This window comes from Mchenga conophoros, linkage group LG14, assembly GCF_057382185.1.
Source record: "Mchenga conophoros isolate Kocher_MC1m ecotype Shallow Benthic linkage group LG14, M_conophoros_male_GT1.1, whole genome shotgun sequence".
Lineage (NCBI taxonomy): Eukaryota > Metazoa > Chordata > Actinopteri > Cichliformes > Cichlidae > Mchenga > Mchenga conophoros.
This window is the reverse complement of record NC_140539.1, coordinates 20,963,536-21,179,455: the sequence shown is the minus strand read 5'-3', so window position 1 is coordinate 21,179,455 and position 215,920 is coordinate 20,963,536. Positions and strand designations below refer to the sequence as shown.

Here is a 215,920-nt window from a genome sequence, read left to right as displayed (position 1 = left end):
AATAAAGTAAAAACTAAATAAAAAAACGGAGTTTAGCTTTGTCGTTATTTGTGACGCTCCAACGTTCACACACACCTGTGTTTACCTGTCCTCCTCCGATGCTAACAGCTTCCCCGGAGTGCTGCAGTTTATTCCTCTGAGACGCACGTGACCGTTCTTCCCGACGCGCATCCACGTGCGATTGTTTTCATTCCGACGATGCTGCGGCAACCGCGGCTGCTCTCTGACGTCACCGAGCTGGCAGTCAGGAGGCGGCTCGACAGTTTGAACCGCGAACGGAGAGAGAGTGTGTGTGAGAGAGAGAGCGAGCGAGAGAGAGTGTGTGTGTATGTATGTGTAGACACGGGTTTGTCCGGTTACGGCACGCAGGCGAGTGTTTTACAGTCACGGTTCAGATTCGGAGAGAAAATTAAGGAAAATACCGACGAAGAAGAGGAGGGGGGAAAAGAGAAGAAGAAGGTCGCGGCCTTTGGCGCTCAGTGAAACTTTAAGATGGAAAATTCATCCAGCAACAGCCGGTTTCGGTCCGCAATGTTCAACCACGGTGAGTCCTCACATCCGACACTGAATGCGGAGATGCTCGTCTACTTTCTGAATAGGACCTACCTAAGAAAAAATAAATAAATAATCACATGTCCTTCCTTTTAAACTGTATTATTGTTATAATTTAATCAGTTAAACACACAAATCGTCACAATCTTCATCATCTCAGGTCTGTTTGGCTACAGCTCCGGGTTGTAAGCCGGTGATATAAGTGCAGGTTTTATTTTTATGGGTCTACTCAGACAGACAGGACAGGATTGAGGGTACACTTCGTCCCGCTGAATGAAAAATCCTTGGAAAGCCTGGCAGCAGCCTGAGCTCCACACGGGACGACAGCACTATAATTCTGCAGCTAAAGACTCACCACACCGAACTATTTCTGGACTACGCAGATCTGCAGTCAGCTCCATAAATATTTGGACAGTGACAGTGTTTTTTTTGCTTTTTGGGGGTTTTTTTTGTTGTTTTGTTTTTTTAATCTCTGTAATCTGCTGTGCTTAGCATCAAAGGATTGAAATGAGCCTTTACGAGGTGATTAAAATGGAGACATTTGGCTTTAATTCAAGAGGTTTAACAAAACTCTGGAAGGGGGGCTATAGACATCAAGTGCAGAGTTTCCTCCCCATCCAGCTGCCTTCACTTGGCTGGTAATTAGTGTAGCTATGTGCCCTGAAAGGGTTAATGCAGATAAGGACCACAGCTTCATTGTGTCATTATAAAACCAGTGTGGTGAAGTACAGAGGCAAAATGACTGTACTGGGGAGATGGATGGAGAGCTTGGAGTGTATATTACACCATCACCATAAAACAAAAAGTTCTGGTTCAGTTTGTTGCCTCAGATCGCTTTTCACTGACACCTTTATGTTTTTCTTTCTCCTTTGGATGTTGTGGAACGGCATTCGACAGCCCAAAACCAAACATTGGGCTCCACTGTTGGGTTTTTCTAAGCCAAGATATTTGTAAAGTTTGTCTTTTTCAGTGGTATTTTAGAAATTTGTGGACACATTGTGTTCTCTTGACATCAAATAGATTTGGTTCCCTGTTGTAAACAGTTTGAATCTCACCTGTATCTTATCGTGTCGGTGTGGGTACAGAGAGTAGTTTATTGGGCACAGTGATCTTGTGATGTGAAGTACCGGAGGCTGCAGTTGAGCTGAAACATTCCCCTCATTGAAACAGCTGCCCTGTGGTGTACTGTATGCACAGAAGGGTTGTGTAATGGATACAAACATGGCGAAAAGAAAGTGGGAGGTGATGAGTGCTCTTGTGCTGAGCGTTCATATGATATTCTTTTCGTGTGTTGCTCATGTCATATGTTGCACCCAGATGATTAGAAATATGCAGTGAACCTTTTACTTTGTCAGGTCTGTGCTCAGTGTCTCTGCTCTAAGTAGTAGTAAGGTTATACTACTATGCCGATTTAAGCAATAAAACAGCCCTTTAATACACAATAAGACCCAAATCCCTGTTGCAGGAAATGAGACTGTCCAGAGACAGATCTTCTGCATCCCTGATAAATAATTTTTGTGGAGTCTTTAGATTTCACAGCATAGTTCTAAGTTCAAATGTTAGAGCAAGCAGCAGGACATGGAAACACTTTCTTAGGTGTCATTTTTTTTCAGAACTGCTGGCATGTAATAAAATAGAACAATTAGTTTATTGTAAACATATGTAACTGGGTTTAATTAACAAATATACCAGATGTACTGTATGCGCTAAATACACTTTTTCACTCTGTTTGAAAGAAGGATAAATATTTTGGGAAGAAGTCAGAGTGATGTGGGTCTAAAATTATCCAAAGTGAACCCAGAGCTGTTTCTATTTGATTTGTATCCATAATAAAATGCCCAAGCTTTAATAGAGCTCAGTCTGTTAAATGCCAAAGATATATTACTCCTAAACCAAATGTTACACAATAGATAAGACAGGATGCATACTAGAAGACAAATAAGGTTTGAGGGCAATTTTAAACTCTTTTAAACATTTGGATCCCTCAGAGTTAATCATGCAGTGTTTGGTTTGTTATACATCGTAGAGGTATTGGGCCAAACCCCTTAATCTTTGAATTCCAGTGTTTCGTTTAGTCCCATTGTTGCTGGTGTATAAAATCCAGCACTTAGCTTCTTCCCTCCTAAATATTCCACAGTTAGCTGTAAGTGGTATTATTGCAAGGTGGAAGCATTTAGGAAGCACTGCATCTCCACCTGGCCTCAGCAACTGCAGAGCTTCCAGCCTCCTTTGGCATTAACATCAGCATGAAAACTGTGTGCTGGGAGCTTCTTAGCATGGGTTCCATGGCTGACAGTGGGTGTTTGGGACAGGTGGCACAGTGTTCCTCAGGGAAAGCCTTGTCCTCCTGCTTTGGCTGTGCTGACAGCCTCGCTGGTGGAGGATCTCAGCATGTAGGTCAAGAGAGAGAAAATTAGGAAGTGAACCAAGTAGCTTTTACACTACTGTAGTTCTGTGAGTCCATAATTAGATGTTTTCATTCCAAAATTTGCAGATATTTTTGGAGAGCTGTGAGTGTGAATGTTAAAGTTATCCGTTTGTTGTTAACCGTGCCATCATGTCACAGTAATTTGGTGCTTCTGGAATCAACACATGCTGCTCAGTTTGGTTTTAAAGAGCAGCAGCAGTAATATGCAGCTCATACATTATATATTGTCCATATGCAGGACTGACTAAACCACCTCCTGTTGCTGCTCTTATTGAAGTGGTTGTAAATGGTGGCAGAGGCTATAATGATCTTTCAGCTCCGTGACCTGTGTCTCAGTTTGCTCTGCACGCTCACAGGCAGAGATGGTCCTGAGTTTAAAGCAGTGAATCAATATTTGTTATCGTGCCAGGAAGCCTTCCAGGATGGGCAGCTTGGAGTAAAGAAATTTGTTTTGCCTCTTAAGACTTGAAGGAATCGGTAAATGGCAAACCTCATGAATAATTTGGATCGTCGCCTGCTCATGACTAATTACTGGAGTGGCCAAATGTTTCAAAAGTGCTAGACTTTGAGATTGGTGCCAGTTTGATGCTATTTTTATCTGAACCTTTCACCAGTACAAGACTTCTGTGTGGAAGTTGGTTTTCAAATGTTATTTTCCTTGCTTTCTGTCAAACTAAACTCCTGGCTAGCCCACTCCAACTCTGTAAACCCACCAGGAGCCTCTGCCCCAAATTATTTACATAACACAAATGTGCCGACACTGATGACTAAATTCCATCCTTTAAGCATGCGGGCTTGTAGCATCCTCACTTGAGCTTTACCACAAGCCACATGATAATGTTGTTGCTTTTCAAACACCCACCCATCCATCCATCCATTTATCTAAGTTCAAAGTTGGAGAGGTAGGGTACAACCTGCACAGGCTTAAACAGCCAACAGGATCAAAATTTTATTCATTATCCCTTGTGTGTATTTCAGTAAAAGTTGACCCATGTCACTGAAACCTTTTTAAATATCTTGGCACCAGAAAGAAAGAGACAAAGATGTGTTTTTGTTGTTGTGGTTAAATTGTGGGAATATGATTGAATCTAAAAATGTGTCAATTATTTTCGATCTTCAAAAGAATGCTTTACAAATATATATTGGTGTTCCATGTATTTTTGCTTACTTGTTTGTTATTTTATTTATTTATTTTTTGTCGTTGAGAGTGTTGTTTAAAATTGTTTGAATTACTTGATTGAATATTGAGACTGTTTTGGAGCATTTTGTGTTTTCTGGTAACACTTCTTAGATAATCAGCATTTTCTTTGCATTTAAATATTCTCCTAAGTTTCAGGGTTGCTCATGATTTGTCTGTATGACTAAACATTTTGGTATTTATGTGTTTCTTCTCCTCCCCTATGTGTCCGACCTGTGTTGGATGTCATCTTCCTCCGACCAGATGATGAGGTAAGAAATCCTTTTTTGCTTAAATCCTACAACCACAGACAAAGTAGGGTGCTGATGAGGCTAGGCTTGACCTTGATTATCTCACCAAAATGAGGACATTGTGGTTTGTGGATGTCAGGGCATTTTATCCCTGCTAGTCGGAGTTGTTGTTCAGTTTCAGATCAGAAGTCACTTTTCTTTTCACAAATTGCTCTCCCTCATCTTGTGTTTGTTTTTGTTTTTTTTGCTGTGAATACTTTGAGTGTGAAATGGTCTGGGCTTTTCACCTGGCTTCATGTGAATGGGTGTGTTCACAGAGCCCAGATTTTCTTGTTCCACATGTTCTGCAGAGTGACAGCTGAGAATCTGCTACATGTTCCAGCTTTCTTTTTTTTCTTTTGTCTGTTGGATGATGAAAGGGCGACTGTAGACACTCAAATATGTAAAGTGAAACTTGGAGTCAGCAGCTCTCCTGAACCTGTGCTGCAGTTTGAGTGACTGCAGTCAAGTGTGATCAGCTTTCCAGCAACCAGATGACTGTCACCTTAGTGTCAAAACCCACCAATGCTTTTGCTTTACTCCTTTGATGTCACTGTCCAAAACCCCACAGCTGTGTTTGGCCCCACTGACTGGGGATGAAAGAGGAGGAGGACGACGGGGTGTTTGTTTTCCAGCCCGAGCAGCTCACAGACGAGTGGAGAGGGGTTGGATTTGCGTGGGTGTGACAAACCCCGGTTTCTTTCTCAGCTGCATTCCTGGCCTGTGTGACAGAGCTGCAGGGTGTGTTGACAGAGGGAACAACACCTAGGGAGGAAACTTCTAGCATCTGTCCAAGGCCGAGAAGTGGCGGCTGCTGCTGCTGTAGCTCCTGGCTGGATGACAGCATTCGCTCGTTACTCTCCTGACGGTTTGGCACATCTTTCGTTGGGTATGTGATTAAATAAGCAGATGGTCCGAGTCTGCATAATCTTAATTCTCGCTCTTCAAACCACACCCATTGTTGCTATTCTCATTAAACACAGTCTACTGTATCTACACATCTGAAAGCCATCATTAGGTCCAGATTGACATAAATAAAGCACCCTTCCCCTGCACCCACACCCAGTGGCTGTAAAACCACGCAGGACTGTGGGGTGTGGTGGTTCAAGAGGGTGGCTGTGGCTTCCTTTTGTTACCCTAAAAATGCCACATGCACACACGCACACAGACACAGAGACGTCAGATGGGCAGTACCAGCTGTGGAAAGCATGTAGAAAAGGACGGTTGCTTCTCTTGAGAGAACTTCTCCACACACACATCAGCATGGTGCATTCCTCTGTGGCTTTTACTCAACTAGCCATTAGCTTTCTGAGGCTTCAGCTGCTGCTTGCCACTGCAGCCAACATGCAGGCGCTCTATAGTTGGAGTTTATTAGCCCATTAGCTCGCTAGCGACTGCAGCGGATGCCGGTTTCCCTCTCTCCTCTGATTCTCCTTTGGCTGCGTCTGTTTTTCTCATCTGCTGTTGCTGCAACTGTGCACGCTCTCTTTGGGTTAACTTAGAAACTGGAAATGCAGAATGTCTAGTTTATGCTGCACCACGCCTGTTTGTCAATTAACAGCCATTTCTTTGTTAAAGACACACTTGCACTACTTGTTGTCATTGTGAAGTAAAAATAGCTCAGGGAATGTTGAATGATTACATTCTGTTTGTCTTGTTTTTCCAGTGGGGTGTTAAATAAGTACAAATGAAAATTGAATCAAGCCTTACCATTACTTAAATGTCTTAAAAACTTCTCTCTCTTTAGCAAGCAAAACTTTAACATAGATAGTTCCATAGCTGTCTTCTTACTATAATGATCATAGCATATTTATGTATATATGTCTGTATGTAACCCATTTCCACCTTAATGGGTTGATCAATCTGAATGAGACTTCGCACGGACTTCGTCACACATACAGCGGTTATTAACAGCTTTATGTTTTTGAAAAAGATTTCTTATGAATCCCTTTTTTTCTTTTTTCTTTTTTTTTTAAATTTCCTAATATATTATGTCCATTTCATCATCCAATCATCATTGGCGCTGTGATGGAAATTTGCTTGAGTCGCCACAAATTAGAGAGTGAAGAGTTTGAAAATTGCACCAAGGGCCTGGTGCTGTGTGAATATTGTAAAACGACATCAGTAGGCGTTAAGAAAGTCCAATTGAAAACAAGCAAGTAAATCAAATAAATGAATGGTAACTGTTTTGTGACAGTGGGAAGGAAGAACTCCCTTTTAACAGGAAGAAACCTCCAATAGAATCTTGCTCGGGGAGTGTCAGCCGGTGTGTCCGGTTGTGCTGAGAAAATGTTGCTTTTCTGACTTAAACACGCTAAAACCGCAGATTATGTTACAGGTTTGATATTTAGCATGTGTATGACACATATAAAGTATCTTTATTTCCCCACTGTCCTCTCTGATCTAGTAATTATCAGAACTGTTAACTTATTTCAGCTGTGGTTTCTTGAGTTTCCACAAGATGCATCCATAGAGAATTAACTGTGAGGCCTGCATGTACTATTCCCCTTAAAGTCATTATTCTTCCCTGTGCAAAACTTAAATGATTATAATTAAGGCAAAAACGAATAAAGTGTATAAAACCACAAATTTATAATGAGGACCAAACAACAGATGAGTAGTTTTTCAGTCTTCATTGCTGCTTTACTCACTCAGTATTTGAGAAAGGGAAACGGGAGATAAAAATTTTTGCACACCTGGTTTACTTTACATGATGTGTGTTATCGTATGAATCTCAGCTAACATACAGTGTCAAATATGAACATTATATTCTCTCCTCAGTTACATTTTCTCAATGAATCCCTTGGCAGTAGCACATCTCTCTTCTGTAAGCTGTTTTATTGAGACTATGATGTACGACTCATCAGTGAAAGCTGACCCATCGTTCTGTGTATCTGTGCAAAGTGTGTGGGCTTCATTCTCTGAGCGTGTAGTGAGATTCCCTGTGTAATGCAGACACTGTTTTTGCCCGTGGGTGTGGCTTTGACAGGCAGCCTGCTGGGCTTTTTTCAGCTTCATTCGATGGCAAACAGTCGTGTTAGGGAGCAGGCACGCAACACTTCACTGAACACAAGGCTGCGGTAACGCGGCAGTAAAAGGGTGGTGAAAGAGAAGAGATAATGGAGGGATTTTTTTGTCAGCATTAGACGCCATCTTTTGTTTAATATTGATGTTGAAGTTTTTCCACTGAAAGACAGGCTACAAATATGCTTTTCTGCCATTATGAAAGTGAAATATAAGAATATAATATAAGGGGGATACACAGGCATTTAAATTTGACTATGAACTTATACAAAATGCTGCAGGATATTTAAAAAATGCTTTATTGATTATAAAATAGAATATATCGGATTCATGTCGGTATCGGCAGATATCCAAATTTATGATATCGGTATCGGACATAAAAAAGTGGTATCGTGTGATCTATACTGTACAGCTTTTTTTTTTTAAATTTTATTATTAAAAAGAAAAAACACTAAAACTCTTCTGTTACACTTGTATGCAAAAAAATACTCTGCACCCCAATCTTTTAGTAGAACTTTAAATCTAAGTATTTAAAGTAAGATTCCAAAAGTAATTTAAAATGCCATTTTTTGCAGATTTCAAAAACTCTGGTTCTGGAAAAAGTGCAATATCAGCACAAAATAATGTTTATATTCAACAACGAAAAAACAACAACAAATGGACCCATTTGTACTTAAAGCTATTTATGTTGATAAATAGACATCCAGAGTGGAAAGAAGTGCAAATAAATGCAAACACGGCTTCATGACACTCATCTTTTATCATGATTGAAGTCAGTGTAAGCTGTTTTGTATCACATTTAACCTGAGACTGAATTTTGTGTCAATTCTATACGAAACTTAACACAGGTATGAAAAAAAAAAAAAACGTGTTTTTTATAGTTTGTTTGTTTTTTCGAACCACGGAACTATTTAGCCTGCAACACAGTCAGTTTTGTTTAGGCTTTTTTTAAGTAAAACTTGAGTCTATCCATTGCACGGTCAATGACAATGCACAGACATCCGTGTCCCATATATCGGTTGTTAAGCTAAACGTAGGAATGCTTTACAAACATTCAGAGATGAACTTACACACTTGCTTTACTTAACTGGAATAGCTTGCTTGGAGATGAAAAGCCGATTTGGCAGCACGTAGCGAGGTTCCAGATGCTTTCAGTGTGAAGTAACTCAAGACCGCCGACAGGTCTCGGACGCAACAGCCGCTCTTTCATGTGACTCATACTGCTCCAACGTGCTAAGGTCATTTCCTGGGCTACGCCATGTCGCAAGTTTTGTGAGTTGCTTTTGTGATATTTAATAGATCAAATTTAAAAAAAAAAAAAAAAAAATTTTATTTCTCCCTGATATCCGATCCAGTAATTTAAGTAAGGATCGGACCAATACTGTATATCGGTCCATCCCTAGAACAGTATAAAATAATGCAGTCCAGTAGGCCTTATCCTTTTTCTCTGGACTTTTTTATCTTTATTCGTGCAGTAAAGTTAGAAAATAAAAAGTGAAGGACTGACACAGTAAATAGTGTGGAGCAGTGACTCTGCAGCTGCTGAGAGCTTTTTAACCCTTTTGGTATGGACCACAAGCCTTTGGCCATCAGGTTTCCAGGAAAATGTTCATTTAGCTGCTTCAGCTTAGGTCTTGTCAAAGTTTGCTGGGACACTGGAATAAGATAGAACTACTGTTAATGTTGATGTTTATCCAACAGCTGTACTCTACCTCCAGCAACAGCCTGAAATTTAGCACTAAGATGATTCTTCATGCTGATATGACTTCCTGTCTAAGTTACTTCATGATTTTAGGCTTATCTATTGCCTCTTTATGTATGCATTCCTTTGCTAATCTTTCTGGAGTAGCTGCTTGAAGACTAATGTTGGAAATGCCTTTGTGAATCACCCTGTTCATTCCTACTTTGAAATCCCAACTTCCTGCGCTCACTGCTTCCTTCCTATCCCTGCTGGGCTTGCTCACCCAGCCCTCAAGCTAACCGGCTTCATATCTGCAGATGTCCCACGTCAGCCTGAGCTTGCTTTCCAACCTCCACTCTGAGCACTCTGCAGAAGTTTTGGTCAGAGGGCGACCTTAAACATTCCTCTAAAGCCTCACTGAAGTGGCCCCTGCCAATCCTCCCACTTGCTATAAATAATCTCAGCCCAGTTCCCATGGCCCCCACTAAGGTCCCAGCACTCAGCTAACAATGCGTGATATGCTTAAACCAATGAGATTACCAGTTTTTCTGACTGAGATTATCTTTCAGGGAGAACCTGAGGCAGGCGATGAGACAGTGGCAGGTGTTGCCAGTATGGTCAGGCCACTGTGGTTTAAGGGGAATAAAAAGACCATTTCATATAAACATATTCTGTGCCGTGCTCCAGCTGTTTCTTGTTTAGGAGACTTGGAATTGTTCGTTTAAGAACCATCTTCAGAAAATATGCCACATTTTTTTCCACTATGCTCAGACTGGTTTGTAATCAAACTGAAATTTACATCTGCAGAGTGGCTCTCATTTTTTGGCATACCCAGATTCCATGTTCTCATTGCACAGTTATAGTATTTAAAGCATCCAGTCCTAACCTCTAACCCCTGTGGGACAGCTCTCATATTCTTCTAGCTTTTCACCCTGTGGTTTGGAGTGCAGTCATCTCCAATTCATCTGGAGTCAGCCCAGTGAAAATACATTTTGCTTATGTTTCAGCATGTGTGCATATAGTTCATACTGTCATTAAAATACAAAACAGTATTCATCTGGAGTGAATAAATACCATAGAAGGAAAAGTCACCCACACATACTGTAGCTCATGCAAAACATTCAAACAAATGTTAGCATTTTTGGGTCTTCAAGCATTGTTTCGTGATTTATTTCATTTGTTCATAGAGGGGGAAAAAGCATATTTCCTTTGCAGCTACTGTGGAGCTAAATAAAGGAAGGGCTCTGTACACAACAGAGCTTTTGTCTATTTACCAACAATTATCCCCCCCAGCAGCATCCCCAAGACCCGGGCCTGATTTCAGTGTGGTTGCTCTGCACTGTAGCTTCTTCTCTTCCCTGTGGTAGTTGCATTACAAAGGAACCTGCAGAGGAATTTCATGCAGCACAAGCAGCATATCAACCAGCGTGATGTTTGTAAGGATGGGCAGCTGTCTGGGCTGAGAGTCAAAATGCCTTGATCTAATCTCTGTACATCTGGGAGTAAAGTCAGGGAGTTTACTCTAAGTGGATGCGCGACTAAAGCAGATAACAATTAAGGCTATCTTTTAAATGTCATTATCAGACCTCACAGTGGGAGGGGAAACGTCTGATGTGATGAGAAATATGCAGAAAAGGCTCTGGAGTGACCACTGCCAACATGTGGGAATTTTTATTTATTTATTTTGCTGTGGAGCGATTGCAGGATGGAGGCTCAGTAGGTAAATTTTTCCCCCCTTCTAGAGAAGGTTTCAATCCCAGGCAGGGTCCCTCTGGTATCCATGTTTTCATGCCATCAAGAAGACATCAGATTAATGCTGCCTGTGTCTTTCCAGGACACACAAAACCGCTTCACTCCAAGGTTAAATAAAGGTTAAAAAATAAATAAATTATCCCTTACAGGTTATGTCTTGAACACTTAAGAGCATTATTTCTTCATTTGTCAACAATGGCATTGGCACCCCGGTGAATGCTGACAACGGTCTTTGCTTTTTCGCTGTTTAGGATTACATTTTATACGTCTGACATTTGTTAGACATTGAAATCTGCTTATTGTTGCATGAGAATATGCGACTGTGCACTAATGCATAGAAATAAGACCAGCATGGGCCTCAGCTGCAGCACCCTTTGCTCGCCTTAAGCAAACACTTCCAGATGCTCCCACCATGCTGCTGGACAGCGAGAGGAAATTCCAGGCAAGCCAAAAGGAAGAGCAGGAGAGATGGTAGAGATGTTGAGGGCAGGGGATTCAGTAAAGGATGGCCCCTTATGTCCCTGGTGTGTGTGTGTGTGTGTGTGTGTGTGTGTGTGTGTGTGTGTGTGTGTGTGTGTGTGTGTGTGTGTGTGTGTGTGTGTGTGTGTGTGTGTGTCTTGATCTGATTTGTAGGAAAATAAGTATTGTGTAGTAAAAGTATGAAAAAGGAATAGATATCAGATGAATTTCATGTAACGTGGGAAAATGTGCTGGTTAGAACAACAGGTAAATTATAAGAAATGACTACAAAGGGGATGATGTGAGTCATGAGGAAAACACACCAAGTTTGCTAGACGCCTGTACAGTGGGGCAAAAAAGTATTTAGTCAGCCACCGATTGTGCAAGTTCCCCCACCTAAAATGATGACAGATGTCAGTAATTTGCACCAGAGGTACACTTCAACTGTGAGAGACAGAATGTGGAAAAAAAAATCCATGAATCCACATGGTAGGATTTGTAAAGAATTTATTCGTAAATCAGGGTGGAAAATAAGTATTTGGTCAATAACAAAAATACAACTCAATACTTTGTAACATAACCTTTGTTGGCAATAACAGAGGTCAAACGTTTACTATAGGTCTTTACCAGGTTTGCACACACAGTAGCTGGTATTTTGGCCCATTCCTCCATGCAGATCTTCTCGAGAGCAGTGATGTTTTGGGGCTGTCGCCGAGCAACACGGACTTTCAACTCCCGCCACAGATTTTCTATGGGGTTGAGGTCTGGAGACTGGCTAGGCCACTCCAGGACTTTCAAATGCTTCTTACGGAGCCACTCCTTTGTTGCCCGGGCGGTGTGTTTTGGATCGTTGTCATGTTGGAAGACCCAGCCTCGTTTCATCTTCAAAGTTCTCACTGATGGAAGGAGGTTTTGGCTCAAAATCTCACGATACATGGCCCCATTCATTCTGTCCTTAACACGGATCAGTCGTCCTGTTCCCTTGGCAGAAAAACAGCCCCATAGCATGATGTTTCCACCCCCATGCTTCACAGTAGGTATGGTGTTCTTGGGATGCAACTCAGTATTCTTCTTCCTCCAAACACGACGAGTTGACTTTATACCAAAAAGTTCTACTTTGGTTCATCTGACCACATGACATTCTCCCAATCCTCTGCTGTATCATCCATGTGCTCTCTGGCAAACTTCAGACGGGCCTGGACATGCACTGGCTTCAGCAGCGGAACACGTCTGGCACTGCGGGATTTGATTCCCTGCCGTTGTAGTGTGTTACTGATGGTGACCTTTGTTACTTTGGTCCCAGCTCTCTGCAGGTCATTCACCAGGTCCCCCCGTGTGGTTCTGGGATCTTTGCTCACCGTTCTCATGATCATTTTGACCCCACGGGATGAGATCTTGCGTGGAGCCCCAGATCGAGGGAGATTATCAGTGGTCTTGTATGTCTTCCATTTTCTGATGATTGCTCCCACAGTTGATTTTTTCACACCAAGCTGCTTGCCTATTGTAGATTCACTCTTCCCAGTCTGGTGCAGGTCTACAATACTTTTCCTGGTGTCTTTCGAAAGCTCTTTGGTCTTGGCCATGGCGGAGTTTGGAGTCTGACTGTTTGAGGCTGTGGACAGGTGTCTTTTATACAGATGATGAGTTCAAACAGGTGCCATTCATACAGGTAACGAGTGGGGGACAGAAAAGCTTCTTACAGAAGACGTTACAGGTCTGTGAGAGCCAGAGATTTTCCTTGTTTGAGGTGACCAAATACTTTTTTTCCACCCTAATTTACGAATAAATTCTTTACAAATCCTATCATGTGAATTCATGGATTTTTTTTTCACATTCTGTCTCTCACAGTTGAAGTGTACCTCTGGTGCAAATTACTGACCGCTGTCATCATTTTAAGTGGGGGAACTTGCACAATCGGTGGCTGACTAAATACTTTTTTGCCCCACTGTAAATGATAAGGAAAGTTACAGAAGGCTCATAGGGTTGCAGTCATGGATGGGATGTTATCAGATGTTAGTTTGCAGGAGGAGCTGCTGCTCATGAATCCAGACGATAAAGAAACCAGGTGGATTTACTGTATTTCTTTGCCTCGCACCATCAGCATCAGACACACAGACAAAACAGATACTTAGGCAGATGCAGGTATCAGATTTAAGCACATAATGTTTCAGCATGTTGAAACATGATGATAGACGGATAAGCGTGGAGAGGATGGAAGTTTAAAACATCGCCACAATGCAGTTTGGTGGATATAAGTGTAACTGGAATTTAGGACGTGGTTTAGTGGAAGAGAGAAGGCCTATAGATGCCAGGCTCAAAAACTTTAAAATATTTTCTGTACTACAGGGTGGGCCATTTATATGGATACACCGCAATAACATGGGAATGGTTGGTGATATTAAAGTCCTGTTTGTGTCACATTAGTATATGTGAGGGGGCAAACTCCTCAAGATGGGTGGTGACCATGGTGGCCATTTAGAAGTCGGCCATCTTGGATACAATGTTTGTTTTTTCAATAGGAAGAGGGCCATGTGACACATCAAGGCAAGTTTATTTGTATAGCACAATTCAAAAACAAGGTGATTCAAACTTATTGGTAATGTCACAAGAAAAACAATGGTGTGCTTGGTTTCAACGTAACTTTATTCTTGGATTATTATATTATTTTATTATATATAATATGGCCCAGCCCTAACTGAAACTATAACCACGGCACTGGCACCCTACTGTTCAGTAGAGTAGTTTATGAGAACAGTGTCTGGAGTTCAACAGGTCAAACCTGATTCACATTTTATGCTCTCCTATCAGATTAAGTATGTTTTATTCACTGGTGTTGGACCTGTGATTTGATCCGTTTCATCCACGTTATTACATGTGATAAAATCTTTTTCATCTTTCTTGGAATGACTGTGTACGTTAACATCCTTTTTTTCTTATGACTTTTTAAAAACACTGTTGCTGTTGCTACCCCTGCAGTTTGTTTGACGCCCCTGAGGCTCAGGATGCGTCTTTTTATATTTGGGTTGCTCTTTGTGGCCTGATGTGATTCGATTCTTAGTGTTTTTGTCTGACTAACACTTTGCAACATTGTTTTTGAAAGGTGCTAAACAAAAACATATCATTGTAACTAGGGCTGCTCGATTATGGCAAAAATGATAATCACGATTATTTTCACTGAAATTGAGATCACGATTATTTGACGATATTTATTTAACCCTTTAAGACCTACTATAGAACCAAGTCCGCCAGAGCTTATATTATTTTTTTTGTACATGCTGTAGTGCCATTTGTGGGAGCATTTCAAGTTGCTATACATCAATACAACTGTTATAGCCCATATTTTAATAATATGTATGCATTAAGTCCATAGTAACTACATTAATTGCAAACAAGTGCAATAAACTACAAAAAAACTGAAAATCGTTTTTGTTTTGTTTACATATATTTCTACTTGGAGAAATTTAAGAGGTTTATCCCTCAAAACTTTAAATACAAAAAAGTTGCAAAAAATAGTTTACAACAACAGGAAATTTATTTTGAGTGTCTTCATAGTTTTATTTTGGAGATACAGCAATTTTTATATACTGCAGGAAAAACAAAAAAAACAATCCTATGATGCAAATTTGCAAAGAAAACAGCACGTGCATCAAAATAAACTATTTCCAGCTGTGCAATTCGAGTTCTAAGCATCCCAGCAACTATTCAGAAAAGTATAGAGTCAAACATGACTTATAAAAACACTAGTATAAGTATAGTATAGTATAGTTTTTTACTTAAGGCCTACAAGTAAAAAACTACATTTTCCGCAAAAATGACATCACTTCCGGTTTCGGGCAGGAAATGCGATAGTTCGAGTTGACGTCTTTTTCAAAGTGGGAAGTGTTAGGAACAGCTGATGAATCGGCAAAGCGTGTTTCTGGAATATTATGTTTTTGTTCCTGCAAGCGCTTTTTATGCAATTTTTGCAAAGCTTTATGTGGAAGGAAACCGTGACCGAGGACAAGCTGATGGCATAAGATGTAAGTACAACTCCTCCGGTTTCATATGCAAAACAAATTATTGCGCTAGCTTAGCGGTTCAGGTTCTACAGGGATTTAAAAATAGTTACGCAAAACGGAGTGTGCTGCTCTGACCGGCTTTAAAGGGTTAACAATAACAATGTATTGAATAATGACTTTAAAAAATAATATAAAATAGTGTGCAAATACTGATAACAGTGCAAATGTTTGCAATATAAGAAATAAATGAAAAATGTAAACATCTATGTTTAGTCAACTTTGCAGTGTTGCTCTGTGGTGCAGCTACTACATCGTAGCAAAGTTTACACACTGTCTACTTGATCCACGTCTAACTCCGCCAACCCATAATGTTTCCACACCACTGAAGTTTTTTTTTTTACCTCTTTTCAACCAACGGCAGTCACTCTCCTCTCCAAATAACTTCTGCTTAGCTTTCCGAGCTTCCCTCGGGTCCTCTTAATTGTTGTGAGGCGTGTTCGAAATGGAGAGCGGTGCGCTTGACTTACCACACGGAGCAGCGCGAGAGTAAAGCATGAGGGAGGGTCTAATAATCGGCTCAGTCATTTTTAATGATCGTTGAAAGCCCAGATCGTAATCGTGATTAAAATTCGATTAATTGAGCAGCCCTAATTGTAACTGTAATTTGGAGTTGGTTGTATTTTATGTGTTCTGTGTAGTGTATTTGGGGGTCAGTTGAGAGCAGTAGTGATGTGAGCTCAGGGATTTTGGGGCTGAAGTGTCTGCTTCTGTGTGAACTGGGTAAACGCCACAACATGTGCGTCTCATTGAGGGATCAAAGTGTTGACACGTGGCCCTCTCTTGAGCCTGCGCCCCTCTTTTTTTTCCCCCCATTTTACCCCTTTTCTATCCTCCCTTCATTTCAGAGTTTCTGCTCTCTATCTTCTGGTGAAAGAAGGATCTCCAGCATCCAAAATAGCCCCTCTCACTTAAAGGACTCACTCCCTTGGGCTTTAGACTTTCTCTATTTAACCTTTACATAAACATACTTGCATAACTGCGGCATGTTGACCTCCCTGCTATTCAAGAACTCCAACCACACCAGGATCTCTCTCCATGTGTCTCCACCATCGGGGCCAAGAAGGTTTCTGAACCTGGGATTTTAGAAATGAGCATCTTTTGGTCATCAGTCATGATGACTGTAGTTCTGACACTAAATTATCATTCAGGTTTATATAGGCGTAGTAGGGTCTAACTATACTTTAACAAAAGCATGTGTAATAAATGTTATATCTTAATTTAAGAGGCCTCGCATTGATTTACAGACGCTGCCTGAGTTTTAACTGTAACAAATAAAATACAGTGTTTAAAAAAACCCTCTGAAAGGCAGTGTGGCCCAGCAGGAAACCAGACACCCATTTACTAATCCTCTCTGTGAGGTAGTTTTAATTACAAGTGTCTATCTTATTTTGTGTGTGTGTCTGCGTGCGCCTCTATGATCTTCAAAAGTTAACAACACCCTCAGGACATCCATTATGGATTGCTTTATGGAGCGGCCCTTAGTATTTAAACCCTATGAGCAGCTAATGACTTCCTTATTTTCACTGTTAAAAAAACCCTCTTTCAGTCTCCTTTTTTAGGCTCCTGGTAACTGAAAATAAAAAAGAAAAACATCCGGTGCTTTAGACAGATTAACAGGTTGCCCAAGGCAGCTCGTAACAGGGTGTAGTACAAGTTTATTCAGCTCCTTTTTTCAGTAACTGTAGCACTTGTTTCATTGTTTTTTTTGTTTGTTTTTTTTTTATGAAACATTTTGACAAATATACTGTAGACGTACACTTTACAGCAGTAAAGACCACACGTTTGTTTCTATAATATGCCTGTTTTAAAAATGAGGATCGTGCTCAGTGTATGGATACTTTTTAAATATCACTAATAGTCAAACTGGAGGGAGAGTAAAGGCTGGATAACCAAAAGGCTTTTTTAAAAATCTCAGAATAGCTGTTATATATCTCTGTCCTTTTTACAGCTAAATTAATACAATCAGTTTCCTCTTACAAGCTTTGCCCAGTTTTTATTCATTTCAGTCAGTGAGTTAAAATGAGCTCAGCAGAGGAAAACAAAGAAGCTGCTCTATCATGGCTGTAATCTCCAGCTTATATTTCTGTTTGTGGCCAAACTGAGAACTTTGAAATACAAACCTAAAGTGGGTTTTAATATACAACGTGTAATTGTCAGTGCTGTTAGAAAGTACTCGATCCACTATTCACAATCCTATTCATTTATTTAGGTGAATTATCTCCCTTCCTATAACTCAGTCTGTGGTCCTTTGTTGACCACATGAAAATTAAAAATGGTCCTACCATCCTTCAGTGGAAAACCTCTGTGTCATTTTGTTGAGCTGCTTTTGAGCAATAGCACTGTGTGTTAGCAGTGCCCTCCTGTGTGTCAGTCAGGCATGATGATATCATTATAGCAGATCTCAGTGTATATTTATACACACTTTTTAAAAAGACCAGAAAATAATTTGATCCGGAGGTACCAGAGGAAATGACAGAAACCAGACAGGCCTGTTACTGGCAGTGAGGCTGGAGGAAAATGGGATATAACACAGAAGCTTATAGCTATCTTTCCTGCTATTTTATTTTAGTTTTTATTTATTTATTTTTTGTCTTTTTTACAGCATGAGACATTCGTTCTCCTGTATTCAGCTATCTCACAGGGCAGTAAATAGATGCCCTCAGTGTCCTTGCACTTCCAGTCCACCTGTTAACGAGCCTCCCCCTTTTTGACGCTGTTTGTGATATTTACGTTTGTGAGAAGTGCTGCGTATTTCAGTAGCACTCTGTGTTTAACTTGTGAATGTGTGTGAGATCGAATTACAAAACACACTGAAAACTATGTGAACTTTTAAACCGCAGAGGGGGCAGAAAGCAAGCATTTATAATGAGTCACGGTTGAGCAAAATGTTTCAGTTCGTTCAATTCAGTTTTATTTCTATAGCGCTAAATCACCACAACAGTCACCTCAAGGTGCAGCCCCAATAATCAGACGACCACCTATAAGCAAGTACTTTGGCAACAGTGGGAAGGAAAAACTCCCTTTTAACAGGAAGAAACCTCCGGCAGAACCAGGGCCCGTTAGCTGAAATAAAAATTCGGACCGAATGAGAACTGACACGAGATTCTTTACTCATAACTAACTTTATATATAACAAAAATATACAGGAAGTGGCTTTATTTTTAGTATTTAGTCTATTCATGTATCCACATTAACCTCCTATCTAGTTCATGGTCACCTGCTGTAATAGGGTGAAAGGCAGGGTACGCTTTGGACAGGGCTACTAACTGTTAAATGTAGCATCAGCCGAACCTGCCTGATGAGGGTTTAATGCATTTATTTATTGAGTCTTTATTGTTAATATCACTGTGAGTCAGCTGCTGTCACAAAGTGCAAAACACTTATGGGTTCTTTGTTAGCTGTGCACACAGGTGCTTGCAAAGAGCCAGTGCTGTGTTAGCAGTATAATGCAGTTGTTTCAGTCTTTGATGCATTTTGCAAAGTTATTATATGTTTCTGGGTAATGAATGCACCACGAGTGTGTATTTCAGGCATTGTCAACATTAAGTAGCACTGTAAGAGTTGGTTTGCGGTGTCTCAGAGCCCTTACTGTCTGACCACGTTGGAAGTCGAGTGTTGCAAATCTCTCCAGGGAGGTGTTCATAGGGTTGCACTGGACCACATTTAAAGTGCAGATGTGTAGCGAGCGGAAAAAACGAGTCATGGCGTAAAGTAGGTGTGAAAGTCTGATTGTCAGTTGCAGAGCCCCCCCAGCCCCCCAGCCCTCACTCTCTCCCTCCCATAAACCCCTGCTGGATATTTTCTTGGGTTGCAACATGCCATTATGACAGAGCATACATCCCTCTTAAGTAGTGTGATTTTCTTCTCGGTTGGTTTCTAAAACAATAAGGAAGAACTTTGGAGGCGGACAGTAAGATGTAATTCTGAGTCCATGTTTATGTAAAATGGCAGTTGTGGCCTTTCCCTCTCAGCCACTTTGGTTATGACATTGTTTTTACTGGGAAGACTACAGCACAAGTTGTCCAGGGAAAAATAAAGATGTCTCGGGATTTCGTAACATCCCAAGGCAATGTGGACCAATCCCTTGTGCTTTTAAAAGAAAAGCAAAAAAACCCAAACTGAACTCAAGAATTCCTTGGTGACACAAAAGAAGTTTAAACAGTAAATTTCTGTCATCATAAACCACAGTTCATAGCATGATGGAAGTTTGGCTTGTCAAAGGCTGTGAATCATTTGTGGAGTTTAAGCAAGTTTTTTGTTTTTGTTTTTGTTTGTTTTTTTGAGTGATTTACCAGCTTGCTCCTGTTGGCTCTCGAGCTGCAGCACACCAATGATCTCTGAATAACGTTCTGTTTTTCAGACTCTGTGGAGACTGAAGCCCAGTTTCCTCACCCTAATTGAGCTCTTTGGTTATGGCATAGCAGTGTCTCTCTCTTTCTCTTTTGCATCACTGCCCAGATTGACTGGGAGTCATGCCAAAGGGGGTGCCCCCTTCTCTGCAGTGTTATCATCTGACGCTAATGTTGAAGCTTTGTGCAGTGACGTGACTACCCTGTTTAGAAAGATATTCATGGTAGTCACAGATGTTGTTTTCTCATAAATGTGAAGGATATGCTGAAGTTTAAGATCCTGTGCTGTATTGTACTTTGACTCACTTGAATGAGTGGAGAATGTGGGGCGAGAGGCCTGTTTTCCTTTCTAATCAACTGCCTGGTCCATCTAGAGCCAGACTAAAGGAGGGCCTATCGAGCAAGCTCAGGCTGCTGACTTAGGAGTCTTGTGCTTGCTGGTGTCTGGGCTATTAATAGAGCTAGCCTGAGAATTCAGTCTAAGGTCAGCAACAGATTCCTGCTCCCAACTAATCCAAGGGAACAAGAGGGAAAAGTCCCTCCTTGAAATTATTCATTTTTCACTTCCACTCATACAGGATGGCCTCACTGTGGGGTAGAGGGAAGCCACACTTCTGCAGATTTCCCCGCCCAAAGTGCCAACTGTTGTCCTGCTGTCTCGATTTGCTGAGTGCTTTAAGCTTTTCAAGTGATTCAGAGTGGAACGTGCTGCAGGATGCAGCCTGAAAATCTCAGGTTCTTTTCTGTCTTTGTAATTCATGATGCTACTTTTGTCAGTGCACTGCAGATCAGTTTTAAATCAAAACAACTTTAATAATTGTTTGGAAAACGACCAGAGTGAGGCACAGACACCACCTAGGGTGTTTGACCATCAGCTAAGCATTCAGGAGTGAAGACCAAGCAGCAACCTCTTGGAAAAATAAAGCCAACATAGAAGTTTAAAAAGAGAAACTGCAGTTCTTGAAGTGGCAACTTGAGATTGACCAAAGACAGTCTTATAAGCATCCACTTGGATGCTGGTGTTGTGGGGGTGGCGGCCATAATGTTCACAAATCCCATAGCTATGCACAGCCCACCACCTGTATAGTGTAAAGTTCAAATGATCGACAGGGCCGATGCTGTGAGACCATGATGAATTTACACTAGTTATTAGAAGGCACAAGAGGTCAGCTTGTACCTTTCTGCGCATGCTCTCCCCTCCTTGGGTTCCCTTTAGCTACTCCACAGTCAAGTAACATGTATGTATGATAGACTACAGATTTCACTAATTCCATTCAAATAATATTATATAATATCATATATCATCATATAATATGCTACATTCATGAGTTTATTTTGTTTTGTTATGTTGTTGTTGTTGTTTGTTTTAAATATACAGTCTGCACTGGTAGCGTTGCATTATCATTAGCCTGGCATTATCACAAACTGGCTTCCAATGAATCAATTCATGCCACCAGTGTATTTAAATCCTCTTTGTGGTCAGCCAGTTGTGCCTTACATGCGTCTATTTCAGCCTTTACTGGTGCGATGGCCTGCTGTATTTCTGTCTTTAGGGAGGAAACCTCCGGCTGGATCACTCCCTTTACAACTTTGCTGATATCTTCCAGCATGTTTCCATGAGTGTTAGCCTCGTCAGAGTCATTAGCCTGCACTTTACTCCCTTTCAGAGGCATTATATGGACAAATATGACTCACGGGTGCCTAAAGTTCTTATGTATTGCAGTCGTTTCAACGTGGGATAAATTGAGGACAGAGCTGAAGACTTCATCAGTATATCATACATTTTTAGGACTTTGTGTTAAGTACGTCTACCCCCAATATAGTCTGTATAAGGATGCTCAGTAGCGGCCATGAGTCTGGTCAGATGTGTTTGAGACTGTCTTCAGTGTTTGTAGTTGTGGAAACACTTGCATACATGTGATGTCTCATTACATGTTCGTAGGTAAGCTAACGATTTTCATTAAATGTGATGGAACTGTGCTTTTGTTTTTTAGTACATTTTCATTATCATTAAATAAATAAAATAATGAGAGTAAGTTGGAGTTTTTTTGTTGTTGGTTTTTTTTTTTACTATTTACATTTCCTTTAACAATTTATATAAAAACAGGCAACCATAGTTACCCGAACTGTGGCATTGCGTTTCAATTGTTTCTTGTCTAAATACTCAGTTTGCTCCATTTTACAGATGTGGTTGACTGGATTATTGCTATTACTAGAGCACAGCTGCTGACTAGACGATGGCAGCTTTGTCAGCAATCTGTCCGCTCGTACAGACGGATAAACAGACACACAAGGCTCTGCTAACACGAGCACACAATCACACACATCTGGAGCTTCCAGCTTAACTCAGAGCCGCTGTCCCTTAAACAAATATAAACAGAGGACCACTTATTCCTCCCCCACATATGGCTGTATCTAACCATGATGCCCCTACCAGATTAATGCCCACACTGACACACTAACACCCAGTTTTTGTTTGTTTTTTAGATGACTATAGTGAGTGTGCGTGCATTTTTTTTTCTTCATTATGGACATATTAAACTTTTCCTGGCTGAGTTGAATGAACTGCAGGAATGTGAATGACTGTATTTCTTATGCAAGCTGATCATTTTTGTCCTTTTGGGGTCATGCCTGTGAACGATGGAGTGAACAGAGCCAAAGGGGGAATAAAATAACAACAACCCCTGTGGACAATTTTGAGATGTTTTTTTCATTATGAACCTCTGCATTGCTCAAAGCTTTTTTTTCTCCCCCTCCTCTCTTCCCATCTTCATGTTACTGTTATTAATTTCTTCTAACTTGCCCTTCACCCACATCCTTCGCTCCACATCACTGTCACGTTGTCCCACAGTCGCTCAGTCACCATTGAGCCAGTCATCATCCATTAAGACCCAGGGCTGTTAGGCAGTCAGTGAGTTCAACTGGGACTCACGGAGCTGAGCGTTTCAGACTGCAGCTCCCAGAATGCATTCTCACAGCCACAGATGAGTCAGGGTAAGTGGGGAAAATCAGCTCTGTACTAGTATTTAGCATTGTGCCTGTGCCAGTTGAGAAATTATTCATCCAGGTCAGAATTCACTTTATCTCAAAACTTTGCCACTGCCGTGCCAGGCTCATGTATTTAGTTTTGACTGCTACAAATAAAAGCATTTGGTGATTAAAAGGAAAATTTTCCTTCCCCAACTAAATTAATCAGATGTTAATGAAATTTTTTTTATAGTGCTTCTTTTTCTTCCTGCTTCTTTTTCTTCCTGCTTCTTCTTCTACCTCATTCTTTTTCTACCTCATTCTTCTCCTACCTCATTTCTCTTCTCCTACCTCATTTCTCTTCTCCTACCTCATTTCTCTTCTCCTACCTCATTTCTCTTCTCCTACCTCATTCTTCTTCTTCTACCTCATTCTTCTTCTTCTACCTCATTCTTCTTCTTCTACCTCATTCTTCTTCTTCTACCTCATTCTTCTTCTCCTTCTACCCCATTTTTCTTCTTCCCCATTCTTCTTATTCTTATTGATGAAATCCTAAATACATGTGTATGAAAAGGGACCAGATTTATTTTTTTTTTCCACAGCTGTGTTAGTGCCACTCTCACTATGTGCACTCACATGTTTTCTTTCTTTTAGTACACTCGATTCTGGCTTTGCTCAACTGTACAAAGGAACTTTCTGATGGTGTGAAAATCATAAAAACATAAACACAAGGAGGCCTTAGAAAATTCTTTTCTGCTTTTTACTGTTTTTCCACAGAAACATGGCTGTGACAGTTACTGAGTTATGATTGGCAGGCAAGAAGCTCGTAATATATGTCAAACTCCTGTTTGACGTTTATGGCTCAAGTGTTTTCACACCTACAGCAATCCTAATATAAAACTCTTGTCTTACCCCATCTGTTCAAATCAAAGTGTTCATGCCAAAGGTTTCAAATACCGAGGTTATCCTATGTATAAGCAATCCCTGTTAATCTAAAGTTCAGGCTCCAGACTGCTCTAAACACTTTGTGTTAGACAATCCCTGATAATTGATCCCTGACTCCTCCAGTAATCCCAAGTATCCTTGGGCGAGGTACTGATGCATTAATCAGAGTGTGAGTTTGTGAATGTTTCAAAGCACTTAGGTATAGATAAAAGCTCTGAGTGTGTGCATGAGTGGCGGAATGATACTTGTAGTAAGAAAGCTCTTTAGGTGCTCAACTAGCAGAAATATGCTCTGTAAGAACCAGTCAGTTTATCAGTGACCATAATCTTAATGTGGTCATCTGAAACACACAGCTCCAGCTGTGACCACAGCAGACTCACCTGGTGTTAAAATCTTTACTCAGCTTGTTTCAGAGAGTAGATGTGCCCTTTAGTTTTTAAATGCTGCAGTTTAATTCAAAAGTCGTCACACCAACATATCATTATCACAATGATATTATTCATTTAAATCCGTTGGACGCGGGTTCTTCGTTAAACTTCACACTGATACCCGGCAGGGTGTTGCTGAGTTTGTGCCATTTCCTTTTGACACCTCATTTATTTTAGGTGTGAGCACTTGTGACATACACCATGTGCCACACAACCTTCAGTGTGCAAGAGTGGTGCAGCACTCTCCAGAAAGCCTAAGCAGTGCTCTTCTGCAGTTGGTGTGCTGTTTTAGTGCTTCATAGATAATTGAACAGTAAAGCTCTGGGAAATATTCATCGAATATTTAAGCAATGCTGAGTTTGTAGAAATGAAAATATGGCCAAGACAGAAGGGTAACATTGACACAGCAACATCAGTCTGTTTAACTCATCCTATGAGCCCTAATGAACTACTGTGCTCATTAGAACTGTAACAATTCTAAAACCAAGACAAAAATCACAACACACAAGTGCCCACAATATGGTGTTGTTGTTCAACCATTAAATCGTTAGCTCATTCAGGAACAAGTAAAATGTATAGTAATCCTTTTTTTTTTTTTTTTTTTTTCTTTTTTTTTTCCCCGCTAAAGAAAAACCAGATTATGGGCCAAGCGATGATTTTGTGTAAGTGAAGGAGCAGGCTACACCCTAAATAAGTCTCATCATGCCATTTTGAATGGGCCCGAACACACTGCCCTGAGCACCAGGTGCCAATAATAAACAAATTGGAGGCAAACGCTCTGAATCCTCTGCACCTCAGTACATAAAGTGGACTTGTTATGCTAATCTCCAACTCCATATTTACTTTGTTTGAGTCTGCTAAAGTAGCTTTGCATGATCCACAGTTCAAAATAATTCTTCTTTGTTATACTGGGCCTTGCTGCAGCCCATCAGTTCATAATTTGTCTGAAACAAGTCATTTAGTTCCTCCTCTGTTAAGCTAACTTTCTTTTCATTGGCTGCCCTCCACAAACAGAAGGACTGAATATTAACAGAAGTGCCATATTAGCAAAATCCCCTCTCTATGACATCATCCAGAGCCAAGAGAATAAAAAAATCTGTTTGAAACCTGGTGTTTGAAGCAATCTGAAGCCTCAACCTTGACTCGCAGGGATTATTTGAATGTACATTGATGTTGTTGTTGTTTTTTTAACTTTAGCCATGTTTAATATGGGGATCAAATATTAGACAGGAGAAATATGATAAGTGGTTTGTTATTTGTTGTGTTTATTATTAATAATTGTATTAGTTGTTTAATAATGATCACCTAACACAGTAAGAACATCCTTTATATGTAATCATATTTTACATCTTGGTCACAAAAAGAAAAGCAGACTCTGCAGGCTACTGAAACATGTTAAAATCTAGTTGGTTATGTCTGCATGCCACATGCAACCTCTCCATCCTGCACCTGAAATGGAACATGTGGGTTAAATGAATGTCCAACACACTTACATCAAAAGCTCTTAATGTTTAATGCTTTGCAGACTGGTGTTTTTTAACCCAGCTCCCACTGTGCTTTCTTTCTGCCGGACACTCACACTCACAGCATATCTGTCCCACTGCTGCTGCTCGTTTTGCATTGTCACCGACAGCCAAGCCCGTGGTACGGCAAGCGTCTGTGTGCACCCTCACGTTAATAATGTCTGGCTCTAAGACTGTGTAGCTCTGCAGAAACTGGAAGCAAAAAAGGTTTGTACGTGCAGGTTCTGGAGCCACTCGTGGCTGATCGCTGTTCTCTGCTGGGTCCGTTTTACGTGTGTGCGCGCACGACTTGGCCATCTGCAGAATGGTAAGTGTAGCGTGTCATCCGTCATCTGCATTGTGATGAGAAGTGAAATAAGCTCCGTTAGACAGCACATCCCCTCTGTCTCAGAGCTCCTGGTAATCTGTTGTTGACATTGACAGTGTCCTCTGAACCCAGTCAGGAGCTTTTACTGTGAGAACTGTGCTTTTAATAATGTGCATGTCTTCAGATTGATGTGTTCACTGTAGTGTTGATACTGAGGTCACGTGGACGTACAGTAGTGGCTCTTTTTATCTGTGTGCTCCTGGCTGCCAGCCGTGCTGCTGGCAAGACCGACATCTGTAAACAAGAGGTTAAAAAAGTACGTGCCAGTGGAGTGTGAGTTTCCTGTGAAGGTTTGAATGCTCGTTAGTCAGCACAACGTATGTTTGAGCTCCATCTCTGGCGTCACAGATGAGTCAGTTGGCAAGTTGACCCGTTTGTGTTGAGGTTTGCGTGTTTTTTGTGGTTCTTGGTGTGTTTGGGCATCAAGATTAGAGAAGCGGATTACATCCGTGAGAATGAGAACAGATGGAAAGAGAAGGAGGAAGGGGACAATTATGTGTAGTTCATGTTGGAGCCCAGGCAAGTCAGGCACCACCCGAGCCACCGATGCCATCTGGTGAGGATACAAGTTGTGGATTGACACACATGTGAGTTCATAGTGCAAATTAGCAGAATCATCTTAACTTACTGTTATTCTGACCTTGTCTAAACATAAATCTGTTTTTACAGACACACTGCTTATTAGACTCTTTAGATTATTAGAAATCAGTTCCATCTGATTGGCTGTTTTAAAGGCTCAGACGTAACCACTGTGATTTCCAGCATGACTCTGCAGTTTTATAACAGCTTTTAGCTTGAATGAGGAGGTCATTTTTATCTTAAAACTTAAAGATCAATCAGAAGACAGAGTTGAGCTATTTTATATGCTGGCAGCTTCTTAATCCTATCATGCCTCATGTGGAGTGTCTGGAGTATCAGTCACAGGTTCAGCTTGTCAATCAGTCCTGTTATAGGAGCATAACGATCTTTGCTGTATAAGATAAACAGCTCAGTCAGCAGGGAGAAGACCTCAGGAAGCTCAGAACATCTGGGAAGAAAATCAAGGTAACTTTGCACTATTGAGCACCTATTTGAGCTGCTCTATTTTGAGATAAAAACTATTAAGTTATAGTATATTTATCTCCTGAGTAAGTCCAAAAAGGTCTACAAACCAAAGGATATTTCCAGGATAGGATTTCTAAAGTAGCGCTTTCTTTGATTCTCTCACATACCCAGACTGCGTCTGCTTGATAACACTTTTAAAAGTTTTCTCACTTCAACAAAGCACTGTGGTTCTGTATAGTGTTGGTGTGAATGTATGAGTACTGTACTACTGCAAAGCTGAATTTGTGACATTGGCACCGTAGTTTGAAAGTTTTTTGCAATATTGTTATTTGCTGACCAACAAACCTTTACTCGTCACCTCACCATAAATTCCCCAATAGCAGACCTTAGACCATAGTATATAACCGCATGTATACATGTGTGCAGGCATGCATGTTTCAGCATTCATAATTTCATCAATTCTGACAAGATTCCCAACACCAGTGACTGAAATGCAGCTCGAAACCATAACAGAGCCTCCACCTGACCTCCTCTGTACCTATTGAAAACAATTTAAGCAAAAACATTTGGACTCGTGACTCCATCAGACTTGTTGTCACTGATTTTTAAGGCCGCCTTCTTCTGGAATTTGGCAAACCTTAGCTTTTTCTGTCTGTTTCAATTCCTTATGAATGAGTTCTTGATCGCCATATTTCCACCAAGTTCATTTCTGATGAGGCCTTGCTGAACAGCTGATGGATCATTTTTCTGTTCATCTGTTCTAGACAGCTGTCTAGTTTCCTCTCTTTTTTCTCTTTTTTTTTTTAACATTGCACATCTGCTGAGACATGCTAAGGTTTTGGCTAATAGCTCTTTGGGAATCACCTTGTTGGTGCAAAAATACTATTTTATGCCAGGCAAACTGCTATCGTTCGAGATTTTGATAACGTGTTCCCATTTATTTCATATGTGATTGTGTGACAGGCTGCTAGTAACAAAGTGTCTAAAGTTACAAATTTCAAATTTGATCTTTGCATGTGGGAACAACAACATTTCCTTTGATCCTCTGAAAAGGGTCAGGCACAAGGACCGGACTGAAAACTAGTGGAAGCACAGTCAGCGTTCAAAGTAAAATGTTAAGAATTTCGGAAAGTCTGCAGAACTATTGCTCAAGACCATTTGACCTGTGGCCTGAGACTTTTCCACAGTAATGTATCTTCATAAAGGTCAGTTACAGCAAATGATCGTTTCAAATCAATTCCACTTTACTTTCTTGGGACTCGAAAATAAAATTTGCTCCTACCTCAGTGTTTACTATCCACCAGTGGCTGCTGGTTTGAGTTATACGTTTTGACTTTCAACAAAACTTTGGGAAAACAAGCTCAAATTCTACAAACTATAAGCATAATTTAACTTAGCAGTAAAAGAGCAGGCTGTTAAAGTGAACCACAGATTATTTCCTGGGAAAGCATTTTGCCTGTAGTGCACAGTTACACTTCAGTCTCTTAACTGTTTTATTCATACTGCACATGATGTAATGAATAATCAACCTCCAGCGCTGCCTGCTCCAGGGTTTTTACTAAAATAGTAATGAATCTGGGAATAGTTAAGCTACTTGGTGTTTCCATTTGATTTCCACCTTTGGGAAGGTTGGGAACCCAGTCCAGACACTGATGCAATTTCTCTTATTGAATCTGTCCTAGACACAATGCCAACAGTGTTTCAGCAGATCTGTGGCTCCGACTCCAGACTCCAGTAGCGTTGTGATAAGACCCAGCAGGAGCCAAAAATCACACACGGTGGTTTTTGTGTTCGTGTAATGTGGGAGCTAGACGGGCTGGAATTCAGTGCAGCACAAGCGAGGCCGCACAACAAACCCACCAGCTTCCTTTCTCCAGGGCACACAGAGTTCACCACCCGGCAGATGTTGGCCCTTTTTTTGTTTGTTTTTGTTTATTGCCGCCTTTTATTTCACAGGTGTTTTTCTCCACACCAGTTAAAATAAACAACATGCTGGACTCAAGTCATGCAGTTTGCATTGCGACTTCTCCTTTCCATGCCCTCATTTGAAATAATACTAAGAATAAACAGTGCAGCTCATTAAAATGTACAGTTTTCTGCCAAAGGTAGTTAAAAAAAAAAAGTATAATTACTCAGTTGAGGGGAAAGCAGACCCTTTTGTTGTTCTTTGAAGTGTAGCTTTAGCCTTTTTGTATGTAGCTATTTTGATAAGCTGTAAATCTGCTTGATATTTGTACCGATTCTTTCTCCGTTTAACCAGATTACATTATACTGTAGCATCTACACTGATGGTAATGATGCAGTTCAGTCTCTTCAAGCTGTTAGAAAAGATTACAAACAGACCTGGTCAAATACCCTGCAATTGAGACTACATTTTATATGACTGTAATTGCTCTTATTTAATGCTGTGTTCCTCCCTCTGGTTCTTTGTGCAGTTGTTTTGTAGCTCTCTCCTGGGAAATAAGCGAAATGGGGGAAAAGAATAAAACTGAGATATTGAGACATCTTGATCCTGAGACAGATTTTGCACCAGCTGGAAATCGCACTCTCTGCAGGCCGAGCTGCTGTGAGCGAGCAGAGATGCCGGCTGAGTCCATCCCGAAGTGGTGTAACCCTTCAGATGAATGCTGCGATTTAGATTGAATGTAACAATGGAATTCCTGTAATGTCACCCAAGAGAAATCTCCACCTCCCTCCCCCCTTCATGAGCCTTTGTTGCACCTTGCCTCTTTTAAGGAAGGGTGAAAAAAACAAAGTGAGAAAAATGCTTTAGCTCTTTTTCCAACAGGAATGTCTCTGTGTCAGATAAAGATCCTTAACTGAATGGAGGAGGAAGTGTAGGAAGTCTAAGTTCAGCAAATCTAGCGTTTCCTTGTTGATGCCTGTTGTGGAACAATATTTAGGTTCCTGCATAGATGCTGGATATCTGCTTCAAAGGGTGTCAGAGTGTATTTCGTGTTACTGTGCTACCTTCTAGGGCTTTTTATCCAGTTTCTTTTAGGGAAGCTCAGGCGAACTTCTATATCAAGTTACAAGTTTTGTGCTGCATGTTTCCTGTCTGCATCTAAAAACACAGGTTTCCATTCTTTCCTTGCTTTGCATGCACGAAGTACTCTGCTGCAGCCAAAGGCAGGACTGTTTGTCTCAAGTTTGGGGCTCGTTTGTGCAGTATATGTTTACAAAGTCTTGCCCAAATGCCATTAAATGAAGCTGCTACACAGTCTTTAAATCCAGTGATTTGTGTTTCTTGGCAACAGTATTTCATTATTCTCATCATTTTCATCTGTCCACTCAAGTGTGCACTGATTTGTGTCCATGGCGATGAAATGTATATATTTTCTTGTTTTAATAGACAAAACGTTTGCAGGTCAGTGGTGTCATGGATCATGTCACCGCTTATGAAAAAGACCACAGTTGGTCATACCTGGATTATTTCTCTCATTTTTATTGCGCTATTTTAAAATATGCCATGAATTATCATGAGCGTGAATGGTTGTCTGTCTCTGTGAGTTAGTCCTGCAACAGATTGCAACCTGTCCAGGGAGTGTATGACAGCTACAGTAGGTCCCCGCTAACAAACAACAGTCTGCGTTCATGAGCACGAGCATGCAGATTGCTTTTTTGGGACTTTCTGACGTTTGGCCATGAGATGACCTGCTGAAAGACTGCTAATGTTGATATTACGGGCCTGTTTTTAAGTTTTTTGTTTTTAATTCCATTATATTTTCTATTAAAACCAAAAAAACCTCTTTCCATGCCTCACAGCTGGCTTTATTTGGTTAATCTACTTTATTTAAATGCCTCTGGTACTTTGAATAGACCTTTTTAACCTCGGCGCCTTACCTGCTTTCGAAAGTCACACTTTCTGCTGTGGAAAAGCCCCATGACCCATGCACATACTACACTTACAGTACCATCCGTGACACCCATTAACTCCTATCAAGCCGTTTCCAGTCATGAGCAGCAGGTGGCACTGCCCTCCCTCCACCGTCCCACAGTGCGTCCTCTGTGTGAGAGAAATTCAGCACATACATGCAACACAAAGTCATAGAGATGATAATTTGTTGAGCAGACTGATGAATTGGCTCTGTCTTTGACATTTTGAGATAATAAAATATGGTGTAGCTTACTGGACCAAATAGTTTTATCAAGAAACTCATTCCAGCCCTGCTGGCCCCAAGCCAACCCTGCAGTGTAAACATGTACGGGGAGACATTTTAATTATGAGGGGCAGTGTGATCCTCACAGCACTGTAGACTCTACTGTTTGACTCGAGCGTGGGTGTGTGTGTGTGTGTGTAGTCCATCATACAGGTATGTGCATGTGTTTGCACTATATCTAAAGCTGACGGTCCCTTGGGCACAGTCAGCCCTTTCAGACAGTCCACGATAATCACCCTCATGATGTGATGCAGCCAGAGAGGATTAAAGCAAGGCAGCAGTTGTCTCCCCAGACACTATCTTTCCTTACAGGAAGTAATATCTCCTGTCTATAAGCCTGTGTTTCTCATCCAGGCCAGTCCTGAACATGTGTCACATTTAATAGATGTTTAAGTGAGATTTGCCTACTGTGTGGTTTCTTAGACTGGCACGTCTGTTGACCTGATTCTATTTGCATTGCTTCTGCTTATGGTAGTTATTACGGCTGTATAAGTTGGCACACTTGCATCAAAAGCTATTAAGATTGGGATCGTGTTACATTTAGCTCTTCCTCCCAATGAACTCTCAGCTGAATTCTGCTCCTGTTTTTGTTCTCCCCTAAAAAGCTGAAGATTAGATCTCAGCCCAGACGCAAGCTGAGCTTTTATATTTTTATTTTTCTTTTTTTTGTTTCCGGTTATGTTTCGTTACTGTCACATGCTGGTAGATCACAGAATCACCATCATATTGTGGGGTTTTTTTTAAACTGGTTTTTAGCTTTATGATTTAAATTTAAAAAACAAACAAACCACAGAACACTTGAGTTCATTCACCCTTGTTCAGAACCCAACATGGTAATCACAAAATCCTTTAAGAATGAGTGAATATTGTAAGACTGTGCAAAACACAGGGAACCTCTGAGATTAATGGAAAAGCTTTGAGCTGTGGTCCACTTAAGTAAGAGTGTGTGTGGGGGGGCGGGGGGGGCAGACGAAGTGTGTATTAGATAAAAAAAGATTATTTGTAGCATGTAGGCCACACACTACCTCTCCTCCCCCTCATAGACACACTTTCTCTCTCTTTCTCCTCGTGCCGCTCTGGTCCTGGTACTGCCAGCTGGGAGGTCTGGACTGGATGTAAAGGCCATTGTAAGAGTTTAACTGCACAGTGCTGTTATCTTCTGATGCTTCATCCCAGGTTCTTGCAAAACCAGATTCTCCCAGTGATAGTTTGAATTATTCACAGAATTATTTCTCACATGTGTTTTCTGTTGGCGGCAGATATTTCGTGTGTGTGTGTTTGTGTTATGTGTTAATCGCACGCGTGTTGTGGGTTTAGGAATGAGGGCATGAGTTGCTTGTTGCATGGCTTGCAGGGCCAGCGTCTTTGGTCTCCCTGCAGAACAAGTGTTTATTCTGAAGGCAGAACAGAGGTGCGCGCACACACAAGCTCAATTGCTGCTGCTTATCTGCATAACAGCTGCAGATTGGTCAGAAAGGGGAGAGCTGGGTGGAGCTCTGGAAAAAGCTCCAGATGCAGAGAAGGCATAGATTGAAGGTTTACCTGTTTGATAAAGATGTTGGACATGTGCAGGAGGAACTTTGTATGCCACTTGATTGCAGGGAAAGTTGATGCACTTATGTAACGTGAGTGGGGGCCCAGAAGCTAAGTGACATCTCTTCACTGGTTTCTGTGCAATTTAAGCTGTGAGCCTCAAGGAATACCACTGGTACTGAAGATATAATATGGCAGCAAATTCAGAAGCAAACAGTGATGGAGGGGTATGTGTTTGCTGCTTTTCTTCTTGCTGACCCAGCATTTAGCGGCTGCTTGTGACTCACTCTTGGTGTTTTGTTTTTTCTTTTGAGTTTCCTACATGTGGTTGCAGGTTCTCTCTGTACATGTGTTTGATTTTGGCCGCATTCAGATTATCCTCATGAAACCTTGTGGGAGCTGGACCGTTCACATGAATGCATGTGACCAGGCTTGTTCTTTTTCTCAGCTAATGGTGGTTTTATGCTAAGCTGCTGGAGTATCTGTTTGGTTTTCGCTTTTCCTTTGTGCACATCTCTAAGAAGTTAAAACGCTAACCCTGATTGACACATGCATTGATCAGATGTGATGGCTTAATGCACTGAGCGCGTTTGTAAGCGAGTCTCAGATGGAGGAAGACGTCGTTTCCTGGTGCTTTACTGTGACAGAAATACATTTGAGGAAGAGGAAACACCTGATTAGGGTGCTGCTATCTTTTTGTATTCTTTTGACTTGGAGTAGGAAATGATAAAAACATAATTTTTTGTGTGTAGCAGTGAATATTTGTGGTCGTGTGAATATTTGTATGGTCTCTATAGCTGTGGGAGAGTGTGGTGAGTTGGACTATTTCTGTCTCTCTCTCTCTCTGAACTGAGCCAGCTTCACACAGAGCGCCGCTATAACTATCCAAACAACCACAGTATTCACACGGCACACACATGGCTCCCTTCACCACCTGCTACTGGCCTCATCACAAGGGGAAACCTTACTGGGATTCAGCCTCTCTATTCCACAACATTAAGATTGTAAAGAGGAATACACACAGTGTTGTTAATGCTGTGAAAGCGCATATAATCATGCTTTATTAGTATAAATGCAGCTTTTATATTCATGACATCTCATTTTTCTTGGAGTCTTGGATATCTCCTTCAACCGGCACCTTAAACAAATGTCTAACTGCCTCCTTTTATCTGCACAATACTGCTAAAACTATAAACATCCTGTCTCCTGAGTGATGCTGAAAAGCTAGTCCACAAGTTTGTTACTTCTAGGCGGTAGTATTTTACCTAATGAACAGCTAAAAGCTCCCTGAAAAGCCTTCAACTCATCCAAAATAGAAGTAATAGTTTTCTCGTACTGGCTGATTTTCACTGAATATAAATCCTTCATCTCACAGGGATGGTCCTGAAGGATCAGGCTCTGTGAGATCTTTTGGGTATCACAAACTATCATATTGTCCCAGTAGAGCACTTCACTCTCACACTGCAGGCTTATTTGTTGTTCCTAGAGTTTCTAAAAGTAGACTGGGAGACACAGCCTTCAACTGTCGCTCTCCCAGTTTGGCTTTTGGAGACAGATACTCTCTCTATTTTTAATGTTAGACTTTAAATTTTCCTTTTTGATACCTAGGTAACTGAGGTGTCCGTGACAAAGCAATGTGCGACTAGTGGATTGCTTCTTGTAATAACAACTATTAAGGCCTAGGCAGTGGATGGAACTTCCCATGATGGCAGTGAGCACTTCTTCTCCACTCTAACATGTGAAATGTTGTGGTACTTATGTTCAACTTTTCTGCTGCAGCTGAACTCCAAGAACTCTTTACTATAGTCAGGGGTGCACGTAAGTGGTCCGCAGGTGCGCATTCGCTGTCAAAATAAAAGACGCGCACCAGATAAGAAGTTGCAACGCGCGTTTGCGTACATAAGATTTTCTGGAGGAGGACAGACATTTGTTTAGAACTCTTAAAGATGTCAAAGAAGCAAGCTCCTTTAAGCAATTACTTTGGTGTTCCTCCACCTCCAAACAAATGTCAGAAGGAGTCCGAACCGCAAAAGAAGCACGTATTCTCGGAAAAGTGGTTGCAGGATGTGAGCTGGCTTCAAACAAATGATGAACGCACAGAGATGTGGTGCGGAATATGCCGTGAAAATCCCACTCTAGCGGACAAAAACAGTGCCTTTTTATATGTACGCAAACGCGCGTTGCAACTTCTTATCTGGTGCGCGTCTTTTATTTTTGACAGCAAATGCGCACATGCGGACCACTTATGTGCACCCCTGACTATAAGCCTCATTTGCCGAATCAAACAACCATTCATGCATGTGCTGTATCTAACATTCGAACTCTCACTACTCAAGGATACTCTCACATGGGAGAGTAGCTGGGGAGGCAATCCACTGATTCCGATTGGTAGGAGACCCACTCCACTCTCTTGTTTTACTGCTGTTTGTCATTAATTTTTTCTACTCTCTCACATAGTTTCTGTTTGTCTGTAATAGCTCTCTATGCTTTCCTTTGCTGTCTACTCTTTTTCTCCACCCCAACTCATCAGAATAGATGGCTACCCCTCACAGAATCTGGTTCTCTCAGAGGTTTTTGTTTTCCTGATAAGAGGGAGTTCTTCCTCCCCACTGTTGTCAAGTGGTTGCTCAAAGTGGATTGTCTTACTGTTGGGTTTTTTCTCTCATCTGACAGCATAAAGCACCTTGAGGTGACTTTTGTTGTGAGTGGAAACACTAAAATCTAGGAGGAGCATAATATCAATACAGTGTGTATGAAATAATAATAATCATGCTCCGTCTGCCGGCATACAGTAGAGAGAATTCGTGCCAACCGTGGCACCTTATGTCAAGCAAAAATTATTTAGCATGAAGTGAATAATAGTGCAGTAATTATTGTAGCTGGATTATATACGACTCTGTCAACTGCATTTCCTACCGAGCTGAAATGTGCTTTCATCACGGACTGTGAATAACAACACGCTGCCCGGCTTCTTTATGACTTTTGGCAGCTTCTGATTGCATTTCCCATGTCGTACATTTGAAGAGGGCTTTTCCCCTGAGAGCAGCATTTAATGCAACATATCACCGTCCATCAGCGCTGTGCCAGCCAAACCCACCATCTTGATCCAAAAGTAACAAAGCAGCACAGTCAGCCGCACAACTTGTTTGTGTTTGGCTAGGTTTCATGTCCTCCAATTGTTTCTCAGGGACTGCACCGCTTAGCATAAAGATTTTACTCCCATCGTAATAAATGCCACACATACTTGAGAGGTTGTTTTTTCCAACAGTGGTCTTCTTGATAAAGTACTGGAAAGAACTTCAAAGGCTAGTATTATTCATCTCAGTAGCTGTGCAGAAACCTACCACTTGCCTCTTAGACTGCTTATTAAATATCATTAAGATTATTTAATCCATCTTTGTGGACTGTATATGCAACAAAGACCTAAAATTGTTACTTTAACCCCACTTCTTACTAATTTCACATGGCAAACAAAACGCTTCAGGCGAACATCATAAGTGCATTTTTATCAGTGTTGCAGGAAATGACAAAGACGCAGCTGTTGACAAAGTAAAATATGTCCGTTCCAGAGGCAAAATGTTTGTGTCCACATACCAGTGATTAATTTTCCCTCCCTCCTTTGTTTTGCTATGTAGAAAATGTAGATTAATGTTTTTGAGTAATATGAGGAAGTCTTTAAAGCATTTTTGAATAATGTGAGGAAGTCTCAAAAGCCATATGGACTGTTGTGTTATGAAGGCCTGTTTGGCACTACTTCTTGGGCATTGGTGTTCCTGATTTCCAGCTGGGGCTTTGTGCTTCCGATCCTCACGGTACCACTTTGGATCAGAACCAGCTACACCATGGTTTCACCCAGTTGGCAGTTTATCGGTTCTGTTTTATCTCTCGTCAAACTCTGCGTGGATTCTCTAGCGATTGGTTGCTTATTTTCTCGATGAACTCACCCTGAGCCAGTTATGGAAATTATAATTGGTTCAGGTCTCAGTGGAGACTCATTCCAGTGGGAGACTGTGTGGGACCAAAATGGAAAAATGTGACATAGATGTCAAAGCCCATCAGGTTTCATTCTAGTTAAAGAAGATTGTTTTCACGTCATCAGTTAATATTGGAGAAATCGGGATTAGGGGACACTTCTGTAAATCTTACACAAGATTGGGGGCTTTTTTTTTCTTTTTCTTTTTTAAACTTTTGTTGGGGTCTCTTTCTAAACTTTAAATCTAGAGCTGTGTAAGTTGTATGGCTTTTCTGTGTTTGTATTGCTCATGAGAGCAGCACTAATCTTTCTATCCGTAGTCAATCATGTGTTTCATTAGCATATTGATTTATCTGCATGACACACGATAGCCTGACTTTCATTTTTTATTGGCTCGGGACTGGAAATTGCCTTTCTTTTGGCTTGGAGAAGCCAACTTTAAGAAATATATGATGGTAAATCTTGTTAAAAGGAGCTTTTGCTGATCTCAGAACATTTGCTCATATTTGAATTGTTCAGCCTGTTCACAGTAACCATTAAAGTGCAGGTTTACAGGCTTTGCTTTCCACCCAAACTGAATTGGAAAGATGGCGCTGAGCAAGTTGTGCTGAAGTGCATTTTAGTGGGAATGCATTTAAGCCCAAGATTAATGTGTCAGGAGATACTTGAATGGTTTTTTAAAGTTAGTGGAAATGTTTGCATGTGGAAAATGGAACTCCAGTAAAATCAGCCTAAATGTCTCGCCTATGTTGAACTCTGCCTTAATAATTCCCCAATATCCCTTTTCCTACTTTATGCATACTAGGAACACAGAATAGTTGTAATTGTTCTTGACTTATAGTCTGCTGTTTTTTCTTCCAGCTGAATAAAAGAGAAAATTAATGTTTCCTTAGGTATATTAAAAAATGAAAAAAACAAAACCCAAACACAATTTCCTGTGGCATTCCTTTCTTAAGACCTTTTCGGCTCTAAATTCTTAAATATCAGGGCCGAGAACACAGCGGAGGAATGGCCTGATGGCTGCTTTGGTGTGAGAGGAAGAATTTGAACCTGTTTGAACCTCATCAGTTTGCTGTACAAAGCTGCTTTAGTGCTTAGAGGAAGACAAATCCCCTACCTGCATTCAGTAATGCCTGCTATCTCGGCTGCTTTTAAAGAAGGGGTAAACTGAGAGTATGTTTGGCTTAGAGAAGAAATCTGTAACCAAGCTCTGAAGTTGGGGTCAACTTCAGGAATGCTACAAAAGTAGAAAGGAATGAAGACACAGACACACTACACAAAAAGGTAACATGTAAGTTTCTGAAATATGTGCATACAACAGAAAAGGAATAGGAAATGTGTACAGTAACTGTGTGATTCCCAGACACGATGATGTCTCCCGTAAAGACGATGCAAACTGCAGAGTTTGAAACTGGGAGCTGAATAAATTTGCTTATAAATGAGGAGTTCTCCTAAATGCTTAATGTGGTACGTGAAGACAAGTGCCTTGGCAGATAAATAGTTTATAATTAATTCATTTGTTAGCTTAATTAGTGAATTCATCAGCATTGCCGGCAGTTATGTTTTTAATGAGGCAGTAAGCAGCTCGGCTTCACCTCGTGTGATCTGGTGGAAACATTTGGTGGTTACCTTTGTGATACTCTTTATTCCAAGCTGTTCTTTAAGTCAGTCATTTTCTGCATTCTGAAATTTTTAAGGGAGAGAAAGAAGAGCATTTGAGGCCCTGATGTCTCTTTTGAATATGTGCAGAGTATATGTGTGTCTGTGGATGTTGTATAGTTCTACAGTCCTACCTCTAAGTAGACAACTCAAATGGTCAGCGATAGCCAAGCTGACAGTCAGGTGGTGATGGTCCTCTGCAGAGCCTTTTCTCTAGACAGAGACTTGTAAGTCATTATTATTAAAGTCATTATTCTTTTTCATTTTAGTTTTAGTCTAAATACACCACTAGGACCGATTTTAACACCAGCTGTACAATATACACATTTGGGGTAGTATATCAGCATTGCACATCAGTATATGACTTTATCCTGTTTTTAAATCACCAAATGTAGAGATTGGTTTTGGTATCAATAGCTGTCAGGCTCTAATTATCATCACAGTGATTGTTCCTGATGATGTAACCTAAATATCTGACTTTGGTCACCTCCTTTAGTACTCGAGCTCCCAAACAGAATGAGAGGAAATTTGGCCTCAGATCCTCTCTGGCTGAACCGATCATTATTAGAATTGAATTTGATGTCACACTGCAAACCCTGAGCAGTTCCTGTAAGTCTTTTGTGAGGATACTTCTGCTCTTGACATATTTTATTGTCACAGGAACTGTCATTGTAGGCTTATGGAGTACAGACATTAGCTGTGAGTGGCAAAGGTTAAGAATGGGCCCTGCAAAATATGCACAGTATTTGTCTTCATGTTATAACATCAGTCCACACACTGTACAACAGAGTGACAAAGTAGCATCATGTTTTCTGCTCTAATGCTGCTATCAGTGTTTCCTTATCTTTTTGCTTTGTTATCAGGTTCAACTCATCAGATTAGGCTGTTTGCTGGTGTCGATGTGAATTGTCAGGCAAAACGGTGAAACAGCAGAAGATGTCAAACTCACAGTTTGCGTATAATTGTGCACGACATGGAGCTGTGCAGCCCCAAAGTTAAGTAGATTTGATGGATGTAGTCTATGTCTGGGTTGGTGATGCCTGTCAGCGCTGACGTGCACCTCATCAATGCCACTGATCAGCTCCCCGGGGTGCCGACCAGCTCAATGGAGCTGAAGGGCACTGTGTCCTCTAGTGTGGAGTTGTATAAATGCTGGAGCCGCTGCTCTTTGCTTTCCGAGTCCTGCTGGACTTTGTACGAGGAGCAGTTTTTAAGAAGTAAAAAGAAGAGGGTTTTAGACACAGGTGAGGCATCGAAAGAAAGGAGGTGAGAACGGGTGAACGTGCTTTTATCCACTTTACTGAGAATATGTTTGATAATTAGTTTGTTCTTTGATTTTTATTCCTGTAGTCCCTTGAGTTGTTTTAGTGTGATATTCCAGATGATACATCTAAAAGTCGCTTTGAAGCTTTTTTCATATTTAAGCAAAAAAAAAAGTAGTGGGAGTCTGTTTGATGCACTTCTGTGGATTTGTAATCCAAAGCAAAATGTCGGTGATTGACACTTTATTTTATGTAGGACACAGAACCCACCATGCTGGACATTGATCTTAGGGCTTTGGTTGTGCATCAGGAAAGCAGGTCACCGATTTCCCAATCGGTGAAACTATCATTGTTTCCTCTGCCCTTAAGCTCTAAATCCCAATCATATTAGAGCTGTAGGTCACAGGTGGAGCACCTAACCATGTGGAAACACCAAAAAGATTACATGCTAAGCTTTTTTTTAATCAAAATTAAACTGGAAAGAAATTGGCACAGACTTTACTTGCTGTCAAACTTGTAGTTAGCTTATGCAATAGTAACTGTAGCTGGGAGCATGAATAGGAAAATGGCACCAGAACAAGAGGAGTGAACATAACCTGATCTGTATCAAATCTTTATTTTGAAACGCATAACGAGAGTTAATACATATTTTTTTTTAAAAATGAATGAACATGATATCAAAGAAAGATATCATGTTGAAAATATTGAGCAATTCCTGTTTGGGGAAAAAAAAATAATAAGGAAGCAAATGCTTATTAATTCCTGTCCCTGTTTAGCTCATCCTATATATGTTTTGATTTTGCAATCAAATGTATACAGACGCATATTAATTTATAGCATATATCTATTGTTCAGTCCCTTGTTATATTATTACATGCATCATACCATTTCTGCTGTAAATGGTATGTTCTTTTATTCATTAGCTTTTTTAATTTTTTTGTCGTCTTCTTCCTCGTCTTTATCCATCTTACCTGTACTCCTCATGTCCTCCTTGTGGTTCATGCGTGGATCTGCGAGGCTCTTTGTTGGCCCTTCTCCATCCTCTTCTTCAACCTCCCTGTTGTTCTATTCCCCGATAAACCTCACCACACGCGTGCGCCCTTCGGATTCAAGATCACAGAGTGCGCTTTAGCCCCAGTTGCAATGGAGGACAGTGACCACGAGCATTCCTCTTCATCAGATGAACAAGACTCCTGTCCAGCTTCCCCTAATCAGAGCAGACACCATGATCATGATCACCATGAACAGGTACCGGTGACCCCCCCCCCCAAATATATATATATTTTTCTGTTACTGCCCATCTTCAGCTGATTTCTGCCGTCAAAGTCTGTAGTTTTTATGCGCTTAAGCTAAGGATTAGACATGAATTTATCTCTTTAGGGTCTAAATTTAAATTTAAAACTGTGTCACAGTGTGTGCTCACAGCTGAATTTGAGTGGCCGTGTTGCTTGCTGAATTCCACTCCATTATTTATCTATCAGGGAGACTTTAGTAACTGTAACTAGAGTCCATAGCTGCGTGTCCTCTTACAGAAAATTTACACTTTTAAAGATTGCATTAATAATGAAGAGTAAAATACCTGATGTCTAAAACAGTCCTTGTCTTTAATGTTACCGATCACTCTTAAAGGAGAGTAAATGTAAACACAGTATTGGAGTTCATTCATTGTTAGTTTCATAAAACAACTTGGCTGCAGTGTTCAGCTCTAACATGACTTCTCCTCATTTATAATAGAAGGTGATCCACCAGCTGTAAAGTCCCTAACATGTATCCTGTTTCCAATGAATAGTTAAAGGCTCATCCACATTAATGTACAAATCTCATGTGTTACCCACTGGCCTTCAGCTAGGTATACTAACAGTTTTGAGTTGTCAGATATGAAAGATCTCTTTGTTGCTGTCTTAAATCCCTCACCATAAAACTTTAAGTTGATTTTCTAAAACTTTCTACCCTCTGGATCTCCATACCTCCCCCTCTACATTGGTGCTCTAACGTTCCTCTTTTCCCTCCACCGTATTTCTTTTTTTCCTGTTCGCCTCGTCATCCCTCCCGCCCCCCCACGACCTTCGCTTCTCTCCAGCCCTCAAGCCATTCAGATGACTCAGAAGTGGAAAACATTATGCAGGACCCTCAGCATCATGGTGGGCACGGTCTCCGCCATCACAAGCATCACCACCATCATGACCCCGAGGCTCATGATGCGGACAGGCAGGCCGAGGGCAATGACCGCCCCCACACCCCGTCATATTTGCGGCCCCCCGTGGCCGGCAGGGCCCAGTCAGATTCGGGTTCAGACTCTGGTTTGCCACAAAGCCGAAGCGTGGAGTTTGACTTGCCGTCCCCCGTCAGTCCCTCCAGGCCAAAGAGCCCCTGGGTTCGATTTGACCCATACGACAGTAGCGAGGTAATACAAGGCGTCAGGAAGCCCCAAAGAGGGGTCAGCACAGCCCGTGTGCTGTAACATGCTGATACATTTCATACCTTGTTTTACTGTTGTTTGGGTTTGGTTTTTTTTTTTTGGTTTTGTGCTGTTGCCGTTATTGCTGTCGAAATACTGCAAATGGGACAACAATGCCAAAATATTTCAAAAAGCCGATATCAGGTTTGAAAAAAGAAACCATGGTGTACACAGCCTCTGTTTCCTTATTCCATTTTTATCTTTTTGTGCATTTGTAGGACCAGGACAAGGAGTACGTGGGTTTCGCAACGCTGCCAAACCAGGTGCACCGCAAGTCTGTCAAGAAAGGATTTGACTTCACGCTCATGGTAGCAGGTAAATCCTCGTTTTAGCATTAGCTGCTATTTGAGCTTAAGACCGTGTTTGTTTTAAAAAGACTGTCTTTTCTTCTTTGTTGTTCTTTGTTTGAAGGTGAATCTGGCCTGGGAAAGTCCACCCTGGTCAACAGTCTGTTTCTCACAGATCTGTACAAAGATAGGAAGCTGCTCAATGCAGAAGGTGCGTGTGATTATTTGTTTTAAAATTTGCTGTACTACATTATGTAATGGCTGAGGGCTGTTTACTTCTTTTTTTCTATCCTAGAGAGAATCACACAAACGGTAGAAATCACCAAACACACGGTGGATATAGAGGAGAAAGGTGTCAAATTGAAACTCACCATTGTGGATACCCCTGGGTTTGGGGACGCTGTGAACAACACTGAATGGTACAGACATGTTTAACGCATCAGATAACCCTGAGTGAATCTGAGTTACACGGTCAGCTGTTACACTTTGCCTCAGAGACTGAACGCCCCTGTGTGTTTCTGCTTTAGCTGGAAGTCAGTGGCTGACTACATTGACCAGCAGTTCGAGCAGTACTTCAGGGATGAGAGTGGCCTCAATCGCAAGAACATCCAGGACAACCGCGTACACTGCTGCCTCTATTTCATCTCACCCTTCGGTCACGGGTATGACAAAGCTACAGCTAACTCAGCCTGCTCGTCCTCTCTTTATTATTAGTTCTAAAAATATGGAAGATTAAGTTGTTTCTGCTGCAGCACATTATCACGTGCAATGTTCAGAAGTGATAATGGGACCATTAACTACACTTTTCCTCGTGATCTCTGATCACATGTTTATCGCAGCCATCGTCCTGAGCGCACACGTGATATCTTCCACACGTATCTAGTGGATCGGTGTTTACTCACAGTGTGAGTAAACACACAGCCTCTTAAATTGTTGATGCCCAGCATCTTTCCCAGAGATAAAGCACCTCTCAGCTGCCCTTGGATAACTTTACATCTGCTGCAGTGATTTTACACTAATCAATTGTTTGTGCTGCTGTGGTACCTCTCAGCACATTTGTGCGCATCCAGATCTGTGTTCATCAAGGAGCCAGAATACCATAAAATTCAAGTAATGCTGCAGAGCATTTTCAGCGTGACGGCCATGGAGAAACGGCTCCCTCTGTTGGTGAGCAAGTGTCTGCTGCCACCGATTGGTCGGCCAGTGTGCCATGCAGCCAGAGACATCATCTTATGCTTCAAGTTTTTTTCGGGGGGAGGGGGTTGTACATTTTTGCTGTCATTTGATAGTGCAGCATTAGATGGGGGGGAGGGGGAGAGAGAGAGAGAGAGAGAGGAGGGGAAGGACTCCAACCCAGACTGATGCATTTCAGCTGTATGGCATGTGGTCACATGCTAAATCTCTGAGATAAACTAGCACCTTTAATTTTGAACTACAGATAAGACTTGATGCAGGAAAGCTTAGAGTGGAGAAATCTAGATGTGGATCGGCAGGTAAGTCTGTTGTTGCCTGATCCTGATTGCCAGCAATTCATGAGCATTTATGAAACGCTTTCAAATCTAAATGGAGTTTATTGGCACAAAATGATCTAACAGTTAATGATTATCAACCCCAGTTTAAACTTGTCTAACAGTAAATCATCAGTGGTGGCCCTTTTTGAAGTTTTCTGTGGCCTGTGAAGGCAACATGGAAAAAGCGCATGGCTTGTATATTTCATTCAGCCACAGTTTATGTTAAACCATGATAGGGAAGCCCAGAATGTGACTCGGGAAGTATTTTTCTTCAATTAGTCATCATTAGCAAACTAAACCTTCCTGACAATGATTGATAACTTTTTGCCCAGGAATGTAACTCCAACCTCACTAATGGTTAGCGATAAACGTGCGCAAACCATCATTCTCTGAAGAAACTACACTCTACAAACACCGACCCGGCCATAAAAACTCAGAGAACCCCTAAAATAAAGTTTGTGTTCCTCATGTGCTGAAAGCTGTAGTCCTTATTGCAGTGGCCTGCTTTCAGGTGACTCACCTTTTTTGAAAATGCCCACTCTCTTGTCTACTCTACACTATCCTAATAAATAATAAGTGTCTCATTATCCTTTCTTGGTATGTTTTGCCTCATCTCTTCCAGCCTCCGACCTCTGGATGTGGAATTTATGAAGGCTCTCCATGAGAAGGTCAACATTGTCCCAGTCTTGGCCAAAGCAGACACACTCACCCCTGGTGAAGTGAAGAAAAAGAAAATTAAGGCAAGGCGACTGCATGTTTCATCCCACGAATCAATCTGTGTATACGCCGCAGAGTGTTTTACTTGTATCCTCACAGAGGACGTTATTCACACTTTGACATCAGACATGTTTTTCCACTGTTTTTCTTTGCAGATCAGAGAGGAGATTGAGCAGTACGGTATAAAGATATACCAGTTCCCCGACTGCGACTCTGATGAAGATGAAGATTTCAAGCAACAAGACCATGAGCTGAAGGTGATCAGTGATCTCCTTTCTTTCTTTTCTTCATCCAAGTATTTGTGTTTAGTACACTAAACTCAGCTGAAAGCAGAATTCTGAGAGTCAAATCATTGTCATTCAAAACAAATTGTGCTGCAAACAAATTTAATATTAATAAGAATTGACATTAAAATGAATGAACAGACTATATAGTCAGACCTGGTGGATTTAAGTGTTGATGAATCAGCCTCCTCTACACTTCCCGTATTGTAAGGTGGTACTAAGCACACAGTCGGTGGAAATAAAAGCAAAAGTTATCACTACTAGCAAAACCCCTGCTCAACACACAGGTCTTTACTTTGGTCAATAAACAATAACTATCAAGAAAATCAGAATTACTTCTTAATTATGATGCATTTCATATATTTTAATTTTAGTAAGTATAGGATATATTTTCTGTGTCATACAGGCTGGTTTTGCCAGGCCTGCAGCGCTTGTTTGACCATGTGACACGTCTTTAATAATTTTATTACTACGTGTAATTTAATTTATCATATCAACACAGCGTTTCATTCTAACGCTATGATAAAGATCTAAATACTGGTTTATTTACTGGAACAGCAATAATTGCAATAATGTAACAAATTTGTTAGATGTCACATTTTGAACAATGTAAGTATGTGACATGAGGAAAATCTTAAAAACATATAATATATTTATTGATATCATATTTATCTATGCCCTATACTGCCCTATACACTCACAGTGCTCTAGGCAAAGTTAATGCAAAGCTTTATCTTAAGTTCATGGTCCAGTCGACTACATATGCTACGGTCATGTCAGTATGATTACAATCAAATCAATAACTTTGAGGTTTATGGAATTCTACCTCTTGTTGGATTACGTAAAGATCAGGTTTAAAAAGGGGGAAAAAAAGGTCTTGCACAAGAAAGGACGAAGACATTTAAGGGATATAACTGGTCTGTTGTTGTTTTTTTAATACAGATGTGTTCACACCCTGCCCAGCCAGATGTGATCTTTATGACCATAACATGCTTTTAATATTACGATCTTTATCTTGACCCCTTTAGGAAAGCATCCCCTTTGCAGTAATAGGCAGCAACACCGTGGTGGAGGCCAAAGGGAAGAGGGTGCGAGGCCGTCTGTACCCCTGGGGTATTGTAGAAGGTAACCTTGACCTCACATGTTCCCCTAAACAAAGACCTCAAAATCATACATACTAAAATGCTTTCTGTATAGATGTACCATTAAAAAAGTTGACAGTGAACGTGTATAAGTATTGAGTGTGTAGTTGATCCTCACTCTGTGGTCTGCAGTGGAAAACCCAGCACACTGCGATTTCGTGAAGCTGAGGAACATGCTCGTTCGCACGCACATGCAAGATCTCAAGGACGTGACCCGAGAGACTCACTACGAGAACTACAGAGCTCAGTGCATCCAGAGCATGACCCGCATGGTCGTCAAGGAGCGCAACCGCAAGTATGCTCACGCTGAAGGACGGGAGAAATAAGTTTTAGTGAGATGAAAGAAATATGGCACAAGAAAAATCAAGATGAATTATAACAGTGTTAGAATATTGTTGTTTTGAGAAGGAGAATGTGATTTAAAAAAATGTGTGACCTTCATATATTCTTGAGGTATTTGATGGGTTTGCTCTGACGTGTCTGGTGTAGTGTCTTAACAATGTTTGTCGGCAGCTGATTAGACATCACAGGCTTATTTACATTGGTCTGTGTTCTCACTTTGTAGTAAACTCTGTGAACTTTCCCAAAACGTGTGTCTCTCTGCAGTAAGCTAACCCGGGAGAGCGGCACAGACTTCCCCATCCCAGTGGTGCCCGGAGTGGCCGAGACCGAGACGGAAAAGCTCATCAGAGAGAAAGATGAGGAGGTACGGCACGCCGACCACGAACTGGAGTCGCATCACGACCACGAGCATGACTCTGCCCACAATTTTGATCACCACGAGCACTCAGACCGTCAGCCCAGCCCAGAGAGGCACTCAGATCACAAAGGCGATGAAGCTCTCTGAGTATCTTTAGCTCACAGATGATGTGTTTACCCAAAAACATTTTTTTTAAGTCCAGTCAGATCACGTTTTGTGAAACTCACAAGAAAACAGTCTCATAAACAGGAACTGGTTTAATTATAGAGTAAACCTGTAGCCTTTTGGAGCTTTAAACTGTGACTAGGAAAAGAGATTGCCCCTTACACTCTCTGGAAGCACCAGGATGTTTATAACCACGCTCATAACATCTGTGCATGGCAGGTCAGAGAAGGTGGGAAGGATAATGATGGGAAAGTGTTAAGACTGACAGAAAAAACCTTGTTAGTGGGTATTTAAAGGGCTACATGCTGTGCAATACTGTGATGTTTAGTGGAAGTAAAGTAGCATAAAAAAAGTAGGGAAATTTGTGTTTGGTTGATTGCTTCTTTGTTGTAACAATGCTTCCACGTAGTAAACCTTGTATCCTTATATCTTATGCATTTGTCAGTCAAGCAGCAGAGTTGAGCCCATGAAAAACTTCCCTGCCAATGCCAAACAGCTATGATATTGACTCTTGTTTGGTGTAATTTAATGGATTAGATTATTTAAGTCTGAAGAAACAAAACATACTTTAATTGTTTAATACAACCCCAATGACCTGGCACCCTCCTCCTCATGCTAGTCTCCAGTTTGGTCACATCCTGTTCTTCAATCAGCATTTGTCCCAAATCAGCCAATGTTATGTTGGTCATTATGGCCCAAGCTGATCCCGCAAACATGCCACTTACAGGTTTTTGGGATCAGGGGTAAGGTCAGGACGGAAGGTGGGCCATTTCATCCTCTCCACTCCCAAAATCTGGAGGTAGTCTCTGATAAAGTCTTCTCTGTGGGGGTGGGGGGATTGTCATCTTAGAGAATAGTGTCTGCACCAGTGTCTGCACATGTTGCAGACACTGGTGCAAAGGAGCCTGATGGTGAAGGCCAGTCATGGTGTCAGAAGCTCAAAACAAGAGTCAATAGCAGAATTAATCATCTCTGTGGCAGAGAATGTTTTTAATGCACATAACCCACATGCTTAAATCCGCTGCTCAACCCACAGATGTATTTTCATTACAAATGTGACACCATTTAACAGGAAATAAACAGGCATTCCCTCAGTGTAAGATTTATTACCAAGCAGCATCGTTGCAACACAGAAATAATCAACCAAACCCAAATTTCCTTACTTTTTTTTGCAAAGTTAAGTTATAAATATTACTGTTGTGAAAAGAAACCTTCCTTATAGATTCCTTTTTATTTTGGGTTTGTAGATGCTAGACTGTTGCCTTGTTAATGACTGTTTTGAGTCTCAGGAATAGACGGTTGTATATGGTTTTAATGTTGTTCTGCAATCATAATGAGTTAAATAAGCTATGTCAATACCAGCCCCCTTCCCTCTGCAACACCAGACCGTGCAAAATCTATTTATTTCATTAAATAAAGAGTCTTATTTTTTCCCCTCATTTGTTTATTTTACATTTTCTGTCTGATCAACATGAAGCAATGCAGTAACACCAAATTAGCTCAATATACATCTTTGCCCACGGGTGTTATAGCCAACCCACACACAGCAGCAGCTGGACAAACATCTCCAGGTGAACAGGAGCTGTATAACACCTGTGTTACCTGCTTATTTCAAACAAATCTGATAGGGGGGGGGACTCACTCAACATGATTAGGTGATTGAGTAGCTGACTGATACTAGTGATTTTAATATCCTAAAGTGCTGCTTCTGTGATAACAGATACTCTGTAGTCCAGAGTGAAGCAGCAGATGGAGGGAGCCTTGTTTCCCTGCTGCCATTCAGCACATGTCACGTGGTTTGGGGAGAACAGGCCCATCTCCCGGGCGTTTATTGATTTGTTGCCTGTGCAGCCGTGCGTAAATGAATAGCTTCCATGAAATCCCCCTTACACTTCACACCGCTATGAAAGTGGATGCGTCGCATTCAAACGTATCACACTAACACCCGTCTCCTCTCTCTGCTCTCTTCTTCCAGCTGCGGCGGATGCAGGAGATGCTGCAGAGGATCCAGGATCATATGATCACTCAGAAGGACGGCTATTGAGAAACAAGAACCCAGTCACACTGTGTACATGTGTTGCTCTCACTGGGATTTAATAAAAAAAAAGAAAAACTCCCCACTCCACCCCAAACAAACCTTTATTCCACTCTTGGATATTGACATCCCAAGCCACCTCTCAGCCTCATCAGCAGCATGTTATACGTGGATCAAGGACCCGGCAAGGAGGTGGTAAGACGTTTGCAGCTTAGCGACTCCCTTTATCCTCTCCAGAATCTCTGACATTTACGGCAGCACTGCTGAGAAACACCCAACTCTCCCTGTCTGCTGTTTAAAACGGCTCTCGTGATGTTCGCTTGAATGAATGAAAGGTTGGGGGTTAATTCACATATCAGAGCTTTTTCTTTAGCCACATGATCACAGGGTTGTTTTTACAAGTTTACATCAAAGCTTACACTTTTCTGGGTGTTTTCTGGTTTATTTTTTAAAAATCTTTACAGGTCAACAGACACACACACACACACACACACACACACACACACACACACACACACACACATATATATATATATATACTGTAATAATATAATTTTCTATAATACACCTTTTTTTCCTACTGTTTTTGTTTTTTACATGCTGTATTTAATGTTACACTGCTCGACTATGTGGATGACGGAGGTTCCTGTTGGTTAATTTGGTTTAAGGGTTTTTTTGGTTTTTGTTCATTTGGTTTGTTCAGTGTCTGCATGTTCACAATTATAGTTGTCACATCTGATGCCTGACGTCACAGGGTTGACCAGTGTTAGCTCACAAGCAAACTCACTGATTGTCATTGTCAACATTCGAGATGCGATGCATCTTTAAATCTGGTAGAGAAGTCTTTAAAAACCGCGTGGAGAATTCCCAAAAGTAGCAAAGTCCCAAAAGGTTGTTGAAAAATACAAGACCCTAGATTTGCATGAGATGAGCATCAAAGGGCAGGGTTGCATTAAAGGTCATGCAGTGATTTTTATTTTTGCATGAGTTTTGTGAAGATTACTCAGATTGCAGATCTGTTTGATGATCATAAACTGACCAGCTGTTGGGGGTGATAATAGAAGCTTTTTTTTTTTTTTTTTAATAGGTTTGTTATAATTATCTTCTCACTTAAAGGGAGCTCCTATGTTGGATGAGTACTAACCTTTACGTTTATCTTACAGCCAATGATAAATTTAATAATCCCAATATTTTTTCTTTGGATTGGTCTTCAAAAGTGAGAATTGTTTTTAATTTTGCAATAACTTAGCAACACCATTACAGCCCATGAGTAATGATCAAAAACAATGAGTGAACATGAGTCTCTTGACATTTTTTTTTTTTTTTTTTAATGTTGCAGAGCTTCTTTTTTTAAAAAAAAATTAGATTAGATGACTCTACTCTGACTTGTTTGACCTTTGTTTAAAAAATATATATGAAAAATACATTCCTCGAGTTTCTATCGCAGAGTCAGGTGACACTTTTTGTTTTTGAATTCATGTTAAATTTGCCTTCGTTATTTTGCATTTTTTGATTATATTTATGTAATAAATTTATAAATGAAAGAGGTTGGAGAGGGCAATGTGTACAAATTCTAATATTGTAATAAAATATGACTATAATTTCAAGTTGAATAAGACAATGGGTTTTTTATGGCTGCAAATGGAAGTGGGATTAAATGGTTTTGTGTGTCATCTAAGATGGGTGGATTGATAGTGATTTTCTGATGTAAGTTTCGGAAGTGTGTATATACATGTTATAGTACAGGGTGGGCCATTTATATGGATACACTGTAATAACATGGGAATGGTTGGTGATATTAAAGTCCTGTTTGTGGCACATTAGTATATGTAAGGGGGCAAACTCCTCAAGATGGGTGGTGACCATGGTGGCCATTTAGAAGTCGGCCATCTTGGATAAAACTTTAGTTTTTCCAATAGGAAGAGGGCCATGTGACACATCAAACTTATTGGTAATGTCACAAGAAAAACAATGGTGTGCTTGGTTTCAACATAACTTTATTCTTTCATGAGTTATTTACAAGTTTCTCTTTGTTCACAGCCATTGACATGTCGAAGAGGTTAACACGTGAGGAGCGGATCGAAATTGTGTTGATATCTGGTGAACGCAGTAACCGGGTCATTGCAGCAGATTTCAATGCAAGACACCCTACGAGACCACCCATCTCCCATGCTACAGTCAGCAAACTGCTTGCTAGGTTTCGTGAAACTGGTTCAGTGTTGGATTTGCCAAAATGTGGACGCAAGAAAACTGTCACTAATGAAGAAACATCAGTGGCTGTCCTAGCTTCATTCAGCAAGAGCCCACAGCGTAGCACTCGCCGCATGTCACTGGAGAGTGGCATTAGTCGAACATCCCTTTGGCGGATATTAGCTACTCACAAATGGCACCCTTACAAACTCCAGCTACTGCAGCATCTCAACGAGGATGACCCAGATCAGCGCACAGAATTTGCAGAATGGGCAAAACAAAAATTGGAACAGGATCCTCAGTTCATACAGAAGATTTTGTTCAGTGATGAGGCAAACTTTTATGTGAACGGTGAAGTTAAATAAAACCACCGCTACTGGTCTGACACTAACCCACATTGGATGGATCCCTCCAAGACTGTTGGAACAACAAAAGTGATGGTTTGGTGTGGTATATGGGGTACAACGATAGTGGGTCCATTCTTCATCAATGGAAACCTCAAGGCCACTGGATATTTGAAATTGCTACATGATGATGTGTTTCCCTCTTTACGCACTGAAGCTGGCACGTTCCCTGAGTTTTTCCAGCAACATGGTGCACCACCACATTATGGGTGCCAGGTCCGAGCATTCCTAGATGAACAGTTTCCTGGAAAGTGGATTGGTCGTCGTGGGCCAGTTGAACGGCCCCCAAGGTCTCCCGATCTGACCCCCTTAGACTTTTTTTCTTTGGGGTCATCTGAAGGCAATTGTCTATGGTGTGAAGATACGAGATGTGCAGCACCTGAAACTACGGATACTGGATGCCTGTGCTGGCATTTCTCCTACGGTGTTGCTATCAGTGTGTGAAGAGTGGGAGAAGACTGTTGCATTGACAATCCAACACAATGGGCAGCACATTGAACACATTTTATAAGTGGTCAGAAACTTGTAAATAACTCGTGAAAGAATAAAGTTACGTTGAAACCAAGCACACCATTGTTTTTCTTGTGACATTACCAATAAGTTTGATGTGTCACATGGCCCTCTTCCTATTGAAAAAAACAATATGGCCGACTTCTAAATGGCCACCATGGTCACCACCCATCTTGAGGAGTTTGCCCCCTCACATATACTAATGTGCCACAAACAGGACTTTAATATCACCAACCATTCCCATGTTATTACAGTGTATCCATATAAATGGCCCACCCTGTATTACCAGTCACTTTACCTCGGTAAATTGTTTTTGATTTTTTTGTTTAATAATGATATCTCAATTAAATTTGTTGCTAGTGTGAAAGATGGAATCACTGGCCACTTCATTAGGTACACCTTTCTAGTACCGTGGACCTACTTTTGTCTTCAGAGCTGTCTTATTGCTTCATGGATCCAAGAAGATGTTAGAAGTGTTCCTCAGCAATTTTGGTCCACGTTGATATGATGGCATCACACAGTTGCTGCAAATTTGTGTGAAGCTGACAAATCAAAAAAGGCACGCTACTGGATTGAGATCTGGTAACTGTGGAGGTCGTCTGAGAACCGTGAACTTGGTGTCATGTTCATGTTTTGAGATGATTTTAACTTTGTGACGTGGTGTGTTATCCTTCTGGAAGTAGCCATTAGAAGATTGTTCTACTGTGGTCATACAAGGATCGACATAGCCAGCAACAATATTCAGGTATGCTTTAAACGATGCTCAGTTGGTACTGTGGGGCCCAGAGTGGACCAAGAAAATTACTCTCACCATTACACCAGCATAAGGCATCAATACAAGGCAGGAAGATTTTATGCCATTTATGACACTTCCGTCTGGCTGTTGCAGTGGAGATCAAGACTTGGGTCAGGTGACATTTTTCCAATCTTTTATCATCTAATTTTGGTGAGTGTGCAAATTATTATACAGCTGGCAAGAGTGGCCTTCTGCTGTTGTAAGCCATCTGCTTCCATGGTCAGCGTGTTGGGTATTTGGAGTTGCTCTTCTGCATACCCTAGTTGTTACAACCAAGGTATGCAGTTACTGTTGCAGTGTGGCCTTTCTTTTCTAACCTCTAGCATTAACAACACACACAGAAGATCTTTTCTTTCTGTAAACTGTAGACATGGGTGTGTGGGGAAGATCCCAGTACATCAGCTTTTTCTGAAATACTCAGAGCAGCCTGTCTGACACCAACAACTGTGTGAAGTGTCAAGCAAGTGTAATTTTTAATAGTTGCATTGTCTGTCTTTGACAAGCTCTTTCATTGTTAAGGTTTTTGTGTCAACCTCCACTTGTAGAAACGTTAATTTGAAGGTATCAGAAAATAGTTTTGAAACATTAAAATTATTTTACTTTTAAGCTGACTAAACAGATATACAGATAACTTTAATCATAGGTATAACTTGTATGTCTAGTTGCTATGATGACTAACCTGGCTTTTGCGGGAATTGTGACATAACATCCTGACTAGACTAGCCTTTGTTATCTAGTTATCCTGGAATGATGAAACTCCTACAGGAGGCTTGTATAAAAGGACTACTCAGATGCCCAAACCACCTCATCTGACTCCGCTCCTCTTGAATGCTTATGTTCAGCTTTTATTTTAGAGGTTTTGAAAAGGTGTTAAAAATGTAGCTAGCGTGTGCTACTAAGTGGCATCACATTATACAGAGGTAACTTGATCTCTTTGTCCACGTTATATCTGCAGTTTATCTACTGTTTTCAGTATTAGCCTAACCTGATATTTCTGGAGTAAAAGTACCAGAGCAATTTCTCTAATCTGATCGTCTTTGGTGTTTCAAACCACTGCATGAACAAAACAACACTTAAAGAAGTGTTAATGCTAAATAACTAATAATAATTAGAAAAAAATTCTGCGTTCAAATATCAGTATAACTTTCCACTTTATTTCTCTGAGTCAATGTGGCTCAGCAGGCAAAGTCGCTCCAACTGGAAAGTCAGCGGCTCAGTTCTTAGCTCATCCAGTCTGACATGTCAACAAGTCCTGATGACCTCAGTGTATCCATCACTGGATAAGGATAAGGCAGTGTTTAATGTTTGACTGCGCTCTGAATATAAAACCATCTTTGTTTCTCTACACTTTGTTTAAAGAAGCCACTTCAGACCTTTGTAAACATAATACAATTTATTAAGTATCTTTTTTATAAATTTCAACTTTTACATATTTTCCCAAGCTTTTACCTTAATACAGATAGATCTAAATGAAGCCCAACATTTACAGGCTATATACAATGTAAACTTTCTCCATAGGGAAAACACAGGTATATTTTTGCTTCTTCAAGCATCTGTATCTGGAAACGTTTATGCATTTTGTTTCTCTGCAAAACTATTTCAAAATGCCATTTATCCCAGATGTTTGTGTGAAATCTAAGAGATGGCAAGGAAACAACGTATTGCATCAGAGCAAGATACAAAAACATGGAAGGGGTGAATAATTTAAACAAGTGGCCAAATGTGATTGAATGTAGTGATCGCCCCTTCACATACAGCACTGTACATGGTCCCAGAAAATAAGCTATTTGATAAAATTAACAAACGAGGGGTGATGACACAAGCGACAGTAAATCTTAAAATACAAAATCAGGTTTGTAATGTTACACTTTACATAGACTTTAATAAAGTAACTGCATTTCTAAAAAGGGCTCGACTCCTGTTTCGACACTCCAAATGTTTTCACAGATCAGTACATTCAGATTAAATTCAGAGAGCACAGTGCGTTAAACTGCAGGTTGGCTGTTCATTGAGACTACTTTTTAAATGTTCACAGTGCCAGCTTTGGAAAGAGAGTGCCTCAAATAAACACATTAAAGTCATCTGTTGTTGTTGCTTTGTACAGATACTTGTCCCCAGTTTTATGGATGACAGAATCTTAAATGTGTCAGAAATCCTTCACACGCCTATAGTAACGTAATGAAGTTCATAAGCTCATCGGAGAGCACTGCTATAGGTCCTTGCTTTCATAGTGATCACTACATTAGTACAGTCATGGCATGCATTAATGGCATGCAAACACACACCCTACTACCATATGCACTACAAGACAGCATAGACACACATCACTATATTTTATGGACCTTTCTGTATTCAGATTCACATCCTTTACCTCATGGTATTTAAGTCTCACAGCACATATAAACTCGCCTCTGCTGGGGTTGGGGGTCATATAGATGTAGATACAAATCCTACTCTGCAAAATGAAAAATATTTAAAATACATTAGCAGCTGTGACACAAACTGTTTTATCCTAAAACACTAACTTGTATTTGTGCTCAGTGTACAATCACCAGTATGTTTGAAGGACAGATACTAGAAATAAGTAACAATTTGATTGTCCTTTAAACACTAAAAACTAAATCCAGCCATCCACCCAATCTTCTGCTTATCTGGACACAGGTAGCACTTTAAGCAGAGCTATCCAGACCTCACTCCTCTAGTGTGGGAGACAACAAGGCTTTCCCATGCAAGCTGAGAGATATCATGTCCTGGATTTGCCATCGGGTGTCTTCTTGGTTGTGCATGCCTGAAACTGTTCACCTTAGAGGCATCCTACTCAGATGCCCAAACCACCTCATCTGACTCAGCTCCTCTTGAATGAGTTCCTCATCTTGTCTAGGCTAAGCAAGACAGCCTAGAAAGAAGCCCATTTACGCCACCTGTATCAGTGATCTCATATTTCTTTCAGTTGCTAACCACAGTTTGTGGGTAGAACAATGGATCAACCAGTAAATGAATAGCTTTGCCTTAGCGCTCAGCTGTCTCTTTGCCACAGCAGACCACTGATTGGTGCGGTGCCTGGACCAGTCAGTCTGTCACTTGTGAACAAGACCCTGAGATACTTAAACTCATTCACTTGAGGCAGAAATGAGAAATCCACCCTTTTCTGATTGAGCACTTGAGCCTTAAAATTCAAGGTGCTGATTGTCATCTTGGCTGCAATCTGTCAACAGAACATTACTCGCTAAAGGCAGAGACAAGCTCCTAAGACACCCTGGCTAGGCCTAGAACTGACAAAGCTGTATATATTTTTTTTTCAGCCACTCTGATGTGGTGATATCATTTTTCTTCACTGGAAGAATTGTGTCATTGTTGCAGAGGTGGTAGTTTGACTATGAACACAAACAGCCACCAGGGGGAGCTGTTGCTGTGTGCACCATCACCGAGGACTGCAGCTCCTGCTCAGGCGGCTAAGTGCAGTCCATGATTTGGCTCCAACCTTACAGCATGTGCTGCTGCTGAGGAGGAGGGGCTCCTGTGAACCACATTCTCCCTGTGCTGGGTTTGGCGGGCCAGCACTCTGCTCCTACACTGTCTGGACTCTATAATAGCAGATCGACATTTTCCCATGTGAGGCCGTTTCTTTCTAGCTTCTGTGAAAATACGCACTGCCTCACTTTAAAACAACAAAGGAAGGCAGGTGAAGGTCAAAAACTGCACATCAGCCCACTGTGTACAACACAAACACGACATTATGACCGTCAGTCACATGCAGCCTTTTATATCTTAGAAGATGTGGTAGTCTGGTCTAGAAGGAGTTTTAGGATTGTTCCCAGCTTTGTGTCCACTTTAATGCTTTTAAGTGAGAATTAAACAGAGCAGAAGGGTCTCCAGCAGCTCTCCTGCACACACGGTTGGCTTGTCAATGGCCTGGTATGAAGCCCGTGGTTCACAGCAGGGAGGTGGCCCATTGAGTGCTCCCACAACACTAACCAACACACAAGAAGGTGGAAGGTTAAGAACAGGGACTTGTTTTTGGTCACTTTGTTAACATGGGGGAATAACATCCCTCCATCACGTTACCCCTGTTATGGGGATCACAGTCTGGAGCTCAGTGGTCCTGTTGGCAGTGTTCAGGCCAGCTTCAGAGTGCTGATGGGAAAGGAGGGCATGGTTACCATGGTCACAGGGTTGAGCACCGTCTGACCCACTAGCTGCGGGTGGTGAGCCATCATTTGGGTGCTCACTGCTGTCTGCTTACCAACAATGGTGGCAGCTGGCTGTGCAGGCGCACTGCCGTTCACATGAGCATGGTTTATTGTTTGAGTGATGTGACCGACCACGGCCGGCTGTGTGACAGCCACCGGCTGAGAGTAGAGAGTGGGTAAATGCTGGCTCAGGTGAGCCACTGGGTGCACGGTTATGTGGCTGATGGGCTGGTGGCCGGGGGCTAACTGCACAGAGCTGGTGGTGGTGGAGGGACCCAGCTGGGCGATGTTTTTGGAGCTCTGACTTGGGATCACTTGGATGACCGAAGGGTGGGACACTGGTGCATGAGCAATAACTGTGGGGTGCAGACTGGGTGTGGTCACCATCTGTGTCTGGGTGGGATTTGACAGCTGACAAGGTGTGCTGGATGTAGTGGCAGTGAGCGTTGGTGGAGCTGCAGGTTTAGACAGTGGCTGTGGAGGGGTCACTAGTAGCGACTGAGGCTGGTGCTGAGGGGCTTTGCGCTGGTTGTGTGGGGTGGTGAAGGAGGTAGTGGTGGTGGGCATCACAGTTAGGACTTGAGTAGGTGTTGCAGTTGTGCGCAGCTCAGGTTTCATGATTTGAGGCACGGTGGGTAAGGCAGTGGGTGCTCTTGGCGCAGGCTCTTCGTCCAGATCGTCATCCATGATGTCTTCACCTTCTGCAACACCAACAAATTATGGAATTCATTAATTACATATATAATTACATGACTTAATCTGAAACAGTGTTTGGTTGTGTATTAGGGAGATTTACAGACATGCAGTTGAGAGTGAACATAATCCCACCAATCCCTCCAGTCTGCCTACCCGAGGCTGTGGAGGTTGAAGCTTGGTCCTCCTCCGGCTGCACTGTCTGTCGGAGGATGCGGTCGATCTCGATCACATCCATCCACTGGCTAAGATCATTCTTCAGCTCTGCTAGTCGCTGTTGGGTAGCGATCTTTTCTCTGGCCAGACGCTCCATGTCGTGCTCATACTCCTTCTCTTTGCGCTTTAATGTCTGCAAGGAGGAAAAGAAAACAATGGTAAAACTCAGAACTGGTTTATGAATTACACAGGAAAAAGTCCGCAGGGTAAACGTTAAGGTCATATTTACTGTGTAATAAATTCATCCAATAGAAGAGAACCACAGGAATTTTCTTTGTGAAGCTGTCAGAGAGGTTTTTACTCAAGTCCAAGGTCATGCTTGAAGCAATACTGTAAAGATTCACATTGATTTTATATTAGTCTTAATAGTATTTAACAGATTTCACCACTTCAACCTCTAAAATTAGCGAGGAGTTAAAATGACCCGTTTCTGATTTTGTCAAAGATGTTGATATGAAATTAGATATCACTCGTGTGCACAGAGGGTGGAGGAGAGAAAATCTGCAGCACTACTTATTTGAGGAAAACGTCAAAGTGCACCAGTGGAATGAACTTTGACTCTACTGGGTCTATTTGAACTCGTACTTCTCTAATAAAGTGGAGAAATGGTTTATTTAATAGCCAATTTTCCAAATTCAAAATAATAAGAAGAAGAGATTAATGAAAGAAAACTGTTATACATTATAACTGATTACTTCTATCAGAAAAAAATATAAATTTGTTACAATGAAAGCCACATTTCCAGCAACAACATTTAAAACATAGTTTAAAGCAATTCATCAAAGGTTCCAACTAGCAATGAAGCATATTACTCAGAAAGGGGCCGTCCTGCATTATGTTCTTATACTTTTGGTATTTAGCATTTGTGTCTGCGTTTATAAATACACATTTATAAAATGTGAATACATGAATTTTACTATTGACAGTGACTGGTTTTATGTTTTTTATGTTTAGCGTGCAACATCAGGAGGAAAAGTGAAATTATGGCAACCGGTACATGATCAGCAGACTTGTTTTTAAGTATTCCCGTTTTAAAGTACTTCAGAAGTCTTTAATTATATATAATTTATTGCATGTCACATGCAGCCTGGTCAAAGTATTCAGCACGCTCTCTGTGGGAGAGGCTCAGGGAAATGACACAGTCTGAAACCCTTTACCAGCAACCTGATGACTTGCTATCATAAAGGGTGGACTTCCTGTTAGTGTTCATCCTACCGTGTACAGTGTGGCGATACAGTAAATGTGCAAGTAATCATGTGTATGATTTAAGTCGTGTGTAGGTGGCTTCTGGCCTACTTCGGTTTAAGTGCATTCCTGCATGTGCATTATGAGCGTGTGCGCCTACAGCACAATGCACATGTACATAAATAGCAAAAGGGGACAAAAGGCGGGCCTTGTGTGATTCAGCACCTGTCTCAAATCCTGATCCAGGATTAGACATGCATGGGCCAAGTGGTCTGTGCTTTGGCTGCTTCTCAGTAACTTAAACACAAATAGAAGCTCAGAAGAAGTCCCGTTCATATTTCAGTTTAGCTCAAATCCACATAAACAAGCTGTTTCTTATCTTTAAGTTAAACTGCTTTTATTGTGACCAGAGCAGGTTTTTTTACAGTTGGAAAATCTGTGTCCTTGCTCCCAAATAGACCTAAAGTTATCTAGGATCAGGGTTAGTAGCCTAGTTCTGTTTTAAAATAATTGTTACATGGAACAACTCTTAATTTAATGAAAACTCCAAGAATTCAGGTATTGCACCATCTCATTCACAAGGACAGGGATCCCAACTTTGTATTTTAATATTATTGATTAATGGAGATATAGTTTGGACATGCAGATTTTAAATAGCAGGACAGACATGTACACTACTGTTCACTGAGTAAGGTGCTCCTTAGCATGCACTGTTAAACATCTGGACACAGATGTGCAACTTGTAACCAGCCATAAAGAGCACCGCCTCACTGTACGGATTAAAAACATCCTTCGTCTCTACACAAGATGTGCTAAAATGCCCCCCATCTCTGGTTGTCAGGGAAACTCCTGAAAAAATGTCAACATTTTGTCTGAAATCCTAAAAGATGGCACACACCTTCATGTGCGAGAGGTGCGATTTAGGTTTCTAACAGCCTCTTAGTGTGTAAACATTTCTGTCAAAACCTACTCTGGTGAGGAAAATTTAACGTGATGTCCAAAAAGGTCTGGCCGCCTTCTTTTTTACCCTCATGTAGCTGACAGCCTTACGCGAGTAGCGCTACAAGCTTACAGCTTTAAGTGATGACTCATAAAGAGAGAATGAGAGAGTGGAGAAATGCTCCACAGACACAGAGACCCACTGAACTGCTGAGAGCCAACGCCACATTCGCCTTTTTAGACACAGCTAGCCTGAGATTAACCGCATACACCTGATAAACAAGCCAGCAGCAGATGGGCCCCACGTGACTTCATCACCATGTTAAACATGTCACCAGATTGGTAGGACACAATGTGCCAGGTATGCTTGGATTCTTTGCACATGACTGCATTCAGACCTCCTCCTTTTTCCAGGGAAGAGTTCTTACCACAGAACTGTGTGTGCGTGCATGTGTGTGCGTGCGCATGGGAGGTAAACACTGCTGAAGCATTATTGTCACAAGCAATGCGAGGGCCGAGCACATGGCCCCGCAGAAAAAGGGAGAGGGAGGGCCACAGATAACAGGGGATTGAAAGAGAGCAATACAAGCTGTACTCACTGACTCACTTTTGCAGCAGCCGTGAACAGACAGCACAAGGCTGGGTTGTCTTAAAGGGCCAGGAGCACAGGAGGCCACGTTGCAGACATGCTGCTCCACTGATCGGGTTCCTGCACACAGGTCTTATGACACTGTGGTAACCATAAACCCTTGTCTTAGTCTGCCTTCAAGCTGGAGCAGAGGGTTTCACGTGGTGCCCGACTTTAACAATAAAAAGTCTGTCTGTGGAAATAAAATGCCTACTTTTGCACACCAATCCTTTGTGTGTAAGCTTGTGTTGGTCATAGCTGGCCTATTTACCTCATTGCGGTTAAGAGCCGAGTCGTCAGAAAGCTGAAGGGGGCCAGCTTTTTTTAATGTTAAGGATGAACAAAAATGAAAATATCAAAAGAACTAGTACAGTTATCTTGTCAGGCAACCTTTCAAAGGAAATATGCCATGAAGTCCACAGTGACTATGCTAAAAATATCAAAAGATAAATAAATTTTTAGCTTATCTTCATCTAGCAGAGAGTACAGCACTTTTCATGCTGGCATTTGCGGACAAGCAGTGGAGGAACAAGTTCAGTCAGCTTTCATGAGGAAGTGAAGCGCGTGTGGAGTAAGCTGAGCCTTATGTTTACTGCTCCATGCTCCCTCCCTGCTGCGGGCGGCTAAGCCTGGTGGTACAGCAAGTCCTGCATGTTGCAGTGCTGGGTGGGGGCCCAGCACAGGGGGGGTGACGTCACGCGGCTCAGGCTAGCCATGTGCTTGCTGCTCATGTGGCCTTAAAAGCTCAGAGAGGCAGGCTGGAGGGAAGGAGGGGGAGTGGAGAGGAGGAGCGCTAATGCATCAGGGCTTATTTTACAGCCTCGGCTTTCGCGACACCACTACGGGCTCAGAGGAAAGCCTGCTACATGTTGTCTCTAAAGTAAAGCAAAAAACCCTCTTACAGCTCTATTAGCGCGACTGCTATAATTAAAAAGGAAAACAATTGGTTCACATGTAAGATTTTCTGGTCACAGATGTTGAGTCATCTTCATTTGAAATGTAATAAGGAAGTGGAAGTTGACCTATGTAGCTGTTAGCCAAGTTTGCGCCTTTCACTGGAAAACCACTAAAACTGTTCCAGTTACCACTTATTTTCATAGAAACTTTGCTCATTTACAAACTTACAATAAGATGTAAAAATAAAAGCGGCAGAGTGCTGAGCTGAAAGCCTCTTATTCAGACCTCTAAGCTCAGTGTTTTTCTGTGCAGGCTGCTTCATTGCTGCCAGCCCAGAGGAGGACAAGGACAGGGACGGGGAGGGAGGAGTGTGCAGAGTTTCGGGAATGAGGTGCATGCAGGCAGGACATGCGTCTGTACCTCCCATGTCAAGATGCCAGTGCTCGCACGTGTTCTGCCTTTTTTTTTTTTTTTTTTAAGGCATCCTATCACCCAGCACTCACATCTTTTACTCCACCCCTCCAAAACAAAACACCACCAGCCTGGCCAATGAAAAAGACCCTCGTGACAAAGAGGCACGACACACTGTTGTGGCCTGTAACACTATTCCAGTACTGGGTTAACTGCTTCGTACTACTCTTTATTATACTCTTCACTTCCACATATAAGCATCATCAATTATGTAAGTTTCCCTTGCTCTGTTTGTGTCAAGCATGTCCAGCTCAGCTGCTGATTGGAGGAAAAGACGCACAAGCCTGTCGAACACAACACGCACAGCATGTTGCTTAATCACAGAGAGGGGCACAGGGAGGGAGACTGGGTGACGAGCTGTGCACCCACGCTGTCCTAGTTTCCCTCAGCATCCACGCGCACAGAGGAATAACCAGCCTGCTGCATCTCACAGTCAAGCAGCAGCATGCCGTCCTCCTCGGTGTACACATCAGTAAACCTGCACCACGGTCGGTTAATGAACAACTGCAGGCTCATAAACAACAACGCATGACAACCAAATGTCTAAAACCGTGTAAGTGTTTTATTATTATGCAAATTAAACAGCAAACCGCTAACCACATTTGGGCACACTCAAACACACAGATCATGCAACTGTAATTGTAAAACGCAAATCTATAAAAGCAACGCAACAGAGATATTGTTTTATCGCCTCCTGGATTAGTGTATTGGAAAAATGACCTACAATAAAAACGGACACACTCAGCAGCACAGTCAGTCTGAAAGTTACACTAGACCAGTGGCAGACCTTTGCGCCAGCTGTTTACAGCCAGCATACTCTAACCGGGAGAGCTTGACTCATAGAAATGGCGAGTCACTCGTTGAAACACTCGCACACTTAAGAAAAAAAAGGTATAAATGAGGAAGTCTTAGAGACTCAGGAAGGATCTAAATACATCACTGTGTTTAAACTTGCTGCTGTCTGATGTTTTTCTCTGCAACTAAGGATCTTAAACGCAGTAAGATTGTAAATGTATCCAGTAAGACTGGGGGTCAATAACACCACAGTGTAACAGCTTTGTTAGCAGTGAGGAAAGAGCGAGCAATCATCAGTGACGTGTTACAGCCTCCCTATACGAGTTGCATTCATGGGGAATAAAGTACAAGGCATCGCCTTTGTGGATGTTTTGTGCATTCCAGTGAAACATTGCTAAACAAAAACAGGTGATAGGAGGTTCAGGCCACTTGTTACTGGTGGCGCTTCAATTGTTGCTTTTTAAATCTGTAATTTCTGTAATTGTGATTTAATTTTTTTGGTTTGTGGTTGTATTTATCTAGCTGTTAAAACAATATAATAAGAGAGTTTATTTAATAAGTGCTTTTCACAGACAGGTGGTCACAACCCACTGTACAGAAAAGGGTAAAATAAATATTAACATTGAGTAACAAAACAGCCAATAAAAATCTAACTAATGAAATTCAAGAAGATTTTAAAATCTACCAACACCAATCGGATACTAATGATTACCAATACCAGATACGCCAACGTGGAATTTGAAGGTAATAAAACTTTGAACTTTGGAGACATCACAAGCTCACCTGAATGTATCTCAGTGCACTTCTTAAGACACTCAGGTTGGAGGTTTTCTTCTCATCAATGTTCGGGATGTTCTTTTTCAGCGTCTCGAAGCACTCCTTCAGGTGTGCTCGTCTGACAGACCCAAGACAAATAGAAGGTACTTTAGACAGCGCTAATGGTAAAGCTCACTTTAATAAAACAACATCTCTATTTGGGAGTCCTCTGATTAAAATATGAAGCACATTTCAAAATTGAAGCTCTACCAATAAGTAAAGTTTTCAGGAAAAAAAAAAGAATCTATTGGCAAATGCTTTTGGGGAAAGGGGTGACCCTACCTGTTTTTCTCAAGTTTGTTATGCACCTCTCTTGTACCAGCCCTGCAAGAGCACAGTAAAATTGTGATGTTTAAAAGGGCAACAAAATTGAAATAATAAAAAAATTAACCCCCCAAAAAATGAATCAAAGAACCTGTTTCTTAGTTTTGGGAGCAGGCAGATCAATGACAGTAAGTGAGTGAATTTATCATCTCATCCAAATTATCGTAATAGCACCCGTGCAAAGTGGAATCTAATCTAATCTTATAATTATCTGAGTGGACCACAGAAGATTACTGATGACACCGTTTCAGTACGTCTGTAATCTGGACTCCTAGTTATTATTTTTTCTGCATTTTAAGGACTGATTTAAATTGATCCTCAGTAAAACAATACTGAGTTAAAAGGTCAGACTTACCCTCCAGGCCTCTTCTTGCTGTCTAGGTGGCGACTGTCATCAGGAGGACTTCCCCGGCTGACGGGGCCATTGTGCAGAGGGGCCTGCTGAAGCAAGGGGCCTGAATGGGGCAGTAAGGCTTGCTGCTGTATGGGCGAGACGATGGTACCCGGATAGCGCTGAACCAGCTGCTGGTGTAGTTTAGTGTTGTTGGTTTGGGTGACGAGCTGCGGCTGAAGGTGGTGGTTTTGTATCGGCTGCTTGTGGTTGGCAGTCACCATGGTTTGGGTGTCAGGTTTGGGCTGTGGAGACCAGAGTAGAGCTGCTGCACTTTGCTCCAGAGGGGGATGAGAGTCTGTTTTTGGGGAGGCCAGTGGAGGAGCAGCAGGAGGGGAGAGCGTGGTAACAGGTAGAGTAGGTGAGCCTGTAAGGTTGGGGGTGACCACAGGTATCGGGATGACTGTAATGGGGACAGAGGGAGGGGACAGAGCTGATGGTATGGGTGAGGGACGGGACTCCATGTGGAGCTCCTCTGCTTTAGAAACATTGTTGATGTGGATTGTGGAGTTCACATTAGGGTGGCTCTGCTCTTTCAGGTGCTGCAGACGCAGCTTCTCCTTTTCATCCTCTGTGGGAAAAACACAGCCGTTAATACAACCAATCCCATCTATACACACATACACAAAAATGCAGCAACAACCCTTTGAGCTTTCTAAATCTGTTAGCACTAACAGTACTGATAGATTTTGGGAGTATGTGAAAGGAAATAAGCCAGGGTCATTTCTAGAAAGGTCTGGTAGAAGGCCTTGTTTGGCATGTTATGCTGTACCAGCTCAGTGACATTAGTCCTGCTCATCTTAATTATAGTAAATCAGCGAAACAAGAAGTGTTTGACACTCAAAGCTGCAGGTATATTTGCACATGACACCAACAGATGGTTTTTTAACTAAACCTAAAACTTGTGTAAAACCATGACAGTAGCAAGTTTCATTTCATCTGTGCCACAACAGAAAGAGCACAAACATATTCCATAACGGTGACGCCTGTTACACGTAAAGTGATGAAGTATTATTGTTAATATTATTAATATTATTGAAACATCCAGTTGTAAGTCAAAGTGGCTCTACAGGAGAATCTTTGTTGTTATGTAATTACAACAAGCAGAAATGAAAGTCTGAGCTTTCAGGTTTCAGGCTCTTCTCTCTTGCTGTTCCTACTTTGTGTTTTATCTGTACATGCATTTTCACATCCACAAAAATGTTGCCTAGCTTTGAGCATGTCTTCACAAAAGAAGTTTTTTGCTTTAATAGAGGTACATTTCGCTGTAATGTAATCCTGGTCACAGTCCACTGACTGAGTTGTGCTGGGGAAGTGAGTGCAAGTACACTCTAGATCTCTACTAACAAAGCCCGAGGGTCTCTTTATTACCAAGACGCATGTCCAGGTTAGGTTTATCTGTAAAGGCATGTTTATAACAGTTAATACACTGCAGATCTCATTGAGCCAGCTTTAAAATGACTGCACGTTTTGATTACTATTAAATAAACTGTGATTACAGCCATGTGAAAGATTCGTACAGATAAATCTAACTGAAAAGTGATCAGCTTCAGTATTTTTGTAAAACACGAGTCAGTCTAAATGCGTCTTACGGGGCTGTCCAGTCATCTAAAGCACACCCCCTCCACACTGTATAGATGCTGTGGAAAGGGACTCTAGTTGCTATGGCAGCTCATGTTCACAGTTAGAAAATGTCAGATACAAGTAGCTGTCATCAACATCGTTATAAATGCGATCAGGACGCTGCAGCAGTACACACTCATCCGTTCACTGCAGAGCTGAAGCTACAGCGGCACCACAGACTTCACCCCAAACCACTGAAAACAAGTTCACATAAATGATGACGACAGTGAGCGACAACAACACAGCTGTCTCCCAGAAATTAGGTGCTAAGTCACTCTAAAAAATAAAATAACAAATGTTTATTAGATACACAACATCCAAAAAAGTCACTGAAACCTTCCCACTAAAGACAAAAAAAAAAACAACCCCAGTAACATTTCTTAAGTTTCAAAATGTGAAATGTTGTCTTTGTACCTTTTAAATACACAAAAGGGGGGTTTCAATGATTTACAAGTTTACAGTCTGTTTTTATTATACATTTACATACAATAGCTACATTGTATGTAAAATTCTACATAGCTACGCACAATAAGATTGTATGAAGCGACAAAAAAAAAAATCCGGGTTTAGATAATGTAGTTTGTTGCATCATAATGTAAGCTCGCCTTCAAATAGAGTGTACAAAATACTAGGAATATTCTCACCTGTTAACATCAAAGACTATTTGAAGCTGAATGAACACATCTCTAAAACACCAACATTGATAAAAGCAGGAATTAATGGATCTAACCGCCTGGCACCAGAGCATGACGTATGAGGTCAGCTTGTTTAATCAGTTAGGATTAAGAGCAGGTTTCTCTAATATTTCTCAAAATCACAACCTTTTATCGGTCAGTCTTTAAATTAACTTCAAATTTTGTTTGTTTAAAATAAATAAATAAATAAATAATGTGACAGATACTACTTGTTATGCATGTATAATCAGTTTAAAATATACATGCTCACATTTTGAGGGTTCAAAGTTCAGAACATTATAGCCCTGCTTTAAAACAGATCTTTCACAGATCTGGTAGGTTATTTAGATCTAAGAAAAAGCAGCACATACTGTTATGATTTTACATTTTAAAACACTAATGTCACTTTATCAATGACTGTGACTGTAAAAAAATAAAATAAAATAATGTGATGGAGGAAGGAGATATTCTATCCAGCTCTAAAAAGCTCTAGAGAAATTTTAACAGTGTTACTTTAAGCATTTCAGTGTATTTTTTCCAGTGTATGAACATGTCCTGTTACACTGAAAAGTCTTTTCTTCAGCGGTAAAAACATACGAAAGAACAAGATGTTCCAGTTGCAGTGGACAGCTTTCATAAGCTGTTGCATGCACAGTTATGAGTTCTGACAATTTAATGTTGTTTTGTTGACATAAACACATAGAGGGGTCTTTTCTGAAAGGAAACCCATGAAACACTTACAAAAAACAAGCAGGTTTTCTATATGCATTATATAACTGCAGCAGTACATAGAGGAACACTGGCCTAGTTTCCTGCACACAGTGACCTGCTCTACAGTAGCAGAGAGGGAGGAGGAGGAGGAGAAGGCGCCTGCTTAGAATGCACCAGGCAGGAGCAGCTGAGACAGGAAAAAAAACAGGATCTCTCACTCCGAGCCTGCGTGGACTCTCTCCGTAATGATGAATTTAACTATTCATGAACATATCAATGTAAATATGCCAGAATTAGCCAAAAGGCTACTTTTCATTCACGAATATGTAAAGAGCTACAGAATATGTAAAAATCAGCATTCAACCAAAGGGCTGATCTGTTGGCGGCCAAGCTTAAACGGCGCAGGAAGTGTAATGCACTTTTTCAGCAGGTCTGATGTTAGCGTTAGGGCTGTCTGAGGTAGCTCAACCTGCACCTTCCCCAAACTGTAACTACACCTCACAGCTATGCAAACGTAAACAACTCTGATAGGTTTGTTTCCTTTTAATATGCAGTGCAAACACAATATGTTGACAGCTATAGCGATCCATGCAAGATACATTGATTTATTGGAGTGTAACTGCATGTAAAGAGTTGCAGACATGTGACATTAACTCGTCTGCCATTTGGATGTGTGACAATCATGGTGACAGTCAAGTAAATAAGGCCACAGACACATAAGGCTAGAGACCAGTGTGACCATCTGTCAACCACTGGTCCAGAGGAAAATTATTTTTTAAAAGAGCCCCAGTCACAAAGGGTCATGAACTGGTCAGTGATTCCAAGTGATTTCGTGCACCTGAAGCAATTTCTACTAGGTTTTCACCACCTTTGGAACTGAGCCTCCTTTAGCCACTGCCAACCTGTCAGGGAATATATGGCTTGCCTTAGCAACCAGTGGTTATATCACATCCAATACGATGGACAGTTACACGTGATTTAGACTACTGCAGGAAATTTACGTCGTAACAACGTAACATTGTTCGACCCTACATCCCAACCTCCCACGCCACTCGACTTTTTGCAGGCTGCGTTGACCCTATATGTCGTCACATTTCTCAGGAAGTGCACGTCAGGTTACGGCGTAGGGTTTAGAGGAGTTTCTGGTTACGTAGTAAGTTATGCAGTAGATTTCTCACTGACGCATAATCCAGTCATTAAGCGATGTGCAGCATGACATCACAAGAAACCTGAATAGTAATCTCACATGAAGAGTTTGTTGACTCCAGAGCTGAATGAAGTTGTAAATATAAAAACGTAACGCTTGTTAATTCTCTCCGGATGTAGTTTACACGGATGGAATACCGGAGTGAGCCATCTGCTTTATTAACGATCTTTGGGAGGGGTTGCCCGGCACGCACGTGGTGGAAGGGGCGTAACCATCTATGCTTTTTAAACTACAGGGGCGTGGTTTGTTGTTCACGTCATCGACTGACACTCAAAGCCCTCCACAAGAGTCTGGAGAGCCAGGGGAGTTTGTGATTTTGCTTTTTTATGTATTAAGAATCGACAGTAACACCGAAACACACAGGTACGCAGAGTCACTACAACACCTGATATCCGGAAGGCGCGCGGAGGGACTGAGGGGGCGCAGACTGCTGGGGTGGGAGGGAAGAGGAGGGGGAACCTGAATGCCAGAGTCACTTGATCCCCAGCGGACGATGTCAGGTCATTATGTAAAACGAGCCTGGCACTCCGCGCGCCACCGCCCTTCATCGGACCGTGTTTTGTTTTTATTTTTAATGTTCCGCAGCAGCGCGTGCAGATACTCAGAAATACAGGAAGGCGCGCGGTGACGCGGCCGAGCAGCACGTTAAGTGTCTATGCAGCAGGTTTCGATGCAGTAACCCCTGACACTGCAGCAGAAGCCCGTCTCTGTCTGCCTGTCTGAGACCTGACCTCAATCTTGACATGAAGAGAGCAGATCCACAGCAGCCACTCTAAAACCGGAATGAAAGTAAAACTAGGAAGACTGAAACGGTCTTTAAATGCATACGTGACAAACGGAATCAGTTCAGACACTGTGCTGGTAAATGAGCCACAGGCAGGGTTTCCTCTTACCTCGGAGACTAAACCTTTCACTGAATGGGTGGACTGGTTCCCACTCCTGACTGTCAGAGTGTGAAAAACGAGCGAGCTTTTATTTATTTTATCTTTTTTCCCCCAATAAAAGACAAACTTACCACGTGCTTTCTGTTGTTGCTGGGCTTGAAATTCCAAAAACTTGGCCGCTTCCAGAAGCGTTTCGATGCTCATTTCTGTCCGCTTGAAAATACTTTTTTTCGGAGAAAAGGCTGTAAAGCAGACGCGCCTGTGCGTATAGCCTGCCACAGGGAGAGGTTCCCGGTCTGAAGCTGAGGGTGGGGTAGGGGGGAGGAAGGAGAAAAAAAAGAGGGTAATCCGATACCCCCCTCAGTAGAAACTCTACCACTTACGTAGAAGAGTTACAAACAAGATGGCGCTCAAAGTAGTACGAACAAATAAGGTTTGTGAATCACGCAGCGTTTGTAACCGCCCACAGACAAACGCCCTCCCTCACCGCGTGCATACGAGGGAAGCGACGGGAAAACACGGAGCGGGGTTCGGGTGATTTCGGTCTCGTGGAGCTCTCTTCACGAGTCACGTCCGCCACACGCAGAAAATGTATCAAAAATGTTGCCGCTTATAACGGCGGCTTGTTCTGTTAAGTGTCTCACGTGCCGCCCTCTCGCGGCTTGATGTTTGACTAACCGATGACTACAAGTTGTCACCGCGTAGTTGTTCTGTGTGAACGAAAGGTCGACAGTTTGCTTGACTGCGGTAAATTTACATCTTATTGGCGCTGTGTCCACCAGCCAATCAGCGCGGAGAACAGTCGGCGTGCTTTGTTTGGCACGTCAGGGTCACATGCTGGGAGTTTACGAGCGTGCATCAGGCGTACGGGCACGTTAAAAGTAAAAACCAAGCAAAAAACCAAGCAGTCACGGGGTAGACTGAGCCCTGCATCTAATAACTGCAAGTGCTAGTTCCAACAGTTGCATCATAACACCTCTGTGTACATAAATAATATAATCCTGTCTGTCTGTATAATGTCTTCATTTTACTTTTACATTTCTGTTCATGTGTAAGTGTTTCTATACTATGATTGGTTCCTACATCTAAAGATTACTTCCACTCTTTAACCCCTGTGAAACATAAGGCTCAGGGGTCACAATCAGACTGCCAACAACTCAAGTTTGGCCCACTGGTCATGAAGGAGGGCATACATTTTGGACTTTTTACTGCATTTACATGTTTCACAGCTTCCCCATGGTGATTCATACTACACTAAAGTAATTAAGTAGTAGATAAATAATCAAGTGGCAGAAAACCTCCCGCTTTTTTCACTATAGAAATATATGTTGTTTTGTTGTTTTTTATAGTGGGTTCACTGGACATTTTTGTGATGTTACCAGAATTTTACACATTTGTTTACACATAAAATTTAAGCCCAAAGACTCTTGTTGCAAGGTTTCTTCATCATGCGGGAAAAACTGAGAAATACTGTTGAAACTTCACTTGGTTTTTTAAATTAGGATATCTCAAGGATTAAACTAGTTGACACTGAAGGGCAGTTTCACTGGTCCGTCCCACTAAAGATATGGCTATAAAAAGAGCTTGTCATCCCTGCACTAATCAGTGTTATTACTGAAGCCATATCTGTAGTTGTTAAACAATAAAACCATAGCGAAGCAGCACATTTTGGCTTAATGTAAGGCCACAGCTCAGTTTCACTTTCATCATTGACTGCTATTATGTCAGAATAAGGATTAATGACAATACACTTCCCTCTAACTCTATGGTGATTTTGTCCACCCAAATGTGCTTTTTTATAGTAAAGAGGGAAAGAAAAAGCAATAAATTAAACTATTTTAGTGGCTGGAGGCAGCAAATTAAATGCTGGACTTATAAATAACTTCGAAATGATTAGCTAGTCACTTCAGGTCTTTTTGATTTATTAGGGTAATAACTCCAGTCACACCACCAATATCCAGACTGATTTCTAAGCCTTCAAGGTTTGCAGAAAAAGGAAACGTCATCTTTATGACAGCAACATAAATAACAGTGAGAGAGTTACTGGAAGTTTTTTAAGCATATTAAAAATCTTTAAAGATGTTGTATCAGCGGACCAAAAACAAAAGAACAAAAATGCCAGCTTCTAATGTTGTTGCCCTTTATTCAGCAGATATCACATGACTCATGCGTCGCCGGAGTCAAAGTCCGGCCGTGACCGCAGGACACGTCGTACGAGCAGGAACCGCGTTTCTGCTTATGACAACAGAAAATGTGCACATACGTACACGTGGCCCTGCATATTTTGGGAATGTTTTCCTGTTATTCACTCGATGCTGTTGAGGAAGTCAGCCGGGTACAGCAGAGTAATAATACCAAAGGCTCTCCAGGAAAGACCGAGGGGCTCCAGGAACTTCCTGAATTACACGGTCTGTGGGTCTATTTAAAACAGTTGTGCCAGACTGGAGCGACAGTGAGTCTAAAATACAATCTCTAACAAAGGAACAATTAAAGATCAACGAGTACAACGGATCATAACACACAGGACAAGCTGACGCTGCCCTCTTGTGGATATTTACAGGTACTACATAATTAAAGACAATTCAGTAAAAATGGGAAAGGGAAAGAAATCTGTATAAAAATGTAAATTTATTCCAAATATTTTTGCAATTTATAACACACAATATGCAGTGTTGGGTGATTCCATGAGTATATCAGCTATTGGCAAGGCCAAATGAATCATTGGTTGGAGTGTTCGGAGTAATTTCCCTGAAGATTCCAGCTCAATACAATTAACTTGTAAAGCTCAATTGGTGACTAGCGCTACAAGGTGGTGTCTCCTTACTTTTGTTGCGATAGAGATTCTTGTTATGTATGATGGTTTGTTTGTTGTACGGTTGACATGAAGTATAGTATATTAATAAGTATTTTAATTAAAACAGGTGATTTGGATTTTTTTTTTTTTTTTTTTTTACAAGCTTGTGTTTTTTCAGCGGGGGGAAAGGAGACTTTTGCCTCTAGAATACAAAATCTTAAAAGTGAATTAAAAGAAACAGCCAATACAGAATTGCCTTTCAGAAGCTATACAAAATAAACTTCCCAACACACAGCCTAACATTAATCATGTCTAAAAAATAAAGCTTTTAATTTTTGAGAAGAAAAGATCTCGACTTGCTGATCAGGACTTTGCGACAGTCTTTAAAAGTGTGTTCTTCAGGTAAGTGCACAGCTGGTTCATCAGGTCTCTGTTCAGACCCTCCACCCAGTGCATCTCGATCACTACGTCACTCTGCTCCTGGATCACGTTCAGCAGACACTTAAACAAGAAGTGTTTGACAGTGCTGGGGCTCACGGGTTGTTTCGAGGGCGGCTCGCTCGCTGCAGCAGGTGTTTCCTTCAGGTCTGCTTCCTGCCCCGTTCCTGTGCAGGTAGAGGACTCCATGTCCACATCCTCGCCTGTTACTTTTTCTGGGGCCTCTTTTTGTTCCCCAGTCATGCTCTCTGTGACTTCTTTACCCGGCTTGTCTGCAGGCGTGCTTTTGCTCTCAGCGTTCTCGTTCTGGCTGCTGCTGTTTTCTGCGGTGGTCAGTTGGTTTTGGGAGGTCAGGCATGTTTCTGGAGCACCTGCGGTCACGGTGGTTTGTGAAGTGGTTCCGGCACAGTGTGGCGCCCTGGGGAGCTCTCGCAGCTGACGTGTCTGTTCACGTCTCTTCTGACGCCCGTGGATCCAGGTGTTCTCCACAGCTGTCAGAAAGAGGCTCTGCTCCTCCTTTTTGCAAGGCACACGTTTGTGCAGCACCTGCAGAGCCGCACACGTGAGACAGTTGGCCAGTGCAGTCAAAACTTCAGTGAAATCTATTATACATAAAACAATGTTCAGTAGTGAAGCTCACCCGCAGCTCACTGAGCGTCTTCTCGACCAGAACGGTGAGGCTGTCCACAGGGCTGCGGCACGTGCAGCCTAAAGCCGAGGCCTTGGCTTGGAGCTCCTTCAGTCCCGCCTCCGGCATTGTGAACGACAGCGGCTTCCGGGCCTTCTCCAGTTTACACTTCTTACTGGGAGGGGACTGAGATCATACAAAGCCAGTCAGACACCGTTAGACAGCAAGCTGTACTGGATATTACTGAGGACAGGGGAACCAGATTTGAGGATACTCAAATCCACACAGTAATAAGTAGGGATGGGTACCGGTATCCGGTGCCATTATGGCATCGGTTCTGACATAAACGGTAGTAACCAGACCGAAAAGCACCACACATTTCGGTGCTTTTTTTTTTTTTCCTGAGATGTCATACACTTTGGATTCTAGCCAATCATTTTACCTTTCCAAGGACAGTAGGCGGGCCCACTACGTACGTTCTTTTAGAGCAGAGCTACAGATTAAAAACGCCCAAGGCAAAGCAGTCAAAAGTCTGGCTGTACTTCACAGCAAAAGATGCAAACTCAGCAGCCTGCAACAAGTGCTTTAAGCTGATACTGTGCAAAGGAGGTAACACCTCGAATCTGATGAAACGCCTGGCAATGCATAGCGTTTTTTATTTAAAAGCCGAGAAATGCACCGTATTTGATAGCTTGCTGCGAGACCTCACACCATGCACATCTACTGCGGGTGTGGTGCCTGTTATCGGACGCGGAGTTAGCAACATCCCCCAAGAACCCGAAGAGTAGAGTCCTGGCCCCTAGCCCTGCCAGTGTAGCAGAAATGATGACGGATGATGATGCAGCAGCAGCCGTTCTTCTCTGCGTGAGTAGCTTAATGTTGTTCGTGTGTAATTTACGTTGAGTAGGCTAACCACGTTATTAAATTAATGCATGTAAGGTGAACTAGCAAACACCGTTGTAGTTACATGCAGCTGTCTTCTTGTTTGATGGCAGATACTCCCTTCACCCTGGCCAGAAAGCCTAAAACGACCGAAGAAAAAGTGGACAAAATTCATAGGGAAGTGACAAAATTTATAGTCAAAGATCTCCATCCATTTTCAACGGTGGAGTCACCATAAAAAAAAAAGACTGCTAAAAATAAAAACACAAGAGGTTTTTGGACAAAGTTTGTGTTCTCCATTCTTTAAGCACCGGCACCGTTTCAAAAGTATCAGATGAAACCTAAATGATACCCATCCCTAGTAATAAGAGACAATGAACTGTATGAGTTCAGAGCACAGCTGCCAGCAGGGGGCAGTGTTTACACAGTGTGAGCTGTTTCAAATCCTTTTGGCAAACTCAGACATCTGTAAAGTCTTCAATCAAGAACGCACTAATAGTAACGCACTTCTTTCTGCAACTACAGGAAAATGTCATTTCATGAATATGCAGACAATAACTGTGTTATAACAGCACTGAGGGGGACATGCAAGGAAATATCATGCAACAGTCTACATCAGGTGTGGAGGAACTCCAGGCCTCGAGGGCCAGTGTCCTCTAGGTTTTAGATGTGTCCTTTATCCAACACAATTGATTTAAATGGCTAAATGACTTCCTCAACATGTTTTGAAGTTCTCCAGAGGCCTGGTAATGAACTAAACATTTGATTCAGGGTGTTGACCCAGGGTGATATCTGAAACCTGCAGGACACCGGCCCTTGAGGTCTGGAGTCACCCACCCCTGGTCTGCATATTGTAGACCAAACTGGATGTCAAAGTTAAGTAGCTCCGTATCACAGTGCGACTTGTAGTCGGCATTAAATTTTAAAAGGATCAACATCTGTGCTGCATTCAGACAGTTGACCTTTAAGGAGGAGGAAAACTGACATTTTACTGGATTGAGTCTTTTTCCTTTGGCCTTCAGAGTAGCTGCACTGTCCTGCTACCAACACTAAAATCTGCTGAACACTTCCTCACATTTTGTACTCTCTCGTCCTTACTCTTTAACCTCTCAGATACAGTTTTTGCTCATTTTAGGCCTAAAACGATCTCGCGGAGAGGGTTGGAGCATTCCCCAGCAGTCGCCCATTAAAAATACTACATAAAATGAATGGCATGAGTAAAATGATGCAGTTATATCTCTGCATCAAAAACAAATCTAAAGAGAAAAAAAATAAATGCAGAGTGCCACAAGAGGGCGCTCAAATCATGCAAGCTGCACCTGAGCCTGCAATAAATCAAACGGAAATTTTTAATTCCCTTTAATGTCAGGCTATAATGGCGATGTAGATCATCACCCAACTGTGTCGGAGTACTGAGGTTCTGCAGCAGTCATACTGCAGCCGACCTGTGATCGCTACACTCACTGCAGGCTGGCTTAAAGCGGGGAGACAGCGGGGGTCTGCGGCAGTAGTGAGGCAGCAGACAGCATGGCCGACTGACCTACAAACAGCTGAGGGAAGGAGCAGAGGGTGACCTTCACTCTGCTGCACTCGCCTGCTGTCAAGTTTCAGTTACTCTCAGAGTCACTGAAGATTTTTATTGTTGCCTGTGAGTGATGTTTCATCATTTACAGTTCCTCAGTGATAATCGCCGAATTTGCTGCACATTCAAGAAGAAGAGTAGAGTTGGTGCTCACTCCCTGTCTCAATCATCTATTGATTTTTAGTTAAAATGACGGTGCTTTTAGATGCATATTTAGAGGAGATGGACACGTGTAATTAATGGGTTGACAATGAGCGCTGCCTTGTCTGGCTGCTGCTTTTATTTCTTATTGTTTGCCTCAGACGTCTCTCCCTCTTTTCTGCACGCTCTGCAGCTCATTGTGCAAGGAAATCAATAAAATCCATCAAGCCAAACCTGTCTGTTCATAACCGAGCATCCTTGACACAGAATCTCGCACACACACGCGCACACACAAACAGACTTACAAATGAAAGAACACAAAACCCACATTTAGAGTTTACATACACACCTCTCAACTGAATCCCATCCTCCTCTGCTCTTTCACTCCATTATTAATCCCACTTACCCACTACAACCTCACTGCATGCCCTCTCTCTCTCTCTCACACACACACGATTTTTAAAATTAGAGTTAAAACCAACAAGAGCTGTTCTCTCCACATATAATGATGTTCAATCATCAATCTTCACCTCCTGAGTCCATGAACACACACACACACACACACACACACACACACCATAGAGAAACAAACTGCTGCCAGTCTCACCTGCAGGCAAACTGTAAATCATACTCTGATCACCCCCCCCCCCTCCTCCCAACCCCCCGATTTCCGTCAGGTCCCCAAACCCCAGCTTGGATTCTGGACTTTCCTGATCCCTCCTCCTCCTGCTGCTACAGGCTTGTATGAGCAACAGTGGGCCTCAGGGCTTAGATAAAGCCTGGCAGTCGTCTCTGTCTACAGGTCCTTTTATTCTGTCGGCCTGTGCTGGATGTGCTTCCTCCTCTTTTGTCTGCATTCAAAAGGTCTTTCTATCTAATGTAGTTTCCTTTCAATTCACTACAACCCCTGCATTTTGTCCTCTCTCTGTAATAAGATTGAATCTAAAAATAACAACAGCTCGTATTATTTCATATGTTGAAAACGGTGTGGATTTGTGTGTACTGGTTGGAAAAAACAAACGAGGGAAGGGTTGTCTCATTACACTTGATTCCAACTCCATAGTACTCTAATCTAGTAGAGTAGCTTTGCATTATTCACAGATGAAAATAATCCTTTATACTGAGCCTCGGTTCAGCCTTTCAGTTCCATCCTTGGTCTGTTTCTAGTTTTCTCCTGACTGGCTGAACCTCACAAATAGTAGGTCTGAAAAGGGAAGTGGAGCTGCTTTGCTAAAAAGTCAGTGCTATGTTTCTGAGTTGACCATATTAATGATATCTGCAGTCAGTGGCATCACACAGAGAGAGTGTCACTGATGGTGGGGGAGACGGGTGTAGCCATGAAGCTGCAAGGAGTAGAGATAGTAAAAGTAGATGAGTTTGAATACCTGGGATCAACTATTCAGAGCAACAGAGGTGAAGAAGAGTGGGGAGGGTGGAGACAAGTGTCGGAGGTAATTTGTGACAGGAGTAAAAGGGAAGGGTTACAGGATGGCAGTGAGACCTGCTGAGATGTGTGCACAAAAAGACAGGAGGCTGAGCTGAAGACTGACCAGAATGGACAGGAATAGTAATGAATACATCAGAGGGACAGCTTAGGTGGAGCAGTGTGGAGACAAAGTTAGACAAGCATGGTTGAGAGGGTTCGGAGATGTGCAGAGGAGGAATAGTGGATATACTGGACAAAGGATGATGAAAATGGAGGAGGTAAAGACGAAGACCTCAGAGAAGATTCATGGATGTCGGGATTAAGGACATGCACAGGGTTGGTGTGACAGGAGGATGTTAGACAGAGGGTGAGATGGAAGATGATCACAGTGCAGAAGAGGAAGAAGCTCTCACTGACATCATACAGATCCAAGTGTTTAAAAAACATAAACACGTCTCCTATCTTGTTTTTTAGACTGAAGCTATTTCCAAATGAGGGAACCAAATGAAAATGACATGCAAAAACAACAAATAAATAAAATTGACCAAAAATCTATTTCTTCCTGGATTAGAATCCTTAGGAATCCTGAGGTTTCCACTACTTCAATAACTGTACTGCAAACATTTCTGGTTACACCAGACATGAATTAAGTCACCACGGGTAATAATGAGGTTAAGTAGGTCACAGATCATATATGTCACATATGTTTTAGTCTACATTTAACATTAATGCGCTCTCCCATGCTTATATACATAAACCAGATGACCATAGAAAGGTTCATGCAGGCAGAATTGGGCGTTTGACCGTGAACTTCTGCTACGTAACCCCACATGTGCTCGAGGGGCTCTGCCTGTTGATGATTTGGAGCAGTGTGAACGTGGAGGATGGTATCTGGAGAAAAATTAGGCCAATCATTCTGCTCAACTGCTTTTTTGCTGAAAAACAGAAACAGTCCACCAAACAGCCCTCTGCTTCACCTGCATTTATGTTTGATTGACTTCATCAGCACTGCAGCATCATTTCCAGATCTCTCTCTACAATGCTTTCATGTCTGTTTAACTCCAAATCTCACCCTCTAATCCAGACACGCCTGCGGTACAGTGTGCGCGCACAATTCTGCCCTGGCGACTGTTGCCTGGCTACAGCATGTTAGAAATCACATAAACATCTCCCCAGAGGACGGAGTAAGTGCACATAATGGAACGAGGCTGCAGGGAAAGAGGATCCAGTCTGGAGAGGGACAGAGGTGGTGCATTATTGAGGAGAGGGTTTGGAAACATCCAGCAGCAGAGCAAAATGTGCTCCTCAGAGCTGAGCAGGTAACCTGCTTTTATATGTAATCCTGATCCTGGTAATCCTCTGTTACTGACATTTAACAACAACAACAACAACAATAAATCTGTACAAACTCACCGGAACAACCACGTCGTCATAGAAACTCCAAGCCAGTGCCCACCGCATGGTCCGCCCCTGGCAAAACTCAGTGTGGGTCACTTTAGGCACCTGAGCAAAAACAGAGAGGAGTCTGGAGTTAACAAGTGCACAGCATGAAAACACTGCAGTACTCTGGCGACCAGGCTGTACCTGAGATCATCAAAACGATAAATTCATAAAGAAAATACACCACAGAAACTGATCACATGTAAAATATTTGTTGGAAAGAGAAAAAGTCCAAGTCACGCAAAATACATCTCTACAAACAAAATTTATGATAGTTAATTTAAACTAAAAATTGAAACTAGATGTGAAAAAAGAAACATTTTAAAATAAAAATGTTTGTGTACCATCGCTGAATTACACTGAATCGCAGGGAGGAGTAAAATGATTTTAAATGGAATAAAGAGTGCAGGTGTGAAAACACTCTTAGGTGAAAATCTGATGATCATTTATGGCTAAATACAGAAAAATCCAAATATTTTCCTGCAACAGAGGCTTGTCATTTTATATCTACACGTATCCGTCTCACTATCAGTATTCAGTTATTTTATCCAAATAAAATCCTTCCCATAGCACCGATTCAATATTTTGTTTAAAACAAAACCCATCATTATAAAAACATTTGGAGTTTCTGTGCTGATTGGCAGCTGTGACTGATTGGTGTGTGCGGTATCTGCGATCAAAACTAACAATTTAGGAATTTAGTCTTTCTAGAAAGCAGTGACTGAATCTGACAGTGTGATGTTTTGCCAGTGTGACCTTTGGCTTCACGTCTCTGACAGTATGTGAGAACATAAGGAGGATGTGGGAATCCACTGTGTTGCTGTCGGGGTTTTCTCAGAAAATAAGAGGAAGTCACTTATCTTATATGTCAGAGGTCAGACAGCTCTGAGGGTGAGATGAGTTTTTATGAGTCACATTTGCTAAATTAAAAACACAACGAAAACTGAGGACACGCTGGAGAATGACTCAAGTAATTGGTGATGAAAGCATTAGCATATTAACAAGCGCAGGTTTCTTTTTACACACGCTTCAGAATGAAGCCTTCTTCCTGGATGTTAGCCAACGCTGCACTCACTCTGATGAGCAGCGACACCCTGGAGGAGGGTTGAGGGGTGGCAGGTGCGGGGCGGGGGCCGGGCGGTCTGTGAGATTGGCGCGGTACTGCAGGCCCGCAGCAGTCAGGAGTCATGTGCTGGGCTATTAGTCAGGCTAATGACGCTAATGCATGTTAGCTACTGAGAGGCGTGTGATTCAGTCATGCACAGCAAACAGAAATCAGCTCATTCATGGCTCGTTTGTGAGCGTGCTCAGCTGGTGCTGGTGATTGCCTCCTTTAAACATCAATACATAGGAGAAAGGTAGCTTGGGCGACGGGGGTGTGGCAAAGATTGTTTTAACAAGCCCTGCAAGAAGCATCGTGTCTCTGCATGAACAAACTGAGATCAAAGCTGTGCCTGCTTTGTAACTCTCACTGATTACCGTGTTTGCGCATGTATTCGTAAATTTCTCTTTGTTCTGGGTCTCGCTGGCTACTCACCCCTTGCTTCCTCAGCTCCTCTTTCAAAGGTGCCAGGCTGCACTTCTTTCCCAACATGCAGCTGTACCACCTGCAGAAAGGAGAATCCATATTAACCAAACTGTGTCTGTTGGAGGTGTTAGTGGCCAACAGCCGGGCGTGAACCCTCGAGCACAGATCAAATGAGGAGAGGGGGAGTGCTCAGGGGAGGGACACAAAGTAAAATACGAGAGGCAGAAAAACATCCTGCAGCAGAGGAAAAACTGCTTTGAAGTCATCCCGTGGTGGACGCCTGATCAATAATCACTGCTGTGTGATAAAGACGTGAGGTTGGACTTGATCAATGAGCAGCAACATCCAGCTGGGGCAGGCGGAGGAAAGAAACACATCGGGGAGTCAGCCTGGAAGGACGGCTGGTCAATTTGACAGAGGTAGTCAAAACATGTGTGTGTGATGTTTTTATTAGGGTTAGGGTCATCATCAGGGTTTCATTTTATCGCCTCAGCTCTTAAAAACTGGAGCAGACTATTGTTCCAAACCAGCAAACTGCCAAAACTTCAGCTTTTATAGAGGCGCTCAGATTTGTGGATGATTACTTTACCAACTGCAGTTGATAATCTGTACCTGGCTGCTACTTAACCTCTTAATTCCTATGGAAGCAGTAAGGAGGTGCCAAGTTATTCACAGGACTGTAAAAACTTCCTACATTTCAACCTGATGCACACCTCACTAGAAATTCAACTTGACGTAGTAATCGACGCAACCCATACAGGTTTTATTACTGGCAATGCTGTCACCCAGTTACGTAGGCTAAATCGTGGGCTCTACAGATTTGTATAAATCAGACATAAGAAATGTTGGAGAAGTCAATCATTTTCTATCTGTAACAGAGCTCGAAAAATTCACCCACTCCTTCATGGACTGCTGCAATGTTCACTGCTTGGTAGGGCTGCACGATTTTGCATAAAATGAGAATCACGATTTTTTTGGCTTAGAATTGAGATCACGATTCTCTCACGATTTTCTTTTCCAGTGTAATATTTATTGCACTTATTAACTGCACATCAACTTCGTAACAGTTGAGACTGAACATAAAAACAATAAATAAACATAAAAACAACAAATGTCTCACGTTTTGTTGTTGCCGCAAAATGTTGTACTGCTTGAAATTCCGTCTCCACCGTTGCTCGACGCTGCGTGTATAGAGCAGGTAGTGCAACAATAGAAAAATAGTTGCGGGACGGCACTGTGTAGCGTTTGTCTAGGGTGTTGATCATTTTCCTAAATCCCTCGTTTTGCACAGTGTTGATGGGAGCCATATCTTTGTCAGGTGATAAGTGATAGCCTCCGTAATTTCTTTGTGCCTGCGGGAGTTCGACGTGTATAGGGAAGTGCTGTATAAGGTTCCCGTTATTGATGTTTGGGTGGTTGACCCGGGACGGATTTTCTCCTGTCACTTTCTCGTCATCCCTGACGTGCTCTCCGCTGTTTTTTCCCTGCTAATTTTAGCATCACACGGCACAGCTTCTGTATCACGTGGTATAAGGCTCCGCCCTTGTCATTTGTTGAGCAGGAAGAGTGAGCGCTTGTTTTCATGCAGAGTACGTCCCGGATCAAAATGCGGTACAATCGTCGTCTTTTTTTTTTCTTTTTTTTTTTTAAATCGTTGTCATTTGGAAATGAAATCGCACATGAGTATGAATCGAGATCGCGATTTTCTAACGATTAATCGTGCAGCCCTACTGCTTGGGTCCCAGCCAAAAGTCCATCTCCTTAAAAAAAAATCCAGCTCATTAAAAAAAAGTCCCAGGATTTGAATAAAAAGGCCAGTACACTGGCTACCTGTCAGATGTAACATTCAATTCATTTGAAAGTTTTATTAATGACTTTTACAGCCTTACATGGCTCCTATCTACATTACAAACACTAGGACAAACCCTCCCTACAAGCGTTTTTTGCCATGCCTGTGGTGCTATTTTGTTTCCCTCCTGTATTTATTACATGCATTCATCTTATTTGAGAAACCTGTTCAATTTGAAAGCAAAACCTAAAACTGCGAACCTTGGGTTTGACATTTACTTGGAATAGCGTAATGTGGTAGTCACACACAAAAAAATAGAAATTCTGGACACCGTTAAGTTGCGTACGTAGGTTTTGTGACTGGCTCCCCCATTAAGGAGGAGTTCATACAGACATACATAAATACTCTATGATCATTATAGTGAGATACTAGCAATTTGTGAACCATTCAACCATCTCAACATCTTTTAGTCTTACTTTCCTTATTATTATAATAATTATTATTTCATTATAATATAGAAAGCTTTTAATAGACATGTACATAGATGCAGTTTCCTAAAGCTCTGACTTCAACTGTGTCAAACCTGCCTCCTGACTGTAGTTGGCTAAAAAGCTCCTGTAACACCCAAATAAAATTTAATCTGACACATTATTTAACTTGTGACTGACAATCAGTAAGGACACTGACATGTAATCATGTTAAAGAGGCATGAGGACAGCCAGGGCTGAAGGGGTATTGAGGAGCAGCCCGTCAGCCTCAGGTGACACGATGAAATATTTAACAGCTCTAATATTCACAGATGTTCGCCAATTTTGAGCACAGTGGGGAGCAACGCCCAGGAGAGATCCCCGAATGCACCACCAGCAGCCTCTTCGAGAAGAGCGCAGCTGCATCAGCCTCCACTTTCAGTCTTTTCTCTTCTGAAGCACTCGCACGTGATTACAGTCTTATTACCAGAGACGGTAATTTTCATATCAATGGCGTGATGAATTAGGAGCATTACCTCAAATCTAACCGCACTTTTGGATATTTGGCTGAAAGTTAAACTCGCCTTATCTGACAGTAATTACCCTCTGGTGAAAAGAAAGGAAAGAGGAGCAGAGCGGGGCAATGGGGGCGTCTCGAAGGACCAATCGGAAAAGGCTGGCAGTGTTTCCATGGACACCTGGAGGCTCTCGTGTCCCAGCGTGGTTTTGGGAGTGACAGTCGGCTCCGGTTGGTTTGGCCGGAGCCTCAAACCTGCGAAATGAAACCCGGCTCGCTCTGACTTTTAGTGTAACACTGCCACACAAGAGCAACTAGGTGTTAACTTCAGTCCCACTCAAGAGTGCTCATCTTTCCACTCTGCAAACACACACACACACACAGTGCTCCGTGTAGCAGGTGTGACACGTCTAATCAGTTTTAATAGCACCACTCTGCAGCTCCCTCTGCCCGGGTCTCGCTCGGCTGCCTCGGTGACAGCCCCGTAACGAGGGAGGGTAAAGCGAGGGCCGCCTGAGACACCCCCACCCATCTATCCGACCCCTCCACCCTCACCCTCCCAAACACAGCTGTTCCCTGTGGGCTCCCGGATACAGCACAGAGTCAACGTGTGCCAAAATCATTAAAGCAACTGTGGGTGACAGCTCCATCAATGTGCAGCAGCCCATCTGCCCATTTCACCTCTCCGAGTCTCCCCTTCACTGCAGCCATTTAAAGCTCTCCAAGCCTCTCCAGAGCAACTACAAGTGCAGCACTCATCTACATCCACCCGCCAATTTAAATATGTGGCTGTGTTGTAATGACGTTTGTGTTTTTACACACACAAATACGTGTGCAACCTTTAAAAAGAAAAGAAAAGAAGAAAACAGTCCTCTTTCCTCACCTAAGGCGCTTCTTGAGCTGCAGGCTGTCATGAATGATCCTCTTGACAAACTCCAGTTCTCCGCCCTCTGCCATGATCTCCGTCACCCCGCCCGTGTTCACTGAACTGGGAGGAGGTCGGCGTGAGTTTCTGGAGTTTACCCCCTGGAGAGGGCAGCAAGACAGACAGAGATTACAATAAAATCCTATTAGAGCCCTGTTACTAAAACGTAAACACACTGTGTTTGGTGCTGGAGCCTCTCCGGTCAGTATACGAGTGCATTTACTGTCAATGAGTCAGAAACTTCAAGGTCAAAGCAGACAACGCTCCAGAATTTAAACTACTTTTAAACGTGAACTTTTACCTTTGCTTCCAGCTGGTTGGCGAAAAATGGAGGGTTGCACATGCAGAAGTCGTACACCATTTCTGTCTCTTCTTTCAAGGCATCCATCAGTAAAGTCTTCTGAGGAACTTTGACGACTGAGGAAGGTAAAATAAATAAATAAACACTAATGTGAGACAAGTGTGTAAAAGCTGAATAAAATGTATGACTGTCAATACAAAATGGGACCCGAGTCACTGTGTGCTGCACTCCTGTCAGCCACAGATTTGCTGAGCAGAGACAAGTTTAGTCTCAGCTCAGGCTAAATACGACACTCTTCCAGCGAGACGTCCCTGTTTTGTCCGGCTAAGTGTCACAAAAAGACATCCTATTTACTACAACAGGAAACAAAGCATTTTCGAGGCAGGATATCGAGATTTTGGCAGGACTTGCTGAAATATTTACAGCAACAATCAGTGATCAAATTGCACAAAGCAGCCACAGCATTAAAAATAGGACTGGTGAAAATATCTGTTTCCTGCTGGAACACTTTGGGGTGCACGGTCTGCAACCTAAACATTGCTGCAAACCACGTATACCTTTCATGGCAGTGGCCTCTCCGAGCAGGACATCAGCACACTGCAAAAATTGCTCAGGAACAGCACAAGCAATACAACAAACCTGCTCTCCAAACTCCAGAGGACCCGGTGGAACATCTGTGGGATCTGCCAGAACAAGCCTGCACCATGCAACCTACAGCTTCTTAATTTTTGGCTGGTCAGAGCCGCTATAGCGGCATCATCTACAATCATAAACAATGACCACTAGACGCACAGGAAGCCCCCGAAAAACTACCCACTGGCCCTGCAAACCTCATCATCTAACAAACCAATCTGTCTCCAGGCTGTATCAGACCCACAGGTAGAAGGTGAAATCCAAGATGTTCCGAATTACACATCATTCAAGTCAGACTGGACCTTTGATGATATCTGATGTTTAAACCTTTTCATCACTATCACATGAATTATGACCAGAAAAGTGGGATCAACCTTCATCCAACTGAACATTTGTGCAAAATGGTTTTGTTTTTATTTCCAAAGTCACGCTGACCTGACGTGACCAGTAGCTTGTGGTGGCTAATGGTAGCTGACTTCTTCCTGCTGTCATATTAATCCACTTCTTAGTAATCACAGTATCCTGGAATTCATCCTCAGTGCTGCAGCTCACACATAAAACATCATCTCTGAGACAGTGTATGAGAGTTCCAGCGTAGTAGTATAATATCTAAAGATGAAGTCACCTTCACATTGAGTAGATCAAACGCACCTTTGACCAGGTCGGACAGGTTGTTCTGCTCCACGTTTTTGGTAGCATAGTCAAAGCAGATGTCGTCCACCTCTGTGGCGAGGAAGTACCAGCCGTTCATTGTGGCTCCCAGTAAGGGGTAGATACAGGACGCCCCAGTGCCTGATGAAAAACACACACACACACACACGTTACTGGCAGCCTGACAGTGATGTATGTGTTCACAATGATGACTGATCATAGCTGTCACTGAACAATATGAAAATGTGCCGCAGTGTTTTTGTTGTCTTGAAGGAAGGAGGTCCCAAAGTGTGACATGATGCGTTTCTAAAGAATTATCTTAGACTTGGTGGACATAATGGTCAATAAATGTCAAATCCAGCAGCTATTATTAAATTATTCCCATCTAACAAGAACCAAAGCCACATAATTCAGTTGAGATGGCCTCGGTTAGAAAAGGAAACACCCAGTGGTGATCCATCAGCAGCAGACAGCTTCAGTGGGCTCACATAAAGGTTCGGGGTCACCAATCAGTGACCTGAGGAACTACAGAGGAGAAGCACACCTGCAGGAAAACACATTTAAAGTCAGACCTTGTTTTCTCTGAGCGACAGAATGAAAAACAAGTAATGACGTGTGACTGGGGATCAGGCTGGCGAGTGCTGGGAAAACTGGGAATGACTGGGCTCATTTGCTGGAAGTGCCAACTGACATTTCAGGTGCTGTGCCGAGCGGCGAGCCACATCAAGAAAAAAAAATCAGAGCAGCGGCATTAACATTTAAATCCCCCCCGTCTGTGGTTATTAATGTTTAAAGATGTGCTGCTGGGGTTTGCTGCAGCATTTAAAGGAGAAGCACGTTCATTTTACACAGATGTACAGGTACTGGTGAGAACTGAAACACATATGCATTAGAGTGAAGTCTGACACACTGGGTCAGTGCAGATGACCTTATATTTTGAGTCTGACAGTGAGTGATGGAAGTGCAAATGACCATGTTTGAACTAAGTTAAGTAAGTGACTAAGTAAGCCTGATTTCTCGTCTTATAAACCAATCAAAGCAGCTTAACTAGACTATCACATCACACGTGCGCTGAAGGTGACTGAAACTGGTGGCCGTACCGATGTCAATGCCCCTGCGCGGCTGCTTCTGGCCGTCAATGAGGTCCTCCACCCAGTGGATGTAGTTGAGGCGCAGGGGGACGGTGGGTATGAGTCGCTCCAGAGGGATCTCGATGGCCAAACCAAAGTCCTCCTTTAACAGGGTGCAGGTCAGCGCTCGCACCGCCTCCGGCTCTTTGAAATTCACTCTGAAGAAAATCAGAAATGCGACTAAATGAATAAAACGTTTCAAACTCAGAGCAGCTGTGGGAATCGGACTTTATCTGACATACGTCATCTGTTGCTAGGTGGTGAAATATGCATCCCTCTACATCGAGAACTCACAAAACGAGCAAGAGACAGACGTTTTAGACACCAGTTAAGTCATGAGTGTGAATAACTGCGAGTCCTGCTGATCACAGTGAGGGTGAAGTCTGATGCGTGGAAGTGTGGCTTTGAACGCGGGTGTGCAGTTCATCAGAAAACTCCTTATTTCAACAAAAATTTTAAAAAGTTCCAACTAGGTCTGAGGGATATATCGTAGTAAGGTTTAAAGGCTTCTTTCTACAGTAGCAGGCGCTGAAAAAACTCTTCTTTCTCTCCACCTGAGCTCACGGTTTACAGAGTCGTGGATTAAAGAAAACATCAAAGTAAAACATTTGCATTGAGGATTTTTTTCCTTTTATAGTTGAGTTATTTGATGAATGGTTTTCGTCCTAACGTTACATCCTATCTGCAAAAGCTGTTTCTATTCACCTTCTGTTTGCTAGAAGTACCCAACTAGAAAAAAGCCAAAATGACTTGTTTCAATCAGAGAGGGAATGAGAAGAGCCGTACTGATGCTCCGTATCAGATGAAAGATTATTCTAAACTGTGAATCATGCATGGCTGGTGGAAATTAGCTTAACAGGTCCACCTTTCTGCTCTTCACCTTCATTTAATCCTGAATAAAAGTGGTTAACTGCTCCTCACCGCCCTCTCCTCAGCATTTGGTGAGTACAGCACTTCCAGTGAGTACCAGTGGGAATGGTGACCGAAAATAAAGCCAAGCTTGAAAGAAACTACAATTTTCCTTTAAGGATAATTTCAATTTAGCTTCTTGCTGATCCTCTCATTTCACCGCGTGGCCCATCTGACAGCAATTTACCAAACTGCTCTTAATACAGCACTTCATTAACCTTCAGCTGCTCCGGCCTCCTGCAGCTCCCTGCACTGAACCGCATTACTTCACGTTATACACACGCTCGCGCACGAGAAACAAAAGGGAGATAAGCAGCCCATCAACTCACAATCCCCTGCTGATGACAATGAGTTTCACATTTTCAACACAACTCAGACCTCCCACTTTTTATTCCCAGTTCTCGGTCCCAGTCGTTCGGCTCGCCCGTCTTCTCCTTCTCGCCGTGTTTAATGATTTCAGCTGTCACACAAGCAGGCAGACAAAACGAGTGGGCGAGATAGGTGTAATTAAAGCTTTGCAGAGTTCTTTCGCACCTCGGCAGATGCAATTAGACGCATCCTCGCGATGCGAGCGTCTGGCACCTCGCAGTGTCGGTGTGAGCATATTCCAGCAGAAGAAACGCGCCGAGTGATGGTGGAAACGGCTCTGCGGCTTCAAAAGCAGGCAGCCGCTGATTGTGTTTTCATTGTCGCCGTTTTCAGGATTCAATTACACATAAACGGCTGAAATGTTTTGCATTTCAGTTTTGACGTCCTCACATTAAATAAAGAGTCCATCCCAGCCTGGGCTTTTCAGAGGTCAGAGGTCAGGGGGATGACCAGAAAACCTCCGCGTTTAAGTGTGGGTGAAAATCCTGCAAGGTCCTGTGAGTTCTCCGAATGTGCACCGTTTAGTCATCACTAAAGGATTCATTTTAGACTTAAAATACCAGGAGTATGACAGATTTGACAAACCATCATCTTCAGAAAGAGGTACACAGCAGACCTGGACCAAGTCGGGATGTATGCATAAAAATAGGTTCTGCGACTCTGACTTGGACCAAGTGTGGGAGGTCCAGTAGCTCCAACACTGAAGTGCACCATGACAAAACTACATGCTCTGGCTGTGTGCAACTCTTTTATTCCAACTAACTGAACTGACCAACAGAGATGAGAGCAACATAATGTGGCAGTATGGAAGTCTTTTTGACTCCACTGTGTGTGGATGACAAAATAATAACACCATCTATGTTCACTGTGAACCTTCACTTCACATTTCTGTCACTGGCTACATAATCTCCTTTGAAAATGGCAGGAAGTGAAGAAGAGTTCTGTTTTCCAGTAGGTAGTATTAACTGGACTTATGCCTCTTTTCCACTACTACCATCTCGGCTCAACTTCAAAGACAGAATCAAGCTGAGTGGTGTGGGTACCAGTGGAAAAGAAGCAACAGGAGAGCAAGAGCCAATGAGGCAAGAGTCCCAACTTTTGAACTTTATCGTATATTTACTGCTGGTTTAGTGACTGTTATACACAGTGTATATTATTGTACAACTTGTACAGCACTTTGGTCAACTGTGGTCATTTATAGAACCTTTGACTCGACACCATCAAATGTGGCAAAATAGGAACGTGACAAGTCAAAAAAAGAGCGAACCTTGGACAGGCCTTTATTCGATGTGCAGTTCTCCAGGAGTGCGGTCAAATAGGTTAATTTTACTCAGGAAGGCTCCTAACTGAGGGAAGTGACCGAACTATAAGAGCCTTAATAAAAAGCTCTTCACGGGGGCTAAACACTAAGGAAAAGTCCTTCAGTTCATCCTTTATTAGCTCCATTAGCAGAGAACACACAAAACTATCAAAGAGGTGAAGATGCATTTATCATTTCATGGTTTTTAATTTTCACTAACAACTTGTTAACCCACAGCTGAACTATGAACATCACACTGCTCTACTAAAATCAGCTTCCTTTAGGTGCTTCTTTTCCTCCTCGTTTCCTGTCGTTTCTTTGCTGTCAGGGGTCTAATAAAAACAGAAAATGCCACTAAAATATTTCTAAATGCATCTTATTTCACTTCTCACAGAACTCTGCATCTTCATTCAGGTGGCAGCAAAGACAAAAGACCCCTGATGAGGCGCAACGCACCCACACGGCCCCACATCAATCTTAGTCAGTGTCTCTACACCTAATGAACACACAAGGTTAATGGTCCAGTTGTGAACAGCTGTTGACCTCTCACAGAAAGCCAACACCTGCTTCTTCTGAGCTGCAACACAACTGCAGATGACCAACCAGTGAAGAACTCTGCACTTTAAAAACAGCCCCGGCTAATGAGGGTGAAGTGATAAATCAGCATAACGCTCGCACGTTCCCAAAATGAAAGCCGGCTTCTCTCGTCTGTCCAGCGCACAGAGATTCTGCCCCCTGTTCATTTCTCCTCTGAGGCATCATTAGATAAGGATCAATATTCAGAGAGGGAGCCAGCCCTCTATTTTTAGCTCTTTATATGTGTGTGTGCAATGCAGACCGATCACTCCCATCAGCAGCACTGCAAATGCCACATCTCCATGGCAACCCCACCTACTGAACAGATGAGGAGAGCACGCAAATCCGGCCACGCTGGAGCAATGGCTGATGCCAGAAGCAGCGTGAGCGTGCCCGCGATTTACAGGTTCACCGTTGCGTGCCTACGCCGTTAACGTGGTCGACGGGATGCGACGTGGGACAAATCTGAGCTTAGAAGTTGTGACGAGAAGAGTAGACGACATATAAAAACAGCACCGGGAGGACCGATGAGGAGTCTAGTCGTGTTTTGGTTGCATTTGACTTAACCGAGGCGGAGAGGAGGTGGAGAAAGAAAGACAATTTAAGTGCTGAAGGGCAGTAAAGTTCTTGGCTCAGGTCAAAATGTGGAGGTGAGAAGGCGTTTAGTGCTGAGACAGACAGCAAGCTCCATGATCAGCAATAAAGCACACACACAAACACACACACACAGACACACACACGACCTTCACGGTGCTTCAATCTGAGTGCACTGGGACATATTTTGTGCTGAATTGCAGCAACTTCTCTCACGTCATGAGTTTTAGGGGGGGGGTTTTTTTGAGTCCTCACAAGAGCAGCAATAAAAGAGTCACAAGAAGCTCACCGTGAATTTAAAGATAACCTGCTTATGAATTTCTCTGAGCGCGTTTTGTTTCATTTTGCAATTCTGCAGATAGTCTGATATGAAACAATGCATGTAACACTTATGTTTAGCAGAGAACATCTAGGGAAAGGTGAGTGGAAGGAAGGAGGGAAGGAAGCCTAACACGCCATTGTTAGAGTTATATACAGTTCTGTAGAGACTGTATATGAAAGATGGATGTACTCCATAAGCCCCCAACCACTGGTTTGAGGACTCAAGTTCAGCACTTAGGCTGGAGCATGAAGTGACCACATTTGGACGACAGAGTGAAGCGCTAACATGGCCATCATGCTCGCCGTTTCCTAACAGAAAAAAAAAAAAGACGCCGTACTGTGCTTTGGTGTCGTTATAACCTGACCCCTGAAGATGTGCTGTGGTATCCAGCACCAAGATGTCAGCAACAGATCCTTTAAGTTCTCTAAGTTCCACGGTGGGGCTTCCATGGATCATATTTGCTAGTCCAGCGCATCCTACAGATGCTTAACTGGATCTGGAATTTGGAGGCCAAGTAAACACCTCCCCTTTTTGTTTTAGTGGCAGAATGCATTAGCCTGTTGAAAGAGGCCACAGCTATCAGAGAGTACCGTTTCCATGAAAAGGTGTACATGGTCTGCAATAATGCTTAGATAGGTGGTGCATGTCAACATAACATCCACATGGATGGCAGGACCAAATGTTTCCCAGCAGAGCATTGCCCAAATGATCACCCTGCCTCTGCCGGCTCGCCTGCTTTCCATAGTGCATCCTGATACTAGGTGTTCTCTGCAGCCATGCAGCCCCATATGCAACGAACTGTGAGTCTCTGTGTTCTGACACCTTTCTATCAGGACAAGCATCAACTTTTTTGGCAATTTGAGCTACAGCAGCTCGTCTGTTGGATCGGACTTTGCTCCCCATTTGCATCGCTGAGCCTTGGCCACTCATGGCACTATCACTGGTTCACCATTGTTCCTTCCTTGAGCCACTTTTTAAATAGGTACTGCAGACCGGGAATACTCGACAACAGCTGCAGCTTGGGCTCTGATATGTCCCCAAGCCACAATTCGGCTCTTGTCAAACATGCTCAAATCTTTACGCTTGTCCATTTTTCCTACTTCTAACATCCTCTTTGAGGATGAAATGTTGATGTGCTCCCTAATAAATCGATCATTTCTTACCGAAAAGTGGTTCATTTCCCTGATCAGACACTAAAATGAGCGGTACAGGTGCAAGATCCATGTAAGGTTACATTTATCAATTTGCAGTGATCAGAGCTGTTAATTATTGGTTCATTTCCAACCCCCATTTCAGGAATCTGTTAAATAATACATCTTTGAACAAAACTGGTGTGAAAATTGAACATTTTTTAAATTAAATCTCACCCGAGCTGCTGAATTTTTAATAACCATTCATGCCTCCTAATCCCACCCTTCTATCTGCCTGATCAGAGCCCCCCCTTCTCCTATCAAAATCTGGAAAAAGGCCCGAAACATTTAAAATATTTTGGGGTTTATCTTCTCCTCGCTTCACTTCCAGTCAATTCCACCAAATTCGTGCTGCCTCTGGTCTGAGCTCTCTTCTCTGCCCGCTGCTATCAGTCCGCTCCACTGACGATCCCTTAATGAGGGGAGGCATATCTCCCCGGAGGATTGAGTGAGTGTCTCCCCAAGATTACTCTCATCCCCCAACTCGGTGCTTAAATACTTAAAAACCCAGAAGATGAATTCATTGAAAAGTACAAAACCGCACTAATCCCTCCGCTGATGGAGCGACAGGCTGACGGGGAGGAAGAACCAAATTCCTGCAGACGGCTAACCAGAAATCCAGAATCTCTCCAGTCGTCACATGTTTCAAGCTGCCTTAAAAACTTGTCAGTGACTCCTACAGAAATTTTAGGTGTCGGGCAGAAAAGAAACAAAATATCAGATTTTTATTTCATTAAAAATAAATAAATAAATACATCACAGGACATCCTTAAGCCTCAACAACATGGCCATGAGGTAAGCCTAAATGACTAAGACACTGTTCACGCGCATCTGTTCACAAAGAAACCCCATCTTCAGCCGTCTCCCATCCACTGCAAGGACTCACCCGACAGTGGGGCACGTGAAACCACCAAGGTCTCACGCATCTGCTCGGCTTTAACCAAAGGCTCGGTTCACCTCCAACGGGCTCTGTCCAGCCAGCAGTGCAAACGCCCTTGAAGTTAAACATTTACTTCTGTATGAAACTTGTGGAAAATATTATTTTAGCCATAATCCTGCAGGCCTAGTTATAACTCCATAATTCTTCTGCTTATATCCCATTAACTGCAATGCCTCATGAACATCAGTGTGCCACAGACGCCCCCTCATTGCAGCTCGTCAGTTTCATGACCAAATACTCTCTTCAGTCCAAATTAACCAATGGCACACGCCAACATGCTAATCTAATGATGCGTGTCCACACGACGCATCATTTCGACACACTCCATTCGCTGTTTAATAGCACATCTCGTCAAATTTAGACCTTCCTTTCAGTCTGCTTGTGTTTATACCCAACTACTGTATCTAATTATGAATAATTAGATGGCTCTCTCCTTCCAGCCCATCCCTGATTAAGGTTCTGTTGGAGGTTTCTTCCTGTTAAAAGGGAGTTTTTTCTGTGCCACTGTCACCAACAGCTCACTCGTCCGTTCATGAACTATTGGAGGGTTTTCGTGCTAATCTTTACCCTATAACACAAAGCACCTTGAGGCAACTGTTCTTAATCAGTTAAACAGTGTGACTTTCACATATTCTATATTAATATCTGATATTCATGACACCTGAAGTGAAAAACTTCAAGCCTTTCCTTGTTTTCATCAAGATGGTTACTGCTTACAGCTCATAAAAATCAGAAATCCAGCACTGCAAACAATTAGATCATTAATTTAGACTTTGATAAAAAAAATTATTATATAACACAGTTTAAACAGATCTTCTAGCTCTGTGCGCACAACTGCAATCACGAGTAAGACTGCTGACTTGACGATTATCGACACCCTCCACGAGACGGGTGAACCACAGCAGGTCATCACTGAGAAGGCTGGCTGTTCAATGAGTGACGTATCCAAGCATATTGATGTTGACTGGAGAAGAAAACTGAGGTAGGATCCGTTGATTCAAGAATATTACGACACTAAACACAATCACCAAGTAGCCACTGATTTTTTTTTATAGACCGACTTGTATGATTAAGCCACTAGTTTGCGGTGATTAAGTGGCATCTTATTTTATCAAGCCAAGTGTGTTTAGTGTCAGTTGAGACGATTTAATGCAAGTTTTCTCTCCTCATATTATCTCAGGATGGTGGTGCTTGAGATGAGCCCTCTTTTTCCAAAGGCGAGCGGAGGGCCGCCTGTTTTTTAAATTCAAGCGACCAGTTCTTCGTGTGTGTGTGTCCGCTCACATCGGGTCTTGTCACAAAAATCTCACACGTAAGCAGGAGAAGCTGTCGCATCCCCTGATTGTCCAGATATGATTTTCATGCCGAGCGTCAAGCTCGAACACCGCCGCCTCATTGTTTGTCATCTGTCCGTCTGTCAGGGAACCGCAGACTGATAATTAACACCTGTCACACGCGGACATCGAGTCGGGTTTTACAGTGTGCCCACGCACACTCGGTCCGCTACAGACGGCCCACGCCAACATGTTCGCAGCCACAGACAGATGTTCGGACTCACTGCAGTGACACTGCGTCCGCATTCATCTGTGCTACCTGTTTAATGTAAACAAAGGAGAAGTCCAACAATGACTGGCAGCTCTTACACTCGCCGTCACTCAAACGTTAGTCGTGTTTTATTTGATATCTCAACTAAAAAAACAAAACCTATGGTAGCATAATTATCTGCTCTAAAGTTTAGTAATCAGCCTCTTAAAAGGGGGAGTAAATTCACTCTTCTCAAAATGAAATTCTTCCAATTAGTGGAGAAACAGGCCGCAAGGCTTTGTAAAAATCCTGTCAGGCAGACACACCTATGGTTTCAATGTGAAAATCCTATATCGCTGCATTCAGAAGATTGATAATGTGCAAGAGTTATCAGTTTTAGTTAACAGCCGTGCTCGTTGTAGTGAAACAATGTGACAGTTGGTGTTAAAACGGTGGCACACAAATAAAATCCCCTCCAACTTATCAACCCAAAAATCTAATAACATTTCCCACAAGTCTACATTTTCACTCCACACGTGCTCTCATAATTAAAAATAAAAGCAGAAGCCCAGACATTTACCTTGATCTGTTTTGCATTCATATTTATTAAATATCAAAGGTAGCAATTCGCTGGAATTGAGTGCATCACAGCGAGCACTGAAGGGCAAACGCTGGATGGAAACCACAGAACGAAGCGCGCGCACAGCAGAAACGAGACAGGAAAATCAGAGATGGAGAGCTGCAATCATGAGCTCATACTGTTTGACGTCAACACCACCAATCCCACCAGACGTACCCTTCCTTTGTTCTCCAGCCTGCACTTTTTCTAAATTTCTCAGCAGCTCGATCTCACTGAGCAACACACAGACACACACAAAATCTGTGCCCAGTTGGAGGAAAACACAGGAAGCTTGCCGGCCTTCTTTGATTGGCACACTAACCTATTTCGAGTTAAATTGTGGGTCTGGTTGAAACCACTCGTACATGCACAGAGGACAGAGTGAAGAGGAAGAAAATTTTTGACGTTGGGCCCATTAATTCGTCCAGGTTTCCTCCTGCTGCTGCCAGAAGCTGAAAGAGCGTTAACCAGCAGAGCGAGTCAGCTGGGTCATGAGAGGAGCTGAATGTGTTCCTCAGGGCTTCAATTAGTGCAAACTAGGTAGGTACCGTACAGCTGTGGTCAGAGGTTCACATTCACTCATCAGCTTGAATGCCGTGGTAACTTGGGGGTTTCAATGATTTCTTTGAATTGAAGCACGTGTCTTTAAAGATTTTACAAAACAAGAGTTTGGTGTACAAGTTTGGATTTATTTGATTTTGTCTAATCCATGCAGGGTTGAAAGGATTCATACAGGCTCAAATATATTCATACATTCCTGTTAATATTTAGTTTAATGTCCCTGACCAAGTTGCACCTTAGCCAGACCCTTTTGGTAGCCATCAACAAGCTGTTGGCGTAATTCTGGCTGGATATTTGACCACGCTTCTTGGTAAAAGAAGTTCATTTAAAATATGCTGGTTTCCCGATTTTTAAGAGTAATCCACAAATGTTCAAAAGGGTTGATGTCGGGACGTTGGGAAGGCCATTAAAGAAGCTTAATGTTAGCCTGCTTTATCCATCCCAAAATCAGTTTGGGATCATTGTCCTGTTGGATCACTGAGCTGTGTCCAAGTTAAGGAGACTTGAGGTTTTCCTCCTCCTTCATTATTCCACTTTGTTTACTATATCAGCACCACCACCAGCAAATCAGCCCGGGAGCATGATGCTACCAGCACCGTGCTTCACAGTGCGTACAGGGTTCTCTGATTTACTTCTTTTTTTGTTTATTTATTCACATTTTTTCCTTTTTTAATTGGCTAGTGGAGCAGTGAAGAGGGACAGGAAACAGAGAGGGGAAAGACAAACAGCAAACATGTTGCAAACAGCTCAATCTTTGTCTCGTTTAAAGACCATAAAACTTTTGGCTTGTCCGTGTGCAAGGCTGTAAATTTCATTCAAGCTTGAAGATGTCAATTTCGAGCAGAGACTTCTTTCTTGGTCAGCACCCTCTGACTGTGGACAGCGATGCTGATGTTCCTGCATTTTCCAGTTTATTGCAGTTTGAGCCTTAATGGTTCCTGGGTTGTTCCTGTTCGAACTGATGATCTCGCAGTTGTTTAGAAATGCCTCCAAGAGACATTCCCAGGTTGTTTTTTAAAAAAATATAATTCTTATTAAATAATATATTTGGTAGAATACAGAAGTCACTGTTATAAAACTCGGGGTTTTCCTGCATACGGGTACAGCAGCAGCGGTTTGTCTGTCAGAGGGATCGATTCCCAGCTCCTCTGGTTCAGCAAGATGCATCCATCAGAGTGAATATTAGATAAAGCACCTGAGCACAGATAAAACTGGTGCATGAATGTGTGTGTGAGACTGGGTGAATGACACTTGGCAGTATATAAGTACCAGCCCATATAAAAATCTTCGGTGCCAGCTTAAGCGAAAATCACCAGGACCAGAAATATTTATAGCCCTATGTGGGGTTTAATTTACTCAACATGAAATCTTTTTTTGTTGTTGTTAACAAAGCAGCCAACAATCTTGTTTTGTAAGGTGTTAACTGCACTCGGACCAGTTGGCTTGTTGTAAATCAGGAAATCTCTGAAATAAGGAGGAAAAATGCAAGGAGAGGAGAAATCTCGGGCCACAGACCCAGAGGATGTCTGGGTACGCTGGGAGGGGAGGAAAGGAGAAAGAAAAGGAGAAAGGAAGGCAGCAAGGAGACAACTCACTCTTCAGAGATCAGCCTCAAGATGCAAAGATGCATCACACTGTTTGTTTTCATTTTCCAGTGAGGTGCACAATCTGGAAGTACTGCATGTAAATGTGTGCAATTATGAAAGAAACTAGAGTGGAGATTATTAGTGCCACGGATCTCTCTCTCTCTCTCACACACACACACACACACAGAGAGAGAGCGGAGGACAGTCTCAGGTACTTACATAGGTTTTCCCGTGAGGCTTGTGTGCACGTGCTGCTGGAAGTCTGGATATTTGGATGCCAGATAAGCGAAGTCAGGTGGTTTGTCCTTGTAACGGTTCCGAGGATGCATGGACTTATTCAGAGCCATTATTGAGCCCTGATGGTGGACATGAGGTGACATCAACAGTGCTGAACTTTCACTTTTGGATCACTGACATCGGCAGTGTAAACAGCAACACTAAGGCTGCACGAGCGCACACACAGACACGGACACGGACTCACAGCAGTAAAAGTTGATGTTAGACAGAAAAACAAATGTCTGACATTTTTAAAGGAGCACAGACAGACGGGGTTAGCGGAGCTGCCCCTGCTTACCGTCAGAGAGCTCAGCCTGTAGCTGCTAATATTTCCTGACCTTCGCTTACTTTTTAAAGCGGAGAAAAACACTACACAGATCACGTTGCACAAACGTTTTCCCACTTTCTGCAGCTCACTTCCTGTACGCCCACGTCACATATCCACGTCGCTGCGCGTTGACGTCACCGAAACTGTGTTTAGCTTCGAGCCTCTACCGGTAAAAGTTTTTTTTGTCTGTTTGTGGGGTTTTTTTTAGGGAATAATTTTTTATGTCAGTTTTATAAAATCACTTAAGTTTTGTATCGATACATTTAAATTCGATTAAAAACAAATATAAAAAAATAATTAAAATAATCGTGTTTAGCGTTTTCATTATGTTCAGTCCTGAGCCCTGGTCTGTTTTACGTTTCCCGTGTACCGTTTTCCCCGGTTGCTCCTTACCGTCGTGCACATTTGGTTCATATTGATATGACAGCATCACACACTTGCTGCAGATTTCTTGGTTGCACGTCCCAAAGGTGCTCTGTTGGATTGGCATGCAGATGCCTTAGTATAGAGAACGAGTCGCGGATGATTTGAACTTTGTAACATGGCACACACTGTGGGTACACATGGTCAGCAACAATACTCACACAGGCTGCCGTGTTTAAACAATGCTCACCTGGTAGTAAGGTCCAACGTGTACCAAGAAAACATCCCTCACGCCGTTACAACACTACCAACCTGAACTACAAAGCAGGATTGCTCTATTTGAATCCACGGAGGATCAGACCTGTTCCCGTCTGAACTCACCTTCTGACCAGACAATGTTTTCCAGTCTTCTGTTGTCCAATTTTGATAAGACTGCAAATTGTAACCTCAATTTCCTGTTTTTAGCTGACAAAAGTGGCACCAGGTGTGGTCTTCTGCTACAGCACAGATGGTCTTTTGCTTGCCTTGGTTGTAAGGGATGGTTTGAGTTATTGTTGCCTTCCTATGTCTCTTTTGACATACTGACACATCTGGATACTTTCTCTTGTTCAGACCATCATCTGTAAACTCTAAAGGTGTCTGTGTGCGTGTGTGTGTGTGTAAATCCCAGCAGATCAGCAGGTTCTGAAATACTCAGGCCAGCCTGTATAGCACCAACAACCATGCTGCATGCAAATTGTTTAAAAAAAATAAAATAAAAGGCTGATTGCCTGCCCCCCCCCCACCAATACCCATCTCTCCAGAGCCCCTTGCTAGCTTCTCTAAAGAAATAATCAGGTGACGCAGACGTAGATTTTCTTCTTTTATTATATCGCAAACAATAATGACATCCAGGTATATTGTTAACAGTTTGCTGTGTGAAGAGTGAGACCATAGTGGCGATAACATCATGAGCTCTCCTGTAGGAGCTTGTTGTGAAGTCTGAAGTCCTCGTGTGTGGTTCACAGGCAGGTTACAGAGGGCCGAGGGAAACGACCCACAGACAGTAAAAAGCTGTCCGTCGGTCCCTTCACACACCAGACCAGAGCAGCACAGGGATTGCTTTGGACCTGCGAATGTCAAAAGGGGATTTTCCCAACACTTGCATACATTGTCAGCCATGTTGTAGGTTTGCTTTTAGTCTTTTTCCTTCTTTTTCCCCCTCCCCCAACCGATTATTACAAAATAAACAGAACGCACATCGTCCTGACCTCTGATCATCACCTTCCTCCTTGAAGTAAAATCAAGGAGGGGCATAAGTTTTCTTTACATTTTGTGGTCTGGCATGTCAGAGTGATCCTGAGGAGACTTTTCAAAAAGGCTGGTTGCAGCATCTGGACCCCCAAGGAGGCTGCTTTCTCAAGATAAACCCGATTGTACAGACAAATGTCTCCATTTTTGGCTTCAGCTAGAACATTTAACACGTTGGCATCTCTGTTAGCCAAACTGTACTACAAAAATGTACTCTCTTCATCCAAAGCCTCTGACGAAATGTTCTGTACGGAGAAAAAACAGCTTATAGGGAGAAAAAAAAAAGTAAGGGGGCAGAGGGGCACTGCACCAAAAGGGAGACATCAGTAATATTTCCTGAAAGAGAGGGTTTCTCCTTTGGGACATCCTAGTCTGCCACAATCCCATTACATGTACAGAAGGAGGAGGCTGTCAAACCTCCCTCGAATAGCATCACACAACAAAACCAGCTGTCCTACAACCAGAGATCAGAGCTGTCCGAACCCGGATCAGTTTGGGGAAAGAACAATTACTCGATTTCTCTGTGATTCCAACAGCGTGGCACCATTATCATTAACGCTGAAGAGGAAGAAGGCAAATAAGCACTCATTCACCAATTTTTTTTAAGTCAATCATTCACCAAATCATTTAAAACGTCACGTTCCGACAGCTCCGCCTCTGGGCGCAGGCTTACATGCAGCGGTGCTACATCACCAGGTCACATTTAGGCTCACAGTGGCCACTAGCAAGAGCTTGAGCAGCAGATCACCACATCCAGTTACACACAGGAAGAGAGGAAAAACTTGGCAAAGAAGCTAAGATAAGAAGATCTGTTAAAGCAGTGGAATTCTTTATTAGCCAAGAGATGCACTGGAATGACACGGCTAATCGGAAATTATAAGTGTTTTGTTTTTCAATTTAATTTAAACGCTTCATCAACATCATTGTTGTCTTTGATCACCAGTGAATGAACAAAGCTTCAGTGAAAAAAAACAAAACAAAAAAACAGGGATGTGCAAGATTAACAAATCACCTTGGCAGCTACAGCTAGACGCAAGATGTTTCATTTATTTTTCATTATGTTTGTGTCCTATGAGGGAAGTGGAATGGTTGTCTCTTCAGCATTTAATCCAAAAATCAGAACTTTTGAGGAAACCCACTCAGGAGAGATTTGTCTGTGGAGACCCTCGGGTGTTAGTGTTGTCTTTCTCTGTACCCTTTAAGATGAGTTTTGACACCTCTGCATATATCAATAAAGACGTGGTTTGACAATCAGAATAGTTTCAGGGTTTTTCTAAGGATAGCTGCAGATACAAACCCAGTCATTTTGTTGTAAAGCAGGTCTGAGATATGACAAACTGCTCAGTTCAGGAAAGCGTTTCCAGGGTAAAGAGCTAAAGTATAAACCGTCCAGACGAGACGACCTCCGCAGTTATCCGGCATTTCCTCACTAATCCTCATTCCCGGCTAGGGTTATCAGTTTACGGCGACAGTAAAAAAAAATTGCCAGGCTTCTTAATTGATAACAAGCTAAATTTACATTTATTTTCACAGAAAACTGGCTTCTTTGTATTATTTCAGTACTCAAAACCGATTTCTTTATGCACAAGGTATAACTCAAAAATTACAGACCCTTGCACATGCCAGATATGGAACCTGGGGGGCGCTCAATTTGACTCCTTGTCGTGTATTAGCCAGTTCACTGTGTTATTTTTTTTAAGCCTTCAGAGGGCGAAGCGGGATAACTGAGCATCTTCAGACTTTCCTTTGGTGCTCCAAGCCCCCCGCCACATCCAACCAGGTCAGGAGGCGAGAGACGTGGCTACGAGATCCGGCCGGGTCTGACTGAGGAGGTGAAGGGAAAACGTCTCCTAAAAAGGGAGGCGCGCCCGAGATCTTTACTCAGATTAAACGGGTGTAATCCCCAAAGTCTGCTCAGCGACCAGGGCGCTCACTGACGGCGAAACTCGCTCGCTACATCAGGCTTCTTGTTTTAAAAAAACAAAAGAAGAAAAAACAAGCTTAGTGTAGCTACTCGCAAAGCCACGCATTTTAAAAATGGGATCATTTATCTAAAGCCCAGCAGCAATTCATGTGCCGCCGTGACAATGAGTACAAAGCCGTTTTCAAGCCCCCGAGGTCCAAGGACACAGTTTGAAACATTCGTATATACAGCCATTAAAATATTACCTAGATCCACATGAAGAGAAATGGTATGCACACTTGAGAAGTGATGTTATAAAGCTACAGATTATTTCAATAACAAAGCCCCACATATACGTTTCTCCTGCCTCGTCTCTTAAACGTTTCACCGAGCTAGGCACCGACAGACTACGACAGTGAAGGAGAGAAATAACAGAGAGAGAGAGAGAGGGGGGGAAAAAGAAAAATCCTAAATAAAAAAAATTGACAAAAATAAATCTTACACATAAAGACACTGTCATTTCTTAAATTATCGGTTTTTAGTGCCCTACGTTTCACACCCAGTCAAAAACATCCGCCTTCGGTTGGTCGGTGGAGGCTCCGCGAGCCCCGTTGTTAAACCTATGGTACTTCTAGACAACGTCATGTAAATTTACAGTATACAATTTTGGATTACCATGCAAGAATACTTTTGTGTAACATTTAATAGCTCGATCTACATCCAGGAATAATTTACACAGAAGGACAAAAAAAATAAAATAAAAATTACTGGACCAGAGAGAGCGCGATGGGTAAATAACCATGGCGGTGAGTGCGACAGAAGGGGACCGAGATGTGCGGGGGTGGAGGGGAAGGAGGGAGGAGATGGTTCGGGTTTAAGGTGAGGGAGGGAGGTGAAAGGGTAAGTGGGATGGCAGGAGGAGCGCCTGGGTGGTCAGGGGTTGTGGTCCAATCCTCTCAAGGTCCAAATCAGCGACACTCCCAAACTTTTACCGTTTGATCTACGCTCCCGGTGACCACATAAGGAGCGGCCTTGTGGAAATCTGTGGAGCAAAAGAGAAAAAACACAAAACAGAGTTACCATCAAATTGACTACAGTGACATTGGCAACATTTTTGCCCCTGTGGGCCAGCAGGCCAGTATATATCCAACACCTGTTATGTGTTTATTTCACGTCCTTGGCTCGGATCAAGCATGTGTTTTCAATGTTTGTGGACAAGAATGGAGCTGTAAGGCTCTGAGGAACAAGCAAAGCTTTGGGGCATTTCACTTATTGTTGGTTTTGGCATTGCTTCCCCCCCTCTTTTAAATGACGTAGACCTGACATGAATCTGACGATATTTCAGGGGCGTGGCTGGTTAGCAGCCCGCAAAATCTCATTTGTTCTGGGAACATTTATTAATGTTCCCGTCACTGAATAGAAAGTGAGTCATCACTGAAAATAAAACCACCCTTCAGACATCTGGGAACATGAACACAGTGAAAAAGACTGCAGAGTTAATATCAGGTTTTAAAATAAGAAAGCTTTGGGGAAGAGCTCGTGGTGTTGTATGACAGACCTCTACAGAAAAAGGGGGGAAAATGAAGTTTCTTTTTCTCTGCCGATTTCAAACAAAAAGTGCTTCTGTTGCTTTTTTCAGACTGCACCAGAACTCATCACATCAATAGCTCACAGCGATCCTCTCCGGTTGAAGCAGGATTTAAGAGGACTGGGTTTCAAACGGCTTGCCAAGGAAAAGTTGGCTCAAGAGCTCCTCGGGAGAGTTAACCAAGCCTTGATCTGCTGAAAAGCTGCAGATACTGGGGAGCGGGGAGAGAGGGGGGAATAAAAAATAAATTAAAAAAATCCTGCAGCGATTGTCTACGTTTTAAACCCCAGCTGCGAGCGAGCCTGGTAAAGAAGCTCGGCTTCTTCACCGCAACTGTAAAGCAAATACCCTGGAGCATGTATTCACACCCCGCGAGGGAGAACTTCGGGAGAAAACATCAACAAACAATACCTTTTTTTTTTGGGGGGGGGGGGGGGGGGGCCTTACCCAGAGAGGTAACAAAGTGTTCGTGGGCACTCAGGGTTTTCATGCATCGCTTGTTCTTGTAGTCCCAGATCCTTAAGGTCTTGTCATCTGCACAGGTCACAATGAACTTGCCTCCGGGGTGGAAGAGGATCCCACGCACCCAGTTGTCATGGCCAACCTGCATGAGATACAGCAACACACATCTCATCTGATTCCTGAAGAAATATATCTTCACTTAAAGCATTTTCCCCCAAAAATATGGACGTGGCACACACAAAAACTTCAAAAATGCTCCTCACCAGCGTCATAAGGCACATGCCAGTGCTGACATCCCACATCTTGATGGTTTTGTCTCTGGAGCCGGAGAGCAGGAAGGGGCCGGGCTTCCCACTCTTCTTGGACTGGTCGGGCAGAAGGGGAGGGGATTGAAATATTAGCTTTGTGTATAGTTCATTGTTTGTACTTTATGCGGAGTATCATACTGTACCCACTGTACCAGAACACAGAGAGCAGCCTAAATTAAACACCTCTGAGCGTTTGTGTTATACGTTTGCTGGCAACTAGTCTGAGAGCACATGTGCAAACATCTGTATAACAACAGCTGTCTCTCAGCCTGCAGATTCACCCAATTCCAACAACTACGTTGGCTTGTTTAAAAAAACAACAACAAACAAACCAAAAAAACCACAACTATTTAAAGAGTACTAAAAGTCAGCTTTTGTGAACACAGGTTAGATTGGGACGACTGCTGCGAGGGAGCATGTGTGTTTAGATTTGCGAGGCTACAATCAGACACACTGAAGATCATGAGGCAGGAGGACGGGCTGATTTTGTGTGTGTGACTGGCAGCACATGGCTGTATAGCGATGGCCGCCTCGTGGCTCAATCTCCTCGCCATCATCAGTCAAAGTCTTATTTGGTTTTGATATGTTTGAAGCTACAAATATTTTTCACTAGTGATGGTTACTTATCACACATAAACTGATCTCACAGTTTGTATACAATCCTGTTAACGATTAGGTTCACGTTATGATTCAACAGCTTTTAGATGCACCCGGAGCAGAAATAACTTGAAGTAATCGTTTTCTGTTTGACTTTATGAGTCTCACAAATTGCCATGGAGGAATTCTGGTCTTCTCTTCTTTACAATGTTCCTTCAGTTCATTGAGGTTTGCTCACCGGTTTATGCACAGCACTTCAATCCGGTCTGGACTTTAATCATTGCAACGCCTTGATTATTTTCTTTTGCAACCATCCAACCTTGGGCCCTTTGTCCTGTTGCATGACCTGGTTTTAGCCAAGCCTTTATCTGTCATTCAGATTGCTTCACATCTGACTCTGGAATACTTTGGTATACAGAGGTCGTCTATATAACAAGTAGCTGCAAAACAACCTCAAATCACCACCCCTCCATTAATTCTAATGGAAACAGTAAGGCAGTACTGAGTTTTTCGTTTTTAAAAAAAAAAAAAAAAAAATACAGTTGTACCAAACTAATGCCTCCAAATATAATACATATAGATCCCAATCCCAATATATAGATCTGACCTCAGGTTTAAAATCAGGAAAAGAGGGAAAAACATATTGAACTGCAAATTCAAGTAATATTCACACCAAACAAGAAGTGATATTGTCTCACAGTATCTATGCAAAGAGGTGAACTGAGGCAAATTTGCATTAGTGAGAGTTAAAAATACTTAAAATTCAGGAAAAAATTCACACTGGGCTTCAGACTCTCGACTACGACTGTCGACTCTGCTGGTACGACCAACGCTCAGAAATGGAGGAAAAGCTTACGGCTGCTTTTTGTGGCCGGATACAGGTGTTAGAGTCAACTTCCATTTTATGTAAAGATAGGATGAACAAAAAAAATAAAGGAAAGCAATCCATGATGAGATATCACTGTGTCTTGATTCCAGTCACCTCCCACAAATGTTTACTTCTCTCACTGGCTGCTAGAAGGAAAGATTTCTGGGTTCTCAAACAGTGACTGTACTCATACAAGGCGAAACTGCACATTTGATGAGAACAAACCAACACATACACCAAAACCTGTGTGGACCTCGAGGAGTTTGGGAGAAATGAGACGTATCCGAGCAGATCTTTTACCTCCGAGCCTGTGGCGTCGAGGATGGTGGAGTAGGCACTCTCTGGTGCCCAGGAGATGCACTCCACCACATGTTCGTGCTCCCGCAGCTCAGCCTTGCATTCTTTGGAGGCCACTACCCACACGCGGACTGTCTGGTCGTTGGAGCAGCTGGCGATCAGCGTGCCGTCCTGGTTGGGTCGTACCATACGGACCCACTCCCTGTGGCCTGTGAAGGTCTTCACGCAGTAGCTAATGGACAAAAAAAACATGAGCAGTTAGAAAGCTATCAGCGTGGCTGAAAATAGTTAAAACCCAACATCAAGCTTAAGTAAAAATAAATAACACACAATGGTTTAAAGAACAGCTTAAAGGTGTCTATTGCATACCCAGTTGCCACCTCCCACATTTTCATGGTTTTATCCCTGGAGGCAGAAATAATGTGATCTCCGTTGGGCATGATGGCTACAGACGAAACATTGTGGTCGTGTCCTGGAACACAGAAAAACAAACACAACAACAACAAAGATTCAGCAAGACCCAGAACCTCTGAAAACAGGCCCAACAGCACAAGCCCACATAACATCTAAGTCTGCTGTGAAATGTAATTTAATGATTTCAGACTGCAACACATGATCCTTTTAGTCTTTCTGCTTGCAATCTGACCACCAGAATGAAAATTTAGAAACATAAATGTATTTATTTATTTAAAAACACATGCTTAGCACCAAACAAAGCCCAAACACTGTTATAATTCACCAAAAAAAAGCTGACAAGCAAGAAAGCCAACATGCTGGAGCTTTGGCACTCATTTTTGTTAGAGAATAAGAGACGCGTAATTACCTAAAGGCTGGGCCATATTTAAGCTGCTAAATAGATGAAGACAACAGTAAGCATACTCTAAAAGGCCTGTGTGTGTGTGTGTGTGTGTGTGTACGTGTGTGTGTGTACTTGCACATGCCACCAGGCTACAATAATGGGTGGCAACTACACAGAAAAGTGCTGAAGAGGGTAATTAAGCTGCTGTCCAAATCGGCACTAATCTACTTCACCAGTTGGCCTCTCTCTCCCCCTCTCTTTGTGCGTGTGTGTTTCCACCAAGATATTTAAAATTTAAAATCGGAGGAGTGGATTAAAAAGGAGGAAAGGTTGAGTGAATTAAAAGAGGACAGAGATGGTAGTAAAAAAGAAGGAGGGGGAAAATGGTGGCTAACAGAAGTAAACAGCAGGCTCAGATTAATAAAGCCATTTCCGTTGGTGAGTTCTGTGCAGCGAACCCAGCTCGTCTGTTTATAGATGTGTGCTAGCAGCTCACTCTCATTTACATCAAAAAGAAGACCGGCAACCGGTGAAATCTGTTGCTCACTTGCACAAAAACGCAGGATTTGCAACTCCAGCATGAATTTAAGAATGCTTGAGTGGGTTTAGTCTGCTCACCAGGAAGGGCTTACACCCCCATCAAAAATAAATATTCTTTTATGTCTACTTCACAGACAGCCATCAGTGGCCACTTCAGATTCAAGGTTTGAAGATGAAAAGCATTGGTAAGGTGGTCCATTAACGAGCAGGGCCAGAGGACACATTTAAAATTATTTTTTAGGTTAAGAAGAGCTGAATCCAGAGCTAACTGTACTCCCGGCTTGGGTTGGTGCCAGTTGATGCACATCAAATGTGATAACAAGCAGCACGTGTAGCACCTGAGCACTGGAACCACACGGTGCGGAAACCATAACAAAGGGGATATAAAACGGCAGCAGCTGTGATTAAGGTCCACTAGAGAAAAGAAACCGACAGCTTCATCTTCTTACCACGCATGGTCCTGATGCACTCAAAGCCTTGGAAGTCCCACAGCTTGATGGTCATGTCTGCGGAGCAGGACGCGAGCAGTTTGCCTGTGTGGTCAAAGGAGATGTCCTGCACTGAATCTGTGTGGCCCTTCAGCGTGCGTTCAAAGTCTCCTGTTTCATAGTCCCACACCTGATGGACAAAGCAAATCACTTTGTCAACATTAAGTTTGTATACCGCTGATACACTTCATTTCATCACACACCCAAACGTTGCATCGTCTGTAGCTCTGTGTTGTTGAAATTACAGTTACAACAATAAGACGCACTGATGGCAGAAGTCAAAGGAAGCACATACTGAATGCATTTTAGAGCTTGTGGCACCTTAGAGCTGCTCATCAGGGTCACAGTTTGGCCAGAAAAAAGCTAACACGTTACTGTGCCGAGTCTGAGTGTTGCAGACGGAGCACAGTATAGAAAAGTCTACTTTTCTAGCCTGAAAGCTGCTGCGTCTCTAGCTTTAAAGCAGACAGACGGTTTGTCACGAAGGGATAAACCCTTCTTGGTTCCTCTCCTGGGGTGGGGGAATTTTGGGGCAGACGGTGATGGGAGACCCCTACCATCACCTCCCCCATCCTCGTAGTTTCCTTTTCCCTCTTCCCATGAGGAAGCTACAGATGGCTGGGGGAGGTTGTCCTGGATGAATTCAGTGGTTCTCTCTCCCTCTTTTGTTGGATGTACACATTTCACACTCACACATATAACAGTACTCAGGAGCAGAGGCTAAAGCACAGCTATCCATTAACCTGTAACTCTACACTGAAAGACCGATGATTCAGACTGGCACTGATTAATAGCCTCCATTCTTTCAGTGAAAATATCGTAGATTTTTTTTAAATATCAAAGGCCGCTAATAATGTGAAGACTCTGTCCATGTGCCATTTGTGAGGAAAGCAATGAGAAAGCTCACACTTCAGTTGTTTAAATTACCCTGACATCCTGGTGGTGTACCTGAGCACACACAGAAGCATGATTTGCACGCTGTACACACATGAAAGGGTGTTATAGTTGCAAATTAAGAGAGATTTCTTACGAGCACAGCAGAAAAGGTGTCAGAGAACGTTCTGAGACGTTCCTCAGAGTGCTGTTTTTTATTTTTTCATTTTTTTTTTATTTAAACCACCGTGATCATATTCAGGTGTAAAAACCCTTTTAAAATTTTTGAGTAGATTTAGTCGTTTTACAGCCCTCAGTTAACTCCTATTTTCATGTATTTTTTCCCAAACACATAATATTTTCATGTTATGGGTTTGGTTTCTTTGTTTTTTTTTAATTTAATTTTTTAAAATTTTTGCCATGCAGAGATGTTACTTAAAATAAAGGGCAAACAGGATTTGAAACAGAAAAAAAACAACAAAACAGCTTACATCCCATGAAAAGATACAAGTACAGGGGGTTTCTAACAATGTACAACCCAAGTCAAAACTCTGATTCCTGGCTGGTTAGAGCCTACCAATAACATTTCCTGAGGTGGTCTTATGATCTGTCACAACGGCTGCAGATATTGGATTATAAAAGTACCTACACAGTGAAAAGTTACCTCCGGTCAGAACTTCCTGCATATAAAACATTTTGAGGCCCACCAAAGAAGTTTTTGCCTCTCACCAAACATGTGATGGAATTATTTAACCTTTTTTCCCCTCTATTCCCCTCCGGTATAATGGAATTAAATTTAATCAAGACGTGAGAGGTAAGGAAACACAGCTCTAAAGGGCTTAATGTGTGTGTGCAGTCTGACCTCCAAAAGCCCTCCCACCATTTACTGGCCCATAGCCAGCTTTTGTTATTGTACCATTAGCTTGGTAGTTTATGGTACAAAGTTTCAACTTGCCAGTAACATCAAGCAAAGTTACTGTTAATAACTTCAATAAATGGCATTAGAAAACATTTTAAAAACAGTCTCATTAAGAAACACTGATTTACTTAATTGCATTTATTCAAGCTTTGAATAAATTTTTACCTACTATACATTTTGTCATCATCCATTTTATTTTACTGAGTGTTCAGTGCTGCTTTGGGGATTAATAAACTAAAATATCATTTAAAAAATAAACTACAAAAGCAGAAAGATATTGAGCAGTCAGCACAAATGAAAATGAAGCTGCTTACTCCAACGATGAGCAGGCTAGTCAGCATTTTAAACATCAGTCAGTACCAGCTCTGTTTGCCCATTGAGCTGTTATAGTGCAGTACAGAGCTGGAGAGGTATTTGCTGGTGCATGAAGATCACAAACCACACAAGGTAACATATGCATTTGAAATCAAGGCTGCATGTTAAAATACTACGAGGTTAGGAATACCTGCTTTTATCAAAATGATGGTTAGTACATCAAGAGCAAAATTCTGATGAAGCTGGTTTCCTCTATAAATGAAAAGGTTTCTGAATCAGTTGCTATAGAGGAAGTTAACTTCTTCGAGTAGCAGCAAACAGAAATGTGACTACAGTTAATGACCACAAAAAGATTTACTGCTTTCTTTGTGGAGATTAAACAAATAAGACAAGGTGTTAATTAGTGAGCTTTTGAGGTGCTGTGAGGCAGATTAATCTCAGGAGAGAGCGCTACCCCACACTCCACCCCACCTCACCCAGGGTCCTCATGCAAAACCAAGCTAACATCTACTGCCTCCCACATGTTAACAGACGGCCTGATTATGAGGTCAGGCAGCTGACAAGATTCTCAGTCTGGCCTTTTCTGAGTAAAGGGGTCCGTTCCTTGTTAAAAAAAAAAAAAAAAAAAAATTAAACGCAACGGGTTTAGGAGATGAAAAGTAGGACAAATGGGGGATTCAAAGCAGGGTGCAGAGAGTGGAGGTGACAGGGAAAAGATTCGCCTGAAATCAAGGCTCAGTTTTAATATTTCGGCCTGGGGCCTCCCTGCTCCTGAGGGAGGGACAGCTGATGGCATGGAGTCATGGTGGGGCAGCTAATGGTTTAAGTGGAAGATGAATGCGCCAGGATGCTGAGAGGAGGGGGTGCAGTGGGGGGAGCGAGTTGGAGGGCGGGGCTGGAAAAGGAAGAAGATGCCAAAACGGAGTGAGAGAGAATTCCCTGCTGCGTGGGTGTAGCCAAGGAGGAGATGTACAAATGTCTGTTATTGTCTTATGAATAAAATATACAGATAAACAGCTCAGCGGAGTATTGGCATTGTTCAGTGAAGCAGTGGAGAAACGCAGCTGCAAAAATAGCCCAGAGACAGAACACAGAGTTTATATAAAGGAATCCACGAATAAATACAAGACACAGAGACAGATACTCGTATAATCCAGAGTATATCTAGCAAGGAGAGTCAAAGCAGTAAAGGGAAAGCTAAGGGAAGCATCATCCAAAGAAGAGAACAAAAGGTGTTTGAGTTAAAAATGCCACCAAGCAGGCTTTAAATTAAAAGACAAAAAAAAAAAGAAGATAATTTTTAAATCTCTAATCAGGAGGAGGTTACTGCTGTAATACTCTAAAGTCAGGGTAGATTATACCACCAAGTCCAAGAATGCAGATTCTGTTCATGTGTATTTTGATCACTGGGCCAAATTACTTCTTCAGTCTCCATAAAAGCTTTTTTTTTTTTTTATGTTTTGACAATGAAAAAATGTAAAAAGGCCACTCAATACATGAATGCCTCTTTTCACTGCCTACAATGCAAACATATCTTGTGAAAGGAAAATGCCATGTTTAAAAAAAATAATTTGTTTTTGGACACCAAAACCGTTGAAATGAAAGAATTGAACCCATCCTCTACACTTTAAAGACAGCTTACATTAAGCACAAAGTGAAAGAGCAAAACTGGACCGATAAAACAAGGTTATAAAGCAATTTTTAAACACTGATTTATGCTGCATGCATCTTTACCTCTGATATGAGGAAGCTCCCAAATCAGACACACAAACCACTCATGGAGTCATTTTTTGGGTCTTTGAAGCCATGATATACATGCAATATTGCATTTGAACATTTCTCACAAGCGTAAATGCCTGTTTTAGTCCAAACATCATGAATTAAAACATTAGCATACTCAAATATTACCCATGCAGAGCGACAGCTGTGCCATCTGTGCATGCTGGGAATAGAAGGCATCAAACACTGAATAACTGGATTTGTAGAAATTCTTCTAAAAGATGTGACACTAAACAAAATGCACATTTTCTCAACAAAGTGCACATCCACTGCTGGGATACCCATACCAGTCTACTTAACACAACTGTCTTTATTACTCTCCTTTTAAACTAAATAATTAACAGAGCTTAAAAATCCAGCTCCACTAACACAGTTTGAGACCATTTCTTAAACTTTGATTAGTACGATGCTTGAATTTAGAGACAAATATACTGAAGACAAAACTGTCAGTGTTTTTATCCCTGGAAAGCTTAAATGTTCTGAACTCATCATAAGACTCACTGGGGCCACCATCAGCAGCTATGCTGAGCAGAACAACAAACATCAGTAGATCAGGGTTATTGGATCATGTGCAAAGGGAGAGCACAGTCCTGCAGGGCTCCATTAAAAACTTCAAAAGTTATTTAGACTGTTATGTGCAACCTGAGCCCCGAGACAAATTTGTCAGTGAAATCACCTACTGCAGATTTTATCTGGAAACTCTTGGCTCTTCGACTTGAAACCAGCAGGACTGACCTTTATTGTTGCGTCCTCAGAGGCTGACACCATGACGCTGAAGACGGGGTGGAAAATTACACGGGTGACCGGACTGCGGTGGCCACTCAGCGCATACTTTTCTGGTGGGCGTGGGATCCACTCTTTGGGGTCACGCTTCTGAGTAACGGGCCCACCCAGAGTGAGCTCATCTTTAGCTTCGTTTAGTTTGGATTCAAGCTCCATCACCTAGCCAGAGAGCACAGGGACAAAAGCTGGTGAAGCATATTGAAATGTGCATTTAGGAGATACGGGAGAAGGAACATGGATTCACGAGACTATTGTTTGTGTTTAAGTTAGTATTTTACATCAACAGTGGTGTCATTGCTTTGTTTGACAGACTTCATTTCAGTGTTAACAACTGCTTGAGCACCAATATCACGAACCTTTCACAAGACTACAATCCCCACAAGCTTTCTTTGAGGAGGGAAAAAAAAAAAACCTCACAAACCTTCTTTTGTAATCTGATGACTGAGGTCCATTTTTTTTCCAAAAGGCCAGCGTACTTCTTATCCAGTTCTTCATTCTGGGGAGAAAGGTGTGAGGGGGGTATCAGAAAAACTGGCAAAGAAAGTCAAAATCGTGGGCTTAGCATAATCGGTGAGGAGCATGTTGTGTGTGTGCGCGTGTCAAGGGTGGGTAGGGGCATAGTGAGATCTGGCTATAGTTAGAAAAAAGAAAAAACAAAACAAAGAACAACAAAAAAAACCCCAAAAAGGTGTGTGTGTGTGTGGGGGGGGGGGGGGGGGGGGGAGATTATTTACACACCCTTCACAGGCCAAAACCAACTGCAGGACACTGCCAACCTACTGTATGACAAGCGCACACACACACACGCGCGCACACGCGCACACACACACACACCCCAAGTCCAAATCCTCCTCACACAAGCTAATCTCCTGCAGACAAGAAAGGCTTACAGCCTCACAGCCACACACCCGGTCCTGGAAGCAGTGGTAGAAGTTAACTTGTGGCAGACTGAAGCCTGATTCCACCTGCAGGCTTATTCCTCGAATTGGACTCTACCTTTTACGTAACTGGCTTCATGGCACAAACAGGCAACGGAGGAAACAAAACACTGTAGTGTCGCTACATATGCACCAAAGGTTAAATACCATATATGTAGAGGTTGACAGTCTCACAGAGCATGTCTTTAAAAATCTTTATTAGAAAGGCCAGCAGTGGTATGACTGAAATAGGCGGCTTGTGGCAGAGATGAGGTGCAGACCAACCAGGGATTTATTCACCACACACAACAAAATAAATTATGTTGGCCCAGTGGTGGCACGTGGTTCCAGCAGCACTCTTTGATGCTAATTACCAGCGTTTTATAGACTGCTACCAATTAACCCACAAGCCTTACCATTTTATAGGATTACATACAGCAATAAACAAACTTATCACAGCTTACCTAATAGCCTTATGAATTTTCTACAAATTACATCAAGTAAATGTTAAAAATACTATTTTCTGCAATAATTTTGTTTGAAAACATCAAACAATAAAACATGACACACCCCTTTGAGTGTATTCTCTTATACACATAGTGTCAAAGTTAGCTCTGTGCAAATACATCCTGTTTATCAAAGTAACGATGCATAGGGTCATTAAATGCCTTTAAAAAAATAATAACAATAAAAAAATCACTCTCTCATGACCTTCAGTTACACTAGTCAAAGAAAATCAACAAATCTTTGCGATAAAAACTGAAATCGAGTAATATTTGACATAAACTAAGGATTAACTTAGAACTAAAAATAAGTGTGGACAAAGCTTCAAGTTACTGCAATACAACTAAAAATTTAACTCTTAAAATGAATGAAAATAACAGTGAAACAAAAACAAACAACAAGCAAACAGCATGCTTTAGTGCACGTTTAGAGAGACTGGGATGTCTGTGAGACATGAAGTGTTGTGTTTGTATTATTAATGTAAGAAGTCAGAAACAAGTATCATATCCGTGGAGAAAAACCCCCCAAACAAAACAAAACACCACCCGCATTCTAAAAATAAGAAAAACCCCAAACTAACAAAAAAACCACACAAAACTAAACTGAAACAGGCAAACTTACTCTAGAAACTAAAGGGGGAAAAAACTAATCAAAATGCATAACCATAATAATAACCAAGCAGAGCATTTTATCTTTTTTTCTGAAATATTATTTAAAGTGTATTTAAGTATATGCTAAAGTAAATCTGAAGTGTTGCTTTGTGTTGCCTCGCTCTATAAACAATGCAACAGTTTTGGAGGACTCTATGCACATCCATGCCTTTAGGGCGCAAGTACCAAAGCATCAAAAACCCACACTGACAGACAGCCACGGGTGTCAGTGAGGGAGAAAATTAGCAGTGCGCTCCAATTTCACAGCCCCCTACTCAGCCGTGTCTGTTTCCAGACATCCTGGAGGTGTGGAGAGCTGCAGGTGATGTCGAAGCCTATATTTAACACGTTTCAGTGGCAAGAGGTGATTCCTCAGGGCTACAGGAGGTGTTAACAAGAAAGAGAGACAAAGACATGTACGGAGCCCTGTGAAGAAATCGAGCAGATCTATCTCAGATGGACTGAGTGGGGGAACCCAGTTTGGACAAGTCTGCAATCATCTAATCTGCCATCTGCCTGGACAACACACACACACACACACACACACACACACTGAGTGCCAGACTTCACTTCTGCCTACCAGCCAATTGGCAGTGGCTAATAAAAAGGCGTGCACATGTTTATCTGTGCATGCAGGTATGTATACTTTCCTTCAAAAAGGCAAGAAAATACTGGAGCATGACCTACATTAATTATTCCTACCAGTGCACTCAGTCTGTCATGACATTAACTTTAAACTGCTTCTCAAACATCCACAAAGAGCCACACCGAGGAACACTTAATTCACCAATAAGAACAAAACCCAACCACACTTTAAACGCATTAAAAGAAAAAAGGTAACATACTTAACAGTCCTAAAAAAAACAATAAAATGTTTTTTTTTTTTTAAATGCTTCATCTGTTTAGCCGAGTCCCGTCAAGGTGTGTGTGGCCGATACCCAAAAGGCTGCACCAATCCCTCTGTGCCATTCATCCATTATTCACCCTGCTTCCAAAGGCCTGTCACGTGGAGATCAAGTGGGAGAATGACAGATGAAGACACAGAAGAGAGGGGAGTGTGGTGTCATGTGAAGGCAATGGAAAAGAAAAGGTGCCACAAGGCAGAAGAGCAAGAGTGAGATGAGAAACGCTCTCAGGTGAAGAGAGCTTTAAACAAATAAGCAATAACATGGCAAACACTACACAATAAGCTCTAAAGGGCACATATTTTATTTTAGGCTCCTTACTACACTCCGTATTATGTGGAAAAAAAGATGAATGAGTTTTAAATGACAACTAACACAGGTGACTGACTGGTGTTTATTGATTTAACCTACAATAAAATGACAATTACTCAAAGTCATACTTTTCTTGTGGTTCATGTTGCTAATTTTAAGTTACTGAACACCCCAGACTGAAGATGCTTGACCTTTTCAACACGCACCCCTAAATCCAGCCAAGCAGTGAAGTCCCACCTCTTCCACTGTGAGTGCTGGATTCACATTTCTTAATTACATTAGATGTTTGGTATTTTTGTCCAAATGCATACATTATAAATAAATAAAACAACATTACAATTCACACCTGTCTAAAACAATGTCAACATAAACTGAACTTTATGTCTGGTTTGTTTTATGCATTGCTCCTAATGCTATAGCTACACCAGAAAATTCACACTAAGCAAGAAGAGGAAAGGCACATCGAGGAAAAGAACATGACCCAGATGTTGTTTTTAGGGGCTGACACAAAAGAAAAAAATGTAAGTGTAAGTGCGGCACCACTAACTCTCCACATTCCATGAGTGTCCAAAACACTCAATATAAGCAACATAAAAATAAGACTTCAGGGCCCAACATTTGTGATAGGTGTGCCTAATAAAATGGTGACAGAAGGAATTAATACATTCATATTTCATCAGAAAGGAGAACTATTAATGTTTTTTTTTTTCAAAGTATATATGTTAATATATATTAATTTAAATAAAAAAGGCTTGCAGCACAAGCCACACCAATCAGCATCCTGACCAGGAGCAGGTGCTCCAGGTCACACTCCTGAACATACTGACAAAAATGTTCATGATGGGAAATAAAGTGGAAATCAACACCTACTGTTTGTTTAAATTGGTCTGATTGGCTGTGTGGATGTATGTGTCTGTCCTTAATCTACTCACATTATCCAATTCCGCCTCCTTCTTGAAGGTGGAGTATGCTTCTTCATATCCATTGGAACGTAGATAATCGGCTATGGCTCGATTTCTGGAAAACAGACAAAGAGGAACCATAATTAGTCGTTCCTGATTAGCAGACAAGATAGTAGTTAAGCTGCCACCAGAAACGACGATGCAAGTAATGAAGCTGCATTCAACAGGGTGAAACAAAGACAGAAAAATCATCAGGTTCAGGAAACGTGCCAGACAAAGACACTTTATATGCTTTTCACACTCCCAGACTGTTATCATACTATATAATAATAAAAATGCTTACTTAACACTACCAATAGAAAAATACACACTCTCCTCACTCACTCTTACACTCACACACGCACACCCACCCCTCTCCACCCATCTGACAAAAATTGAGAACATATCTGTCTGGCTTCTATAATGAGCTCTTGTTGCTGTGGGCAAATAATGGGAATGGACGACTCCCCTGTCATGTACATATAGGGAAAATGAAAGCCAGTGTACATCCCACCATCACCTACTTGCACAGAGAAGGAAAACAGAGAGAAATCATGGAGGTGGGAAGGAATAACCCCTGTGACCTCTACGAGCTTCTGGCTGTTGTTATTTTAAAAACAGTCGATCTCCTGAGTTTAAGAACCAAATCTGCAGATGTTCAAAGACACCAGATCTTTTCAGCAAGACGGCACAAAAGGTGGTGTGAGGATGGTGACAGCAGTGCACAACAGTCCTACTATTTCAAATATGTGAAGAGAGATGGCTAGATAGGAAAGACAATAGAGTAGTGAGGCAGAGCAGGGACAGAGGAAGCTACCTTCATTCTTCCTGTTTTTGTCTTCTAGGGAAACCCAAAGACCCCTGTGGGGCACACGGCAAACGTACACATGCACACACGCACGCACGTCTGGTTCATGACTGCAGCCTCAGCAGCAGTTCAATTTACCAAGAGTTATTAATGAGGTTCAAGTCAGTATCAAACAGTTCGCCTTTTTATTTTCCACCTAATTAGACTCTCAGGAGGGTGCACAACAAAAGTGGATTATATATTTAAATTCTTCCACTTGGTGATTTTGCAATTTCAATTATAATTTGAGCCTGAGCATAATTTAATGTTCTTGTGGCAACTACCAGTTTAACTGCGACAAAGCAATTTGATAATGTTTTAATCAGACCTTCATTTATTATCCAGTACAGCTCCACTTACAATGTGGACACTGCCATGCAGGTGTTTCATTGTGTTTTACTATTGAGGTGCTGTACAGACATTTGATTCACTACTGAATAAATAGTCACTGCTTGTCTGACCCATTCACCGAAGTTTCCCACATACTCATGTTTGGTTTGTGTGTGCACTTGTACTTGGTTGATGAGTGCATGACTACATGAATGTTCTTCACCTGGTGGAGGTGAAGAAGCCTCAGCCAAACTCTAAACCATCAGCAAGCCTGCTCTCTTCAGCATTAAACTGGGAACTGCGGACATTTTTGAGCAAGCAGCTGAAGTTCCCAGACCATGTGACACCAACCTTCTTGAGGCCAGGTGTTTTACACACACAAGCTTCTTCCAAGCAGGTCCTTCTATTTAGCCTCACAGTTTCCCAAGAATATTGCATGGAAAAAGCAAACGAATGCATATGGCTGAAGTACTGAGAACTGACAAATCAGTGCCGGAGGAGCGGCTGGAGAATGTACTGTGAGCCCATAGAAGTGGGATGCTGATGTTTAGCTGCCTGCTCCCTTTGTAAGACCTAGACCTTTTTTGGCATCAGAGGTGCTGCAAAGGTGAAGGCCATCAAATCTGTACAAAGGGCCCCCAGGTGAATTTGAATCAAAAGGTCCAATGGTGGGTCAATGCTGCTGGGAAACAAGTCTGGGCCTGATTAATCCTGGCTGGGTCACCTTAGCAAGGGGAGACCAGAAACCCCCGATGATCTCAGGATAGAACAGCAATGTGTCCCACCACATCTATGAATGCATCTAGAAACCATCACTGCTAGACCTCAAATTCTAAAGACACAAATTTCCATTATACTGTGTTCAATAAGCCTGTCCATTTAAAGTTTGACTTTGCAAGCATAAATTAGAAGAACTGATCAGCTTCTATTGCTACAATTTTTTCAAGTATTTTTTCATTAATAGCATATGTTATATTTATATTAACTGAATTGCCCACCTAAACTCAATGAGCAACAAAAAAAAGCGCAAAGCTCATGATCAGGCAAGTGGCAAGGCAAGTTTATTTATTTAGCACCTTTCAAACACTGAAATCACTAAATGTGCTTTCTAAGATTTGGGGGGGGGGGGGGACGACCTTTCTTCAGGGTCAATTTGGATTTGTGTTTTCTTAAACCTTTTCCAGCTCCACCTTCAGTCTCATATCACCTACCTACCAAACCAAACAAAGACCAATATAAAACTGAACCGCCTTAAAAAGAAATGCAAATTTCTTTAAACTTATATACAATATTTTCTGGGTCCTCCTGCTCCCTTGGACACCATTTATGCCAGGAGATGCCAGACAAGCTGTCAGGCAGGCGCTGCTTTGAGGTGCCAATGTGACGGGGGTGTGGGGGGGTACAATCTGTCAGCCCAGCCTGTGCCCCCTGCACCCTCTCGGTCAGGGTTGAGCACAGAAACCCGCTTCTCTCTGCCCACCAGAATCCTTGTGACAACAGGCCCAGACCTTATTAAGGCTCAAGGTTAGCAGGAGGTTATCTACTCCTCTGACAGCCTGTTCAAAGCCTAGAAGACAACCAAAGGGAGGGGGGAAGCACAAAGTCTTGAGTATATAAGCAGGTGAGGAGGAGGAGGAGCTGAGGCACAGAGGATGCCTTTGATATGGTGATTGATGTATCCATGATCTCTATCGCACCACAAGAAGGTGCAGAAGGTCACTTATTTATATGTAAACCATCTGGTGGAGCAGGACTGTGCATTTGACGTTCCACACAAATCTCTGGCAATTATGAAAAGACTTTTGTCTTTAGCAATGGTGCTCTCATTCAGACCTTTGTAGAGTGGAGTGGGTCTAAAGGAATTAGGTCTCCTGCATTTATAGCAAAGCATCACACTTTCCAAAAGGGTGCAGCTACATTAGTTGATCTTAAGACGAAAATAATGGAAATACAGACTTTCGTCAGCAAGACTAGTGAAATCAATTTAGCTGTTAACAAACACTTCAGTTTCAGATTATTCTTTAAAGTTTTACAAACACACAATATTTAAAATATTAATTTATTGTGTTAAATGATCATGATCAATATTGGAGCAGGATATCTCGGAAAAAAAAAGAAAAAAAAGAATGACAAATAACTAAGAACAAACAGCTACACAGCCAGACGAATGAACAAAGGGAGGGATGACACACACACACACACACCCACACAATCAGAAGTGGTCAACAGAGATCCACACTGCTCAAATCAGTCATTGACATAGGGGATGCAGAGCTGACGGCTGCCACTTCACACTGGATGTGCCAAATTTAAAAAAAAAAAAAAAAAAAAAAAAAGAAACAAAACGAGTCTTTAACCATCTATAATCCTCATGACTGTGATGAAAAGAGAATGGGGGAGAGAGAAATAAAAATGGGGAGGTGTACAAATATCAACAGAAGGAGAACAGAGTTTCCATGGTTACAAGCAGCCCACAGCTAGATGACTCGATAAGGAGACAGTGAGAAAGAGGGCAGGGCGAGTAACGTGGCCAGCCAGGCCAGAGAGAAGTGAGGAACAAGAACAATAGATGGCCTGAAAGCCTGCACTGGAAGTCCCTGCTTCAGTGAGATCTCCGTGATGACATCAGGGGATGAAATACGAGATTAATCACTCAAACTATTCAGAAACTCTCACACCAGCATCTGCTTACAAGTGTTAGCAATCTAGTGTCATTAAGCAAAAGCCTACGCAAGCCTCACGTGGGTTATAATACTAGCATGCTTCATCAGACCTCTACGCTTTCTTAGGCGCTACAAACGCTTGATGGTCCCAGAAGAAAAGCCTGTGATGCAGAGAAGAAAAACAGGGATGAGAGGAGGAAGAGATGCATGACCTCATCCTTCTGAGAAGAGAGGGAGTCAGGCATCCAGCTCGTCTGCCAGTGACATCACTTCCTCGCAGTTCCCACTCCACTTTTGCTTCCTTTTAGAAATGAGAAGCACGAACACAGCCTCCCCTGAAGCTAAACTAAATCAAACAAATAAAGCAGATTGTTCAATTACCCAATATTTATTGCTCTCATTTAATATTTTTATTAAAGATTTATAACACCGCTGTCAGCATACTAACTAAATAATACTGCACAGAAAGATTGTCGCTCAGGTTTTAAATGAAAAATGCTGGTCTATGAGCCCAACATTAACTTCGCCATGCAGTACGCTGGACGTTAGCAGGACAGCCAAAACAATAACAAACCAACAGGAAAGAAAGAGCAGTTTGGGGGTATTTCCCAGCTCCTCTAGACAAACAACTTTTCTTTGTTTGCTAGCTTTTCACTTGACTGCAAACAGTAGTCAAATTACACAACGTGACTAAAGTCTCCTCACTTGTTTAGCTTCACTTGAGACATTATATCAAGGTTGTTGGTAAAGTGCAATGCTGGTTGGGAAGCTTTTATTATACCCATTAGCGCTACACATGATGTGAATGTGCAGGAAAAGGAGAAAGCAATATGACTGTAAAGTAGGGCAGGGCAATATGGCCAAAAATATTTATCACAATATATATTTTAAAATTTGCAATAATGATATAACTGATGATATAATTGACGCGAGACAAAATACTTTACAACTCCACAACTTTATTAGTGCAAAAAAAAAACCCCCAAAAAAAAACCATCAGTGTATTTTCACTTAAACAAGCAGCTGTTTTTTTATGTGCATTAAAGCTATACACAAATTTAACAGTGGAAATGCAAATTCCTTGCTGACAGTTTAACCAAAAGGCATTTCCAGTGGAAATGGGCCGACATCTCCTGAGCATAACCATGTATAATATCCACAAAACTTAAAAAGAGGTTTTACACACAATACGGTAATATTATGTTGAAGCACAGTACGTATTACTCCGCAAGGCTCCGCCTACGATAGCCGTAATGCTCCGACAATCCATCAAGCGGTGCGGGTTTGTAGCTTAGCAAAGTTCTGTTGTTAATTCTGGCTCCTGATTTTTCAGATCAGACTAATGTTCTTTAGATTATTAACTAGTTTAGTATGAAAAACTGAACGCAACACTCCATAAAGCACGTCATATATAAATGTGTGGCTATCATTTAATTTATTGACATGCCCAGTGATTACAGCAGAGCATAGAAATTAATCAGCCAACAAACACCCTCTTGTTAAGGCACAGATTAGAATACATTTAACCTACAATGCACCACACACTACACAGCAGCTCCATTAGCTACAGCTGGTTGAACAGGATGTTGCCCCCCTGCTGTATAACCACAAAAAACCCTCACAAAGGAATATTTCCATTTCTGTCTACGGGCCCGTTTGCATTTCAAGACTCCTGATAAATATTTAACAGACCACAGCTCAGGTCTACACTCTGAAAAATATCTTAGCATACTCAAAATTCACTTTACCCTGGATTTCATATTGCAATGTTATGTTCTTCAAAAGACAGCACAGCTCTTTGCTATGTGCATCTCAACTAACGCTGCATCTCAACTGGACTTTTTCTGGCATTCTGACTGCTACTAAAGGTGAAAGAGGCTGTGTCAGTGGTTGGTTTGTCTGATGATGATCACTGTGCAAACAGCAAAGACATTGGTTGCATCACCACACAGCACTGCCCTGTTTTTTATGATTAGTGTTTATATTAAACAATAAGGCTGCGGGCAATTAGCAACATGAAACAGAATTGCAGCAGTGGTCTAAATTTGCCTTTAATATTAAATGAGGTGATAACTTCTCAGTGAGAACTTTAACTAAATAAATAAATAACAAGATTGCATAACTTCCCAGCTAAATCTAGCTCTATGAAAATCGCTCTATTCCTCTTACTTGACTGATAAAGAAGAGCTCTGGGCTTTGGTTGGCACCTTCAGGCAATCACCACCCTTGTTTTTCCAGAAGCAGGGCTTTGTCTGTCATAGAAAGCTTTTCAGACCACCTAAGGGTTTTTGTTTTAAACCAAGTAAACACAATAAGACATCTATCTATCAACATAAAAACAACAAGCACATATATAAATATAGAGCCTATATACAACATATTAATGGCTTCAACTTTAAAGAGGATAAAAAGGTCAAACAAAGAAGAGAAAACACTCCAATCGGGTAAACTCCCCCCTCTCCAAGTCTGCAGTGAGCAAATACCAGTAACACCGACATGCAGATGCAAAGATAAACAACTTGCACATGAAGATGTATGCACATGCATGAAATGTGCTCCCAAAAGTGATTTAGTTTATCACTTTCCATGTTGCCTTTAATACTTATATTCGATTCACACTAACTTGAACACTATATTAAAGACTGTTTGGCTATACCTCATTCTGTTCTGTAAAGGTCTACTTTTTCCTTCAACACACAGACAGGGGTAACCATTTCAAAGAAAGGACCAGTGTTGGGAACACTGCTCTGCTGGGTGTGACTGTGGGGCAACAGCACAACGTATATACGTCAAGGGATCAAACGCAAGTGAAAAAACCCAAAAAAGCCAATAAGGGCTTTGAGCTTTGTTTCATAACTACAATGAAGACAGTAGCTGAAAAAACATGATTCAACACAACTACTACTATTAGTACTTACAATTTCTTTAAAATAATAATCCATCCTCCCCAAACCTAAAATGGTAAGGCCTCTGAAAGTCAGGGAAACCCCAGAGAAAAGCCCCCAAAGGCAGAAATACCCCTTGACAGATTTCCATCTTTGTCATCACAAAGCCTCTGAGAAGGATGATGATCACAATGCAGTCAGCGTGAGTGTGAAACAGGTAGGGGAATGGTTTTTTTTGTGGGGATTATCATTTAAGCCATGAGAAAAATCCAAGGAGAAAAACCCCACTATACTGGAATTCAGAAAAGAAGAAGGTTCTAACATCATTCTATATTTATCTATTTATTTTAAGTAAATGTCGACTTTAGACATTGACTTTCCTTTGTGCGTTTCTGTGGGTGTGTAGAAGCAGATGGCTTTTAAGATCAAAAGCAGCATGGGTGTGGAAACCAGGTGTCTATGTTAAAATAAGAAAACAAAAGCAGGGTTTTTTTTTCTTCTATAATGGGTGTGGCATATACACATTTTCAGTCAAACAGCGATGGAGTTTTGTTGACTGAGCTGAAGCCAAAGTCAAACTTTCTTTAATCCAGTGAGGCTGTGCATAATTCATCCTTGGATAAACACAGAATAAAGCCAGACACAACATAGGTGACAGAGACACACATGGCACTTAGAGAGCCCTCCATTTAAATCTATGGGAGAATTCTGGTGGTAGAGGTCTTGAGCCACAAATCTGTCTTACTTAGGAATGTACCTTGGATTTGAATAATTATTATACTACTAATAAATATGATGCATTATGAAAACGCACTGAGAAAGGTCTGGCTGAAATGAAATACAAGTAATGAGGAAACCAGGGAGGGACTATAAAGAAAATTAATGCTGACTCTCGACAGTAAAAGTCTAGGTAAACTAAACCACTGGAAACTCCAATGAGCAACCGATCGAGGTTTCAACCAACTGAAACTGTCTTAACTAGCTTAATTGATAAGAGATGATGGTCCACAAAACAAGGAGTGCTGTCATGCCAGCGCAAAAATCTGATTGACACACCCGTGCACCAAACTGTGTTCAGTTCCCTGAGAACCAAAAGAGAGGCTGGAGAACCTCCTGCTCACTACTACCACCACCATGGAGGGGAGAGGAAGAAAGAGAAAAATAAATAAATAAATAAATAAATAAATAAATATCTGTCACGCTCAACACTTATCTACTAGCAAAATACAACTTCTCTGGACCCAACTTGGGGAGAACGAATGCAATAAGTTCAATTAATGAAAAAGGAAGGACCTTTGACTTATAAGCCACAAATCTGTACAGTAACACTTAAAACTGACAAAAAGTGCAAAGGCTAACTGATTTAAGCGACACGCAATCAATCTGAACCTCTCGTTTAGCTTGCACAGCTATGTTTAAATATGCACCCTCTAAATTATTCGTAGTCATGTGATGTTGCCCATTGGTTTGCGAGGCTCCATCTGAAACGCATACTGTGCATTTTGACTGTCACCAAACCAGACATGACAAGCACAGTGGTGGATATCAGAAGGTAAAAAGGTAACCTGCCGTGAACCCTATCACCTTACCTGCCTAGTAAATTAGTTGCCAAGCAGGAATGTTTCTGGAAACTAAATTACTCAACAATTAAACAACAGGATACAGATCAGACTGATTAATCAAAAAGTGACAACACACTGAAACATTGGTGACAACTAGCAAGGGCAGCAATATCAACTGGACTAGTCATGCACATCTTCAGCGGGGAATCTTTGAAAGGCCTATGACATCACCTACATAACTGGCTGATGTCATTGATTGTGTTGGTGCATTATGTGTTAACTGCTGTGTGGTCATTCGTGATGTGTGTGAATGTTAGAAAGTGCTTACATGTAGAAAAAAAAGTGCTTGAATGACAGGTGAATGAAACATGTTATATGAAAAAAGGCAATGATAAGAAAAGGGAATATCGCAATAGAATATGGGTAAAACGTGCATGCGCAGTGCCTTTGTTTTCATACGCACATGGCGGAAAAAGCATGGCGGTGGCAGAGAATGAGAAGGGCGAAAGCGGATCGTTAAATAAAACAGATGAACCAGAATTGGTTTGTAAAAATGGTGCAACTTCAGTGATGTTGAACTGGTTTGGTTTTTGTCCGTCAGATACACATGAAAGCACAATTTGTGGTAGTGCATGCTAGCGGGCCGTCATTATTACAGTGTTTTTCGGAAAATAAGGTGTACTTAAAATCCTTTAATTTTCTGAAAAATCGACAGTGCCCCTTATAATCCGGTGCACCTTATGTATGAATTCTGGTTGTGCTTACTGACCTCAAACCGATTTTATGTGGTACACGGTGCTCAAAAATCTGTCAAAAAATGTTTTAGTACGACTAAGCTACAAACCCGTACCGCATGATGGATTGCCGGAGCATTACAGCTACTGTAGTCAGGAGCCTCGCGAAGTAATACGTACTGTGCTTCAACATAATATTACCGTATTGTGTGTGTATAACCACTTTTTAAGTTTTGTGGATATTATACATGGTTATGCTCAGGAGATGTCGGCCCATTTCCACTGGAAATGCCTTTTGGTTAAACTGTCAGCAAGGAATTTGCATTTCCACTGTTAAAATTTTGTATAGCTTTAACCCACATAAAAAAACAGCTGCTTGTTTAAGTTAAAAATACACTGATGGGGTTCTTTTGCACTAATAAAGTTGTGGAGTTGTAAAGTATTTTGTCTTGTGTCAATTAGGGCTGCCACGATTAGTCGACTAGTCACGATTACGTCGACTATCAAAATCGTCGACGACTGATTTAATAGTCGACGCGTCGTTTGAAGCTTTGTAAGATCCCAAAAGACGCAGGAATGAGTAGCAGGATTTAAGAGTGTAATAACGGACTGAAACAGAAGATGGCAGCACTGCATGTACAACGATGCCAGCTGCCGTTAAACCCCGAAGAAGAAGCTGTGTCCCAGAATTCATAGCGCGGCCCTGCTCAGTTTCCAACAATGGCGGCAGCTAGTTAGTTTTAATGTTACTCTTATTATTCTTTCTGGGTCACAAAATACACGTTTAACATATTTTTAGGCGAGAATGTAGCTGTGGAAACCTCAAATATCTGCTCAGTTTATCAAGACACCGCATATTTTCAAAAGCGCTCCGACGTTTTCGGAGACGTCTGTTACCCACTAGCTCGATAGCTAGCCGGGGGCAAGGTCACTAGAGCTGTGAGAACACCGGACTCCCGGCAAATCGTTTTCAAACCCACCGCCGTCTTTCGCTACTCAGGTTAAACATGATATATGAGTCACTTAGATAACTTAAAAATGTTATTGTTTGGCTTTTTTAGTATTTTATTTGTTCCTGAGTAAATCGGTTTGGCTGAGATTAAAGTTATAGTTTTTACACAGCTGAATAAACGTCAAGCAGACAGCTGATTATCAGAAGTGTGAGATGCTCCAGAATTTACTCCGGTGTCCTGTTATATTTTAGATAGCAAGGAGTTTATTAAACTTCACCAAAACAATCTGCAAATTTCATTAAAATTGAATAAACTATCATCTTTTCTTTATTTTTAGTTAGCACATACCTTAAACACTTAAAGCTGTAAGCTAATGCTAGTTATATAAGAGCAGATGCTGCTGGTGCAATAAGCTGTACGTTTTACGTCCAATGGATCTGATTAGTCGACTAATCGCAAAAATAATCGGTGACTAGTCGACTCAAAATAATCGTTTGTGGCAGCCCTAGTGTCAATTATATCATCAGTTATATAGTTATCGGAAATTTTAAAATATATATCGTGATAAATATTTTTGGCTATGCATAAGTAGAATGGAAAAATCGCTGTATAAGAACCAGTCCATTTACCACAGTCTACAAAATAAAGACCATGTTTTATCAAAAAGTTTTACTCTCAAATGAGCCATTTTTAAAAATCACTACAACAGCGGATCATTTTAAAAGCTTTCCATAATCTAACAAAGCAATGTGCTTTCATAATTCCTTGTCTTTATTACAGAAAAGCAGCAGACTTGCTGCTGAACATTTACATTATATCCAAACTACTATATATTTTTTTTGTCCGTGGTTCAGCTTTTCAAAGTGAAGCCAAAACACAAGCAGGAGTCATTGGATAACTGAGTTTATTTGAATGAGGGTGAACACTGGGACTTAGAGGACTAGTATCTTGACAGGTAAACATGATCTAAGTCCTGTTAATGATCAAACTGAGCCACGGTGAACTCTTTATACCATAGTTCTGACTGCCTGTGGCAGTTATCTCCATATCTTTGAATTTCATCTGTTATGTCACCACATTTATAGACAAGGGCATGGTGGAAAAAGAACAAAAAATAAAATCACATGCACCATCTTGTTGCCCAAGACATGGAGTTGTTTTTTTTTTTTTTTTTTTTTTAATAAAGAAAAGAGTTCAAAAGCAAAGGCCCATTTGCACATAAGTGCCTCCGAGGTCTTTCAGGGGAGCAGATAGTTTGTGTTCTGTATCTATTTTTGCTACACGCTGCTGGGGATAAGTCTCCTGACCCTGGAAAGGAACACAAACGGGCTTTTCAGTGGCAGCAAAAAAAAAAAAAAAAAAAAGGAAAAAAAAAAAGAAAAAGAAAAGACAAAGAAAATAAGTTGTGAAGATGCTGCGCAATCACGGCATCTGACTATGGTGCTGACAAAGATTATTCCTCTTAAAAAAAAGAGGAATAATGTGCAAAAATATTTCTTCAAGAAAACAGACTGTAAAGCTGCGCTTTTACTGCCCCCCAGTCGATTGGTTACTTTTAACAGTTCAACCGTGAAAAAGAGGGAAGAAGATGCTTGAATGCTATGGGAACTAAATTTATTGGGTTGGTGCCTAATGCTAAACAGGGCTGTGGCAAAGAAAGGAGGGGGCCCAATGAAAAATTAGTGTGAAGAGCAGACAATCAGCCGGTCATTACCGCCTTGTTTGGATTCAAAACAGGACATTTGGTTTCCAAGCAGGCTTCGCAAAATGAGAAAGTCAGCTGGGAAATGACATCTTAAGGGCACTGCATGAGAGCACTATCTGAGCCAAGCAACATCACTAACAAATGTGATTCGTTGATGCTTGAATGAGACTCAGGGGGTCCCTCAACGGTTTCCTGTATACCACTGGGGGTAGAAACTTGTGCAACAGAGAGAAAGGGGAAAAAAAAAGAAAGAGGGATTTTTGTTTTGTTTTGGTTGGGGGGGGGGGGGGTCCTGCCAGCTTAATTTGAATAGCAAATAGCACGAAAGATTAGCATTCCAATGGAGCTCTCCATACCAACGGACCCCTCCCACAGCACTAATCACAGAGAAAGACTGAGGAATGCTGAGAGCCTTGTCACATGCAGTGAGGCATTTTTTCAATGACAGTGCAAGATGGCGGTTAGAAAAGAAGAAAAAAAAAAACAAAAAAACAAACATAAACAAAACAAACAAACACCCAAAACAAACCAGGCCATCAACAAGGTCTTCACCTCATTGAAAGACAAAGGAAAATCTGTGGCTCTAACATAGTAATTCCATCACCAAAGATGTAACTTGGAAGCTAGAACTAGCCTGCCAAAGGGTCCAGTTTGGCCTAGTGTTTCTGGTAGGCCCTACAATTTATGATTTTTATAAAATCTTGGTTATGGCTGAGGGGAAATTTTCAGAATGTGCCCATTTACTCTTTAAGAGAAAAATATTGAGTGGATGGTGTTCCATCATAGGGCTGTTTGATCTAACGATATATATCGGATGACGATATAAAAACGTCTATCTTTTCATTTTACGCTATCTTTTGTTTCGTGGTGTCGCAAAATAAACTGTTTACGGCAATATTTTTTCATCGTTTTGATGGTCACTGTGGTGGCTATATTAATTTCTTAAAGTTCTCTCTTTCTCTTATATTTAATATAACCACACTACGGACGGGCAAGTGCCTGTTTTTATGAGTTGTCGTTAGCAACAACCACGGTAAAACCATCGTAAAACCACCCGTTTGTTTATTTTTCCACATAAACCTTTCACAATAAAGCTCAAGATCCTGTTGACTTTTCAAAATAAACTGAATCACATGAAAGAGTATGCAGAGTATTTACGGATGAGAAGCAAAAAAGAGCCGTCAGGTGCTAAAAAATAAACCTTAGACTCAAACGTTAGAACAGGCTTTTCCCCGCAGCACGCTGTGTAATAAATACTCAAAGAAAATGGCGGCCGTTACAACTTATGTCTAAAAATGTATAGTTTCATGCATCTGTTAAAACACTCGACTCCAGGTACAGGTCAGGTTACATTTTTGTGATTTATATCGTTATCGGGACAATAGACGTCTTGTATCGGGATATGAGATTTTGGTCATGTCGCACAGCCCTATTCTATCATATATTATTTTACAATGGGTTCTATCACTTGGCGCAATAAAGCAAGTTAGACACTCCTGACTTGCACAGATATGGATATTTTTTCCACAACTAAAGCTCAGGAAGATGATCTCAACGCCTGCTCATGACCTTCCATCTCACACTGAGATGCCTTAACATTTTATCCCTGCCTGAGGTGCTAATTACCAAGCCCAGACTGCAGCTCCTCTCACTCTTCCCATCTCCCTATATTCTACTCAGCACATGAGCAGACATGTCTTTGTCTGTGTGCCACATCGCTGCCAATGACGCTATGTTGGGTGCATGATTTCTCTGTGGAATCACTTCTCACAGCGAGCAGAACGCAAATATACAAACTCTTTGGATCTCCGTGTATGTACTGTGGGCCAAAGGTGGCAGTCTAAGCTTTTCTAAGGTCACATCGGGCAGGGGTAGGCAGCAGAGGTGGTCGATCAATAAATTTGTGCTTCAGGCCTCAGGGGAGCTTAGAAACCTTTAACCATTTATTGATTAATCTTGACAGGTTACCGAGGGGAGAAACATTTACTAAATTTAACCATTTAAACTGAATCCTGTAGTCAATACACATCCTTCCCTGGAAGTAAACAGTCTACAACCACAACAAAGGACATTTGTCTCAGGCTTTTTTGTTTTTTTAACCATTTTAAAAATATCAGTGTCTTTTGCTTTGGGACAGGTGAACGAATGAAGCTCAAATGTAGCCAGCTCACACCAACACCATTTGTCGGGGTATTTGGCATTATAACTTGCACTCATGTGATTAGGTATCAGAATAAAGAGCTGCCATAACCCCTTTGCTAAATGCAATCACTGCACCGAAATATGAGCAGGTTGTGGTCGTACTGGGCAGCTGTTCAAGAGCGCAGACTACAAAGCAATTTCAGCATACCCAGGATATCTTTTTCTTATCTGGATTCTGCATGAGCTTGTTAGGTCTGCAGCGCAAGTTACCAATGGAAATGGTAACCTGCCCTGAAAATCCTAAGCACCACATCCTGCTCTGTAGTAAGAGCCACATGAGTATGAAACGCGTCTGATCACATAATGGCAACAAACAAACCATAGCGCGGAAATCCGTAAGTTTCAAATCTGAAAGCTGTTCTGGAAACTTACAGTTCATCTCTCTGACGTTGTGACAGCACCATCGTGATGGGGCAGTGTGGGCGGAGCCGGATTTTATTTATTTAAAAAAAAAAAAAAGAAAGAAAAAAAAGAAGAAGGTGATTCCTGTGCAGCCGCTGCGCTCTCCTCGGTCAGGAGATGAGCTGTGCTGATCCAAGCAACACAGATTAGGTCAGGTGGTGTACTCCAATGACAGGTTAGTTTTGCCCAGACTGAGACTCAGATTAAGAGAAGAGGGTCGCAGGAATCTGCCCCCCGAAAGCTGGCTGACTCCGGGGAGAAGAAATGGAGAGCCTGCAGACCAGTCACCAGCTGAGTGTATGCTGCATCTGCAGGGGAGAGAAAAAGAGAAAGTCAGCATTAGGTATGCATGACAGATAACATGTAGAGTGTTCTGCACCAGTTTAGCAAAGACACTGTCAGCGATGATGGAAAAAACTGAACAATAAAGCAAAAAAATCATTGTATAAACTGCTCATTCATTCGATTTTTTTATTTGTTTACTTTTAAATATTTTCATCCACTTCTGTTATCTTTCTGCACAATCCATCATGGCACAACTCTTGTCTGCTCTTGAAGCGAATGCCTCTCCGTTGACATACAAGAGCTGACCCACATTCTCCTCCCAGGTTGCCAACAGAAAAGAAAAACAGGACATGGCAGAGAGAGTATGAGTAACGGCTGTGCTCAAACTCTCCTGTCCCCATCATCTCGTTATGATATCACCTCAGGAGCTGACTTGGCTGATGGCATGCTTTAAAAAAAAAAAAAATCCATCAGTGGTAGTGGGAAAATAAATTTATTGTCAGGGTTAGAGTATTTATTTCAGGAATAATAAATGTCAATGAAATGTTAAGAATGTCACGATGAAGACTATTTCTATACTGCATCATTGTCTTGAAAAAGCACTTTAACAAACCAGGTACCCAACAGAGTAAGCCTCTTAATCTACTGGGACTAGCCTCAGTAAATCTCTGCCAGAGCACTAAACAAAAGGTACAAACTAAGCCAAATTACTTCAACACCTGCAAAAAGCTGACAAAATTACAGCAAGGCAGACTTCCAGACACAGGAAACAATGTAAAGTAGACATGAGATTTGCTGCTTGGGAAACAGGCAGTAAAAGAAACCGTTATTTGGCTACAGAAGTGATGAGGAATAGAAACACCCCAGGAAGCTACAATGAAGAGAAAAAAAAAAAAAAAAAAAAAATCACATTGCTGATTTTAGATGCAGGAGCTGCATTCCCACAAGGAAAAGAGTCCTCCTATGCACTGTGTTTCTGTTTGCAGAAAAAAGGAGAAAAGCTAAATAATTCTGGTTGGTCAGATGAAGGACTGACCAACCTGTTAAAGTACTACTTTGTATTGCTTGCTTGTTCATTTATTCATGTTGTAGAGAAACTGATTAACAGTACACAGCCTAACGTGACCAGCAGCTAACCTCTGGACCTTGATGTCACCACCTGACAGCAGTCCAAATGTCTACTTACCCCTGACTGTGTGTGCCTTACGGCGTGCTGGCTGCTGCCCAAAAACACTATCAGAGCGCAGCAAAAATATTCTAACGAGCAGGCACTGAAGCTAAAAATGTCTCCCTCACTCCCTCCATATAAAAAAATAACTACCACACAAAAAAGGCACCAAATGCATCAACCTTCACAACTGCCATTGTGTGTGAAAATCAGGTCATCTGCCACATATTGATACGTCTCTCTGCATTGCTGGCAGGTCTCATCGCTGTGTGTATCCATTAACGTGTAGGACTCCCTTCTCTGAAAAACTCATTTGCGGCTTCAGCATCGAGCAAAAATGTTTGCACAATAGCACAATCAGGCTAATTGGCTCAGCACAAAATGTTGTGCCTCGATGGAAAGGGAGGGGTATGAGCCGCAGCCAGGGGTGCATCTATAAATCTGCTCAAAGGCAGTCAATAATGGTAATGCGTCTTCCTCCCAGTGATTGTCTTGTCTTTGTGCAGGACCAGGAACTGTACAACGACAGAGCCCTTTACATTAATGATGCTGACTGGGAGATGTGTTCAATTTGCTTACGAGTCCCAACAGATTATCTGATGTTAGGAGACCAATTCATACATACTAAATGAACACTGTGTACTGTACATACTCTGCATCTTTTGTGGTTAAGAATGCAACAACAGCAGTCAAATGAAATGAATTCTTCCCAATCAGGGTTTTTACTCATTAATAAAAATAAATAAATAAAATATTGGGGGCCCTCCAGTTATTCTAGCCAGCTACATTCATTAGCTCAGACACACAAATTGGTACTAAAATAATGGACTAAAACAAAATACTAAAATTCACTCACCATAAGTAAAATGCACTTCCAGAACAGTCTGCATCACACCTCAGACCATAAAGTTACTCAGATAATCCATTAAAATGCTCCAAAAGTCTCCTAAATAACTACCTTGGTAGAGGAGTTACAGTAAAAAATTACCCCACTCAGAGTTATCAAGGGTAAACTGTCAACAGAGGACAAACTCATTTTTGAACCAGGCTGCAAAAATGCTTTTTAAAGCTGTTAAGTTGGGTGTTTTAACATGCGTGTGCTTAACTCTCTTCTGGAGGCAGCTTCAAGTGGCCATTAGAAGCACTGCAGTTTATTGCACTTTTGCTTCTGCTTCATTTTTTAGCTCCAGAGTTTGCCTCTTGGCTGTTACCTCTGAGACCTCTCAGACTAGAGTTGGATGTCTAGAGACTTTTACGTGGTCTTGGTCTCGAAAGACTTTGGTCTTGGATCCCTCAGTCTTGTCTTGCTGTCTCGGTCTTGCTGTCTCAGATCGACATAGTGGTCGGGAGATTTGGAGTCAACAGTATCCATGATATACAACGTAACGTTCGATAATGTGTCATGCGCAAAAGCATCAGCTCTAAGAGCCGTGCTTAGAGAGTGATTTGTAGTGAATCAGAAGAGTCAACTCCCATTGAGCGAAAGCCGGCTCCTCACTTAATTTCCTTTCGCTGCTCAGCTCTCACACAGTGGCTCAGCTATGCTCCAATCCCTCCATATTGCGGCCAATCACATGCGAGGATATAGGATAATATCATTATGTGAAAAACAGAGAGGGTGAGAGACGTGATAGTCAAGTGGAGCGCGCGTCTGTCCTCTCAGTTATTGGAGTGACAGTAGACAGCGGTGAGGAGGGCTGTGCGAGTGCATCGCAAAAACACATAAATATGCCTGACACCCGTAAACGAAGCAGCATCTGGCTACAGTTTAAAGACTTTTTTGTCTCGGTCTTGGTCTCGTCTCGATTTTGTCTTGACTCGGCCTGTCTTGGTCTCGATACCCTCTGGCCTTGGTATTGTCTTGGTCTTGGTTTAGGCGGTCTTGACTACAAATCTATCTCAGACAAACATTTGCGCACAAGCTGCATTTAAGCAGCTAACCCAAGGCTGGTCTCTACACACTTTAAAAAAAATAAAATAAAAAAAAAAAGTGGGCCACCTGACTGATAATTTGAATCCAAACAATTAAAATGTGCAACAATTGTTTAAAAATACCTGAGGAAAAATGTCAACAAAAAAAAGAAAAGAAAAAGACTCAAAGAAAACAACGTAGATGACGACAAATCCCCAAACTAATTAGATATCTAGTCCTGACACGTCACCATAACACTATGACTTAACCTTATGCCGCCAGCCAAATATTACAAGACGAGGTATGCACAAAAATTTTTGACTACCCATCCCATGGTGTCTGAACAAAGGAATAAGCTGCTATGGCATGCAGAGAAGAGAAACAAAAATACCACAGTCTAAAGTCACATGTGAAATAGTGTTCTAGTAACTTGTCACAAAATATTGCAGCAATGCTGACAAAGCTGACGGTCGCGAACCCACTGCTACATTGGATTCACAGCTCTCTGGTTGTGACGTTATGTCGCCGTCATCATCCCCCCGCCCCCTTAAATGTATTCGTTTAAAAAAAAAAAAAAAAGAGAGAAACAAAAGAGAGAAACAAAAATACCACAGCATTTTTTTTCTTTTTTTTTTTTTTAAAGGCAAACATCTCAAACAGCTGGAATGTGGAGCACCTTCATTTACTCTTAGACTCCACCTCACATGCCCTGGGAACAACATCACAGACTGCATTTTTTACATAACAACAAAAAGAACTATTATGAATCATGTGAAATAATGAAGTGTTAAAATACAGCAGAAACAGTCAAGTTTGGCTGGAGAAGGCTGGCAAAGCTTGATCATACAAGAGCACAGACCAAACATAAAAAATCCAGGTCAACACCTGGGGGACAAAAGTCACTGAATTACAGAAGGGGAATGGCTACCAGGCTAAACTACTTTACTGAAGAGGAGGTACACCTATGCATAGGAGTCTTTTGAACAGGTCTGTGATTTTAGATCTCATAACCATGCAAAGAGAATCAAAAACGACGCTGTCATATGACCTGAACACTTACACGCTGACACATTTAGCTACTGAAGCAGATATAATATGATGTTTTCAAGACTTGGGTTTCAACAGAGCAATAAACATAATATATTTAACGGCTAATGTGCACATATTAGAGGCTTATCACACAGGCAGTAATTTAGATGTCGACATACTTTGGCTAATTTAACATACAAAGTGATAAAATTAGGAAATACGCTGTGGAGATGACTGCTTCCTGACAAGACTAAATAGAGGCTTTTCAAAATCAGATAACTAAAGAAATCTCAAGCTTGATGACACACAATGGAGATATCCTCTCCACTCTAATAACACTCAAATGCTAAGTTTCTGTGAATGGCTGTTCTTGATAAATCACTCAGGCAGAGACCATCTAAAGACCTTTACCACTAACTGATATTGCAACTGGGGGAACATCTGGCTCGGCTCCCAACATGCAGCCGCTACAACCCACGAGGTGCTTGTCTTAGTTAACTGGGTTGGTAGCAGTCACTTAAACCTATTAAATTACATGGGTAGTAAGATAGCAGAGTTCTCCTGAGATTAATAGAGGAGATTTCATTAGGAGAAGCATGATCTCTACAGATGGCTTCAAATGCGTGACTACAAAAATATTTAAGTAGTGCACAAGACAGAAAAAAACCTACTCCTTGCTCTCAAACAGCTGTTTTATCTTCTGGAAGAGCACACACACACCCCAGCATCCACACCCACAGAATGGGATAGACACTGAACAGAGAGGAAGCTGTAAAGGACAACAGATCAATGTTACGCCAATAAGACGCTTGACATGCAGGCGAGAGCAACACCATTGAGGCAGGTTAGCCTGCTACATTTATACAACAGCAAAGAGGTTTGTTATAAACCATGTATGAATCCCTCCAGGCAATTCACCTCACACCAACAAGCTACTGGCTGAAATTATTAAGACTATAAATATAGAGCAGAGGTTAATTCTGCAAGCAACTATGGTGGCTATCACACAAATGGTGGATTGCTATCAAAGCATCAGCCTCTACAACTTATTTACAGTCTCACTACAACATAAATACTTTCTGTAAAGTATAGCAGAATATCTGGCAACGTGTGAAAACAGTCATTTGTAGGATGGCTGGCAGTTGTTGTTGGCAGATTGGTTAATAACCAGTCAGCTTAGCAGTGGGCAAGCTGTCTGGGAGGTGAACCTCTATGCTACTGTAAGCCATCCACTATAGCAAAGGCAAACAGCCTCTCTCTCTGTCTCAATACTCTCTGCTGACAGAAAAAGAAGAAAGGGGGGGGGCACAATTTGCTCCTTTCTCACAAAAATCTTCACATTTTCCACAACTATTAGATGACAACCCCATAACATCAGTGACTCTTTGCAGTTTTGCTGATGGACTAAAAGTAATTTCTAAAGCTTCCCATTGCAGTGAAACGCAATTGGTGCTGCTGTGTTTCCAGTGCTGACAGTACTGAATGGGGCCTGGCTACAGAGATGTACTTATTCAAATCAACTGCTGATAAAAACTCAGCACAGACGAGAAAAGAAAAAGAAAAAAAGCATTGTCAAGTAAAAATCAGCTCAGCACACAGTATATTTTATACAAATACAAAGCTGCTGTTCTTAAACTAAAAGTTGAACTTTGAACTATTTTGACATCATGGACAGTCTGTATAGCTACATTTTCTGACATTGAAAGAAAACTGCATAAATTATTACTAAACTTCGTGTGGACTGTGCAGATTTAGAAACGGATCAAGCAAATAGCAGGCCAACTTTGACCCACAACAAGACCAAAGCAATTTGCAGCATTTGGCATCAGTGTTTAACATAAGTGTGTGCATATCATAATAGTATTACAAGTGACAGGTCCCAACAACCGCTACTGTCAAAAACTGCATTGCTCCTCAAAATGGCTGCAATTGAGAGTCCTCTTAAGTCTGTCACAACCTACAACACAATCGCAAACACCTGCATGGAGTGTAAGACGTGTTGAATGCCGTTTTCTAAAATAAATATCAACATCCCACAGGATCAGGACAGGACACTTACCAGGCGTGGCTGATCCTAGCTCAAATTAATGGTTTATCCGATCTGAAAACAAGGTTCGCGCTAAGTAGCGACAACGTACTCTCCCCCATGAGACAGCCAGAGCAAAGACTAGCATTCATCCCCGTTTTCACTAGACTCTGAATTCATACAACGAGACACAGAAAACAGCGAGGCACACATGCAAACACGTCGCCTCCTCCTGCGTGCTCCACCCTGATTTTCAAACACCGTGCCAACAACACACGGCGTGAAGCAGCCCACGAGTGTGACAGCAATGATGTGAGCTGCCTCAGCCGAGCATCCATCAAGCAGTGTGACAGCGACCAGAGAGGGGAGAAACGCACCCGGTGACAGGTCACGGGAGCAACTGGGCTGACTGAAGTCGAAACACAATAATATCTGCACAATAAACCACACGACGCCTGAACGTCACTCACAACCGCTTCCAAATGCTAACGCCGGGGCTGCACCGCCGGTTAACGACAACAGAACCACACGGTGCGGGCGGTCAGGTGTTTAAACGAGACACAGGCCTAACATTTCCAAGGACAACCCTCTACTTGGAAATGCATTCAAGCATGCTGCAGGGGTTAAGAGACTAGGTTGACAGGCACAGTTACTGCACTTCTAACAACGCTAATTACTTATTACTAACTTAAGGTGGACTCCATAAGCAGCACAATTGGCACTGATATACCTTATCACTGAAACCTTCTCCAAACTTACTCTACTTCGGCTTACCTGACCACAACGCCAGTCGTTATCGTTATCTTATTCCAGGTTATCTTCAGCTAAAGTTAATGTTAGCCAAGTTAGCTCCAGAAAGTTAGCTCGCTCGTTTAACTTCAATCAAAACCGCACTTTGTATTCCAGCTCAAGTATGTACATTTAACCAAAACAGCAAATAATAACGGCTTAAATGACAGCCAGTGTTCAAGTGCTGTTTGTCGGCACACAAGGACAAACTCCCACTGACAGGGTACCTGCTGCTCCAGTCCAGAGCGGCCTATCCGCCATTTTGAGGCACAGAAAGGAGGTGCACGGACTGCAGCCACATCGTCATTTTCCCCACCTAACGACGGATTCCTTCGACCGTCGCCGGCTTCATAAATGAAAACTGCTCAGACTTACCCTATTGTTACTGGCCGTGAGTATCCTCAGACGTCTCCGACGGCAACACGACCCGGCAGGGCGTGAAATTTCCGCTCCCAAAACCTGGTCTTATGATGTGGAGGTAAACTGTGGCCGTCTTGTCTCCTGTCGGCTCCGCTCGCTTGTTTTTTTTCGTACACTACCGCATTCGACTTCGGCCGGGTACGCGCTTGGAATTCGCGTTCACGCCATCACAGGAGCGCGCGCGCCCTTGGTCGTTATTTTATTTGCCTGTTAACTCTTAGATTGCGGCTTCTCATTAGTATGTTTTAAATAGAGGAAATTGTCCTAAATGTCATGAGTGATTTAGAGACTTAATAAACTCACAGAAGGGCACTTTTTTATTTAGTGATTTAATTATTTTTTGTACTTTACACGCCAATTCTAGGATATTTCTCAGGTAAATTCCTTCCCCCCCCATCTTAGTAAGCTTTATAAATAATCTTTTTACTTATAAAACTTGCTGAGTATGAAAATATGTTCCATGTTTAAAACCTTTGCTTTGACTGACAGCAGCTGCTGAAATTTGATTTTTTTTCTTTTTGGTGTTGTTACTAGTTCCTCTTTTGTACCAGCTGAGACACATGTCTGTCAGTGATTTACAAATAGACCGATACCGATCAAGAGCTGATACTGATGTTCCTCAGATACACAGTCAACAAAGGGTTTTTCCCCACAGGACCATACATGCAGTTCTGTCAAAGCTAAGTATTGAGTATTCCTTTCGTATGAACGGGAGTAAGTAGCCACTGCCAGATGCTGCTAATCAAATGCACTTGATTAACTGAGCATCTCTATAAAGGCATAAGTATTGGTAGTGTTTTAACACAATGCCAAAATCTTCTCAGTAGTGGAGGTCCCAGCAAACTCACTCCAAGGTTAGACCTTAGAGCCTTCAAAGAAAAATCAAGAACCCAAGAGCTACAGCTCAGACTCTATGGGCCTCAAGAGTCTGAGCTGTTCGCAAGTCAGTTCGCAAGTTAAATGTGAAAGTTAATGCAGTTCGTGCATAATTAAGAAACGACTGAACAAGTGTGTGTTGTGCTGCCAGAAGAAAGACTTCTTTCTAAAAAAGACGATGGCAACATGCCTTAGTTTTGCAAAGCTGCATCTGAACACCCACAAAACTTTGGGAACGTCCTTTGGACAGACAAGACAAGCACAACTTAGCACAAACATCTCATATGAGTTCAACAAGCATGCCGGTGGTGGTTTGATGACTTGGGCTTTTTTCAGAGCTACAGGACCTGGGCACCTTGCAGTCACTGAATTGGCCGTGAAGTTCTCTGAATACCTAAGTAGTCTGTAGAGTCAAATGCGAGGCCATCTGTATGACAGCTGAAGCGTCACTTGGTGTCATGCAACAAGAGAAAAGAATCAAGGTGTTGCAATGATCTAGTCAAAGTCCAGACCTCAACCTAATTGAAATACTGGGGTGAGCACACTAAAGAGCTATGTATACATTAGGTGTACTTAGTGTTTCCATGGGACTGCGTAGAGTCCTTGAAAACTTTTTCACATCTGCACTGGCTACTTGTTATAAAACAAATTAAAAACATATAAAAAAGTTGATAAAAAATCCGAACAGATCTTTCACTAGTTTTATTTTAATCCATTTTTAATATAAAAGCATACTCAGACCAAAAAATAATTAGATTTTGTAAAGAGCAACACACACAAATACCACACACCATCAGGGGAAGCAGACTCAAACACTAGGCTTAAGAAGTCTTTGTGGAGAAGAGATTTCATCAGCGAGAGAACACAAAACCCTCAAACAGCCACACAAAGACAGTATTGCAGTAGGAGCAGTGAAATGCATATTTTAGGATAGATATTTGCCTTTTTCTTCTTTTCACAGCACTCTTATTTTTTTTATAAGATAGTATGAGCTCTTTTTAACTTTAAAAAGCTACTTTGCACAGAGCCCATATGAGCAAGTTCAGTGTTTAATCTTTGAGTATTTGTCCTTTAAGTAAACATTCATTCTTCATGACCTGCTTTGCAATTTGAATGTAAAACAAAAAATGCAAAGTTCTGCAAAATATGTGTGAATGAATACACTTCATAGTTTTATATTATTACACTTTGCCCCCCCCTCTTCTGGAGATAACCTCAAATAAACATCTACAGCATTCAGGAAAGAACCTACAGCAGAGTCAGACTGATGTCTCCAACTAAAGCAAAAAGCTAAGTGTTGAAAGGGCAGCAGAGCATCTCTGTAGACATTTTCCTGTCTCTCAGGGAGTTTCATAAACTATCGTAGCGTCAGATCATTAAATGTTCTGCTGCAAACATTTTACAACACGTTTAACAGCAGGTAGAACTACAAATGTGCTAAAAATTAAAGTTGTCACATCCTTGCTAAATGTAAAAACTTATTGGTATTTTAAAATTAATCAGAATCTCATGTAACGTTTACAGTAATGCAGTTTAATGCATTTCCAGTGCATCTGGCTATGCTAGAAGAGATGTATGTTTCTAAAGTCCATGAGCATACTTTTCTAAATCAAATACAGCATGTGTATATCTGAACTTGCACCGTGACATTTCCTGTCATGTAGGTCAAACGTTTGTCCTTCACATACAGAAGAATGTTAGAGTGCCACCTTATGGACACTGTCTGTATTACTGCTGAATGCCACTTGGAGAGTAGGTGGGGAAGAAAATAATAATACAAGAAAACCAGAAGACATTATCACAAGGCTTATGTCAGCTTTTGTTTTGTTTTTTAAAGCCATCATCCTGCTGGTTTCCATTCAGGATAGAGAACAGGCACATGCTCAGCTGTTGTTGGTTCAGGAGCAATCTGGAAATCACTGTAGTGACCTCATCTCCTGGTGTGAAGAACTCATCTTTCATCGTTTTGTATACATCATTCTTCCAGTACAGTAAGAAGGCAAACTTCCAACAAGTAAAAATGTTTTTAAAAAAAAATGCATCATCGCTCTATTGCTTTAATCACTCACATCTTTCCATGAGAGGGAAAACATTAAGTTTACAGCAAAAACAAGCCTTTATCAGTCTTTTTTGGTACATCACTGAGGCAGCCCTTCCTTTCCCCCCCACGCCCCCCTCTCCTAATTTTGGTGACGCCGTGTACCTGTCGACACACAGCACAAGAAAGTTAACTAAAACTGCTTACTGCTCGCTCCTGTCTGGGATTCGGCTCCGTTACACATGAAGAAAATAACAAATCACATAACGAGAAGAAAAATAAAAATAAACAACCAGCAACGATAAGTCTGTCATCACTGCCGATGTCGAGAAGCGATGCGGTTAATTTCAGTACCAATTTCAGTATATCAGCGGATTTTTGGGGCCCAGAAAAGAACCCAGTTTACCGTGTGCAGAATTATTAAAGATTTGGAAAGCCAATGTTTTCTCAGCCTCTATTCAAACTATGCGAGGAAAGCCCCGGCCAACAGATTTGATGTCAGACTACACAAAGACGCACACTGTCAAACACACAAACACACATGCACATATTCTTTCACTGTGCAAAAATAGATATTTGAACACAGCTAACTCATATATATATAGAGATAAATCTACTGCTTAAGGTGGACGTTTTCTTTTTGTTCAAATCTGTGTTTCCCATACACATCAATCAAGTACTTGTCTAATAGAGATTTATACATCGTTTTTCCATTTCTATACATTTTCTATAAAACAGACATGGCTTTAAATTAACTGATGATGAACAGGCAATAAAATTCCTTCTTACCCCCCCCTGTGCACTTTTACAAAAATAATCCATAAAAAGAAATTAAAAAAATAAAAATAAAATCAACCTAAATGATTAGTTGTGAGCTCGCTAATTTGTGACTGCGCTGGAGAAACGGGAACCAGAGGATACAGCATGCACCCTCCCGGGATGTCTCAAGTACAAATGACAGATCAAATTAGTTCATTATTGAGGACACGTGTGAATGATGGGTGCTCGCTGCAAGGCGGCTCAATGAGCCACTAACAAGGGAAGTTTACATTCAGAAGCCCCACTTGAAAAATGGCAAATTTAGTAACTGGTCTTTTCTGGTCTTAGTGCACAATAGAAAGTACCCCTGAGTTCAAGGACAGGGTAGGATCCACCACGAGCCGGTGGCTACTTGCCCGAGGATCTTCGAGGCTCTTTAGGCAATGACGGGGGCAGAATATGGTCCTGGGCCAACAGTGCTGTGGAAAGTTTGAGCTGAGAAGAAGAATGGCTTGTGTGTGGGGGGGATTATGGTAGAGTGGATAAGGCTCTGGTATAAAATGTCATGGTCATTCTTGGTCTCCCGCCCCCGGCTGAAACCCTCGTTTCATATTCATCGTAATTCTAACACAGCCAACACGCTCTAGGGCTTCATCACCAGGTTCTCGGGATTTTCAGATTGCACGGTACTGTGGTTTTACATGGTTTGTACTTTCTCCTCCCCTCTATCCCTACTTTGTAGGAAATTCCTGCTCAGTATTCCTTTCTCCTACAGTTCATCAGTCTGTGTCTGGACTACCCTGACCCCTCCCCTCCCTCTTTTTTATTTATTTATATTTTTCTCATTTATTTATGTTGATTTAGACTGCTCGGCTTTCGGGTCCACAGGCTTTGTGACTCATCCATCACAGCCCGTCTTTCTCTCCCATAGCAGAAAATAGCTGTGTTGGCCACTACTCAATATTAATCGATGGGAATTTTGTCTTCCAATTCCAGTGAGCGGTCCTCAGCAGGCTCCTCGCTCTTTCCCAGCTCCTGCAGCTGCTGCCGCCTCTGCACCTCTGCCTTCAGGTTCTCCAGATCCTTTGGGCTGAAAAAAAGAGAAGAAAAATCAACACACAACTCCCTAAGATAGAAGAAATCCTGAGCCTATAATTATCCCCATTCATGTCACAGACATGCTCCCAGAGCTACACACTAACCACACCTTCATCTCAAGGATTCAAGGAGCTTTATTGTCATTTGCATCACATGTTTACATGAGGTGGAACGAAATTAAATTATAAGTCATTATTTACTAGAAAGGATGTGGTCCAATATCAGAACAGGCACACAGATTTCTGTCTGCAGGATTTATGGTTGTATAGGCACACATACATCCACACAGCCTGTGTAGTTTAACACTTTATTATCCTAAGTCAAAGCATTTGTGGAAAAATTGGAGAACTATGGCTCAAGACTACTTTAAAAATAATACTAGAAAGTGTGACACCCTGGAAGCAAAATACAAAGCAATCAGGGGTAGCTCAAGACTTTTGCACAGTACTCTAATGGCCATTTTCTGGGAAGGATTAATTCAAATATAGGAAGTGAGTATAGTGACCCAAAAGAGTGAAATTTCTATAAAATCCTAACTAAAGCAAAGATTGGAAATGCAATCTTAACACTCTCGGAGAACCAGGGTTACGCTAATAACCAAATAATTTCCCCATTTATTCAGTTCCACAGTTTAATGTCTGAGGAAGCCACTGACTTCCTGCATGTTGTGAGATTACCAACCCATATACAAGCAACAAAGAGCAGTAATGCTCCTTTATGCGTCTACCTGAGAGGTATAAAGATGATGCCATTGATGATGTTGAGCTGGTCCAGGATGGTGGCCATGCTGGGTGCAGTGAACTAGAAAATCAGAGGGGGGGGAAAGGGGGGAACGAAAAAAAGCCATCAGCACTGAACATTTGGACATAATCAGCTGGAAGCACAAAAAAACAAAATGACTTGGAACATTTACCTTAAGGGGCATAATGCTGGCGTTAGAGCCATTTTTGTAGATCTCATTCATGGTTCTCTGCAGAGCTACAGCCTGCTGCGTGAGATACTTCAGATACTCAGAACTCTCCTTGGTCTTCTCATGGGCCTCGCCCATCTGACAGGAGGAAAAAAACATTAGAAAAAAACTGCTTCATCACAACTGGTAAAGTTAAAGTGTATGAACTGCTGTGGAGCATACCTGGTTCTTATAAATGGTGTAACCCTCCTTCTCGTGCTGCAGTGCAGAGCGGAACTCAGCCTTGCTCTCATAAACTCTTGCAACCAAATGATGACTGGAAAAACAATAAGGCAGTTATAATACAAACCATCATGCCATTACTACTTTTATTCTAATGCATATGAATGAATAAATCAATCTACCCACCTGAGGGCTACTTTGAGGGACCGAGGTCCATGGTACTTTGTGTTGATGGTCAAAGCGTTCTCCAGGAATCTCAGAGATAAATCGTACTCCATGACTCCATGCAGCACCAGCCCGATGTTACTCTGAGGAAGTCAGGAACAAAGTTCAATAATTTTGCTTTTTCCCCACCTTATGAGAAATAACGTTAAAGCCAGCAGGCGAAGTCTGCACTCACGTCCAGCAGAGCCATCTCAGGGTGGTCCTCCCCACAAATCAACAACATGAGGTAACGAGCGCGGTACAGAAGCTTCAGGGCAGTCGAAAGCTGGTTGTTGGCAAAGCAGTACAGGGCCAAGTGCATCTGACAAATGAAAGGAACAAACAAGTTTAGAAGGATATTAAACATGGTCAACATGACAAACATGAGTTCCTCCTCCATCTGGTAGCTTACATATTCTTGAATTGTGTTGGGATGCTCGATGCCAAGGACTCTTTCACTCATCAGAACAGCCTTTTGCTGATTGCTGAGAGCCTGCAGGTAAATAAATATAAAAAACAAACAAAAAAACAAAACAAAAAGAGCCATTCAGCACCACAAAAAAAAAAATCAGCATGAGCTTATATATATATATATAAAAAAAAAAAAAAAAAAGGAAGCATTGCACATCTGTGCCTACCTCAGGGTGATCTCCCAGGATGTAATTAAGGCGCGCCAGCAGGCGCAGGCAGGAGCAGATCTCTACGTGCATGGCTCCGTACACGTTGTTGAAGAGATTAAGAGCCTCGTTGATCAGCTCACATCCTTCCTTCAAGAAACCTGAGGGCAGTATAATGATTAATTTAGATATATTAGTACAAAAGGAAGAAGGGTTAATGCTCTGAAAAAACTTTTTTTTTTTTTTTACACAGCATGCAAACGTCACCTTGCTGCACTTTGGCCTGCCCACTCTGGAAGAAGTGGAAGGCATCTGTGGCTTTGGGGTTTACATGTTTCACCACAGGGAAAATGTTCAGGATGTCCTCTTCTGTGAAGGCAGGCTTATGGCGGCTGTCGAAGTTATACTCCTTTATCAGGATCTAAAAGTCAAATAAAACACAAGTCTAAGAAAGGATGTGATGACCATTCGGTAAAGTGAGGGTGCAGTCACTACATTGTAAATGAGTTACCTGTATGCCAGTTTTGACTGAAATTTCTCTGAGCAGAGTGATTTTCTGGAGGCCGAATTTCTCCACAACTTGGTCGACACTTTCACTGTGCAATGAGTAAATAGGTTTTATTTAGAAATACATACAAAGTCTCTACATTTGTTTGAGTTTAACAGGTGGGGTCCTTACCACTGTAGGGTAAAGTGATAATAGCTCTGGGCCTCAGAGGCAATGTTCTTCCACAGTTCACTCGGTGTCAGGCTGGCCCACGCCGTGTTGTCGCCACCGCCGGGGACCCTGTTGCGACGTTTGCGGTTTTTGCGGCGTGACACCAGTTCATCGGGAGGCAGGTGGGCAACGGCGTCTGGGAAGGAGCTCAGGAAGCAGTTTAGGAAATGGCTCACAGCAGCAGAGAGTGCAGACAGCTCTACACCCTGCAGGAAAAAAAGCACAGATGAAAATAAACAACAGCTCGTTGATGTCTTTAAAAGAGAGCAGAAAATGTTGCACCATTAAATTTAACTAACCTGGAGGTACGTCTTGAATATATGTTTTGCACATCTGGTGATCAGCTCAGTTATTCCTATTCTCTAAAAAAAAAAAAAAAGAAGAATTTTATTTATTTTTTTTAAATTTAAACTGTGTGCTGATTCTATTGGTCAGATTTGAGGAATCAGACTCACATAGATGTGCTCCAGCTGGGCTTTGGCAGGAGTCTTCTCCATAAACTCCAGGACTGTGCCCAAATAGCGAACATTGATGCCTCTCTGGTGCAAAGCCTCCGTTAGTGAGGCTCCATCCATGGGCAGAGCGCTGTGGTCCAAACAGTCCTTCACCTGGTTATGAAAACACACAAACATGGCTTTAAACTCAGACACAGACAACCCTACGTGATAATTTGATGTGCAAGCATTTACCGAACAGACTTATCATTGTAACAATGAAATTAGGCGCACAAGTCCAATATAAAAACAGTTAAGTGCAGAAAACTACTAATAAAATACCATAAATATGCTTTAAATTTCCACAAAAACAGAAGTAGCATATCTGAACGCATGCTCTGAATTATCATCAGACAAAGGGTAACAGTTCATACAATGACCAGGACTGAGAGCAGTCCTGATGATGTTTTGCAGTCTTTTGGGGTAGTGCGAGGTGGTGACATCTTCTATGGCAGCTAAATATAGGAGGTCCTACTAATCTGATCCCTGCAGTCGTGAAATTTAATTTTTTCCCCCCCCCAAGTAGTTTACAATTAAAACTTAAATTTGACTCTCTCTATAAGAGTCTCCCAGCTGCAAAGGTTTTATACACCGGAAAAGCAAAAACAGAGTTGGTGAATAGTTTAAGCAGAACACATTATGCTTTAATCATTTCATGTTAGACACTACCTGGGCCTTCATTTCCTTAGCCACACACAAGCCTTCATCGGGGAGTTTAACATGATCGTGATGTCCTTATAATAAAAGGCAAAAACTATTTGAATCCACACTCTTCACACACCAAGACAACTCAGCTGGATGTTTGGGAGCAGAAGCGTCACTGACCAGTGTTGGGACCTGACAGGAAACCAGGAAGGCAGCTGCGTCTTTGAGTAGCTGCTTCTGCTTCTGGATGTCGTCTGCGCTCTCTTCAGGGAACCGTACTCCTGGTTCAACACCACAAACACAATCATTGCTTTTTGTTGTATTCACTTTTGAAGTAATCGGGAATCAAATGTGGTAGTGTCTCCACAACTCTAGTTTTCCACTTCCAAAACTTAAAAGCTTCACACAATGTTCATGGAAAAGATCATTTCTGACTTCCCAGCTATTTGTTTCTAATAACCCATATAATAGGAATCATCATGTTACCTGGGGAGAAGATATCAGGGTTGAAGCGGATATCGAAAGCTGTGTCGCTGATGGAGCCCACTGCCTTACAGGCATTCAGGACCACTTCACGGCTTTTGGGGTCTGTTTGTGTTTGGGACCAAAGACAAAAAAAAAAAAAAAAAAAAAAAAAAAAAAAAAAATACAGAAATGTTAAAGGTGATTACGTCAGACAGGTCATGTCAAAATGTGTAAAGATCAGTTCTGATCTGAACTGTTCTTTCACCTCAAACTATCTGTTCACACATCAATACACAACAGCAGTCCAGTTTATTTCACCCTGGTCTCAGCAGAGCACCCACCACCATTCGATCAGGACCACAAACCCTCGCTCTATGATTGGCTCACACAGATTACACAAATCACGCACCACAAGGTTATTTCTGCATTTCAAAGCACCTTTGGATTAATCAACACAGCACCCGATTATGGAGTTATTGGGTCAAATCCTGCTGCAAAGGGATCACAGGCTGGGAATAGGTTGTTTCGGGGGGGGGGGGGGGGGGGGGGGGGGGGGCACTATTCCCTGCTGCAGGCTGAGGACTGAACGGGGACAGCTACTCAGGTGGAAAGAAAACACTATGATCCAGTAATTTTAGAGTTCTATTGATCCATTTCTTTTTTCTAAGCCGTTATCCACCAGAGTAGCTCTCTCTGTATTGTCCTGGCCCCAATTTTTGGGGGGGGTGGGCGCGGCGGTGTTTCTAAACGTACCAATACTAGATCCATCTTCGGCAACTAAGGTCTCCGCTAGCTCTTTGGCCTGAGCTAATCCTGGAATACTTTCCTCAAGCTCCTTACCCTCCAATGGGCCCTTGCATTCCCCGTTCTGGGTGGCTGTGGGGTCTACAGGCCCGTTTGTTGTGGGCTTCGAGGAGTTCTCTTCGCTGTCAGTTCCTGTTTGTGAGGCAGCAGTGGAAGCATTGTCTGTCTGGCTAGTGCTATCTGTGGAGATGTCTGTTGCTTTAGAGGAATCTGTGGCATTGGTCTGTGCTGTGTCTGTCTGGGTCGTGTCGGCTTTGCTCTCTGCGAGTGTTTCTGAGGTTTCTGTGATGGCGGGTGTGTCAGTCTTGATAGAGTCCCTGTTGGCTTTATGCTGCATCAGCTGTAACGCTGCCATCTTCATGAACAGGAGATATCTGAAGAGGAAGACAAGAAAAAGTAGCAAAGTCACTTCTATATAATCAGCACAGGTTTCTAGAAAACAGCTCATTATTGCTGCACAACAACAACACAAACCTGTGCTCAACAAAGGCTTCGATGAGCTCTTGGCGTAGACAGGCCAGGCGATGGCGGTGCTGGCGGGGGAAGCCTAGACGCTGGCACTCTGGAGACAGCTCTACTCCATCCACAGGCAGGAAGTTGAGGTCAGGGGGGAAGGTGCGAAGGAGGTCGAGAATATAGTGTCTGCCGTCATTCCCGATGATGCCTTTGCATTCGACAGAGGAGCACAGCTCCACCGTGTCATTCTTCTCATTCAGCACGCTGTGCCGCTGGATCTAAAATTTAACGTACAAAACATACACAGTATCTGTATGTAGACACGAGTCAGCTTTATTATTGTCACACAGTCACGCTTCTTACCTTTAGTGGCCTACTGGTCTTTTCCAGCAGTTCCAGGTATTTGCCGTGAGACACAACAGTCTTCCCAAAGTCAATGGAGCCGTAGATGACGCTCTGCTCCTGCTCACGCTCCAGGATACCTGGGATGATGGACTGGGCAGTGACACGGTAGCCTCTGTAGTCCACCACTACAGTTCCCAGAGTGTAAAGACCTTCCACATCCACCCCGCTGTAAGCTCGTACTCCGTTCAAGTCATTGGTGGGTGCTGCGTGGGCGGCCGCATCGCCCCCCAGCTCACGATAGTGGTCCCGCACATCGAAGCCCAGACTGAAAAAGATGTTGTTCCAGATGAACATCTGCATCCGAGTTTCTTCACCAGGGTTGATGGCCATTACGTTGCCATCAATTACAGCCATGGCACCTCGAGTGGCAGCTGCCGCAAAGTCACTGTGGACCTGCAGAAAGTAAAAGGTTTCACATTAAATTAGCATCAGCATAAGCAACAAGGTGGCTAATTAAAGAGCTGCAGAAAGTAAGACTTTAAACCTTGAATATAGCCCTCTCCCTTAGCAGCCGCTCAGGCAGGTTCTTCCGGGGCAGCTCTCTGGTAGTCTGCAGCTCTTCGTTCCAATCTCTGGTCTAGATGCACAACAAGAAAATTAATATTGGAAAAAACTTGAAATCATTCCTCTTGATGATCTGCTGCTGGATTCAGCGCCTTGACCTGTCCAGGGATGTGCTCCTCATAACCCAGGCGGGAGGTGTATGCGTCCTCAGCTCGAACACAGTCCATTGCATGGTCTACTTGCGGAGCAGTCCAGCTGTATACTTGGAAAGGCGTGGCTATCCTCTCAAACGGGTGTCTCTGGACTCTGCAGCAGTAAAAGAGAAACCATAATTTCCATGGTTCATAATTTACCTGCAAATATCATTTTTCGCTTGCTGTGAGAGGGTCCTAAAACTAATAACTGATGAAAATCACAGTCTTGATATACAACTTTTATTTGCAAAGACTCATTTGTTATAAGATATTCAACTGCTGTCCCCGAATGTGAAAGAATAAAAGTGCAAAGTAAGTAGAGGTCAAAAAAATGACTTTTGTTCCTTTGGAGGGGACAAAAAAAAAAAAAAAGAAAAAAAGAAAACAGCTCACAATCAGCATCAAGGCAAGTGAGAACAACAAATTACCGTAATTGTCGGGCTATAAGCCGCTACTTTTGCACAAGCTTTGAACCCTGCGGCTTTTCTATGGATTGTCCACGATTTTTGTGATATCGTAAGAGGATTTGTTTTGTTTGTTCTGCTGTTGTACGGCACTACGTTGCCTGGCGGAAGCGTATGTGATCAGACACATAGTATCGGGGTTCAAGAGTGGTATGTTGGTCACATGTCCGTCCGCCAGGCAACGTAGTGCCGTACAATGTTATGCCCAACTCCACCAGTGGAATCTGACAGTGTGGAAAAGTGTGAAAACATCCATGATCACCAACGGATATCGAAGGGCTGGACTGCTGCATGATGGAGAGGAGGACACCGTCACGGCCCTTCTGAGGGTGTTCGACTCTGACACTGACAACGAGGATTTCTTTGGTTTTGAAAGTGACAACGAAGGAAAGAAGCGGAGAGTGGATGACGAAGCCATCCTGAGCCTGTTCGTTTCCGACATTGGAGAAGAGGACTTTGGTGGTTTTAGTGCGCAGGAAGATGGTGGTGAATGACTGACTTCTTCTTGTTAAAGCCGTGTCACTGCACCTGAGCCTAAAAGGTAGTCCGAATCTATTTTTCTGGTGTGCTGTAGGTTATTGTTATGTACTACATTTGTTACTCATTTATGAAGCACAGTACATGTTTCGTACTTGTAATTACCGCTACTTGTACATATACCTAAAAAGTTATGCAAATATGTACCCATAACTTGTTTTTCAAAATATTAATAAAAGGGGTGTGTCTCCAAACAGCCATCTCTTTCCTGACAATTCGCTTTGTGCATATTCTCTTACATATGATAAGTCAACATTGAAACACCTGCAGCTTTTAGTCAGGTGCGGCTAATGTATGTAGAAAACAGGATTTTTCCCTGATCTTAGCTTGTGCGGCTAATATCCGGGTGCGCTTTGTAGTCCAGAAAATACGGTAAGTAAAAGAATGAAATGTTTTCACCTTTTCTTTTGCAGGGCGGTGAAGTTCTTCTTGAAGGCAGGGCTGATCTGGCTCAGCAGCTCAACTAGAGAGTGGCTCAAGAAGCTGGGATTAGCTGGTTTGGGGTTGAAGGTGTAGGTAGTAGACCTGAAAAGCACACAAGCACATTATCATCATGGTTCACACTAATATAGCCGAGTTCATCATCTGCAGCCTGCTAAATGGAGAAAAAGCATCTATATAAAAATACGAAAAAGAAACAAACTTGCTGTTAAATATCCCCGCCACACTACAAAGCACTAATACATGAAAGCAAGCTTATGACTGAGAAAACAGCTGGAAGGGGAAAAAAAAAAGAAAACATAAAAAAAGAAAAAAATAATCTTCATCCTAACAATGCAACATGTTTCCAGGCTGTCCACCTAAACAAACTGCATCAACATTTCCTGTTCTATTTTAAGGAAAAACACTACAGGAGAAAATGTGCCAACTATAATGAGCTGACTCACAGCATCGCTTCTTACATCACCTAATTGCAGACTAACTGCTGCCAAATGTCTTCACCTAATGGCATCTTGAATTATAAATACACGCTGCAGAAACGGTGCTGCCAAATGCTTAAACTGCACTTTAACGGCAGAGAGTCAGCTGCAGTAAGAACACAGAGCTTGTAAGGAGACACCAGGCCCAAACATCAACTGACTGGTTGAGGTAGAAGCCGCGTGTTGAGGCAGTGACGCTGACATGGCGCTCCTCCACAGTCACAATGTACAGGTACATGAGGTCGCCGTGCATCTTCCTGTTTCCAGGTGGAGGGTTCCACCCGCTCATGGTCAAGACCTTCAGGCACTGCATGGGCTGTGGAGCACGTAAAATAAGAGGATGAATCTCAAGTTTAAAAGCCAAACTTACTTCCCCCGTTTAAGTCCCTAAATGCCTTCCTCACCTTCCAGTCCTTATTCTGTGGCTGGAGGGGCACAAGGGGGCGCTCTTTACTGCCGGGCAGGATGTGCTCTGGAGGGGTGCAGTCTATCTGCTCCATCTCGCTGCCCTTTTTCTTCCGCTTTCCAGTTTCTATAAGCAAAGGAAGAAGCAAGAAAGGAAAATTGGTGGATTTCTATTGAATAAAACAGCATGCATGCACACACACAGGACTAATGTGAACACATAAACCTTATTCAGTCACTCTTAAAACCATCTGTTGATCGCTTAACACAAGGGTGTAAAACATAAGGCTCAGGGTTCAGAATCGGCTCGGCAAAGACTCAATCCCAATGGACGGCTACGGGAACTTTTTCTGTCACGCTGACAGGTTTCTTTCATTTACTGCAGCAGCATTTCTTCATTATGCAGAAAACCCTAACCTTTTCCTCACATCTTTGAGATTAAATGTGTAGTAAAACTTCTTTAGACTGAGAGAAAGGGAACTTTCACTCGTCCAACCCACTTAAGATCAAGTTTGACATGTCTGAACAAACACATTGACTGAGAAGGGAGTCTTAGATTTTCTGCTTTTCATTTCTAAGCTGCATGCTGTTCGATTACTGCAAAGGCTGCAGCAGTGCATGGTGAAAATTCCAGAGCTGGGAAACATTTTACTCCCTTCTTAAAAATCCCCTGAAACAATTTAATCCTCAGCTCTTACGTATGAATAATATACAAGCAGTTTAAAAGGCGATTTCACTGAGAAGCAGGGGGGAAACCTCCTAATGCCAACAACAGTCATTCATTTATCTCCCGACTGCAAAGTAGGTTTTAAAATCCATCACTGAGAGAAGAAAACCGCGTGTCTGTCTCTCAGTGCAAATACTTCGCAAGAGAGTGCACCAACTTGCTGGTCTGCCCTCAACTTCATTTTGTCTCCATATTTTATTCCATCTCAGAAACGGGCATTTCAGCTCGCGTGCTCTTTGTTACGCTCACACGCTTCAAAACAGTGTAATACAAGGTTTATCAATAATTTAACAGAGTTTGTCTCAAATGTCCTCAAAGTCCAACTAAACTACACAAGGTCCAGCTCTGTAAGCAGGAATCACAGTCTTTAAAGAAACTGTTGATCCTTAGTGTCATACCTCCAAGATCTCCATCAGTGAAGATGCTCAGGAAAGAGAGAGAGTTGCAGTCTACTCCGTTGTAAGCGTCAGAAGGGTCCAGACTCTTCAGCAGGTCTCTGATGTGACGCACATGGATTCGAGCTTCACGCACCGTGTAGGGCTCTGAGGGAAACAAAACAAACAGTGTGGTTTAAAACCCAACTAAGCAACATGTATACTGAACTATTATGAGTGCTGGAGGCTACTCAAAATTTTGCATTACTCACAACTTTTTGGTTTTTAAGCAACAAATCAATTTGTCCCCCAAATTAAGTGGTTAACACAAGAGCATTTTCGCTCATATCAGCACAAGTGTCTTTTCCAATAACTTAAGGAATACCAGCCCAGAACACACCCCACAGAAGAATTTCACTTGTGTCTGCAAAGATCACACAAGTAGCCTCCTGCCAGCCAGTTCTGTACATTATCATCAAGTCGACTATTTTTGCACTGCTTCAGCATAGGTAACAGACACACTCTGAAACATATTCCTCAGATACAGCGTCACTGACGGGGAATACTTCAGTTTGGCTTTTGAGGCTGAGTTTAAACACTAATAGGAGCATGTTCATCTCTACTTTTGTTAACTGCAAAACTCAAACATTGGCCTGAGCGTCACTCTGGGTCATTTAACGCTAGCTTTATGTTAACGTCTTGTATTTAGCCGGACCCCTGACAAGTGTGACAATATGTATGTATGGATGGATATGATGATTAGAATTGAATGCGATTACCGATTTTAGAAACACCTTTTCCATTACATAAGTCGAACCCTTAGCAGACCCACGTGTATAATGCCGCAACATGACAACCAACATATTTGTATATAAAACGGTTTCAGGATCAGGCTGCACCTGCCAATACTGTGAGTTCCACCTGGTTCTCCTGGAGGTTTCTTCCTGTTAGTTTTTCCTTCCCACCGTCACCAAAGTGCTTGGTCATCATGATTCTCTCTTAAACAGATAGCCATGAATGTAGTGCCCTTCTAAGTAAATGGACAACAGCTCTCAGGAAGTCCGTCCAAACTTTGCACGACAAGCCCTGGTGCTTCAGAATCTTACCTTCCACCACTTTGAGCACCGATCCCTCCTGCAGACCCTCGATAGACTTGAGCTCGGCAAAGTTGTCCAGCACATTTCCATCCAGCTGCAGAGAGAAGCAGGTGCGGTGGCAGGTGTCCTCACGGTCCATCAAAACCTGGTGGATTTCCTGCACCATCTCCTGGGGGGAGACCTGATGTTGGGGAAGAAATTAAAGAAATGAAGTGACACAGAAATGAGGAGGAGCAGCAACATTTAGTTCATGTTACAAACTACATCATCACAGACATGACTTGAAAGTCCTGTAGTTTTCTTAAAGAACTGCAGCTTATCCTCACCTGCAGGTCAAATGGCTCTGTCCCCGGAGCCTGGATCTTTACAGTGAAGCCTGTGTCCTGGATCACTATCACTTCCTGTTCGTTAGACTCCTCCCCTCCGTCTGCCTCGCCATTCCCATCCTGCTTTGAGTCCGTCTCCTCCGTATGCTCATGAGCCCTGTCACCATTTACCATGGCTGTATCTGCACTGTGCCCTTTAATAAAAAAAAGTGCATAGATCAAGCTTTATGTTAAGTCACAAGACATATCTACTAATAAAATATTCAACTACTTAAGGCTTTATTTAAAATAACACAACCAACTCCCTTTGTCAGAAACGACAATTTATTAACTTGTTGTTCTCCTCTCACCCTCAACCTGCGTCTGCCCCTCCCTGAGGCTGATTCTGCTGGAGGTTTCTTCCTGTTCAAATGGAGTTTTTCTTTCCCACTGTCACCAAGTGCTTGCTCACAGGGCTTTGCCTGATTGGTGGTGTTGTGTCTGTATTATGCCCCTTAAAATATAAATGTCCTCAAAGCAACTACTGTTGTTATAGAAAAAAAAAATTGAATTGAACTCAATTGTTAGTTGGATAAACCATTTACAAAAAAAAGAACAAAAAAAAAGTTGATCATCGCTTTCTGAATTTTCCACTTTAATACAAGTGTGATCTTAATTAGAAAATATTGTAAAATAAATGTTGTAACCCAAAAAGTGACATTTGGCGTACTGGTGACAAAATGCAGTCGTAAGCACACTGAGTATTAGCACATTCTTCCTTTGAATTTCTTATGAGTAATTGAAAACTGTGTTTTTCCTGTTTGGGAACTTATAAAAACCAGTTCCAATCTTTTCAATAGTCATGAGGAGGCTGGACAGAAGCACTGTCTCGGTTTCAGAACTGTTAGAGTCTTGTTTCCACTAATGAAAGGGGGAAAAATATTTTCCATCACAAGTCAACATTTCAAGTGAAGAAGTTTGACTTAATAACTCAACCTTCTGAAAAAAAAAAAAAAAAAAAAAAAAAAAAAAAAAATCACTAAAACATAATCTAGCCTTTCTGGTTATTGTTTTGTTCCAGTAACAATCTCAATCAAGCTAACATGCTAAAATGCCACCACAGACTACACTACAGGCTAATTCTGCTAACACTGAAAGGACAAAGGGACAATTGTTATGCACTCTCCAAGTGAGCTCACCTTGCCAAACAGCATGACACAGGAATTTATATGTAGTTACAGACATATGGTACTACAGCTGTCTGGTGATGCTAAACTGTGTAAACTGGATAAGTATATTCAAATGAAACAAAGACGTGTATTTGCCCTTTCTTCCACATCAATAATAATAATAATAATAATAATAATAATAATAAAGCTACTGCTGGGTCCTACCTTGTCACAAGGGTTCAACACTGTGGCCCTTCGCATCCGAATTCCAGCTGGAATTAAAACAGTGACCCTTCACTTGTCAAGTGAATGCGTTAACCACCACACTATGTAGTTATTGTGTCAACTGCACCACATACAGGAGCGTTCCTGTCAAAGCCTCGAGGCCATTTGCTGGGTAACACTGTGTTTATGCTATAATTTATTTGTTTACAGCATAATTTAGACAATGCACCTCTTTGGCTGCCATCAGTGACTCAGCCATCATGTCAACACTAACTCACTTTTCTTCCACATAAGCAGCCAGGTCACAAATAAGGAAGGCAATCCTCCAGGCCCAGATGATCTTACCGATATCCTTATAAAATATTTATTTACGGTTGAGCAAAGCCAACAAAGCTCAGCTATACCATGACAATGCTGTGGTTTTGCTTCCCTGAAGTCGACAAAGACTAGAGGATTAGCGTGAGGGATCTTCTCAACACTCAGATCTCTCTTTTTATTCAAACATCAACAGTACTGAAAAGACCATGCTGACAATCATAACTGACTTGAGTCACTAATGATTTATCTGAAATTTGACAATAAGTAACCAGCTTCGTCTAGAAAAGAAAACGCTTGGTTTCCAGCAGTGACCTGCTGAAACCTACACCGTTGCAACACTGCAGGGAACTCAGCCAGGAGGCCTCGAGGGAGGATTTCACCATTCACGAGAGGGAATTATGGGTCACTTACATGGATATCTGCTTATACCAGCACTGTGACAAATAATCCAGCAGTTGCTTTACCTTTTTATAGAAATCAGAGCCACCAAAATTATTCTCTGTAAATTCTCTGTAAAATAGGCCAGCTGAGAAAAGTCTGACAGCTCCTCTCATTATACAGACGACGGATGGATATTATTTTCTTGAGTAACAGTTAAGGTGAGAGGAAAATGACATGAATAAAAATGAGCTAAATTAATTCAAAGGAACAGGGGCCCACTGCAAGGACATCAGGCAAATGTTTTCTCTCACTGACCTACAACTGCTGCCAGCCAGCGCGTCCTTGCTGCCTGTCAAGGGTAACGCGATGTCAGGGTTACTCGGAGAGAAGGGGCCAGAGGGAGGGGAGGGGCTGGACCTGGACCGCGACCCCGGGTGGGGAATGAACGCAGTGAGACGGTGGGGGAGAGGTGGAAGAAGCGCATGGGAGAGGAACAACAGGCCACGCTCTGAATAACAAACATAACTGCTTCAGGGCGAGTGAGCATGCGGGCCAACAATGTCGGAAAGAATGAGGGATCTATGCAGAAACATTTCATCTCCGAGTTGAGCTCTATTTTGGCTCACACAAGTGACATGATGATGACTAACTTCTGAAATATTACAGACCAGATAGGAAGGAAATAACACGAAGTATTAGGCCAATACTGCACTTCTTAAGTCCAGCTTCTTAAAATTTGATTTGCGGCCTCATTTTAAATTAAATTTAATTAAATATCTTCAGGTAATGAATGGTTAGTGATACAAAACAAGTCACTTGAAGAGGTTATCTCTGGATCCTGAAGCTGAGAGACTGTGATAAGAGGCACTTTACAGATTTTCTAATGTTTCATTAACCAAAAGAAGATCTACAGACATTAACGGCTGTCTCTGATCATTTCGTTTTGATTAATTCATAAGAAACAAAGAGGGGAGTTGGCGTGCAATTGGCTAGATTAAGTCTGTAGATATCAGATTCATCATCGCAGAAACCCAACAGTACAAAGCACTATAAGTGATAAGACTAATGATGAGGTTTTCCAGTGGACAAAGCATTGCAAAACAGACCTATTCTCTACAGTAGAGGGATTAAAGTTCATCAGAAAGTAGGTAATGAGGCAAAAGGAGGCGGGAGAAGCAATGTTAAAACAGTGAAGAGGAAATGTTGCATGCTGCTTTACTTCAGTGTAGAAAATAGAGATGCACTACCTGGTTATAAGTGCATAGATTCCCAAATGCAGGAGAAGTACCTAATGAAGTGGGTGAATTTTCCACTCAGGGTGTACATCATAAAGTCTGCCAGAAATCCTTGAGAATGACTACTTAATTTAATACAAGTATGATAAAATGTCTCATTCACTGGCTGAAATCAGACACTTCTAATTCTTTTAGTATTACTTCATCAGCTAAACTGTAAATTCGTGCTCTATTTGTGGAGAAATATATGACAAAATATGAGTTTTACAGTGTAATGATGTGTTACTTTATAATAAACCTCTAAACATATCTGTTTACCTAAAATAAATGCTGTGATTTCTCTTTTGGCATTAAGTATCATCACATCTAATTAGACAGTGCTAACTTGACCAGTAATTGAAAGGCACGTTTCAGTCGAACAATCAAACCGCTCTAATCAGAGTCAAATAATTAAAAGCAGTGATTAAAAACCATGTATAGGAGCGGCCATTAAGCACTGTAGCAAATGCTCAGACTGGTACAACGCCCAAGTCCTCGGTAAGGAATGAAGATCAAGGATTTTGATTTGTTTTTTTGTTTTTTTAAAGAAAAAAAATTATTAGATACATTCAAATACTAACAAACAACTGAAGATCAAACTGAAAATGATTCAAACTTAAAGCTCAGTGCTGAACTGCACTCTCTTGTTTACTCCATTAGCCTACTTCTGCTGATAAACAATAAAGCCAGCCAAGCAGCCATCTAGCCACTCCGCAGCCCTTGACACCATCACCATGGCAACATTAACCAGCCTGTCAACACCGAAAACACCACCTAGCACACAAGGCCCCTCTGTAATCGAGTTTGATGGACCACAAGGTGGCATCCTTCTGGTGGACGGCCGCACAAAGACTGAAATCTAAAAGTCTGCCAGCAGATTCTCCGTTGTTGTAATTTGTTCCCCGAGCATTGAATGATGCTAGAGACTTTTTTTTGTGGTGCAGGCTTGAGAGGGGGCAACTTGAGTCACAAACAGGATCCATGAGTCCAACCCATAACACGATCACTGAAATCAAAATCCTTCCGGCAAACAATGACATATTTCTGCCATAGCTCCAATAAATGTCTGTTTTTTTTTAATGAAATTATACATATACATATCCGTAGAGACAAAAAATAAATAAATCCATTCAACTCTGAGCCGCAAACTACAAAGACAACGAGACAAACAGCAGAGGTGTGGAAGATGCCAAGAGAGATGAGCAATCGAGGCAGGGTGTCAGTGATTGCTGGGATTAGCAAGGGCACTCTTCCACCCACAGGAGCATTAAGCTCCTTAAAGCCACAGAGTGACCCTCACCTCGACCTGTCTGCTCACCCACGTGCTGTTAGTATGTCTAGTTACAACTACTCACTGAGACGCATCAACCTCGTCACCATTGCCCAGTGATTACATTTGCTATTGATTCTTGATTAGTCCATGAGTGGTTTGGGATGTAAAATGTAATTTTAAATTAAAAATGCTTCAAGTGCTGACATGTGAAGTCACACTGCTTGGTTAATGCTGGATTTCTGGGGCTGAAGCAGATATAGCTTTCCAAGAACATCTACAAACATATGAACCTGCTACAGTTATACTGGAAAGAAGAAAATCACAAGCTTAAAATACAGCTGGACTAAAAGTCCATGTGCCATCAGCTGTGATGCTACTCTGCAACACGTGATGCCAACAGTACAGATATGTGCTGACACAACTTCCCCAAGAAGGGAGAAAGCTTGGAGCTGTACTGCTATGTTCATGAAGCCCATGTGACACCCTGGCTCCAATAAACACTAAACGACTGGAAATAGGAAAGCTTTAATTACACGAGAGGATGCCTGGCAGCTCAATCTTTAACATCCATTCCTCTTCCTCCGCACATGTCAAAATCATCTCAGCTTCTTGCCTCTCTAACATCAAGCTGAAAAACCACAACTCATTTCTAATCCCATCCCTCCCAATGACTCAAAACTATGGTTTAATACACTGTTTACGTCTGAAATGCAGTTCCATGTGGGATTTTATAATGAGTGACACACACACAAAACCACAGCTCTTCATCATCGAACCGACAAAGGTTCACTCCGGACAGCTGGAGGAATCAGATACTGTGCAATGAGACATTTCAAGGTCCGGGCAGGCTGCAATGAACTTCAGAGCTGTGGGAGTCAAACTTCACCAGGTGACAGCCCTTGCATTAAATCTAACCCCGCCTGCACCCACAGCACTCCGCCGCTGCTCCCAAACAACCTTCACCTGACAGCTTTTACTCACCAGCTCGCGTATTATCAGAGTAACCTTCCCCCTCACCGTGCGCACACCACCATCATGACTTATCGGCTATAACCAGCTTCCGCTTCCCGGTCGAGGAGGAACGCTCGACCTAATCAGGACGGGGGGGTGAAGATGGGGCCGGTTAGAGGACTAACACCGACCACCTCGCGATTCAGCCACCTCACGCGTATTTTTCTATAGCTCGGTAACGACGAACATGTCTGCTACACAAGCTGTGTGATACACATACCACCCCCAGTAAAAATGAAGGCATGTGCGCGACCCCCCCGTGTTCGTGTAAGCAGTGTGAAGCGCCACTGAAGGTGACCTTCAGTTACCGAACATGTGCGTCAGCGCGAGTTTGTGCTACGGCAGCTACTGCTGCTTTATGTGCTCTGAACAAACAGGCGCTACACAGGCGCCCCGTGCTTTACTCGAAAAACCATAGCTCCCCGTGATCACGTTTGGTTTTAAGGCACGAGACAGCTTTGACAGCGACAGGAGCGCCTGTGTGCTAGTTAGCTAACTAGCTAACCGGAGCGCTAACTAGCTTCACGCTGAATGGGACACGCTAAAGATAATGCTAGCATTACCGGCCAATGTGTTTAGGTTAGCCTGAGCAGCTTGCAGTGTCAGGCAGAAGTCCGAGCCAGCTGTGAATATAGCAGCGGTCCCAGTCGAGTGAAAAAAAGCATTAACACCGGACAGTTGGTTAGCAGGTGGGTGCAAGGTGGAACCTTCAAACTTCCAGAGATGGAGGGGTAAAGCAGCAGCACTACGCTCGGTCTGAGGACCTTTAAGTCACACAGCGCAGCATGGAGGTGAAAGTCACCACATTTGGTGCATGCTGCACAGCTTCAGTAAAGCAGACATTCAGTCATGCTGTATGTATGTTGATTCTGCATGCACGATGAGAGCAGTGGTGTCTGCAGCGGACTTACCACAACCACAGGACTCTTTTAGAGGTGCCTTTCCTGCTCCTTTACCATCCTGGGCTCCATCCGCGGGATCTGCCGGATTGCAGTTAGGCACTGACGCCGGGATGTCATCTGTCTTGCTCACCATGGTCGGCAGTCAGTGTGTTTCTGTGACAGAAATCCCCCAGCAGCTTTGCTCGAATATTTGTGTGTCTCTGTAAATGAAACGCAAATAAACAAAGGCAAACTACAGCTTCTTCTCTGGCTGTCACGAGCTAGCTGGCGACATACGAGGGGTACAAGCTTACAAAAACAAGTCTACAGAGGAAGGACAGTGCTGTACATAGTGCCGATCACACGTGGTTTTCTCCTCCCCTCCTCTTGACCTCTTTGCCTTTGCGTTGCACCTCCCCACCTGCTCCGCGTGGCGCTACGGAAAGCCACACGCGACAATTCTTGCGCACTCACCAGTTTTTCATTTGTCTTGCACTAAAAGAAAACATGGACACATGGATGGAGAGAGGAAAACACGAGCATTTAAAACCCTAATCACATTAATGACCCGGTGTTTCTTCTTATGTGGAAGTGCATAGCATTTTATATCTTGAGGCATTCTTCCACATTTTTTATTGGCTGTACTTTGCAAAGCCTTCACACAAAATCCCCTCAAAATGGTCAGAAAATAGAACAATAGCTGAAATAACAATTTTAATAGTTATTTGGATTAGGTGCTGTAAAACGAATATTTCACCCTCTCCTAATTTTTGTTTGACCTCTCTGCTGTAAACCTGTCAGACGTCAACTTTTATGAAAATCTTGTGACTCAAGAAGATAAGATAAGAGATAAGATAAGATAGAACTTTATTAATCCCTCGGGTGGGTTCCTCTGGGAAATTCGACTTCCAAAAAAAGCACAGCAACGACCAAAGTTACAGTTACAGAACTGTTATATATATATACACACACACACACACACACACACACACACACACATATATAAATACAGAGACAAATATAAATAAAATATACAAAGGGGATAAATAGAATAAATAGGAATAAAAAATAAAAATACAAGTGAATTGCACATTTCAAGTATTGAGTCTATTGCACTGTTGACTATTTACAAAAAGTATTGCACAAGGTATTGTACAGTGAGGTGCAGAGGCACTACAGCTTAGTTGTTCCCCCCTCCTTTGTCCTCCTGTTTCCCCTCCCTCTCCCCTCCAGAGAGGAGTTAAACAGTCTGATGGCGTGTGGGACAAAGGAGTTTTTAAGTCTGTTAGTTCTTGTCTTGGGGAGAAGCAACCTGTCACTGAACAGACTCTTCTGGTTGTTTATGGCCGTGTGCAGAGGATGCCCAGCATTGTCCATAATGTCCATCAGTTTCTTTAATGTCCTTTTCTCTGCCACTGTCACCAGAGTGTCCAGCTTCATGCCGACCACAGAGCCAGCCTTCCTGATCAGTTTCTCCAGCCTGGAAGGATGGAGAAGGATGTAATCTAAGATTTTCAAATTGATACCGTAGGCGCATCTACTAGAATGCTGAGGGTAAAACTGGTGGATTACATTATTTTTGCATATTTTTCATACTTAAATGTGTCATCAAACAAAGTTCAATATTAGAGAAAGATAGCTTAAGTAAATATAACATGCAGTTTTCAAATGAATATTTAATTTTTAAGGGTTAAAATTAAAAAGCTGTACAAACCTTCCTGCCCTGATGCAAAAAAGAAAAATTATAAATTAGCTGTGATTAAGTTTTGTGGAAAAATAAGTTCAATGTCGGTAGCCAGTCATTGTACTCATTATTGTCAGAACTGTTGAATCAAGACTCGAAATAGTCTCAAAACATATTATCCCATGATCTAAATAAACAACAGCTGAGAACCAAAGTCATTGACATCAATCAATCTGGAAAGGCATTACAAAGCCTTTTCTAAGGCTTTGGGATTCCAGCAAACTTGATGATGAGAACCATTATCCACAAATGGATAAACGTGGAACAATGGTGTACCTTCCCAGGAGTGGACAACCTACCAAAGTTACTCCAACAGCACTCCAACAACTGATTCAGGAGGTAATAGAAGAACCCAGAAAAACATCTAAAAACTGCAGACCTCAGTTAAGGGCTGAGATCATGATTCAATAATATGAAAGAGGCAAAAATGGCATCCATGGGAGAGTTCGAAGGAGAAAACCACTGCTGATCAAAAAGAACAAAAAGGCTAATCTCGCATTTGCCAAAAAACATCTTGATGATCACTAAGACTTTTGGGAAAATACTCTGTGGACTGATGAGACAAAAGCAGAACTTTCTGGAAGCTTTGAGTCCATTAAATCTGATGTAAAACTAACACAGCATTTCATAAAAAGAGCACCATACCAACAGTCAAACGTGGTGGTAGTAGTCTGACGGTCTAGGTCAGCTTTGCTCCTTCAGCACCTGATTGACTTGCCATAATTAATAGAACCATGAATTCTGCTCCTAAATCCTGAAGGAGAATGTCCATCTATCAGTTTGTGCCCTGAAGCTGAAGCATACTTGGGTTATCTAGCAGGAAAATGATCTGAAACACACCAGCCAGTACACGTCTGAATAGCTTAAAACAAAATGATGAAGGTTTTGAAGTGGCCTACTCTAAGTCTGGAGCTAGATCTGTTTGAGATGCTTTGCCATAACTTTAAACAGGCATTGGAGGTTTTTCAAGCTAGAAAACTCTCCAATGTGGCTGAATTATAACAATTCTGCAAAGAATTGTCAGTTATTAAACCGCAGTTACAAGCTCAGTTTGGTTTGAATAGACAGGCGTTTCTCTGCTTTTTAAATTAGACTTCAAAACCTTTTAATTACTCTTGTAGTTTGAACTGGATTACATAACCATAGCCCCATGCTACTGGAGGACCTCCCATGATGGAGTGAGCACCTTTCTCATCTCCTCTAATCTCTCCAGACAGATACCTCTCTGAAGGTAAATCTGCCTCCCCTACCACACGTTTCTAAGCCCTCCAACCTACGCAGTGTTTAATGTTATACTTCTTTTGTTTACATCCCCTTCTTTTCACTTTACCCTTAGTCAACTGGTCGAGGCACATAGCCGCTCTCCACCAGGTTTGTTTCCGTTAAAATAAATGGGTTTTTTTTTTATCTCCCATCTGTCCTCAGGTGCTGGATTAAAGGGACTCATTGGATTTTATCTCTTCTGCTGAAAGGTCAATGCTGATGAAAGTAAGGTGCCATGAGGTAGAGGTCTGCATTCCCGCGGCCGCGGGACCCGACCAGATTTCTTGCGGCGCGGGAATAAATTTCCAAATAAAATGCGGTAGCGGTCGGTAACTCTGGTGTAATTTGAACGGGAGCGGGCGGTCTGAAAATATAGCGTGCCCGACATTTTTTCGGAACAGCATATCTGTGATTTCCTCATTCTAATTGAGCACTGGTACAGCCAGTGCTCACGCCTGTTACACGCACTGAGCGCATGGATCAGTGCTTTTTGCACGTGCATTTTACTTGCACAGTCTGTGACTCTGTGCGCGCATCACCTGCATCAGAGCGCGCTTTACCAACATGGCAGAGCAAACTGAAGATGCAATTTCCTTGAAGGACGTTCAGCTGGGATTAGACAACGGTCAGTTTACTTTAAGGAAACCCACATCAGGCAAGTCTGATGTATGGGAGTCTTTTTCATGCGTCATAGACGCAAATGGAAAAAAATTACCCAATGCGATAAATGCCTCAAAGTTTTACCCTTTTGCAGTCACAAGACTGGAACCTCAGGTTTAAGGCGGCACTCATGTCCCATCACAAAGGGGCAAACAAAACTGGTATTTACTAAATCTTTGCTGGTGCCAGAGAAGTTTAAAAAAGAAACCAGAGACAAATGTGTTCAGTTTGTTTGCCAAGACATTCGACCGTATGATACCATCTCTGGAAAAGGCTTCACACAGCTGGCCCAACATTTGGTCGACACAGCAGCAAGAATAGGAAAATTCGATGTCTGTGAGATACTACCACACCCCACAACGGTGTCAAGAAATGTTGAAATGAGGGCTCAGAGTCTACGTAAACATGTTGTGGAGGAAATCACTGCAACAATATCGAAGTTTGGATGCGCTGTTACAGCAGACATATGGACAGAAACATATCGAAAAACGTCCTTTTTGTCTGCAACCATCCATTACGTTAATGAGCAATCTGAGCTACATTCAAGAGTGCTTTTTGCTGCCCCTTTTGACCCAAGCACCTCAAAGACAGGTGAAAACATTCGAAGGCACCTGCTGCAGAATCTCAGAGTGTTTGGCATTGATGCGACAGACATGGGCAAAAAGATTATTTTTGTCACAGATCGTGGAGCCAACATGATCAGTGCCTTACGAGAATACACGAGGCTAAACTGCACAGCGCACATACTAAACGTGACTCTCTCCAGTGCGTTTGGTACTGCCATAATCGAAAAGTCTCCAGAGATCGCTATCCTTCTGACTGATGTTAAAAAGTTGGTTACATATTTCAAACACTCAGGACAGCAGGGCAAGCTTAAAAAGTCACTGAAACAATCCATAGAGACACGATGGAACTCTAACTTTGACATGTTAAATTCTGTCTTGGAACAGTATGAAGACATTGCATCTGTGCTGACTGAGAGCAATAATTATGACAAGATCGGACGCATTAGCATCAGTACTCTTAAGTTACTAGTATCATTCCTAAAACCCTTCAAAGAGGCAACTGATGACTTGGAAACTGATAACACAGCTCCCAGTGCCTCACTTGTTCTTCCGTGGTCTGTGCGATTAATTGAGCACTGTACATCAGCCACAAAAGACCCTCTGCTCTCTGAAATTGCAACCGTCTGTGTAACACGGCTGAAAGAATTACTGTCAGCAGACAGCACTTCATCCCATTCTGTTCACATGCTTTATAAAATAGCAACCTTTCTGACACCAAATCTGCGAGGTCTGAGAATGTTAGATGAAAGAGGGCGACAGAATGTGATACAGGGAGTCAAGGAGATGATCGAAGATTTAAAGTTTGATCATGCACATGATGAGGATGTTGAACCAACACCTGCCAAAAGGCCTACTGTTCTTCATAAATTTTCAGATTGGGAGGAAGAGGAAGAATCATGTGGATCAAAATCACTAGATATTCCGATTCAGGAGTACAGGACCATGAAACTTGAATTATCAAGTCAACAAAACATTTTGCAGTGGTGGAATTCCAACAGTTCCCAGTTCCCTGCCCTGAGCAACCTTGCAAGATTTGTCCTCTGCATCCCGGCAACGAGTGCACCTTCCGAGAGAGCATTCAGCCTTTGTGGTCGGATTTTGGAGGAGAGACGTTCAGTACTGAAACCCTCATCAGTCAGTGACATTCTTTTCCTGCATGGAAATTTAAAATAATTTGGATTTTTTAAGTAAGTTTCGTTCATTTGATTAATAGTTTATAATTTTGAGATGTCGTTTATTGTTGTATTTATATATGCATATTTTCTTTTGTAGGAGAGACCTTGAATTCGACATTGGGACATTTTTTCGTTAAACTGATAGTTTAAACAACCATTTAATTTCGCAGTGGCCAACTATTTTGTTCTTTTGTTTACAATTTTAAGTGACTTTTTTTTTTTCGCGACACTTTCCCTACTGTGTTGACAGAAAAATGTTACGTTTGTATTTTACATAAAAATAACAAGTAGGCCACAATGCTGTATTCGTTTTTATTTATTTTATTTTTGCAACACGTTTTCCATGTTAAAAGATAAATGTTGCATGTTGACAGATAAATGCATCTTGTTTAAGAAAAATAAATACAATCATTGCACAACCTGCAGTTTTATCTGTTATCTCTATTTTTTGGTGGTACCCCATTTAAATGTGAGATTTTGGAAACCAGATCTAAATTTAGCGGGAACGGTCGGGTCGGGTAGAAAATTATTCTAAGCGGGCAGCGGGTGAACAAAGACTGAATATACAGCGGGAGCGGTCGGGTGCGGTACAAAACCTTGCGGGAGCGGGCAGGAGCGGGACTAAAAAAACATTCCCGCGCAGACCTCTACCATGAGGCACCTGTTGTTGGTGCTTCACCAATAAAACAGAAGTGAATTCAGGTTGATTTCGCTGAACTTTAACAGTTTGACATAGAGATGGACCGATCCGATATTACGTATCGGTATCGGTCCGATACTGACCTAAATTACTAGATCGGATATCGGAGAAAAATAAAAAATGTAATCCGATCCATTAAATATCACGAAAGCACCTCACAAAACTTGCAACACGCCATAACTCGCCTCAGAACGTTAGCACGTCGGAGCAGTATGCATCACGTGATAGAGCGGCTGTGGCATGCGGGACCTGTTGTGGTCTGGATAGCATGTGGAGCTTCGCTAGCAACCCGGCATTTCATCTCCGACAAAGTTATCCCCGAGAGAAGTAAAGCAAGTGTGTAAGTCCATCTCTGAATGTTTGTAAAGCATTCCTGCATTAAGCTTAACAAGCGACTGCCTCTCGCTCTCCGGCTCCTACTTCAATCATGAAACTGCTTAACGATCAGCTGATCGGCTTTTCTGTCGCGAGTCCCTGTCTCTTGTTTGTTTTTGGCCCACTTTGCACCAGAAAGAGGAAACCAGCGGCTGAACAACAGCAGCACGTTTAAGCTTGATCAGCTGTTGTTAGAATGTATTTAATATTACTTTCTACTCGAGGATCTTTTTCTACGTAGCTGACGGCTGTAACTGTGCAGGGGCGGATCTAGCAAAGTTTAGCCAGGGGGGCCGATAGGGCATGAACAGGGAAAAGGGGGCACAAAGACATACTTTTCTTTCTTATTCTCATTTAAGATGTCTCGCTTTTAATTATTTAATATTTATCTGAATCTTACACCCAAAGTTTTAATTTGATGTAAAATGAATAGAAGTCCATTACTGTATATAGTGACTATTAAGTCTAATATATATACCCTAGTAAGCTATAGTACTTTTTCCTTTGGGAAGGTACCATCTGTGCAGTCTGCAATTTTGTTGAAGAAAGATGTTGAATCTATTTAATATTTCTTGAAAAAGAATTGATTTCCGTGCATTTTTTTTCACACTGCATCAAATTAAGGTTGATTACGTCGATTAAGCATCATGAGGTGGAGCGTGAGGGGTGGTTCCCTATTTTTTATTTATTTATTTTTGTTGTTGCTGGGAGTTGGAACCCTATTAGTTAGGTTGCTTAATATTTATGCTAAGTACTCTTTAAAATACCAGAATAGGGAGGATGGTGTAGGTTTAAGTTTATTAGATTGATCAGTATTGCTGAACTATGAAATATTTTTTTTTGCATACAGGTATAACAGAATAGCTTTAGTGTAGTTGTTGTTTTAAACTTGAGTATGAACTTATACAAAATGCAGCAAGATATTTAAAAAACAGTTTTGTTGATTAAAAAACACTATATCGGATTCATATCGGTATCGGCAGATATCCAAATTTATGATATCGGTATCGGTATCGGACATAAAAAAGTGGTATCGTGCCATCTCTAGTTTGACACAGACACATGAGCTTGTGTCACTCACACTAGCTCCTCACTTCCAGCAGCTCACTGAGATTCATCTATCTATCTATCTATCTATCTATCCATCCATCCATCCATCCATCCATCCATTCTCTATTACTTTTCCAGGTTTGAGTCGCAAAGACAGCAGTCTAAGCAGAGAACCCTCTCACCCCAGCCACCTTTTCCAGCTCATCCGTTGAGTGACATTGAGTTGTTCCCAACCCAGTCAAGAGATATAATTGCTCCAGCGAGGTCTTGGTCTGCCCTGAGACAACCTCCCAGTAGGACATGCCCCAAACACCTCGCCTAGGAGGTAAATGGACTGGCATTAGTAAATGTTTTTCCAGTCAGTTTAAGCCCTCAGAGCTGTTTCTTACTAAAAATCTCATTCTGCGTTCACACACACATTCATGTAAGCAAATCTTTTTTTATTGTTACACACTTTTAACCTAACAATCTCACACAGTCTCAGTCCGATGATGTGTTAGGGTCAACTCGGGGTTCAGTATAAGTCCAAGGATACTTTGACATGTGAACTAGGGGAGCTAAGGGATCGGCCTTTGGGTTAGTAGACAAGCCACTCTTCCTCCTGAGCCACAGCCACTTTCTGTTCATACATAAAGTGCACAAAGTATCTGCTTTCTGCTAGGAAGACTGCCTGCTCATCCATGCAGACACAGACAATATGTTACACATAACCTGACACATGCAAAGTTGGGCTAGCCTGCATGCTTTCTGAGCATTCAGCGAAATCAACCTGAATTCAATTCTGAAAAGGATAAGCAGCAGAGACGGGTTGATGGTTTTACCACATTGTTTAGAGACAGAAACTAATCACATATTTTAATAGTAATATTTTACCGTGTAACAGACCCATTGATGCTCATTCCCACATCAAAGGAAACTATAATAATACATGAATACAAAATAATTTAATCACTTTATTGACAAAGCAAGAAGCAGACTCGACAACCTTCCAATTTATTTGGGTTATGGGTACAGTAAATCACTGTAGGAAGCAAACACAGTATATGCGGTAATCAGTCATTAGCAAATAACAACCCAGAGCAACCTCTCTCTGTTTTGCATGTTGGGTATTATTGCTAGAAACCACATAACACATCAAACGAGATGCTTCACGGTGCCCTGAAAATGCTTCTGTAAGTCGGAAAATCAACCAGGAGTCACCACAAAGACCTGGAAGAGTAAAACTGACAGAGATGCTGCTGTCATGTGACCGATATGAGGATTAGAGTCACATGAGTGTTTTGAAAGATGGAAGACGTTCTCTGCGGATTTGTGCAGATCATTACCGTTTGTTTGCATGATGTGAGATATAGTATGCTATGCTCTGAGGCAGTGAAGATTTTGTTGAAAGAAAGACATCTTCGTTAGGCGTCGCACAGTTTGTCTTTGTGCTAATTTCAGTGGTGGGCCTCTTTGGCTCATTAGCGTTTTCCCTCAAGGCAGACAAACAAGTCGTCAGTCTCTGAGTTGTAAGAACTGTAGCAAAGATGCGTACAGCAGCCAGTATTTTGATGTTACATAAAAAGCATGGATCATCTGCTGTGAAATCTATTAAACTGATGATTACAGGTGGATGGAGAGTTGAATCTACCTGGATAGGAGGTGCAGTGATTAACTCATGGAGTCTAACAGTCTAAAGCTCAGTTTTCCCTGTCAGAGAAACTGTTTTGGACAAGACAGCTTTGCACTTATATCACCGACTATCTCATAAAACTTGAGGAAGAATAGTGCACACGGTCATGCTAATGGCTTCCCAGCTAAGAGGTGAATGGAAACCCTTGTCATGTTCGCATTTCTTTGCTAAAAAACAAAACAAAAGAAAACAAAAGAAAGAAAAAGTGTACTTCACTCAGGTTGCATCCAGACCTTTTCAGGTGGCATAAGAATATGCCGATTTACTCACCGCTGCGTCACGTGCAACATATCATTGAATCCCTTAACATTTAGCGTAGCAACTCATCTCATAAAGAGTCAGTGACAAAACTTTAAAATGGAACAATCCATCGGACAGTTCAGAAAAAAAATAAAGCGAAAACACTGTGAGCTGAAAAATTACAAAGATAGAAACTCTTTTCACGCCTCAAATGTCCTTACACCAGCTGACCTCACCTACTCATAATATATAAATATACAATATATATTGCTTTATTAATAATAGTCCTACAAACATGATGCTAAGCCGCTAACCGGTGGCTTAGGAGTGAAAGAAAATCCTTACAATCAAATTCAGTCTTACAGGAAGACTCGCATCAAGCTGCGGTTACTCAGTTAGGTTATGGCTCAAGGAAAGCATTGAAGAAAAACTGTGATCTGACTTATATGCAAACCCCAACCAGAGTTGTATAAAAGGAAACCATCCGTTAAGTAAAGACTTGTAGTTTCCTTTGAGTCCGCGTGCACGTTTATTACATCACGACTCCTCTTATATATTATAAGGCAGTAGTTGCAGTGTATATGATGGTAAAGTCATAAACGGGCGCCGTTAATGCAAGCCGTAGCATAAAAGGTTGATTTCACCTGCTTGCTTCATGCTGTTTGCTCATTGTTTCACTAGGGGCCACCATATGCATGTGTTTTGATAACAGAGGGTAACAGCCACTGCATCCGTGTGCACTCACAAGGCTAGTTTGGGAATTTGTTAAATGTGTTTTTAAAAAAATGTGAAAGGAAATTCCATCAAAACAATCATCCGGCTCTTCAGTGTAAGACACATCATCAGACACATCAAGAAATCTAATTTTTTTTCCTGAGGTAAAAAAAAAGAAAAAAAGAAAAAAAAAGTGAAACAAAACAACACAAGACCCTCAAACACAAATATGCCGAAGAAGGCATCGTACGTGTGTGTTTTCTGTACACAGCCCACACCTGAGTAAAGTGCACAGTCCAGTGAGTCAGAACTGATTATCACCAGCATGTGGCCTGTTTACACGCAAAGCAGGCCCTGCAAAGGAAAGGCAGCACACCACCCCAATCCATCACTTCTTAAAACATACAGACTGAAGTTTCATGTGGCTGACCGCTCCTCCTTTAGAGACAGGCACTGATAAAATATACTGTGTACCTTAAAGGAATTAAGTTAGTTATTTTCAAATTGTATCTCTACCGCTATTTAAAAATGAATGACAAGTTGTGATGCTTTCTTAGTAATGTAGTGATAATATTTTGTCTTTTTCTAATGTTTTTTTAACCTGTTGGCTGAGATTGATGTAGACAAACAAAAGTCTAATGACCTTTAGTACCTTTCAGGACTTCAGATTTGCACGATTCACAGTTCAAAATAATTCTTCTTCATCTTACACTTGCCCTCATCCACTGACTGAAACAAGCTGTTGTAGCTCCTTACCCTTTAAGCCAGCCTTCTTCTGATTGGTTGCCTCTCATAAGCAGAAGGTTTGGACGATAGGTGGGTGGAGCCTGAGAGGACCACATAAGGATATCTCCTCCCTTCATCATGCAGAGGCAGTAGACTGAGCTTTTGCCTTACATACAGTACTTAAGAAATGTATTAGACCACCGCCCAGTGTAAGGTTTATGCCTCAGCTGCCCTAAGCGAACAGTATCTGTAACTAATTTTTTTTTAATGTTTCTGTAATGGTTAATATTCTGTATGCACATTTTTAATGCTAAAATATAATTATTGTCGTCAATTATTACTTTCAAATCAGCTGCTGTAGAAAAAAAAAAGTATAAAAACAATATTAAAGCACATTATATTTTTTTGGTTGAGATGCCAAATTGTATTAATTTACTTGCATTCCTGAACAGAATTTTTGGTGATCTAATAAATTTGCTTAGAACTGTATTTACAACAAAAATAATTTAAAAAAAAGCATAATAGGTCCACTCTAAAACAGCGGTCCCCAACCTTTTTTGCGCCACGGATTTGTGTCCGGTTTATGTCCGACAATATTTTCACAGACCGGCCTTTAAGGTGTCGCGGATAAATACAACAAAATAAAACCTGTACAAAAAAAGACGATTTATTCATAACACACGGGAAAAGACACAGGGAAACCAAGTTAACGATAAAACGATAAAAAAAATAATGATAAAAACCGATAACAACCCTGAAAACCGGGTTAGGGTTAGCCTCGACTGTCGCGGCCCTGTACCAAACGACTCTTGGACCTGTACTGGTCTGTGGCCCGGGGGTTGGGAATCGCTGCTCTAAAGTGTATCATGATCTGGTCACTAACCAGAACAGTGAAGGCGGGCTGTGGGAAAACGCTTTGTTGTTAGTTGAAACACTGATTGGCTGCTTTGCACATGGCAACAGTTTGCCTTCAGGCTTTCTGTGATGTGGGTGACATTGTTAAACAGGTGTACTCTGACTCAAACCAGCCTTGTAGCTTTGTTGCCCAAACGTAACCAGGCTGCTGTTAGGGAGTGTTTCTCAAACAGGCATTCTGCTGGTTACAGAGAAGAGTTTAGGGCCAGATTTATTAAAAAGGGCAAAATAGCGTGCTTTACAAAAGTTGCGCTGCTTTTTGAACGGTCAATTTCAGCATCAAGTTAAAAAAAATAAGACCTGCTTTTATTCTGTGTTAAATATCGGCACAATTAAAAGTAAATTGCATTATTAAATTAGTGTGCGTGCTTGATTTAAACATTCTCCTTCTTATATTTTGCACCTTGAGAAGGGAACTCCCAAAATTACATATTTAATATCAACATATCACAGGCAATCTTGTCACTGTGATCTCTTTCTGGATGCTGATCGTACTTTTTACTGTGCCGGGCAACATTTTAGTAACTCTGGCAGTTAGTGCCTGTTGAGTGAGCATGATATTCATTTTAGACACGGCCTTGATGCCAGGTAAAACTGACAGAGATATCTAAAGTCTGCTGTGAAAATGTGATTTGTACCGTGCAGTTATTTAAAGCAAGTTTCCTTAAAAATCGTTGCCTGGACTGATTACTTCTGTTTTTCAGATTACACCGGGGACTTTGATGCATGGCTATGGATTTTTTCCAAAAAGAAGTAAAAAAAACAACCCAAAAAACCCAACAACAACAACAAACTATGTATGTTTCTATTCAAAGTGAGGAATTTCCTGGGGATCAATCGTTTTTTCATGTGCCTACCACCTCAGATATATTCAGCTGTGCCGCACGCAAACACTCAGCCACCTAGGGTGATTTATGAAGGGCCTTTAAAGGTCACAGCTGCCTGGGTAACACAACTACCACAGCAGCTTCTAGTCCACTCTAAATGACTGCTACCACGGTCAAACTCAAACCAAGAAGGGGGGGCTACCATAAAATAAGGCCCCGCAGTATGCAGAGAGTATCTGACAGCAGTGTAAACAATTCCTTCTAGTTTAAAAGACTGACCTAAAGTGACACTTACTGACTTTTGCGAGTTATTTAAGGTTACTTCAAAGTTCATATTTTAAAAAGAGCGTATAGTGAGTGTGATATAATAAAATGGCTAAAACCAGTCTCAGTGTGGATTCAGTCAAGGTGCAGAACAACAGTTATCACCATTAACAGTCTGACAGATGATACAGTGGTTGAAATGCACATGTCACAGTAGTTACTAATCTGCTTGCGTCTCCGCAGCAGGAGGCGCTGCTGCTGAAGACACCAGTCTAGCAGCTTCATCTTGGGGCTCCACTGGCCCTTCCCCACCCCCTGCCCCTTCATCGTCCTCCTCTTCTTCCTTCTCCATGCCCAGTGGAGGCTGTCTTTGTGCCGCACTGTGCCTGGAGCGGGCCCTGTGCCTTCGAGGGTGGAGGAAGAGAGCAGGGTCCGGCATGGCTGTGGGCTCTGCAGGGCCCGTCACTTTCTCTGTCGGCACACACTCTCGGGAACGCTCAACTCTCGAGGAAGCCCTAGCGCTCTTACGTTTTGGTTTAACCACAGGAGAAGAAGGCGAAGCTCCTGAAAGCATCTGTGGAGAAACTGTGGAGTTATACTCAGCACCGTACTGGAGCCCCTGGTTGTTGGCCCTGGAAAGCAGGCCCTGCCTCTGCTGCATCCGCTGCTGGTGCAGTTTCTGCCTCGCAGCGTGCAGCTGGAAGGAGAGGTATGCCGCAGCCTCGGTTTGTTTCTGCAGCTCCGTGTTAAGGACGGTCGAACAGTGGCTGCGGCTTTTCAGCTCCTCCAGAAAATGGCGCTCTTTTTGCTTAAGATTGGCTCTGAGAACTCCCACCAAAGCCCCTTTCTGAGTGAGCTCCTTCCTAAGCTCTCCCAAGGCGCACTCCTTTTCTGCCAGGCGGTTTTCAACCTCCAGACTGCGAGCTTCCAAGAGCTCCTCTTCCTCCTGCAATTCTGATGCAGACCAGAAATGCAAATTATGAACATGTAGAGTTTCAGAATAAAGTTTGTTTCACATTTATGGAAACCTCTCTGGTATGCAACATACTCTCCTCTGTTTTACCATCCATCAATCCATCTTCTGTTGTAGAGACACCCAGACCTCCCATGTCCCACCCATCTCAACTGTTGAGGTGCTCCCTCATAACATCATTATCCATTTTTTCCTACCACAGGGCCTCCTCCCAGTTTACCATGCCCAAAATACTTCATTTAGGAGGCGCCAAAACAGCTCCTTTAAATCTGGAGGAGCAGCATTAACTCTGAGCCACTCCTAAGTGACCGAGCTCCTCAGTCAATCTCTAAGGAGCCCAGACACCCTTCAGAGGAATCTCATTTTCTGCCGCTTGCATCAGCAATCGAATTATTTTGGTCACTACCCACAGCTGATGGCCATAACAGCGCAGATCGACCAGTAAATCGTCAGATTTGCTGTGAAGCTCAGCTGCGTCATCACCATGAAGACAGAGCTGAGCTGAGACCGGTACAGCATCCACATTACTGCAGACGCTGCACCGATCCATCTGTCAATCTCCTGCTCTCATTTCCATCCTGGGGTGGGCATCCCACCATTTTTCTTTATGTGATAAAATAATCAGAATGATTTTTTTCTGGAGAAATATAAACATTTTCTCCTGACCTAAAAAATGAAAAGATAAATATTTTCTGATTGATAAATAATCAAAATTCTCGATCAATCACTTTTTTTTGGTCAGTGGATCAAACTAATATTGTCCTCGTTTCCATTCTGATGTTTGATAATGAAGGGTCGTTTTTTGTGAGGCCGTTCGGTCCATATTATGGGAAGATCTGTGTGTTACTGTGATATTTGATATCTTTAATATGTCCTGCCCACTGCAGGCCGACTGATGCTCACATGCCGAATTTGTGGATCAGAGAAAAACAGAAGCTACAGCTTGATTCATGTGTTTCACTTCTTATCACCAAAGCAGAGCTAATGCTGCTCCATAAGCATTTATATAGTAGTTTGCTGCTTTATAAGAAAGCCCTCCGCAAAGCCAGAACATCTTACTATTCATCACTGATTGAAGAAAATAAGAACAACCCTAGGTTTCTCTTCAGCACTGTAGCCAGGCTGACAAAAAGTCAGAGCTCTTTTGAGCCAACCATCCCTTTAACGTTAACTAGTAATGACTTCATGAACTTCTTCACAAATAAAATTTTTATCATTAGAGAAAAAATTACCAATAATCATCCCACAGATGTAATATTATCTACAGCTACTCTTAGTACCATTGATATTAAGTTAGACTCTTTTTCTCCAATTGATCTTTCTGAGTTAACTTCAATAATTACTTCCTCCAAACCATCAACGTGTCTTTTAGACCCCATTCCTACAAAACTGCTCAAAGAAGTCCTGCCATTAATTAATTCTTCGATCTTAAATATGATCAACCTATCTCTAATAATCAGCTATGTACCACAGGCCTTCAAGCTGGCTGTAGTTAAACCTTTACTCAAAAAGCCATCTCTAGACCCAGCAGTCTTAGCTAATTATAGGCCAATCTCCAACCTTCCTTTCATATCAAAAATCCTTGAAAGAGTAGTTGTCAAACAGCTAACAGATCATCTGCAGAGGAATGGTTTATTTGAAGAGTTTCAGTCAGGTTTCAGAGCTCATCACAGCACAGAAACAGCTTTAGTGAAGGTTACAAATGATCTTCTTATGGCCTCTGACAGTGGACTCATCTCTGTGCTTGTCCTGCTAGACCTCAGTGCAGCGTTCGATACTGTTGATCATAATATCCTATTAGAGCGATTAGAACATGCTGTAGGTATTACAAGTACTGCGCTGCAGTGGTTTGTATCATATCTATCTAATAGACTCCAATTCGTGCATGTAAATGGAGAGTCCTCTTCACACACTGAGGTTAATTATGGAGTTCCACAGGGTTCAGTGCTAGGACCAATTCTGTTTACATTATACATGCTTCCCTTAGGCAGTATCATTAGAAGACATAGCATACATTTTCACTGCTATGCAGATGACACCCAGCTCTATCTGTCCATGAAGCCAGATAACACACACCAATTAGTTAAACTGCAGGAATGTCTTAAAGACATAAAGACCTGGATGGCCGCTAACTTTCTGCTTCTTAATTCAGATAAAACTGAGGTTATTGTACTCGGCCCTGAAAATCTTAGAAGTATGGTATCTAATCAGATTCTTACTCTGGATGGCATTACCTTGGCCTCCAGTAACGCGGTGAGGAACCTTGGAGTCATTTTTGACCAGGACATGTCCTTCAACGCACATATTAAACAAATATGTAAGACTGCTTTCTTCCATTTGCGCAACATCTCTAAAATTAGAAATATCCTGTCTCAGAGTGACGCTGAAAAACTAGTTCATGCATTTATTACTTCCAGGCTGGACTACTGTAATTCATTATTATCAGGATGTCCAAAAAACTCACTGAAAAGCCTTCAGCTAATCCAAAATGCTGCAGCAAGAGTCCTGACAGGGACTAGAAAGAGAGAGCATATTTCTCCTGTTTTGGCTTCCCTTCATTGGCTTCCTGTTAAATCCAGAATTGAATTCAAAATCCTGCTCCTCACATACAAGGTCTTAAATAATCAGGCCCCATCTTATCTTAATGACCTTGTAGTACCATATCACCCTATTAGAGCGCTCCGCTCTCGCTCTGCAGGCCTACTTGTTGTTCCTAGAGTATTTAAAAGTAGAATGGGAGGGAGAGCCTTCAGTTTTCAGGCCCCTCTTCTGTGGAACCAGCTTCCAGTTTGGATTCGGGAGACAGACACTATCTCTACTTTTAAGATTAGGCTTAAAACTTTCCTTTTTTCTAAAGCATATAGTTAGGGCTGGACCAGGTGACCCTGAATCCTCCCTTTGTTATGCTGCAATAGATGTAGGCTGCCGGGGGATTCCCATGATGCATTGAGTTTTTCCTTTCCAGTCACCTTTCTCACTCACTATGTATTAATAGACCTCTCTGCATTGAATCATATCTGTTATTAACCTCTGTCTCTCTTCCACAGCATGTCTTTATCCTGTCTTCCTTCTCTCACCCCAACCGGTCGCAGCAGATGGCTGCCCCTCCCTGAGCCTGGTTCTGCCGGAGGTTTCTTCCTGTTAAAAGGGAGTTTTTCCTTCCCACTGTCGCCAAAGTGCTTGCTCATAGGGGGTCATATGATTGTTGGGTTTTTCTCTGTATCTATGAAGCGCCTTGAGGCGACTTTTGTTGTGATTTGGCGCTATATAAATAAAATTGAATTGAATTGAATTGAATTATATTCTGTACAGTATGCAAAGCTTGTCCTCACAACACAGTCCCACATTTAAACAGACTGCACAGACACAGACTTTCATTCAGGCTACTACTAAACGCCTTCTCTGCCAAGGTCGTGTTTAACACAGCACACTGCTCATTGCTTTTTCTCCTTTTTGCCTCTGTAGACGAGCTTTCATCTCTTTTTATTCCAGTAAAATTCCCCACAGGGATGAGAGGCAGGTATGGGTGAAAAGCCCTGAGTCAGTGCGGTTACCTCAGGGCTTACTGAGCAGGAGAAGCTGCTGGAGGAGCAGGAGGAGCAGGGGATTATAACCACAGAGGCCGGCATTGACCCTTCTGCCCAGAGGGAAACCGACCTGAAAAATCCTAATAAGCTGCTTCATATACTGACAAAAGCTTTGAAATTGGGGGTCCAAACTGTAACATCTTGCAGCTTATGGTATCCCATTCATGTAATTTCTCTGTCCATGACAGGCCTTTTATTGGGTTTCATCTCTGTTACTCATTTATTTCTTTATTTTCTCCATTTTTCTTACAGGATCGATCCTCTGAAGGCCGACCGGCTTCTCTTTCGCCCATCACCACACCCCACCTAAACTCATACGCCTGCTATAGAACTACCTAATGTGAACTTTACGTCCATCCATACGCCTCCATGTCTGCAGCTGACTGCACTCTGCCGCCTTTCCTTTTGCCTTAATTGCCCTCCTCTCTCCCCCTTGTTACTTCTCTCCTTTCTTTTCCTCTCTTGTTTCCTACATCTCCTTCTCTCTCGCTCTCAGCAAAATCTGTAAGTGGACACCCCCACCGGGACCTCGAGGAAAAAAGGAGAGCAGAAGACGAAAAAAAAGAGGATGGATCAATTTGCCGGGGTGAGGAGGAGAACACAGGGCTGTGCTGCATGATGTATCGTGAGTGGGGGGATAACCTGCCCTGGATAAAGTAGATGGGATCTAATGGCTGAGTAATGCAGCCAGGCACATCTCCTCCCCCCTGCCTCCCGCACTCTTTACAAGCACACGCACATTTATACAGCCTTTTGACTGCTCTTTCTGGAGTCTGTCTCCAATTCGCTGAGACAAAATGGTGCCTCTTTCTGCACTGAGCCACCTTCACGAGGTACGCTTTAGCCGCTGAGACAGTTTCTTCATCTTACGTGTGAAGCTGTAGCATCTTTTTACACACGTGGCTTTACCAGAGACTCCTCCCTCCTGAAGAGAGAGGCAGCGGTGGCCGACAAAGATCTGTTCCCTGGAGGATGCAAGGGTGGAAGCATGGCGAGAGACAGGGGTCATCTGGGGGTTAAAGCTGAGTATGGGGAGGGTGAGTGAAAACTAGCTCGGGGAGATGTAAACATGTGGCTGTCTTTGTGTCCTCAAAGCCAAAAAAAGATGACAAAAATCCAAGAGGCACGAACACAGTCAGGCACGGCAGAGAGAGGAGAACTAGGAAGAGCCTGTGAAGGGAGCGTATGTGAACTCAAACATACCTATTTGACTCCTGCCCGGAGGCTTCATCTTCAACTCGCTTGTCAACTCTGAAAAATGCAAGAGACACACAAAGACAGCGGGAAGAGAGAGAAATCAAAAAATCAGAGATTAAACGCAGGCGATCAGAGTCTTATTAAAGCTGTATGCTGACAGTTTGTGTTTGCTGCTGCTGGTGGTTAACATAACAGATGCTCGATGCAGTACATCCTCGGCGAGCTCATGCATAATTTATGAAACAAAATCTGAAACTTTACATCAAAGACTGAGTGCTAGAGACTGCCACAGTCTGGATCTGTAAGGACACATTTGTCATATTAGCATTTTATTTTATTATCCTTATTTTTGGGATATAGGAGTGAAATCAGCATGGTGGAAAAAGCTGCTTTTGACTGCTTTTCTGATGTATATTTTGTTTTACCAGCTATCTCTCTGCAAGTTTGATTTGGCAAATCCAACCCCAAAAGTTTTTCGTGCCACCGCCGGGGATCTTTTGCTTCTTAAACAAACGTGTAAACCACCACACTGTGGAGCCACTCTCAGTGTAATCAGAATATATTTAAATAAAAATGCAATCCCCGTGAGCTGTGCCACATTTAATAAAACATCCGATGAAGCTAAACATCCTGTCGTGCTTTGTACGAGAGAATCATTTCAACTTAAAGCCACAGCTTACAATCATATCATTAAAAGTACCTTTACATTATTTTAATAGTTCTTTTTTCCCCCCTTGTATAGCACTTGAGTGAAGATGTGCATCTCTCTGTTGTATCTGTGTCTGCTGTATGCTTTGTCTGGCTTTTATGTCTCACATTAGGCGCTCGCCTTTGAGTCCATTTCACTTGAGCCATAAAAGCAAAGCAAGCAGATTAGAGGCACTAGAAACTCAGCAGCTTTTCTGGACAATAAAACGCATCTGATCAAAAGATCAAGCCATTAATGCCTTTTTTAGGGGTATATCAGGCAGGAGCAACAGTCTCAAATAGTGGCAGTGATGTTAAAAGATGCTCAGTGTGATATGCAGCATATTTTTAGATGGATAAAATAAAGCATTTCTGATATGTTAAGATAATGTGTCAGACTGAAGTATTCAGTCGTTCAGTGATTTTTGGACTATATTTCTGCATATAAGTGAGTGCAGAGGGGCAGACTGCTGGTTGTGTCTGTCCTGTCAGTCATCTCGACGGTCATCCACAGCAGCCTGACTGCAGCAGGAAAATCTCCACATTCAGCCTTTTTCTGCACACACCACAACACAGAGAGCGGTGCTTCATTTAATTCCCCCGTGACCAGAAAAACTCTTATTCTCTTGAGATATTCGAGTTTATTTAAGTCAGAAATTATGAGCAGTGAACTTCAGGCTTTTTTTTTGATGGAAGAATTTGCAGTGTATACAGAACAGGCTGTACCATCATGTGCGTGTGGCTTGGTTATCCCTAGCCTTTCTTCTCCTCTTGCTCTCTCTGTCACACCCTCTCTCCTTCCCTCTGCAGTCAGCATACTGTAGCACACCCACCCATGCAGCTGGCATGAAGAGAGAAAGACAGATGGGGGGTGTGAGGGTGGAGGGTTGGGAGTTAAAGAAGGAAGGAAGGTAGGCGTGAAAAAGAAAAGGGGAGCTCCAGAAAGGCACACTCAGTGATTGCACCCAAATGTGAGTGACTTCGAAAGCATCTTATTTTCTAGTTATCACCCTCATTCACAGCTTCCATGAGCCTTGAAACTCCGTGAAATTCATTTAGCAGCGGGGGAGCACAGAATAAGCGTAACTCTAAGAATTATTCCTGACACAATGAAAATCAGTCACTCAGCACATTGCAATATCCAGCGTGTGCAACACTTTGTAGGTCAGTCTTATCTCCTGCAGCCTGACTGAGCGTTCAAGGCTTTTGTTTAGTCGATTCAACCTTGAACGTTGGAAAGATATCTGGAAGGACAAATGCAACTCGTTTCTGGGATGCACAAAAAACGCATTAGACCAGACAGGAAGACCTCATTTACAAACAGTGATGCAGCTTGTAGCTCATGAAGAGAGAAGCGCCTTTATGTGCTGATTAGGAAACTCTTGGAGTTGAGAACAGTGAAAAAAAAGAAAAAAGGCAGAACTAACGTGCACAACAACACTGTCAGCCCAACCTTGCAGTAACCTTCCACGCTTTATTAGTGAGCTGGCAGGGTACACCTCTGAGTCCTGCAAACTGCATTAGCCTATCTGTTCTTCACTGCCTCAAGTTACAAATAAAAACGTTCAGCAAAGAAAACTAACTAATCCGTGACAAGCAAATATTCAAAGACCACGGACAAAAAAAGCGACATCTCTCCTCCTTTCCTTTTCCTCGCTTGTTCAGATACATACGACTGTTTGATCTTTGCCTTAAAAAGACATTTGCATGGAAAACCTTTTAACAGCTTTTCCACTCTGGCCCGACGGCATCGTGAGAAGCTTTAAAGATGTTCAGCAGCAACAGCTGCTGAGTATTGTTTTTAGTGAGTGCAATCCCACAGAAACCTCTGAGGAATGTGGAAATTAAAGGCAACAGCAAACTGGAGTGAGGAGAGCAGGCCGATGCCACCAACTGCTGAGGAAAGATGATTTATTTGTGTACACGTACTTCTGGGGGCAGAAATGCACTGTACTGTCTTTACGCAGGTTTGGCCTCGTTTCCTTGCAGCTGACAGAAATATGACTGAAGCTCCATGTGGACCAAAAAAAAAAACCCCACTGCTATAAACAATCTGTAAGAGCCCCACATTACAGTGGGAGAGCCCACAGAAACAAAAGGAAGAGGAGGAGATGGCAAAGAGCAGGCCAGCTCTCTCTCTGTTGGTGGTGTCATTGCCACACGCAGCTGCACTGAGCAGATGTGACATGTGTGCGGGAGAAACACAAAATAATGGACCCAGCCCTTCCCCCATCCTCCTCCACCCCCTGCAATCCTCTTCGTATGGATTACTAAAGCTATAGGACCCATGGACTCATTACAAAGCACGTGTATTTCTGTGTCTGTCAATTAACTAATGTGTGTGCTGCTGGTTGTGCACTGGGGACAAAAAACTGTTCACATAACAGGATTCACGTCCCAACCAATGATGATCTATTTTAGGCTTTTAAGCTAGAATTATTATAACAGGGTTGATGGTTAGCCAGAAATAAACAAAAACATCTCCACAAGAAGGCTAATACCAGACTCTGTGTGTGTGTGTGTGTGTGTGTGTGTTTTCATGTGCATCTGGATGCTTGATTAAATGGAAGAAGGCACCATCCATTAGGCACCAAACAGGAAATGATGCAATCTACAGGAATTGTAGCATGACATCATCATGTAAGCATTGTCTGGCACTGAGTGGTGCTGCAGACACACATTAGAAGAACAATGAGGACGGACACACACACACACACACACACACAGGCTTTAGCTCAGTGGATGTGTCTCCTTAAAAAAATTAAATGTTTTAATTCAGTGAAATCAGGGAAATGACAGGATCAAAATATCAGAGTGTCTGATGGTTTATTGTGAGGTTAAAACCCCATTCAAAGAAGGCTGTTTTCCAAAATCTCAGTAAATCCTTTCTCTGAGGGTAAAAGGTCAATTAGATTGGTCTTAGCTGATTAATAAAGAGCTGCAGAACACCAGCAATGCCTAAAGAGGATTAGCCAAAAGGATTCTTCAATTAAATATGAACTCATAAGACCGCAAACGATTAAAAATTAAAATGTACATTACAAATGTACCTTCCAGTGTCCACTCGGTACTTTTTTTGGGAGGGGTTTTAAATTTTTTTTAAACACATCTTGGACACTCAGACATTGTGTATCCTCACATCTTATATTCTATAAAGTAACAGAAGTCATTTAAAATAAACATATAGCAGAAACCCAAGAGGAAAACTGATTTAACCTCGTAGGACCTGGCTTCCACATATGTGGTCATCACATTTTGGGTTGTCTAGACCAAAATACTAAATCTTGCTCTACAAGGGCCTGATATCCACTTACGAGGACATTATACTGCCACTGTTCTGTCGAAATTTAAAACAAATGTCCTGATATGTGGATCTCATTTTTCTCAGAAGCAAAAATCATGTAAAAAAAAAATTAAAAAAAAAAAAAATCTGGTAATTCTTTGTTTTTGCATTCATCAGGTCCCAATCAGTCCAAATAGCAAAGAGAATTTAAAAATGCATGCCATGAAAGAGTTCGGGTCTTAGGAGGTTAAAGAAGCCAGGAAGTACTCCTGCTGATTCTCTAAAGGCCATGTGGTTAAATATATTTTTAGCGTCAGTAGAAGTAGGGGGTCAGGTAGAGTTTTTTAGGGCTTTACTTTCAAAAACAGCAGCAACAGCAGCTGAGAACCCCTCACCTGTGCATCGTTTCTGCAGGGAAAGGATCTCCAGGTGAAGACCATGGAGCATGGAGAGGTGCTCCTTCCTGAGGAACACCATGCTCCTCTCCACACCCTCTATCTGCTGAGACAAACTCCTCTCATCGCCCATGGCTGAGTCTAAGGAGACGAGAGAAGGGGAGAGAATCTGCGTTTACTCCTGCCAGACACTAACTTAGAAATTCAGATTACAACCTAGGAGCTCCAGCGGCTCCACGTAACTTTGTCTTCAGTGGGAAGTGCCCGCTCGGAATTGAGGTCATGCTGGAGCTATAAATAAGGCATTGATAACCAAAAAAAAAAAAAATCAAGCCTGACCGATAACCTCGACTTATATTTCATTAGATAATATAAGTGTCCCTGCTTACCTTAAATTGACGTTAAGTACCAAAATGTGAAGAAATGTGATTTGCTAGCGTTATAAATACGTCCTCCGGTCCGAGCATGCTGGCCTCCGGCGTCGGTCCAAATCCTGCGGGCTGCCGCATTCACCCAGACATTTTATCTGGAGCGTTTAAGTGCTTTTCAGCAGCATGTGACGCTGTTTGATCAGAGGAAGAGCAGGAGGAGGAGGCTGGATGGGTGCGTAAAAATGCAAAACGACGCATGGCACCGCGATCCGCCGACACCAAAAACAATCCCTGCTGAAACATCTGCAGGGTCGATCATCAGCAGCAGGAACATGAAGCTGCTTTGAAAACCGACGAGCAAAGTGCGCAGTCCATTTTTTTTCTTAACGTGCGCACCTTTCCTCCGCTCCCACCAACTGAGGCGTCATCGAGCTGCTGGATGAGCAGCGAGTTGAAGACGGTGATGAAAACAAGCCATCGTGACCAGAACACGCGAGAACATCGTACGACGGGGTCAGTCCGCCAGCTGATTGGCTGAGCGGCACATCACCGCTCCGAGTCGACTCTGTGGAGCAGCGGTCCCCAACCCCCGGTCCTCGGACCGGTACCGGTCCGTGAGTCGTTTGGTACCGGGCCGCGAGAGCTGAGGCTCAGGTGTGAAATGTATAGTTTTCAGGGTTTTATCGGTTTTCAGCGTTATTTTGTTATCGTTTACTCGGTTTTCCTTGGTCTTTTCACGTGTGTTATGAATAAATTTTCTTTTTTTCGGTACCGGTACTAGTTTTATTTTGTTGAATTTATCCGCGACACCTTAAACGCCGGTCCATGAAAATATTGTCGGGCATAAACCGGTCCGTGGCGCAAAAAAGGTTGCCCGCTGCTGTGGAGGATCAAGGCGCAGCTCGTGCGTGTGAAGACGCGAAACTTTAAAGCCTCGCGTGCACGAAGCGTGTTTGCTTTGTGCACTTTAATAAAAGGATGCGCGTGATTCCAGCACCGTGGACAGCGAGACACTGCTGCAGTGGTTCTCAACATGAGGGCTGGGGACCTCATTTGGACCTTTTGGGAGTCGTTTACAGGACAAGGAATGCAAGGTTAATAGTAATAACAGGAGCACTTGAGAATAAGGGCTATGCTAACTTTGATCTTTTATGCTCATGCCAGCATTGTTAATATGGAAATCTAGTGTAGTATATAAATCTTTTGTGTCATTATGAAGTCATATAATTTTGTATTGAAAAAGTAAACTTTAAATTTTACTTTCAAACAAAGAAAGTGCTTATGCCCCCCAGTGATTATTGTATTGCTCTAAAGTTTTGGAGAGGACCTAACCTTTAACCAGCGGCAGATCTAGAAAATTGTACATGGGGGGCAAAGTAGGGGGAAGAGGTCTAGGCACAGTGGCACAAATAAACGGTTAGATTTCTATAAGCTGGGAAAAACTTGACTTATTACTCAATATGGCTTCTTAACTTTTTTTTTTTTCAATATGAACTTTGACCTTGGGCTCTCACAGTGAAGGCCAAGGTCAAATGCTTAGCCAACCTAGCTACTCATGTCCACCAAACGCTAGTATATTCTGAAGTTTGAAGACTATTCAGAAAAAATTGTGGGTAATATAGATTTTTTTTTTTAGAAATTTTCACAAGTGGCATGACCTTGAACAGATTTTCACCAAAATTAAATCAGCCCCGGTATCTACCGTCACAAAAATTTAACACAAACTCAAAAACTGTGGATGCCAGAGTGCTAACAAAGAGACAGACAAACACATAGCTCCAATTACATACTCCCTCCTTCAGGCGAGAGAATAAAAAACAAAAACTCGACTGTCACTCCCCCTCAGCCTCCTGGTAGATGCACATATAGCCTAAATTTGAAAATCGTAGCTGATCATCAGAAAAGTTGATTTTTCTGATTTTGACCTTGAGGACAAGGTCGCTAAAATTCGAACTCGTCCAACATTTTTACTCTTCTCGAGTTCTGGGTAGTGGTTGCACAGCTGGAGCCTATCCCAGCAGCACACCGGGTCAGGTCTCCAGTTCCCTGTAGGACTAAGTGAAGAACATACAACATGAATGTAGGTCTGTGTAAAGTTAGTTTGGGCTATAAAGAAGTAAACGCTGTTTGCATTTCTTTCTAAAACTTGTTAACATATCTAACCTTTAGTGCTTTTCGTAGATTCACTGTGATCTGTACATTTTAATGCACTTATAATAGCAGAAGATGGAGTTTGGACAAAATAATCCCTGTTAAAATAGTTCTGGTTTTTCAAAATAAAAGAAGATAGTTTTAAGAGGTCACCACAGTGATGAGTGTCACATGTTTTATTTGACAGGACGTCCTTCCTGACCCCAAAAGCATTTGTGTCACCTCCGCGGACCTTTTGTTTCTTTAATACGAACAATACCTTTGATTGGTTGGGTCCACCTGAGTCTGGGTCACGTCACCCATGACTAATAGTGAGTCGGACGCCCCAGATCTGGACCTCGAACTGGCTTCTTCTTTTATAACCCCGATGCTAATCCAAAAATCTGCAGAGAAACTAAAACAGAACGCTCATTCCTTTGATTTTATTCACTTATTTTAATCGACACATTAAAACAAATAGCGTTGTTAGATAAACATACATATCACAATTTTAATGACAAAACAATTTTGACAAAACTTGAAAAAATAAAACTGTTATATTTACACCGTTATATTTATATGCGACAGTCTGATGACAGGATAATTTTTGCTTTCAGAAAGAAAGAAAAAAGTGAACTTCATGAATGAATAAACAAGGGCACACTGATGGAGTAATTATAATTTGTGGGTTTTGATAAAGTTGGTGGACTTTAGAATGCCTCTTGGCCTAAATATTTTCTCGTTATGCCGACAAGTCACAAATATTGAATCACAATATTTAATATTTTTGACCTCATAAGATCTGGGGACAGTCGCATTTGGAAATCAAAGCCATACAGGTGATCAGAGCTACTACGAATGCTTTAAAAATAAAATAAAATCATCAGGTCATTAATATGACTTGGCTGCTAAGGCGTGTCACAATTCATTAAAGCACACAGCAACATGATGAACAAATGATGTCATACAAGCACAATTTCAATAACATTATAGTCGTATTCATAACAGGTTCACGAGTAAAAGCTTGTTTGTTAGAAAGAACTTCAATTACCAACAACAAAGCTGGCCTAAAAAAGCAAATTTAACATTCAAAAGAAAATTAATTAAAAACAAAAACAATAACTCAAACTTTTGTCTTCTCCCAAATAGTGTTTTTGTTTTTTGCTGTGCGCTGTGATTGTTACTGGGGCTGGAAGGCCTGCTTTTCACGGCTTGAACATAAACCTATTCAAGCATGCACACTGTGAGGAAACTGCACGTGAAGAAAGGAGGAAAAAAAAAAAATTGCTAAAAAAATGCCCTCCCACCCTCTAACAACATGTCTTAACACAATCATGTCAGCGACAGGAAAACTCGGTGAACACTGTGTCACCTTAAACTCGTCTTTTATAGCACAAATAAATTACAAAGATATACAACAAATCAAACACTGATTATACACAAAGGCAAAACATCAAAAATATCAAAAGCAAAAAACTAAATCACATCAATTATATTTCCATGCCATAGAAGAGCTATAATGCTGTGAGCTGAGCTGGAAGGAGAGGCCGTGTGAGGCTGTGTAAATAACGGTCTGCTGTATTCACAGCTCTCAGACCAGTTTGTTCCCGCCCACCTCGGGGTTTTCTCTGCTTTCTGTCGCGCTCATCTGCGACTTTAAAACTAAATGCAGGATGGCAAAGATCTACAAAAGCCCTTCAAAGTAAAAGCATCTCTGGTGGTCTTGGCTGAGCTGAGGTCACTGAGGTGAGGTGTAGGGATGTGCTGATACTTCCTGCCTGTCTGAAAGCTCCTACTGCAGACGCACATGCCACGGCGCACTGTTGAAATATTAATTGCTATTCTAATTATTGAGTTTACTCAACTAATCTACATCATTTAGGTTTTCCTTTCACTTCACAGGGTTCAAGTTTAAAGCGCAGCTGCCCGCTCATGGACAGTGATGCCATCAGTGGAGATTTCGCCTCGTTCCTCTGAGGTTTACCGACGCGAAGATCCCGCCGCGTGGGCCGAACTGAAGGGCACGAGCTGTGTTAAGCATCAGGGTTAAATGTAAAAGGACAAAACAGACACACGTTGTTGCCTCCCAGTTGTCATTATTCTTTCGTTAAGCAAAGATTTGCATTTGCTTGATTTTCTTTATTCAACAAGCAGACATTACTTTTGTTCCTTTTTTTTTTGCTGCCAATCACCGGCAGCATTGCGAGTGTTGGAAAGAGGCAAAGAACTGGTGTGAGCCCTGAGGTAGCAGGCGGTTTTTAGCTGAGGAGATTTGGTGGGAAAGGCATTCACCTCTGACGTCACCCCCACCGAAGAAATAAAACTCACAGCAGCATAACGTGTATATATCCTATGTATAGAGATATATGTCTATATATGAATAAGAGATTATTGTTCCAAAGTAAAGAGAGATATTTTATATTTATGTTTCTGTTTCCGCTGGCTGCATACATGGACGTTTGAGGGGCTCAGTGCATTGTCACTCATCGCGAGCTACATTTTAGGATCGATTGAGCTGAAACGCCGTGTGACAATAAGGCGTTTGGTGTCTCACAAGGCCTCGATTTGTTTATATGAAGCACTGAAATATGGGAGAAAAACTGCAGCTGATTGGTAGATGGGTCTGAGGTGAGGCTGTTTGATTACACTTGGAGTACTTGTACCTGTAATGTAAGGGAGGTGCAGATCTCTCTGTCTTTACAGCTATGAGTATTTAAACGCTTGCAGTACAGACAGTACAGAACCTCAGCCACGGCGTGTTAATGTACAGTAACGTGTGCCCCTCTGAATCCTTCACCTTCCTCCCCCTCCTCTCTACATCTCCTTTTCTTTCTTGGCCTCCCGGGTGCTGCTCTTTAAGAAGTCGCTCCTGAGCAGGCGGCAGAAGAGGACGATGTTCATGGCCGTCATGATGGCCATGCCCACGCTGCCCAGCGTGTAGGCCAGGAGGGGCACCTTGTCCCTGTTGAGCACCAGCCACCGGGTCATCCAGGCCAGCGTGTTGATACGGAACACCACGTACGTGCCCAGGTTGATCATGCTGTTGACGCGGTACAGCGTGCTCGCGGCCATGTTGGCCATGCGCAGGATCTGCCTGATGTGGAGGAACACTGAGTTTATCTCCACCAGCAAGGCAACCACGGCGAAGCCCACGTAGCGGCACGACACCACAGCGAGGCCGAAGCAGGTGATCACCTACAGAAGAAGACAAGGAGAGAAAACGGCACAGAGGAACATTACAGCAGGTGAAAAAACAAAAACAGTATTATCCACTACTACTAGTTCTACCATAACTACCACTAGGATTATAAATATTACTCTCTTCTCGTCTGTGAGTGCATCACTTTTTCATTGTGATGCACTCACCAGCAGATTCATTAGATACTCATCTGCTCTTTAATGCAAACATCTAATCAGCAAATCACGCGGTAGCAACTTAATGCATTTAGACACAATCAAGTGAGGTTCAACGCGAGACTCAGAATGAGCACGAAAATGGGTCTCAGTGAGTTTGAATGTGGCATGGTTGCTGGTGTGAGACGGTCTGGTCTGACTGCTTCAGAAACTGCTGATCTGCTGGGAGTTTCCCACATGACCATCTCCCGGGCTGAAAAAGAGCAAATACGCAGTGCAGTTCTCTGTGTGTGGTGTCGATCCCACAGGTCAGAGGAGAATGACAGGCTGTCCTGAGCTGATCGGAAGGCAACAGTAACCAGATATACACTTTTTATGCTGGTGTAATGCTGTGGAGAATATTTTTTTTGTTGGTGCACTTCAAAAACTAGCCAGTGTTCACACATCACACCCATTTTTGCAGGAGATCCTTTAACCAGGGTCTCCTGACTCTCCCACATGTTGATATTAAAACCAGAGGCCATCGTGCTTTTGAGGTTGTGGCACCCTTATTTTGGAACAGCCTTCCTGATGACTCTGTTATTTGTTTTAAATGACTCCTGAAAACACATTTTTATAGGTTAGCTTTCCTTTAATCTTTTATTTGCATGTATGGAAGTGCCAGTGAGTGTAGAGAGCATATACATATCTTAAAAGCTTTTACGCTCGTCATCATTGAATAAGTTTACAAGATAATGTTTAACCAGACACTATGTGCTTAATGGAGTTTGATAACTGATATGATAAAAGAAAAAAAAAATCATAGCACTGTAACTTAATCTAAAAACATGGCAGTGAGATTTGAAGCAGTCGCTTTCTCTTATCTTCTCAGCCTATCAGGAGGAGGCGGATGTGTGAACATCTGAACTTCTGCCCTGAAAACGCACCGCCACTTATGTCAGGATTTTACTTAACGACCACGTGAAGCTCCGCCACTCCCACACAGTGCTTATGAAAGTCTGTGATGTAACTGACACGGACGCGCCACAAGGTGGCAGCATCATCATTCAAACAACTCAAACCCTGGAGGAGTCATACTGCAAAAATTATGGGATGTTGTGAAAGAAAGAAAACAAAAAGCTGCTGTGCAACATTTTCCCAGCAGTCTCAGGTATAAAATCTGGATGACAGGAGAGCGTCTATACTCCGTTCGGCCAACTCTCCACAGGAGCCGCGCACATTCATCAGGCTTCATTCACACTCAGTCACTGCACCGCTTAAACTGGCTTGTTTATGCATTAGGAGTGGAAGCTGGAAATAAAGGTGGACTTAAGGAAAAGCAGAAAACAGCTGCTACAGGTCACGGGGTGCTGTGATGTGTGAAGTGACAAAATGACCCTTTCAAACAGGGCTGGCTCTGTTGGAGAAACATGTTGTGTTTCATGTGATGACTGTAATGTAGCAAAATGTCATGTGACGCGTTCCTGTAGATTAGGCAACAAGCCATGTGAGGGTCACACCATCCCCAGAGTTGCACATGTTACAATATAGCGGATCCATTAGTGCCAAGAGGTAAAGTTCGACGTCTTCTTCTTTGCTGGATGTGTTTCATTTCCTCCTAAACTCCTAAAAGCAAGTGCACACTGTGACCGCAGCACAGAGGAGTTACCTCACTAAATTTCATTTTAACTGTAAAAGACTATTTTTGAATTCCACCTCACTCACAACAAAACACACACTCAGAGCACAAATCACACCATTTACCTGCCTTTAGCTCATAATGACAGTAATAACTAGGAACTGCATTTGGCAACCAACCTATGCCTCATAATTTGAAAGGCATACAGCACCAAACATTCACACACAGGTGAGATCACACACCCAGCAGTGGCCCGGTCACCCTTCTCTGACATTCCTCTGTGGCAGCACAGGTGCTGACTCCAAACCCCTCAAAATAACAAGGTGACGTGTCATGTCATGACATTTTGTCACAGGTTGCCAACAACATATGAATGGATTAAGCAACTTAGTAATTAGTAACTTAGTAAGAACAAAAACCCTGTGTTACACTTAAGGACAGTGCGCTCCGTTTCCACCACTGAAAACCAAAAGGATGAATGAAAAGTCCAGACTGTTATCATTTAGACACACAACATGCACCAGAAAACACTCTCACGGGTACCAACAGAGGACCGGACACCTGCGAATCATCACACACACGCTCCAGTTAGCAAACCCACAATCTCACAGTGAATTCAAATCTAAGTGACAATTGTCAACTCAAAAACTGCAGCTTCTCTGGAGGCCACACGAGGTTGGTTACAAAAGCAAGTCAATCCCCATGCCCGACTTTAAAGGCTGCTACAAAAACCTGTTTGGCCTCCAAACAACTGAATGTGAGTGAAAGCCGTTGTTGCTTCCTTCACAAAACAGAGTTTCCATGAATAGCTACCACATCAAACTGAGAGCTCTGAATCAACTCCTCTGGTGCTTTGATGAGGGCACTCACTGCCTTCAGGTTAATTTACTACAGTAAGGACAGCACAGTGGAGGGTCTTTTTTGACTGAAAAACACATCCAAGCTCTATCCCTGTTGCTAAGCGCATCAATAACCCTTAGTGCCCTTCTCTGTCATCTCCCAAGCACTCAAGAAGAAGAGCAGTCTGCTTAACCTGTGTAATCACCCACATATCCACACGCCCCCATAAGCAGCCAGACTACAGTTACAAAATATAGCAGTGGTCTTTATACAAGCTCATCTGAAGTCTAATCTGATGTGGGTGAATAAACCACGTCAGAACACGGGTCCTTATACAATCCGGTGATAAGGTGACACAGATGGATTTAGTCTTTGTTCATTGTGTCATAAAGGAAAAAAAACAACTACATTTACTACAACAACACCACCCGCCCCTCTCCATGGTTACTTAAAGAGAAAAATCACGTGTGTCCACTTTGGCAGTTCGCTCTTTTATTGGTGTTTGTTCATGTCCTTTCAGCCGTTAACCTAATCTTTATGTGAACGCTGATAGGAGAATGCCACGCAGGGCCAGAAAACATCTTCGGTAATACTTTTCAAGGCTGCTGAGAGTGTCGTTAAACGGTTAACGGTAATGGGTCGTTAAAAAAAGAAAAGAAAAAGAATGTAAGAAAAAAGGGATGTGCACAAAAGTCCTGCTAAAAAAAAGAAGATCTGAATTTATTTATTCCAATGATATAATGGAGTGTGAGCACAGTGCATGTGACGCAGGTGTGCAAACGCTCCACTTTCAGGAGTTTTAACATTGCTGTTTTGCAATAAACAGCTCTAAGAAAATCATTCTTATGGATTGGATTCCTCCAGCTCCCCTTGTGGCCGAGCAGCCACCAGATACCAGAAAGTAGCCAAAGCTGATCCTGGTGTCTCCCATCTGTTTGTCATTTCTAAGCAATGGTGGCCAACCCCGATTATCAGTTCTGTGGTCAGCACTCTGCACTTATAGAGGGACTCCCAGTAATCCCACTCCCCCCTACACCACCGGTCTCTGCGTCTGTCGTGATGGAATTAATTCAGGATTAACTGGATTTGCCACACTGAAGCACATCTTTCACACAGAGGAGCACAGGAACACCCACATATGACCCCCATCAGGTAACTGCACAACCCACAGCAAAATGGAATTTAAAAAACAAAACCCCATCATACCACATTTAGCTGTTAGAGTAAGATTTTTTTTTAAACACATTAACATGAAAATATACTGGTTGAAAAGCTTGTTTTATATATGGGAGTGGTTAAAAAGTTAAAGGAAGCTTATCTGAGGAAGATTTTGTGGCATGATTGAGTTTTTTATGTCAAGAATGAACTTTAAGTTTAATTCTTTGGAAAAACATGTTAATGCTTCATCTGCAGGAGATGATTGCAACATATAAAAGAAAAGAAAAAAAAATCTAAAAAGGCTTTAAATTTACCGTGGGGAGCCACTTCACTAAAATCACCAAGCTCAAACATAACCTTGAAATTTTTTAACTTGATTGAAAAATAGTCTCATACAACATGTCTATAATAAGTTAGTAATGAACCTATATTACACACACCTGTATGAAAACAAAGCAGCACGAGTGTTTGTTGCTGCATTCTTTTCCCTGTGGGCTCAATTAGACAGACAGGTGAGGGACCATCACCTCTGCCCTATTTCAGGGGGAAAACACTGGGCGCTGAGATAGTGAAGATGACAGAGGTTGTCACTAATCCCAAGTTTTCCCAAGCTTTAAAGGAAAGGGACCAACCCAAAAGTGGGGCAAAGTTCACGTGATAGATGTGCAAAGACTTATATTTGTGCTGAAAATCGGTCCGTGCAGGCTGAACTGACTAGAAGTACCAGAGCGGATAAACCTGATGAAAGAGGAAGTTATTTCTTCCTTTTTCAGAAATCTTCAATCAAACATTGTTGCAAAGAGAGGTAACACCTGTTAAAAAAAAAAAGGAAAAAAAAAAAAAGGGACGAAAGTTAGTGAAAAGATTCCCGTGACAAACCAGTTCTTTCAGTACTTCGTACTCTGACTCAGTCGGAGAAGAATTTCAGGTTTCGGTGACGTGCCGTTTGCACAAACTGAACGCTGAATAATAACTAAAGAAGGCAGGGAGGTTATTAACAAGGGAGGTGCAACGCTGTGTTTGCAGTTTACGTGTGTGCGCATGTGTGGGAGATATATCACAGACATGGGAGACTGAGGAGGTGCTTCATCAATCAAACAAACCCGTCTGAGTACAGCACAGTACAGCTGTGCAACACAGTGTGCCATATAATAATAATCCTGATAAACGGATGTAGGTGCATGTTCTATTATTGATTATTTACTGCTCTACACATATAATATATAAGCACATAAGATAGTCACAGCTCATAAAAAAAATCTGTTAATGGATAGGGCGAGTGTGTCTAAAGAAGAGGGCAGGAAATGCTTAGCTGATGGAGAGGAAACTACAAAGAAGCTCAATGCATAGGATGCTGGAAAGTTGTTAGTAGGTACAACAGCAGTGGAGCGATGGGGAGATGGGACCATAGCATGCTAACAATCATGTGCACAATCCAAAGTTTGAAGGTTCACGCAGGCCTGTCTACAAGAATGAGGCATGGGGCCCATAACTGTTATCATGAGACCTGTGTTAACTCTGCTCAGCTGACAGCAGCACAACATCTGGTGAGTAACTGCACAAATATTTGTTCGTGCATCTCCGTGATCAGTTTAAATTGTGTGTATGGCTTTCATTTGTAGCCGGGTATGTCTCATTTCAAATACAGGCTATGGAGTAGGGCTCAGTGATTGGTCAGTTTTGGTGAAGCTTGAGCTATTTTCACACGTGCACAGCAGCTCTATGGCGTCCCAGCCTTTTTGACTACTACTTATTTTCCCTTTGCTTCATAGCACAAAGTCTACTGTTCTTTGGATAGTATGCAAAGATAATAAGAGGTAATCCTGTAATAGGTAACTCCTGCACACATTACCCAGGTGGCACCCTTGCCTAAAAATCAGTAAATCACACACATTTCCAGGAGCGACAGCTGGGCTAAAGCAAGCGACCTCATCTTTGGACAACGTTTGGATTATCCCGACATCTCTGACGTTCCTGTGTGAAAACAGCTTTGGTCACTCGAGGTTTTCAGGCACTGGCTGTGCAGAGACAGGTAGTGGTTATTTCCAGTGGACTGCATGCCTCATCAATGACCTAACTTCTGTCCGCAGTGGCCAAGGATTTGAGAAGAGCGCTGATGATAGGATTTGCAGTTGTGCATGTTTTGGTCATCTTTAACCGTAAAATAAGACAGAAGAATCCTTAAAGTACCACAACACGGCTGTATCCATAATCCTCCATTAAAGACAGTGTAGGCTCAACAGACCGTTTTGTTAATAAAGAGAATATAAACCTTTTTGGATGCAAAGATAAACATAGCTTCCAGATCTGACCCACTGACACCTTTATCCTGTAACGCTGTAATCTTAATAACACACATGATAGAAAAGCTGGGACAATGTCTCACAAAGGATTCGTACTCGTATAAGATTTTTAGGGGATGCGCCTATAGTTTTAAGTTGTCTCGTTCTTGAGTTCTTGTGTTCACGCCGCCCACTGGACAGCCATCCGGTGGGTTACAGCAATACTCCAGCTGTCTTTCTTGGCTGTGGGGTAAAAAGACGATGAAGAGGAGCGTGCTTTAGGGTCAGTGCACCTTCAGTTTATCGTGACGGGTGTGCTACCTTACGAGCGTCCATCTGCGTTTCAAAACAACAGTGAAAATGCTCAAATGTGTCACACCTCAGCTGTTTGTCACCATCCTGCAATCTTTGTTATGTGCGTCACTACTGTGTTGCATTGTGTTATATTCATGTTCTTGTCCTGTTCACTGCTTGCAAAGTAAGATCATAAGATTTTAGTTGGTAAAATGCTTTAAAATCTTAACTAGCATGTTAGTTTGGAATATCAGATACAGACCATCACTGTGTTCACCTTAATGATAAATGATTGTTGCCTTTCTTAATGAGAGGTTGAGGCCAAAATTAGCTCTGAGGTTGGAAAGACATTTCTGCCACTCAAGAAACCCACAATTTGTCAAGTTAGAACTATAGTTAGCGCGTGCACTGGTGAAATCCCGATGACTACAGTAGGACAGGTGAGACTAACGACATGGAAATGAAATGGTTAACTGCATTTACTACAAAGGTTAAACATAAGGTTGTTCCTCCGCTGTGCTCTCACATGCTTTCACACCCACCCACACCCAATCACACGCAAGAACCTCTGGTGTTCCCACAGTAACTATCTTTTTTTTTTTTTTTTTTAATTATTATTCATTTTTTAAGCTTTCGTTTGAGGCTATGAGGTGTGGCACTAGTGGAGAACAAACACACAGTTGTTATGTGCCCCACCTCGCTTTTTCTGACGTGACCTGCAGCTTACCGACATCTACTCCTTCCTTTGTAAACCCACTGATAGATGAATGCCTCTACAAACAGCATTCCTGGTTGTTATGCCAACAAGAACAAGCGCCATTTCGCTTTTTCAAAGCCAGCCTCTTTGGGAAGCATGGCATGTGTGCTCTTTCCTGCTGTAGGCGGAAGCCACTGTAACAGAAAAGCCTCACTGACACTTAAGACTGATGCACCGTGATGGGCTTCACATTGTTCTGGCTGCTGTGCTCTCTATGGTTTTGTCTTAAAAACATTTTAAAATCCAAGAATCAATGATAATATTTTTCCCCCAACTTCTCAGGCACTACAGATGAATCGGTAACTAATTCTTGTAAGAGAAGCATGAGCAAATTTGCCAGTGTTTTTTGTTGTCACTTTACATTAGTAAGCACCAACTATGCAGGCACCCTATGCACCCTAGGTGTAGACTTCAAAGAAATATAACAGGAATGACTATTTGGCCGATGTGCTTCCAGCAATCTGTGACGTTGTCTGCAAGACAGTGTACAAAATAACAAAACTATGTGACCCGGACCCCAGCAGACTTGCAAGCACGTAAGGTATGATCGAGGCATGGAGCCGTACCAGCCTTTACACTCTGTCACTTAACAAGGTCTCCGTCGGATGTTGGGGAACAAGGACATTACCTCCATTTTAGTGACATGTCAGTGTAGGAGCTCAGAGAGTCACAGATTATACACAGGGGATGTTGCAGCAGTTTGAAAAAGCATTAGAAAAATGTCTCTCCACCTACACCAGCGCTGATGTGGAGGTTTTCGTCAGCTCTCCCACTGGTATAAATGGTGCAAAGCTGTGGGAATATCACCAATATGGCGTGCATGAAGGCATTCTTATCCCGAACTGTGAATTATGCAAAGTTACTCTAGTAAGCCCTAAGCAAAACATATGAAACAGGAAATGAGCAGTAAACAAGATAAACAGATAAAAACTAGCCACTATCTGGTGCTGGACCGGTAAAACGTGTGAGACCCGGTGGGATAAGATGCTACTGCAACAGGCATAACAAACAAAGTCAAATGCCTCTACAGCAGGCAAAAAGCTCTGTATAAACAAACAAATACAAAGTCCAAAGCATCTCTGTCATCCAAGACAAGAAGCTGCGGTCACTGAAATTGTTGTTTTATTTTCCTACTTTGTATTTGTTGCATCATGAGTATAAACTGTGCCTGTCTCAAAAACAACGGACAAGGAAGTTCTTCAGACATACCATGAGGGTGGAGAAAAAACCTCAACAAAAACCAGATATTATACTACCAGTGTGGAGAATCTCATTGGTATGTAGCCATGTGAGTGGGTGGTACAAGCTGCGGAGAGTAGGTGGACGAGTGGGGACGGGGGAGATGTTTGGCAGTCACACAAGGATGGAGGGGTGGAGAACAAGGCAGAGTGTGTGATATATGATGTATGGCTCCAGAACAGAAATGTGTGGAGAACGAGCGCACATTTGCAGAAGCCCACTCAGGAAGTTAGAGGTTTTCTGCTCCATGTTGCTCATGGGAGCCTGAGGTTCATGTGGAGACCAGATGTCTGCCCTCCTGTCTGGATATACACACAATCTGGGGATTTGCGGGGTTCCCCCACCAAAGAAAAAAAAAATTGACCAACATACACATGGATAAACCATATTTCATGGCCAAAATAAATATATGCCCACATTCCAGTCTCTGCCATCTCATTGGCCTACTTTACTCTCAGCGTGTTGTCTTTGTATTTCTCAGGCTGAAATACGACTACTAGCAAAGACAAAAACAAAAACACGTCATATGCGCTTAAAAAACAGCTGATGTTAAACTTCCAGTGGCAGAGGAGGTAAAGGCTCAACAAATTTCTGCATGTGCAATCAGGAAATATTTAAGTTCTGCGGTGGAGTCAGGGTTCCTTAGAACGAATACTGGAAGGAGTAGCTGATAAAGCTACAAATGTGCAGGTTAATCAGGTTTCAGTGTCGAATGATGCAGAGGATATGCGGCAGGCAAGGCATTCCAGTAAACATGCGTCCCGACACCAGTAACAGCCAAATAAAATATGTTCAAGCCTCTAAATGTGGCATTCCCCACTGGGTATTTGAGACAGCTGAGCTCTCCTCCCACAAATATCTGTTTTCATTCCTGGTAAACTGACACAAGGTCCATTAATATCTGATGTTTGCACAACATGAAGCAAGAAGGACTGAGACTATCCCAGACTGAATTTGAAAACCTGGCTAAAAGGATTTTTGTGGAACACCGATAGAAATGAAATGGACACAGCAGAAGTTTTATCCAGGATTTGTCAACATCTAGAAGAACAAGAGCAACTATCTAGGTGTAGATTTGTCCAATTCTTTGGTTTATTTACTTCAACATAATCAGGACATTAGTCATTTTAACCAAAGATAAGGCTGATGCAGCTCTCTGACCTATATTTAGGAGTTTACTGAGTCAGTTTTACTCATGAAATCTATTGGGACGGTGTGCTTTAAAGCAAAAGAACCCAACTGCACTTTGTTTACAGCACTATAATAACACAATAATAGTGTTGCAATAATTTAGAACTAGGTAACCATGTAAAACTATTTAATTACATATATCTTACTTTTACATATAAGCTAAAAGTAAGAAACAGCCTAGTATTAACAATGTTTTTAGCCAAGTAATGTATAGGGTTATCATAACAGATTAAACTGAATGTAAGAAACTAACAGTTTAATATATTTTCTGGTTATTACACAAAAGCTAATACAAATGTTTCCAGGTACTAAACTATGGCAGACATGTGCCCTAGTACTAATGACAACAACATAAAATATGTTAAAGCCAATAAACAAAGGACAATTTTTAGGATATAAGGTTGACTTAATTTCAGCATTACACATCGTCATCATTACATCATTATACTAAAAATATTTAGTTCCAAATAGTGCTCAGAAAGTACCTCTTTTGTTTGCGAGTCATTATATTACAATACTACTATTGCCAACTGGTTTTACCTCATAGGTATTGTTACATTAGAATCTACATTATTACCCCTAGTTAGTTTAACATTACCCAGCAGGGTTATTACTTGGTTTTACCTTGTAATTAAATGGTAAAAGCTATTACATAGTTATGTCTTAATCTAATTGTTTCCCCCCAAATTACTGAGTTGTTGTAATAAATTATTGGTGAACCCGTTTTAGAAGTAATGTGACAGATGATTAATAGCTCCATATTTCACTGTATGTGTGATCTGGGCTTTTTATTGCAATATTGGAAATAACAGAGCAGCTGAGAAGTTAATGGCTTCCTCATTAACAATCCTATAATTCTGCATTTGTGTTTAAAACACCAACTTGAGCATTCGATGTATTACATGGGACTAATGAGAGCATACATGATGAGGAGGAAAAATAGTAGAATCATCATCAGCAATACTATACTTAGATTTGGGTTTTTAAAGGGCTACAGCAGTCAGGAAGCGGTCAGTTAACCTGTGAAGCCCTGATCTGCTTCAGAGAAGTGTCTGCTATGGTACGGCTCACTGAAGATAACTCAATTTTGCCTAATGAGAGAGGGATGACAGACATTTATGAAAGAAAACATGCCGCAAAACATAAAATCCCCTGTGAAGGAGCTGTGAGTTTATCTGTGCTTCTACTGTGTATCATCATTAAAACCTCAAACGAGAACATTCAATATATACTGTTACTCACATGCTTTCAGGCTTCATGGAAAAAAAAAAAAGTCTGTCCTACTGCGTCTGGCTGGCGTCCTTCTGCTTTTTAATTATGTGCTCACAGTTTCCGAGAGTCATGAATAAATATGGCTGAAACATACTCATCGTAGGGGTGGGTGTTTTCTTTAGGCGATCACTTTGGTACAGTTTAGCTCAAACAAAGGGAAAAAAATTGACATTATTTAACTATGCCCTACTCTAGAAAGCTCTGCACAATATTTTTATCACACATTAAATATACCATTGTAGGTACATATCTTTGACCCTTAGAAGAAGCCACCCGACTCCTGTCAGAGTGATCAGGCCTTCCTGTTTTGCAAAGGAAGCTTGAGTTTACGGCAGACAGGATCTCATCAGGCCCGAGTGAGTGTGGCAGGGCCCACATTTTTCTGAGACCGAAATAAGAAGCTGTATTCTGCATAGCAGTCAATAAGGAGGAGGGGGAAAAAAAACTTTCCATGGAGAGTTTGACTTATTATTTCTCCTGGACCGCGAGAACAGATCAGCAAAACTGCACTGAAGTTAGTGTGCACTTCACATTTACAAGACCTAGCAACAGGTGTGACCACAACTGACATTCAAAATGTATTTTTACACGCGTTTCCACCTGTAAAGTCAACAATATTTAGTCAGAGGGTTTGTTTTGAGCATTTTATTTTATGGCCTACATTAATCAGCAGTCAACATATAAGGATAAACTTTTTTAAACACATGTTCAAAACTTTTCTCTAAAGACACACCCTCCCATATTTTCCAATAACTTGTGGACAATATGGGAGGGTGTGTCTTCCAGTCACACAATTGCTCTACATGCAGCATGGCATATGCACATTTTAGTTTGCATGTGTCACTGCTCAGGCAAAGCCAGATTGTACACTAGGTCTGCAGCAATGGGGAGATGAAATGCAGGGGGAATATGAATCAGCTGGCTGCCCATATGAGCTGAAGATTAACTAGAGAGCAGCCTTCTGTTCTAGGACTGCATGGCCAGCTGGTCTTACTGGGTTCAGGTCTTAGCACACTGGGAAAACTCCTTGGACTTCAGGTGACTGGTATGTGAACACCTGACACAGTAACCTTCTGTATACCATATGCATTTGAAAGAAACAAGGAAAAGAGCAACAAAAGTAGAAAAGAAATGAGTCAAGATGATGTCAATATAGCGAAAGAGTTGAGGGAGGATTGCTTAACGCTGAAATGAAGCGGAGGACGTCACAGAAAAGGATGAATGGTACAATCGGGAAACGAAGGGTGTAAAGAGATTTAGTTTGCTGAGAAGCACAGAGAGCTGTGTGAATGGCCTCCCACGCTCTAATGACAATCCGAAGCCAGCTGGCCTGGCCAAAGCACCCATTCACTAAACCTCCAGGAAGTGAAAGAGGAAAAGACGAGACTTTCAGGAAAAAAGGGAAAACAAATATCTCCTCCCAGTTAGTCCTTTGTCACCTACAGACAAGTGATGCTGGAGCCGTTTCTCACAAATAATCCAAAACATTTGAGAATTTCTAGCAAAGCTCATTTCTAGCTCCATCTTGACACTGTTTTACTCCACAAGAGTATCTTTGCATAATAATCCATCTTTACCTTACACCTGCCCTCTCTATATGACAGCCTTCTTCCGATTGGCTGCCCTTCGGAAACAGCAGCTTTGAACTGCAGGTTGGTGAGGTGGTAAGGACAGTGATGTCTGAGTTGAATAAGAACTAAAAACCAATTTTGCCAAAGTTTTATTAGCAAAATAATGCTGGAAAATAATACTTTTAGTGTTACCCGGCACCTATAAAGCCAGACAAAGACGCACACTGAGAATCCCCAGAAAAATCAATCAATAGCAGCCCTCCATTCCAATATTTCCAATGTTTGTTATCTTAGTTGTATGCAGTGAAGTTCTCTTAAAACTATGTCCACAAACACATTTAGTGAACAGTTTCTGATACCTAAACACCAAATAATGTATTATTTTGCCCCAAATCCTGTTCCAGCAAAACTATTGGATATGAGCACAGCCATAAAGATGGTGTTGCTGGGAACTTTTCTTTTTTAATGCTGTGCAGACTGAGATTGACCAGTGGTTTCTTGTAAACCTTCCAAAGTTTAATTAACTGCAAATTTGCTAGATGCAAGTATTTCTCCAAGTGCAAGTGTTTGCATCATTACTAATAATTCAAAGAACACACATGGTTTGACATTGGCAAGTTAGAAGAAAAAGAGATTAATAAAGTCTTTTTTTTGCATGTTAATCTAGAGCTTTTGAAATTTTAGGAAACACACACACACAATTGCACTCTAGCCACTGAGTACAAACAGAATTGCTCCTGCCGGGTCAAGTGCTCAGTGACCACTTTGATAATGACAGTGTCCTTCCAGCAACCCACAAAGAAAATCTCAAATATTTGTTGTATTTTTTGCTTATGCACACTTTCTGTAATTGATCGGACATTCTGGTGCCATTTCAGGGAAAACCTTTGAATCCATCAACTCCTCTGAGCAGGCTTTTGTTGTGGCATCATGTAAAATAACTAATAATTCACAACTAAAGAAGTTTTCTTAAATTTAAAATGAGGGATTGGATTAACTACCGAAGATGGAGAAGAAAAGTTCGACTGAAACGTGAGGTGGAAAATACAATAACAACGCGAACACTACTGACCAGCCGTCAGCTACAGTATCAAGTGATGGGATTGGTTGAAACGGGGCCTTAACATGGCTGTCAAGCTGTGTGGCAGAACAAAGGAAGCGCACTAACAAAGGGGACCATATTTATCTTCATGTGCTCTCAGTGTCGCCTCACACCGGAGACTGTTTTTCCTTTGCTCAGCTTCACTCTCAAAAACCCACCAAAACCAGCATGCTGGCCTGGATGCATGTCGGGCGTTGTCCTAAAACAACACTTGATTCAGGCGGATTCATTGCTCTTTGGCGATTGGTTAAAGGAAAAACAAAAAACCCAAATCCTCACAGAAGAGTGGAGACAATACCAGATCGATGATGCATGTCAGATATCAGAGAAATGACGTGTATAAGGAACATTCCTGTATCTTTCTAGCGATAGCATTTATTTATAGCATTTCCGAAATACAAAGAGTTGTTTTTTTAACACATACTTTACATCTACAAATATGCAACTGGAAGATCAGCGTGATAATTTCCGGTGACCTGCTTTTTAAAGTCTGCAGAAAAATACTTCCACACAGTTTATTAACACCCAAACAGAGGCTTAAATTGTGACTGCTGCACAGTACAAATCTGCTCCAGCCCTGGCAGCAACCTGCACCTGATAAAAATTTCAACAAAGCTCTTGCCAGTAATACACTTACACTAACAAGAGAAAGAGCTTGGCAACAGAAAGCAATACACAACACCTGCATGGTCCTGGATGTAGGTCATGCAGTCAGAAGCGTGGAGAGAAAATAATCAGTGCTCCTTTCCCTCTTTAGAGCAAAGCCGGAGGAAGGGTCAGATCCTCTGACCTCCACTTCCCCTCAGGAAAATATGCCAGCATGCTAGGGGTCAACATGCCACTAAGATGCCCCGCTTTCACAGGAATGTGATAGAAACAAATGAGTGGTTGAACAGTGAGTGTGAGGGGGGAAGTCAGGAGGACTTCAAAGTTCACAAAAAAGCAGGTTGAAGTGAAGTGGAGGGAGGCTGTCGCACTGGTATGATCATCCCTTTAGTCCTCGCTCTATGTTACTTGACAAGAAAGACCGGTATTTTGTCTTTCTCGCAGGTGCACCAGTACTCTGAGCTGAGATCACTCTGGAAGAGGCCTCTCTTATAATGTGAAACAGCTTTAGCCAAGATACAGTGGGGCAAAAAAGTATTTAGTCAGCCACCGATTGTGCAAGTTCCCCCACTTAAAATGATGACAGAGGTCAGTAATTTGCACCAGAGGTACACTTCAACTGTGAGAGACAGAATGTGAAAAGAAATCCATGAATTCACATGGTAGGATTTGTAAAGGATTTATTCGTAAATTAGGGTGGAAAATAAGTATTTGGTCACCTCAAACAAGGAAAATCTCTGGCTCTCACAGACCTGTAACGTCTTCTGTAAGAAGCTTTTCTGTCCCCCACTCGTTACCTGTATGAATGGCACCTGTTTGAACTCATCATCTGTATAAAAGACACCTGTCCACAGCCTCAAACAGTCAGACTCCAAACTCCGCCATGGCCAAGACCAAAGAGCTTTCGAAAGACACCAGGAAAAGTATTGTAGACCTGCACCAGACTGGGAAGAGTGAATCTACAATAGGCAAGCAGCTTGGTGTGAAAAAATCAACTGTGGGAGCAATCATCAGAAAATGGAAGACATACAAGACCACTGATAATCTCCCTCGATCTGGGGCTCCACGCAAGATCTCATCCCGTGGGGTCAAAATGATCATGAGAACGGTGAGCAAAGATCCCAGAACCACACGGGGGGACCTGGTGAATGACCTGCAGAGAGCTGGGACCAAAGTAACAAAGGTCACCATCAGTAACACACTACAACGGCAGGGAATCAAATCCCGCAGTGCCAGACGTGTTCCGCTGCTGAAGCCAGTGCATGTCCAGGCCCGTCTGAAGTTTGCCAGAGAGCACATGGATGATACAGCAGAGGATTGGGAGAATGTCATGTGGTCAGATGAAACCAAAGTAGAACTTTTTGGTATAAACTCAACTCGTAGTGTTTGGAGGAAGAAGAATACTGAGTTGCATCCCAAGAACACCGTACCTACTGTGAAGCATGGGGGTGGAAACATCATGCTATGGGGCTGTTTTTCTGCCAAGGGGACAGGACGACTGATCCGTGTTAAGGACAGAATGAATGGGGCCATGTATCGTGAGATTTTGAGCCAAAACCTCCTTCCATCAGTGAGAACCTTGAAGATGAAACGAGGCTGGGTCTTCCAACATGACAATGATCCAAAACACACCGCCCGGGCAACAAAGGAGTGGCTCCGTAAGAAGCATTTGAAAGTCCTGGAGTGGCCTAGCCAGTCTCCAGACCTCAACCCCATAGAAAATCTGTGGCGGGAGTTGAAAGTCCGTGTTGCTCGGCGACAGCCCCAAAACATCACTGCTCTCGAGAAGATCTGCATGGAGGAATGGGCCAAAATACCAGCTACTGTGTGTGTAAACCTGGTAAAGACCTATAGTAAACGTTTGACCTCTGTTATTGCCAACAAAGGTTATGTTACAAAGTATTGAGTTGTTTTTTTGTTATTGACCAAATACTTATTTTCCACCCTGATTTACGAATAAATCCTTTACAAATCCTACCATGTGGATTCATGGATTTTTTTTTCTCACATTCTGTCTCTCACAGTTGAAGTGTACCTCTGGTGCAAATTACTGACCTCTGTCATCATTTTAGGTGGGGGAACTTGCACAATCGGTGGCTGACTAAATACTTTTTTGCCCCACTGTATGACATCATTTGTCTTTTATTTTTGAACACGTACCACGATGTGATGAAAGAGCAGCTCCCAGGACTGGCTCAGCTTCTGGCTCCTCAACATGTCAAAGAAGTCATAGATGAAGTAACCTGTGGACACAGAGAGCATTTCGTTAATCACTCGATCAATCAAGCCAAACGCACCAGATTCCTCTGACGACATCAGACTCGAGCTCATCCAAGCGTGTCTGCTTCCGTGACGGCAGTGAAGGCAACCAAGATGCCTCTTAGAGAGAGCCTATTCATATCCTCCACTGCTATGCGCCCCTGGCTGCTATTAGCCGTATCCATGGTGATGGCTTTTTAAAATGCTGAAAACATAATGAAGGCTTGAGGATGGGGACGGATGGGGTGCGAGGGGCATTCATCGAGGCTGGATTTAACTCCATTATGTTGGAAATTTGACACCAGGACCCTTCTGTCAAGCTTGGGTTCCACTCGCCATAAACAAATTAGAGCCCACCACAGATTAAATAATCCATGCAGACTGACATCAAGCTTTTAATTTACGCGTTGCTATTATCTGATCACCAGTGTAGTCTTTTAGACACCAGCTTTTTCAGCTTCAAAGGTTATTTTCAGTCAAAGTCATGACATGCCAACCGGAACACATGACTTGCTGTGTTTTCATAATGATTCATTCAGTATTGTCTGACACACAGGTGTGAAAAAGAGGAGTGACAAAAAAAAAAAGAACAAAAACAAAAAAGGAGGGTGTGTGTGTGTTTTTTTTAAATGATGGGCACATCTCCAGTGTAAAGCTGACACAGAACAATCACCAAAGCTCAGAGAGGCAGAGAAGATGAGTTTCTACTGGATTCTTCCAAATGAGCTTGATTGTCATGCTTACATTAGAGGAGGGGAATTGCTTACTTAAGCAGGGGCAGTCAAACGGTGTGATTTTAGGGCCGATACGTGACTTCAGTGACTTTGTTGAAAGACTTTCATAAGTACGAATCTGAAAACTGCTGTTCACAAACGCTGTCGATCTAATCTGACTGAGCTGGAGCTGTTTTGCAAAGAAGAATGGGCAAAGCTGGTAGAGACATACCCTAAAAGACTGGCAGCTGTAATTGCAGCAAAAGGTGGTTCTACAAAGGATTGACTCAGGGGGCTGAATATTTACGCACACCCCACTTTTCAGTTATTTGTTTGTAAAAAAAATGTTTGGAATCATGTCTGATTTCCGTTCCACTTCTCACGTGTACACCACTTTGTGTTGGTCTTTCACGTGGAATTCCAATAAAATTGATTCATGTTTGTGACTGTACTGTGACAAAATGTGGGAAAGTTCAAGGGGGCTGAATACTTTTGCAAGCCCCTGTAAATCAGTACAAATGTTGCAGAAGGACCAGAGCTGTCCTGTAAGGAAACCCACCAACATTGAACACTTGAAGTTGTTATAGGCACGGGAATGAGCCGGAGTACTTGAACGGCAAGTATAAAAGATTGACGCAACAATTTCTCCATCTGAAACTCAAATTTTTGGTCATTCTCTCAAAATGCCAACTTACTGACTTCTGAGAAATTAACCCGACATTTGGAGTTATTAACTCAAAGTTACAACTTCGCTCTGTTTTGGGAAAATGTTTTTTTTTTTTTCCAGTGGCAGAAAAACACCTTCATAGATGGGTGAAGCCTTAAACCTACATCCTCTTAACTCCTAACGAGAGAGCTGCATACAGATTTGGGATCATACAGAGGTTTATGGGAAAACTCCACAATATCCTGACCTCTATAAACATTTTCCTGAGCAGTTTATGGGCTCAGGTCAGACCGAATAAAACATCAAGTCCATTTTATAACTTGTGCTCATTTTAAGTGTCTGAGCAGAGGATCATCCAGGCTCATTGGCTAATAACTCGCAAGTGGTTAGCCAGGGAGGATGCAGCACTTACAGTCAGTAAGACCCGCCCCTTATTAGTCATGGTTTCAAAACACCAACATGGCTAACAGAACTTCATGAATGGGTGAAGTCATAGAAGCTACGGCCATCTTTTATACTGTACTTACGCACATGTGCTCACAAACTTTCAAACAACAGGGAATAACAGCATTTTTTAAGTAAAAGTATACACAAAAAATCTCCCAATTTAAACTAGGTTTGACAGGCAGTTGGAAGGAGATGCACAACAGTACTTAAAAAGTAAAATAAAATATATATGGCATGAATCTTATTATGCTTATCACTGTATAATGAGAAAGCAGGATATTGTGTTAAATTTTTTATCTCAGAGACAGCTTTATGTACTGGACAAAAGTGGGGAACCACTGATGTCATGTTACTGTGAGGTCTGCAGCGTGGTAACACAGCGAGGAACAGCGCACAAATCTGCTGCCCTAAAGTCTCTGAAAACCTGCTGAGGGCCCAGAATCACTCCACATTTCTGCCTTTCTGTGGTATCTGATGTGGACAGCTTGCACACATCAAGTGACTTTCTTTGCACAGTTGCCGTCTTGGTCAAGTCACATGACTGTAACAGGGGTTACACCCAGTGCTTGGGACCGATGATAATGGCCCTCATTGATCTTCAGATCCCAACACTGCTCCTCGTTTTCGTCCCCTCCAAAGCAGCGTTTCCTGAAGGAATGTCAAATATCCCGGGAATCCTCTGTTAGCCCTCGCTGGCCCGGCACAGATCCAATAAATGTGCAGAGTTAAGAGAGCTCACGTGCCAAAGGCTGCTCCAGAATACTCAAAGCATTAATGAGGAAAAAGTAAAAACAGAGAAAAGTTGCTATTTTAAGAAATCGGGGTAGCAAGAGCACCTTGGTTTGAAAGATCTTAATGAAATCAGGGAAAATCGAATTTTTGCAAGTTTCTAATCTGGTTTAGAGAGCTGATGGTAAAATTCAACGTAGCCTACTTGATACACAGTATGTGAACTTCAGCCGAGCTTAATTGATTCAGTCAAACGCAGTTTTAGGTTTAAACACATCCTGGTAGCTGCTACGATGATATTGATTAATTTAACGGTAAAAAAGAAAGCAGGTTAAACCTGTGGTTTAGCTTATTCACTATTTCAAGGCTCTAGGGTGTAAAAATGCTCATTTTAATGTCCACACCATTCTGATTTGGTCCGGTGTGATTCAGATTATCTGATAATATAAACTTTATTTATCTCAAAAACTGAGAAATATCTCAAGTTTACAAATTAACCTAAATAAAGTTGAAAGTATATGTGCAGCAGGTAAACAAACATTACAGAGGAATCCCTCACATGGGGGATAAAAGTGAGAAAAATAAAAATAAAAAGTAAATTTTTTATAAACTCAATAATTGCTGTTGAATATATTTACGAATATATTTTTTTCAGATAAAGTAAAGTGGACTTGCCCTTTTTGAGCAATCTTTGAGTCAAACCATGCACGTTCCACCATGTAAAAGTTGACTTTAAACCTTTTTAATCATTTGCTAACAGAACTGTAGCAATACAAACAATACTATTTGTTTCAGTCACATTTCCAGCATGGACTCTTTACCCTCCTCACCGGTTACCCAGTTCTCACCTATGACCCTCAAAATTCGTGTTTTTTTTGTTTTTTGTTTTTAAAAAAAAGGTGGCTCACGATCTAACAAATCTGTTAGATGACTCAGGTGAATTAACCAGCGTAACAAACAGCAGGGCCGCACAGTGGCTCATCAGCGAGTGTAGGTTTGAAGCTGTCCCAAAGACCTGCTTGTCGGGTTATCTGGTGATTCTGAAGTGGCTGCTGGAGTGGCGGTAAATGGTTATCTGCTTCTCAGTCTGTTAAGAAAAACGGTGACTGGGTGTGCCAGCGAGAGACACGTGTGCAGAGGGTAAAAGTAATAAATCAGCCATGGATGAAGGTTACATGTCTGAACCTATGGGTGATAGTGCTATATAAAAAAAAGGGGGTAAAAAGGTAAACCTGCACAGCTCGTGCAGCAGCTGCACCTGTTACTGGACCTCTGGGGCAACATGTAACATATGTGTGGCATTACAGTTATTTTGTTTGAAGCTCTGAAGAAGTTTGACTTACTCATAACCACAAGCATAAAAAAAAATCAGTAGTGGTTTAATTCTGTAGCAAAACAACAGCTGTTTCCTAAGATGGAGATATGGCCAAACTGGAAATTTTTAAAACTCAAGTGGTTCAAACTGATGTCTCCAGAGGTTGAACATGCACATTCTGACACTCCTACCCACATCTGCTGCACTAAGGGATCAATGAAATAAAAAAAATGCATATAAAGTACATAAAAGAACTGAATTAAATAGATAAAAATCAAGAAAACAAATATCTAAATAATAAAAAATGAAAATGTAACTAAAATATCAAATCATGATTAGTTTTATTTAAAAGAAATAAAGAACAGTAAGCTAAGCTCTGTTAAATCACTTTTTTTTTTCATTTGTTGAGATGAAATTCAGTTAAAAAGGGGCCCAATTGGTTAATCTAATATAGATAACTGCCAAGCTATGGCTCGGATTTGCCCGTTAAAATAAAAGGTTTTACATAAACGACGTAAGCCCTTTAGTCTGGAGCTACTTTGGCGCCATCCAGGAATTAGATTTCACACTTCCCCTCAGGATGGTTGCACTCAGTAAAACCGTACACATAGCGTCACAACTACGAGATAACTAAGTAGGAGACTACTCACCGATTGAGAAAGACACCAAGGCGTGAGAAAACACGGAATGAGTCTCTATGAGATCCTCGGCCATCTGCGGGTGCAGGAAAAAGCTGGAAAAACGGATTGACAGCGGTTCAGATAAAGCTTTTCCAAATGCCTGGGTCAGTAAGTGCGCTTCTTTTAACACATGGGGTCATAGGGATAAGCAGAATAAACCATAAGCTATGTAAACAGTGACTAAAGAAGTCAAACAGCATTAAAAATAAAATCAAATACAGCCGTGTTTAAAACCACATTATGGACCCATCCCTGCGCATCCATCTATGCGCACAACCAAACCAAAACCAAATCCCAACATTTTCCTTTCCTCCAAGCAGATCTACACTGAATTAAAAACTTCTTAACGTCTTACCAAAGCACTGCCCACGTCGCGGTGATCATACTGTGCACACACGACGTGGAGATGTTTCTCCATTTCCAAACGTTCCTGCAGGCAGACTCGGGTGCGGGGAGTTTTCCGACCCCGCTGTTCACGAACTTGAAAAATCCCACAGAACCCCCGATCGTCAAAATCACTGACCCCAACTCCATCGCGAAAAGGTTTGGTCCACGAGGTGAAGACTTCAAAAGCCACAAGTGCCTCCCCCCTTAGTCTCCACAAAGTGAGCACTGATATATATAGACGCGACGGTGGTGGTTGTGGCTGTGCTGCTGGCGACCGTGGCCCAGACAAACACACGACAGCGGGCTTACTTGTTTGCGACGACCCAGACAGTCACGTTAACACACTGGAGAGCCCCCGATCAGCTCAGGTCACCAGGCGCTCCGTTAGGGTCGTGAAACGCACGGCTTGGCGCTTATTGTCCACAGAGAGAAGGCGTGGACGCGTCTGGTGAATGATTTCCCGCTGACATGCACTGAACGTGGAGTGATTTCTCTCTTTTTTCTTTCTTCTCCCTCTGCCTATAATAATCCCGTAAAGAACAGGTCCGCGATCACAGGAAGAACCGGTAGGTGTGAATGGAAGCTATCGGAGCGATGCCCTGTTTCCAGTTGTGAAACCACCCTGTTGTAAAACCTCATCCGTGCTTGTGTAACTTTTTGACATCAACACACCAAACAGCAGCTTCTCCCCGCCCTACTATGAAGGGGCGCGGCCAAGCGCGTTTTCACATGTTGTGTTGAGTTCACGTGCTGTCCGAAAAGCCTCTCATAACTTCTCTCGTAACATTTACGGGGTTCATAACGACTATAAACATTATAGGTATGTGTACTTTAGACTTTGCTGCTCTGAGAGGCTCTGCGGGACAGTGTTTCAGTGAATACAACACTGCCTATTTTACGCACTGTTATACTCTCATTTACAATTTATAACTTTATAAAAATAAAGAAATATCTTCTTTATTTGGCTGTTTCCTTTGATGGTTGCCACAGTCAATCATTTGCCTCCATCCTACCCTATCATCATGCACGTTCTCCTTCACTACATCCATGAACTTGCTCCTGTCCATTTTTGACATCCTTTGGTCCACCATTCCTCCAATGCGCATGTCCAACCCATCTCAGTCTTGGGTCTCTACCTTTGTCTCCAAACTGCTCCACCTGAGCTGTCCCTCTGGAGTAATCATTTCTCATCATGTCCATCCTCTTCAATCTTAACACCTTCATCTTGGCCTCTGGTCTTTGTCTTCAAACTGTGCATCAGAGCAGGCTTCACTATTGTCTTGGAAACCTTTCCATTCACTCCTGATGTTATCTTTCTGTAACAAATCACCCATGACACTTGTCTCCACCCACTCCACCCTGCCTGATCTATCTTCTCACTTCTCTTGTGCACTCTCTGTTGCTTCGGATGGTTGACTCCAGGTATTTAAACTATCTGTACTCCCTGCAGCTTCACTGCTACACCTGTCCGCATCACACGGATGTATTCTGTCCTCCTTCCACTGACTTTTTCCCCACTCCTCTCCACAGCATGCCTCCACCTTTCCAGACTCTCTTCCAAGCTGATCCTTGATGTAATCCCACCCCCACGTTTAACGCATCGGTCACTCCGACCACACACCTCCCCACTGCCTCACTGCCCTGCACCACCCTCACATACTTCTCTGCCGCTCCAAACCTCCTCATGCAGTCCCACAGCTCCTACCTTGGCACCCTGTCACATGCCCTCTCATATCAACAAAGGCAAAGTGAAGCTCCTTCCGACCTTCTCTACCAACTGTTAAAGACAGCAGTTGAATGTGCAAACAGATATTAATTGCTGGACCATCATGTGCAGTTTTTATAACAGCTTGTTATTGTTGCTTTATTCAAAGAACAACAAAAACAAACAAACAAACAAACAAACAAACAAATCCTCCAGAATTCACTCGAACCTCCCATAAACAAAGTTGTAAATTACAAACAGCCTTTAAAGCATCACCGCCTCTAACGCAAATCATTGGCTCAGAAACCACCGCGGATTCATGGGAGTAGTAGTTTATTTGTATATGTGACTACAGATCATATAAGGGAAAGCGTGGTGCTTTGATTCTGACATATTTATGATATATGAGTGCAAAATAAATAATAGTGGTATGATCCACTCTTTTCTGAATTTAGATGGAAGCCAAATTAATGTTTTGTTTCCCACTCATGTTTTTTTCCCCTGTGGTAGAGACCAAACGAGCGCCGCTTTCATTCACGTCCGGACCTGAACATGCACACAATGATTGCTGTGATCTTTAATGACACAGCGACATCACGCGGCTAAAAGCAAAAACGCACACAACCATAAAGCGTACTGAGCTACAAAGAAGAGCAAAATGATTTGTAGGATGAGTGTTTTATTCCAGTATAACAACCAAAGACTAATGCAGCATAGATTAAAAAACAATACACTTTGGGTTAAAGTAAGATTCAATAAGCTTCTCAGCTGTATAAGAGGTGAATGAGCTCTACCACCTCCTCCATATGGGGTAGCTCAAAAGTGGGACGGCCAATATCAGAAGGTTCTGATTGATAATCAATCTCTGTCTCCCCAGTCCTTGTGTCAAAGTGTCTTTGGGCAGCCAAAGTTATTGCATAAATTCAAGTTGACAGTGTGTGTGTGTGTGTGTGTGTGTGTGTGTGTGTGTGTGTGTGTGTGTGTGTGTGTGAATGTTATATAAATACCATTCCCAGATCAGGGCATTAATATACCCACTTCCATATTCTAAGGGCCAGCTGGAGGGCCAGCTCTGTTCTAGGATGCCCTCTGGTCCCAGTGGAGGTGGTGGGTGAAAGGAGAACGGTGGCTGAGCTGTCATCCTTGTTGGACAACATCTCCCACCCCATGTAGGAGACTCTGACAGCACTGAACAGCTCCTTCAGTGTCAGGCTGCGGCCTGTGGAATGGAGAGATTTCGCAGGTCTTTCCTCCCCACTGTTGTCAGACTCTACAACATACACACACACACACACACACACACACACACACACACACGCACACGCACAACTCTTGCCCTTTCTCCTTGATGTGTAATTTCCCGATGTACAAAAACGTAATGTTTCATTGTATTTCATAATACAATATATAATTGTATTATGGTAAATGGCCTCTATTTGTATAGCGCTTTACTTAGTCCCTAAGGACCCCAAAGTGCTTTACAATACATTCAGTCATCCACACATTCACACATAGGTGATGGCAAGCTACATTGTAGCCACAGCTGCCCTGGGGCGCACTGACAGAGGCGAGGTTGCCGGACACTGACCACCACCAGTAGGCAACAGGTAAAGTGTCTTGCCCAAGGCCACAATGGCTGAGACTGTCCGAGCCGGGGATCTGACCGGCAACCTTCCGATTACAAGACGAACTGCCAACTCTTGAGCCACGATCGCTGTATTATGTACATATTATCTAATTGTAGTTCCTTCCAATTTAGATGATCCGAATGATATAGTTTCTTTCCACGGTGTTCCTGTTAATGAAAAACTACAAATTTACCCCAAAGTACTAAAATATCGATATTTTAATATGAGAATCGATTCTAGAACATAAATTACTGGCATCAGAAGAATCGATATTTCAGTATCGATCCGCACACCACTATCCCTCACAGTTGTACTGACGTGTGGGAAGTGGAAGAGGAGGACAGTAGCATTGAATTTCTCGAAACCTGTCACCCCACCTCGAACACATATGATAGGCTGCTTTTGTCTTTGCAAACAACAGGCACGATTAGAGTGTCCAGCTTCAGAGGGCTAGGAAATAAATGAGTCTGTTTTTTGCTAAATCATCATTGCTGTCGTCTCTGTCCTACCCTTTTCTGATTACATCACAGGAACATTTCGTTTTTGTTGTTTTATTTCCCACAGAGTAGGACTCTAAGTTAGGAGAGAAAGATGCCTTTACAACAACAGCGGTTAGTTTCGAGCTTAGTTTAGTTTAGAAGTCACATGAATCATCAGGCATAAACCACGCTTCTTTTATAAATTTCACAATCAACAGAGATAAGAGAGAAAAGCATCCAGAGGCAAAGCGTCACCGCCTTGGATCCTGATTGTGCATTGCCTGTTATGTTGAGAAGATGAGGGTGAGAAGCTTTTTTTTTTTTTTAAATGACATCAGAAACAGCAGTATGCGACATTACGTGATGGCAGAGCTTCAGTTCATCCTTTGTCATTTTTTTTTTTTTTTTTTTTTTTTTTTAATAAATAGGACAGGGGGAATGAATGAGAGAAAGAGGGGGAGAGAAAGAAAGAAAACCAAAGGGGAGAAGAGACGGTGAGAAGGGGGGGGGGAAGAGAGAGAGAAAAAAAAAGAACTCCTGGGTCACCTGTATGGAGAAAAAAAAAAACAAACAAAAAAAACAAACAGAGGAGACAGCAAACAACAAAGAGCAACATAATAATAGAGAAAACAAAGCACCATCACAATAAACTAGCTAGTCATAGATATCAATATTTACTAAATAATAAACGATATTGTGCAGCACGCAAGATAGACAGCGGGAGGGGTTACCTGCCCCTCCCTTCCTTCCCTCCCCATCTCCAGCTGCCTCCCTCTTCCCGCTCCTCCACAACCACTCACACATGCAGGACCTTGGAGTGGGGGTATGTCACCAGGGTGCAGAGGAGGCTACCCCCCCCTGTCCCCTTCTGGCTGCCTCTGCCTCAATTTTATCCCACAACTTAGACATTCACATTATTCACACTCTCATTACACATACATATAGGATCTTGGGGGTGGGCACAATCACGGAGTCCAAATTACCATCAGGGTGTACACCTCACCCCTGATGTCGTTGCCCACCTCTCAATTTTAAATACACTTAGTCATTGAGGGCTAGCAGGAGGGACTATGCGCTTACCTGCTGCTCCTTGGCAGGTAGCTCCATGCCCTCCTGGGTTTTAATTGCACCTTAGAACACATATGCATCAACACTACAATGAGCGGGTGGAGGGAGGTTTGGAGTCTTCT

General features: G+C 42.1%; 7 protein-coding genes across 18 annotated transcripts; 1 reads left to right on the top strand and 6 right to left on the bottom strand.

Moving 5' to 3' along the window:
• Window positions 1-39,497: 39,497 nt before the first annotated feature.
• septin4b (septin 4b) lies at window positions 39,498-50,537 on the top strand. 5 transcript variants are annotated; one of them, XM_085243337.1, is made up of 12 exons: window positions 39,498-39,613; window positions 40,745-40,879; window positions 41,712-42,035; window positions 42,308-42,404; window positions 42,501-42,587; window positions 42,672-42,795; window positions 42,904-43,038; window positions 44,510-44,627; window positions 44,760-44,861; window positions 45,917-46,013; window positions 46,163-46,325; window positions 46,637-48,334. In XM_085243337.1, exons 2-12 carry the CDS (start codon window positions 40,775-40,777, stop codon window positions 46,875-46,877), a joined length of 1,593 nt encoding a protein of 530 aa, XP_085099463.1. In that variant the 5' UTR covers window positions 39,498-39,613; window positions 40,745-40,774; the 3' UTR covers window positions 46,878-48,334. The 5 variants fall into 5 exon arrangements, with proteins under 5 accessions (XP_085099463.1, XP_085099461.1, XP_085099462.1 ...); XM_085243335.1 differs by having other exon boundaries at window positions 39,515-39,635; XM_085243338.1 differs by lacking the exon at window positions 39,498-39,613 and adding an exon at window positions 48,871-50,537 and having other exon boundaries at window positions 46,637-46,736.
• A 3,667-nt stretch (window positions 50,538-54,204) lies between these two features.
• Window positions 54,205-70,039, bottom strand: mnta (MAX network transcriptional repressor a). Of its 2 annotated transcripts, XM_085243332.1 has the most exons (6): window positions 69,606-70,037; window positions 64,340-64,946; window positions 63,943-63,984; window positions 63,628-63,739; window positions 57,870-58,062; window positions 54,205-57,721 (listed from the first exon to the last, which is right to left on the bottom strand). In XM_085243332.1, the coding sequence occupies exons 1-6, from the start codon at window positions 69,676-69,678 to the stop codon at window positions 56,946-56,948; spliced, it is 1,803 nt and encodes a 600-aa protein (XP_085099458.1). In that variant the 5' UTR covers window positions 69,679-70,037; the 3' UTR covers window positions 54,205-56,945. The 2 variants fall into 2 exon arrangements, with proteins under 2 accessions (XP_085099458.1, XP_085099460.1); XM_085243334.1 differs by lacking the exon at window positions 63,943-63,984 and having other exon boundaries at window positions 69,606-70,039.
• A 1,340-nt stretch (window positions 70,040-71,379) lies between these two features.
• mettl16 (methyltransferase 16, N6-methyladenosine) lies at window positions 71,380-98,977 on the bottom strand. 3 transcript variants are annotated; one of them, XM_085243328.1, is made up of 10 exons: window positions 98,454-98,977; window positions 97,456-97,592; window positions 86,717-86,904; window positions 85,617-85,757; window positions 84,333-84,448; window positions 83,990-84,132; window positions 80,343-80,412; window positions 78,779-78,868; window positions 73,347-73,520; window positions 71,380-73,252 (listed from the first exon to the last, which is right to left on the bottom strand). In XM_085243328.1, exons 2-10 carry the CDS (start codon window positions 97,581-97,583, stop codon window positions 72,632-72,634), a joined length of 1,671 nt encoding a protein of 556 aa, XP_085099454.1. In that variant the 5' UTR covers window positions 97,584-97,592; window positions 98,454-98,977; the 3' UTR covers window positions 71,380-72,631. The 3 variants fall into 3 exon arrangements, with proteins under 3 accessions (XP_085099454.1, XP_085099452.1, XP_085099453.1); XM_085243326.1 differs by lacking the exon at window positions 98,454-98,977 and adding an exon at window positions 97,811-97,937; XM_085243327.1 differs by lacking the exon at window positions 98,454-98,977 and adding an exon at window positions 97,861-97,919.
• A 74-nt stretch (window positions 98,978-99,051) lies between these two features.
• Window positions 99,052-138,306, bottom strand: LOC146559664 (lissencephaly-1 homolog). Of its 3 annotated transcripts, none has more exons than XM_085243329.1 (11): window positions 138,109-138,306; window positions 130,495-130,832; window positions 116,233-116,317; window positions 112,434-112,508; window positions 111,965-112,171; window positions 107,305-107,473; window positions 105,886-105,988; window positions 105,520-105,748; window positions 103,710-103,811; window positions 103,432-103,588; window positions 99,052-102,438 (listed from the first exon to the last, which is right to left on the bottom strand). In XM_085243329.1, the coding sequence occupies exons 2-11, from the start codon at window positions 130,524-130,526 to the stop codon at window positions 102,365-102,367; spliced, it is 1,233 nt and encodes a 410-aa protein (XP_085099455.1). In that variant the 5' UTR covers window positions 130,527-130,832; window positions 138,109-138,306; the 3' UTR covers window positions 99,052-102,364. The 3 variants fall into 3 exon arrangements, with proteins under 3 accessions (XP_085099455.1, XP_085099457.1, XP_085099456.1); XM_085243331.1 differs by lacking the exon at window positions 138,109-138,306 and adding an exon at window positions 137,719-137,971; XM_085243330.1 differs by lacking the exon at window positions 138,109-138,306 and adding an exon at window positions 136,978-137,091.
• A 2,740-nt stretch (window positions 138,307-141,046) lies between these two features.
• LOC146559663 (clustered mitochondria protein homolog) lies at window positions 141,047-161,286 on the bottom strand. Of its 3 annotated transcripts, none has more exons than XM_085243322.1 (27): window positions 160,954-161,286; window positions 154,413-154,606; window positions 154,096-154,267; window positions 153,014-153,157; window positions 151,888-152,015; window positions 151,645-151,799; window positions 150,963-151,088; window positions 149,527-149,674; window positions 149,349-149,441; window positions 148,823-149,257; window positions 148,478-148,737; window positions 147,953-148,377; window positions 147,221-147,322; window positions 146,915-147,015; window positions 146,051-146,203; window positions 145,895-145,957; window positions 145,557-145,801; window positions 145,389-145,473; window positions 145,145-145,298; window positions 144,899-145,038; window positions 144,673-144,753; window positions 144,457-144,582; window positions 144,243-144,364; window positions 144,057-144,150; window positions 143,838-143,972; window positions 143,652-143,725; window positions 141,047-142,916 (listed from the first exon to the last, which is right to left on the bottom strand). In XM_085243322.1, the coding sequence occupies exons 1-27, from the start codon at window positions 161,075-161,077 to the stop codon at window positions 142,790-142,792; spliced, it is 4,206 nt and encodes a 1,401-aa protein (XP_085099448.1). In that variant the 5' UTR covers window positions 161,078-161,286; the 3' UTR covers window positions 141,047-142,789. The 3 variants fall into 3 exon arrangements, with proteins under 3 accessions (XP_085099448.1, XP_085099450.1, XP_085099451.1); XM_085243324.1 differs by having other exon boundaries at window positions 148,040-148,377; window positions 160,954-161,285; XM_085243325.1 differs by lacking the exon at window positions 160,954-161,286 and adding an exon at window positions 160,013-160,113.
• A 5,344-nt stretch (window positions 161,287-166,630) lies between these two features.
• On the bottom strand, window positions 166,631-184,823 carry ccdc92ba (coiled-coil domain containing 92Ba). Its single transcript, XM_085243321.1, has 4 exons — window positions 184,326-184,823; window positions 183,937-184,077; window positions 179,578-179,625; window positions 166,631-174,768 (listed from the first exon to the last, which is right to left on the bottom strand). The coding sequence occupies exons 2-4, from the start codon at window positions 184,067-184,069 to the stop codon at window positions 174,035-174,037; spliced, it is 915 nt and encodes a 304-aa protein (XP_085099447.1). The 5' UTR covers window positions 184,070-184,077; window positions 184,326-184,823; the 3' UTR covers window positions 166,631-174,034.
• Window positions 184,824-186,865: 2,042 nt separating this feature from the next.
• On the bottom strand, window positions 186,866-211,596 carry tlcd2 (TLC domain containing 2). The gene is made up of 4 exons (XM_085243320.1): window positions 210,887-211,596; window positions 210,502-210,584; window positions 205,882-205,964; window positions 186,866-189,632 (listed from the first exon to the last, which is right to left on the bottom strand). Exons 1-4 carry the CDS (start codon window positions 211,063-211,065, stop codon window positions 189,252-189,254), a joined length of 726 nt encoding a protein of 241 aa, XP_085099446.1. The 5' UTR covers window positions 211,066-211,596; the 3' UTR covers window positions 186,866-189,251.
• Window positions 211,597-215,920: the final 4,324 nt, after the last annotated feature.

What these genes read in the sequence shown, in the direction of transcription:
- septin4b (XM_085243337.1), top strand. Translation starts at nt 40,775, where the DNA reads ATGGAGGACAGTGACCACGAGCATTCCTCTTCATCAGATGAACAAGAC. An exon ending in CCCCTGGGGTATTGTAGAAG is followed by an intron (nt 46,014 to 46,162) that starts GTAACCTTGACC and finishes TGTGGTCTGCAG; the next exon opens with TGGAAAACCCAGCACACTGC. An exon ending in GTCAAGGAGCGCAACCGCAA is followed by an intron (nt 46,326 to 46,636) that starts GTATGCTCACGC and finishes GTCTCTCTGCAG; the next exon opens with TAAGCTAACCCGGGAGAGCG.
- mnta (XM_085243332.1), bottom strand. Translation starts at nt 69,678, where the DNA reads ATGAGCATCGAAACGCTTCTGGAAGCGGCCAAGTTTTTGGAATTTCAA. An exon ending in AGCAAGAAGAGGCCTGGAGG is followed by an intron (nt 63,985 to 64,339) that starts GTAAGTCTGACC and finishes GTGCTCTTGCAG; the next exon opens with GGCTGGTACAAGAGAGGTGC. An exon ending in GTGCACTGAGATACATTCAG is followed by an intron (nt 58,063 to 63,627) that starts GTGAGCTTGTGA and finishes TCCTCCTTGCAG; the next exon opens with ACATTAAAGCGCAAAGAGAA.
- mettl16 (XM_085243328.1), bottom strand. Translation starts at nt 97,583, where the DNA reads ATGGCTCTGAATAAGTCCATGCATCCTCGGAACCGTTACAAGGACAAA. An exon ending in AGCCTCACGGGAAAACCTAT is followed by an intron (nt 86,905 to 97,455) that starts GTAAGTACCTGA and finishes GATTTTCTTCAG; the next exon opens with AGTGAATTTCAAAGAGCCGG. An exon ending in CCTGTCCGACCTGGTCAAAG is followed by an intron (nt 84,449 to 85,616) that starts GTGCGTTTGATC and finishes TACCTTCCTCAG; the next exon opens with TCGTCAAAGTTCCTCAGAAG.
- LOC146559664 (XM_085243329.1), bottom strand. Translation starts at nt 130,526, where the DNA reads ATGGTGCTGTCACAACGTCAGAGAGATGAACT. An exon ending in GTGCATCAGGACCATGCGTG is followed by an intron (nt 105,989 to 107,304) that starts GTAAGAAGATGA and finishes TCTGTGTTCCAG; the next exon opens with GACACGACCACAATGTTTCG. An exon ending in ATGTGGGAGGTGGCAACTGG is followed by an intron (nt 105,749 to 105,885) that starts GTATGCAATAGA and finishes TTTGTCCATTAG; the next exon opens with CTACTGCGTGAAGACCTTCA.
- LOC146559663 (XM_085243322.1), bottom strand. Translation starts at nt 161,077, where the DNA reads ATGGTGAGCAAGACAGATGACATCCCGGCGTCAGTGCCTAACTGCAAT. An exon ending in ACCGCCCTGCAAAAGAAAAG is followed by an intron (nt 149,675 to 150,962) that starts GTGAAAACATTT and finishes TTACTGCTGCAG; the next exon opens with AGTCCAGAGACACCCGTTTG. An exon ending in GGGAGAGGGCTATATTCAAG is followed by an intron (nt 149,258 to 149,348) that starts GTTTAAAGTCTT and finishes TACTTTCTGCAG; the next exon opens with GTCCACAGTGACTTTGCGGC.
- ccdc92ba (XM_085243321.1), bottom strand. Translation starts at nt 184,069, where the DNA reads ATGGGCGATGAGAGGAGTTTGTCTCAGCAGATAGAGGGTGTGGAGAGG. An exon ending in CCTGCAGAAACGATGCACAG is followed by an intron (nt 179,626 to 183,936) that starts GTGAGGGGTTCT and finishes TGCATTTTTCAG; the next exon opens with AGTTGACAAGCGAGTTGAAG. An exon ending in TCCGGGCAGGAGTCAAATAG is followed by an intron (nt 174,769 to 179,577) that starts GTATGTTTGAGT and finishes GGTCTGCATCAG; the next exon opens with AATTGCAGGAGGAAGAGGAG.
- tlcd2 (XM_085243320.1), bottom strand. Translation starts at nt 211,065, where the DNA reads ATGGAGTTGGGGTCAGTGATTTTGACGATCGGGGGTTCTGTGGGATTT. An exon ending in GCGACGTGGGCAGTGCTTTG is followed by an intron (nt 210,585 to 210,886) that starts GTAAGACGTTAA and finishes CCGTTTTTCCAG; the next exon opens with CTTTTTCCTGCACCCGCAGA. An exon ending in TGCTCTTTCATCACATCGTG is followed by an intron (nt 189,633 to 205,881) that starts GTACGTGTTCAA and finishes CTTCTTCTGTAG; the next exon opens with GTGATCACCTGCTTCGGCCT.